Source organism: Perca flavescens, chromosome 6, assembly GCF_004354835.1.
Source record: "Perca flavescens isolate YP-PL-M2 chromosome 6, PFLA_1.0, whole genome shotgun sequence".
NCBI lineage: Eukaryota > Metazoa > Chordata > Actinopteri > Perciformes > Percidae > Perca > Perca flavescens.
This window is the reverse complement of record NC_041336.1, coordinates 8603175-8850674: the sequence shown is the minus strand read 5'-3', so window position 1 is coordinate 8850674 and position 247500 is coordinate 8603175. Positions and strand designations below refer to the sequence as shown.

General features: G+C 41.6%; 1 protein-coding gene across 5 annotated transcripts; it reads right to left on the bottom strand.

Moving 5' to 3' along the window:
- Positions 1 to 15936: 15936 nt before the first annotated feature.
- Positions 15937 to 183660, bottom strand: sema6cb (semaphorin 6Cb). Of its 5 annotated transcripts, none has more exons than XM_028579971.1 (21): positions 183641 to 183660; positions 161141 to 161223; positions 113952 to 114140; positions 87889 to 88089; positions 82114 to 82228; positions 80927 to 80984; positions 77495 to 77551; positions 76943 to 77044; positions 69139 to 69229; positions 67301 to 67423; positions 65220 to 65308; positions 64806 to 65023; positions 63214 to 63345; positions 62793 to 62948; positions 59922 to 60098; positions 59329 to 59466; positions 51145 to 51222; positions 35616 to 35674; positions 35076 to 35126; positions 32089 to 32244; positions 15937 to 18688 (listed from the first exon to the last, which is right to left on the bottom strand). In XM_028579971.1, the coding sequence occupies exons 4-21, from the start codon at positions 88028 to 88030 to the stop codon at positions 17367 to 17369; spliced, it is 3264 nt and encodes a 1087-aa protein (XP_028435772.1). In that variant the 5' UTR covers positions 88031 to 88089; positions 113952 to 114140; positions 161141 to 161223; positions 183641 to 183660; the 3' UTR covers positions 15937 to 17366. The 5 variants fall into 5 exon arrangements, with proteins under 5 accessions (XP_028435772.1, XP_028435771.1, XP_028435774.1 ...); XM_028579970.1 differs by lacking the exon at positions 183641 to 183660 and adding an exon at positions 182010 to 182211; XM_028579973.1 differs by lacking the exon at positions 183641 to 183660 and adding an exon at positions 182010 to 182211 and having other exon boundaries at positions 32167 to 32244.
- Positions 183661 to 247500: the final 63840 nt, after the last annotated feature.

The window sequence follows — 247500 nt, the reverse complement described above, 5'->3', positions numbered from 1 at the left end:
GGCATAAACATAAATGTGTCCTATCAAATGTAATTTGGGATGACAAGCTAACCCCGCCTATCATATAAAATCTCTTTTGACAGCTTATGGGTCATAGTAGCTCGCAGAGAGATTGGGGTTGTGCGTTTGTGTAAATTTCCAAATGATGTAGCTGGGTTGTAATTTATCAATTTCTTCCTCATCCTACGCATCCTGATGTAACAAATCAGGTGAGGGAGGTGTGGGTGGAGGCCAACAGTCCTCTGAAGCTCCATATTCACCAATCAACGCCCACGATTCAGGGATCAAATCTAAAGGATTTGATTTGAATCCCTCGCATAACTTTGCCCTTTCATTTGGTAAAAGGGTAACGTATTTCGAGCTTCCCTCAGCGATGCATCACATCCCGATAAAGAGGCTTTAACTGCTATTTCTCTGTGACTTTATAAGTGAGACCTGGCTTACAAAGAAGCATCGACAATACACACAAAAGATACAGACAAAGAACACACAAAAAAACTTAATCATGGTGGGAAAAAAGGCTGATAAAAATCACACAAAAAAGGTGAACTTAAATGTTGTTCTATCACAAGATTTCAATTGTAATGCAGACAAAGAGGATCGGGGTCCAGACAGAGCAAACACGGCTTATCCGAAACTGAAAACGAGGCGGCAAACCAAATGTTTGTGAAATGACCGCCACTGACTGCCGGACGGAGGTAAGACAGAGGGCAGAATCTGCCAGACTTATGTAGGTCAGCTGAGAATCAATGCTCCAGTATGACTCCATAAAACTGACTAAACTAACCAGAGAGGTTAGTCAGCTACTTCGGACTCTCCAGTAGCGTTAACGTTTATCGGCTCTAGCTCGGTCTGCTCCATTCAATCAGTTCGGAAGGATTTCATAAGAAGGACAGAGCTCTGTGATGTTCCTGGCAGCCCAGACATCGTATAACAACGGTAATTTCTCCTCTCATTTGCTTCGGCATAAAGGGCTCTTTCATGGAAATGCTTATGAAAAGGCAGCAGAGGCATATCAGATTGAGAAATGTAATAGTTTTCACTGAAGCCATTTTCGGGAAAAAGGAGTCTGTATATTGCTCAGTGGGGGGTGTGTGTGTGTGTGTGTGTGTGTGTGTGGGGGGGGGTTGTGTTTCTCCACCAGTGTTTATGGAGCATTTAAAAGCCTCCAAATGTGCTGCAGTTTGTGGCCGACAAGTCCTCCCCAAACCCTCCGGGCGAGCTGCCAACGCGGGCTTACAGTTAAAATAAACAGCACAGGCACAGTGGAGTGAGAGTTATAGGCTTTTTGCAGGAGAGAGTGAGTTGCTGACTCTTTTCTTGGCTTGTAAAATAACCCTCCTTCTTCCACTATTTTATTTTTTATCCGACTGATAAAGAGTATGTGGGCAATCTAACCAGCTTTCTTTGGTTGTATTTCCATGTGAATATTAGGACCACCTCCTGAATGTGTTGCTGAGAATCCTTATTTAGCCTCCACTTACTGAGCTGAATGAGCAAAATTAAAAGGGATCAAACTGTGGTCCTTTAATTTACTGTCTGTGTATTTGTACTAGCTTTAATGAGCCCTTTTAAATTGGCAGATCGCGAGTAGCAATTTGTGTTGTCCACATCTTGTTGCTGTCCTAATGGTTCATATTCCACTCTGTAATTATATCATTACTCTGTACATTTTGTACACAATCATTTTATATTTGTCAGAATAATGTTGGGATCAGATTTCAGCCTATAAAGGGCAGATCTGAAAGACATTCCTGTGTAGTGCGGCATAGTGGAAGACGACCAATACCCTCCCCTCCCTTTTTTTCTTGATTTGACAACATTTACAACAGTCAACCTTTGCACATCATGTAGGTCGTGAAAGACTGCATGCTATAATTGGCCTGGGTTCAACATGTAGTCTGACATAAATCAATCATTGAGTCATACATTCTAGCCGTTGCTTTGCCGAGAGACGTGGTGGACTTCATGTGGGACCTGACCGATGTCTGGAGGTGAACGGTAAGGTGCTACAGCCTTTACCGTTCCACCTAAAGCGTGATTTAGGGTTCTGCGGAGGCTCTATGCAGAGCTTTCGTAGCCTATGTTAAGTGGCCTGAAGTTTACACTTGTGTGTTGGCATGTGCGTCGATCTCTAACATCTACGTTACGTAACTTACGTGAGGTGACGTGTTACACGAATAAGCATTTAAACACAGAAGTTCAAAACTTTTGTCAATATGGACATGCTGTACATTGTTTGTTTGGTAAAATTCTCTGCAATTCGATCATTCAGTTTATTTTACTAAAATCATAAGCACCAAAACATTCTTCATTATCTTAGTGCTCATGCTATTGAAAAGAAAAAGAAAAAAGGACAAAATTATGTCGCTTCCCTACCTGTAGGCTATCCTGGTCCATTCCTGGTTTACTTATATTCCTCTAGTCTGGAAGTGTTAACAGATCAAAAGGATAACAAGGGTTTTTCAAAAAAAAATTAATCCAGGTTATGAAGATTGTCCTGTAGAGTCCATGCTAATGGTCTGCTAACAGTCTGCTAACTTCGTTTTTCACGATCTCGTTCCGTCTGAAATAATACATTTCTCCTTGCTGGGTATGTTTGTTTTCTTCAGGTTGCTGCCTACACAATGAAACTATCCCCACCTTCTTCTGTTCAGTTTTCACCCCAGGACAGCCCCCGATATCCAGCAAGTGCTCCCACTATGGAGCATCAAAGAACATGTCATATTATTTGTGAATTCAATATCTTATTCACGAATAGCGCGTCATCACAGCTCATCTATATATACATAAGTCTGTTCAGACATGAGGATGACATCTGTGAGATATTTGTGCAAACCTGGGAATCTTAAAAGGTCCCATGACATGGTGCTCATTGGATGCTTTTATATAGGCCTTAGTGGTCCCCTAATACTGTATCTGAAGTCTCTTTTATATAGACCTTAGTGGTCCCTTAATACTGTATCTGAAGTCTCTTTTATATAGACCTTAGTGGTGCCTTAATACTGTATCTGAAGTCTCTTTTATATAGACCTTAGTGGTCCCCTAATACTGTATCTGAAGTCTCTTTTATACAGACCTTAGTGGTCCCCTAATACTGTATCTGAAGTCTCTTTTATATAGACCTTAGTGGTCCCCTAATACTGTATCTGAAGTCTCTTTCCCGAAATTCAGCCTTGGTTCAGAATTACAGTCACTAGAGCCAGTCCCACAATGAGCTTTCCTTAGGATGTGCCATTTCTGTGTCTGTAGCTATTGAGGAGGAGAGAGGGGGGGGGGCAAGGTGGAGGGTGGGGGTGTGGTCTTGACCAACTGCCACTTTGCTCGTTTGCAAACCATGATGTCTCTCTCTCTCTCTCTCTCATGGGTGGGCCAAATTCTCTGGGTGGACAAAGCAGAGAAAGGGGAGGTAACCTTGCTCCTTATGACATCATAAGGAGAAGATTCCAGATCGGCCCATCTGAGCTTTCATTTTCTCAAAGGCAGAGCAGGATACCCAGGGCTCGGTTTACATCTATCACCATTTCTAGCCACTGGGGGACCATAGGCAGGCTGGGGGAACTCATATTAATGTTAAAAAAACCCTCATAAAGTGAATTTCATGCCATGGGACCTTTAACCTGAAGCTCTGTGACCAGTATTAGTCCGTGGACCCTTAAAATGGTCTCTGTTAAAGTAATTAAAAAGAGTGGTTAAAAAGACTCTTCATAATGTTTGCAAGAAAGTTTCATTTTAATTAAAAGTGTATTTATTGGATGAATATTAAAGCAAAGCCCTCACAATGCTCGACCCTGACTTTTATGGCAGCCGCCGCTTCTTTAATTAAAAGAAGTAAACCTGCTGAATGAACACTTTTCAGTTCAAACACTGGAAACTGGCCTGATTGGACAGATTTCAGTAACATGACAGCACCAAGTTATGATGCAAATACTGGACAGCATGCAGTAAGAGAGTTTAGTTTAGGACAGGGACAGAATTTTAAAGTTGAACTGTTTGATGTTCTATATATTTGGTGTGTTGAGCAGCTGTTTCAAAGCTATTGATAAATAAATCAGAGCTTACTAGGCAGGATTTAGAATAGGGATATCATCTTCCTACTGTATAGCTAGGTACCTATAGCCTTATTCATATGTATGTCTTTTACATTATTTTCTATGGTGACTATATACATATGTAAATATGTGTGTTTTCTTTTTGTGTGGGGTGTAAATATACATATGTAGGAAATTGTGGGGTTAGGGTTAAAATATATGAAGCCATTCATTATAATTATTATAGAGTAGTGAAAAAGGGGGAGGATTAAAATGGGCTTCTGCTTCTTTCTATTCCTTTTCGGACATGTTATATATTTTTTTGTTCTTTTAGTTTTAATTGTATTATTTTTTACATACGTTCAAAATAAAGCATTCATCCATGAAACGCAGAGACAGAAAAATGGCAACAAGGGTGGATGAGAACTCTTCAAAAGACATTTCTTTAATCAATGTAAAAAAAAAATGAACCGCTCATCACCAGTGCTAGTTTAGTATTTATTTAGTCTGATCATCAGGCTACTTATAATCGTGGACAAAATCTCGACTCCAAATAAAAAACTGTTGCTCTGTGTCTGCTCCAGTTGTAAATAAGCCACTGTTAGTTCTGCCATACACATCTGCCATATCAACTTTGTAAGGTGATAATGTGTTTACGGAGTGTTGCGCTGCCTCAAAGTCAATTCGTGCAGGGATCAGAAATAAAGTATTCAATGAAGAAAAATAGTCCCAGTTTGTGCCTATTATGTATTATGTGTAACATTTAACTGTTGTATCTGTTCAAGAGGAGCTCATTTTCACTATTTATATACTTTAGTTTAAGTTATAACAATGCATCACATTTTTAAGCTCATCATATGTGGGGTAGTGTATGTAAAATCTTGATTTGTAAATATTTCCCTTTGAAATAGAGGACTAGAAGAACAGAGAACAGTACTGAAGTACAGTAGGCTACTTGTGTAAATGTACATTGGTGCATTAGACCACTGATACGGACCACAATGACCCCAGGAAAAAAGACACCATGAGGAGCCATCTTAAAGTAGAACTGTAAGCATCTTCATACCCCTCCTCTCAGACGTGGACACACACTTCACAGGCGGAGCTTCAAAGCCTTTGGAGTTAATTAGAAAAAGGACTTTTGAAAAGTTCTGCACCGGCTCCTTCACCCTGCCTTCACAATCCATCCTGATGGGGAGAGATCCAGCTGCTGACTTTTAACTGAAAACTTCCTTTACTGTCAACTTCAGCAAAGATGTTTCCATCACAAAAAGAGATGAAAGTGGTGCCGGGTTGTTTAACAAGCTCAAATTAATGCCAGCTTTAATGAGGCACTTTCTCAGATCCTTTCAATGGAGTCTTGGGGGCGAGCAGATATGCAGCCTTAGCATATGATCCTGAGAAGGCTGAGGTAGCCCACCAAAGACTTCAGTCCCTCAGTTAAAAGATCAAATTAAACTCACAGAAACCGTCCTCCGATCCAAGGTGACATGTTGGATGATAATGACAAAGCTGACAGTCACACACACACACACACACACTTCTTAACAACTATGGGATGGTTTTCCAAAAAAAACTGTTCAGATATTCATGATCTCCAGGGGAAAAATTCTTTATAGGTGATTCCTGACTTTTTGTGTTTAACGGGTCAAATTTCCTAATTCCCACACCCAATAAAAGTGTTCGAATTCCCATTAACTTCAGGTGTACTTTCAGATTATTGATAATATAACATGCTAACATAGAGTCTTACCATGGGTAACATATACTTTAAGATGGAATATGTTAGCGTGTTCCTTCATTAATTATGTGCGTTAACATGGCAAACGTTACATGTAAAAACATTAGGTTTACAAGCTAACTGCATGTTTTAAAATACTACAGCTAGCATGTTAGTACGTTATGAAGCTTATATACCTGTAATAAACTGTCATAATTCCTGATGGCAGGCCTGCATACATTACACAATATGCTAAATATTACATGCTAAAATACAGCATGTTAACATTCTGTAGCAAACGTAGCTATTTGTAGGCATGTTAAACGCTATGTAGCAATCTCATTTAGCATGTTTTTTTTTTTAACCCTCACATGAATTCTATAATCTCAGTTGTCACTTCATTCATTGTTCATCATATTATACTTATTAGGAGCAATTATACTTTTTAAAATTATTTTTTGGGTCATTTTAGGCTTTTATTTATATAGGACAGCTGAATACAGGGCGGAGTCGAACCTGCGGCCGCTGCATCGAGGAGTACACCTCCATATATGGGCGCCTGCTCCACCAGGTGAGCTTACCAGGCGCCCAGGAGCCATTATACATTTAGCAAATAATTTGTTAGCTCGGTTGTATAACCTTTGATAAGCTTTTAGGAATATTGTAAAATTGTTTGCCAGCATCGTGAGTTAAAACTGTAAACATGCATCCCTATCTTCCATTCCACATGAACACATGCTATAAACCCTTTTGATTAGTAATGACACAGTTGTTCATAGCTGTCAATTCTTTACCCGTTAATTTTTTTCTCTCAAGTCTAATGAGCTTTAAAGGGGACCTATTATATAGCATTTTCAGGTTCATACTTGTATTTTGTGTTTCTACTAAAACATGTTTACATTTTTTTTTACATTTTAATGTTCAAGAAAGTAGAAAGGGGAGGGGGGACAGAGTGTGGGGGCCGGTGTAGGTACAAGAGACAGCGGGACACAACGGGAGAAAGACTCCGCTGAGCTGGCCTGGCCCTGGGCAAACCAGCCTTCTTTGAGAATTCTTTATTGATCTTTTTCCCTCCCTTTGTAGAATTTATTTTTTTACTTCAAAGATAGGCTACCTAAGTAATTAATTATAAGGTAAAATAAATTCCTGTATTGGATTTGGGATTATTTGGCTAAAGATTTCTGTTTCTTTCTATCTACCTTGCTGACACAACCACTAAGCTTTATGCAAATGATTTCGTAATGATGTCACAAATATGCAAATGAGCGTATGACATCATCTAGCTACTTTTAGCGACTATTTGAGCTGGTGCTAGCTACGTTCATTGGAAAAGAGTTGGCAACACTGCTCCGTACAGTCGGTGGGTCAACAGAGTGTACAGCAGGACCTTTTACCGTGAAAAACACCAATAAAGGCTTATAAACTAAATGCTACCCAGCCGGACATGTGCCAGCAGTAATGTGATTCGCAGATAAAGGCTTTTAAACCAAATACTACCAAATAATATAGTAATTTGACCCGAAATTGGGGACAAATTAACAACATTGATTTCTCTGAAATACGTTTACCTCATTATTTGAAGCTTTGGCCAAGTTTAATATAGAGATGTTCCGATACCGATACCAGTATCGGCTCCGATACTGCCTAAAACGCTGGTATCGGTATCGGGAAGTACTGGAGTTTATGCTCCGATCCGATACCACGTAATAAAGCCCTAAAGAAAATCTACATTAAAGTAGTTTATTTATGTTCTTTTTCCGTTATAACTGACTGTCAAACTGGAGAATAAAAGAAAGTTCTGGGGCATTCATTGTTTGTGTTTGTTCATGTTTCACAAAGAGTTTAACCTGAGCCAGACAGACAACAAAGATAGAAATAATATCACATCCATACAGGGATAGTAGTATACAGCTGTTAAAACATAATAAAATATATGACACACTGGTATCCGATCGGTACTCGTTATCGGCAGATACGCAAGTTCAGGTATCGGAATCGTTATCGGGAAGCAAAAAAGTGGTATCGGGCCATCTCTAGTTTAATATGAAAATCCGACATTGTAACATTATAGATATGACAGAAAATACGGAAAAGCATACACAGCAACCGACTGTCCCACTCAGAGCAATGGTGAAATAAAAACTAAACTAAATACATAGTACATTAGGTAATGCGAGCATGCTTTGTTCTGGCTTCAGCACAGCTTCTATGTTTTGCCGGATGGAGAAAGGGACTGTAAGATTTCTTACTTTGAAACTGGTGACAGTGATGAATGAGAGAATATGAAGAGGAGCCTCGGAAAACCCCACGAAACGCCGACGGAAGGCAGAAGTGTGACTTCAAGTTAATGACAAGGAACGCGTGCCCTGAAACCAGGATCAGTGTTTTCCAAACATATGCCTGTTTTATAGAAGAGAGTAAAATAAAAAATAAATGTAAAAACTCCCTGGCATCTTGTCAGTGCCGGGGATTATTTCACTGACAGGTCTCGATAGTGAAATATGGTGCAAGCTTCTCCCTAGCCCTTTGCAGCCTTTTTTTTTTCCAGCGGACACATAATGAATTGTGATGCCAGCTGTCAGCCTGCTGCTGCCAGGGTGCAGACGTTGGGAATAGAAAGTCATTTGGAGGTGCATACCATGATTCCACTGTAGGTGGATATTTTTTTGGAAGGCCGAAGGGGTTGAGGAGGAAGGTGCAGGAGGTCATGCCGGAATGGCTGACAACACAAAAACCCATTTAAAGGGGAAACAAATCTATGGAGTCACCATTCAGACAGATTAAGGGAGGTAGGGGACCGTGTACTGTAATTGGAAAATGTTATTTCTCTGTCACTCACACCATGATGCTTTTTTCTGTTTAGTTTTTTTTTGTTTTTTCCCTCCCTGGACATCCAAAGTGCAGACGAGGTCAAAGCCAATAACTGGATTAGAGATCAAAATATTTTGTAGAAAAACATATCGGGGGAGGAGGGGGTTGACCACATGAATTTTCCCAAACACCAACCACAGAAACAAAAGGAGGTAAAAATGTCAGCCTTACTTGCAAGTTGTGAAATCTGGAACCAGGGATGTGAACATAGCTCCAGGCTAGACTGAGAACATTTCTAGGCTTTAGTTGCCGATGTAGGAAGCTCCTGGGAAAAGAAAAAAAAAATTGTTTCATTTCACAACCTTTGCCTCCTGTATAGAAAAACAAATGCCAAATACATAACAGACCTATCCCTACAGTGCTGCGTCAGCATTGGAGTATGGTCTGGCTACAAGGCCCATCTATTCTATGATAGGCGCTTTATCCCAACAATGTACATCCGTTGATCCAGAAGACCAGCAGCTGTCAAGAATCAGTCCACAGTAAGGAAGTGGATACACTGAATATGTTGAACAATGCATGTAGCTGTAATTACTTGGAAATGGATTCTACTTCTTCTAAAAAAACACCAGTGACTGTGCATCAGGCTTATTGACAAGAGTTAACCCCTTGTGTTGTCTTCCCGTCAACGATGCAACTTTTTGTTTTTCTGGGTCAAAATTTTAAATGAAATTTATTTATTTTTTTCACAATGTTTTGGTTGTTATTTTCCTACGCTTTTCACAAAGTTTTTGTCACTTTTGTCATCATTTTGTCACTTGTTTCGACATCTGTGCCTTTTCCCAGATGTTTTTTTTTGCTCTTTTTTCTTATGTTTTTGTCAATTCCTTTCTGTGCTTTTTTTTAATTTTTTTTAAACGTTTTTGTCCCACTCCCCCATTTGAAGCTTTCGCCGACATTTTTTTCAACTTTTTTTTTTTTTTTTGGTTGAAAGTAAGCCATATTTTTGATACTTTTTAAAATTGGGTAAAATTTGCCCCGAGGACAACAGGAGGGTTAAATCATGATTTCAGTGGAGGTTTATTTCCATCATCAGCAGACACACTGAATGGAAACGTGCAGACCTCTCTGAGACGGTGGGCCATCGGCTGCCGTTTTGTTGGAATCCGATAATTATGCTGAGGCTAATCGCTGTCCATTTTCCAGCCTGGCTTCAATCTCAAACTGCAACAAACACCTCCATATCTCCGTCACCTCTCCTCCTCGTGGTACACAGCCAGGGCACGCACACACACACAGGTTTATGGCACTATCTTTGTGGTGACCGGTCATTGACATAATGCATCCCCTATCCCCTTACCCTAACCTTAACCATCACAACTAAATGCATAACCTTAACCTGTACCCTTACCCTAACCTAATTCTAACACTAATCATACAACCAGGTCTTAACCCTCAAACAGCCCTTTAAAGTTGTGGGGTCCAGCATTTTGGCCCCACAAAGCTGCCCGGACCCCAGAAGTATACTGGACTCCTGGTTTTTGGACCCCACAAATATAGTTAAACAAACACAAGCACAAGCACAAGCACACACACACAAGCACACACACACACGATTATCTAATAGACTGCGGGGCGGATAATTGCATAAACTAATCAATACCACCTCATTAGGAGAACTGTTTCGGCTAAAAGGTCAATCTCAACACCCATCAGAGTCCTTTCACTGTATTCAGAGGAAAACATAATTTCTCCTAAATGCCAAAACAGGTTTGTACAAAAACACCTCAGCAATAATGCATTTACTGGAGGACAATCACACTGAGGGACATTACAGTGAAGTCTGGCTCACTAACTTCCTTGAAATGGCAGTAAAGCTGATGTGGTGGCCCTGCTTGGTTGCTGCTGGCCCTTTACATTTATAATCAGCCTGCTCAAACTCTGCATTCAGACCGGAGGGACCTGTGGAGACTTCAGCTGCAAACACAATACGAGGATGATTGAGAATTTCTGCTCTTCCATTAGTGTTTCAACGCACATTTCAGCTGGTTTATCTCCCTGAAATGAGTTTCTTACAGTTAAGGGTCGTTTCACCCAGAAATAACAGATACACATTTTTTTTTCTCATTTACCTTTGGGCATGCTTTTTGTTATATCTGCACATCTTTTAAAACATCCGTATCTGAGATTTCTGCCTCCGCTGTAATAAAACGGTTGTTCGTGATGCTCCCAGTATTGTAAGATGACTTTTAAAAAAAAAAAAATAATAATTAAAAAGGTCCCATGACATGGTGCTCTTTGGATGCTTTTATATAGACCTTAGTGGTCCCCTAATACTGTATCTGAAGTCTCTTTTATATAGACCTTAGTGGTCCCCTAATACTGTATCTGAAGTCTCTTTTTTATAGACCTTAGTGGTCCCCTAATACTGTATCTGAAGTCTCTTTTATATAGACCTTAGTGGTCCCCTAATACTGTATCTGAAGTCTCTTTTATATAGACCTTAGTGGTCCCCTAATACTGTATCTGAAGTTTCTTTTATATAGACCTTAGTGGTCCCCTAATACTGTATCTGAAGTCTCTTTTATATAGACCTTAGTGGTCCCCTAATACTGTATCTGAAGTCTCTTTTATATAGACCTTAGTGGTCCCCTAATACTGTATCTGAAGTCTCTTTTATATAGACCTTAGTGGTCCCCTAATACTGTATCTGAAGTCTCTTTTATATAGACCTTAGTGGTCCCCTAATACTGTATCTGAAGTCTCTTTTATATAGACCTTAGTGGTCCCCTAATACTGTATCTGAAGTCTTTTATATAGACCTTAGTGGTCCCCTAATACTGTATCTGAAGTCTCTTTTATATAGACCTTAGTGGTCCCCTAATACTGTATCTGAAGTCTCTTTTTTATAGACCTTAGTGGTCCCCTAATACTGTATCTGAAGTCTCTTTCGCGATATTCAGCCTTGGTGCAGAATTACAGCCACTAGAGCCAGTCCCACAATGAGCTTTCCTTAGGATGTGCCATTTCTGTGTCTGTAGCCTTAAATGCTAATGAGGAGGAGAGGGGGGGGGAGGTGGAGGGTGGGGGTCTGGCCTTGACCAACTGCCACTTTGCTCGTTTGAAAGCCATGATGTCTCTCTCTCTCATGGGTGGGCCAAATTCTCTGGGCGGGCAAAGCAGAGAAAGGGGAGGTAACCTTGCTCCTTATGACCTCATAAGGAGAAGATTCCAGATCGGCCAATCTGAGCTTTCATTTTCTCAAAGGCAGAGCAGGATACCCAGGGCTCGGTTTACACCTATCACCATTTCTAGCCACTGGGGGACCATAGGCAGGCTGGGGGAACTCATATTAATGTTAAAAAACCTCATAAAGTGAAATTTTCATGCCATGGGACCTTTAACAACTTTTTAATAAATAAATAAATAAATAAATAAATACTCAAAGATTCTCAAAACCTGGGCAAATAAAACTAAATCTACCCGATATGAAGTGGGACAATGCAATTTTTGTAATTCTGATTCAGAAATGATCTCCGTGCACGCAAGAGTTTTAGCTCCAGTAGCAGAACTAATCTCCGTCCATGTTAACACGTCTGGCGACGCATATCACACAACCAGTCTCATACGCTGGGTGTGCTCGTCGCGGTGTTAAGAAGAAGCAGATTGTCTGACGTTACTCTGCGGAAATTCCTGGATGTATAAGTTGAAAATACTTTGGAGAAAGAACAACAATGGCGAAAAGTAAGACCAGGGATTGCTTTGCTTAGACCGGCGACGATATGGAGCGGTTACCGAAAGGTATGTAAGCCTACCTAACCGATAAGACCGACTGATGTGCATCATCGTTTCCAAAGGTTTACGTTTCTGGCCGTCCAGACTACAAAGCAAACCCCCGGAGTTTTCAGACCAAAACGGGGACGGCAGTGTTTCCAAATGTCTGTTTTTGGGGCTCAGAACCGCCGGAGTAGTGCGGACGAGAGTAAACGTAGGAAAAGATATTGGTTTTTAAACCATTAGTGTAGACGCAGCCTATACCTGCACAGATGTCTCTCAACATGACCCTGAACCTCCCGTTTACTCACTGTAGGGGTGCGTTCACAACATGATTGTTTTTATTATCTTTTATGTAATAGGCCGCGGGGAGGCTATTAGTAAATGTGACTCAGCAGTTAAATTCAGATTTATTTATTTAACGCCGCAATTTGCTCTGTGGTGGAATATTGATAAAATATGGATCTTACCGAAACTCTGTCCAACAGACAGTGGGTTGCAGGTTGCTGTTATAGTAAACAGATATTAACTATTTATGCAGTTTGGTGCTCAAATATAGAGGGAACATGTGAAGGGAACAAGGAGGCTTCCATGAGTTAGGATATGGCAAAACGTTCACTGGTATTATTATATTCAAAGTGCTGTGCTGGAGGAACATTATGTGCGAGGTAATTACGTGTCTCTCCTTGACAACTAGCAGGGCTTATATTGGGTGAACAAAATAAAAGAAACACCTGTTCTACAGTGGAAAGCACTCAGACAGCAAGCGCCTCCACCAAGGCTGCTCAATCCTTTAAATATTTCTGGTAATTATTTATTATACAGGCCCTCTCATAACGCTTATTTATACGTTTCCTGGAAATAACTGTCATTTGATACAACAGAGACAAAAAGAACTGCTCTATTTAAAGCCAATATTTATTAATCATGTATTCCGCACTCAAAATGTTTTTCTTCTATGTTGAATTGCCAAATTTGGATGTTGGGCTGATCTGCTGTGCAGCGACTAAAAGACTCTGCATTACAGCTTAGCAATTAATTGTAATGATTCCGTTTGAAGTGCACCAATTGAACACTTTCTATATTTGAAGCATAATTCAAGCCAAATTATATGGTTCTCTCCAGGAAATTGTGATAAGTGTAGTCCTGTGAAATAAAGCGTTACCAACATTTAAATAGAAAATGTTTGTAAATGACACAAAGACAGTAGAAGAAGCAGGTACTGTGAAGTAAAATCAGCCTTTATAGCATTTTGTTTTGGAAATGCCAACTTTTGTCCGTTTTCTCCCTCCCATTTAACTCAAATGCACTTTGAAAACATGCATACAAACAGGAGGGGACAAATGTACCCAGTCTTAAAGGAAAAGTTCCAACATTTTGGGAAATGCGCTGTTTTTCTCGCTTATCAATGGTTCAGTGAGAACAGGATTGGCTTATCCCCTGCATGGGAAGCTAGTCCTGGAAGCTCACTATGTCAAAGTGAATGCTACTGTAGTGGCCTTGTGCTGCTCCCTTGAACTTTGCCAAACTCTTTTAAAGCCACAACAGAAACAATTTGTTTGAATATAATACATGTAATAAAGCATCAAACTCACCTCTTTGTGGCTTGTCCAAGTGTGTTTGGAGTGTGCCGTCTTCTTCCCCTCATGCTGCTGTTAACGGTACATTGCTTTCTCAGTGAAGACTACAGTAGTAATGTGTGCTTATTGCCCCCACTGTACAAGCTAAACTGAACACTTCTTGGACCTCTCTGTACTAAACACACAGATTTAATTAATACAACCCCCCCACACCGTGAGACAGCCAAGTGGTGTAGTTCCCAAAATGGTGGAGGATCCTTTAAGATATTCTTTTAAAAGAATTCTCTGCATCAAGAAATAAATCACTTGTTCTGAACTTTCCACCGATCTGTTTCTTTTGGGACTGTCCTGACAGACAAGAGGGTCCGAAGACATGATGACACAAAAACTACCTACACTGTCAAAAACAACAACAACAAACTATACACAACACCCTTCAGAAGGTTTGCATGAGGAGATTGTGTTGCACTGCAGTTCATTACACAGCTGACTTGGATTATTTTTAAACACATTCACCAGTGAGACACTTTCTTCATATGTTTGTTTTATTCCTAGTATAAGAGACATACAATGGTATTCTGTGAGACCAAATTCAGAGTAATTCAAGAGGCGTAGCCTGGCAATCAAACAGGAAAAAAAAACAAAAAAAACAAACATAATACTGAATCAATGAGACCCCGACCAGATAGAATGTATTTACATCAAATCAAATACTGATGGAGCGAGACCGCTCCCTCTCCCTTACAATCTGTCACTGGCAGAAAAAAATAAAAAACCCTTCCACTCAAAAACTGTAGCTGCCACAATTCCTCTTATGAAACATTACGGTCACGACCTTAAATCAAGTCGGACGTTTTGTATTTGTTGTTCGAAAGCTATTTAATGCTCTGCTGCCCGTTAATATCCAAATAAACTTCTTTCTCCCCCCCCTTTCAACTAACATTGTGGTCGTATTTTCCTTCATTTACTGGAGTTGTAGTACGAGTAGTAAACTTTATATTGGGTCAAATGAGCTCGGGGAAATTTCAATCAATAGAACACCACTTTCAGATACACTAAGTAGCGTGGTGCTGTTTTTTTTTTTACAGAATTGATCACGGTTCCAGTCAACCGTGGCCAAAGTGACTCTGCTGAAAAGTACAAGAGCGGAGATGTACGAGAGTCGTGATGATTCCGAGGCAGAGCCGACTAGCATCACCTTCCCTGAGGAAAACCCTCAGCAGATGTTTGGCGGCGTGGCCACCTGGGAACCGGCTCCCCCATTGTTATCGATCCAAGAAAACAATCTCAGCTTGTCGGATCAGAGTTCATTGCACTTCTCCATGTTCCCACATATTTCCTAAATCTCCACTCCCATTTATTTGCTTCCTGCATTGTTGAGGTTGACACCGGTCATGTCTAAATCTAAATCTACAGAGGTAACCATTGTAGAAGTCCAGTTTCATAACTACACCATTCATTTATTTTCCCAGATTAGTTTTTTTTTTTTTTTTTTTGCAATTTAAGTGTAACATGTTTTATCTCTCTCAGAATAAAAAAAAAAGAAAATTCTAAACATTAAGCTTTGGACCACATGCCACATATTTTCTCCATCCATCAGCCTTCTCCGATAGACTTCTACAACGGCTACAGGTCTGTAGGAGATAACTTAAGAGGAACTGTGAGCTGCTCCTTTAGAAACCCAAAGTGATGCAAATGCTACTGCTAAAATAAACAAAAAACAAAAAGTGAACAATGGAACCTATAGGGAAAGTGACACCCAGTGGAAAGTGACAGAATACGGAGGCAGTCGAACCCGAACGTCTGCAGTCTCAGGCTGTGTACTTGCTTTCCCAAGCTCTTCCAAAATACAATCCGCAGGCTCACACTTCTGGGATAAAAAAACTGAAAAAAAAAACAAAGAAATGAAGGGTTTCATTCCAAAACACTGTATCCATCCAAACAATCTGTGTGTGTGTGTGTGTGTATATATATATATATATATATATATATATATATATATATATATATATATGTGTTTAATCATTTTCAAAATAACAGATGACAATTTGTAAAATATTACTCTTTGTGAAAGAAAAAGGGGCTCAATATACTCAAGATATAACATATGATTCATTAGTGAGTGTTACAATCATACTTGCAGTAATCCAAACAGGTGACAAATATCTCATTCTGGAATGAAACTCTTCAAATATACAATAGATACTGTATGACACATACTGACGACCATAGAAAATTAAACACCTACAATATACTGTAGCATAGTAGCCATCTGAGTCCCTTGCATTAACCCCTACCCCCATGTCACACACTATTATTAAATAAGGCACACATTTACACATACAGTTAAATTTTGGCTAGTAAGTATTCCTTTATTTACAACCAATAGCCACAAAGTTAATAATTATTATCACTGCAGTCCGTTCTATGTTTTATGTTCATTCTCATATTGCCAGATGGCATGGCATTTTTGACTTGTCCTCTTTGGGTCCAAGAGTATTCAGTTTAGTTTGTTTCCATTTCAGAGGATGTTAGACACACTAGACGTGTGGAGCACCAATCTTACAGAAACATTCTCGACGGACTTAAATGGACCCGGTTACGTCACTTCTGACCCGACATCTGCTGGGACGGGAAAAGAAAAGAGAATAGACGAGTTTAGCTGCTTTGTCGAAGTATTTACTTTCTCTTATCAACACGAACAAATTTGGTTCAGTGTTTTAGCCAACTGACAATGTATCAATGAAGTGCATGATTTGGTGTCCCCAAGATCTTTCTTAGGGGGTGGGGGGTTAGGGGGGATCGTTTGATATGCCCAAAGATGAAAGAGTATAGTAAGGCAAAGACATAACTACTTTCAGGGGAGTTTGCTGACTTTTCACCACAGGTTACATATACTGCATATGTATATGTATACATATACGGTGTGGATATAAACACACATATATATACACACACATGCATAATATAAACACATTCGAGGGTGGGGCGGGTGGGGACTGGTTACCAACACTACATCAGAAAAGGTTAAGCAAAAGCATGAATTTTAAGCATCGCAGGGGCCTCCAGCTTTTAAAGTCTTCAAGATGACTGATGTGCAAAGTTCTTCCAACATCAACACGTCCAAAAACTAAGCTGCATTGTAAATCCACACTGAGGACATTGGCAGCTTAATACAAGGAGGTGGCGTCACGTCACCCGAGTCAGCGGTTCTATAATAAGCAAGTAGCTGAGCAATACCAATATGGTACAAAGATATTCGTTGGACAAAAAGAAGAGGGGAAAAAACAAGTTTGGTTGAGGCTTTCATCAACAGTGACACTGGCTGCCACACGATGGTTTTTCGTGCAAAGGTCTGCAACCTCGAACCCACTGCGTTTCTTCAAAGGGAAGTTCCTTTAAGAAGACACGAGAAGGGAGACTCCCTCTCTAGTTCAGGAGTGTATCTCCTCAATAGTTGAACTTTCCCTGTTGGTTGACGGGGGACGTGGCAGGTATGAACAGGGGCTTGGGAGGGACGTCGGGTTTGAGAGAGGAGGCCCGGCGGACGATAGCGGCCCTGTGTTGGACCTCCTGCTGCTCTCCGTTGTAGCTGTGCTGGCGTGTCAGGTACCCGTTGGGGATGAGGGGGTAGTGAACCTCGCAGGCGCTGCCTGTCGAGTTCATCCGTGCCAGGAGGGGAGGCGGCTGGTGGGGCCCACCATTCCGTTGGCTGAAGCTGTGCTGGCGAGGTATCATTCCTCCTCCTCCTCCTCCTCCTCCACCGTTGGGCAATTTGGTGGCTGCAGCAATCAGCGAGTGCCTCTGGGAGGAGTGCCTCCTCTCCAGGGTGGACTGGTGGTGTGGGGGAATTTCCGGAGGAACGTCCATGCGTCGGGTGAGGCTGTCTCGTGGTAACGTGGACGAGCTGTAGTAGGGGGCTGATTCGGTCTCAGGAATCTGCGGTTGGATGCGGTTGGCGAATGCTAGCTGACCTCCACCAGCGCAGGCCATCAGACCCGATGGGCTCATTAACTGGGAGTTCTTGCTGCAGCTTGCCTCGTGGATGTGCTTCAGGAGCTCATCCAGCGAGGTAACCTCCATCACCTTCTGGGAGTAACCCGGGTAAGGCTGCTGAGATAGCACACGTTCAACATTGTGGATTTTGCGTTCTTCTGGATGGAGGTGACCGACTAATGGCTGCCCGTTGGACAGGCCATGGGAGTATGGGAAGACCTGCTGGTGAAGCAGGGCTGAGCTGGGCCTGGAGCCGGTGTTGTGGGACTTTGCTTCCTTGGCATTGTTGCAATTCTGGTTCTTCTCCCACTGGTTCTTGAACGCTTTCATGCTCTTGATGGGCAGTTCTGGGGTTGAGTCTGGTGTTGGCAGACCAGATAGCTCTGAGGAATGGTGGAGGTGGTGTTGGTGGTGGACCAGGTCCCCCATTGTCACTGCATGATGGCCGTTTCTCCTTGGTGGGTGATGCTCCTTGCTGTTGGCAAAGAAAGAGTTGTAGATCTTTGGAGAGGACACCTCCATCTTGTCATCTTTGCTCTGGCTGTCCAGGAGGCCATTGAGCTTGGCCAGGCTGCGGAGGGACAGGGCGTGCGGGATGGGGGCCTCGGGATCTTTCGACAACTTCTTAGTCTTGTGGCCGGTGTGGTTACAGTAGCAGGAGACAAGGAAGCCAGAGAGGAAGGCGCCGAGGACGAAGGCCACCAAAACACAAGCAATCAGTAAAGTATAATGGACACTGTGATTGGTCTTCTCCAGCTCTGGCGGCCGCCTCACACCTTCAAAACAGAAAAAGATAGAGAAAAGGGTACTTGAGTTAGAGCTTTTCTGACTGAGCCGGAAGAAGAAAAAAAGACACACATTTTCAAGAGCTAATATATGTGAAGTAGCAGCTGGGACAGACAGGTTGTGTTTACAGGGGCTTCACTATGTGGTAAACAGCATGGGAGGTGTTTGAACTACGCTCTTGGCTTCCTTTCCTTCCACTGTTAATAGATCAATAGAGCCTTTCTTTCTAGGACCTGTGCTTTCCCCTCAGACTGACAGAGGCCAAGAGCTGCCCAGTCAGGGAGAAATCAACTCTGAAATGAGTTAGTGCTTTAAATATTGATGGGAGCACAGCAGCAGGAACCTGATGTCATTTTCACAGACTCTGCTTTCCAATGCGAGGGATCAGGGGCGAGAGCACCTGGTATGATGAACAAGCCAAAAATAACAGATCTATCCAATAGCTCACCGGGTGTGGCGCCTTTGCCAACACAGACTCAAATGAGGCTGTCAAATTCTTTTAAAATAAAGCCGAAGGGACAGTCTGTGCACCAAAAACACAAGGTTACTTTGCCGAGGTAAATCTACCGTGTAAATGTCCTTGGGTGATGTGACCCTAGCACCGTGTATGCCTAATGGCGTGAAAGGCGCCGGCGATAAGAGGAGTGAAACCTGCCAACTCTCGTAATCAGAGCTCATTTGCAAAAGGCTGCTGCCATCTGTGGTGTCAGGCCCTTCTCGCCACTCTTAATGACAGTTTCTGTGAAACTGATTAGTGTGAGGAGGGGGACGGCTGAGCTGCACTGGGGGGGAAATGCAGGTGTTCCAAACAAGCTTAACCCAACAGCTAATGAAAGCTTCGTTCAGGAAAAAATATGAAAAAACAGGCTTGAAAGTTTTTGAGATGTTCAGAATGATGATGAGGAGTAGGATGATTGGTGGATGACTATAAGGGAGATCAGTGCAATAATGAGATCTGCATTATAATTTTAATCCTTTTCTCTGAATTAAGTGACCCACACTTGACAGAATGAAGGCTCTTTGCACCACATAACTCTGATGAAGTAATTCACTGAAATCCATCCCTGAATAAGTTGTGACGTAGGCGACTGGGTATAGTGTACAATCTTATACTGCAGTAGTGATATGTAAATTAAGATACTGATTATAGTTAAAATAACCAAATGGGAATGTCAGTTTGAGCTAGGCCAGTTAACTGGAAAAATTAGGATACTTAACCACACTGACGCAAAAAATATTCCATGAGTTGCAATATTGTCCGCAAAAGGCCTCAGATTTCAGGACATGTACAGTATCATCATATCGGCCAATCCAGCCAGACAGGTTATGATTTTTCAGTTCGTGGAGGTGTAATGTGATAAAGCCGTGAACCCGACCCAAATCCTCAAACTGATAACATGCTCCAGTCCTTTTGAGACCAACATCTCTGAAGGATTTAATCTAGGTGGACCGGAGGATGTGAATAAAGCCGGTAAATTAACTCCTGAGACAGTGAGGCCTGGGTGAACATTATTAAAAAGGTAATGAGTTTGTGTTAAAAGGGCCAAAAAAGGTCTTCCTCACTGTGTGTATGTGATTAGGGGATACTACAGAGGTGGGAAATCTAATCAGAGACTTGAAAGATTTCAGTCAAATCACACACACACACTTATTTTCTAGAGCCTTGAAAGGCACCTGACACTATGGTAACTACACGATGCATGATGTAGACAGACGAGTCATTTGTGTCCTGTCATTACAGCTTTACGTTGGCAGAATATTATTATGAGGTAGGATGCTGTAAAATGAAGAGACAGACTTTTATCTCTTGTCATGATGGATCCGTACATACACAGTTTCTGTCCAACAGTTTTAAAAGGAGTTGATAATTTAGGTCATGGAGTTACTGTGAAACTTCTTTATGATCTTCATTATCTAGATATAGACTTTTGAGCAGGTGTGCTTATTATTTCATTGTCATGTATCAGTACACCCTTTTTAGAGGGATGCTTTGCTACTATTTTCCCTACAGAGACTGAGAGAGAGAGAGAGAGAGAGAGAGAGAGAGAAACTGTGGTGCAGTATAATCTTTCAGAAAATAATGCTTTGACTAGAGCTTCCAATTAAAAACACCCAATTTTTTGCCATTTATTCCTATGATTGCCTCGACTTATGACCACATTAAAAAGTCATAAATCATAATTGCAATCCCAGTGGGAGAGGCAATCAAAGTGATGCTGCAGTGAGCCTGTTAATACTTATTCTTTTAATCTTGGACACATTTATTTTTTTTGGGACTCATTACCCAGACAGCCAATCAGCTTGTCGTGGGTCTAAGTTTGTGGTTCTAACCGATCAGTATCCCGGCGTGCAGCTCTTGTTATGAGCAGTAAAAGGCTGCTCTCATCTCAGTGTGCTTTCTGCCTCCTGTTACCCCTGTGGCTCCCTGGTACCTGTGAGTCATCCGCTCCCTCTGGTCTCCCCCCTCCCTCCCTGGTTGGCTGTGGCTACAGGCCTATTCAGGGGTTCCTCTTGGTTGAGCGGTATGAGTCAAGTGCCGCGACAGGGGGGTAAAATGCGCAGCTGAGGTAAACAAATCCAAAGCCTACGAATGACCTGTCACAACATGTTTCGTGAACAGCCTGGATGACTCAATCACTGGGTATGTGGGACATATGGTACCACCGGTCACAGTGAAATTAATACCCTGTGAATCATACCGACAGCCTGGCAAGCAGCTAGGTGGCGCAAAGGAGGTGCCGGCCAACTGTACACACCGACTACGGCTTTCTTTGCACTGCTTTACAAGCATCTGGACATTAAAAACGGGTTTGAAATTTTTGTTTTCAAATTTTAAACAAGTGTGTTCGTGGGGGGAAATCATCACCTCAAATAAACGTGATAATTAATGCCACTTTACACTCTGTCCACAACTTCCCTTCAATGTTTACATAGCTTGAGAGTCGGTGTTCCTCTCGAACACTGTCGCATTATATTTCTGTGTCAACTCAACATGGTCTCGGCTCCGCGGAGGCTTAATATAGAGATACCCAAGTCTGCCAAAAGGTAAAAAGACAGATGGGCTGCAAGAATGGACGCAATGGAGGGGGATGGGAAAGAGGGATGTTTACAGCCAGGGGAAAAGGAAAAGAGGAAGATGAAGGGATGAAATTCCACCCTGATGACAAATTGGAGTTAAAGATGGGAGTGAATGTGAGAGAACTCAAAGATCCAAAAGATAGGTGAGCAAGAGCAAAGAAAGAGAGTGGAGATGAGAGCCAGAGAGTTAAAATTAAAAAAAAGAAAAGATGGATAGAACGAGTGATGGTATGTGCGAGGAGCAGATTTGAAGGAGGAGGAGGATGGGGAGAGAGGCAAAGTGAGAGACAGACAGACGTAATGTGCTGAGTGACAGACCGTCACTCTGCTGAGTTTTGAAGTCTGGTGCTCTGCGGCAGCTGTGATATGGTTGGAGAACAACCCTGGTGCTCCTCCACAGCGCCGTAGGAAGAGAAGCACTCTGTGATTGCATCCATACTGTTAAAAATAGACTGTGAGGTAGGTTATATAAACAGGCAGGTTTTACTCTGTTTTGCCGGTGCTGCGTCTTACTAACTGGTGGTGGTTTTTGCACAAGGGAAATAAAGTAAGGAGGTCTGGCAATTGTTATGTGTGAATTATTTTTTTCCTGCAGGTGATGAACAAATTACAATGAAAATAACAACAGGACATTCAAACATCAGAACTCAAAACTACAAAACTTTCTTTTAAAAATATTGCCAGGAAGGAACAGCTAGCTACCTTTATTTCAGACAACACTCTCAAGTTCAGATACAAAATAATTTAAACAGAGGAACAACTTTTTCTTTTGCACCCACATTTTCTATTGTATCAGGCCTTTCTCAAGGGTGCGATTAAATACTTTGCAACCTGGAGAACATTTTGTGTTCTATTTTTGCGCATCAAGTGAAGACGTTCCAAATTAGCCCTAATTAGTTTCTGCTTCTGCAAGCTTACAAGTGCATGTAATTGTTCCCTTAATGGCTACTCCATCCCAAAGAGAAGCCGACGAGACAAAATGGCCACAGGCTTCATAGACAAGGATTACCCCCCCCACACACACTCCCACTAACGCTGGAGATTTGTTTCCTCCATACTAAAAATAACAATTTAGCTCCCGAAAGACACCCTGAGGTTGAAGATTGGAACAAATGAATTATTTTCCTTTTTCAAATCCAAGTGAAAAGCAGAGCAGCTCTGACCCGTTGCTGTAAGCTTTAGTAATTTGACAGTTTCAATACCTGATGTCTGTGCACTGACAGACATGGTTAGCAAAGAGAGCATGTGTGTGTGTGTTTGCGTGCGTGCGTGCGTCGCGCGCGCGCGCGCGCACGCACACACGCACACACACACACACACACACACTATGTGCAGGGTTTTGGCTGTTGACTGAGTGAATTCAATCATGTACACTTGTTATTAGGAATTTGCATAATATTCCACCTCAGTGCTCAGCCAATTGGATGCAGTCTAATATATGCACACAAGCTAAGGTGATATGGTGTAATGTAACAGATCCATTCCAATTGAAAGCAGTGGTAATGAGCACTGCATTTCATTCCAGGTGTGCTGATGCATAGAGAGCATAGATTTCATTCCAGGTTTGATTGAATACTGGTAAATTAAGTGTGCTGTGGCATCTGGCAATCAGAACCATACGGTCTTTATAAAGTCCCGCAATATTTACACCTGTACTTTGTACTTTGAAGGGAAAGTCAAGTTTTTAAGTAGCAGGATACATTTTGTTTCTCAAACAACAGATAGTGGTTGGATAAAGGGGTGGTTCATTCAAATTACAAAAAAACACACTCTGTTGCCACACTAGTACATATGGAGGTGAATGAAGACTTGCTTGTACTGATTAAAGCATTAACAAATTACATTTGAAAAACTCCAAAGCAGTGTCTATCTAAAAACCACCCACCTCAACATGAATAGTTTTCATTGGAACTACTTTCGACTGAACAAATAGTCCCAAACAAAACTTTGCAGTTGAATTTTTCAAATGTAATTTATCACTACTTTGACCAGCACAAAGTCCAAATCACCTTAATTGTATTGGGGTAGAGACAACATTTAATCTCTAAGTATAATAAACATCTAAACTATCTGCATGGCTATACCACTAGGGTTAAATAAGGAAAGTGTATTTTGTGTAAACCGACCCAGTGTGTCGGCATGCAGACCGTGCCTAAGGAGGTGATTGAGACAAGAAAGTCTCCTATATGGTTCCAGGGCTTTGATTGTGTTGCTGCCTTGATCAGTTACCCACAGGTAAAAGGAATTGTAGTTGAGAACGTCAGTTGCCCACATATTCAAAAATTGTAGGGTTTATATCGGGCTCATAATTACGGTTAATGTGTCTGGCCGGGCCAGGCCAGGCTCGGACACAACGTGCACGAGCTCGGGTAGAGCTTAATTTTTTTGGCCCAATCTAAGCTTTACTTTGCAGTGGCATTCAAATAACTTATAAGTCATTAAACCAGGCAGAGCACATGCATTGAGTTATGTCCTTTTGTTTTTTTACATGCAGCTGCATCAGAAGCTTAAAAAAAGAGGATCTGTTTATTTGCCATCCAGTGGCTGGTAAAGCAAAATGGTTCCAATGCAAACCTCCAAATCTTGCTGTGGTGATTCACATGGCAGAGGAAAAGGCACTGGAAGAATCTTGGCTCCACCAGCAAACTTAAAGAGACAGTCCACACCAAAGTCAGTTTTTGCAGATATGGTGAATAATCAAAACTTATCTTGGTGCTCTTCAAGCTTAACAACTGGCAATATATGACGAAACGTGCACCAAACAAAAAGGTAAGGGCGCTCTTAATAGTAAAGGCTATTTAGTGGACACCTATCTGAAGAAGTACCTCACTGCTCACAAGTGTAACATTTGTTTTCCACATAACCTTCGTCTTTCTGCTAAAAACCACATCTACCATTGTGTTAGTATCACTGTCTTTGGAGTGAACTGCTGCTTTAAGAGATGGCAAAACTGCTCGCAGGTCCACTCAACCACCTGCGCACAGTTCCAGCCGTCGGCTGGAAAACTAGAAAAGGGTCAGTGAGAGAGAATTCAACAAAGGAGGCAGGTACAGCTTAAAGGGTTAGTCCAACTGAAGAAAGAAAGAAACAAAGAGAAACAGGCAGGTAAAATGGGAGAAATACTCCCCAGAGGTCAATGGGACAAAAGGGTAAGGGGTTAGGGTTAGGAGCCGGGGCTACTGCGTGGGTGGATTTGATCACTGCGGGCCCCGTGGATCGCTGTGACGCTGAGAGCTGACGGCCCTCCATCCTGACACTGAGCTAAGCTTTAATAGCTGACACGGAATAAAGAGTCATCAAAATTCCCGGTTATGGAAAGTGAAGTATTTGGTGTGTGTAATGCCTTTAAGGTTAGTTTTTACAGCACGGTGCAGTGTGTGTTTTTATAGTAAAACATGATGTCATTTATAATCGCCATAAAGTGCTGGTGTGCTGAGCAGAGGGAAAAATTGCCTAGTTCTGCGTGACCTTTAATGAGTGCCATTACACTATGACATTACTCAGGGAACCCAAATTGGCAGTAACGTTTCAAAAAGAGAAGTAAATGTGTGTCTGTGTGCGCACATCATAGTTATGATTCATGTAAGAGTAGCCAGAAGGGTCAACTTAGATGAACGGGCTGAATGACATTCGACAGCCGGCAGTTCTATTTAACCATGGTAATGAACGTGTTGTGGATACGCAGCCTCAATCTGAACCTAAAGATCAAAAAAACGCATTTCATTTTTGAATGTCCAACTTCACACAGTGTCCACCGTTTGAGGAAAAAAAAAAAAAAAACCGCTGCCTTCAAAATGATTGTTGAAATGAAAAGGTAAATGTGCTGCGTTGTGGTAGATGGCGTTTATTTTTTAACCAGTGACTAATAAAACTACTAAGAATTAAATGCAGACACTTTATCATTATGTGTTATCACTTTTCTTGATTTTTGCTTGGTTCTTTGCAAAGGCTAAGGTTGTTTTATATTAAACTAGACATATTTGCTTTTATTTTAAAAACCTAAAATACATTAAAATATTAACCATATGAAATACTGATTGTGATTTGGAGGAGCAGATATTGTGATGGCGGTTAGACACAGTCAGAGCCTTATCAGTGACTGGATGATACAGGCGGTGTGTCTGTTTCCATGGTCTCTGCATGTATAAATAACTCTAAAAACTAACTGGCATCAGGTTTAGCCAGGGTTCACTCTCTGCTGTCCTCCTGTATTGTTTTAATGAGTTTGAAAACGCCTGCTTCACTTGATTCTATTATCGAGCCGTCTCCCTGTGCTTGTCAGCTAAATTAGCTGCTAGCCTGGCTTTTTAGTCCAACCCACGCTAGTTCATCTAAATGTGCAGAAGAGTCACGGAAAAGGTCAAATAACAATAGAGGGAGAGAAAACAAACCAGAGAGGTCTAAACCCAGTAGTCTTGTGTGCCACAGTTTTGCTAACACACAGTTTTCGGTGTTCACACACAATGAAGAGGTAGGTGTTCCCTGGCCAGAAACAGCTCTAGTGCAATCTGGCGTTTTTCTAAATAGCAGCAGGGCAACAGGTTCCTGCCCCTGCCTTTTAGTCTTCCCTGGTGTTTACATAATGTAGTGCAGCTACCCACATCTGAGCCAACATTTCAGCTCGTGCTTTTCATCTGTCCATAACAGAGCTACATAAAACAAAAACGCACAGGTTAGGATTAACAGGGCTGCAAGTGTTAAGTGAGCGACTGCTTTTGTACTTTTTTCTTCTAGCTTATAGAGTTTATATCGCACTGCCATTTATGGATAAAGTGGATTGACAGATGGTTTACTCTTACTCATATGTTCTATGAGAGGCCATTGCTGAAAGGGGAACTTTTGGAACTTGGGTAACTTTCCTGAGCAGTTATATCTGTCTCAACTGTCACACATAATAAACCGCTTTTCCACAGCCTCGGAATACAAAACAGTCACTGGCTTACAGACTATCCTTGTTTTAAAAAGATAAGTATGGTGTGGTGACACATTTTCACTCCGAAAAAGGAAAGTGAAATTGTGAGCCAAGCAGGTATTTGTAGGAAGGTTGGGGGTTCAGATTCCTGATCAAGGGTCCAGCAGTTGGGCTAATGTTAGGATCAAACCTGTGTGTTATCACTGAAATGATGACCCTCTGTGCTACTGTGCATTTTGTATGCACGTGTGTAGTCTCATGGAGAGCTTTGAGATGTTCCATAACACGCCTAGGGCCATAATGAGCTTTTTTAAATTTCTGAACATTACACCAGGCAGTCATGTGTGCGATAGATAACGCTTGCTGGTTTGGTAACTTAGCCTGATGACTCGTTGTCGTAGTGGCAGCAAATTTATTTTGCAGCCAGGGGGGTCTAGGCACTCTCCGATGGCTTGCGAGCTGGAAAAACCAAACTCTGGTCAGGCCAATCACATTGTGTCGGTGGGCGGGCTAAAAGGAAGATGTGTTCGGAGTTTTGCCGACCGCATACGGCAAAAGTTTAATCTATCAACTAGCTCCACTACCTTCTTTGTTGCTCTGCCTGGTTGTAGTGCTATCCTATTACGTGCAGAGGGAATTTGAAAGGTTTATCCCGGCCCTCGGATTGAGCCCTGTCAATGGTGAGTTCCCAGACCCAACATCTTGATGTGGGTCTGGCTTGTCAGGCTATAGTTGTCGAGCTAAAACTGTTTTGGAGTAAAGACATGACAATGTTCTTCCCTTTGGTTACACGTGCATCTATTCAACTTTAGTGTTTTGTAACTTGTCTTCAGGTATCTTTGTCTCTCCTGACTAGCCGTTTCTATATTGGGCCACTATCTGTGTACGGTTGTCCACTAGCCCACCTCGTGGCTGCTGGAAGATTTGTGACACAGCTGCAGAGCCTCTACAGAAGGTACAGATAGAGAAGCAGAGACAGAGAAATTGACAGGGAGGGAGAGAGATTGCAGGCACTCTCGGAACTGTGATGCTGTTACTTCCACACCGGCTCCTTTCCTTATCAACCCGCCCGCCCCTCTGATTGAACCGACAGCGTCACAGTCTCTGGCTGAAATAGATTGCGCTGCTGTTTCTATTACATCCTGCACCCCCTCCCCTCCCCACTGTTGTCCGACTCCCCGGCTCAGGCCCCTGCTGGTTATTTATTTGTTATGGGCTTTTTTCATTTGAGCCTGAGTAGCTCATCATTGCAGCCAGCGAGTCTGTTTGCGTGAATGGAAGCTCCGTTCCCTCGCTGAGGATTTATGGACTTGTGACATGGTGCTTGTGCTAGCAAGCAGCAAGGAGAGGACAAAACCCTGCTTAATGCCGCCTTGTCCTCCCTCAATCACATCCCAATGAACTGTATCTTCTTCCTAAACTTTCAGGGATATTCTCTAGTCCTCAGAAGGGGATAAAGCCCCAAACTGTCTCTCTTCTGCTCTGCAGCTCGTTACGTGATCACTTGAGGGTCACAGAGAAGTTTTGTTGCACTTCCTGCCATGGTTATGTTAATCACTATGAGTGCGAGCCAACTGTCAAATTAAACATTTAAGAAATAAGACTCGGGCCTATAAAGATCAAGATGTAATTAAATATTCAAGAACTGGTTGGAGTTTTATAGGTCATGTCATTTATCGGGGTAGCTGGATGGTGTAATTGTTGAAGAGTTTATAACTTCAGGATTACAGGTCTGATGCCTTTAATAATGCGGGAATAGGAAGCTACAGTGAAAACAGAACTTTAAATTCCAGAAAGAACCTTCAATCACTGCTTGTAGACCTCTAGTTATGTTATTTGACCTTTTCTGTGACTATTCTGCAAATGTAGATGAACAAGTTTGAGTTAAATTTAAAGCCAGGTTAGCAGCTAATTTGGCTGACATTTGTATATACACAAATCACCAACATTCAGCCCAACCATATAACCTTCAGAGCTGAAATTATTTGTTAATTAAATGTTGAAGTCTTTTTTTCCCCCAAGCCAAAATACCAAAAAAGTTGATGATTCCGTGTGAAATATGAACATTTGCTGCTTTTCTTAGAAAATGTCAGCAACAGATATGTGCAATGTAAATACGTCACCTCCAACTCTGGATATTTTTCACTGTTCTCGGATGTCTAACTGATCAAACAATTTATTGACAAAGTAATTGGCAATATGTGGTGCAGGTCACTCCATACGTATACAGTGGTGCTCATAATTTTACAAACCCATGCTAAAAAAAAAAAATCATCTTTTGGAAATTGATTTTAATGCCCTAATTAAAAAAATAGGAGAAATCCAACCTTTAAGGACACCAATTTTCTTTGTGAATGAATAATTTATTGTAAATAAATAAATATTCTTCCTTAAAATACAAGCCCCTATGTTAAATTTCCATAGAGGAAGGCAGATTTTTATTTTTAAAGGCCAGTTATTTTATGGATCCAGGATACTATGCATCCTGATAAAGTTCCCTTGGCCTTTGGAATTAAAATAGCCCCACATCATCACATATCCTTCACCATACCTAGAGATTGGCATGGGGTACTTTCCATAAAATCATCTCTCAATGCAAATCAAACCAGCTATTAGGCTAACTGAAATAAAACCATGCCATTTTTAGTCAACTTTAGCATGGGTTCATCAAGTTATGAGCACCACTGTAGATGGTAAATCCTTCAAAAACAATACCTAACATCCAATAGTGTTGCTTCTTTGATACATGTGTTTTTACTGGCCTCGACTGAACATTGGGTCAGCCTTTAGACTGTTTTGAGTTAAACGTCATCAGCCCGACAGACTGAGGGCAGCTAAATGGCTGGACAGCAAACGGGAAACGTTTCTTTAAGATGGCACAGATTACTGCTTAAAGGTGGTAAAGGTGTCACTAAGAGTGAAGGGAGCGTGGCTGGGTGTCATGGATACGGTCAAAACCACACTGATGTGTGACGCGCGCCGCAATAACAATAGCTTGTGCATTTCTAATTTATGTGGTTACAGGGATTACATCTTGTGCATATAGTATTCATTGTGTGTGTGTGTGTGAGTGATTGACCCTGAGGACAACCACTGTGCAGTCGATAGTGTAGATCGTTTTCCCGTCATGTAGTCATTAATTTAATTAAATGCTTTTACACTTTTCTTGTACTTTAATGAAGCAGAATGCCTTGATTTCTATGATTAGAGTCCATTCCTTTTTGTAGATAACCCTTGTTTAACTTTGTAAAATCAAGAATGGTACTTATTTATTTTAGAATGTAGACAGCAAGCCCAGGGAACACGTCTCTCTTTCTTTTCTTTTTTTTTTTAAGGAGCGAGAGATCAAAGAAAGAGAGATTTGGTTGAGTTAAAAAAGCTGAAAAGTTAACATCAGGACTTTGGCTCTCTGTACTTTCAAAGTCTGTGTTAGCTGCACAGGGGAATGACTTTTGCTACCTGGCTTGTGTTTTTTTTCCATGTGTAAGAAAACATTGAGGGAATATTTGTGCGTGCCGACGACCTAAATAAAAGATGAGGAAAAGCCATGAGGGAGCAGTGTTGTGTTAGACTCAGGTTCTCTACTTGATTTGAGGAGTTAATTAGAGCCAGTGCTGTATTTATAAAGAGTCATTCAATCTTTCCCATTCATGGCTGCTGCGTTGAGCACATCAAGATATTTGGCTGAAAATAACGGGACAAGAAGGTCCTCCTCTAATATTTGGGCCCATACAGAACCATGTTTATCTCTGTTTAGTGAATATGTATGCTGGTATTCACTGATATTGAACACTTAACATTTCCATCCAACCAACACAGGGCTTTAAAAAGGTGCACTATGACTTCCTGCATGGTTTCAGCGTGATTTCATTTTTGTCTCAAATCGTAGGCATCTCTCCTTGATCTGCTAGCTGCCTGCTCCCTGAATCCACTGTGAAAAAGCCTGGTCTCGGGAGACAACACAGGGGTCGTAAACGTCAAATAAACACTAGGGGCACAGGATGTGCACCAAAATACAACAAACCACCTTCCAGTCAATTACCGACAAGATGGTTGGGGGAGGAGGTTAGTGCTTACTGTCCCCCCATTATGTGCATGCGCAATGTGTGGTTTGCGTTCAGTGAGCGGCTGATCAGCTCTCCGTCTCACATCTGGGATAGTCTCACATTGCCAGACGTGTGTACGTTCAAACGTTGTTTTAGTCGTGTGACAGAAAACTCAGATTGGGCAGATAGTCTAGCTAGCTGTCTGGACTTACCCTGCAGAGATCTGAGGAGCAGTTAACCATAGTCCTCAGAAATCCTCCGGAGTTTAGAATTACAACACAAAGAAAGCGGAAGGTAACGGACATCCGAAAACGGACATCCAAAAAGTGTCATCCGGCAGAATTTTCGGAAGAACAAGAGCAATCCCAGGAGTGGAACATCGTGGATATAGACTACATCTGGGATGACAACAGAAACAGGCTGAGTTGCAACAAGGCAGAGAGGCTTATCTTTGTAAAGAAAAACATCTTCCTAAGAAGTAGGCTTTGAGGTACCGGTGATATTTTCTTTCTTTTTAACCATACATATTTGGTAGAGGCCCACTGTATGGCAAGGCTTTCCTAAAAGGCCATTTCTTTGTTTTGTAAAGAAGTCCCATGTTCCAGGCTACTGTTAGTTTTGCCAAATGGAAACATAAGTGAAAGATATTTATGTTGGTATTCATTATTTATATTTGATTTTATATTTGCTTGTCTAATCATTTTATGGGCTATGTAAGTTGTATAACAGCTAAAAAGGCTTTTGAAGTAGTTTCATGAATTTGTATAATTTAACTTGTCCTCAGTGTAATTAATGGCTGAACGACTTTAAAACGACAAACAAACCTCGGAATCGACTGACTGCCAAATAGTAAAATTGCAAAACATCGGTAACGGCCCAGAATTTTACGATGGGTAGAGCCATGGTTATTAAGAAAATCATTTAGCAATGCCTTTCACTAAGAGGTTGGTTTAGGAAACTAGTGAGTTAAGTGTTAGTGAGCTAATGAAAGTGATATTTCACCCCGGGAGAACGTTTACACATATTGAATGGTGAGGTGCTTTCTGCTTTTACTGGTCAGGACTCATTTTCTCATTGACTATTAAACAGCATGCAGAATTTATTCATCCTTCAACCATGGATGGAGGACATACAGTCATTTTGGATTTGTCTCCACTGTCAATTTTACATGAGCTGTTTGAAATGAGTGCCATTGCTATGGAAACAGTGCAGCCATGTGTGCTGTTCTCCCAGAGTGAAACACAATTTTTTTTTGTTAGTGGTCGGTCTGGTTAGAAGCGTACGATGAGGCATTCGGGGCCCAGCAATGCAATCCCCTGCAGGTTCACTGAGGACAGACATCCCTCCCCCTTACCCTCCATCTCCACACTGATTGGCTCCGAGTCAGGTGACCCATGTTCCCCTACAGGGGGAGGGCCATCAGGACCTGTACCTCTTTCAGGGTCACCTGCCTCCTTTGGGAATGCCGCCCCATGATAGGTTGTGCTGGCGCTTGTGGGTGTGGTCTTCCCTGTGGTTGTAACGAAGGGGGTTGGGGAGGGGGGGAAGGATGGGGGGGAGGAGGAAGGGTGGGGGGGCGACAGAGTGAGTGATTAGTGAAACGTGAATCAGCCTGGGGAATTAAGTTCAGAGAAATGAGGGTGAGTCCAGAGTGGAAAGACAACCCGTTAACATAAAGACCCAGTGATGACAGGATCAACAGGATGAGCACACAGAGCAGAAGTTCACCTCCCCACAGATACACAATGAGTGCTGCAGTGGACTTTACCAGCTGCTTAATGCCCACGTGCATTCTCTCCAGGAAACTGTGATTTTGGCATTCCAACATTTGCAGGGACATATCCACCATTCTCCAGAATATTTTCTTGCTATAGTCACACTCCAAAACAGCTCATATCCTGTAAAGAAATACATCACTAGCACATTTTGTGACTGCTTAATCGTCATAACACAGCTATCTGGCAGTTTGTCAGAAGAGACTCAGTTTAGCAGAAGCTGACAGTAAATTAATAAAGTATATTCATTCTTGAATGGCTCTCATATTTTTACAAACTGCAGCCAAGGTTTTGGGCACTTTTATAATATTTAAAAGTCATGATTTGACAGAAACATTTGTCAAACTTCAGTCTTGTGTTAATAAACCACCCAGTAATCATTTCATCCTGGTTCTTCAGCTTATTTTACAGAATATTTTTTTTTTTAAACCGGTCTTGATCTCCGACCACCGTTAAAACGTCCGCTCTGTTAAGTGTTTTCACAGATAAGTTGAAATAGATACTGGTGGCTGGCTTTTCCACTACCTCACACGAGCTGAGCGGTTTCACAGAAAACTCCCGTCACCTTGAGGCAGAGCAGCAAACATTATGACGGCCACATTTGGAATCCTTTCAAACATATGCCAAGATACACGCTGGGCATTGACTGCCACAGGCCTTGTACTATCAAACATATTTATCTTGATGACACACTCCACATCTTGATTGCATTATTAGCTCTCTGTTGTCCTTGAGGTCCGGTGAGCAGCATGCTGCTATTGGCTTGGGCTCCTGCACTAATAAGCCAGCCATAATGTTAGCATTCTGCAGAGCTCACACCCAGACTGGAGGAAAAAGGCTTGTTCTCTCTTTCTCACTGTGAGCCAGTTGACAGCGTTCACTCTGAATGAGGTGCCCCGTCAGTTCGCCATCTGCGCCGGGCAAATTAAAACTGTACACCAGGGGGTGTTTGGCCCTGGCACATCGGACAATAGCTCCAGGACTTCATTACTTCAATTTATAACAATTGTGTGTACGTAGGATACATTTTGTCCATTTTTACTAATGATAAAGTATAAGAAAAAAACACATTATACAACAGAGGAACATTTGATTACCTACACAGGCATGTGTTTGTCTCACGCTCTTCCCTATGCTGGTTGTGATTGTTTGGGTGACAGGAAAGTGGAAGAAGAAAAAAAAACATCCTTTGGTGTGCTTTCGACAGGGAACTGAGCCCCTGTGTGACAACGGCTTTTTGTGGCATATGGGGTGTTTTATTGCCTAGGAAAGCTGATAATTGCTCTTCAGTGCGGAGACTTAAAAGGCTTTTTGTGTGAATCAGCTAGAAAAAAAAAAAAAGGACAGCAAAAACAAAAAAACACAAACAGAGACAGAATCTGAATGCGTGTTGAGAACTTCAAACAAGCAGTGAAGCATCAGGGCGATGAGAGCCCCGCAGGATTAAGCAGGAGGGTTGCTCATCAAGTCTTGCTACCGACTGAGTGGTAATTCCTCCAGCAGGCTTTACAGACTACCGAGGCACTATGGGACTGTGGAGGTCTGGGCCCGAGACCTCTGGCAGACAAAGTGGCCTCTGTTCTGAGAAAGACGCAGGATGGATGGTTCTGCTGAGCTGTAATGGCCGACATCTCCCAGCATGATGGGCTGCTCATTGCGGATACTAATCACAGAGTTGGATTAACCGCCGCCATTAGCTCCCCTGTGCCCCAATTTGTCCAGTGACAAAGGAATCTGACTTTGAGCAAGTCTTAAAAAACTCCTCATAAAGTTGAGACTGGTGCTTTAGCTGTGTAGATAAAAATGAAGGAGGCAGGCGAACAGCATCCGATTGAAAATGACTGGTTTTGAACGTCAGAGTGTTAGAACACCACCTCCTAAATCTTTTCCGAAAGCTGGCCAGCTTGTCGGCATTTCTATTTCTATTACGGCCATGCCAGGGGATGCGCTGTGCGGCCAGCGGAGGAGTAATGGGACGTGACAGGGATGATGATCCTTCTTGATGCAGGGCATTAGGCAGCCTAGCCAGCAAAGCTCCCGGTCCATCAATGGACTGATGCTTCAGACAATGGCTTCAATGTTAAAGCTGTCAGACTGGCTGAGGAGGAGAGGTGGCACCGGCCATTCAGCTGCCTCAATAACATATTCTGTGACTTCCCAAGTTGTAAAGTGTAGAAACATTTACTTTGTAGGCATATAGCTGAATATATCTGACTCTCCTCTCCAGTTAACAGTGAGTGAATAGGTCAAGGTTCAATGTGCTGTTAAAGGATATGTAAAAAAACAATTCAATTTTTTTTTTTTTTTTTAACATGGGTCTTTTTTTTTTTTTTATCATCATTTTGGCCATCACTTTTATTGTGATGTTTTACTCACCAACTTCGCCAGCAAAAGTATCACGCCAGGCAAGAATACATGCAATTAGACAGGTTGTAAACAAACTTCCAATTTTACCAAATGTGTTTGGGAATGAAACAACTGAACTGAGCTCAGTTTGCTAGCATTTTGTCTGTTAGCGCTCAGTGGTGACCAACTAAATGAAAAATTAAAGACATGATCCACTGACCATACGCTGAATCCAGAGCCGGGTTTTGCTTGCGAGTGGTCGCCAGGACATCTGGAGAAAGACAAAAAGAAATTCAAAAGGACATCAGTGTGTGCGGTGTGATTGGTTGAGATTCTTGGCTTCTGGGCTCCAATTCATTTACTTCAAATGGGAAACATGTATTGTTGAATCAGTCCCGTTTGTGCTTCTGATCACATCTCAGACACACACAAAAGAGCCATAACAACCCACTTTGTCTTATATAAAAACACTTCTATGAGCAAATGCTTAATTAACACAGAAAGATTGAGAACAGTATTCCAGCAGGGATTGCAAACGGGGGCGAACAAACTACTCTTCAATCTCCTTCAACATGAACTGAATTGCTGCCCTCGTTGAAATAAATACTTCATAATGCTCCATTATAATTTGTTGATTCCGCAGTCACTTGTGCCTGCTGTCGCTCTGCCATCAAGATCTAATACCGGTCAATAGTTGCTGTTTTTTCCTCTGTGTCTTCATTGCTTTTGTAAATCACTGAGAATAAATACATGTTCCTACCGTGGCAAGTATCAGCATGCTGACGGTAACCGCTCTCCACATCCTGTTCAAAGCCACCTCTGAAGACAAAGAAACAAACACAGACACACACACAGACACACACACACAGACACACACCAAAACAAGGAGACACATCAGTGAATTTGCATCAATCCATTTTTACCATCCATTTTCCTAACTGTCCATTTCAAACAAAGCACCTCTTGGGTCTTGCCTAAATTGGTTTTGTTGATGAGGTGCTAGGAGACAGGGAGGTACAGTGGGGGAAATAAGTATTTGACCCCTTGCTGATTTTGCAGGTTTGCCCACTTACAAAGAATGCAAAAATCTACAATTTTAATCATATGTACATTCTAACAGTGAAAGACAGAATCCCAAAGAAAATTCCAGAAAATCACATCATATGAATTTATTAAAATTGATAACCATCTGATGAGGAAAAACAAGTATTTGACCCCCTGGACAAACAGCAAGTATTCTGGCTCCTACAAGCCAGTTAGTCTTTCTTTAAGACACAGCCCCAATCCAAACCAATTGTCTACATCAAATACACCTGCCTCACCTCGTTACCTGTATAAAAGACACTTGTCAACACCCAAACAACCAGCATCCAAGATCACCACCATGGGCAAGACCAAAGAGCTTTCTCACGGACATCAGGGACAAGATTGTTGATCTGCACAAGGCTGGGATGGGCTACAAGAGAATCGGAAAGCAACTTGGAGAGAAAAGATCAACTGTCGGTGCAGTTATCAGGAAATGGAAGAAGCACCACACCACCGCCAACCTCCCTCGGTCTGGGCCTCCACACAAGATCTTGCCTCGTGAGGTGTCCCTGATCATGCGAACGGTGAGGAATCATCCCAAAACCACAAGGGGGGAACTGATGAATCAACTGAAGGCAGCTGGGACCACAGTTACAAAAAGAAACGGTTGGTAACACACTACGCCGTCATGGATTGAAATCCTGCAGCGCACGCAAGGTCCCCCTGCTCAAGAAGAAACATGTACAGGCCCGCATGAAGTTCGCCATTCACCACCTGGACGACTCAGAAGAGGCCTGGAAGAAGGTGATGTGGTCAGATGAGACCAAAATAGAACTTTTTGGCCTCAACTCAACTCGTCGTGTTTGGAGGGCAAAGAACACCGAGTACAACCCAAAGAACACCATCCCCACCGTCAAGCATGGTGGTGGCAACATCATGCTTTGGGGGTGCTTTTCAGCCAAGGGACGGGACAACTCCATCGTATTGAGGGGAGGATGGGCGGGGCCATGTATTGTGGAATTCTGGGCCGACATCTCCTTCCCTCAGTGAGAGAGCTGAAGATGGGTCGAGGATGGGTGTTTCAGTACGACAACGACCCTAAGCACACCGCCAAAGCAACAAAAGAGTGGCTGAAGAAGAAGCACATCAAGGTTCTGGAGTGGCCTAGCCAGTCTCCAGACCTGAATCCGATTGAAAATCTTTAGAGGGAGCTTAAAATTCGAGTTGCCAGGCGACAACCTCGGAACCTGAATGATTTGGAGGCTGTCTGCAGGGAGGAGTGGGCCAACATCCCTGCCAAAATGTGCACAAACCTTGTCACCAACTATAAAAACCGTTTGACATCTGTGCTGGCCAATAATGGCTTTTCTACAAAATATTAACATGCCGTTTGTCCAGGGGGTCAAATACTTGTTTTTCCTCATCAGATGGTTATCAATTTTAATAAATTCATATGATGTGATTTTCTGGAATTTTCTTTGGGATTCTGTCTTTCACTGTTAGAATGTACATATGATTAAAATTGTAGATTTTTGCATTCTTTGTAAGTGGGCAAACCTGCAAAATCAGCAAGGGGTCAAATACTTATTTCCCCCACTGTAAGTGCACCGTAAAAAAATGTAATTTGTTTTGTGTCTGGCTGAGGTCAGAGTGTCTGTGCCTCGTATTTTGTTGTTGGGACACAGTAGTGGCCGGACTTGAAGGGAAAATCCACCCTTGGATCTTTAACAAGGTTGTGTATTATCAATTTTGCGGCGTTCAGCAGATTCCAGGAGTTAGTTTGTGATGAAAAGTTGTAATTTACTTTTGTGTGCCCTCACTTTCCCTCAAACTGCCTCCTCTGCCGGACTTCAGTTAGTCATTTCCTACCTTCTCTAGGTCTGTGCCCCTCTCTTCATACATAACACGTTCTGTAGCTGCACTGTGTTTTAGTCAACTGAAGCTACTGCTGGTGAAATTGGTGCCTCGAGTTTGCCTGCTCTGCAATAAATGTCTCACTGTATTATTGTTGAATGTCAGTGAAAAACAGGCTGGAGGGAAGTGTGTTGATTTAGAGCAACTGATACCAAAACCTGTCATTTACCACTGATGTTTTTGTGGGAACACTTTCTGCTGTTGAACCTCCCACATTGCTAATGGCATGGCAATATATATTTTGACTATAATTTGACCAGCTTTCTGCAGGAACAAGAAAAATACACACAAAAAAAGTAACCTAGAGATGGAAGTGTTTATGAAAGCTGTGTGTTTGTGCGGATTTCTGTGGGGAAAAGAAAAAGGTGTGTAGATTTGCCTTGTTGAAAACATTTTCACTACCTGTTACCATCTATGCAAAAACATAGTGACAAAATAATGAATGAATTTAGATTGGTAGATTAATTGGTGTTTGTTGTCCCCTACGTGTTATGCGTTGATTGATGAGTTGCCCTTTTTAACCACATCTGTGTAAATTCGCTGTACTTGAAAACAGAGCCACATTTGAGCAAAAATGGACAAAAAAAAGCTCAATCCTGTCAAATGAATCCTTCAAAAAAAAAATGATTGTGCAATTTCTGCTATTCTGAACTTGCTGCTGTACAATCCAAATCCTCTGAGTTCAGCTTTTGAACCAATTCTCCAAACTGACAAGAAACCCAATCTGACAATTATTGATTTTCTGCTGCTCTGGTGAAAATGTGCTTACGATTGATACGCTCCTCTGCCTCCAATAGACGCAACATCTTTCACCCTCGAGTCGATCAGAAATCAAAGGCTCATCCAGACGCATCCATTCGACGGTTGAGTAACGGGATTGAGCCGATGCGTGGTGGAGCGGAAGCTCCTCCAGCCGAGCGGCGCTCCTCATGGACGCCAACAATCTTCCCACACGTTGTAATGAACCAAATAAAACCGACACGGGCTCATATACTGCACTAGCACAAGTGTAATGATCCAGTATTCACACCAAAACACTTTGTACAAGCATGCATGCACGCCTACTCTATAACAAACCAATTAGTTCCTTATATAACCTAAACACAAACCTTCATCTCACAGATTACATGCAAACAGTCTTCCAGCATCCACCTATAATTAGCAAGCACACTTCTCTCACACACACACACATCCTACACGGACACAACACATGATCGTGTACATACATTTTTAGATTGCTTTCGAGAGACTCACAATCCTCAAGACAAACATACTTCTCAGTCAGCTCCTGAGAGAAACAACAGATGTCTAAATTGGAGGCAGTGAACAGCCAGAAAGTGAGAACACTAACCTGTGCTAGAGGGAGAAAAATCAGCTCAAAGAATTAATCACCTCAATTTCTTCAGTGTGTGTGTTAAAGCAGCTACTCGGCTGTCAACTGTCAGGTTTAGAGATGTGCGTTTGCAAAACCTGCTGTGAGGAGGCCCCTTAAAGCACGCATACACACCTGGTGCACTAAAATACACCCTCTCTTACTCACTAAAAACCCTGGCTCTCTTATAGTATCTTCCTTTACGTTTCCCAAGGAGGGAGTTATACGACCTAAGACAGCAGGTGATGATCAAACCAAAGAATGCCAGGCTTCTGCTTAGTTTTCGTGTGAAGAATGAAGAAGTCTGGGAGAGAAAAAAATAAAATAAATAAATAAATGAAAAAGCTTAAGAGCAGTTGGTGTTTGACGTCATACCATAAATGGTGCGATCATATCGTTTTCTTTGGTATGATTCATAGTGAAAAGTTTTGAGTTTATATTTGAGTTGTTTAAAGCAGTAGCAACCTTTTTTGGCTTGGGACCCCTTAAAATAAAGCGTTTGTCTACTCTACAGTTGCAAGTGTAAAGGTTGTGACCACTTCACCAAAGAGTGATTATTTCCTCTCATTTTGTTTGATCGAATACTTTTTAGAGGCAACATTGCGCACACACACACACACACGATGGGAACCACTGGTTTAAAGTATATGGCTGGCGTTATTTTATCTTTTTACTATCGACAATTGCCATGAAGAAGATAAAACCAACAATAAATTCAACCTAACAACTATCTGTGTAGCCAAAGCCTGGTATAGACTGATGATTTCATGTCATTCAATTTCTCTTGTGTAGAAACTATTCAACACACATGAGAAAGTCACTCACTACCTGTATACATCACCCCGCTCCCCATCACTATGACGACTGATAGAAATGTCCACATGAATCAGAGGACACAACTTTAAAAGAAAACACAAAAGCCATCCGAGTTGGAAAGCAGCAATAAAATGCCATGACCCAACCAGAGTTACTGGTGCTGGATATAAGTATGTGACTGTAGCATTTCCTTTTGAATATATTCACAAAAAGGTAGTTGATCCAAACAAGCAGAAATTCACATTTGATTTCTCCAAATTCTCAGAATTTGACTTAAACAACATCCACATCATCTTCATGTAAACAACGCGTTTTGCACTGGCTGACATAGTCCTTCACTGGGATCGACACAGAGATCAAAGTTCATTCCTCTCAGCTCGTCAAACTGCCAAAGGGCTGTGAACATTGAAGCATGTGCTCCAGCATGCCAACGTGGACCTGCTCCCAGATCAACAATGCTTCGAACAATAACCTTCAAAGTCACTGTGACTTCTAATGTGACTATTATCACCACTGTTCATCACGCCCCCAACCGGCCCGTCAGACACCGCCTACCAAGAGTCTGGGTCTGCCGAGGTTTCTTCCTAAAAGGGAGTTTTTTCTTGCCACTGTCGCAATAGCCACTGCTAATGCTTGCTCTTGAGGGAATTACTGTAATTGTTGGGGTTTTGGAATTTACAGAGTGTGGTCTAGACCTACTCTATCTGTAAAGTGTCTCGAGATAACTTTTGCTATGATTTGATACTATAAATAAAATTGAATTGAACAATGCTCAACACATTTCTGCGCGGTGGTGGGCTTTACACTGTGGATAAGAGCGGACCGAAGCTTGTATACAGAGTTTTGTTAACTAGTAGGCTGACCGGTCACCTTTACGTTTGAAAGAATATGCCAGACTTGTCGGCTTTCTTCACCATAATTGACCTTCTCTGGTGTTTATGCACATGAATAAACAGATGAACGCGACCATCGGCCTAAAATTCATTTGGTTCTGCTCGGCTTTCCGCACATAAGGAACTGCTGGCTGTCAGATACCAACATCTGTCTGCTTATTCCCCATAAACCCTTTCTGTCTGGGTCCATGCCCTGTGGCTGGCTCTGTTACACTATGTACAAACAGTAATGCTACTATCTGAGTATTAAAGGCCTTGTTCTCATTGGCCAAACAAAAACTGGATGTCTTTCCACCTGGTTTGGTAGTTTTAGTGTGTGATTATATTTGTATGGTAATGTATATAATATCCGGGCATTGATAATGAAATGCACTCAATGGCTCAATGTTGATTTCATTTAGCAAAGAATTTTTTTTTGCCGGTAGGCCTTTGACTGTAATGAATGCAGCGTTGACTCAACCTTTGACAACAAGCCGAATAGATGCATTCACTTAAGGTGAGTATCTGCAGAACAAATTAACACCTGCAGATGAGAGTCCATAAAAAAGATAAAATGCAGGCACAAAATAATGACTTCACATGTAGCCTCCCCAACTACACGAAGAATTACATGAATACAGATTTGTTTCTCAATCTAAAAACATGAAAGTGGCTCGAAATGATTTGTCGCTGATCTGCAGAATGAAATCAATGAATGACCCTCATGAACAAAACATGATGATGATTTCATTTATCTAGCACTTTTCAAAGACAAGATACAAAGTGCTTTTCAAAAGATGTAAAATAGGGGAGATAAATCCCACATGTCACACACAGCTGTTTATTTCCTACAGGCGAGGACACTCAAGGCACAGGCCCATAATTAGGATTTGGCATCATGACGGATTGGACCAAGTTGGGAGACAAAATCATACATTTGTGATGGATAATGCCTTTGGAACAAGTCTGTCCGACTGTCCGCCGTTCTCATTAAGATTATGTGAAACATGTTTGATATTTGCAAATGGAATCCGTACAGCTGGCATTATGCAGCTAGAGAAACTTGCTTAAGAAAAACAACCAAAAACGACAACAAAAGGGTAAAATACTCTGTGCTGTGAGTGAGTGCTATTTTATAATCTTATTGAGTAGGTGTCAGTTCAGAGCCACAAATCAGCTGAAGTTCACGTGCGTCAACTTGGCAGGAAACGTCCTGTCCAGTTTCCCTGTGCTGACACGCATTAACTCTCCTGAAAGGATGCAAGTTGATCACATTTGTTCATCAGTCGGTGGATTTGAACCAATCGATCGACACATTTCGGCATTTTGTATGTATGATTTGTAGGATATATTCAATATTGTTCTTATTCAACAAATCCCATGAAAAGACCAAAACCAGCAATGACCCGATACTACTAATAAGTGCTGTCTTTTAAAAGCCTGATATGTCTTATGAAGTTTATTTTTGATCGTCGTGATGCTATCACATCTAATGCATGGCTGATAATGTTCTCCATCAAATGCACTATACCTGCTGTTTGAGCAACAGACAGGAGAGAAAAGACACTGCTGGTTTTGGTCTTTTCAAGGGATTTTCTTTTGGCATATCCTTAAAGGGGTTTCATCTGCACTACGCAGCTGATCCAGTTCCAGGATCCTTAGCCATCCTCTGTCCTTGGCTGTCTTTTGTTTTGGCATTGTGCTTCGGCAAGAGTGATTATGTCAAATGCATTATGGATGACACGCAAACTGAAACACCCTGAAACAGTAGGACGTTGAGCCGTCTGGCCACACAATCTTTCAAATGTGCGCGGCAAAGAGACTGAAAGAGAAAGAGGGGCGGAATCCTCTGTCTTCTCCCTCTCCTATCCCCTGGATCAGCCACAAATCAGTCATTAAAATGTATGCCACCTCTGGATGAGAAAGGACTGGAGGAGGAAAAGAGACTGATCGCCCATGAAAGAGTGATGTGAGAGAGGAGACTGTGAGAAAGACACGGGGAGAGGAGGAGGTCCCGGGAGGAGGATGACTTTTGAGCCACTTCATCATAAACTCTGGTCAGGTTTCTTTCTGCTGCCTGATTCACATCAGTTCATCCTTCTCTCGTCCCATCACCATCCCTTTATCATCTTCATTGCATTTCTCCTCTTTCACTATCCACTCTTCACCCTTTTCAAGGATATACACGCATGCATATATATAAACGTTTATAAAGATATCACATTAAAATCTGATGTTACTTTAGAGCCTCAAAGACACCCTAAGCAGAAGCTTTCTTTTCTTGAATCGAAAGACCTAAATGAAAAACAGATGTTGTGCACTTTGGAATCAGACTTATAAAACTCACTCTCACTTCCCTCCCACTTTTTCTCCTTTGTTCATTCCTTGTCCCTTTTGTCTTTCCTTCATTTTTCCCTACTTTAAATCAGTCTCTTTTTACATTGATTTCTTGCTCCTTAGTTTCCTCTTCTCTACCAGTTTCCCTTGTTTTCTCTTCCATTCCTTCTTCTTGGTTCCTTAGTTCTTTTCTCTGTCCATACTTCTCTCTCTCTTACTCTCTGGCAATGGGGTTGATAGTTGAGTCTGGACTCAAGGATGTTTTGGCCGATCTCTCTCACGTTCTGGTCCATTGCAGCTCCGTCCTGCACGCTAAACACGACTCATAAATCAAAACCACAGCGAGCAGCTTGGAGCACCTCGCCAGCGTGAAGCCACATCGGCACTTCCTCCCTCTCCGTCGCAAGCACATCTCACTGTACTTGCGAGGACTTTCCAGTACTAACCTCAAACCACAGACCTAACCCTAATCTTAATTACAACCTAACTTGGCTTAATGCAAATCGTAAACTCACTCCTGAAAATTACAACAAATAAAAACTACTTTTTCATCTTGCTTGCCAACTATTCATGCTTACATGAATGATACATACATTTTTAATAATAATTCAATAAAAATATATATTTTTTTCATTCAAAATCTCATTACTTTTACCTCCTCAAAAGCAGTGAATCTTAAATTATTATCTCAGTGCGTACCAGGAGGCATAAACAAAAGTTCAAACGCACTTTTTTCACACAAACTTTTACAGATTTCTCACAAATTAAAAAGGGTTTTACTACTGGATATCCTGCTTGTTTTGAACTAATTAAATGCTCTCTGTCTTCACATTATTTCATCTCAACAGGAAGTAGATCATCCAATTAACCACTTCCCCCCCTCTGGAAGCAAAAACCCTTTTTGAAAATTAAAACAGAGAAAGGTTTGAGGTCACTGTGCCTGGCCAAGAAATAATCACGCACAAACCCCCCCTGCAAAACCGCAACTGCACACTTCAGGTTTTGTACAAATTAAAGAAACAAGATATACATTGTTAATAAGTAAGCTTGGCGCTGGTAGGTGAACTGTGTTGCCATTGGACAGATCTAGTAGTATCAAAACTACTTCTAATATCCACAAGAAAGAAAATAAGCATATTTCCCAAAATATGGACCTATTGCTTTAAAGGAGTAAAGGAAGCATCAGGATCAAGAGGTTAAAAGTACCAAAAATTGTCTCTGAAAGGTTTGTTAACTGCTTAATCGTAGAAACCCAGCTTCACCGCAAAGAAAATGTGTCAAAATAAATCAAAATGTCCATAGAAACTTTTCAAACCACTCCTGTAGCACAATCCATTTCTCTGCTGTTAATCCATATGTCCAGTTTGTTCCAAACACTCAGTTTCTCCATTACTACATACCTCCTTATAGGCCTGAAGGCCCACCAGGAAAGCTGTTTTTGAGGACATACTGAACGTTTGAATGAACAGAGAAATGGTACACGGACATATTCAGAGAAATGGTACACGGACATATGAACAAACAGAGAAATGGTACACGGACATATGAATGAACAGAGAAATGGTACACGGACATATTCAGAGAAATGGTACACGGACATATTCAGAGAAATGGTACACGGACATGGTACACGGACATATTCAGAGAAATGGTACACGGACATATGAACAAACAGAGAAATGGTACACTGACATATGAATGAACAGAGAAATGGTACACAGACATATTCAGAGAAATGATACACTGACATATTCAGAGAAATGATACACTGACATATTCAGAGAAATGGTACACGGACATATGAACGAACAGAGAAATGGTACACTGACATATGAATGAACAGAGAAATGGTACACGGACATATTCAGAGAAATGATACACGGACATATTCAGAGAAATGGTACACGGACATATGAACGAACAGAGAAATGGTACACGGACATATGAATGAACAGAAATGGTACACCAGTGGTTTGAGGAGTTTCAATGGATGCTTTTCTTTGCCGTGCCTCTGGGTCACACTGCAGAACGCTCTATCATCTGTGAATGCAAGCTGACTACACCTGCTGTCCTTCACCACATTACAGAGCCACCTTTTACATTTACAGGAGTGTTTGACACTCAAAACAGAGTATCAGTGGTGCCTTGAAAACAGTTTCTTTGTCTTAGTTAAAGATGCATTTTTTTTTTTTATTGATAATACAGCCGGGGTTGAACCCGGACCGCTGCGGTCAGGACATTGGCCATTGTATTTTGGTTGTGCACTCTTGTTGCTCATAGTTCGATGAGAAGATACATACCACTCTTATGTGTGTACGCTTAATATTAACCTGAAATCAGGCTAGCTTAACACAAAAGGCTGGAAGCAGCTAGCCCAGCTCTGTATGAAGATTACACAATCTGCCTACCAGCACCTCTAAAGCTCACTGATTAACACGTTATATCTTGATTATTTAATACAATTATTATTTTTGCATGTGATAATTTCATTAAGTCTTGTTTTCACTGTGAGACTGCTCCCAGTCTTTATACTAAGGTAAGCTAACCATCTGCTGGAAACAGCTGGTTAGACAAGGCTTCAGGAAGTCACTGTGGAGTAGGAATCCAGCAGCTTTGAAATACACAAACAAAAGTCTATGATGGTCGATATATGTACAAGAAACCAAATATTATACTGTCAAATACACAAATATAAGAGGGCACACAGAAACATGCATCTAAAAGAAGGGGAAGAAATCTCATTAGCCTCTGTCTGTGTGAGGGCAGGGAAAGTAATGTGTCTGGGTGGCCAAGCAGACTATATGCAATAATTCCAGGTCTGCACATTTTCAGCCATCAAAATAATCTATTGGAAGCCAGTCAACAGTGGAAGTGACGCTCTCTGTGTGTGTGTGTGTGTGTGTGTGTGTGTGTGTGTGTGTGTGTGTGTGTGTGTGTTACAGAGGGGGGAGGTGAGTGTAGTGGGACATCAGTCTAGAGAAAACTCCATACACAGTTTATAACCAATGTACGTACTGCAGAGGTAAGAGAGACAACAACCAGTGTGGTGATTTAAGAACAGGTTGGCCATCAACCACACAGGGATGCACAAAGTCCTTGACTGTCAGGAGGCACCCAGGAGGAGAAAATAGTACCTTTAACTGCCTCTACTGCCTCTACTGCTTCTTCTCCTCCTCCTCCTCCTCCTCTTCCCTTTACTGCATCTGTCTGTCTACCTATTCATCCATCCATCTGTCCATCCAACAACCCATTCATCTTTCCTCCCCATTTTGCCAGACGGTGAGGTAGACCGCTGCATGATTGAAACGCATGCAGCCAAACATCGCTTTTTATGACACAGGCTTTGAAACAGGGAGGAAGAGAGAGCTCTGCTCCGTAAATTGTGCTAAAAATACAAGAAATTGCTGGATGAATTTAAAACAAACGAAAGGAAATCATTTCCAACATTCTTTTGTAGAACAAATTGAACAGCAGCGATCTGCTCTGTGAATTGTGCTCTCTTAATGATTAAAATTTTGGCTGCATGACGCCACCCTTTTCCTGTGCATTAATCAGAATGCAGTTTCTGTCTACGCAGACATTGTTTGCAAATAGCCAATGAAATCATTCTATTCTAAACTGTACAACTGTCCCTGCCTTTTTGATCCGTTTCCCTTATTTTTAATTAAAAATTGTTTCGCAATATACAGCAGGGAAAATAAGTATTGAACGCGCCAACATTTTTCTCAGTAGAGATACTTCTGATGGGGCTATCTGCATGACATTTTCACCAGATGTCCGTAACAACCCACGTAATCCACACATACAAAGATATCAAAACAAATAAGTCCATCAATTAAGTTGTGTGTAATAAAGTGAAATGACACAGGGAAAAAGTATTGAACACACTTGCTGAAATTTATTTAATACTTAGTAGAAAAGCCTTTGACAGCTTCAAGACTCCTCCTGTATGAAGAAACTAGTCGCACACATCGCTCAGCTGTGATTTTTGCCCATTCTTCCACACAAACTATCTTCAAATCTTGAAGGTTCCGGGGGCATCTTCTATGAACCGCTTCTTTACAGAGGTTTTCAATTGGATTCCAAAAAAGGGAAACCAATTGAGAGTTTCCTTGGCTGTGTGTTTGGGATCATTGTCTTGCTGAAATGTCCACCCTCGTTTCATCTTCAGCATCCTGGTGGATGGCAGCAGATTCTTATCAAGAATGTCACGGTACATTTCTCCATTCAGCCTTCCTTCAATTATATAAAGTCTGCCAGTGCCAGATGCTGAAAAACAGCCCCACACCATGATGCTCCCACCTCCAAACTTTACTGTTGGCAGGGTGTTTTTAGGGTGATGTGCTGTGCCATTTCTCCTCCAAACATGGTGTATGCTGTGACAGCCAAAGAGTTTGATTTTGGTCTCATCTGAGCAGATTATATTCTCCCAGTATGTCATTGGCTTGTCCAGATGTTGTGCAGCAAACTTTAAAGGTTCCATGACATGGTGCTCTTTGGATGCTTTTATATAGACCTTAGTGGTCCCCTAATACTGTATCTGAAGTCTCTTTCCCGAAATTCAGCTTTGGTGCAGAACTAATAGCCACTCGAGACAGTCCCACAATGATCTTTCCTTAGGATGTGCCATTTCTGTGTCTGTAGCTATTGAGGAGGAGAGTGGGAGGGGCAAGATGGAGGGTGGGGGTGTGGCCTTGACCAACTGCTACTTTTTTCGTTTGAAAGCCATGATGTCTCTCTCTCATGGGTTGGCCAAATTCTCTGGGCGGGCAAAGCAGAGAAAGGGGAGGTAACCTTGCTTGTTATGACCTCATAACAAGCAGATTCCAAAACAGCTCATCTGAGCTTTCATTTTTCTCAAAGGCAGAGCAGGATACCCAGGGCTCGGTTTACACCTATCGCCATTTCTAGCCACTGGGGGACCATAGACAGGCTGGGGGAACTCATATTAATGTTAAAAAAACCTCATGAAGTGAAATTTTCATGCCATGGGACCTTTAAGCAAGCTTCCACATGCCTTTTCTTGAGCAGTGGTATCTTGTGTGGTGTGTGTGCATAGAGGCCATGGCGGTTGAGTGCATTACTAATTGTTGTCTTTGAAACAACTGTACCTGCTTCTTCCAGGTCATTCTGAAGATCTCCATGAGTGGTCCTTGGTTCTTCGACAACTCTAAGTATTCTATGGATTCCTCTGTCAGAAATCTTGCGAGGAGCACCTGGTCGTGGCCGGTTAATGGTGAAATAATATTCTTTTCACTTCCGGATAATGGCCCCAACAGCACTCACTGGAACTTTCAGAAGTTTAGCTATTCATCTGTAACCAATGCCATCCGTATGTTTTTCTACAATAAGCTTGCGAAGGTCTTGGAACAGCCCTTTGCTTTTACCCATCATGAAATGCTTCTTGAGTGACACCTTGGTAATGTGAAACCTTTTTATAGGCCATCAATTAGGACTAATCCAGCTGATATTAATTTGCACTAATAGGGGGCAGGATTGCAGTGCCTTTTTACACCCATTTTTCTTCATGTATTCAATTTCTCTTTCCATTATCATTCCACTTTATTACACATAACTTTTGTCATGGCCATACATGTTTTGTATGTGTGGATTACTTGGGTTGTTACGGACATGTGGTGAAAATTTCACACCAATAGCCCCATCGGAAATATATTTACTGAGAAAAATGTTGACGCGTTCAATACTTATTCTCCCTGCTGTATACGGTCTTGATTTTTGAATCTGAACATTCTTTCCTTATGATATTACTTATTTCAATTCTCTCTCTCTTTCTCTCTCTCTCAATAAATAAATGGGAAAAAAACATTCACTGTTCCATTATTAGCTAATAACAGTTGAGATGTTGAACAAAAAAAGCCTCAGAGTTTGAACTGCAACCCAAATTAGCTTCTTTTTTTTAACGTCTCATTCTTATCTACACCCAACGACAGGTCTTGCTCTGCACCATAGCTTGCTGAGCGAGCACTCAAACAAAAATAGCACAGATAGCGTCAGTATACAGGCTGGATACAGTAGCTAATTAGCTGCTCGACTGCAGCACTTCAAACATCATAAAAACCTATACCTGCAAATGTTAAAACGGGTTAGTTTAAATGCTGAACTTTTGTGATATGTATTCTTCAACAACACTGACCCTCTATGTCCTTGTAAGCTACAGTTTCCAGCAGAAGTGGGATTACATTGGGTCTCTGTGCTTCCTCAGCTGTCAAACACATTTATTTCCCTTTTTTCAATAAAAAAAAAAAAAAATATTGACATCACTTTTAACAGCAAAAATGAAGACTTGTGATTTCAGTCTCCTCCAGGTTCTCATGCCCTCACTGTGACATCCCATGCTGTGTCCACAGTCACAGAAACAAGAACATCGAAGGCTATTATTGTCAAATGGTAAATACATGGCAGCCACTCGTGAATAAACAAAATTGGCCTTCTGTGGCCGCTAGGCAACGCATGATTGACTATGTTACAAAACTGTCCGCGGTGACTGTGAGTTAGAAGCCTAATAATGTCTTTGTATAGCTGCGTCCACCCATGTGCTTTCAGACTGGCCAAACACCACGGTGGCTGAACTCACTAATTAGTACAACTTCATCCAGAGAAGGATTAACAGCCAAAACCTCCTGCCGGAGTGTTTGATTAGAATGCAAATCTGCACACTTTTGTCCCTCTTTGGTTCACGATTGGAGACCTCTGTGTTGAAAGTGGGGAGTCAACAATAAAATCACATCAGGCAGAACATTGCTGCTGCACAGTTGCTGAAAACTTGAAGCATTCTGCCCTTCTGGCCACACCCCAACCAGTGACGTTAAAACAAGTGTTCTTCAATAAAACTGGGACCAGGAGAGCAACATCGACAACCATTTTAAAAACAGGGATCGGTGCACCAACAGCTTTGAGGCCTCTGCAGTTAATTGCTGATTTACAGTTTGGGATTGGAGACCGGACCAGATGATAAAGCCCCTAACATCCAGTTTGCCTGAGTTTATTTCTCATGAAGTTAATGTAAGTTTTATTCCATCCTGTCTGAGAGTATCAAATGTATATATTCCTTCAGTATCTTCTTGCTCCAACTCTGTAGTTGAAACTACAAAAGATTAAAAAAAAAAAAAAGATGAAAAGATGTTTAATTTCTGCTCCATTCCATCAATGGAAATATTCTAGATGTCTTGTGCATTATTATATACATATTTCCCAAAATGTAGGACATACCTGTTGTCTTTGGACACTTAAGCATTTACACAAGAATTTAAAATAAAGTTTTGTGGGATTGAAATACATTAGAATTTGTGATGCCACCAGCAGTTCAGTTGACTTTAAGTGTTTGACCTACATCTTGTCCATATTAGACACTTTCACATAAAAATCAGTTCATCCAAAATTCCCTTACAACAATTACCTTGTACAATGCAAACAGCTTTTGGCAGCGGTGACTCTGTAAAGTGGGTGTGTAGCTGTCAGCTGTCAGATACCATTTCTGTCTTTATTTGGGCTTTACTACCTTTCCTGGAGCCTTAAAACCCACCAAACGTATTGTGCTGTCAGTGTGTTGTTTTAGCTGCTCCACTGAGCACTTTATTTCTAAACAAGTCTAAACAATAACTGTGCTGAAGCAAACAACTGTACAGTCACGAGCTACAGACACTACTGTAGCCAAGTTCTTTGGATTATGTATGACAACTTTTAAATTTAAAGAAATGTTTGTAATTGAAATCAATTGCCATTCATTTTAAGAACATTAAATTACATTAAAAACAGACAGACCATCTCTTACACAATAATAATATAAGTTATTATAATATAAATACTTTCGTGCACCACAATAACATGAATGAATGTAACAGCATTGACAGCTGTAATGGTGTGTGTGTGTGTGTGTGTGTGTGTGTGTGTGTGTGTGTGTGTGTGTGTGTGTGTGTGTGTGTGTGCCTTACTTGAAGCCAGGTGAGATTGTGGCACAGCTTCCAGACTTGAGCCAAATGCAGTAAGGGTCCCGTGAAGACAGACAGCTTCTGCACCAGAGACAGACAGATGGTCAGTGATGAAGTATTTGTGGAGCGCAGCGTGTGTGAGGAACACCGAGCCCAGCAGCCGTTTGCTGAGAGATGAGGCACTACACTGCCACCAGCCTAACACCACCCATCACTTTCCTCAACTTTGCCTTAACACAGGGTAGAGAAATGAGCTTCATGTGTAGCTTGAAACATGAAACACGTGACTGAAAAAATTTAATGGAGGAAAAGACAGAAGTCAAAGAAACAACCAAGAAAAACAAAAACTCATAAATTGAAGATGAAATTGCTGCAGTTTCATTTTCATTAAGCGAGGTGAAAAATGCACAGTTATCATTTACTGTAGCATCGCTAGTAAGTGACACAGCAAAAGTGCCATTATTGCTGCATAAATCATTACATATATTAGGATATAAGATGAATTTATGACGATGCACATTAATCAACATTTCTGCAAATGCGCCAGTTTCAACTGTAGTCTTTATTTACCTACAATGCATGTCTTTATGGTGGGAGGAAACGCTCGCAAACACGCAGAGAACATGCAAACTCAACACAGAACCAGGAATCAAACTCTGCAGTGCCAACTTGCTGTGAGGCAAATACAGTATACATAGATAATTGCACAACAATTATCCAACGCAATGTCTCACAGCATTTATAGCTCCTGCCCGTCCCTAGCTGTGACTATTCATGCAACTCCCATCATCTTGTTCTTATGCAAATTAACCAATTTGTTTACAAAGTCTGCCTACACACAAAGATGTGCAGTGTCTAAATACAGCATCGCTAAATCTGAATGCTAACACATGGTTGGAATTGTACATATGCACAACACAGTATCTGCAGCGCGTTCATGTATGGATGAAAATGAGCAGCTATTAGCCGCTTGCTAACATTCCGTTTCAAACATTGACTAACAAATGTCCCAACGCTACCGTCTTCTCCGTAACAGAGACCAATGCAAACGATCCCACAGAAAGAAGGGAGGGGAGATCGCAATCAGATTCGTTTGGGATTAGAATTAGGACTGTGGACTTTTGTTTTCTTACTGAATTGAAGGAAAAACAGAGCTTGTTTTGTACATAATTGTTTTGATCATATAAATTACAAGTATTCACCCCTACATAATTGAAGAGTTTAACTTGTAGATGATAATTCTGCACTTGTAAACAAACCAACTGCATCAGAAAAAAATAAATAATAATTTAAAACTGAATCCACTTTTTTCAGTTAGTAAATTAAATGTCAAATAATTAATACATAATACGATTCTGTTCCCAATCCATAGCGTTCATTGCAACAGGAGGTCTTTTCCACAGAATTGATTGCTTCTGCAGGGGATCTGAGTTTGAAAAACATGATTTAAATATGTGAAATGGGTTCAAGCTACAGAGTAGCTTATGTTGCTTTTTTAATAACTTTGATTATTTTTTCATTGTAGTAAATGTGACTTATATGTTGAGTGGTGTTAATCTAGGTTTTAAAAGACTGGACAGTTTCCAATCTTGTGTTTTGACTTTTGGTGGTGCATAAACTTTTGCTTACTTAAGCCAAGATCACTGCAGGTCACTACAGTTCATGCAGTGCCGCCATACTAACTAGCCATGAATGAGCTCATTCTGAATGACCAGCCAGCGTTGTTCCAGTCTCATGTTAGCAGTCAGCAGACAAGTCAATCACCTGCTCCTACTTACAGTACCGTCTGTTTTGCGATTTAGTGAGTAACATGCTGTCTGGAACTGTTTACTTCCTCCATTTAAGGCAGTCCGCATTATCCACCATCAGTAGCTGTTAGTCACATTTCCTTCAGTATAAAATCCCCGCAGAATCACAACATTCAGTCCTTTTACTGCACTCTGCGATCCTCACACGCCACTTCTGTAGATTCAACTCTTCCACTGATCGGCTGTCAGTCGCTCGGCCTCATGTTTGGTTTAACTGTGCGGTTTTAAATCCTGCACTCTGGAATGAGTTCCATGATCCTTTTGGCCTTTATCCTGCCACTGCATAATTACAAAACTATGCCGGGTGTCAGTGACAGAAATTAATTCTGTTTTCTTTCACAGTTGCAGAACTTACTCTTTGCAGGTCTGTGGTTTTCATCCAGTAGCAACGACATTGTAATAATGTTGCTGCCAATCTACAGTCACTTTAGAGATAATATTTCGCTGAATAATGCCACCAGAGGTAAAAGTAAACAAACCGGAAACATCTGCAGATTGCTAGTGCAGCGTCATGTCAAACCAAAGCCTTTACGGCAGTCATGGAACAAGTTTTAATGAGGACTCCTGTGGCCTCTTTTAAATATCCACAGTCAAATTATTTACAACTATCTTAACGGAGAGTGCAGGAGTCACACCACCTTCACCCTCAAGTCTGTAAACATTATAGAGAAATCCCACTGAGAGCACATTAGTGTGTCACTCTTACAGAACAGAGGGAAAGCAACATAGAGACTATTCCCCGTCCTATGCCTTCAGCTGGGAACACAGCGTGAACACATGCATTTGTCTGCGTCCTTCGCACACATATGTACTATATGTATGGATGAATAGTTTTCATGGAAAGGACAAGAAAAACAATAACAGGAACACCCAACAACACAATTCACACGCCGTCAAAAAGACAAGTGCGTAAACATACGCAAGTCCCTTTAGACCTTTCCACAAACAATTGATGCTGTTGTTTTTTAGGAGGACCGTCTCTATAATTACGCAAACAATGCTGCAGTTTATTCAGATTTAGTGAAGCTCATAACCTTTGTGTTGTTGTTACTGACACTGTCAAGGGCTGTTTGTTCAACTCAACAGCAGCTTTGTGATTCGTAAAATATCGGGTGAGGTGTCTGTAGGACTGTGTTGGTGAGGATTTTGTGATGATGAGCATCTTGGTGAAGAAACATTTTTTTCCATAATTGTCAACAGACTGATTGATTGGATGGCTTCATTGTTCCAAAGTAACTGATTTGCTGCAAAGGCACAGGAAACTATATACACTAAAAACTAATTTAAAAATGCAAGTCACAAGTGCATCAGACACAGCAGGGACAGCAGTGCTCACAAGTTCTGGTACAAGATAGTTAATGGGGTATTTACCAAACAACAATAATGACAAAGGCTTTTAAAATGACCACCGAGTTGACTCGATACTTCCGTGAGTAAGCTGAAAACTAGTCTGACTCCCAGGGCCTTACAAGGCTGCCTATTTCAGATGGAATTCTCCTTAGTGCTGCCCAAGACAATTGCGATTGGTTTAAAGCAATACACAAACTTTATTTTCCTTAGTGCAGAATTATGATGGGTTCAGCCAGACCTATCTCCAGCGCTGGCACAGTGCTAAAAAAAGGTGTGGACATGGGTCTGGCTATGCAAGACTGACTGAAAACTAAACATTGTGAGCTTCACATAACTGTCTTTTACTCCTGAAGTACTGTAGTGACTGGTGTTCCTGTTCGGTTTCACCCCCTGTATTTTGCCCGTATTTGTTCAATCTAAATCCCAGTATTGATGCCTCAACATGCACAAAAAAACCCAGAAAATATGAACTTCAGAGCAACCTACAACCTTTCTTCGCATCAGAAAAAACAACAAAACTTTCTGTCTCTCACAGCGTCAGAAGACCGACAGAGGACCTCTGGGTATCGGGGTCTTAAAATGACTCTTGCCAATGTGTGTGGCTGCCAATGTGCGACACTGCATAGTGCAGCTTTTATAAATTATTCATGCGCTAGCCATAAGGTATATATGCATCCCTCTCCCCATATTGCCTCTCTTCTCCTCTCAATCACCACATTCCTCAACAGTTATGACAGGAAAGAGCCTCCACACTGAAGCACTATGGGAAAAGAGGCCAGTCGTGTCCAGCTGTGGTTTCAGGGAGAGACAAAGTCATTTGTTCTTGGTCTGACGCGGTTCTCATATTTGCAGTTTATATACGACATGTGTTCGTGTGTGTCCCTCATCCCTCTTTAAAACTTCAGACTTCTCTTCTGCCTTCTTGCTCATATTCTGTCATGCTATGATGACCAGATAGGTGTGTATATTCGCCCACAGCCACAGTGTGTAAGGAACATCCATTAGCTGCTGAGGGGAGAAGGGATTTTATCCAGCTTCTGAGACTGAGGGTCATAACTTCCAGCTGTCATTTAGCCAACCCCCTGGGAATAACACAGTCCTGACTTAGTGGGGAGGGTTTCAGCTAACATGATGCTGCTGGTGAACAACTAAAGGCTAAGCTAAAATAAAGGTCTTTAATTGAAGTAGATAGGTGGTTAAATGCTGTGGTTGTGCTGCATTTGTTATTGAGGTTTTATAAATAATGTTTTTCCAGGAAATAAAAAGGCCTTTTTTTGTCTTTCACAAATGATACAATAAGTTTCTTAGTAAAAAGAATATTCCATTTTCTTACAACTTCTTATCTTTTATAGTTTTGTCCGTCTTTCGTATCACTACTTATGTCATTGTCTTCACCAAGTTAATTGCTGAGCTCTATGAATGTGGCTACATTGCAACAAAGAACAGTCACTATGTGGAAACTGTTCATATAAAAAAAAGGGAATATCCACTGGAGTTGAAAATCCCTGGATCTGTAGACTGTAAGGGTTTGGAGCCTCTTTTGCCCTTTTATTGTATTTCTTTATTAAAACTCCCATTTCCTACAGTTCCTAGCCGCTTCTGAAAACAGAGCATTTTCTGAAACCTAATATTGGCAACAGGGCCTTGAGTGAAAAAAAGAAACCTGACGATGCAGGCTACAGGGAGAGAGAGAGAGAGAGAGAGAGAGAGAGAGAGAGAGAGAGAGAGAGAGAGAGAGAGAGAGAGAGAGAGAGAGAGAGAGAGAGAGAGAGAAGCAAGCCAAGAGTGAGAGAAATGCAGAGACAGAGAGAGAAAATGGAGGCAGAAAACAGAGAGATGGGGTAAATCTCATCTGGATGGGAGACAGATTCATTGGTGTGGTAAAGTAGGATATGGTGGCTGAAACCTGACCTCCTGGCCAATGCTGATGAGGCTTATGGGGCCCCTAATCCCAGGATGAGGTGTGCTGTAGCTCTAGTCTCTAGAAAGGATTTGGGGATGTAGCCGATCCGTAAGCTTAAGTAAGACTGGCCCTATCCGTTTTCTCCCCATTCCTACTTTTCCTCTTCTCCATCGTTCACAAAAAACAAAACAAGGCGGCCACTAGCGCTGGCTTACGGCCAATCAGCTGGATCCAATTTATGACTAAACGATGTTGAGAGCTTCTCCAGGCCTTTGCAGTGAGGGGTTAGCATGCTATGGGGGTATATGTATTCCCTGGTGGAGCTGAGGAGAAATCCTTCCTCTGGGTTGACTGGGTTGAGGGGCGGGGGGGGGGGGGGGAAAGAGTACAGTACATGGGGCCCACATTCCTCACAGCCCCAAAAATAGATCCCAAAGCTGGGGAGTAAGTACATTAACTGGGGCTAAAACAGCTCCTGACAAAACAAAAGGCTGTAGACAAAGAGGGACGCTTGAAGCCTCCGTTTGTAAACTTGTGCTAAAAGCAATGTCAGCCTCTTTGTACTTTGTACCATTTACAGAATCTACAACAGACAGCGACCTGTGGCAACGGTGTTTATGGGGCGATACGTTGATGATGAAATGAGAAACCCGGTTAACAAGATCAGGGTAGGGGAGTAGAAGTCTAATAATAATAATAATAATAATAAGTCCCTTTCCACCATTGGACATTTGACTATTTGTAAAATTCTGACACATTTGTGCTGTAAGGAAAAGTTCAGGCTCAAGTCAGGAAAAGGTAAACCATGGTTTCAAAATAACGTCAGGCTTAGGGAAGAACTTTGATTACTGACATGCTGCATGTGTAAGTTAATTTATAGTAACCGGGTTACGCAGTGCATGTAAATGTGTGCACTAATTTCCTATTTAACCTGATTTGGAGTTTCTTGTGTGCATGTAAAAATACTGAATAATAAGAAACTACCAAAAAAAAAAACAGCAATGTTTTACATTTGTGAAGAAGGCACCAGCTAATTTGGGGTATTGTTTGCCATTTTAATGTTTATAAGACTACACCACTCTTATACCAACTTAATTCCAGAGTCCAAACATGCTAGCTGTAAATTTCGAGGATATGAAACTATTATTATAACTGTATAGAACTATATTCTCAAAGATCAGAATCTGCTTATAAAAATGTTCAACCCTGCCACCACTAACCACAGCGTCTCTTACGTGGCAGCCGCACCGTCTTTCCCTGCTGCTCGGTTTAATCTTACTCTCACTTACCTGCCAACACCACTAATAACCTCTGAGTGCTTTTTGGGGAAAGTGGGCCCAACCAACTCCATGAGCCAGGCAGATAATAGAATAACATCTGCTATTTGGTACAGGCTTTTGTCCACAAGCCTGTAAGAGCACCGGGAGTGGACACATTTCTTAAATTGGTAGCTGCAGAGGAAATTGATCCTCCTTTACTTGAGTTACCCGGCAGTGTTAGTGCTCTTTTCTTCCAGGTACACAGCGAGGAAACCCTACATGTGTGCAGTACTTCTGGGCTGCAGCAGTGTGGTCTCCGTCTTCAGGCTGGAAATCTTTGACTTTTTGTTTTGTTTCGGTGACTGCCTACATAAACATTTCCCACAGATCAATTTTTTTTCTATTTGTTCTCAGATCCCCTGAAAGTCAATTTACATGAACATAAATGTTACGTGTTATAAGACACGTGCAGTATTTAGTGCCAATTGTGGGTCTGAATAGGACTAAGTCCATCTGACATATTTTTCCAGCTATTGATGGAGTTTTGTCCCACTTTCAATCTCTTCTTGAAATAAAAGATAGACTTGTTTGGCTCAGGATAGTAACTTAGATTATCTTAATTATTGATAGATTTTTCCTATTCATGATTCCATTGTTTAGTCTATGTCAGAAAATATAATATAGATATAAATATAGAAAATCTCCCAACTTAAATACTAAAAACCTTGGAACTGACGCTTATCTGGGTCCACGTAAGGTAACCGAAACGTCCTCCAGCTCCTCCTGGGGGATCCCAAGACATTCCCAGGCCAGATGGTGTGTATAATACCTCCAGTGTGTTATGGTTCTGCCCCGGGGTCCCCAGCATCCTGGAGGCATCCTGTTCACGAGCCACCACAAGTGACTGCTTTCAACTAGAATAAGCAGCGGTTCTACTTCGAACTTGTTCACGAGTTCCTCACGCTATCTCCGAAGCTGAGCCCATCCGCCCATCCATCCATCCATCCGCTCATCCGCCCATCCATCCATCAATCCGCTCATCCGCCCATCCATTCATCCATCCATCCGCTCATCCGCCCATCCATTCATCCATCCGCCCATCCATCCCTCAGTCACGAGCCAAACATCATGGTTGGTAAATTGAGCTTCACCTACAGGCGCAGCTACTCTTTTCACAACAGTCTGGTACAATGCGCAGCATCACTGTAGAAACTGCACTAGTCTGTCAGTTGATCATTAGACTCGCAATGCCAGACCTTCCTCCACAGTGCTGCGGAGGAGGGTCTGGCTAGTCCAAACGGCATTCCGGGATGGAAGAAAAACGTGCTCTGGTTTATTGGCATTTCTTTAAACCAATCACAATCGTCATAGGCGGCGCTAAGCGCCGGAGAGAGCCACGGTGGCGCTGCAAAATAGCCTCGGGAAGGAACTTGTTTTGGTGGAACATGTGTACGTTCAGAGATTGTTTTAGTCGTGCAACAGAAAACTCAGATTGGACAGATAGTCTAGCTAGCTGTCTGGATTTACCCTGCAGAGATCTGAGAGCAGTTAACGATATACACCAGAGTTTAAAATTACACCACAAAGAAAGTGGAAGGTACGGTCATCCGGCCGACAAGGAAATCCGGCTGCACCGGAGCAATCCCGGAAGTGGAACGTCATAGATATAGACTAGTTGATCATGAACCCAAAGACACTTCAACTCTTCCCCCTGAGGCGCTGACTCACACCTTAAGGGGGCAATCCGATGTTTCCTGGCAGACTCAGGGGTGTTCAACTAACTGATTAATCAACTAATGGTTTCAGCACAAGGGTATGCAACCCTTTACTGTGGCAGAGGTAAAGCTGTGCTCGACAGGTGACTCACTTCTTGCAGGTGCTGTAGTCAGAGCAGCGGCTCAGCGGCACTCTGATCACACAGCCGGAGAATGCCACAAACAACGCATGATGATCCCGATCCAGCTCCAGACCCAGCACCCTCCGGTCCTCTCCCCGCACGTTACATCTGGGAACACAGAAAAACACCAACTGTCTCGATCAGACATTTTAGATTTTTTTCTTCATTTTTTAAATCAGCGCTGCAAACGACTGGCACAGTCTGAAAATTATACAGAAAGCAAACTGTGAATCGAGCTTAAAAAAAAAACGGAAGACAGGAAAAAAAGCATCCCCTCTAGCTGTAAAGGGTGATGCAAAGTGTTACAAGAGACCAAAGAGTGGGTGGGCAGGACAGATCAAGGCAGAACACAGAGAGGAGGAGAAAGAACAAGAGAGAAGAGAGAAAAGAACAGAGAAAAAGTGAAAAAGTGAAAAAGAAAGATACTAAGTAAAGGACAAAGACAAACAAAAGAGAATAGAAAGGAAAAATAATTAAGGAAAAACATGGAGGGCTTAAAACAGAATCAACACACAACAACAACAACATCATCAACATGTAGATAAGTAGACAGGTCGTCTGACTTGTTAGGGTTGTAGACGTCGATGTCCTCCAGGAGTTGGGTGCTGAAGGATGCGTTGGCTCCCTCGGTGCTGGCCAGGATCTTCAGCACATGGCCGTTGTCTGAGCCCAGAAAAACCACGGTGTAGTTCTTATACGGCCCAGCAGACGTGTCCACTGCTATCTGGGTCAACTTGAATCTGTATAAAAAAAAGAATACAAGAAAAGAAGACTTTAAACTATGTTTAAAGTATTAATATATTGGTGGAGAAGATGCACTATAAACACACACCGACTAGTAAGCCATCTACAGGGCAGATCTATTGAAATTGAAGCTGTCACTTCCTTCAAGCGGAAGAAAGTTGGAGCGGGCCGACAGTGCCAAATGTGCCGGTTAGCATCTTTGATGTTTTGTTTTGTCAAAGTCGATTTCCCATGGTAAACAAAACAAACGGTGGGCGAATACTGAGCTCATTGTATAAAGCATCAGCGTGCAATCAATCACTTCATCTACCAACCCACCATTCCCTTCCTTCGTCGCCTACATCCTTTAATCCCATCATCCTATTAATTCATCTACCCATCTATCCATCCACCCACCCAGCCGTTCAATTGATTCGTCCTCCCTGTCGTTTAGACACTTTTCCCTCAACACGCTGCAGTCTCTTTTCAAGTCCCAGTTTTCTGTCTTTTGTTCATATTTATGAGGAAGTCCAGCAAACGGCTGCTTTGTTTGGAGCCCCCACCCTGCTTCATATTGATCCAGCTCCACACAGTCACACCTGGGAGCTTCCCAGTATCGGCACATTCGTGGCGTGGAGCAGTTGAGGATTAAGAGCCGTGCTGAAGGGCATCTGAGTCCAGTGGTTGTTGACAGAGGGATGAACTTTACGCATTCATTTCCTCTGCTCGCGCTTTCCCAAACAACAAACTTCCTCTAATAACCCCAGTATTTTTCTTGGCATCTCATCCCTTCTAGATGCTTCTGTAAAGGACACCCTCACCCTCCCAGATGGACCCACGGAGGCTGGTGTGTTTACCCCCATGGACTCGACTGGCACGTCCCCGCAATGACTGCATGATGTACTTCTGGTTAGATTTCATTTATCCAGCTCCTCTCTGGGGAGAGGCGAGGCAGATGTGATGTTTTTGGCGCCAGATGTGAAGCGGCGCATGTTTCCCACGTGTGGAGCCGTTGCAGTGTCTGGCTGGCTGTCAGCCTGGCTCAGCTTCAGGAGGCATGGAGGAGGCTCCTGTATGCTGTGTGTGTGTGTGTGTGTCTGAATCTGTGATATGCATCAGCTGTGTGTACAGCCATGTCCTCCATGAAGTTTATGTGGTACGGTCTGAAAGATTTGTGACAACATTCACCCCATCATCGTCTGATATCGGTGGATTCTCAAATGTCAACACATCACACAGACGTTACCACACACACACACACACACACACACACACACACACACACACACACAGACACCTTCCTCGGTCTGCAGGTTGGTCAGTGCCCAAGGAAGACCCCTCTCCGTGCGGCTCGTCTTTGATGTGGGCTGAGATCGAGCGTTGAATAAATCCGATGGGTTTTAATGAGGAAAAAGGTTGTGTGTTCCACCTGAGCTCACTCATCGATACCAATCACTGCCGGTAAATGATGTTGCTATAGAAAATAATACCCACACACTAACCATTAAAGAAGAGATCCTGGTATTTTCTCTCAGAGGCCCGTTTTACATCAATAACATTTGGAAGAACAGATGTCGGATTGTGAATATGATAACGTGAGGAATTAAAGCTGCAAAATGTTGCAGTTTTCAAACTCAGAAATGGATGCGAGTATACTTTTGCTTCTGAAACAATTTGTTCAGATGATCAGCAGAAATTAATCTTTAAATGACATCATCTGGCAAAAACAAGCCATTTGAAACAACACCTCGGGCTTTGGAAACTGACAGCCATTTCTAAAATACATTCTCAAGTTTAATAGACAAAATAATCTATTAAAACAGAAAATAATTGTTAGCTAATTGATGATTAAAACAATTGTTAGTTGTAAGCCCTATATATTTAAAAAATACGGAACTTTTAATTAACTTCATTATGTGCGTGTCTGATTAAGCCACTCATCAAAATTTCCACGGATTAATTTTCTGTTAAATGTTTCAAAACCACATGCGAGTCATTTTTAATTAGGAATAAACACAGAACTAGATTTGTGTGGATGTGGGGGGAAGTGTTGGCGTCCTCTTGGTGGGCTCTTCCCGTGCTGTTTGTATATAAATGCTACCCATCGAAGGTCTGGTGATAAAATGAGTGCAGGTGACCTACAATTAGCCTGGCTCCGCCCTCCTACGTACTTCCGATCAATTCTTTTTTTCTTTGGCGGTCCAATCAGCGAACAGACGGAGTGGCTGAGAACGATGACGTTGAGGTTGTGTACTAGTTTGAGTTGTTGTTCTGTAATGGCGGCGGAGAAAGATGCGAGTGAAGCCATTCGGTCCGTTGTGGCAACGCTGCCGAATATCCAGAAGTTAAAGCCCGAGCAAGAACAATCTTTGCCGAGTTGTGTTGGTGGCCATGATGTCGTGGCCCTCCTCCCCACGGGGTTCGGGAAAAGTTAGATTTTCCAGCTCGCTCCGTTAGTGGTGAAGGAGTTGGCTAAGGCTAACGCTAGCAATGCTAAGCCGACGTCACGACCAAACGTTAGCGATTGGTTATGGCAGATCCAGATTGGCTCTGGGCAGATCCAATAGTTTCAAACTTCAACAGAGTACCCGCCTTCAAGGAAGTTAACACTTGTCAATGGAGAGCGGCCAGACTCTCTGTACATATGAAATGGACCAGAGTCTGGTAGGACCAGGCTAACCTACAGTGTGCCTTTTAAACAAATCCCATACCTGCTGGTGGTCCGGGTGAAGTAGGGCCTGTCGTTGACTGAGGGGACTGACTCGTCCATGAGCGGGTAAGACTTGATAAAAGTCAGGGTGTCGTCGGGGAAGTTGGTGGACGACTTGTAGGCAGCTGCTGAGCCCTCCCCGGCGCAGCATCCCGGCCTGTACAACAGCAGAAAAGACAAAAAACAAACCCCATCAGGAGTGAATTCAGTTCCATGAGTACAGATGTAAAACACGCTGGCAGCTGTTTGGTTTTGGGGACGAGCAGGGGGGGAAACCAGGTGTCTTGTGTGACTGCTTCTTCTTTTGTTTGGAGGTCTCTGCAGAACAATAACAGCAGCAGCTGCAAAAACCTCCATTGTGAAATGCAGAAAAACATGTTCTTGGAAAGTGACAGTTTGTTATTTAAAGATATGTTTCTTACCTTGGTTTGGGAACTTGTTCCTCCAGAACAGGTGTCCACGCTGTCTCACTGTTCCTCTGCTCTTTGAATTTGCCACTGAAGGCCTTCTCTATGTCGTCCATGTAGAACGCACAGACAGCTGAGCCGGTGATGCTGTTGAAGGGACCACAAGGGAAGACGAGATTAGACAGAGCGAGACAAAGGGCTGGAATTCAGCACCTCGTCCAAGTCTGGCACAACCTTTGTCTTTAATAAGGAGAGCTCAGCTTATACTGACGGTTAGACACATGTACATGAAAATACTAATTTATTTATCCTGTGATTTTTTGTCATGCCTTCTCTTCTACAGTTTGCCTTAAATGGTTTCATTGTTTGTAAAACCTTGTTAAGGGAAGTAAGTAAGTAGTGGGGGTGGCAGTAGCTCAGTCAGTAGGGAGTTGGTTGAGAACTGGAGGGTCGCTGGTTCAAGTCCCCATACGGATCAAAGTATGGTGGTGGACACCAAGGTCTTGAGCAAGCTCTTGAGCAAGGCACCGAACCCCCAACTGCTTGGTGTGCCTTTCCATGGGCAGCCCCCTCAAATGTATGGTATACTAGCCGCATCCAAGGTGGTGCGCGCCATTGTGATGTCAAAATGACGCAATATCCTGCTGCCGCGCCCGGATTTATGGCGCACGAGCAGAGGTCGTGCACGGCTCTTTTTTTTTCCTGTGGCGCGCGACAAAGAGGAAACAGGAAGCCTGAACGAGTTCGCCGAAAACCGGATGCCAAGACTCTCTTGTAAACTTACTGGGTTAAGAGGAGTTCTTTTATGGTGAATGACAGGCTTGATCCGACCAAGTAGGTCATCAAATCAAATCGAAGCATTCACGGCAATGCTGCTGCCAGTTCTGCCGTTGTTTACCTTTTTCTTCTTCTTCTAGTCCGTAGAAAGAGCAACGTCGGTAGCCTTTGCTCATGAGCGCCACCGCTGTTCAGGAGAAGACTGCAACTAGTGTCGCGACCACCAGCGCGGGTATAAATAGTCATGGCGATTTCATGATGTCACATATGCACGCGCCAGCTTGGCTGCGGATACTGTAAAACACGCTTCACTCTGACATCTCTCCATTAGTGCATGTATAGGTACTGAGCATGTGTGTGTAATGTGTGTAATAACAACATTGTAATTTCCCCTTGTGGGATTAATAAAGTATAAATTATTAAGTTCTTCTTCTTCTTATTAAATTAACCACATTCCAGGTGGGCTAACCTTGACTTTAGCTTAGAACTTGCTGGCCCTGCTCTGGAGCATGGTTAGGAGAATGGAGTAAAACTACTAAACTTGGGGCTTAACGGTTACAGTTGAAAGGGGGCTAATGGAAATTACTGTACGTAACATCATTCTAAAATGGTATTAGTTACATGTTCAAACTGACACTTAACCCAGGGCTAGAAGAAGCGCAGACTCAATTGTACATTATAGCCCTGAGGTAAAGAATGCAGTGTAAAAAGCAGTTTTAAAAAAGTTTTTTCCTTTCTTAAAGAACAGAACTTGTTTTAGTTTGAACACACTCCCCTGCACATTTTTTGTTTTACATAAACCCAGACACACACCACAGCTTGATCCCAACCTGTTTGCCTGTGTGGTGAAGACGCCGAGCACGGCCGGCCGGTGGTTGATCTGCAACACGTTTGTCAGCGACTGCAGGACATCAAAGTAGAAAAAGGAGTCGCCTGGGACGGAGCAGTTCAGCCGTGCTTTGAGGAACGAAGTCCAGTAACGTTCCAGCACCCTCGGCGAACCGCCGTTGTCATTCTTACAGACACGTGCGACTCTGGAGAAAACCACCTGAGGGGAGACAGCAGGAAGGGAGGATCCCTTACAGGTGACGACTCTCATTCATAAATCATGTTTGCCAACATGGAATATTGAGCAGACGTTAAAAACTATTGTGCATGGAAAGTGATGTTGTTTGACTTCATTCCACTCGAGACAAAAGTACAGACACCACAAACCACAAGTCTGGCTGAAATGAGTCCCTCACCTTGCCAAGAGTGGTGTACTCCACTGCGATCTCGCTGAAGAAGAAGTACACGTAGTTCCCGTACTCAATAGCGTGGAGGAAATGGGGCTCTTTGGGAGACAAAAAAAAGAGAAGTGTGTGTCAAACACGGTGGCTGTGAAGTCTTATTTTCCAGCATGACATTTGCATAGTGAGCAAGCTGGGAGGGGAGCTGGTAAACACAAATGCTCAATTTGGAAAATGGCAAATATGAATGTAAGGACCGAAAGATACGGAGAAACAAACTCACAATCACAGAGATCACATTCATTGTATTGAAATAGCAGAGCTGGTCCTGGATCAGTGCTGATAAAAAAAAAAAAAACTAAGCTCAAGTCAGAAATGCAGTTATTTATAAGGATGAAGTTCAACAGCATTTATAGAATCTGAATATAGTATTGAATCTGAATCCGTGCAAATCGTTAAATTAAATTTATTTTGGTTCAGATTCTAACATTTCTAAGTAACTAAGGACTTAAATGCTTATTTTAGGTCTGCTGGAAGCAATAATCTCCCGTGGCTTCACATAACGGATAAAAGACATTATTAGTGCCTTAAAATTAGGGGGAATTAAATACATACTGAAAGAGACAACACAACAATTCTTCAGGATCTGGACGGCCGTTAAACAACACTACATGCTCCTTTTAATGAGGACGACCAGGAAGGTATCTCTCCTGTGGTGACAATCGATTAATCAAGAAAATAATTGGCCAATTACTAGATAATGAAAGTAATCCTTAGTTACAGCCGCACATAATACTTTCACTGGGAGATTCTGACGACTTAAAGTCATCAGATTGTTTGACAGGGGTGTTAGAGAGCGATGCATCGTTGGCCGAGCACAGACACCAGCTTGCAGAAAACAAACTAGACACGAGCCAAGTTACTTGTGGAATTAATGTTAATCATTTACAGCTGGCATAATCCGTAACAGTGAGCGGCGGCTAGAAATGAGAAGCCTACTACCTGGATGTTTACTACAGAAAGGGCACAGAGGGATTAAATAGAGATTTGTTATCCTCTGAGCCCAGGCATTTTGCAGACTTGGAATATCTGATTCAAAAAAGGAACCAACTTTAGGCTACATTTACATCGCTACGTTTTGGGTTTTTAAGCAGAGTTTTGAGCCAAAAGGGATCTCCGTGCACACAAATGTTTTTAGCTCCAGTAGAAGAACTAATCTCCGTATAAACTAACACGCCCAAACTACATATCTCATCAACATTCTCGTATATTGGGCATGCACGTGCCGGGGTAAACCGGAGGATGTATACTCCGCCTGTTGCTGGTAGTTGCCATGGTAACGTTAGTAGCTTATACTGTGTTCCAGACAATTTTTAGCCCGCAAGTTACAACTTCAAGTCACAACTCACGATTTGGTAGCGTTCCAGGCAAAGTCACAACAAACCCTCCTAGCTAGCGTTAGCTAGCGGCTACCTAACGTAACATATTTTGGGCTTCATTTACTTTAAGTTGCCTATTTCTGTCTATTTAATTCTATTTCCACCGCTAATCACCGGCGTCTGTACAGCATCAACAGGGGTCGCCATTGTTGCTTGTGTGTGGGACGTCAAAAACTGGAACTGGGAGTACAACGATCTGGTGGAAGTTCACGGGTAGTAAGTTACGGGTTTGACCGCCGTTCCAGGGCACTTTCACGGTAAGAAGGTTGTGAAAACACGAGTTACGGGTTGCCTGGAACGCAGCATTAGTCTCAGAGACGAGACGCCATGACCCAATCAGTGGTGAAACAATAGCGCCAGTGTTGCCAAAGGTCTCCATTTGCGGCCGTTGAGACGGCAACAAAACTGCAGATTCCAAACCAAAATGGAGTCAGAGGTGTTTTCAGATTTCTGCAGGTTAGGGGCTCTGAAACTCCAGAGAAGTGTGAATGCAAGGTTTAAACGGAGCAAAAGATATTTGTTTTTTTAACCAAAACGTAGCAATGTAAATGTAGCCATAGTTGTTGACATGTCTTCCATTTCCACAACTCAACACCAATAACATACAGCTGTACGTTAATGTGCTAAATATTACACTTTAAGGTGCTGGGTGCTCACCTCGCAGCCATTTGGAGTCATACTTGACTGTACGCAGAACAGGGCTACTTTCTCCCAGGCTTCTGTAAATCACGGCATCGCTCGCCAGGAAGTCTGTCATGGTGGCCGAGTAGAAATCACCACCTGAGAAAAAGAGGAAATAAAAGCAATTGAGATACGTTGTCAGGGACGACAATTCTTAATAATAACCTGCGCTCTTTCAAGTTGTCTTATTGGTCACAGGGGACTTGTATTGCCCTTTAAGGAGAGGCAGAGGATAATAGACGCAGGAGAATGTGCCACTTTTAAGAACACCCTGTGTGAACTTTGCATAAATGTCAGTGGAAACCTGGCAAGATGAAGTGCAGGTCTGGCTCCCTTTTCACTGTCCAATGAACTTGACCCCTACATGTTCACAAAGTATCAGCTTCTCTCTGCTATGATTAGTACAGAGAATCTGACCACAAATCAGAATCCATCAAGGGGCAAATTCCCATTACACCCTGTGATGAGTTGTGCACTTCTATTGAATTACACTCATTCAGACAGACTTGGAATGATGTAGTAGTTAACGTGTAGTTTAGCCTATCATTATATTTTCATTTCTATATTCTCGGATACAATTTTCCACACGTCTGAGATGGGGGCAAACTCAACTACATGTACATGTTTAAGCCATCTATTTTTGCGAACCATGCTGATGTGCTTTAGAAAGACCCAGGCAACCATTGGTTTCTGTGTAATATGAAAATCAATAGTCTTGAAACTTGCTTCAGTAATGCTGTGACAGTGAACATCAAGTCTGCATTAACCCTAGTCAAAGTTACATTATGAGGAAATGTCGGACTTTACCACATAATGTTAAACTGACAAAAATTGATGCAGACTTGATGTTCACTGAAGTTTTGCAAATCTGCTGATTGATTTTCATCCCATGCAAAAATAAATGGAAGCAAAAAGTTAGAAAATCTTTGTGTTACATATTTAGGTGTACATTTGTATTTAATGAGCAAAACTTTGCAAAACTTGGTAAGGTCTTTAAAAACATAACACTTTTAAGCATGAAAGTTTGCAGCATTGATTGCCTGAAGAGCCTCTCTCAATGAGCAAATGTATTCACAGTCAGGTACATTGATTATTTTACCAGTGACAACTTGATATTACCTCCGCTAATGGCCGTTTAATAAAAAAACAAAAATCACAATATGAAGCACGTTACTCCCAGCCTCACTATTACTGGAACTTTCAGGACACTTTGAAAAGAATAATGGCACAGATCAGCAGCTATGGGAGTTGAACCTGTGACATTTCAATGACAGGACAGTCTTTACAGCAGGGCTGTCAAACTCTATTTCACTAAGGGCCACACTGGAAAATTACAATCATATCAAGGCCCAGACATGTAGAGTTTATTAACATGCTTTTATTTATTCGAAAAAGTAAAATATCTTCGACTGTATCATATAACTTCCTCACTTAAACTTTGGTTGACATAAAGCCCTACAAAAAGTCAGGAACAAAGTTCCTCAGCCATCACAGAATTCAGCAAATCAAGCAAAACAATCGTTCCGATTCCATTTCAAAAACTTCACCACAGGCTTGAATATGTAAACTCTCTGGATCTGTTGGAATTTCTGAGTTTCAAAGTCGGCAAATCAACTAAATTCGGTTTTGAGTGTCGCGTGATTGCAGTTTGAAAACAGCTTTCCCGTCTTTATGATTTGGCACACAACTAGGACGGCTAAAATTGATTGTGAACCTAAGTTGATATTCGGGCCAGATCAAAATATGCGAGGGGCCGCATTTGACCCGTGGGCCTTGAGTTTGACACGTGCTCTACAGCCACTGGCCTTACTCACCTGCAAAAAGGCCGACGTTGGACTGGCGGGACTCAAAGGGGCATCGAGCCTGTCCCACCACCTCCTCCCCTTCCTGCTCCAGCGTGGACATCTAGGTCAGAGAGGACACAGCGACAAAGGAATACTTTATAAGGCCATCTACTGAACTGTAAAGCTGACCCAATAGAAGAATCGGCTATAAAAGACAGAGTGACAACATGAAAACAGCATTACGGTTTAAACTCGTAAAACCCACGAGGCTGCCCGGGATGCAAAATTGATCAACAAACAAAAGTCTCTAATGCAGTGGGAATTGTGGCTGAATGCAACAATTCAATCTGTGATTATGAAAGGCAACACATGCACCATAAAGATTAGTTTTATTTGATGTATTGTATGTGGGCCAGGACCATAAAAGATGTGTGTGAAGTTGGAGGTCCTGCTGTCACGAGCTGAGAGGACAGTTTATCACTCAGCCGCAGATATTTAGCTGCTATTTTCTGCCACGCTGTTAACAAGGTTGTAAACCTCAGGTACAGCAATAAGCAAAACCCAGCGGTGTGTATGTGCGCAGCGGATTCAACACCCTCTGTAGCAACAAGACTGACACACACACACACACACACACACACACACACACACACACACACACACACACACACACACACACACACACACACACACACACACACACACACACACACCTTTAACAGTACATTAACACATGGCCTGGTTTACGTGATGCTGTGTCACCTCCTTAGGAACAAGCATTGGTGCTCTATTGTTATTCTGTTTCAGACCTCATAGTGTACCTTTGCTGCAAACCCTGAATACAAAGATCAAACGGAGTGGACATCTTAATGGGAACACTTACACAACCTAATCAGAGCGATAAAAAAAAAAAAAAAATCAATTTAATGGAACTTTTATACAGTTGATTATATCAAAAAGAGATGATCAACATTGTTATTCTTGGTTCGGTTTGTTGGTCTGTCAGCACGATTGTGGAAACACTACTGGCCCGATTTTCAGTAAACTTGTTGAAAGGGCCAAGAATCCAGAGGAGCGAATCCAAATCACGGGGCAGACACAAATTATGTTTTCACCTTCGTAACACTGTGAGATAGGGCATGGTATGGCGGAGTTCTGCACTCTGTGAGTGCCGTTCTAGTTTTTATTGTGTACGAAATGTACTGCTGCACATCATTTTTTCATGTGTCTTGTCCTGTTTGTTTAGTATTAAGTTAGCTTAAAGCTAATTCTGGCACAACCGAGCTAGAGCTTGACTTTTTGAGAGTTCATAAACACCCCTTTTCGGTGTAAAAACTGTGATTTTGGGTTTGTAATTTGTCTCAGAGGATTTTACAATTTGCACAACAAAAACTAGCTAAGCCTCTTACCAGCTGTTTTAACTGTTCTTGATTTAATACTTGTTACGTTATCTACATATATGGGCCTATAGCTTGATTATTAAATAATGCATTATGTCTTAAATAGTGATTCCAGTTTTTTCTAACCATCTCAGTCTGCCATAAGAGCCACTGTCTATTTCTGAAAATGTCAGCGTAGACATGGATTAATTGGATTTTTATTTCCAAGTAGGACAAGAGGGTTAATGGCTGCTCTGTGTACACGTGACAATACAATTATCCAGTGGAGGAGACAATGAGCAATCCAGAACCTTACAGCACTTTGCCACGTGAACTCTGCATAAATGCCCCAAGACAACCTTACAAAAAACTTCAGATGCAATCCAATGCAACAGCTCTGCCCTACTTATCACGTCTGTGAAGGCATTTTATTGTTCTGACTGAGTCACTGGTTTGTGTTGTTGGTGGGATGCATTGTATTCTTTGCTGCTTTTTACTTGATCCTCCTGTAGGGCATCAAAGTTGAGCTTTTGGTTTGTTAGATTTGGTGACAAGTGATTTTCACAGAAATATGATTATAATCACAAGTGGCAAAAGACTTTATTTGTGTTCCAGTTTGGCTTTTACAAGTAAACGTTCTGATCAATAAACATCTATTATGGTTTTTTATGTTGGCTGTTTTCTTTGACAAATGCCAATACGGACAAGGTTCATGGAGGCTAATTGCAGACAGACAGACAGAGAGACAGACAGACAGATATCTATAATAGAAATAATATCAGCAGGACTGTGACCATAGAAATAGAAGTAAACAAGAGTATCATTCAGTCTCTAATCAGTAATCACAAGATTTGTTCTTTCAAATAAATTAAATTTGGTTTTAATGTGATTAGAAATCCACAGCAGTGACCAAACGTCCCGCCTGCAGAGTGACATGATTTTAAGTGAAACGGCAGTTTATTAATCACAGAAAAACACAGACCTTAGAAGTCAGAGAGAACTGAGGATTCAACAATGGATGGTTACCCCAACGAGCAGATGAAGACAGATGGATCTGACGCATCAAGGTTTTGTTGTATTGCAAACGCATGTTGAAGACAGCCTCTCCGTTGTCTACGGACCAGCTGTCTCAGCAGTCTGGTCAGTGAAGCGGACATGGCTGGGCTTCCATTCATGTATTTGACCAACACACACACAAAAACAGACACAGACAGACAGACAGACAGACCGCTCACTCAATCCCCTTGTCCTCCACAGTTTTTCCGTGGAGTCCCAGAGACAGATTCCCTGATATGATTTACACTTCCTCCCTCTCTCCCCAGCTGTCTGGATAGTCATCTCTTGCACTCTTATTTTCCAGGCTAGGGAAAAAGCCGAGTGGAGGGGGAGGGTCACAGAGACGGTGAGAGAAAGAATTTGTGGAGGTGTTTAGTGTAAATCAGCCACTCTGTGGCAGGGAGAGGATGATGATTAGATGTAGGTCGGTATGCAGTTCTTTTAAACATGTAACCCCTGAGTACTAACCTTTGTTTGGACATACTCTGTAGCTGAGCAATGAGACAGGGCAGGTTCTTTATGATACCCGAGACATTATTTGATCCTGGAAAAATACTTTCCAGGTACTATCAGTCTATGGAGATGCTGTATTTTGTTCATAAGCCCCCCAGACCATTCAGGGTAATAATTCAATATGATGATCAAACATTCACTTTTGGTTAATTTGACCAATCCACTAAACCCCTCCCCCAAACAATGGTTGTCCAATCACAGCTTAGCAGCCATAACTAGGCGGCATAACTGCTACGAGTTGTCAGAGCTTATTTAATGTTATTATTGTTGTTTAATTTGCTTTTAAATGCCATTTCCTTTCATTAGCTTTGTTCCTAAATTAGTTTTTTTTTTCCTGTATTGATGTTTTATCTTGTGAACATTTAATTGCTTCCATTTCAATTTAGTAATAAATGGGCTTTATGCATAACTGTTTAATTGTTGGTGGTGGAATTTAATGAAAAACTTTGCATTAGTTACAGCGATGGTTACGACAAGTTTATTCATGTCACAGACAAAACTTACTTTACATAATAGATTCAGAGGTTATCGAGGTATTGAGTGCCAACAATACAAACTTACATAACATCTATACGGTCGCATTTTTATTTTGCTATTTTTTTGTATTTTGCTCTGTTAATCCCCTTTCACTTTGTAAAGCTTAAAAATTATTTTGTAAGTTTACTGGACACCTAATATGAAGTTACAGGAAGACCCTGGGACCCCCCTGACTCCTTGATGTAGACCACTCTGTTAGTTCACAGGTCAGTGCACTGAGAAAAAACCCAGTAAAATGTAAAGACTGAGTTATTCAGCGCCCCTTTGGATTTCAGTCTCCCCCACACGGTTAGATTTACAGCCTGTGCTGTACGACTTGTACTTCCTCCTCCTCCTCTAATGGCCTGCTGTGAATCACTGTCCAAACCCGTGATGTCACCTCTGAGGCTCCGCCGCAATGTCATGCTGGGCTTTATTCGACTTTTGCTTTTTGCAAAAAAACATATCCGTGCCTAGGGGTGGGAGATATTGACAAAAATTAATATCTCGATATTTTTTTTCAATATCTCGATATCAATATTCAGACGATATTTTGAAATCCTTCTAGAAGTTAAAAGAAGCCCTGTTCGGAGGCTATTTTGGTGGTTCTCTTGGGAAAATGTACAAGCAAGATGAAATCATAACAATAAACAAAGGGCTCGGTTCTGTAACATATTGCACACAACCATGTCCTTATTGGAAGCAGTCCTGGAGCTGGGACAGGGCCGGGTCAGACTAGGTTCTGATAGTCCTTCTACTTGGCAGTATAGTCCTTCTGACCGGGACTTATGCCGGGATCAGGAGTTGGATGTGATCTGACTGGCCTTGGTGAGGGAGAGGTGCAGTTCTGTGTGCTTTTTTGATGTTAGAGTATACATGGTCTAGTGTGTTCTTCCCTCTAGTAACACAATCTACATGCTGGGAGAAAGCTGGAGGGAAACAGACTTTAAGGACACCTTGTTAAAGTCCCCTGTATCCAGGTGATCGTGCTGTAGTTTATTCACTATGGTTAGCAGTGAACCAAACTTTTGCGAACGTTAGCATCGGGGGCTATGTAGACGGCAGTGTGCTGTTTTCGTAGTAAATAAAATGGTCAGTATATTACCGACAGGGCTCCAGGTCAGGTGAGCCGTACTGGGCAACGATCCTGCAGTTGGTACTCCATTCATTGTGCACAAAAATGCAGTCCTCCGCCTCTGGTCGTGCCGGAGTTATTTTCTCATTCTGCCGGTAGATAGCTAGCTCGGCGTGCTAGCGCCGACAACAACCTGGAGGGCTCGGTCAGGCTATGTCCTCCGGGATGCTATGAGCCGCCTGGAAGGCTCTCGTAATGGCTGTGTTGTATCGTGTTCCTGTATTGATTAGTTCAGTGTGTTGTATCGTGGTCCTGTATTGATTAGTTCAGTGTGTTGTATCGTGGTCCTGTATTGATTAGTTCAGTGTGGCTGTACGTACTTGTATAAATATACACCGAGAGGAAAGCCGCTGCACAATCGCGCGCCGCCATCTTTGTTGACATGAGTGAACGTCATAACGCACAGGAAAGAACTAGTAGCAGCTTACGATCTTGATTTTGTACAAAAAAATACAGTCAAACAAACCCCTACTCTGTATTAAAATCGCTACATATAATTGTTTAGAAGGTTATAGTGTGCGTTATTTGTTGTCTCTTTAACTTCCTTCAGCTCTTTTCATGTTTGGGGGGTCGGATTGTACAAATTATGAAATATTCGATATCCCAATTTTGCATATCGTCCAGACAAAAATTTGGATATTCTCGTCTAAACGATATCTCGCCCACCTCTATCCGCGCCTTTACTAAAGTATGTCTTCACATCGCCGCCGGCTCTCAGCGCTGGTGTTTATCACTGGAACAACGGAATTACCACGGAGACGAGGTGCTGCCCAGAGACTCGTCTACTGGCTCAGATTTGTCTCTTGACCCGGCTCTCTTTTCCCCCTCGTCTTGTTGCTTCTTACTTTCTTCCCCTCATTTCATCTCCTCCCTCTGCATCCTTGTTTCAGGGGATTGAAAGAAGCGGTTGTATTGTTGCTTTCATCAGCAAATCTTGTGTTCTGTCAACAGATTTCCTCTCCGCCTTGTTGAGCCAACATATTATTCCACCAACATGAGGCGTTTGAAGTCACCTGGCCACGTGAAAGACGTATGTGCTCGGATTGTTTGGAGGGCTGCTTTGTGTCTAGTCCATGTCTGACTTGATTGTTCACACCGTCCCTTTTTATACATTTAATTATTTTCCAGTCAATTTCACTTGTGCAGCTACAGTTTGAACTCACAGCTGTTTGTTGTATCATCATTGAAAACACATATTGAAGCGCTGGCTGCCAGACTTCTTTTACAGCTGACAAATGCTGCATTCAACCTGGTATGACCAGTCCTTGTAGCAGTGTTTGTCTAGGTGTTTTTTCATAGCAGATGTCTTTTTCCAACTGGTGTTAACAGTATTTTATCTATTGTTCGGGCTCTAATAGCCCATCACAGATGGACCGTATCGGTTTCAGTGTATCCGTACATGTGCAACACAAAATTGCACTGCAGTCAGAGTCTTTTAAATCATTCGTTTATGTGACCTTACTTTTTCTTTTAAATCATTCATTTATGTGACCTTACTTTTTCTTAGCTCAAGTAGCATTTTATCCATTTTACTAGTGTTTTTATTCATGGTTCTCTTTAATGATGAATACTACCTAAAGTAAAATTTACTGTTCAAATGTCCTACTGTATAGGCTTTAAAGCTATAGTGTGTGGTTTCTGTCGACCCCTTGAAGTATTCTAAGTAATGACAACGACACTGTCCACATGACACAAGCCTTTGAGCACAGCCATACTGAGAACTACAGAGAGAGTTGTGTGGAGCAGATAGGCTTAATTAGCTTTGTAGCAACTCATTTGGCAATGGCTTGAATGCAACGGACGTTCATTAATATAAAATAGTTGCTCACTTTAGGTTTAAATGTTATTTTTTGTAAATTTTATTGCACAACTGTAAACTATCCATCCTCGCAAAAATGTATGGATGGCTATATATATTAGGGCTGTCAAAATTAACGCGTTAATTTTTGGGTTAATTTTTTAATATTTAACTCGTTAAAAAAAAAAAAATTAACAAAATTAACGCAGCTGTGTTTGTTTACTTCATGTGGCGGCTGAGAAATGTAATACGTCTACATAACAGCAGGTGGCGCTTCTCTGTATTGTTGCCCAAGTAATGAAAACCGGCAGCTGATTGGACGAACGCGTCACATGGGTTTGTTTTCTCCGGATATTGAGAGCCAGACTGTCATGGCGGCCGTTCAGAATACGATCTCATATTGTACTAAAATAGTTCACTGAAATGTGTTTCTGAAAACATTTTAAGAGAGAAATAGGCCGTGCAGTTGCTGAATCTGTCTTCATTTCAGCTCAACAAAGGTCAGTTTAGAAGATTTTTGTCAGATTTTGAGAGACTCTAGTCACACTCATTCCACTCGCCATTTCCGGGTGAGTCCTGACTGCCTTGCCGCCGACTAAACTCTCGGCTCGTTGGAGATGAACTGCGCCTCGCCTGTAAAGTAGACGAGAGCAGGCGACAGCAGCCGGGGACGGTGACAAAAATCTGCTCTCAAGTCAGACAGTTTCTAGCTGTTTCCAGCAGCCTTCAGCAGGACTAAATAAGCCAAATTGTTGCTGCTGTTGTTCTGAAAGATATTAAACATTCTGAATTTAGCAGAACCTTTCCTTGTTTGATTTTTCTTCATATTTGCAAAGACAAGTGATTTAGCATTTAAATATCCATTATTACAAGCTTCAGTCTCAATTTAAAAACGCGATTAATCGCGATTAATTACAGCAAATTGTGCAATTAATTAGTAAATTTTTTTTATGATTGACAGCCCTAATATATATATATATATATATATATATATATATATATATATATATATATATATATATATATATATATATAAATAAATAAATAAAACAAATATTAGTAATTATATCAGATTTTACCCCCCCCTGAGGGTTGCATGTCTTGTGATGCATGTGCCCCAGTCTGAGTGTGTAACACTGACTTTATGCAGCATTTTGCGGTTTTCACAGATGTGTCAAACATCTGCTCTGTGTGAGCCTCTGTGACCTGTGTTTAAGTGCGTTTATGACATAATATCCCTGATAATGACCCTTTCACAAAAAGCCAGCGAGGCGCTAACGTCTTACGAGCTTAGATTGCAGTTTGTTGTTTCCATTAGCAACTCAAATAATGGGGGTACAACTGCAACAGCATACACCCACACACATCTCATATCAGCAGTGATGTAACATGACCTCTTATCTGTAATTGAGGCCAGGAAGGGAGCACGCAGCTTACCTTATAGTTACGGCAGGTGGGGTTGAAGGCGTTGGTGCCGCAGGCGAAAAGCGTCTCGTCATTACGTGGCACCAGCACTTTGATATAGTTGTAACATTCGTCCTGTAAGGTGGAAAACAGCTTGATGTTATTGTGCAATAGGAACCAGATCCATGTTGGCTACTGGCACACCAACGACAGAATCAAAGCAGGACTCGCAGCTGATAGAGAGTGCATTTCTCACACACACACACACACACACACACACACACACACACACACACACACACACACACACACACACACACACACACACACACACACACACACACACACACACGGTTTCACTGTAGCTCTGGGGAGGAAAATGCTTTACCAAAAACCCCCAGTCTGTTCTCCACTGATGGTTGTGCCACTGATTCTGATAAGCTACCTGCACGCCGTTGCTCGTTACAAATCTTCACCGTGCAGAAAATGATGGCAGATGCAAAGAAAGAGAGCGAAAGGAGGGAGAAATGAAAAGGCAAAAACAGAGAGAGAGAGGGAAAGATGTGTCTGGAAGATAATACTCACGCTGTTTTTGCCTCTCACAGTGCACTTCTCCACATCCTTCGTCTTCCAAGTCAGTTTCTGAAAAATGAACAGACAGCCAACTGTCAGCTCAAAGACAAGCTGTTTCTCACCACCCCAGCTTTTGTTGCTCCCAATCGTTCAAGTGCTATTACGAGACAGCTGTGATGAAAATCTCATTAACTTCAATAAACCGTCGTGGAATAAAAACAAACAAATATTAGTAATGTCTGCGCAGCTCGTCAGCGGGCAGCTAAACATTGTGGTTCCTCAGTGATAAAAATCACTCTGCAAAATAAGTCTGGATCTGTGAGAACAAACACACTGGAATCAAAAGACTGCAAAGGATGTTTGCATTGCTTCACTGTCCACATGAGGAGCAGTCAATTAGCTCCAATTAATCTACTGGCCAAAAGCTCCGCCCCCTTATAGTCCCCACACACACACACACAGGTTTGTGGCACACCAACACCCACCCCCCCCACACCCACACCTAGTCACCCAGTGGGCTGTAATGGAAAAAAGATCCATCAACTTGTTAACAAGCTCTGCCTAGTTGAACGTTTAATGTGATCCTTTCAATTGTCCGATAATTTACTGACCAGAATTTTCTCAGAGCTCATAAATACCACACAGACGGTTGTGTACACTTCTGTTTTAGTTCCACGTCATTCTTTTGTCAATTACTGTACAGTATGCATCCTTGTATCCAACCAAATTAAAAGAAAAAAAAATGGAACTAGACAACACAAAAGAAATTCAAGACCTATGCCTTAGATGCACAACTTGAGAGACTTATACATTTCTTTCTCTCTCTCTCTTTTTGGCTGTTAGGGTCTTAAATTTGTCTCAAGGTGTTCTCAACTACAACCTGGCAATAAGCCACCCTGTGGTATATTACATTTTGAGGCCTTACTAGAGCCGAGGGGTCACTCATCTTGGACCATAAGTGCCTGAAAAACAATTTGTCCTTACAGGCCCCTTGTTCTCGGAGCTGCTATTCCATTTTTATCGAATAGCTTTCAGTCCAGCAGTCAAACCAGAAATGCAATCTAACTGCTGGGGACACAGGGAAACTAGCACCTGATGAAGAAGAGACACACATCTTAATTGTGAAATGCTTCCTGCTTTACACCTTCGAGCCAACATTGTTTATTTCCACGACGTGGAAAATAATCAACAAATCCCTAAAAATGGCCAAAACCACCAATGACTCATTCTCTCTGACTTCCCTATCCTTTCTGTGGCACTTGGCCCAAAGCCTATTGGCTCTTCCTGCAGATATACTTGTACGTGAAATAGGTCTTAAATATATAGTTTCATTTCGTACAAAAACATAACAGCTGTAGTTTTTAGTAAAGCTTATTCAAACAGGAGTAAATAGTGCATTTATTAGGGACTTTTTTTCAGCGGACAGCGTATGTGGGATCGACTCAAACTAAACTACAGTGGCTGTGATCGTGGTAATGAAAGGAGCGTGTCAACCATTACCAACGGTGGCTACACTCGTTGGTAGGTTGGTTATGGTAAGAGATTTATCAACAATAAGAAAAATATAGAATATTGCCAGCCTTACTGATGTTATAGGATATATGATGATGCACATCTTTTGACTGTTTGATTCATTTTTGGTAAAAAAACAATACAATCCATCTACAAAATATTACAATCAATAATGAGGACTAACATATCAATCATTTTCTGAGCAATACACAACTTGTTGCTGTCTCTGGCTTTAAAGCCAGCACTCTGTCCTCCAGGTCCATGCATGGAACGTCTTCGGCGTGACTTTGTGAAGATCAGATACGATTCAGTAGGGGTCAGCATTATGGTAATAAACCCGGCCTTGTCCACGCTCCATTTGGTTTACTAATAATTACTTATGGCCACCCAAGCCCGGGGAGATCAGTGAAGGGGAGAATAAGAATGAGTGCCCAGTGTGAAAAATGAAGAGCTGGTTAAAAATGAGCCCGAGCAAAGGGATGGATCTGTGATGAAGAAGACACACCTAGTTTTTATGTTGATTAGTCAGTCAGAGAAATATGAGGCGGTAAGAAGCAGAATCTGGGTAAAGTCATCAATAATTTCCCACTCAGTTCGTGCTGTCACACTGGAGGCAGCAGAGGTTTGGGTAAATGGCTAAACAAAAATGCATTATAAACAAACATTCAATATCTAAGTTCTCATATAACATACCTAAAAAAAGATGGACTGAAATTGTGCTGCTCAAAAGTTCGCATTTCTTTGTGCCACAGTTGATACCCAAATCAATACTTTAGATCTCCCTGACAGATAGAGTAGTAGCCTTAGCGGAATGAATATCCACGTTTAGTGCTAATCTAATATACAAGCAAACAAAAGTCCAGGCCTCGGAGGGCTTTTATTTAAGTGCAATCATGTTTGACAAATGAGATTCAGATAGGAAGGAGCACGGCACTTCAAAAGCCACAAGAGCCCGGCTCCACTTGTATTGGATATATGTCTGAAGAAAGATTGCTTGATATTTGGATGAAAAGTCAGGCAAGGGTAGAAAGGAAAATAATGAGATACAAACATACACACGAGAGATTGTCACGTTAAAGTGAAGTAGTGCAGAAAAACAAGAACTAGTCTTATGATATATCATGCAAAATATCACAATTGACTATCAAAACCCCAGCTTCAGTTAGGGCTGGGCGATATGGAGAAAATCAGGTATCCCCATATTCTTGACCAAATACATCGATATTGCGACGATATTGTAGGGTTGACAGTTGGTACTTTCACAAAATATTTTTTACAATGAGATTTTAGATAAATAATGTGGTCAACCGTTTCAAGTGAAATTATAGAGATTTTTTTCCAACTATATACGGACTGTGTTTACATGCATGCACGAAAATACTGTGATGTTAAAACAAATCTGCAATTGTTCAAATTATATTCACTCAAAAACAGATTTTCTAAGAACATTGAGTTAGTATGTGCTTGGTATTATCAACTCAGACAACGTTATTGTAAATAACGATGTCTTGATAGAGGATTTCATCACGATATGTTTCCATTGAATCACGATAAATTGTCATATTGAATTATGACCCAGCCCTAGCTTCAGTTATGGGAAAGATTTTACTTTTTTTCTCATATTGTATATTAAATGGCCACAAAATCCTAAAACCTATTTTAACAGTAATTGCAGGAAAGTGTAAAGGGTGTAACATCCTTCACTTTAACGGCAGTATTGACATCACATGAAGCCTGTTATGGTTGCGGTTAACTGCTAATTTGCGGTGATACGTTGCTTTTTTACTGCAGTAAGAAAAAAAATGCAACGCATCAAATATTGTTCGGTAAATACACGAATAATCGACCCACACACACATTTTAAGAGAATGTTGGACCCAATTATTAAACAATGAAACAGAGGTGACTTTGAATGTGGACAGACTTTCCTACCTGCTGTGGGATTATCTGATCAGATGAAGTGGCGAGATTGATGGCAAACACATGGTCCCTGCAAGAGATAGAGAGTCAAGACGCCGTTATTGGGGCCATCTCCACATGCGGTTTTTGTCAGCCCTGACACTTCTTGAATGCAAAGCTCCATAAGCCTCTGATCCAACCACTTCACCAAAACCTGCTTTCCAAAGAAAATGCTTCAATAGCACTGATTGAAGGTGAACTGAGGGAGGAAGGTGGATTAACAGGCAAAGTTTATTGGCTTTTCAACTTCAGAAAAAGTTTTCCAACACCAAAGGTTTCCCCACTAGCGACACAACCCATATGAATCACTTGTGAAGCGAGGCACGCACTTTGTGTTATGCAGCTGTGGAAAATATTAAGTCCATTTAGGTACATTAGTAATCTTCTTGGCAGTGAGAGCACTGCAGTTTGAGACCGAGCCAAAGACTGTGGCAGAATTTAGTTTGCACAATGGAAAATAGGTAGAGGAGCGGCAACCTCGTACTTTTTATATAATTAACCTACGGCATCTTGATCGAGATGGGAGCAACATGCAGTTAGGCTGAGAAATGCTCTAGAAAAACTGCTGGAGCATTTGTGCCACCATGCATATGTATTCACATGATTCGATTTGCAGATAGTGTACAGTGTAATGTATTTGTGTATGAGGGTGAGAAACAAAGAAATCTTTTGTACTGAAAGCTAAAACTATGCTCCATTTTAACATCCCAGTCCGATTTCCACCCTTCGTAAAGAATGTAAACAAAGCCACATCAGAGTATTTGTAATTGGGATGTCCCAATTGGATTGGAGCAGATATGGGCATTTTTCAAATGATCGGGAATCGGCAGTCACCCCAATCACCTTACTCCGATCCTTTAATTAATTAGTTACTTCTACACCATTCTAAATAGCAGTTGATTTTATATGCGAGTTTTACAAAAACGCTAACTGCACTGTCAGTGGGAATTTCCCTGTTGTGGGATTAATCTTGAATCTTAAGCTGAAGACCTCTTTCAGATACTTTGTTAACTTAGTTATTTTTGTAAAATAAAAAACGGTGTGCAGCTCTATTATCTAGGCAAAAACACGTATGGTATCGGGATTCAGTATCGGCAGATATTCAATATTTTTTTAAAAATCCCTAATTTGTAATGTTAAACTAGCAGGTGATGACTGACCGGGCAGCGATGTAGAGCATGCGGTTGATCCTCAGCATCCTCTGGAAGTCCAGGCCCAGGCGGACGGTGTCATTGTCCGACATGAGTCCCTGGAAGCTGGGATAGAGGTAGGAGGCTGCGTGGGTAAAGAGATGGAGAGAAAAAGAAAATGTTCAAGAACTCATAACAGCAAACACCGGCCAAGCTTCTCAGCAAAGGTTCCAAAACACGACACAGACATATTTCGTTTTTTTAAAAACATCGTTTTCAGAACTGGGAATGAAAGACAGGGGTCAAACCTGACTTCAGTTCAGTGAGAACTGTTCACCAACGCAAGGCTGGCTTTTAAAAACATGAAATTCATTCTTAGCCGTCATATGTCAGTGCTTTTAAAAGTAGCTAGGTTTGTTAGTTTCAGATTTGTAAAGAGACAGGACAACAATGGCTTAACATTTATCCAAAACAAATCAGCAGCTTGGAAAAAATATCACACTTATAAAGTTTAAGAAACACTAAACCAAGAGTACAATTTGGTGTATTGTGCCAAAGATCCCGAGCATAGGCTGTATGCTAATGTGCACTTGTGTAGGTGGATGAGCACGGGAGAAAATAGCATACAAAGTTGCAAATTAGCTTTTCGTGTCAAAGAAGTCAGTCTGATTTAAATAAACGGCTCCTGGTAAGCATTTATTAACTGACATGCTTGGGGACTGTGCCAAGTGAGGACAAGGAAACCAAAAAACTAAGAACCATCTCAATGGAAACATCGGTCTGTCTGGTCGAACCACAGTTAAATAGCACTCAACTGTCTCGGAGGTCACTCATGAGTGCAATGTAACCGCCCTGAAAAACCTTTTATGACAAGTAACACCACATGGTGAAAAAAAGTCAAAAATATAAAATATCCATTACTGCAGGCAGGATACATTAAATATACCATTCAATGGAAATCAGGTGTATTCACACATAACAAAGAGGTATGTGTGTGCAGCAGCATAACAACTGTGAGATAAGATGATCTGGGGGAAGTGTTGCAAAGAGAAAGAGAAGGATATACAGTAATGCCAACTCTATGTTGCACTACGGCTGATTTTCATTTTTCCTTCTTCCTCTTCTGTATTGTAATTATTTCTTGCCCTTTTCTACTCCGGCAGGCTAAGTCACTGGAGGGAAATATTAATTTCAACAATGGGAGACAGTGTCCAGTACTTAAATAACAGAATGACAGCCAGTCAGTAGCTGGACATGCTTTGCAAACGTTCGATTAGGAAAAGAAGGATGCCCCAGGGAGAAATAAAATTACCCTGTTCAATACTGTCTTTCACATCACAGAAACCTCCCCTGCTGTCTCCTCTTTATTTTATTTATTTTTTTACAACCAAGCAAAGATTCTCAAGCTCAAGGCCACGGTGCTCTGGATCTGTAAAGTACTGTATTAAGTGCCCTCCAGCCTCCCATCTGACCTGGGCTGCTGCTGAATTAGCAATCCCCACTAGAAATACACCACAAATCGGAAATTAGTCTCTCTACAGGGAGCCGTATGCCCCCCTAACCGCTGGTCTCGAATCGACTGTTTAAAGATTGAAATGCCTAATGTCTGGCTGGGCGCTGGACCTTGCTGTGCTGTCTGGTGAAGAGACTCCCAGCGGCCCGCCCCGCTATCCTCCCCCTGGTAAATGAGGATTTTCTAATTACTCTTCAGCACTTTCACATCCTCTAAAGCTTGGGGGGCAGCTGGGGCACCGCAAACTCCAGGAGCAGGTGATGGCGCCTAGAGTTGTGTAGGATCACTCCATCTGAAAAATCATGTGCGATGCTGGCCACAGGCTAAGTCAAACCAATGGCCTCATTACAGAAAAACATCCCAACTACTTAACCTATCTTAAAGTGATGTTTCGGAGTAATTTAACCCTAGGGTCCTTTGCACCATGACCTCGAGCCAAACACCCCCCCAGAAGCTTTTTTCACCTGGGTCTAACATTGGGAGAGTTAGCGTAGAGCAGCGTTATCAGCTGAATAGCTTATTAGTGCAGTGGCTAATGGACCCACGTTTGTATCTCGTGAATGACCCCACTAATAATGCCCGAAATGATACCAAACGTCTACTGTAGTACATATAGGTTATGTACTCATAAAACGATGGATTGGAAAGTTTCTAAGTACAGCCTGCTGGCTTCTGCTCTCTGTTGTTGTTGTTGCTGCTGTAAGACGAGTGCTTAGGGAGGTCTACAAATTACAACACCAAAAAGAGATGCAACAAAAATATTTTTTTATTTTACTTTTTTTTTTAACTAAGTGCTGTAGTATAACTAGCAGGAGACAAGTAATAACTGAGGTAAGTTTGGAGACATTACCTTATTTAATCATTAATTAATAAATATTTTTGTTGTATCTCTTTTCGGTGTAGTAATTTGTAGACAGCCCTTAGCACTCGTCTAACTGCAGGTAGCAGCAGCAACAGAGAGCAGAAGAGAGCAGGCAAGTGTTTATAAACTTCTGGTGTACTTACAAACTTTCCAATCCGTCGTTTTATGAATGCATAACCTATTTGTACTAGTGTAGACCTTTGGTATCATTTCGGGCATTATTAGTGGAGTCATTTACGAGATACAAACGTGAGTCCATTAGCCCCTGCGCTAATAAGCTATTCAGCTGATAAAGCTACTCTACGCTAACTCTCCCAATGTTCGACCAGGTAAAAAAAGCTTCTGGGGGGGGTGTTTGGCTCAAGGTCATGGTGCAAAGGACCCTAGGGTGAAATTACTCCGAAACATCACTTTAACTTCAAAAACAGGTAATAACCTATCTTCCTAGTACAGAAGCAATTCCTAAACTCAAGGCTCAGAACTCATAAGAAGTCCAAAAAAATACCTGTACTTTTTGTTTTTATTAAATTGGCATTCTTGTCATGCCTGTATCTATGTTTTGAATGCACACAAGACTGCCTGTATCTTTGATTAGAATGTACTGGTAGACTACTTGAGATGGACAAGCCATATTATTAACGGTTATCAATTGTCACTGGCTGGCTGGCTAGCATCGACAAAAAAAAAAAGATAGGCGTTCAATTTTAGCTACAGGGAGTCGGAAGCACTATGGTGGAGGAGAGAAACTTTTTTTTATTTTTTTAGGGAAGTTCTCTTCTCAATTGTCGACTCAGGACAAATTCTTGCCCCTATTTTCCACCGGCCGCGTCTGCGCTGCGTTCCAGAAGCGCCGCGGACTGCGCGAGCAATCGCCACAGCCCTTAATACAAGGTCATCGAGCACCTTAGCCAAATTATACTGTTTATCTTGAAATTAATTACTTAGACACCACTTATGCCATATTACGACATCCAAAATCTAAGTTGATATCTTCATGCTATCAATATAATATCGATATATTGACCAGCTCTACTGGTCTATAGACTATATGTCATCTTATCCCTTTTACTAGTAGCACAAAACCTAAAACAATGCAGCCCCTATGTGCATATGTGTTAGGGTTACAGCGACATACTAATTAACATAAGAAGCTACATAATAAATCGTCTGTAAAGGGAACAGTCAAACTGTATACCCTTTTCATGTATTTATTATGACATGGTTCTAAAGTGATTCTAAGTAGAATCAATTCACCATTCAAAACCAATTACTTTCAATTACCACAGTGTAGATGAGATGGACCTCCCAAAATAGTGTTGTAGAGTTTTGGCATCAGCAGAGTTTTAGTGTCCTATTATGGTCTAAATCAAAAGTTCATGCAAGTGAAATTGTCTAATACAGTCCTAAGTTGCAACCAAAACGTATGATATACTTTATAACTTTGCCCTCCATGATACACTGTTTGACATCAATCATCAGAATGTGGTTTATGAAGCATATGCATCCAGCTGAGAATCAAATTCTGGGGAAAAGAGTGAATGCTTGTAAGATAAAACTATGGCAGTGGCTTTTTCTAGAAGCAGCTCCTGTATAATAATATCTTTTCTTGCCTTAAACATACTCCGCACTCAGTTCATCACAAAAAAGACAAGATGCTGAGGAGAGTCACCTGTCCACTTTGCGAAAGAAGTAGTGACTCAGGTATGATTTCATAGACTTCGGCCTCGTGAAGTACTACAATTCATAACGGACGTCTCACATAGTTTTGCGGGACCTTGTGCCACGCTGTCACCTGCTGGAACCAGAGGTGATAAATTGCTCTCATTACACCTGGGATGGAGCTCCACATATAGCACTATTAGGGCAGCTATTTCTGCTAATGGTTGCGTTACTCTCTTCCAGATAGATCAATTACAGTGTGTGGGCCATAGTTTCAGCCACCTCTTAAATCAATTATGGGCCATTACATTTAGCAGCCAGGACCTCTTCTGTGGACCTCCCCAGTGATTGGGTGCCATTGATGAGTCCCCAGGCTGGTCCGATGAAGCAGTGTCTTGAGAGCGTCACACACGTCCAAGATCCTCCTCAGTCAAAGTCTTATCTTAACGGCTGGTGCTGAAAGCTGCAGTCACATAATGGACTGGGCAATAATTCAACATTAGCCTTTATGGACTGTCACTGTAATTGTATTGTGATTGTTTTACTAAATTCCTGTTTGTCCAAATTAACAACAACATTTGTTATTGACGTTTTGGTTTCACATGAGTGAAAATGTTAAGTAATATTTACCTTAATGTGGTACATGTCAATATTGGAGGTGTTTTTCACAGAAAGTTTGTGATTGAGTCAAAACCAAGCAAATCCTACCGGTCGGAGCAAACTCTCATTTTACAGCTGAACAGAACACTAAAATATGTTTCTGAAAAACTTTTAGGCGAAAAATACGCAATAAAATAATTTTTAATTTTTTTTTTTTTTTTTTTATTATCAGCGCTGCCTAGTTTTACAGTTTGATCGGAGCAGTCACTGACACTGTAAGACACTTCTCGGCTCTGATTGGTCGTTTTCCTTCCGCCATTAGGGGCACCAGGAGGAAGCAGGGGAACGTGAATTTTTTTTTTTTTTTTTTTTTACAGATAATCTGATTCATGTAGTACGGGTCAGGATATAGTGACAGTTTCAGCAAATATGACAAAGTATTTTTTCATAAAAGTTACCAACTGTAGCTTAAAATGCTCACATTATGCTTTTTGGCTTTTTCCCCTTTCCTTTATTGTGTTATGTATCTTTCTTGTGCACGTTATAGGTTTACAAAGTGAAAAAGCCCAAAGTTCACCCTAAAGGGACTTACCATCTCTGACAGAAAACACTGTTCATAAACTGCTCCAAACAGCTCTATTGTAGTCCAGCCTTTACTTCAGAGACAAACGTGCGTCACTTTGTAACACACGTTATAATGCTCGCCTAGCTGCTAGCGTGGCACGCCCTCATACTCTGCTTCTGACTGGTTAGTAGTCCTTACCTAGCTACTGTGCATGTGCGACTTCCAACAAAGATAGAACAGAAGTGAGATGCCTCACTTTAAAGGCTAAAACAGAGAGCTCAACACACAGGGTGAAAAGAGGAGCTGCAGCAATGTGCAGTAACAACAAAAATATGGTATTTTTGAAAAATTAAAATTATGTTTCTTGTACTGAGTTAAAATGGCCATATTCACACAAAGACGACATAACAAACGGAATAAATATTCCAGCAGCGTAAACCTCTGCAAATTTCCTTGCTGCGAACATGGCCTAAAAAAAAAAAAACATCCACTGCTCTAAGCCGTGTTCCCAAGTGATGATATGATGTCTCAGGGACCCTTGCTTTACTTTTACATCTACTCCTGCAACTGGGATCACCATGGCAACACAACCGATTTTGAACTTACATTCTCTCCCCACGATGCTGATTGGTTCCAGGTCTTGGGGGAACGGCGTGGCTCCTGAGGACAGCTGAGTTAAGAAGGCGGCTAAGGTGAGAGCCAGGATGGCCGGCAGGACGGGTCGAGGCGAGCCAGGCGTCAGCCTCATTTTGGCAGAAGATGAGACCTCAGCAGAAACACATGGCCCACAGCAGATTCACCTCCCACCTACAACGAGACCCAAGGTTATCAGGGTTAGGACAGTTAGCATATGCACCTCAGTGATTCAACCATGGCTGCTAGAGCTTGGAGTACATTACAGTACTCCTAACGCTGAAATTGCATTGGTAGATCAAGTAAAAAAAAATAAAAAAAATAAAACTGTGATTAAACAATGTTAGCAGCAATGTTTAAACGTGGCAGCTAAGTTCATATTAGCATGCAATGCCTTATGTCAATGCGGCGATGTGATTGAGTGTCCACTGAAGCGCAGAGATTGTGAGAGTGCAGACACACACAAAAAACGTGGATGGAGTCAGAGAGAGAAACAGCCACAGGGAGGGACGCTACCAGGAGAGGAGGCGGGCTGCCGGGGCCCTGACCACCGGGACAACTGCCTCATTTACTGCCAACCAAAGTCTTTCACAGGTGACTTGGCACAATTACACCGAGGAGAACACCACGCTCCACACTCTCACCCCGCCCCACCCCCAGGCCCTGACGGCAGCATTAATTACTCCCGTTAAGGGTCTGTATGTGATATAATGGAGACCTGTCCAAGATGTTCACTACCTACAGTAGCCACGCTGGGATCGGTTACAGCTCTCCATGATCCTTAAGATAATAAGCAGTTTAGACATTCAAGGATGAAATAATAAAATAACATATGTATATGGGACATATCAAGACATGGATTGACACATTAAGCTGCAACTCTAAAATACATTTGTTATACAAAGTATAAGAAGAAATGTATAATAGAAAAAAAGTGCAAAAAAATGGAAAAAGGTAAAAATGAAAAAAGCTAGAAGGAATTCAAACATCACATAGTCCACCAATCAAAATGTGCTATTTAAAAACTATTGAATAATGTTATAATATTCCATATTTAATATATTACACATTTTATCTGCATCAAAATACACAGCATGCAGACAAGGGATAAATATTGCTGGTTCTTTTCATTCAAGGAAGTGCAGAAATCCATGGGTTAAGAATGCACACAAATGTTGCAACCTCATCCACCTGCGTTGATGTAAAGTCACAAATTACTATTTTAAACTAATGGTTTGACAAAAGAGTCCTGAAAACGGCTCTCCAAAAATAAAGTTAAGGCGAAAGTTGGCGTTGAGTGTCTACGTGGGAATAATTAGCATCTCTAGTTGTTGTGCACAAGGCTGCGATTGTGCACAAATGCTAATTTCCACATCTGTTTGATATCTGAGGGAAGAGACAGTGACAGATGGGTGGCAGAGGGATTTGTCGAAACAAACTTCGAACTGCGATGACCTGTGCTTACTGCCCACTTATTTAGGGCAATGTGTCCTACAAGTCCTCCCAGATTTATGCACGGTGTCGCTTGGCAATGAGACGTGGGCCACATGGCTTTAAGTGGGAGCAGAAAATTAAGTCAACAGAGACATGAACTGTCATCAATATTGATAATAGTCTGCTTCATTTAAATGCAGGGCAGAAAGCTGCATTTAGCAATGAGGTCAAGCGATTATCACAACGCAATAAATCGAGGCGAGTGGGCGGGTGTCTGCTTGTGTTTACTTTATTTATTACAACGGCTTGTGTGGCCTGCCTTAGGCGATATATGAGGACAATATACCTGATGGATTAGCATCATATGCCATGATTTGGATGGGTTTTTTTCCTGCCGGGGAGGACAGCCGTTTGAAAGAGAAAAAGATTATGTTTTAGTGATATCGCTGCAAGAGACAAATCCATGAGAAATAAGCCATTAAAATGTCAAAAACATTCAGGGTAGACCAAAAGGGCTGTAAGAACTTTGGTCAAAAACAACAATGCAAAAACAAAACCACTGTTAAACGGCATACAACGGGTCCCAAACACAGCCATCTAAAAAACATAAGCAGCACACCGAGGGAGCATTAAATCCTTGTGAGGAAGGAAGGCAGAGATCATTTAATGACAACCTGGGTGCTTAGCTAAAGGAAGGCAGCCAGCAGAGTGTGATGATGATGCATGCAAAACAACCACAGTGAATACAAGAGATTATGCAAGACCAATCATATACACTGAAACTCAAGCTGACTTCTACTACAAGCAAAACACACCATGAAGACACTTTACTGCTTTAAAGGTCCCATATTATGCTAATTTTCAGGTTCATACTTGTATGCTTTAATGTAAAAAAATATATATTTTTATTAAACTGTCTGTCTGAATATACCTGTATTCACCCTCTGTCTGAAAGGCTCCGTTTTAGCGCCTGTCTCTTTAAGCCCCCCTCCCGAAAAAGCACAGTCTGTGCGTTTCTGGGCCTACAGCATCTGCACTCTTGGAGTCTCTGCATCGCCACTGCAGCCAGAGAATGACTGACAGCACTTTAGCGGCACTTTTTACTGTACCTATATAGAGCGTAGTTGTGACATCACAACCGTACAGAAATCCTGACGACTTGTTTAAAAGGCAGTTTCTGAATACAGGCTGTGTGCATTTCTCTGTGGATTGAGCATTTTGATACTGTCACAGCATTTATAAAGCACCTCAACCTGCTTTATAATTTAAAAAATAAAAACATGGAAATCTTACTTTTTACAATGTGGGCACTTAAAAAGAAGAGAGTTCAATTACACTGTGATGAACTGCAGGCTATATTACATTTAGGATTAAAGAATTGATTGCCCTTTCATTGCAACATCAGTAAGCAGCACATTGAACAGACACACGTCGTCACTGACACAACATAATACACAAAAACAACCTGCGCTGGCTGCCAGGGGCTGTCGAACTGGTTAGTCTGAACGGTCATGGCCCTCCATTTTCCAAAGGGGAACCAGTCTAAAAGGGAGTTGGCTCAGCAAGAGGTCTGTGATCATGTATAAACAAACTGATGAGCCCTCAGTCAACAAGTCCAACAAAGGAGAGAAATGCTGTGTCAGGATATAATTCTTCAGAGCAAGACTGGAATTACTTCCAAAATATTGACATGCTCAAGCCACAGATTTATAAATTCATAGTCTATGTTTGAGGATTATATGGCAGTAAATAAGTAATACAAAAAAATCCACATCAATGAATCCTGTTGCAAAAATGGTTCAGTCTTGCACCTGAAATACAAGGCATACAGTACATTTCTGTTCCATATGTACTGTAGTTTGTTAATCACACTACATGAGACATCAGACTTGCTTACAAGTTGGTGTGTAGTGATTAATGTACTAACAAGGGACATGAAATCACCCTCCAAAAGGCAATTTAGAGTCCCTCCATTTAAACGGAGTGTAGTAGTGTGCTGCTATCGGAGATCTGAATCCAGAGGATATAATGTGATAGGTTTATTTGTCATGACTGAATAGGTTTTGTACGTATGTTCAACGTGTGAACATTTCTTGAGCGTCAACTCCTTAAGGACGCAAAATTAATTTTAGTGTAAACTGACTATAGAAGTTGTTCTAGTATTGTATGGAGTATTGAAAGGTGGCACTGAATGCTCCTTCAGATTCTTTGTTTTCTTTATTTGCTCATACAATTCAGCCTACCTTAAATCATAATATTATTATAAGTTAATTAGTTGTGTAAAGATGGCATTCAAAATATATGCAAAAAGTTTGGCTTATTTTATCAGATGAAATGCCACACTAGTTTGCTATATTTTAGAGACCTGCTGGACATAAATGACTATATTCAGCAAAAACTTGACGTTTAATATTAGGCTAAAATATGCAACAAACAGCTGAGTGATTTGACAAAAATGTAACGATGCCCATATTAAAAGGTTAGGGCTCTGATCCGGTTTGTTCCAGCTCTGACACTGTCCTGAGAAAACAACTGGAGTAAAAGGGCTGCATATCCCCATTTGACCTTTTCAACACAAAGTAGACACACACCTGCCGTCCTCAAGCTCCCATGTTTACCTCCCATGCAAATGTGTCAACAAAGCATCTCCCCTCTGGAATTCTGAACCTTCTTAATTTAACCTAACACAAAGTCTAATCAGTTAATGACTTTCTGTGCAATCTGAGGGGGGAGTGGACGGCTGATGAGCTGACAGCTGTTGAAGGGAAATAAGCCACCGATTATCTGATCTCGTGTTTGCTCTCTGTGTTCTAGGGTTTGGACGGGGGTGCCCGGATCATTTTGTTTTTAATGAACTGGACTTGTTAAGCCATCTGGGAGACATTGGCAGTTGGGTCTCTTTGGGGGAAAAGGGGTTTCCGGGACGCTGGGATTCCATTGATTATCTGTTTGGAGTCTCAAGGCCTTCAATTGCATTAATGTAAAAATGAGACTTTAATAAAAAGAGAATCTTGGTCTTTATTGGGTGGCATGGGGGCCAGGGAGTCATTTGAATTCAAACATTAACTCTTGCAAGTTAATATGTTCTACGGTCCCCGCATGGCCAGGAAAAACGGCCCCACAAATATCCTAAACTCAGTTTTTTTCCTCAATCAACTGCATTGCACAGTATGCACCTGTCGATTGTCAGGACGTTTTTTTTTCTGCCAACACCTGATGCACACAACTAAACAGCGGAGCATAATCCTAATACAGAATCACCCTCTAATATTCCCTGACCTCCCCAGAGCTTCAGTGGCGGTGAGGCTAATCCACTCGCTTTGATAGCCACAGAATAGAGTACCTCTCACCTCACACCTCTGTGCACTTGGATCTCTCTCAGCCCCTTGGCTGTGAAAATGTTTAAGCCCCACGGTCCTCCACTGACATATTTGTGGTACACGGTGGCCAGAATAATGAGCGAGCGCATCCCTTGACTCCTGGATAACTTCAGTAACAATTAGCCACGTTAGCCTCTGCTCTAAGCAGGCGGTTAAAAAAAAAAAACAGCTTCCTAAGCTAGGCAATATAAGTACGGTAGTAATTATATACAAGATATAAGCAATTATAGAAAAAGCAACAGAGACAGCATTCACTATGAAAGAAAATGGGACAAAAGAATACAGACCCTGGTTGTATAATATGCCGGAAGGGTGTGATGTATATAATTCACGCAAATCAACAAATAAGTACTGCGGTGGTGCTTATAGAAACATCAGGTTACATCAGTGTCTCCATGACACCCTTCATACCTCCTATGACCTGCTCCAACAACAAATAGTATTTCTTGCTGGGTGGTAAAGCTATTGTTACAGAAACCTTTAAAAAGGTCCAACATCATGCTCATTTTCAGGTTAATACTTGTATTTTGGGTTTCTACAAGAACATGTTAACATGCTTTAATGTTCAAGAAACACTGTATATTTCTCATACTATGTCTGAATATACCTGTATTCACCTTCTGTGTAAAACCCTCTGTTTTAACGCCCGTCTCTTCAAGCCACCTCCTGGAAAAGCCCAGCCTGCTCTGATGGGTCAGCGTTTCCGAGTCTTCCGCATCTGTGCTCTGAGTCTCGGCGCCATCATTGCAGTCAGGGAATGACAGTAACGGCAATGTAGTGGCACTTTCTACCTATTTATAGTATAGTTCTGACATCACAACCGTGCAGACAAAGGCATGGATACCTGACCCGAGGCAGACGGGTCCCGACGGTACCCGACGGGCCGGGCCGGGTTTGGACAGATATTTAGAAATGATGGTCGGGTCGGGCTCTGTCACATCCGCGCAATAAGGCAACAGCTTATTAACGTGCGCTTGTTGCCCCGTGTGATCTGTTGACATTTCCGAATGCCTACCTACAGTTGCTTAACAAAAGCGGGCTTTCCACACAAACAAACGTAGCCTACATGTGTCATTATTATGAGGAAGAAGATTTTAACTGTGTCGGGCTCGGACACAAATTTCTTAATACCTGTCGGGCTCGGGCCGGGTTCGGTCACGGCTCTGTCGGACGCTGGCCGGCCTCGGACAGAAAAATTCGGCCCGATCCGGACTCTAGTGCAGACGTCCTGACCGCTCGTTTAAAAAGGCACAGATTCTGACTACGGGCTGTGTTCATTTCTCTGTGGATTGATTGTTTTAATACTTTCACAGTATTTATACATCACCTCAACCTTTACAATATGGGACCTTTAAAGCAGCTGCACATATTATAATAGCATAAAAATCTGATGACTAAAAATGTAATTTCCATTAGCATGAGGAAGTAATGACAGGGTGTCAAGTTGTCTGGCTTTCATTGGTTTGTCAGACCAGTAAATAAGAACTTGCCTGATGATTTTGGTTGTTGTCAAAACAACCACATGGGAATTTTAATGGGACAGGAAGAACAACAACACATGATATGAACGGGGCATGGTGAGACAAACACTTCATTGTTGAGGCCTGAGCCATATTGTTCCTCTCTAAACTTCTTTTGGAAGGTTCATCAGACCACCAAACTCACTGCAGTCCCATGACACGAATCACACAGCACATCCTCATGCGCATAGAGCTGTTTTTCTTTCAGCGCTCACATCCTTCCTGGAGTTGACTCTGCACAAACAATCGTAGCTGACATTCAAACAATATTTCCTGAGGGATGCACCTCAGTAGTGAGTGACTATTGACCATCAATAGTCTTTCCTAAAGAAATATCAGCGGAATACACTTTTGTCTTTTTTTTTTAGCAATTCTTTTCTTTACCCAGCAGTCATTTCAACTCTGCACTCAACCCTCTCAGACAGGAAAAACTTTGCTAATTAGATTTCCAAAGGCTAACCACGTAGACGCCGTCGCGGCAAATTGGTATTGGGATCAAGGAGCATTGGGCAGTAATTGAGAGACCAAGCCCCACAGGACACAAAGGTGAATTGTGGGGGCTAGTTTTCAGATGAGTGTTACATCTGGCACAAAGGAGTACATTCTAGTGTAGTTACAAGCTAGCACTGATTAAGAATGCCCTTACAGTAAAAGCTTTTTTTTTTTTAAAGATTACTACAGTTTATCAAGACATGCAGCCTAGTTGATAGTACACTGAAATGATACAGGTTCAACATTTAAGAAAATAACTTTTTACCTTGCTACCTTAGGGAGCATAATTTGAAATTGGGAAAAATTTGAAGTTGGAAAAAGGTAATAAATTGCAATATAACTCGAGGAATATTGCAATATGTTTAAAATCGCAATAATATCGTATTGTGACACAAGTATTGTGATGATATCGTATCATGAGGCCTCTGGTGATTCCCACCCCTAATAAATGGTAACTGTTACACCCAAAATGGAAGACTAAAACTTCTAAATCCACAGGTACAAACAGTGTGGGTAGCTTTATACCATTATTTGTCACTCTACTTTCATTCTTTAAAACCAAAGTCAGAGTGTAGATTTCCAGTGTTGCCAGTCACTGACCAGACCGATGCTGTGTATAAACACTTGACACAGGAGAGACATCTAAGCTGGGCTGTTGAATAAAAACATGTCAGATAAAGGAGCTGGGGATTTCGGTATATTTCAAAGGCCTTGCAATGGCAAAAACAGAATGGCTCCAGGGGATCACCGTGGCAACATTTTAAAAAGTCCATTAGCATCCCTGGTCGAAGTGGAGTGATGGCTGGCTTCTTGCCTTTTACCAAGAATAGAAAATCAATGGTCCCTGTAGTCCTTTAAGTTCTTGGATTAGTATGTCAACTGCCTGGTGTCAGTATAATGTAGTCTCATTCTCATAGTGTCTGCATTGTGCCATGGCAGGGAGAGGGCAAGATGGCATCCACGATGAGATGTGTCTGTCAGGGGAGGTTGGGACCCTCCTTGCCATCAATGCCACTCAGTCTGTTCCAAGGGGAATGCTGCTTTAACCTCAGTGCCCACAGAGTTCAGACAAGTGACGGGTTGTCCTGTTGCAGAGGCCATCGATTGTCACCCCATGTCAGACTACTCTATTCTATACTCTTCTATCCTCATTGAAAAATCCCCACAGACCAAGTTGACAGCAAGAGCCCACAAAAGTTCTGAAAACTGTTTCATCACTGCACTGATACGACGTGGACTATCAGTTGTATGGTTGGATATTGTCTGATACTGGTGCTAAAACGATACTTTTAAAATAGTGCCTGAACCTTTAAAAAACAAGATAACAATACGGCAGTTTGTGACATTAAAGAACAGCTTGTTTATTGCTAAGGCCATATGGTCAAATTTAAATAATTTATTTGAAATGTAATAACTAACTCATTTCACTAGTCAATTGCAGGTTAACAACAAAAATAAAACACTAGATGGCAGAAGAGTACTCACAACAAGCTTACGTTACTCAAGGTGCACTTGAATGCACCATACGTTTACGATGTGCACTTGAATGCAATGAAACGTCCCGGTGTTGGAATCCTAGGCCGTTTAGCTTTTAGCAAACTGTGTTTACGCCAGGTACTAGCTGAAGGTAAGCTAATGTTACCTGGTGCCAAGTGTCATGTTAAGTAGTGTCATGTTAAGTAGCGTCATGTTAAGTAGCGTCACAAGCAGTGATTCTTCTGTTGCCTGTAACGTCCGTTTCAGAGCACCAGAGGGCAGCGCAGGCATTTAAGTGGCACCGACATCTGTGCCATCGTTTGGTCTGGTAGATACTGGTGGTATAGGAAACCCTACTCAGTTGTAAGCGCACTCCAGTCTCCAGTCAGGCCTTTTCTCGGGACTTCTTTCTACAGACCGCGAGTTGGCCAGACTTCACACAGAGGGATCTATGCAGGACTCAGACAGTGAGACGGTTCTCTAATCGATCTGCAAAACCGCAGCAGGCATCATCCATCGTCTTCATGTCTATTTGCAATGGCCGGAAAAAAAAGCCCAGAGGGCCATCAGTGAAAGAAGGATCAAGCATGCACCAGAGGAATCCTCTCTGTCTGCCTCCTGTTAATTATTCAGATTCATCTTCAGAGAGGCCTATAATTTCCTGACCAGTCTGTGCTCTCTGTCACTCAGGATGCACCTTCAATCTTCTGCAGTCCTTATGGCATTTAAAATGAGTATTACCCTGGGGTCCCCCAATCAAACAGATCATTTTAAAATATGCTGGGCAGCAATTGTGCTAGCCCCTCTCCCTCATCTCTCGGTCTTCTCTTCATACATAAAAGTGAATGTTAACTACCCCCTTCTCCTCTCAATCTTTCTGTCATCAATAATTCAGAATGTTATTGAGAAACACTACCTGAACCCTGTATTGACAGAAATCCAAGCACTGTCATTCCCTCAAGGGCGTCATAATTGGATACCTCCCGAGGATACTGCTGCGAAATGCAGAGCAAGAGTGGAAAGCAGGCTGTTTGTTGTATTTTGTGTGTTTTCATTTTACCTTTCTATTTCAGGGACTCTAACCTGACCCAAGAGCCGAAGTTAGCCAATTTATCGACTGGAGAACAACCTCTTGGGAACATTTAGAGGTGGGTAAGAAAGTGTTTGAGTGAAGTTTCTAGAGTGAAATTGCAAAAGGAATCAATGAACCAAGGGCAGCTGTGTTATTTCATTCATTGGCAAAGACATTTACTTAATACAACTGTGTATGGAAATTAAAATCAACATCACATAATCTCATGTCATGCAGCACTAAGCCCCATGAAAAATCGGGCTCGACGGCAGCCGAAATTTCTGTGAAATTAAAAACATCAGTGAGGATGATATGCAATAAATATACAGTACCATGAACAGGTATTTTGAAAGTTAAATCAGTGTTCTACCCTGTAAACTGATTGATCGGTTTGTACATCATGGAAATACAACACCCCTGTTTTAATGCAGTACATTGCTGTCTGCTCTGCTAAAACAATGGGAAAAAAGAGCTGGTATAAAAAGGCGAAAAGAGATGATATAATCTCCTGTCCCAAAACACTTTACACACTATTGTGCTGCCTGAGCCTGTCATAATTCACACAGAACTGCTGACCCCATACAGAGCATGAAGAGAGGCACAAGCTACCTGGATGTAGCAGATATTCAAAAGACCAGGCAGGGTGATATTTTCAGCGTAAAATGCTTTAATATATCAAGGGGCGTAGATGGGAGAGAGAAACGGTGAATCTTTCTTCTTGCCAGGAGATGGGCTTTCAGACTAAACCAAAGATAAGATACCACTGTCATCAAAGCAAAAAACTGGCCAATCACATTTACATGCCATATAAGTGTTCGAGCCTCTAACAACAAATGTAAAAATACTGAAAGGACCTGGGCAAGCAACTCTTCATAGGTTTCCTTTGAGTTCACCTGGTTTGGAAAGACCAATGAATGCCGGTGATAAACTACGTGGAAAATGATGTAACTTTTTCGTTGCGATTGCTAGGGATGCTCCAGCTGAGGACCGCCACTTTGAGGACTTTACGGTGGCTTTGGGTCCGTTCACGGCAGTGTACAAAAAGAGAGCGAGACTTCTCCATTAACAGAGGCTCTTTGATCTCTATCTCCCCTGTGGTACCAATTAGCTTGCTGCACTGTTTGCATTTCAAACTCTTTGCAAATTCCTATTTTGAAAGACATCCTGAATGAATTATCAATCTGCCGGCACTTCTATACCCTCTCCACGAAATGTGAATTATGAGTGGCATATCTCCAAAGTTTGGCTCATTTAAATGAGGTATCTCTACAAGCGCTGAAGGGATAAGATATCACATACCTAGTTTCACCTCACCAATCGCGTGTTTTATTTCACTATGATGCAAATCAGTAGGCCTCTTGCTTAGTTCCGTTCGTCCTGACAAAAGAATAAGTCGCACTGTGCCAAACAGAGATTACTACTAAAACTAGAAAATGCATTTCCTGCAGAAATGCGTGGGAATGCTGAATAGCTGAATTTCTAAAGCTAAACTGGTTGAATAGCTTAAATCTGTAAGAAGAAGTTGAAAAAGTGAGAATAGTTGAAAAAGCGGAAATCGTTTTAATAAGTATGAATTTCATTAAAAAGTTTAAAGCTGACGCTAAACTGAACTGTTGGCTTTAAAAGATGTAGAACATTGTGAGGTCTGAGTATATGTTCTAACTGATAATGACTCACAAATGCAGAAATATGAAACAAATTGTATGAAACATCTTAAAGCTCAAACGCATTGCACTGAACTGCTGATACATCTGGAAAATGTTCAGTTGGAAGCTAAACTGCATTACCTAAAGGAAGAGCTAAAATACTTTATTAGAAAAGCTATAACCTGAACTGTAATACTGTCAAAGATAAATTTGAAATGAATTGCTTGAAAAGGCTGAAAGAAGACATACTTTGTATTATTAGACATATGGCGCTTTTCCATTACATTGTACCAAATCTACTCGCCTTTTTTGGTTTTCCATTACGAAAAAAAGTCCCTGGTACCTGCTAACAGGTAAATTTTTTAGTACCACTCAGTCAAGGTTCCAAGTGAGCTGATGCGATACTAAAAGGTGATGTAAAAACATGCAGACTACAGATTGGTCGGAAAGAATCATCACTGATCACTGCGTCAACGTTGCTGGTGACAGACGGGGGTGTCCTGAACCAACCCAGCATGTTTAAATAGTTTAGCCAGCGGTGGTTGTTTGCTGCCTCCTGCTTCTTTAGAAACTAAGTTGTTCTTGGTCCTGCGGAGGCTCCACGCAGAGCTTTCTCCGGAGCATAAGTGGCTGATGGTTCTCCGCTGGTGTGTTCGACGAGCCGGCGCGTGTGTGTGTGTGTGTGTGTGTGTGTTTGAGTAGTGTGTGTGTGTGTGTGTTTGTATGTTTGCATGTGTGTCTGTGTGTGTCTTTGTGTGTGTGTGTTTATGTGTCTGCTTGTGTGTCTGTGTCTGTGTGTATATGTGTGTGTGTGTGTTTGCGTGTGTGCATGTGTGTGAGTTTGCAAAATAAAACATGAATAGCTGAATTGCTAAAGCTAAACTGGATGAATAGCTTAAAACCGTAAAAATAAGTTGAAGTAGTGAGAGTAGTTGAAAAAGTCAAATAACACCTTGGCCAGGGACATGCTGATTGATGTGCTACAGTGGGATTTAAACCCGGGCCCCCCACACCCTAGCCATGTGCCATAACCACTGCCCTATCTTCAGAACAGACAAACAATGTTCCTTCAGTACTTATAAAGCTTTTCTTTGATCATTACTCCCCACACCTGATTAGTGAGAGACAGTGTGGGAGAACCCTTCAAACAAGCCTTAATAAATCCACAACAGTACATGCTATCAATATAAGATAAGGAGACAGACAGACAGACAGACAGACAGACAGACAGACAGAAGTGGAATGCAAATGATATAGCCTGATGATCATAGTTAGTCTAGTTAGTTGACTCCTACAGCAAGCCTGGAGTAATCAGTAGACTGTCTGTGAAAGGGTTGTCATGGTTACTAAGGGCCTGGGCCATGTTTATAAACATCTCTTTGATCTGATAACGATTGCACCTGCTCTTAATATGTCTCCTTTAGTACACCAGGCACTTCAGACACTGGGAGCAAGCTCTCAAACAAAGCCTCACAATGCGAAAACGATAACTACTATCAGTCAAATGACGTGATCCTGAGCACCACAAGGACTTGGTGAACGTATCGGTGTAAAATTTATATGGATAAACATAAAACTGTGGGCATATCGGCGATTTAAAAAAGTGGTTCGTTCTGCTCTTCGCTGTGAAATGCCAAGCAAGTTATACAGGAGAGTGAATGAAGGGAGTTGTGTTACTCTTGTCGTTTGGAAGCTCAACCAGCCAAAAGTAAAAGGCATCACAAAACAGAGCAGATTTTCTGAAACTAGACAAAAATACCTACGTTTTGATGTATGAATTGTGTATGACAAGTAGATATTGTGGGCGTGAGAGCAGTTTTTAGAGAAGAGACAAAGATTATTTTTTTGAAGCTTCACCCTCTGAGCGATGACATCACTCTAAGCAGCCACACACACTGTTTAATCCATAAAAAATCCTGAAAAGATCACTAAACTTAAAACAGCTTTTTCTCAAAAACTGTAAAAGATATCAAAACACTGAGCCCACCCCGAATACCTGAATATTTTGTGAACAGTTTAAAGTTTGAATCACGTCTGTAGGTGGAAGAATGTAGGACGAGATACATTTTGAAGCAGAAGAGGATTTGAAGGCTTTGAAGCCCGCTCTCATTCACTTCAATGTTAAAAAAAAGTGTTAAAAAGCTGAATATTTTAAAAAGTAGAAATAGTAGAAATTAGCTGAAAGAGCTGAACATTTCAAAAGTTGAATGGTTTAAATAGGTGAAAGTATGCAGAAGTTACAGAGAGCCAAAAAACGTACGGAATAATAATAAAAATAAAGAACAGGATAACAATAGTTGGAATGCTGTTGAACAGCATTCCCACTAAATATAAAACACATGAAGGCAGAGTAGTTGAGAATTGATCAAAGGAGGATAAATAGCTGTGAAGATTCTTCCACTGCCTTTATCCCTTGTTAGCAGAGGCAATCACACAGCCGTCACCCAGAAGATCCATCCCTGTCACATTACCCCAACAAGATTATAAGGAGGAGCAGGGGGGAGAGGAGCTACCACAGGAATGTGTGACAAGAGTACATTTGGTGAATTTCAGTTGAACAAGAACAAAAGCAGCAAGCCCTGCTTTTATAAATGAATGATTTTTGCAATCTGAGTGGTCGATGCTGATGAAGGGAAATATAAATCAAGGGTAAGAGTGAGGCTTCTCGGCGAGAGTGCCTCACAGAGATAATGGCATCATCATGCCTGTGTGCTTCGCTGTTCCTGGGAAGATTAAACACTTTATCATTGTCTTTGGGACAAACTCCGTACGTGGATGCATGCATCCAATTATTATAGCCTTTTTATGCTCAAACCCGACATTCACGCGTCAGCTTCGTCCCACACCAGAAGCCTTAAGAGGTGAGATGAAAAGAGACAGCAGTCTTATCAGGCCAGTGCTACCTTTCAGGGCAGTAGCCCACGGTGGCAGCTGACCTCACTTTTATTACCGCTGTCTCACACTGATGATATCATCTAAACACATAGTGAAAGACCCAGAAGCTTTCAAGCTCGGTTTATCTCATTTTATAGCTCTAACAACTCCGTCTCTGCCAAGAAAAGTCAATGGCCATAGGCAATCATGCACCAAGCAAGAGCGTGGCTCCTCTCACCTCATCAAAGGCTACACTGTGCCATGGAACATGGAAGGAAGATAGTAGGAGCTGGGGCATGAAACGGAGAAATGGGACATGAACAGTGACAGTTGGAAAGACAGTAAAAATCTAAATGAGGAAAAGGAAGGGGGGGTGGGGGAAGGGAATGACAGCGTCTCACAGCTCACTGGTCTGGAATCAGCCAGACAATCAATTCCACCACTCAGATTCAGGCTGGCAGGTCCTGTTTCATCGGCACTGAGCATCACAGGGCGGCACCCAATTATCAACGGTGCTAAATTACTTGAATGATCAGTCAAAGTAGTCAAATGAGACAAAACCTATCACGTATAAAACTGTCTGGCTGTTCCTGGGCTTCACCCTCTGGATTGCCTGTACTTTTCCATTGGGATTAATTAAGTACTTAATCCATTTTAGATTCTGTTGCCATGGACAACTCTACCGACAACAACAGTGCGGCACCCATTCGGTTAATCCATCTTGTGGAGTGTACATTTGATTTTTTTTCTTAAAAAAAAAAAAAAAAAAAAAAAAAAAAAAAAAAAATGATTCAGCACATTCTCTGCTAAGAGAAATTATTGGAATTTTTTGAGACTTTAGAATCAAAAGCAATTGCAAATATTGAACTCTCTTAGTATACAGAGGATTATGAAATGTTCTGAGAGCCAAGTCTATCAAAGCTACAAATCCTATAGTATTTGTCCCAAAATGAAACTTTTTAAAGCTTTAACACTTATTAAGATAACCATCTAATCTAGTCCCTTTGTAGCAGTCTCAGATGGGTAAAAATATAAAAAAGTAGCATTCGCATGCTGGTTGTAAAAACAGATTTTTCTTGTTATGCTTGTACCAGTTGCCTATGGCTGTCAGGGTCGAGTTGGAGAAAGCACACCGTGTCCCGAATTGACAAATAAAATGACTAATCATAAGACCCAGTTGGCAATCTGACAGATCTGATCGGATTCCGAGGCGGCATCTGAGGCATCAATCACCGTTGTCCATCGTTCTTCTGACATCGTCGGGGCCTTTACCGGCTCAGCAGTAGGGCTGCTCCATTATGGGAAAAAAAAAAAACCATCATAATCAAGATTATTTTTGGTCAATCATGAAATCAAAATTATTTAAACACAATAACTCATTCACTTTTGGAAAGATGTTGCATTTATTGAACTTAAAAAACAGTTAAATCAACAGGGAAAACACCTTGAACTGTGGAATTTCCCTTAATACTTTTCCGGTTTGACATTCTTTTTCTCTCATTCATAACACAAGACAAAATAAGAGTTTACTTGCCAAATGTAATGTGGAAAATAATCGTTTTTCTCCATTACTCCGTTTTTGTGAATCATAATCGTGATTAAACTTTTAATTGCACAGCCCTACTCAGCAGCATTAAAGTGTTGCTAAGACTGCTGGCTGCTTGTGTTCCTGCATGTGTCTAATGGGTTGTGTGTGAAAGCACGGCCTGGATCTCAGTTTAGCTAATGTAGCCTATCCAGCACTTAAGAAGGATAAGCCCTTATCGCTGTCTAAATCCCCAACAGTCATTAGAGGCGGCAGGGCTTGCTTAGGAGTCTGTCTAATTAGAGCCTAAACCATACAGCATAACATAAAGATCCCTGCAATGGACACTGAGGATTATACAGGCATTGTAGTTAGGCTGTCATTACGTCTACATTGACAATAGTACCTACTCAATTACTACATCTTGAGTTTGTGATTCAAGATAAAGAGGTATGATAATATAAGAATCGTGCCTGAAATGGTCACCAATTTACTCTGAATCACTGAATATAGTTTAATATCTCCTGCCAGATGTCTAATCATTTCAAAGTCCATGTTTCCTTAACAGACGCGTCTTTAAAGTTTCTCGAGTCAGGAGTCCTTGTGAAAAGCTTTGTGTCACCCCACAAATAAAAAACACTTCGTAGTGCTAGATCAAAGCAGCGCATGTAGGATTCATCTGTCGGCTGCCTCACCATTCCTGAGCACGAGTCATCTGCATTTTATGTTCTTAGAGACATGAGTGAAGCTGACACAAAGAGAATAACAGAAGTTGAGAATAGACCAATTCACACTGGGAGGGCTGGGGGGTAGGGGGGGGAAGATCGACAGGAAGAAGTAAGACAGGAGAAAAAAAAAAAAAAAAAGCTCTCTTTTGCAAGAATATGTACCACTGCCTCAGATTCTATTCTTCTCCACCCTCTCCTCCTCTCTCTTCATCCTTCCACTGGGTTTGACCACGCAGCTATGATAATAATAAGAGAGCGATGAGACAAACGGGGCCATCTATAATGGGGCTAGATACTGGCGTGAGCGTGCTGATGAGCCTGGGTGGTGGCGTCATGGTGCGTACGTGATAAATGCACTCCGCTTGTCGGATTTGAGATTCTCATTAGTCCGTGTACAGGAGGAGACCTGGGGCCATTACTCTCGCGGCTGCCTTGACAAGAGGCTGAATGTGTCTGTGTATAAGAGCGAGAGAGAGAGTGTGTGCTTCTGTTGGGATGCTTGTATACATAGGGCATTTCAGATGATGCATCGTGCCCTCTGGCAGACATGGTCAAAGGTCTTCAGTTCTCATGCAACAGCTGCATCGATCACACGTTTTGGTAGTCTCAATACCATTTAACAGGCATGATTTAGGGTTTCCGACTGGGAAATGTTGACGTCACGATTGACACGTCTGAATTTTGAGTTTACGTAATGCAAGCTTGTTGGTAGCCATTGCTGTCTTCGCGTATATAAAGCTATCCGGTAAGTATGCCAACTGTATAAGGGTTGAATCATTTAGAATTGATGGATCCAGATTTTGCATATCTACACCAGTTGTTATTTATTCCAGGTTTAAATTGTTGTCATATTATTGAAGTAAAAGCAGAGGAGGGATTCCCATCAAAATTCCACATACTTCCAAGGTGCATGAAGAAAGGAAAACATCGGAAAAGGTCAAAACTCCAGCAACACGTGACTAGTATTTAAGTAAGAAAAAGTAAAATTAAAGGAAGTAAGAAAAGAAAAAGATGATGACTGCAAAAACAACTTTCAACAAATGTAGGCAACCAGCTAATTATGCGTTTTTGGTGCAATATGATGCAAAAGTGAAAATCAAAAACTCCATCTTCTTATATACTACAGTAAATGCTCCGTCACGCTAGTTGCTGCTTTGACAAACATTGTGCTGCATCACTGCTGCCTTTTGCAAAATTCAGCACCTGCTGGTTTGCCATATTGTAAGTATTACACATGCTATACATGTATGATTTATACATGCTGATGTAGACAAAAGTGTAAACCGCACTTTCATGGGGCGATAAGTAGGGCACAATGTTTCTGAAAGTCCAACAGAAATTGATTTAGTCATAGCTTTTTGTAGTCAAAAATGTCAACATGCTTTTTTAAATGAATTATTGAGTAGTTACCTGCATGTTAAATGAGTTACTTTATTAAATGCCCGATTCATCAAGCTGTGTGTTTTGAGACAATGACCAACAACAGACCACTATCTATCTCGCAGTAATGATAAATCTTAACCTTAAACTGGATTGACACCCACACCACATCAACAATCCTTTTAGCCTCTCTGCCAAGTGCTTATGTAGCCAGACATTTTTTTGTACAGTTCTCCACTGAGCTGCGGCTGTGGCAGCCAGGAGGTTAGTGTGACACAAAGCCTCCACAGGAGAAACACAAGGACACATGCTGTGCGACATGAGCACTGTGTGAAAACACATTTTTAAGCTGCACGTGTCTCTGACAGACACAATGGAGGCATGGTATGTTTACATGTGTGCAAAGGGACATACGTACAGAGGAAACCTATTCCTTTATCCGCTGGCGCTACGTGACAGTATGTCATGTCACATTTTTCAAAAAGGTCCTTTTCTTTTGCAGAGAGGATGGAGGAGGAGGTAGCCGTCAGGCCTGCCTCAGTGGCTCTAACAGTCGTCTGGACGTCTGGCCCAATCAATACTCCGAGACGAGCATCTGCCTGGGTCTCCAGTTACTGTACCTCTGTCCTCATAGCCTTCTCAGACTGTTCTGCAGACAGCCATGTGCTGCTGGATCACATCGGCGGCGGGGCTTATCACGGAACAACACAGGAAATGTGATGCCGTGTAGGGCGGGCGCTGACACTTTAATTTGTCAATGGTGATAGGGTTTTTGTCAAACTATTCCTGGAGTTCATCAGCCACCTGGCCTTATTTGCTCACTCCGCAGATGACTTTTCAGCCCTCTTGAGAAACGCACCGCCACAGTGACCTTGATGCTAAATCGCTGCATATTTTTCATCATGTGCGAGCAGCTGCGGAGCGGGCACCACGTTGCCCTTTGGTTCAAGACTGCAGAATGCGCTGGGTACTGATGAACCTCTATAAGAGGTATAACAAATTATTCTCTTTCAATAATTGACACCATCACTTGGCTCAAAAAGAACAGCAATGAGGTTATTCAGAGAGCTGTAAAATCTAGCAAGAAAAAAAACTAAAAACAAACACACAAACTTAAAAGCCAAGCTGAGATACAAGCTTTCGGGGCAAGTCTACAAAGATTGGAGAGGCAGAATAATAAATAGAAAGGTAAACAGAGAGACCGGTAGTCAGAAAGATTGGAGTTCTAGGGAAGGTCTCTGGTGTATTTAACGGACTGCTAGAACTGTAAAGTTTGTGAGAAATCTGTACATGCCAATTAAAGCAAAAGCTAAAAACAAAATCAGTACTTTATCCAGAGGGACAATGATAGGGTTTGCAGGTTACACCAAAGGAATACATTTGCATAATTTGTGAAGCTTTAATGCTTAGAAATACATATTTAAACTGTATTTTTCTATAGTACCTCGGTTTGTTAAGTTTATTAGTTTTTGACATGAAGACATATTTATCAGCAGCAGAGTTTTAAATGCTGGTCAATATGACTTTTAAGGTAACACTTGTATCTGGAGAAAAATCGTTGTATATGTGGAGCTGCAATCTGATCTTAAAAATGCCTCAATGCTAAACCGCTCGTGACGACAACTTATCGTTTTGATGTTTGCTTATGTAAAGTGTTTGACAAAGCATCATAGCACACACCCAAGACCCAGAAACACTTACTCTCTTCCAATGTACACTGTGAACGTTTTTGGTGCCTTGAATTTATTTTTCCTTAGTGGCCTGGCTGCCATTCAAAATCCAAACAAATGTGTTATTTTTTTTTTTATTTTTTTTTTTAAAAAGGACATGCAAAAAAGACCCAGATTCCCTTTTAGCAGAATAAAGGAAACGGAAAGACTTTTAAAAAAACAACACTGTAAACATATGTAAACCATCTACAGCCCCACGGGGGCACACTAAAAGACTGGTATCTTGAAGCAGGTGCTGACATATTTAACACTAAAATAATACAACAGTGTCACCGCCTTGCTGATGTGTTACCTTGTAGGGTGTATATAGGTTTATTCTTGCTCTTAAGAAATTCAGAGGCTACTATGAGGCTCCAGCAGTCTGAGTTAGACGAATAAAGTGTATATTTTGTTGTAGGATTTTTTGAAAAATTGTAAACCTATTCTTTAACAAATGCATTTAACTGTATAACAACTCACTGGTGGCATTCACAAATGAGGTTTTTCTCTGGAAGAGATTCACTTTAATCTCTACGATTTAATTTCCTTGCTTCTGTCTCCGTGATTTGGTATTGCAGATGTCTTCTCTCTGTGCTTAAGCCCTTTGGCCATATGCTCTTGCCGCCCGGACCATGACACAAAGGGCTTTTAATCAGTCTTCTCAATGACGGAGCACATTCTGTCATTAAAAACACTGGAGGCTTGCTTGAGCCTCTCCCTTCCAAGTCTTTTGACTCTAGCTTGGCTTCAGATTGCTACATCTACTGCTGCCTTGCAAAATGCATTCTGATACTGTCCACAGCACAATTCTTCTCTCTCTGGGTAAAGAGTGCATTTCTGTGTAAATGTAAATGGACTGTATTTATATGGCGCTTTTCTAGTTGACTACTCAAAGCGCTTTAACCATAACCATAAACCATTCACACACATTCATACACTGTGGCCGAAGCAGCTGTACAAGGTGCCACCTGCTCATCAGATAAAAACTCATACATTTACACTCCGATGCACAGCATCGGGGGCAAATCGGGGTTCAGTGTCTTTCCCTGGGACACTTCAAAGTGTCCCAACCTTCCGATTGGCAGGCGACCGCTCTACCACTGAGCCACAGCCACCCCGAGTTCTGTGTAAGACTGTCCCCTTCTGTTGCGCTCAAATTGTTTCTGGATAAATCCTATCGGAGAAAAACCAAACACACTGGAAAACAAGTAAATAGTAACTGAATCTGTAGCCTGTAACTATGTTCAGGCATATGGTTTATACTACAGTAGAAAAAGGGCTAATGTGATGTTACAAATAACCTATAGCAACTGCTTTTATAATCTCATCCAGAGCTAATTTGTGGCAGACATAATATCCGTGTCCACCTCCGTTTTGGCCTCACCATTTCAGTTTGGCAAGCACGTGCAGCGAGCTGTGCAAACAGCCAAAAGCTAAAAAACAAAGATCCTGTTCCATCTCAAGTAGACATTTTGGATCCCAGCCAAGTGTCCAAACAGATCAATTTTAATGTGCACAGGAGTTATGTGAAGGGTAAAACTGACACAACTTTAATGGGCAAATATATGAGGTTTATTATAATTGAATTAATTTGGGTTTTGGCCCTCAAAGTAAACATTATTCAATAGCATAGAACATTACCATAAATTAAGCCTAATTTGAGACCCACTCTAAAATAAGATTCACCATTTTGTGACCTTTACGTGTTGTTTAAGACAAAAATTGACCCTTTGCTCATTTAAATTGTAATTATAAACAGCCTGGAGTCGGCTTTGGAGGGCTTCCTGACTTTCACCTCAACTTGAAGCGATTCCACCCTCATTATCCACATTTACTAAATGTTTCAAACCTGAGCACGGGGATGCCACTGTTTAGGGACGGGAGGATTGAGGTTAAAGTAAAGCACCCATCGACAGCACCTGAATCCTATTCCTGACACAGATGTTTAGGCTGAGTGCTGTGCTGTAGGGCTGCAGCCGTGTTTGCTGACATTGTAGAAGCAGTTATCCTCTTTTGGAGGGATTTCTTACCCATTACAGGGAGATGATTTATTTAAACTCAGCTGCAGATTTGTTTTTGCACTCCATGTTCTGGGAGCTTTTCTGTTTCCCTGTGAATGTGGCAAATGTAAACACTAGTCCTGGTTATGGGGAGCGAGGCCTGCAGATTGTTTGTGCTGACAGTGAAAGAGCTGTTATCACCAAGCGAGGGCCGTTTTTCTCCTCGCAGCTTGCTGTCTGTGTTCGAGCGTGGACACGCAATCACATTTGTGTGTTCTTGTAACAAACTGGCTCCTTTCCAGCGGCTCCGATGTCTAATAGCGTGTGGACAACTCATAAAACATTGCATGCTGTGGGAGTTTTTTCTTTTGCTACGCTGGCATGTTTAACTAGCCCCGAGAAGTTGCATCACTTCAGCTTTCCCATGTTAGGATAATTAGCCGCTGATGAACACGAAAGTCAGCACAAAGTTTCTTTGAAATCCAAAGAGAAGCCTGAAAGGCATGTTTCAGAGGAAAAGTCGATATGGTTCTTTCTGTAATTATAAAGCTCATCAGATCACTGTTAAATACCAGCAAAATGTGGATCAATATAAAAAATTGTTCTTTTCACGGCTTGAGAGGAAAAATGCTGAAAAGGGTTCATACCATTTGAGAATTTTGATTATGTGTTTTCTCAGGTTTTCTTCATGTATCTTGTAGGATTTCTCTGAGGTGCTGAGGGAGCATCGCAACTCCCACACAGATGACTCTGCATATCCCCATCAGGAAGGCAGGAAATACATCACATCTGCTGATCGATATCCCCTGCTTAGTCCTCGCAGGTTCACTGAATATTAAGCAACCGTGGGAAAGTTATCCTGTCACGTTCCAGGTGAGGAGAGCTAAATCCAGCAATTATCCCATCGTCCCGCCCACAGAACAAACGCAGGTTTTTAATGAAAACAGAATAGGATCCATTAATAAACCCCTTTCATTTAACAACCTGCATTTTTATGATTAACCCCGACTAGGCGGATTGGTGCTCTCTGTTCTTACTCTATATAAAAAAAGAAAAGAAAAAAAAGAGTTGGTGATGTTCACTTACGAGTGTTATTCGTTAAGCTACAAACAGAAGCTATCATGGCTCAGTATTCACAAACAAAGCAATTACATTAAAGGGATTCTTCACCGATTAACATTAAGCTTTGTATCAGTAGAAACCAGGTAGTATTTTTGAATGAAAAAAGCCTCTGATGACGCAAAATGACGATTTTTGCATCAGACACACAATACAGCTATCTCTTGCATCAGGGGGACATGAGGGAGGGAAGCACGATCGTTCAAAAATACTACCTGGTTTCTACTGGCACAAAGCTTAATGCTAATCGGTGAAGTATCCCTTTAAGACCGATGTGGTAACTTGAAACCCGTTGGTTGCATTTTTAATCCACAAACGTCAAACGCCAGCAGACATTAAGACATGCTACCAAATGGCTTGGCCAAACCGTGCAAGCTTGGCTTTGACCACTTTGTATGTCAGATATTCTTCCACTTTGGAAAACAACAGGAGGGTTTTTAGACTAGTTCTACGAGCCAGATAGACTCAAATATGAGACTCTTAAGTTTAAACGGTATTACTGTTAGCACAATGAAGCACAGTGTCTTCACTGGACTGCAGTCGGACCAGATTTAACTGGGAGACGGTGAAGGGGGCAGGAGGGGGTTTCCAATTTCCAGATCCATAAATCTTTATATCGATCTCGACAATTTCCATTTATCTAGATTTGATTGTATTCATTCAAATTAGATCTTATCTACAGATTTAAAATCCAGGTCTTGAGGGGATGACTTGCTCATTTGCCAGGTCAACAATTCAATGTAACGCAGTTCAGTGTAGTTTTTCCACTTAATCATACAATTCCACACACTTTATTAAATGTGAGAAAACTGAAAATTATTACCATGACATCCGTTGAGGTCCAATTATCGCCGTATCGTTGAGCTGGTGTTGCTGTTGAGCTAAGCTTGTAAACTGTTTTGTGTTCCCGCATTAGGACAAACCTCAGCAAGCTCACATTTATCAACCTGCCCGGTAAATCTTTCTGGCAAAGGCTCAAGAGATCCAACATTAGCGAGTAGAGCACTTTCTGTTTGTTGCCCTTTTAGAAAGTTTGTCAACTCCTGTGAGCTAAGATACTGTTTCCTGTTACAGCCCCACATGATTTAAGCCTTTTTTTTTTTTAAATCCCTGCTCAACCCAGCTGTAAAGAAAACCCAATTGGGGAACATTTTCCCCTCCCTGGGAAACTGTCTAATGAGCGATGCCAGTCCTGTCAGACAAACTACGATCTTACCAGAAGTCATGAAAAACACCCATGGGGATTTTAGTCAAGCTGTAGCAAAGTCTCATGGGTAAACCTTGGTAAGACAACAGCTCTGTGAATTGAACAGCCTGCTTACAGCACATGCACAGCCTGCTGACATGTATGGTGCGTCAGTAATGGTATGCGTCTCTATAGTAGGCTGTGTGTCGCGGCTCCCAGGGTCCCACCAGCCTACCATTAGTCTGAGCTCTGTCTCTCTGTCAAAATCCCTCAGCATCCCTCGGCCCCTCCAAGCAGAGAGCCTCTGACAGTTAGCAAGCGCCTCCGCTGCACACATCATTGATACTAATGGGGACGGAAGGCTGGCGCAGGGTGGCATGTGTGTCAGAGTTTGCTGCGGTGTGTGTATATCTGTGTGTGCGTTTGTGCATATGGGGGTAACCAAAGTCAAGATTACACAAGTGGAGCATGTGTGGTTGCTCCGCGGCACGGAGATCAATTCCTGTCGCTGCAGCAAATGGCATGACAACCAGTCTCCTCCCCATCACCATCTGCCTCCTCTGTGCCAATTTGTAACAGCACATCCAAGTGTGGCCTTGCCCTCATTTAACATTGAGCGGGAGCACAACTCCGGGAGGACCAGGAGGAAGAAAAGGAAAGAATGAGAGAATCAGGGTACTGACAAAGACCGCAGCCCTCGGGGCCAACAGTGAGAGAGGTCAACTGGAGTTTATCGGAGGGCAAAGACAAGAAGTATACACGGGGGCGTCCTGGTGACCCAGCTGGCTCAGATACCTGCAACACCCTGGATTTAAATCTAGACCGGGACCTTTGCCACATGCCTCCTCTCTCTTCCGAAGCTTTGTCTGAGCTTTATATGCAAAAGTATTAATAAAAAATAAATAAATAATAATAATAAAACAAACCGACAGCTGCATTCTCAGTGTGGCCCTGACTTGGAGAAAGGTTTCTTTAATTTGGTAGCTGAAAACACCGGTGCCAACACTAGGTCCGTGCCAACAGGTGGTGGGGTGTAGAACAGGGTTAATGTGTTATAAAAAAAAAAAACATGAAAAATTCTTCATAAAACTTACAAAAAAAAATTCCTAAAGTAGTAAGTTAGTGGCTTTCAATCACATCATGCAGTTATGAGTTTCATTCAGTACATTTGCTTGTAAACGTGTGCAAATTAAGACAGAGGGCAGGGTTTACCAAGAGCTTCCTGATGTTTTTGTTTGGTATGCAAAGATCTTTTTTTTTCCCCCCCATGTTAAGAATTTGGGCCATGAACAAATGTTCATACATCCAAAACATGCAGCAAACTTATGGTTGAAAAGTCAATACAATTCACTTATGGTGGGAAGAACACAGTGCCAGTATTGTCAAGTGAGTGGGTGACAAGATATGAAAGCAATGCCACTCAGTCTCTGTCTGCCTCCATCTCTCCCTCTCTCACATTTTTGGCACGATAATACCTCTATTCAACTCGGCGGTCTGATCATGTTTCACGCTTGTGCACCCGCATTGACTGCTGTTCGGTCCCATTTTACCCCCTTTGATACGTCTTTGTGTCATCAGTAATGACAGGCAGAAAATGGCCGTCCACAACGGGGCCCTCGTGCCACCGCGATGCCAGCGATTCAGTTCAACACCTCGTTCTTATATCCTCAACCTTCTAACCAAATCGGCATGTATTGTTTCCCCGCTGTCAGCAGAGAGCGATGCAAAAGTGGTGGGATTCCATTCACTTTGACTGACGCACAATACCCTACAATGGCCTTGTGTCGCACATACGCACGGCCAGCCAAAAAAAGGGATCATAGTACAATAGTGCCGCTTTGAAAGAGATAGCCCCGACGTGAACATTCGCACAGTCAAATCGCTGCAAATAAGAGCTCATGGGTACAATGCTCGCCCCAGAAAAACAATGCGTTTGTGTTGCAGAGAGCACGTCTACGTGTCTATTTGTCTACCTGGGTGTGTGAGGCAGAGCTGTGACCGAAAGCTCATGAGAGTCTTTGTGCCGCTTCGGAAAAACACTAGAAAATTATGACCTGCACTGGCTTATACAATCAGGTATGGGTGTAATAACAGAGGGCCATTACCAGACAGTGGCAGACCATTCTCTCTCCGTTATTGTGGGCCAAACTGAGCCTCACAGGATGTGAACTTGGTTTTACAGCACATAAATATGTCATTATTTCCTGCATTCATCTTAACGACCAACAGTATTTTGCGTTTTATTATTTATTTTTTCATTGGGAAATATATACAGTTTGGGATATTGCTGGAGTTGTATTGATTGTCTCTGTCAGACAATAACTGATAGTATTTTGAGATACTGTATTGATCCTTGATTGAGAAGGCTGGTGTTTTTGCTTTCCCCAAAACCACAATAAGGTCAAAGCGCCAAATAGCTAAAACTGGTGATATGTGTGTACAATGCAAAAAAAAAAAAAAAAAAAAAAAAAAACAGGAAGCATAATTGAACTCACAGAGAGGTTTTGTCACATCCAACGATCCACTAGTCTTTAGCCCCTCGCACTTCTCTCAGGAAGTGACCTCAGCAGGGCGGGGGTCTTGGAGGCGGGGTTTTGAAGATGGGGCAGTTAGTGGGGCGTCAGGGGTTGAAACCCCTTTTGAGGTTCTACCTCTAGGAAAGTCTTCAGTCTTCAACAAACTTCCTGTGAGAGCAAACACACACAAAAAAAGAAAAAACACATGAGAATGGACAACACCACAAGAGAAACAGTGGTTTGTCTCTTTTTGCTTAAAAACAGGGCCGCTGACCCTCAGAGCCCCCATGGAGAGGGGCTCCATCTCCTCTTAGTGTAATCTTCTCAGTAACTCTGCTGTCAGAACATCACAGCTAACACAAGCAGAGAGGCCATAAATGGAGCCAGATGTTACAGGCCCAAATATGGCAACGATAGGAAAAGGGCCAAGGCGTTTTGTGGTTCTGGAAGACTACAAGATTTGCGTAAATGAGTTTTTCCTTGGCGAATACAGGTATATTCAGAGAGACCGCATGAGAAAAATTTGTTTTTTTGAACATCATGGCATCTAGGCTAAACACCAAAACCCCAAGTATGAACCTGAAAAGGAGTCTCCTTTAAGTGAACCTATGCTAAAACATATACAAATATTATATAAAAGTTTGCGTCCAGTCTGTATACTTGAAGCACATACAGTAATGAGTTGATTATTCAGTTCTGTCCAAACCGCCGCCCACACTCTGTTTGAGACCAAATGCAAAATCTGTTTTAATAATTGACAATATGGAGGTAATATTGTGTGAGTACCAGGACTCATGTACCTTAGGATGTCTGCTGCAAAGAACAGCAATGCTCAGAAAGACTATGAAAGCTTCATAGCCAGGTATCAGTGTAAACTTAATTTACAGTTATCTTGTTTGACGCCAGCATCATCCATGTTTTGTTTTTTCCAGGTGACTTCTCATCATTCATCATGTTTGCTGGTAACCTTTTTCCCCACCAAAAAATATTTCTATTCCAAACTTTCATTAGCCTGAAGCTCATCTATGCTCTCAGGAGACTCATTCATGCAGCACAGCTGGGGTTTACACTCGTTAGTTCATCTCACCAACTGTATGCTGTCATCATTTACCCAGCCTCCCCACGGGAAAAAAAAACAAAACACAATCAACACTGAAGACAATTCATGAATGATGAACTTCCTGCAAATCGATTCTTGCAAGTTCTGCAACCCCCAAACACACAAAAAAGGTGTCTCTGATGACCAGTGGTGACTAATGGCCAGTGGCTCATGGATTTTCTGTAACTAAGCTTACCTCCTACACAGATTTCATCACCCACACACGCATATATTGGGGGAATGGAGGTTGGGACCGCAGAGCGATTCCTTACATCCTCAGCCATGGATGAAGCATACCCAGCTCCCTGACTCACAGCGCGCAGCAGATGAGCTGCATTGCTTTCCCAATCCCTCCTGAATGAGGCAGCTGACTGCAGCTGCCGTGAGCTCAACACCGCCGCTGACTCCCATCGCAGCTTCATAAAGCCACTGAAGGCCTGTAAATACTTAACAACCCCAGCCTTCAGCAAATTAAGCTGAGCGGTGTGACAGCCCTGGCATGCTTGCTGATGGTGACTTAACCTGTGTGGTGTAAAGACGGCAGCGCTGCAGTCAGAATGCGTGGCTGGTTGGTGGGAAGGTTATGGCCGCCGTACCAAATGACACCAGGTCTTAGTCACGGGGAGTGGCCTGGTGTAGTGGTGAGTGATTTCACCTCTGAAATTGTATTTAAAAAGATGACTAAACCCCATTACACGCAACTTCTGACCACTTACTTCCACCTTCCCACACATCAGTCACATTGTGGACAGGCCGCAGCTGCTTCTCTTGTCAAAAATCATCACCATCAATAGGGCTGGGCGATAAGGTCAAAATCAGTATCACACTCTTAATAGGAATGTTTTTTTCAAAGCAGAGCTACAGATGGGTGAAAAATGTAAGCAAAAACCAAGAGTGTCTTAGGCCACGTCCACACGTACCCAAACAACCTTTCCCCCCAGTCTTCCCTGGCATCGTTTCAAGAAGGTTTGCATCCAAACGGCTCCATTTGTAAATGACTCAACACGCTACTTCATATTCCAGGCCTATAAGGTGGCGTTGTTTCTGCTACAGAAATTCACCAAAAACGGAGAAGAAGAGGCAGAGCTTGGACATAAATCTTGCGCGCTGTTTACAAACAGTAGAAGAAGAAACCAAACACAAGAAGACGACGACGAAAATGGCTAGTGCAAGGAAACCAGAATTGTTTGTGGGGAAACATCTGTTGTCTGGTAAAACTCGTGGTGCATTCGTAGTTATTGTAAAATGTCCTTTTCTCGTTTAACAGCAATTTACTGGTGAAAGAAGTTATTGGTAAAAGTTATTGCCATTACATTTTTAATAAATCATTTTAATTCCCCCTCTTTTTTTGTGCTGATCCAAAAATCGATCTGATCCGTGACTCAAAACCGTGATCCGATCCAACCGTGAGTTTTGTCCATTTGTCATCCAAATAATCAAAGTGATGTAAGGCAAAACAGGTTATAAGGACAAAATTCTTCACAACACTTCAGTAACACCTTTTTAATAAAAATTGGCTTGAAATCATCAATCACAATGTGATCATATCACAGTTAGATTCCACAGAAAGTTGACTGGTTGAATTATTGCCCAGGCCCTGTGAGCACCAAAGTCATAACAGCATGTCCTCAAAAACAACACGTAGACTGGATAACCCACACGATTAACAGCCGCTGGCACAAAGGTTATATAAATTAGAGTTACCACATTCAGTTAAAGAGGACACAGGATGGCCCTGTGTGTGTTTGGAAGGTAACAGTTAACCATGAGGCAGAAGAGGTTTTGTTGTTTTGTTCAGCTGTTCCTCCCCCCCCCGCTGGTAACTTCAGCTGCTGGGGCTATTATATTGGGTGCTCATATAACGCATGGGAGATGAAGGATAATGTTGCCGTGATTGTTTCATTGCCACGCTGCCATTATTGTGCCCCAGCGTTAGTGGCGTCCCATAATTTCTAATCTCATTTTCTAGAAATAGTCCCCCAGAGAGGCCCCCTTACCCCACCATAATAGTTTTGAGGTGAGCCCCATTAACCAAATGAGCTTTTCGGAGCACATTCCTATTAATTCCACTCGTACAATCCCTCATCTCCTTCAAACATGAGCAGCACACTTTTAGGATATTCAACTTCCCCCAAGCAAATTTGGCAAAATCCTTCCCTTACCAAAATAACCCTAAAGCACCCTAAACAGATTCATCCCACACAGACTGACACACCACATTTCCTATCTCCACTCCCACTACTCTGGATATTTCCCTGTAGGCCTTGCAGTGCTCACTGGGTTGTGGTAGTGATCAATGGCCCCTGGCCACGGGCGTCAGGGGGGCCCTGGGCTCCAGGAATGGAGGTATTAATAATGCAAGTTCCAGGCCTGTCATATCCCCCATTAGCACAGAGGAGGCGGGAGGCCTAACGGATGATTGATTACTAATTAGATTAATTGCAGCCTTTTAGAAAAGGAGGAGAATGTAATAGACTGGGGGGGCCTGACAAGTGCAAGGGGAGAGGAGCCTGGCCGGCTGAGAAATATCCACCAAAAAAAGGACTTTTCAGATTAGGAATCACTCATCTCCTCTCCTCTGAGATGTACAACTCAGGAAAGAATAGCCAGAGTCCGTGTGATAAACAAGAATTCAATCAAAGTGCAACCCACTATTACTATTGCTTTAAAAATGTCTAGTAAATGCTCAATTCTCTGCAGGCCTCTCGCTACAATGCACCTGCGTACTAAAGAAAACTACTCCGCTGCACTGACCACACTGCTAACTGAAGAAGACACTGCTGTTATTTGCCGTTTTCATTTGAGACAATTTCCCCCTCCCATTCGCACATTTGTGTCTTGTTAGCTATCACTATCTGGAAAACATGACATGACAAGGCCCACTACTCTCCAGTTTTCATGTAATGTGTGTAATGATAGGGTTGCTGAACACAGCCATTTGCTAAAGGGTGCAGAGGTGTGGGGAGATTGAGTTCCACTTAATCTCCCGGTTGTCCTTTGGAGATATAACTAATAAAAACACACATCAAAGCTGTGGCGTACATATTTGAGTCTGAGGGGCAAACTAAATGTGAAGCTGCTGAAAGAATCTGCAAATATCAACAAGATTTTTTTTCCAATCTCAAATGTCTAAGACACTAATTATTGTTGTAACTCAGTTTGGACTAAAAATGAGTGTGTCAGGATTCCAGACTGATACTTGCATGTAATTAAAAATCAATTACTGGCCACTTAGTGTCATTGTATAACCTCCAACATGATAAATGTGATGCAGTTTTATTTGAGGACATTTATTGCAGAATTGATCAGGACCTTAACTGGCAGTCTGTGGGAAGTTGTTCTACTTAATTCCAATTTCCCTTGGTTTGAATAACAGTAAACAGCAAAAGTGTCTCTTGGTCAAAACGTTCTTTTGGAACATTTCCATCCTCGTATCAAAATGAAACACTGGATACTTTATTAACTCCGGCATTAGGCTTAGACATCACATTCGTTCAAGCCCTGTATCAACATCACCACTGCAATTATTTTTTCAAAATCATGTCTTCATTCCCAACAAGTGGAGAGGCAGGCACGCGTGTATTAGTTTCTGAGTACCAAACTAATTGTCACATTGGTATGGCCACACTCATTACATACACCCACACTCAACATAAATAGCCTCACACTTCTGGGGGGGATAATGTCATCCAAATATGGAGCTGCATTGCATTATTGGTCTCAGCCTGCCTCTACACCGTCAGACCATTGCGAGTCGTATCCTGCTCTGCTGACTCTGGACAACCTCGGGGACCAGTCTCAGCGTGCATTGGTATGTTTAGCACAATAACGGCGCCGTTTTCCACTTCTGGAAACAAATGATTTTCTGAGAAGCCTGTCAGAGACACAAAATTGGCCCAAATGCAAAAAAAAAAAAACAAGGAAACACGTCCACATCCATCTCACAGCTCTTACTCAATGTCGTCATCAGAAATGGGAGGTGGAGCGCAAATTAGGATTGGGCTCTAATACGGTGTACCGCGTACCAAGTCTTAAAAATAACAATGGTATCAGTTTCAATACAGTCATAAAAAATTATGCAATGCACTTATATAGGAGACAACGATTAAATATGAAATACAATTTATGTAATTATCTGTGGCTGTCATCACGTGACGGTGTGGAGGAGAAAGTAGATTTTTTTAAGTTGTTATGTTATTATTGTTTCAGTATTAGTGTTTGGTATTCAGTTTCTGAGTTTTCTTCAACAGTTTGGTGACGCCGTCTGAGCCTTACGTCATACTTTTTAATTAGTCACGGTAATACCGTATAGCGCGGTAAAATAGGGAGGTTTAATGGTATCAAAATTTGGATACCGCCCAACCCTGACGCCAATGATGGACTTCGCCAACATACAGTAGCGCCTGCTTTTTGAACCACTCATCTAGTGTCATGAGTCGTAAGGAGACCGGTCCTTCTCAGTATCTTTGACAGTGAGATGAGTCTTTATGCTTTTTCTTTGTCACAAATGAGTTCTTGAGGGCCTGTCAGGGTGAAGTGCCAACTCCCCCGTTGGGAGGCAGTTCTGAGTCAGTCCCTCATATCTGATAAAGCTGCTCTCTGCTTCACTCTACCGCTTTAGCAGCAAATGTCTAAAGATGGACCTTGGTTGGACTGCCAACACTGGACTCTGTTGGCACATCATCCCAAAAGGGCAATAAAGCCAACACATCCTGCAGTCAGAAACTGCCAAGAGTTGCCGTTGGCCTTCAGATGGCTCAAGGACTGCGTGAAATCATGAAAATCCCAAGACAAACAATCAAAACCCAATCCTTGATACTTTTGAAAGAAAGCAGGTTTGATGAACTAAATATATCATCCACCTCAGCTTTCAGTGGGTTAATACTTTGGTTTTGGCGACCGGTTCCCAATTCTGACATCATTGATTTAAAGTAAAGACCTGTACCCAATTGAAGGTAATGCCAGATAATCCCAATCAGACTCACACATGCACCCTGTGACCCAGCACTTGCTGGAAGTCGTTTGTGGTCGATACTGTAAGGTTTGACTTGCTGTAATAATGTCTCACTGAGAGACATGTAACAACCACAAATAAAGATGACAATGTATGGACCATAATCAGTTTATGCTGAATTTACAATAAAGACTAAATTTAAGTAGGGCTGAAAAAAAAAAAACAAATATTCGTATGTCAAATTTTCAAATCGAATACCAACACACCGAACGAATATTTATTTATCTCTCGTTCACACTCCAGTCCAGTTGGTGGCGGTAATGCACATTTAAGTTGGTTAACTGCCAATAGAAGAAGAAGAAGAAGAAGAAGAAGCAGCAGCAGCAGCTGCTGTCGGTACACGATGACGCCCACTTCGAGCATTGACTTGGCAGAGAAGCTAGCTGCGTTAACAAGTGCGGAAATGGAAAACTGTTTCGCGTTTTTCCGTTGTGATTCGGCCAGAATCTTCATAAAACTGAATTGTTTTATTTTCTGTTACTTTGTAACAGTTGTGTACATGGCTGTATATTTTAAAGATTTAATGCTTTAAAGTTATAAAAACGCTCATGAGTGGAAGTTGTATCGAGGTTACAGAGACGCCCCAGTCACAAAGTGTCCCGTTGACGGGACGGTGATCCTTGAAAGGTTAAAATTTTATTAATTCTGAACGCGTCTGGCCTGTCTGTCTATATTGCACCAAATACAACACGGCACTCCCTTGTGAAGTCGTTGGGATGAAAGGTTCTCAAAATAATCAAAATGCAAACAGACAGACGCATACAGATTCCTGCCTTTAGAGATAATATTTTCAGCCCCCTCTCGCCGAAGCTTCGAATATTCGATGCTCATTACTACCGAAGCTTCGAAGCTCAAAAAATGGTATTCGGACCAGCCCTAAATGCAAGATCCCATTATACTTAGGACTGTGCGGTGACTGAGATCGCCGCTCTGCCTTTAGTTCTGTCCGTCTTGGTCTGTACCTGCTTTCTTTCCTTTCTCCTTCGCTAAGCCCAAGGCTGCCTCCTCCTCCTCCTCCTCCTCCTCCTCCCCCTCTCAGCCCCTGTGGCTCACTGCAGTGACGAGATGCTGTGCTAATTGAAAGCGACCCTGACTCGTCCTTTTTGCAAACTGCTGTGGCTGACGCCCCATTGTTTTTCCCTCCGCCGGCGGTTGACAACTGGCCTTTCGGCTGCGGCGCTCTGCGGCGTGAACTCTGGCCTCGCTGTGTTGGCCTCTCGCCTCTCTGCCAACACGAGGCCAGGTCCAAAGCCACACAGAGTGGGAGGAAATTGCAATGCACCTTTTCTTCAAGCGTTATGGTTTTGAATTGAAGGAGAAATTGTTCTGCTGAGATTTGTCCTAGAATAAATGGAGGCTGTCCTGAAGAGGTTAAAAAAAAAAAAAAAAAAAAATACTTGTGGTTTTGTTGCTTCATGCAAGTCTGATGCATAATATTGTTTACACAATAAAGAGAGATCCAAAATTTGAAATTCAATGAAGGAGCAAACAATTCCAAGCCATCTCCCCTTGAACATGCTCTTCAAACTCTGAAGGACAAAAGCTAACCTCATAGATGAGCTACAGCTGCAGAGCAGACAACATGATTAGATTCTCCCCATACTTAATTCCTTTATCAAAAAGCAGCGATATTCCACTAAAACAAAACGCTTGTACCTGCAGTGATTCAATAGAGGTGGGCTGCTCTTATCACCCTCACTGAATAGGACTGGGGCCCATAATGCAATAGCCTAGCAGCGCGCTCATAAATCACCTGAAGAGGCTGCGTGCCACAAGCATTGACACTCCCAATCTGCCAACCTGTGTCTTTATTAAAGAGCACATTATTCTGAAAGGCGCCTTTTTTCCCCCAAGCTCACTCTGCTAAAAAACACCCTAACTCATATTTATGCAAACATAAGGATACAAATACTTTCCTCTGCAGGCACACATACATTTCTCTGGGCTTTTATATACAGAGTATTTATGTGTGTGAGAGTAAGACATAGACTGCCATTCGTTTTACATCTTGTCACCCACCCTCTTTCGCAGTTACAGCAATTGTCTCCCTCCCACTGTGACGCATCAATTTGGATGTATGAATGTCTTTTAATATTTGATTTGCCTTAGTGAATCTCTCGGATGTTATTGGCCAAATAGAATACTCAACAGATTGTGTTGTATCTGTGTGTGTGTGTTTTGTTGGTATGTTGTTTTTCTTCTCTCTGTCCTTCCAGTAAATTTGACAGATATATTGGAAAATGTCAAGTGAACTTCATGTGAGCTGACAAAGAAATGGCAATGAAGCGAAATGTGGCATCAGTACAGGCCCTATATATGTTGACAGAGAGGAAACATTTAGCCCTTCAATTTGTTGACATCAAGACTTCTTTGTATGCTCAACACAGAAGCAGAGCGCTCAATCAGTTTCACACGTGGTACTTGAAGTGGCCATATTATGCTCATTTTCAGGTTCATAATTGTAATTTGAGATTGTATCAGAATATGTTAACATGGTTTGATTTAAAAAAATAAAAACCACCATATTTTTGTTGTACTGCACATTGCTGCAGCTCCTCTTTTCACCCTGTGTCAGGTCTCGGTTTTATCTACAGAGTGAGACCTCTCAACTTCTGTAACATCTTTGTTGGCAGTCGCACATGTGCAGTAGCTAGGTAAAGATCACAAAGGGCTAGCTAGCTGTTTCTCTAACTTCAGTCAGTACAAGGCAGGATTAGCCGGGAGACTTCTTCTAAATGGGGGCGCACTTCCAACTTTGCGTGGAATACCTGCAGAACAGGGACATGCAAGTAGTTCTATACGATTTATTTTGTAGATTAGGGTGAATTTGTGTGTGTTGTAGTTTTGTCATTGAGAACGAGCTAGAATGCTAGCGCTAGCTTACTAACGGTTAGCCCCCAAGCCCCACGTTTCGGCTAGTGACGTAGAAAGCCGTGCAGATTTTGAGCAGCTCACCCGGAGACTGAAGGTAGGACACATTCAGAAACCCGTATCTCACTCAAAACAGCATGGATGGGTTTTTCTCCACTGTCCAACAATAACCGTGTACAGCCCTTTGAGCAAGGCACTGAAAGAGCAAATGGTGCTGGAGAAGCTGTCCTGCCCCTAGTAAAAGACTAGTCTTGTGTGTGTTTGCACACTCAGCAAACCTTACATAGAGCATTAAAGTTAACTCAAAAGTCTGCATTTTTCAGACAATACTTGGAAAGGCGCCATAAATAAAAACAGTTGTGCCTTGTGTGTGCTTTTGTCCCTGCCTTTGCAACCTACATACTTTACACTGCAACTGAATTCTTTGCTTGGCTGCAGTGCTGTCTGGGATGTTGTTACTGTTCCATGAATGGTCATTTGTTAAAATGCTTTATGCTATGTGTATGAAAAAGAAATGGAGATAGAAAAGAAAATATGGTGCCTGTGCTGTATAGGACCATTCACAAAAACTTTCAACAAATGGCAGCAACATGTCATGTTATACTTTCTCTGTGGGTCTTAAAGTTACAAGATCAACCTTTACACATTTTGCTTTGATTAGATTTAACTAAGGGTTTATGTAATCACAGTGTTATTGTATTGTTCAACTCAGCATGAACGTCAACTTCTGCAAGACTTCATGTGCCCTTGGAGAAAATATTTGGACATTCGCAAATGATGCACACAAGTGAGGAACGAGCCTTCGTTAAAAAGGAATCCAACATGTCCAATCTGTGCCTGCTCTCTAAACTGTAGGACTATTTGTGCCAACTAAAAATTCTGCAGGCTGCCACAGTGCTCCCAACCAAAATCATGAACACCACCAAATCCCTTTCTCCCACTCAGTTCCCTCGGTAAACACCAGCAGCAGAAAACACCGTGCAATTCGCTGCAGAGAGACGGAAATGTAAACAGCTCGCAAACTCTCAGGAAATTAGTCGTCGTACTCTAGAATAAAAATGTTGCGATGGCGCGAGTCTGGGCTGTTTCGTTGGAGGTTTTTCTTCTCCAGACTCCTGTGGCTGTAATCTGACTAGTGGCTGCAGTCCAAGGCAATCTCTGAGGACCGTCCTCATCCACAGAGCTGCTGATGTAGATCTCCTTGGCTCGCTCCCTCGCTGAGGCTGAAAAGTGTCCAATTCTGAAGTTTTGCCTCCACATCCTGCTTGTTTTCTAATCAGTGTGAACCGCAAAAAAAACTACATGGCATTACATTTTTATATAGGATCATGTGGGAAAAAAAAAAAAAAAAAAAAAGTACCAAATTGGATCTTGAGGGATGAAACTTGCGCATGACAAACATTTTACTACTCAAGTTTGAATACAACAAAGTGGACTACAACATACACCAATTAGCAGAGACAGCTGCCATGGCACAACCAGTGTTCAATGGAAAACAACGAGTTGCAACAACAAAAAGAAAGCAACCTAGTCAGCTTGGTTGTTATCTGGGGCAGATGCCTAAATTCAGTCAAAACTAAAAAAGGAAATCCAGCAATACTAAAAAAAAAAACCTAACAAAAAGACTACAACCTTTTATTGTATTGGAGCAAACAGTTTACATTCATAACTTTGTTAAACTGTAGTCATTATTTCTTGTAAAATGGATGCGTGGTTTTATGATGCTCACTTTAAAAATGTTTCTCTTAGTTTTCATTTCTCTCTGAAAAAAAAAAAAAAAAAAAAGAGAACTCTGTATGACTGCCTTATCAAATACAGCTATTTGAAAGTTTAACTCTTCCCATTCAGAAGGTCTTAGATTGGATGGCTGGCGCATTAACGGTGTCTCTGTAATAAAATGTAGTGTGCTTTAGGCTACTAGGACCTTCTCTTATACTTTGCTTTCAGAGGTGTTTAGGGATGCACATGTTCCTCAAAACTTGAGCAACTGTTGATACATGCTGTAACATTAAAATGCGCTTTATACAAAACAGAGGTGGCATTTGTTATCGTGGCTCTGCCCGCCTTCTTTACGTCAATGAGAAATGATACCTGCAGCAGATTTGGTTTGCATTCTTTAGTACAGTTGCCGGGATCACTGTCCCAGACCAAATCTGCTACGAGCAGTAAACGGTATGTTGACCGCACAACATACAGCAACACATCCTTCCCCTCTAGCTGAACTGCCTCGGTCTCACCTGTCCCCATGTCACGCATCCCGTCAAAAACCGGTCAGCAGAGGATGAGCGGACGGAGGGTGAGAAAGACAGGCGCCCGCTGCACACATTTTGTATCTTGACAATACAGATCAAACACAGTCCCGCAGCGGTTGAGGCTGAGCCACCGTTTGTTATCTCGTCTGATACGGAACATGCAGACGCACTGCGAAGGAGAGCAAGGCAGACAGGTAATCCTGGATTACAGCGCCGACATGTCATTTCCATGGACGTGTTATTCCTGCTCAATCGCCTTGTGTGTGAAACGTAGGGTGCGACCCCATCTGTCTGCTCCAAACTCTCCTCTGGCACCCATCAATGGCGCGCCGTGGACCAGCATAGACGACGAGATAATGAGCTCCCGTTGCCTTGTCAACGCTATCTCCCCCTCCTCCCCCAACGTTTGCCCGTTTCCCCGATGTGCAGAGCTCTTCAGTAAACAAGGCATCAAGGTGGTAGATGGGATTTCATATTGTCTTAAAATCCTTCCAACAGGCAGCCACAGATAGACAATCCTGCCACAGGTAGACTGCTGACTGCTGGTGGGTGGGGCGCTTTAAATGCTTATGTGAAACACTAATTATTTCAAAGTTAACGAAGGTAGTCAGAGGTCACATCCGATCTAAATGCAAGAGGCTGGTAATAAGTGCAGTGACAGATAATGTCCTTTATGTCTGAAGCACCAGACGGATGCACTTGTCCTGCACTTGGTCTAAGTGACTGACTGACGCCATTAAATGCCAGAAATGCTTCAAACTAAGTGGGGTTTCACTCTTATGGGAGGTTTTCGATTTTGAGTGCATATTCTCAAAAATTGCCACAAAATAAGCCTTTAGGTGGGCCGCTTCATCTTTTTGGAAATTACAAACACTCATGTTAACAGTCATGTGAAAAGGCTTTAAAAACAGAGTCCTGGACATTGTTAAAGATGGAAATGGCCAAATGGAAGAATTGTGTTTTAATACATTGGTTTTATTTTGTCCTACTTTTCTGTTAAAAAAAATGGTTTAAAAAATTTTTTTTTAACCTCGTTCTTTTTTTTCCCCCCTCTCTCCTTTCCTCAAACCTCTTCCTTTAGAGCCTGAATGTGCTGCACTCTTGGCCAGGACTCACAAAAAAGGAGCTTTACATCTCAAAAGACCATCCTGGTTGAATAAAGGTCAAATCAAATACATAAAAGTAAAAACATCTACTCTTTGTTTACTTTAATTCAGTTTCTTTTGTTTCCATTTACCTTCTTGAGGGTCACAGTGGAAAGAAGAAACGTCTGGCTCTATAAGTCAGAGGTGGTAGTTTGAGATCATTTAAAAAAAAAAAAAAAACATTACCTAGAGAAATCTCACAATTACATGTTACTCTGCGTTTATGGTAGTTTTCATATAGTAATAGAGGGTGTTTTACAATCATCTATAATGAGAGCTAGGAAATGCCAAAAGTTCAAACCGCTTATAAGCTTCTAAGTGTTCTACAACAGAGAAGACCATAATGAGAAATAATTACTCACTCAATGCCCCATTTTCACAGGTTTTATTCCAAATGTTTATCTGCGTGATGCAGTTTTCTCTCTGGTTTTAGGTTAAAGAGACTCGTCAACAAAAGTGGCTGGTAGAGTGGGGCCACATTCCACATGCTATATCTCTGAGCGCATCAGGACATCCTGTAGGGTGACATTCTCTCCCCTAACCTGCTGGTCCCTGTGGTGGTGTGTAACACAAGAGTGACACGCACGCACAAACGTTTTGTTTACCAGCTCGCTATAATAACGCTCTGAAATGACGCCAATTTCATCTTCGTCTATAGCAGACAATTTCTAGCCCGGTCCTACCAGACTCTCGTACACTTCATTTGTAGTACTGAAGGGAAATAAAAGCATGAGCGTAAGTCAGTCCTTCCATAAAAATGGCAAAAATCCTTGATTATGCGGCACGTTTACTTAAATAATGCGATGGAATATGTGGGATATTTATGCAATTTTATGCGATGAAATTGCGGGAACTTGCAAAAACTGTGGTTTGATGAAAAAGAGAAAAAAAAAGTGATTCCCCCAACACCCTGCTTTTCGATGATGTTCACGTCGCGTAATTACGTCACTTCATAACGTTCCCATGGCAACAGGGGAAAATGGCTGCTCTTCTGTGAAGTAAACACAACATTTTTCAACTTTCTGCTAAGATATATGGGACTTTTTTGCAACGAAAATGCGGGGATTATGAAATCATGCAAGCCCCGCATATTTTGCGCGTAAATCTGCAATTTTTATGCGGCGAAAGTGCGGTGTATTTGAAAAAATGCGGTCCCCGCATAAATATGCGGACTTTGGCTGATTATGTATTGAATTATGCGATCGCATAATCGCGATTTTCTGGGAGGGACTGGTAAGTACGCAGGAGGGCGGAGCCAGGCTAGACATTTCACCACAACAGTCTATTCTGCATCCAGACTCCCATCTCTTTTGCAAGGATTTAAGAGCAGCGTTGTCTGAACTTAATCTTCAACCAATCATCGCCTATGTATTTCTAACTGACTACTTTTTTTTTTTTTTTTTTTTTTTAAAAGAGTAAATTTAACAGTCAGGTTTCTTCCTCAATATTTACTTTGCATCAACCCAGATTCATTTTTCCGCCTTTTTGTTTTCTGAAGACAAGTTTCAAAACCTGACAGGATTTCATAGACATCCCTGTACACATCCCTTAGAGTATTCAGTGTTATTTTACAGTAACCGTAGAAGAAGAGTTGTGGCACAGCGTTTAGACAAGCTAATGTTTCTCTCCCCCTCTGCCCTCCCTTCCTACTGACTCTCTATTTCTGTTTCAACAAAAAGAAACAAGATTTCCTTTACAAAAGCAGCTGCTAAAACAAAAAGACGCAAATAGGAAAAACAAAGCGGTTGCTGAACACATGTTCTTTTCTGTGAAGATCAGTCAAAAAGCAGAACAAGCTCACTTGGTTTTGTAAGAGAAGCTCAAAAAAAAAAAAAAAAAAAAAAAAAAAAAACACTTTGCATAGTCCGTGTAGTGAAAATCAGATAAAATAAAATTCCAAATTGGCACGTGTCCAGCAAGAGAAGGCGAGCTGTTCAAAAGGAGAGCAATCAAGATATAAAAACGGAGAAAATGTTCAATATCAGACTGCAACAACGTTGGCTTCACAGTCGCTTCAATTCAGCGCATGAGCCGTAATCCAAAAACCGCTTTACTTTGTCCAGATTCCACTCTGAATCATGACATCAGTGTTGACAAACTGTATACACTGGCCAGTAAATACATAATGCCAGTCAGAGCACTTATGTTCAACTCCCACAGAGTCCTTTGCCAATTGTATGAGTCATAACAGTAAAAAAATAAAATAAAAGCCGACCCCTTCATGTTTCTTTGGAGGGTCTGTTCAATAATGACTGGGGCTCGGCCCTATGTCAACATACTGGCTGCGAAGGCCAGAAGGGACAGAGAGGTGGTGCCAACACCCACCGCCATGTCGTGGCAAAGGCCTGCGCTTTGGAAGGGGGACTCATGGAAATCAGCGGGGCTTGGCCCGGCTTCACTGCAGCCTCGGCCTGCTAATGGCTTTCCAAGTTTGGGGCTGCCATTTGTCGGCTTGACTGATGTCTGTGCCATGGAGGATCATTCTCTTTCCATCATCCATCTCTCCACCATCAGAGGAAAAGTACAGGCGTGTTGGCCAGTGCAGCAGGCGAGGATGTGCTCCCGGAGTCAAATGAAGAAAGAAAAAAAAAAAAAAAAAACACCTAAGCTTTAAACTTGCAGGTAGGGCAGGAAGTGTACAGAGTACGGTGAGGGTGAGGGAATACATTTACTGCAGGATTTAAGTGGAAAAATAAAAAAGGAAAAACTCATTTTGTACATAATGGAAGAGCATGAGACACGGCCAAAAAAAAAATAAAAAAACACACCACCGAAAAGTAAGACAGGCTGTTGAGATAGGCAGTTCCTATTTCCTGGAACGTTTTCAATGGTCTATGAAAAACCCGGACTCTCCTCTCTCACTACATTAAGTGATTCTTATTGAAGCCTTGCAAACATGATCCAAACAGGAAACATTTAGTCTCCGGAGAAAAGAAAGAAAGTAAGCGATTCTGCCTACGTGAGAGAGAAAACACAGTAGGTGAATGAGGTGTGGGGAGTGAATATAAAGCAGGTTATAAAAATAATAAAAAAAATATATATTTAAAAAAAGGTGGAGATGGAAAAAAGAAAAAAAACAGTGTGAAGGGAACAGCTGAAAGAGGTTGCAGTGCCCCAGGTTGAGTCCCGTGGTGGGTCATTTCACAGCCCTGTAGGCTGACTAACACTGACAGGTCAGCTGGAAGACTCGCTGCCAAGAGAAACCCTCAACGGACAGAACAGGGCAAGGGGTTGCACCTCTACACACACACACACACACACACACACACACACACACACACACACACACACACACACACACACACACACACACACACACACACACACACACACACACACACACACACACACACACACACACACACACACACACACACACACACACACACACACACACACACACACACACACACACAGCCTCCACCACAAAATAATTTCCTTTTCAATCTGCCACACAATAACCGAGCCGCTGTTTATTGACCTTTACCGTGATGCTTTTCGCCAGGCAATCGCTTCTTTGGCTCAAGGCACAGAAATCTAACACGGGCTGCTCGACTCAGTGCTGTAGATCCACCAGCGTACAGCTGGCTTTCATACATTCACATCAGGATGTGCTGCGAGTGCCTGGGGACGGGAGCGCCTCCATGACAGCCACGATGATTGGATCATCAGAGAAGACAACTTGATGTTATAACCGTCATTAGCGCAGTAACAACTCAATTAAAAAGGGAATCACAACGCCAAAGTCCTGTGTACACACGGGTGCCTGAGAGTCGGATGCCTACACAGTCTGTATTCACGACATGATATTTGGTAACACTTTACTTGAAGGGATCTACATAAGAGTGACAGGACACGGTCATGACACATGAACCCTAAACGCCGTTTTACAGTTGTGCGGAGGCTCCCCGCAGAGCTCTCGCCGTAGCCTACGTAAGCGGCCTGATGTTTATACTTGTGCGCTGGTGTGTGCTTCGAGCCGGCGTGTGTGTGTTTGTGGGGAGTGGGTGATAGAGCGAGGGAGAAGTGAGAGCGATGGCGAGCGAGTAGTGACTCTAGAGTCATAGGAGAGAAACAAAGTGTCTCCACTGTGCTTTCTGACCATGGTGGGAAATCTTTAGCAGGAAAAGTTAACCCTCTCCTTGATTTCATGTTGTTTATGTTCATGGAGAAGGAGAACCAGGAAATGAGCTGGGGGGGAAATGCAACGCTACCAAGCCACGGCCAAGCGACACGCGTCGCTGCGTTGTGTAGTTATGATTTTTGAGAGGTGCTTGTCAGGCTACGGCGTAGACGCAGCGAGGTCTGCAGTGCTACGCCGTCGAGTTTACGCACGACTATAACATGGCCTCGACTCTAACCCTAACCACAACTTGTCATGACAAAATCTGAATGACACTTACTAAAAGAGGCGTTATGTAAAACGTTTATGACTTGTTTAGGACACGTTCATGACAGCGTCATGTCACTCTTATGTAGATACCTTCAAGTAAAGTGTAACCTACTATTTGATGGTCACAGTCCGGTTTAGACTGAAACTGACAGCTACCGTCTGAATTTAGAGCTGTGAATTCCCTGAAGTAGAGTTAATGCCCATAAGCAAAAAAAGTATTCCAAACAAGCAAAGTGGCCCTTCTTGACGTAGCGTAGGCTGCTTCACTGATACACTTTTATTCATAAGGGTATTACTGCTTTGTTGCCCCATTATTTCCATCAAACTGAACAAGCTTTGTTCCCAGGATATGTAGCTGCAGCCATTCCCAGAACCCCTGCAGAATTAGAAGGAAAAGCTTTTACTGTAGGTTTGCTGCCCCTTTAGACTGGAATTAGATTAATCTGATCATTTTAAATTCCAGATCACAAAACACCACCATTATGCTGCCATTGTATTTCATCCTCGGTTCCCTCTTTTTGGTCAACGATACTTTTGTTCAAACCAACAGTCCCAAATCCAAAAATATTGAAATTTACAATTATTTTAAAAAGATGAACAGCAAATCCTCAAATTTGAGAAGCTGGAGTCAGCAAGTGTTTGGCAATTTTGCTTGAAGAATGACTTGACAGATTGATTAATCAACATTCAAAGTCAATTTATTTTTTCTGTCAATCACCTCATCCACTAGTCTGCTTGTCTTTTGCAAACTGTGCTGCCATTTTGACCAGGTCTGTTGAAAAAGAGATATCCTGATATCAAGAGACAAAATAAAAGTGAAAATAAATTGAAAATCCAGCATCGGAACATAGGGAGCAATGTCCCCATTCAATAGTTCAATTCTTTGAAGACTTTTACATTTGCGGTTTGTTTCAAGGAGATGTGGATGCTCTCCGTCCTTCCCAGGGATGAGAATGGGAAGCGGTGAGGCGACTGCGGCGGATCCGTCGAGGTGGCAACCTTCTGCCGCCGAGCGAGTGCCTGTCACAGTGCTAGTCCTATTTGGCTGACGAGCAGCGGGGGAAGCAGGTGGGCAGGCTGAGGCTTATCTGCCAAAACAGACAGGGTTACACCACACCTCCCACCGCAAGAACTGCCACGACTCGACGACCTCACGCAGAGAGAATGAGAGGGTAGCAACGGGAAGGGAGGGACGAGAGAACAGAGAGCTAGAGCTATGGTAGGTTCTGGGAGGAGATCAGCGACAGGAAAACAGGAACACCTTTAGATCCTGTGAGCTATAAGAAGGAGCTGTTTTTAGAGAGAGCAAGAAAATACAGGTAGAGGACGGATACAAAAGGGTTTGTAGCGGTGGGTAGGGAACGGCTACATGAATAAAACGCAGACATCACAGTATACATTTCATTTCATGTACCTATAACCATATTAATCAAGGCTGGGGTTGGGTATAATTTTCGACATCGGTTCCACTAGGATACCTACTGAGACAATACCTTAGAGGAATTTTTCATTGTTTTATTTAACAAATGCATCTCACTTTTTTAGGTTTTGAAATGGGTTTGATGTCTCAACGCACGCAGCCATGCAAAAACTTTAGCTGCACAGAACACTCAAATTGGAAAACGTTCTTGATTTCCTGATTTCGGTCACGAAATGTCTGGTCAAACAATAAGCCTGGAGACTGAAGAAGTATCAGGACTAGAATTTCAATACTTTGCAGCCTGACACTCAAATTGTCTAAACACATTTCCTTCGGCATTCAAACAGACACCTAGCCAGGATATTTTAAATTCAAATGAGAAACCTCTCGAAATACAGATGGGGGTTACCACTGGGCTGTTTCGAAAAAAAAAAGTCAAATACTGGGAGTATTTAACAAAAACTGTATAAGTATCAATTTATGATGTATTGTGGGGGCTGCTATTGGTGATATTAATATAAAATAAAATCTGTATCTCATTGTGCTAAAACAATCAAATAAGCACAGAAAATGCTGTCACTTAACTGTAACACCGCCTTAAAGACCTGGACTAGACAACATTAATTATATTTCCATATTCCCATAAACAAATCCCAGATTAAATTGGTTCTTAGTGGTATTGATTTATTGCCCAGCTCTAGTTTGGAGGAGGCAAGAACCAAACCGAAGGAAAGCATAAAAGGAAAAGAACACAAGCAAAGAAGCAAACTGGAAAATCCTCTCTCTTTCTCCACCTGTCACCTAGGAATGACATCAGCCTTGTTCACCTGTTTTTGCCCCACGAACCGCTGTGCTCACTGGAGCAGACCAACTCCGCTGCAACACAGCGCCATTCCACCGGGGGCATTGCACCGTGCCCAAAAATCATCTCCAGGGCTTCTGTAGTGGTGACTAAGCAGAGTTAGTTCTCACTGTCAGGGAGCTCTGATGGGCTTTAGTGAGGGAGTGTGAATGTGAGATCCCAGGTGGCACTTTAATTGAGACCTTGATATTGCCGTCTGAGCGAAACAAGGACATATGGCGCCGTTGTACCTGTGTGGGAACAGGGGCCCGTTTCAGAAAGCAGGTTTAGTGAAAACTCTGAGTTTGTTAACCCTGAGATGAGGGTAACTGGGTTTTCCGTTTCAGAAAGGGAGGTTAATCAAACCCGAGAGAGAGGAGTTACTCCACCCGTTGGTCGGGAGCAGGATTTCTTCAAGAAACCTCAAGTTTGTCTCCGTCTCCTCCCTCTGACACAGCGCTCTCTCATTTCCTCATTGATTCATTAAGTCTGTATTGGGCGCATTTTAGCGCAATTTGTTATCTGCATCAATAAAAAATAAATAGCGCTGTCAGTTAAACGCGTTATTAACGGCGTAAATGCAAACCCATTTTAACAGCATCAACTTTTTGGCCTAGCAAACTTTGTAGTTTTTTTTTCACATGCTGTTGCAACAACTAGTAACGTTAGAAAAACTACAACACCACACCGGATCTAGCTAGACCGGAAACAACTGATGTGAATTCTCCAACACTGGACATTTTTTCTCAAACATTGCATGTCCTTTTGTCGACGATCCCGTTGATGAAAAAGCTGTCACAGAGAGTTTACGTCGGGAGATGATATTGAGTCCCGACTAGATGTATTTTCATTTCCACATAACCGATTTGAGAGGTATTTCTTCACAGTCGATCATGTACCTTATCCGTCCTCATATCACTAACAGCCGCCATCGTGGACACGCTTTTACCAGCAGATTCTTTGTGTCGCATCACGTTTTTTGCAAATGGTAGTTTTCTTCGCAACATTGGTGATGCGGATCATATTAGTAAAGCCACTGTATGCAGAGCCGTCAGAAGAGAGCGACTGATCGCTCTGAAACGGTTTTTAAATGTTTTTGTAATGTTCCCTGGACACAAACCAGTGAGAGCCATCAAAAAGAATTACATTATTATAAATTATATTTCTGTTATGATCATGGTGCTGCAGGCTCAGAATGGGATTGATTAGCTTACTTTTTCACCCACAGGATTGCACCTAAATGAAATTTTAGGTGTAATACCATTCCAGTTTTCACCAGTAATATTATAAGTTACCTGTGATTAAATATGAAATTGATACACTTTCAATGCTTACACACTGACTCAAGCAGCAATTTTCTCCCACACCAATTCTCTCTCTTTTGCAGCAGCAACAAAATACACGTTCAAACTCACTGTTTGTGCGCATGAGTATTTCCGCCGAGCAGTTTGTTTGTGGTTGCTACTAGAGCTGGGCAATATATCGATATTATATCGATATCGTGATGAGACTAGATAGTCTTCAATTTTGGATATCGTAATATGGCATAAGTGGTGTTTTTTGCTGGTTTTAAAGGCAGCATTACAGTAAAGTGATGTCATTTTCTGAACTTACCAGACTGTTTTAATTGTTCTATTATTTGCCTTTACCCACTTAGTCATTATATCCACATTACTGGTGATTATTAATCAAAAATCTCATTGTGTAAATATTTTGTGAAAGCGCCAATAGTCAACACTACAATATCGTTGCGGTATTGATAGAGGTATTTGGTCAAAAATATTGTGATATTTGATTTTCTCCATGTCGCCCAGCCCTAGCTGTTACCATGGTGAATCTTAGTATCATGGCTCTATTCATGCTGCCTTTTTATTGTGGTGGTGCACGCGCTTAGCTCTGAGTCAACCTACTCAGAGAGTTGATTGAACCAACTCAAATCAGCTGTTCTGGAACCGAAAACTCAGTTTTCCCATCTCATGGTAAATCAACTCAGAGATCAGGGTTAGACTCCGAGTTTGTTAAACCTCCTTCCTGAAACGGACCCCAGCTGATTACACAGCAGGATAACTCTGAGTGAATCCCAAAACAATGACTTTAGCCACCTAAATGTGTCAGTAATTCACTCCCCAATCAGGTTTCTTGTACCACAGAGGGGCCAAAGCATTATCCAAACAAAGAGAATATGCATATAAACAAAGGCTCTTCTTTCTGCAGTGTAACAACATTACAGTGGCCTCCCCTTCTGATTGATGAAAGTGCCATGTACTGCAAGCGCCTCTTTTACATAGCAGAGAGCCTCCCCTGGAGCCCCCAATTCATCATCTGACAGTGAGACGGCTGCATTCATCTTAACGCACTACAGATCCAAACCGGTCCGAGGTCACACCCTGCTGCCATGAATCCCTCCGTCTGTTAGGGGGAGGAGAGATGAGATCGCCGGGGGATTTTATGGGGGGGCTCAGAAAGATATTACCACGACAATATTGTCAGTTTAATGTTTGCATCAGCTTACTAACAGTACCTGCATCTGGGCAGGCCATCAATACAGCATGTCCTAGGAGACGGGAATGTTTTTACCAATGTTAAAGAATAAATCCACCCTAAAGCCACTTTAACACTGTGACAAACAGCAACTGACTGCACTCCTGAGCCAAAATGGTGTTTAAGCATTAAAAAAAAACTAAATTTAAATTAGCATCCCTCCTTTGAAGATCTCTGTCTGGACTTAGACTAAAAACTTATACCAGAAAGCCTGTGCTAAAAACCTGGGGGCGTGGCATTGGACAGGCATATAACAATGAACTAATGAGAAAAAAAAACAGCTTTGTTTGCATGATGGGAAATGTACATTACATTAGATGTCATTTGGCTGACGCTTTTACCCAAAGCGACTTACAATTTCTATATATGTCAGAGGCCGCACGCCTCTGGATCCACTATGGATTAAGTGTCTAGTTCAGGGACACATTGGTTGATGTATCGCAGTGGGAATTGAACCCAGATCTCCCACACCAAAGCCAACTGTCCTATCCACTGCGCCATCACCAGTGTATATGAGCTTAACCAATAATAAAAGTCAGGATATCTTTTGGTCTCTAGGGCTTTGATTTCAACACGTCGTGTTTTAAACCGGTCTCTCGAAGAGCGATACTAAATCACCGGAGTAACCCTTTAACGTTCCGGTAGATGAATGAGTCGCATGGCATCACACTGCGGTTTGTCAGATTGAGTCAGGTGCACAACCATGATAATATATATAGCTCATAAGCTTATCATGACCGAAAGCACCTAGATTTAAATTAAATGTATGCTCACTCTCTGCAGTTGTTGCACAAAACAAGTCATTTACTACCACATATAACGTACTAAGGCACTGAACATCAAGTACATTTAACAATGTAAAAGGATTACATTTTTCCTTTGATCCATACTGTATGCATGCCATTGGTGAATCTAGATGCAGCTTATAATCCTTTCTCGGTTTTAACTTCTATATCATTAAAAGGTCACACTATCATGCCCTCAAAGACAAACCATGAGAGTTGGCTGCAATGTATACTTTCAATTCACGACATTTCCCTGATGCCAAACTTCAGTCACAACTCCATACCTGTACAAAGTGCAACAGTCCATGAAAAATTTTAAATGAAAGCGTAATGAAAAAATGTCTTGATTGAAATTAATTCTTCTCCTCAAAACTACTTTTCGACATTCCTTCAGTTTCGCTTGTCCATCACTCTGCAAAGCATGTGGAAGGTAAGCTGTACAATGAGCTCAATAGTCTGAAGACCGATCTGAAGCCTTCACACTAAGGAAACACAAGACAATGTCAAGATGTGGTAAATCAAGCAGAAATTGCCGCTATAACAAGTACACGTATGCTAACAATCTGTACAGGGAACGAAAATGACGAGTATAATCAAATTAAGTGAGGGATCGTCTGTAGGACATTACACAGCACTACTGTCCCTGCTACCTATGGCACGGAAAAACAAGGACACTAAAGCCAAGTGTTTGCCTCAGCAAGTGAGCAATACTTCTTTATTTTCTTGCTTTCCCTGCTCTTCTTGGCAGGTTGGTGGGGGTAATTGGCATGCAAGCTTCGGCAGGGCGGTAAGACGAGCCAGGCCCCGAGCTCGGGGACAAAGCACAACGGCTCCGCTGTGCCCACGAAATTAGTTTAAAGATGTGATTCAGCAACAGGCTGAGACCTGTACAGTGCCCCTGATGCCATCCATCACTGCAAATCAATTTCTCAACTGACACCACACACACACACCCCACACACACACACACACACACACACACACACACACACACACACACACACACACACACACACACACACACACACACACACACACACACACACACACACACACACACACACACACACACACACACACACACACACACACACACACAGCTGCAGGTAGAGAGATATTCAAAAGAGAGGGGTTGCAAAGATTAATTGATGAATAAAAAAAAAAAAAAAATAGTAGTAGTAGTAATAATAGTTAATAAATTAATGACTAGCTATTTTGATAATCAAAATGAAAAAGTAAATGATTCCAGCTTCTTAAAAAGGGGAACTATGCAGTTTTTTAGCTTAATTTACCTTAACTGAACAGCTTCGGAGTCATTGGAATGGTTATATGACTTTTTTCGAGTTGAATGGTGGTCATATAGCTCCCCCCTCAGCGTCCGGAAGTATCGCGTGATATCAGGTCTCGTGATGTAACGAATTGCTTCACAGCACTGCACATATACGCCCATTCAGGAACCCGGCTAACAATGTAGCAATGGAGTTTTTCACACTATCGTCATGGCCGAGCCGGCAAAAAAGAAGAAAGCTAGGAAAGCATTGTCGGAGGAACAGAGAAAGAGATTATAGACCAAATAACTAATTGATTACTCAAGAAAAAAGAATTGCTAATTAAATGAATCGTTTGTTGCAGCCCTAGTTCTACCCATACACATTTTTTAATACTGATGAAAATTTTTCGAGCTTAAGTTGCCCATATATTCGGGATCTTTCATTTTTAAATGATCTTCGTGCCAAAAAATTGTTTTATTATTCAAAATTTGCTCCCAATGTGTATCCGAGAAACCTTCAGCATAACCATTTATATTTGAACAGATTGGAATGCACCATTTCTACATTTTATCTTCTTATAATGGTTCTGACAATCTTGGGTAATTGCCAACACCAAATATAAATGTAATACCAGTGTTTGGGATTATTTGTGTAGGTGTTAAGTAACATGAGGCTGTATAGTAGCTCCAGATCAAGGTTTACCACAGTGTCTAAGAGTGGAACACTTGATAACACTTGTAAATTAACTGCATTTATATAGTGCCTTTCTAGTCTTAACGACCACTCAAAGCATTTTTACATAGTACAGGCATCATTCACACACACATTTAATACACTGATGGCCATACAAGGTACCACTTGCTCATCAGATACACATTCACACACGCAGAATCAAGCCGCTCTACCACCTGAGCCCCAGCCGCCATAAGGACACCATTTCACACGGAAAAATGACATATATATCCAATAGGTGTGGCTATTAAGAGACAACGGTTTGGAGTGGAGGTCAGGACTGAGTAGCCACTGTTAACTATGTGAATGAGTTGAAGCTGACGTGGGAGGATGGGTTAGGGGGATGGAGTTGAAGTTGGGGGTGCCAGCTGATCGAATCTTCTCATTAACTTCGCCCAGGCCTGGAGAGAGCTAGAGGAGGAGGAGGAGGAGGAGGAGGAGGGAGGAGGGAGGATTGGTTTAATGAAGACTCCTGCCGCGAGGGTTCGTCTCGCCTACTGTGCGGCCCTGTGAATAAGCCTGGCAGACAGATGGGCTGAGGAATTGATCAGTGGAGACGGTCCACAGAGACCTGCACAGACTCAGAGGCTGCGTTTTAGTTGAGGTGGAGTACACAATCAAGGATATCAAAGACAATGAAATGTCAGTGGAATTTACTACCAGCGGGAGAGAACTCCACCTACAGTTAGAGGCGCCAATGCACAGAGGCACACAATCTAAATTAGAGTTTCATTTGTACTGACAGCAGAGGAGGGGCACCAAACATCAAAACCAATTCATACCATTCATGCGTATTATTTATAAGACCGCCATGTCTTAAAGACTGAGACAGACTGCGGAATCAGTCCTCGAAACATCTGTCCAGACCGCTGATGTTGAAGCTGCAGACATCCAGAAATAGAGGCTATTTGGTATCTTGGCCTCTTGTCGCTCTTTTGTCCTTCTGAGAGTTGTCCCACTTTCAGCCTGGGCTCTGTGTGGCATCTATCTTTCACACGAGCGACAACGCCCCCCCAACCCCGCGCTGCCACTCTCATTTTCACCGTCTATTGTTCCAGGCTCAGAGATTCAGCCCAACACAGCAAGCCCTGCAATTCTGTCATCTCCACAAGCTCTATACTTGCCTGCACTGCTGATAAGCAGCCAAACACTGAGGTGATGAATACATCACAATACAGCTCATATACACCCATACTGACACCAGGAGGAGGCTTATTTATGTAATGTTTGGCTATTTTGGAGAATTCTGAATCAAATCTGGTGTACAGCTTCACACTGTAATTTGGTTGAGTTTCAAATATCACTGCTGGCACTAACAATGTGTGTATCACTCTTCTCTTAAGTGCTCTCTGTCGAGAAAGGCACTGAACAAAGCAACCTATCCAACAGTCTTATGTAATCAAATCTATTTGTATCGTCGTTTTTTTCGTCAATAAAAGATTAACAGCGGGAAAAAGCAAACCCTTCTACCTGTTTCCAGCCTTCTCTTTTATTTCTTGCTGCCTGCCCACTTTTTCTAGCAAATATTTCATTTTTTTCCACGCATCAAGAAGGGTTCTCTGAATACATTTAACCTTTCCTACTAAAAAAAGGTTGAGACGACATTTTAGACTTACTCAAGAGAGCAGCACATGTGCCAGCAGAAAAGAATAATGTTCTCTACCAAACCCACCATCCACGTTCCCTTTGTTGTCTGTCATTTCCTGCCATGTATTTGCTGTCAGCTGTACCCGCTGTCGTGGCTTGTCATAGCACTCCTTCTGCTCAGACAATAGATGTATCAGCTGCTTGCGGACAGCAGTGATGAGCAGTGAGTGAAAACAGATTTTTTGTTTTATTGGTTACTCAGAATTTTAATACAACAATGCAGAAATTAAAAAAGCCCCATATAAAAACACGAGGCACCCATTAAAGATCTTGTCTGTATGGTAATTCAGAAAATGAACATGCATTTTGTGGAGTACGGTAATAAAGTAGTTAAATGCCAGATTCCATTCGACTGTATTTCCATACATGACAATATTGAGACAACAGCCAACTGATCAAAGGTTTTGCATTCACTGTTCTAAACATCATGTGGTATGGCTTGGTATTGTTTAAATTAAAAGATTAGAATACCGGTACCCTTAAAAGGGATACGGATACCAATAGAGTACTTCATTTAAAATAATCCTTCTGCATTTCATGCATTTATTTTTATCAGGTGCCAAATGCGTGTAGTATAGCCATATTTCCCAACGTTTTGGTGGCATCTTGGCCAGCTAAAGTGCCAACTCCGTCACATAAAACACGCTCAACTTCACCACAGCACAGAGCGTATGGGTTGTATCTGCTGCGGCAGTGGGCACTCACTCGCCTCCTATAAAGACTTTTCTAAATCTAGGTATAAAAAAAAAAAAAAAAAAAAAGATCAAACGCAGGTATCGTTTGACTGGAGAGGTTCCGATACTACTTGGTACTGGGGTATCTAAGTATCAAGTACCGATACACAGCTCTAGCAGAGGAATCCTTTGGTACAAAATTGAGAAGTTAGCACGAGCAGCACTGATGGCAGAAGAAAAATAGAAATAAAAGAGAACCACCCACACAGTTTGACTACCGGTCAACCTTCAGTCAAGTAAGATGTCACACACTCTGGGAGGAGCAGTGCAAAAACACCATAATAATCTCCATTTAGGGAAAGATGTCACCCAAATTATGAAAGGAAAGGTTTTAATTGTGTACAGTATAAACTGAAATGATATTCCAGCATGCATTGCTGTACAGAGATAAGGTTGTGGGCTTGTGACACATTTCTTTGACATTTGTCAAAAAGGACTGTAACCGACCTGGCAAAGACAGCGCATCGAACAGATTCTTGTAGTTAGATCCGTGGTTCCCTGGGGGGCTCCGACACCTGCAACAATTCAGGCCCAACATCGTCACTATGGAAACCATGCACTGCCTGACACCTCTGGCAATGGCAAATAGACTGACCACAGCGGAACATTTGAATCGACACTGGCAGAGCCGGTGTGCGTCGTCGCACAATAAAGACCTCGGGGCACGAGGGAACGGTCGCTGAGGCCCAGTTACATTTACAGGAAGTAAAGAACTTCATGGAGAAACACGACTGAGGGTGAAAAGGGGAACAGCACTGCCAGGGTGTCCGTCTCCAGCTGGCATATTGTGAAATGTTAATTAGGCCTGCAAAGACAAGACACCTCCCTCATAAATGTCACATCCTCATGAGGAGAGCGGGGTAGCAGCGACGGGTTTCGTTGACGTCTGCCAGGCTTCGCGTCTGTTTGCCTTTCCACCGGCAATTTGTTTCGGTTCTCTTTACCCAGAGCATTTTCTCTTAACATTCTACTGCTCCTTCTCTCGGCCCTTCGGTTATGCCGTTTACTCTGTGATGAATGGCTCTATTTCAAGTTGAGCTTTTCTTTTTTTAAGGTGGAATAGATTACAATCGGTGCAATTGTGCGGAAACAAGATTGATTTCACTAAAAAACATTGTGGAGGGGGCAGCGGAGGAAGGAAAATATAGACTGCACCAGCACTTCACTTTAATGTAGAAATTTTCAGAGCCACTTCTTTGATGAAGGCTTTTTAGACTGTGATGGCTCTTGCAGAAACAGGTCTTGATAGAGGGCTGGGAGGCCAGGAGAGGGGTGTAAACAAATTTCGCAGTGGTTTGTAATAAGACATGACACAGTGAGAAGACTGTGGCCTTTTAAATGGCAGTACTCGTTATCAGCCTGGTTTCATAGCCTTGCAGGGGCAGAGCCTCGCATAATGGGGCATCAGTAATGAAGCGTTGGACAGGAGACCGGCTGAAGCTCAACCCCCGAGTTAATGCAACAGTGAAATTGCACACAGCGTGTGTGGTTTTACCACCGACATCAATCACGAGAAGTTCCATTGTGAGCAATACTTTTCTTAATCAGGTTTCTGGCTGTGCTTGTTACAGCCGTGCTATTTCATGATGTATAGTTAATTTAGAGTCTAAAGAAGGGCCTTGGGTTTCCATTGAATATTAAGCAATAGCTAAAATTACTTGAAAAAATAATTGCCTCGATCACAATTCAACCAAAATTAATCACATGGGGCAAGTGGATTGGAAAATGAATCTCTCCTGCTAAGGTGAGAAGAGCACTATGATTTTCAGAAGGGATTCAGGGCCGCTTTGGTCATTACGGTTAATATTGAAACAATGTGGGGGGCACGTTCATTGCAGGAGTGAAGAAATGAGTGTATGTGCAAGTCTTTATTTAAATGGCTTTGTTAAAAGAAGGAAAGGCATTGGAGGACGGTGGCAGGGTAGTAGCAGGCGATGTCTGTGCAATAACTCACAAGCCTTCAGGTTGCCTCTCCTCCCTCGTCCAGGAGTGAAAAAGAAATGCTTTTACAATCTCCGGCTGGATGACAGGGGAGAGTGAAAGGAGAGGGGAATGAGTCTTGCGGAGCACTGAAGAAAAAAAAAAAAAAAAAAACATGTCCAAGGTCTAGGGAGCTGAATGGTTTACACGCTGGCTGGCAGCTTACGTTTCGTCTTAGTGTCACAATTTGTTGGGGAGCATCTTGGACGCTCTAAAAAGAGCGGGCTCTCTCCCAAAGCCTCCCCGGCAGCGGAAGAGTTGCTAAACGTCACTCACGATCATTCGGCCACCAGGGAGAGGAGAGGGAGTAAACAGAAGAGAGAAAGGAGTAAAAAAAGACAAAATGAAAAAAAATAAAGATATAGAGAGACAGTGACAGACTGTGAAAAAGAGGGGGAGGGAGGGAAAACAAAAAAGTTAAAAAGTAGGAAAAAAATATGCATTCATGCTAATACTCGTCTCCTTTATCGTTATCTCCATTTTGTTTGACAGGGACAGTGCATATTAATAAAAATGTGTGTAAATATGCAAGATTTGGCCAAAAGGCTAGTTTTCATCGGCAGTCCCTGGCCAGATGTCACAATAGGCTCCCTAAAAAGCAAATAAACAAAACAAGAGGGGTTGAGATAAACGCTAAGACATAACTAAGACAAAAGCAATACTTTGTGATAAAACCTTGTCCTGTGGTACTCCGTCTAATGTGTGAAAAGGCTGCAGAGCTGCAGCGAATGGAACCGTCAAGGGATTGGACAGGTTTGCTATCCGAGCAAAGCACAAACACAGGTCATCCTGAAGTCTACGCGTTTAAGGATATCTTAAAGCAGTGGCCAGGTTTTGCTGCCATTTTTAGAGTTGGAACAAAGAAAGAATGTTTTTTTTGTTGTTTCGGTCAAAATGATGCCGTCTACAGGATCCATGTCTACTCATATTTCCTCCACACGTAGCAAAGAGCGTGGGAACTGCTTTCAGAGCCTTGAGCGGAGGCGGAAGACTGACCCTGACTTATCGACCAGCGCTCCCAACAAAACATCTTCATGCCTTATGTGGCCACCTGCCAAACACAGTTTGTTTATAGGTGCAAACTATTGAATGTAATAAACCTATATACATATTTCTGCCCACCACTACAGAAAAAAAAGGAATTAAAAAGCAATGTTTACATAACATGATGCATTCCTAAATTAGAATTAATCTTGATCCTTTGGACCAGATGCTGTTTGTACTCCGTTATCACTTTTTATTTAAAGACTTATGGCATAGTCAATACACGCATTTGCTAGGCATGTAATACATGGTGATTTAGGCTGTCCAACATTTAGCTTATCAGTGGTACAATTCATGTTGTATGCACTTTTCATGGATTCCTGCGTTTTTCCTTCTTCTAATTTCTATTTCAAATTATTGCGTCAAGAATTCTGGCAGTCCCATCATGCCTTTGGTGATCCAAAGAGGAAAAGGCAATGTTGCCATAGAGTCAGTGAGAGAACACCAGAGCCGGTTGTTTTTGCCTGTATTGGTTATTTTCTACTGTAGCCATGGATACAGACAGCAATCAACTGGATGACTTTTGATCCAGAAGAGAACGATGGACCTGATGAAGGTCTGAGGACCGAAACATCTTATAGAAAGTGAGTATTGAACATAAAACTCACGTGATTGGAATGAATAGGTTTCATTGATTGCGGCAGAATGCTTTCCAATGTGACTCGTTAATGACAGAATTACGTGTGATTTCCTAGGTGGCTGCAATTTGGCTTAATTCACCTTCAGCAAAAAGGTGTAAACATCTCATCCCGACAACCCAAATGTTCCTCTGTGAGTGTGAGTCTTTAGGTTTGGACCTCCAAAGGTGGCTTGGTGCATCAACACAGCTTGTTTGGGAGTTTCCCCTCCAGCCACAGTAAATGACAGCGAGCCACTGGAGAGGCCCCTTTCTCCGAGCTGACACCGCTGATTTGAATATCAATACATGATGTAAAACGGTGATTAAAAGCCAATTACAGGTCGCGTCAATAAAAAGTCAATTAAGTGTTTCAGGCGCTGCAAGCGGGGTTTTGCCATGATGATGACAGAGGGAGCAGAGAACAAAAGGTCAGCAGAGGGATTGAAGGGACACAAGTGAAGAGAAAAATGAAAGAACGTAGCTGAAAACAAAGAGCCTGGTTGGGCCGGGTGCAGAAGACAACATTTGGATGAATATAGCTTTGGACAGTCAGAAGTGCGAACATCATCTGCTGTAGATACAGGATTCCTTCCACCACGCAGTTATGGATTATGAACAATTTTGCTTAAAGGCCACATTCAATTAAGAGCCAAATCCAGTGGGTGTGTGAGTGGAAATGTTTTTGGAAAAATCCTTATACACAAAGCCAACCGCCCTTTTATTTAAAAGACTCAAGTCCTAGAGCCTCCCTTCTGGCCACGTTTCAGCTGATTGATTATGCATTACTTATTTATACACCAGTAATAAAAACGGTGAATATGAAAAAGCAGGGATAAAAAAAGCGAATGGTATAGCTGCCAGGTTTTTGATCACCCGCCTGGAGCCTGCAGGAGCAGCCGTGTTTGCCATGTTGAAATGCAGCGGCGGTGACACGCAGCAGCCTTGATGCCCCGGGAGACAAGGGCTGAGGCTGAACACGCTGCTGCTGTACCTTCACACGGTGAACCAATCTTTGGTCCCAACGGGCTCCCCCAACACAAAAGGATAAATAGCCAAGAGGCAAGCTAGTGCTGCTTAACCCTGTGCTTTAATTATTGAGAAATGCCTGGAATTGCCAGAACGCACAACACTCTCAACTCGAGAGGCTTGTTAGCAAGTAATGAAGAGGTTTGGAGCGAGAGGGGATCATTTTAGAGAGGTGCCCGACTGGGGTACATCTGTGTTGAGAGGATCTGTGTCGGTGCTCGTCTGCCTCTTCCTGTTTTTGTGTGGCGAAGGGCCCCAAAGAAAAGAGGAGTAAGCTAAAGAGAAAGCTTCAGTCCAGTCTTTAAATACAGTGTCACTCTACAACTTGGCAGTCAACGATTCCAATCTCTACCCTTAATTTGCTGTGTCGCTCTATCCCTCCCTCACTAATTCACCACCAATCAACTTGTTCACAAAATCAACAGAGACCCATTCCACTCACGCACACACTGACAAGTATCCAACTGTAATCAAGCATACAACTCGGTGTTTAAAACGCAGTATTTTTCTTCCAAGAGCTGAGGCTCTGAAAAAAAAAAAAAAAAAGTCTGGCCATAAAGACTGGAGATATTTAAAGGAAAAATTCTACAGCGTATCAGTTCGGGTCACTGGCCCCGCGAAGGCCAGATGGTCATCTGGTCCGACTTGTCGTCTCTCAAACAGCCTCTGTACCCAATTTGTTCAGCATTATTTCCAGGAATAAACGCTGGATTGTTGTACTTTGCATTTCCTCTACATGAACTCTTAGCGGTCTTGGCCTCTCTCACAACCCGAGTACAAGTAAACAAAGCAGCTGTGTTAGAAAATGCTAGGAGAAACCTTGAAACTGATGTTTTTATCAATTTATATGATTTTGCTCAGCAATGATTTGAGAAGGGACTAACCGATGAATGGACAGTTGTTCATAATCAGGTACTGGATGTTAAGTGTAGGTTTGGTAATCGTCCAAGAACTGCCTTATCTGCTGGCTCGCAGCACAAGCCTAAACTTGTTATTTATGCTGGACAACAACTGAATAGAAGTTTTTGATTTTAATGTTTATTGGAGGGGGTCCACACCTTCATTAACTGGTCTGGCGGTTTTCAAAAATCAATAAGCCAAGAGTATGCCAACAGAGAGAGAGACATCACTTTGTTTTGCTGACTAGTGCAGTTTGAAAGTGTTTTATTATTGTAATTCTTTGCCATTTAAACCTTTGATCAAATCTGGCAGCTAACATTCAGTAAATGCATCTCAGACAGTGTCCTATAAATTAGTTTACTGTATGGCATATGTTTAATGCAACAGAGAGAAGTCAAAGATTTTGCTGCCTCATTGAAAATTGTCAAGCACCTGGAAGTGATTACGACCTCAATATACATTAAAAGCTATAGTTTAAGAAGAAAAAAAATATTGCTATAGTAAGAGCTTAGACTTGATTTGCACTTTTAACATGTGATTTTTAGCTCAGTTAAAATGCTTCCTTTCTTCAATTAGTGTTACATTCAATAGAATTTGCACCAATAAAGTCATACCTATGCATCCTTACAACTCCTGTGCTGTCTCTAAAAAAGATTTGAAGGTTTTGTTTTTTAAACACGTTATTCGATTTCCCAGTGGACCAACAGCCTGGGATGCATTCCACGTACCCTTAATGTCCCATGTTCAAAGCAGCCAATGACATTTGTCACACGTCATCTCCCACTCGGTTTAGGTGAGGAATAAATCTTTTTATTGAACTATGAAAAGGAAAAATGCCGCAGTATCTATGTTCACGTTTTTCTTGCATTTAGGATAGCAGATCACTGCCAATTAGAAACTAGTGCAGTGTCTGTTAGAACTCCTGTGTCTGGAAGTAATATTACCTGTTTATTATCTGGCAACTGCACTGACAGCCGATGGCTGTGGGATAACTGGGGGAGGAACTATGAAAGAATCGAACGGTTGAATGCAAATGTGTGACTCTTCTACCCATTTATGTGTGATCATGTGCACGCTTCCCACAAACCCAAACGGCAGACTTGCTGGAGCTCAGCTTTTGATCGTCACTGTCTGCTCGTTTGTTAAACTCGCTTTGATGAGACGGGTGGTGGGAACAACTGAGCATGGGAGTTGTTTATGTTGCTCAAGAGGCACATTTCATCCGCTCACTTAGTAACCATTTAGACAGTCATCTGTACGCTAGCACGCAAAAGGCAGGCAACAACCCCCATATGTCAATGTTTTTGTGGAGCAAAAAAGTGGGGAGTGGGTGTACGAAGAAGAGGGCACTGAAACTTGAAAATGATTCGGCCACAAGGAAAAATTCTCAGAGCCTGCTGGGCCAAACCTTAAAAACTCTGCATGACCATCCATAAATTCTCTTCCACCGAAGAGCTCCAGCATGGTTCAGTGCCATTACCATTTGAAAAGAGAGAAGATGAGTGCAGTAGCAGGGGGGAAGATAGACCAGCCAGCAGAAAGAAAGAAAGAAAGGCTGAAGGGGAGTGTGGCAAGGGAAGAGCGGCTGACTTGTTGAACTTGGTGCATGGATGAGCTTCATTCGTCAACAGAGCACTAGAGCTACTCCCTATTCAGGTTTTGCCCTTGAGACGTCGCCGTGGTCTGAGTCGGCATTATGCAGTTCGAGAGCATATTTGAGCTTGAGCAGGGAACAGGAGAGAGAGTAACAAATTTGTAAAAAAAAATAAAAATAGTCCTTCCACTGTAAACTCAACAAAAAAACTCTCTTGCTGCACTCCAACAGAATTATTTGACAAAACACAAATAAAGTTTGGGATTCAGAAACATTCCTTTATAGCTGATGTGTCCATTTTCTGAGTTATGCATATGGCCTTTGGGTAGGAATAAAGTGATGACTAATTTATGAGATTATGGGGTAGTAAAGTGCCAGGGATTTTTGAATCCGTAAACCAGAAAATTGGATTTAAAATGGCTATGAGGTTCAAATCATGATTTTCAGCTTTAAATTTGAGGGCGTTTACATCCACAATGGGTATAATGTGTAGGACTTTAAGCCCTTTTTGGAACATTGTCCCGAATTCTAGGAAAACACGGCACAATGATCCTAAACTTGCAACATGGCAACCAAAGAGTTTTTATGGCCAAACAATTCAACTAACTTGTTCATTAACTGTATTGCCAATACAATTGGGGTACTACTTGCAGATGCAAGTTCTCAAATTAAAGCTGGGAGTGAATCAATATATAAATTCCAACACAATAAAATAAGACTCACTATTAACAATTTCTGACTGCACTGTATGTCCATAACCTGCATGAAATAAACTACACTTTATAAATTAAGCAGAATTGCATGTTTTGACAATGTTGCATGGGCTAAACAAATAATATACCCACATATACACATCGTGAGAGTTTTCCAAAAATCTGCAATGTACGCATTTACATAAAAAAAAAAAACAATAAACACTATTCAATGAAAGAGACCATTTAATGCCTACCCACCACTGAATATTCCTTCATACAAACTTTTAGGTATACCTGCAGTCCAGGTACTAGGAACTATAACGAAAAACCATTTCCAAACCACCATCTGTGACAATTGTGCCAAAATTCTGCCTGACAGTAAGGTTCTGCAGCTTTAAATATATTTTTGCACTTTCATGAAGGCAAAAATTGATTACAAATATGAACTTTTGTAAAGCAAAGAACCCTACCAAACCTGGGGGAATGGAAAACACACCATTGTTTTTGCTTTCTCCAGAACCGGTTGGTTTCCACCTTGGGCCAGGTGCTTGCAGCCAGGCAGGTAGGTTAAGACACATGACACCACCTGCAGGGTCGAAGTTGCTCACTGGCAGCAATTTCCTCCCCTCTTTGCACAGTTCCACACCCATTTTGGAACTGTATGGAGCTACGCAGACACACACCCAAAAAAAAAAAAAAAAAAAAAAAAAAAAAATCACACACCCACAAGCCTGTAAATGTAGCCAAGCTATTTCATGGAACACTGAAGCACAAACACTGGGCACAGAAGGTAGAGTATGTGCTGCAGAATGGCAAGTGATAACAGTTGGTTGGTCTACAGCAGAGAACATTTCCGGAGCCTGTGGGTTACTACAACGGATTGATAACCACTATGCTGCCATTTAGTGACTCATTTAAATGCCAGAAATAAATTTGTTTCCTCAGATTAGGCTTTTTGAAACAGCAGTTTGACCAGATTTATGCTATCAGACTTGTCGGATTTTTAAAGCAATATGAGTCACTACATTTTCCAACTGTAAAGAAAGAGGTACAGGAATATGAAAAGACGTTTAAAACCCCCTCCAGATAGATTTTAAGACATAATAATTTATGTAAGACAGCTTTTTTAGTTTAAAAGCACACCTTCTCCTACTCCCTCCAATCCAGAATCTATTATGTATTTTTTTAATTTTAAAAAGTTTAAAAGAGGTCTCCTGCTGAACAACTGAAATATTCATTTTCAGAGTACGTGCACTTAAGTTTCCACATTATTATACAAGTTATATCGGACCACAATTGGCGTCCAAACTAGTTGTAATATAAAATCCTGCTTGTTCATAAACGGCTTAGACTCAGATTTAAGGTGGGCACAGATGTCAAACTATGCACACACATTATTCTGCACAGTGAAGCTTAAACATCCACAGTGACCACGCAAACAAATTACTGTCAGTCTCAGTTCTACACGCACACACAAAAAGGTGCTACTTCTAACTACTGGTTTGTTAATGCCATCCCATGGGGCGGCACAAAATGCACATTTTTGCTGGAGAAAGTTGCTGCAGATGCAAACACTGAGCAAAGTAGATGGCTTGGGACAGCTCCTGAGCAGAAAATTCCCGAGTGTTGACGACTTGATCTGAAAGGTATGAAGAATCCGTTGTTCTTCAGCCCTCCGTGTGTTGACAGGAGACCAGGAGCCAAGCACCGGACACCACCTCATCAAAAGCCTGCTTGAGAGGGCAGTGTGAGTGTAATAGATTTGAAGTTCTGCACTTTAGGGTTGGAGAGTGTAGAATCACCATGGAAACCGAGATGGCAGGTTTGAGTGGCTTTTGGTTTAAACACTTTTTCAGTTCAGGGACTTCAGCTACTTCTCTCACGCTTATGAAAAACCTCTAACTGCACGCCGCTCCCTTTCTCTGATCATCCTCTTTTTTTTTTTTTCTTCTCCTTTCTTCTTCCTCCCCCAGCTCAGTAAGGCAATCATAACCGCCCCGCGGTGCGAGAGCATCTTAGCTGTGGCAGATAAAGGCTGGGAGATTGTCAGTAATGACGGGTCCACCAGCGCTGAAACTTCCCAGAGGTGCTTGTTTCAGCAGTAATTACGATGGGGGAATGGTGCACCGTGACGGTCTCTAAAAAGCTTACCAAGCCTTTTGCTTGTGATGCCATGTCAATTTTTTTTTTTTTTTTTATAAACCGTAGGAAAGTCAGTCAGATAAGTAAAAAGGGGACTTAAAAGCTAAACAAAATGTGTGAAACAAAGAGGTAAAAAGCAGAGGCAGCAGGCTCGGTGTCAAGTGATGTGGAAGGTGGGAAAAGAGGGAAAGTGCTCTGAAGTCTATGAATAGGGAGGAGATTGGATCATTGGTGCTCAGTGTTCTCCAATCACAGCTCTGTCGAAGAAGGTGGAGATTGAAGAGATAAGACAGGTGAAAAGGAATACGATAGAGAACAAAACAAATAATGGGGGAGAGAAGTAGTGATTGAAAATAACTGCAAAGGAAGAAAGGACTGATAAGTGTGTGTGTGTATGTCTGAAAATGCTCTGCTGTACCACAAAGAAAAAAAAAAAAGAAAAAAAAATCTATCATCTTGCTTGTCTGTGCCACTTCCTCTGAAGCTGGCCATCAGTTATCACCTTCTTTACCCTCTCAACAGCTTCATCCTCGCCTCCCGTTCTCGTCCCATCCGCCCACTCTCGTGGCCCTGATCTCTGAGACGCGCATGTGCTTATGAGGAGAGCGTTTAACCCTCCTCTCCATGGATCAGCCCCGCCGAAGGTGTGTGCTGATGTGGAGAGAAACTCAACAGTGTTCCGCTTCTTCATCCCACAGTTGGGCAGAAATTGGATATTGAGTGCAGGGGCGAAGCCCGCTGAGAAGGCATGAATGAAGATGAACAAATTTCCAACACCCACACACACGTAGAGGTATGAGACGGTCGATTTTATTGAAAATGGTGGGAGTTAAGTGGGTTTTTGGGATGGATGGAGATTTAGTGAACGTGTCCACCTGTGTCGGCTACAAGTCATCCATCATGGGCCAGTCGCATAGTGCAGAGTTATGGGCTGAAGGTGGTCATGATGGAGGGCTTAATTTAAGTCAGATTGCTCTGGAGAAAAAAAGGCTTTAAGATAATTAAATTCATTGCAAAAGCAGAACTGAAAAGATAGGTGGTTATTTATAGGTTCATATGTATGTAAATATGCACTTTAACTGGGGAAAAGCCCCACAAGAAGCCCCTCAGAATCTATTTCCACATATTAAAATCCTATAAATGCCAGTTGATGGCATGTTTTACTGTCGCACTGCTGAACTCTACCTATGGGTAAAAGAATGACATGCCGTGGCCGGGTTAGCTCAGTTGGTAGAGCAGGTGCACGCAGCGGTTGCGGGTTCGACACCGTCTTGCGGCCCTTTGCTGCATGTCATTCCCTCTCTCTCTCTCCCCTTTCATGTCTTCATCTGTCCTTTAAAAATAAAGGACTAAAAATGCCCCAAAACATGATCTAAAAAAATAAATAAATAAATGAATGACATGCCAGGCTGCACGCATGCCTGTAGGGACTAAATTAGTGATGAAACAATGAGTTGTTAAATAGAAAAATGAATAGGTAAGTTAACATTTGGATTCACTTCTTTTTTTTCCCTGTTTAAAATAGGCCTAACCCTAACCGAATATCTTGGGGTTCCACCCTAACAATCCACTGGAGTACGTCACCTTGGTACTTTTTTTCAGTACCTTCTAAACAATTTATCTAAAATCGTGCACAGATTAATCAGTTATTAAAGTAATCATTATTGTAGCACACAGAATTTGATTGCAAAAAAGAAAATCCTCTGTAACTCAATGTGAGATGTCACCTGTGTGCGGTTTGTCACTGTAGTTGTAGTGTCGATAGGTCTTTGAAAAAGTGATGACCAGATAAATCCCTGTAACTAATACCTGCAACAATCAGAAAAAGGACACACTGATTCCTTAAAGAAGTATTTTACTGCTGGAAAGAAGGTTTGTTTCATAAAACTAGGCTGTCTATGCAGTAGAATGGTGCACACATTTTTTAATTGGTGCTACATGGCCAGAGAAAACTGAGAAAATGGGCTGTGGTATACCCTTTCGTTCGATAGGTCGAAAACCTACAACAACCAGAATGCACTGCGCAAACCAATAACACTCCCACTGGTGGTTTGACATAATGAGAGCCTATCACAGAATCAATATGATGGCCGGCTGGTAACTAACAATCTTGTCTTACAGTTAAACAGAGCAAAAAATAAGTTCCTGAAAACATCTGAGGGGAGAAACAGGCAATACAGTAACAGCAGTGATCAGCGCTGCCTAGTTTTACAGTACCATCTACCAAACTATCTTTGCAATAAAATACGCACTGCTCTTTCTACCGGGTATGAGGGGGAAAAGCTCTGCTGTCAATACAACTAATCACACTGGTTTGTCCATTACGCAAACAGCTTCTGATCAATTTCCACATACTGCACCAACTGCACTCATAAAGCACAAGCGTTTATGGTCAATGAGCCATTCTTCTTGTTCGTATTCACTGCCGTGTGGGGGATGAGAAAGGTTGACTGAAAGCCTGGACAGAAAATGCTCAATAATCTGTTGTAAGGTATTGTCATTATTGATGAACCTGACTATTGCTTTCTCCATTAATCATTTTATCCACAAAATGGTCAGAAAATAGTGAAGAATACCCAGGACCCCAATGTGGAGTATTTAAATTGTTTTATCAACAATCTAAAAACACAAATTTAAAATCAGTTTAATATAATACAGGGCTCGACATTAAGGCTTGTCCGCTTGTCCGGGACAAGTGGAGTTTTTGTAGGACAAGTGGAAGAGAAATTTACTTGCCCCACTGGACAAGTTAAAACTCAAACAAATCAAAATGCCACTCATTTCGTCAATGTTACAGAATTGAAACAAATACATATTTTACCCCACAATCCCGGGCAGTGGGTCGGCGGGCCGCTAACGTTAGACCCAGCCCGCTGTTCAGCGCATTCTCCGAAAGCGAAGCAGCATGAAAGCACGGCGAGCTAGCCGGTGTTAGCTTGCTAACTCCACCTTAACGTTACCTCCTCGCCACATCGTTCACAGAAAACAAGCTGAAAACAGAAGTCACTCGTGGCGATAGCAATGTGCTTTGTGTGCCACTCATTCCGTTTATGTTACAGATTTTACTTTACCGATTTTAAACAAATACATTAACTAACGTTAGACCCAGCAGCAGCGGGAGAGCGGACCGCTGACGTTAGACCCAGCCCACTGTTCAGCTCCTTCTCTGTAAGCGATACAGCATGAAAGCACCGCGGAACCAGCAAGCCAGGCAGCCGGTGTTAGTTAGCTAACGTTAGCAAGCTAACTACGCTTTAACGTTACCCCGTCCCCACATCGTTCACAGAAAACGAGCCGAATAAAGCTGTCACTCGTGGCGATAGAAGTGTGCTTTGTGCGGATGAAGCATGAAGTTAATTTGACTCTTGACGGCTGGCTCTCTGCCTCGTAACGTTACTAGCTGCTCCGCTACTCGTTTGTAAAGGATTAAATATCAGGTAATAATCAACTGTAAAAGTAGCTACACCTTTTTAAAGGATCCCTTGGTAAGTGAAATTGTAGAAGAAAAAAAAAAAAAAAAAAAAAAAAAAAAAAAAGATATAGTATAAGTTCAAGTCACCACTACCTCTGGTCAAAATATTGAATTAGTATCTCAATATATTGACTCAGTATCTCAGAATATAAACAAAGAATATCAAAGTAATGAGAAACTATAAAATATTGACTTAATCTCAATATATTGGCTTAGTATCGAAATATATTGACTTAGTAACTCAACATATTGGTTCAGTATCTCAATATATTGACTTAGTAACTCAGAATATTGACTAAGAATCTCAAAGCAATGAGAACATTCAAAATATTGACTTACAATCTCAATATATTGACTCAATATCTCAAAATATCTCAATTGACATAGTAACTTAGAATATTGACTAGGAATCTGAAAGTAATGAGAAACTTTAAAATATTCACTTAGAATCTCAATATATTAACTTCTGCACACCTGCGTGCAAAGTATAACTTTGTATTACGAGTCTGGAGATCCTTTTTTCTTGTTGAAGGGGAAATCTATTCTTGGGACACATTTGTTTCTACTGTTTAAACTGAATTGTATTAATTTTGATAGTGTTTGGATGCTTTAAATGGTTTCTTAAAATTCTGCATTAGCAAAACATAAAAAAAAATTATAAAATGATTAATCTTTACCCGGACAAGTGACTTTTGTTCATGGACAAGTGAAACGTAAATGTACTTGTCCGAAGGACAAGTGCCTCAAAAAGTTAATGTCAAGCCCTGTAATATGACAAAAAAAAAAAGCATAAAATCCTCACATTTGAGAAGCTGGAATTACTGAATGTTTACCGTTTTTGCTCACAAAGTGACTTACACGATTAATCAATTATCAAAATAACTAAAAAGGATTTATTTTGTTAATGAACTTATCGATTCATTGACTCCTCGTTTCAGCTCTAGTCTGCTGCAACAACATGGATTTATGGGGGAAACAGTTCCGACTGGTGCTAATTAGTCAGCGGGTCAGAGTCAGAGTCAGAGTGAGGGTTTGCTGCTTTTCTCCATGTTCTGTTAAGGCAAAGAGCTGCACTGCGTTCTGGCTCCGAGGCGACCGCCGGACTGTTTCCAGGTTGCTTCATTGATGTTTTTTGTTTGACATTTTTCTATACTAAACAATCAATCAATTAATTGAAAAACCAAACAAGAGATTAATGAAAATCATCAGTAGTTGTAGTCCTAAATCCAATTGAAAAAAAAAAAAAAAAAAAAAAAAAGGAGAAAGCACATCAAAGCCGTTTCTAAGATTGCGCTAACAGGCAGGTTTGCAACTTTTGTTAAGCCGTTGGTCAGCGGTTCCAACAAAGTAAACTTTTCTGCTACGGTTCAGAACAGAGTCAACAAACTGTAGGTCTGATAGCACCCCGAGCATACCGATATCATCTATAATCCATTTTAAGTAAGCGGAACTAATGACATAAATTGAATGGAATATGATAAAACTCAATCACAGCTGCTACTAAGAACGCCATAGTTAATGACATAATCCTCCTTGTTGAGCTAAAACTCACTAACCTTTACGAAGGGTTACCCCAGGGTGAAGCTTTAAACTGCTTATTGACATAGTCATCAGCATCACAAATATGCCAAATTAGCAAGAAAGAAACCTTCAAAAAACATGATTCTGGAGTTAAAAGGATAATTTTTTTCTATGATTTTGAAGCAGATTTATAGACAGTTAATCAAAACTGACAGTTTGACTTAAAGGGATACTTTGCCGATTTCAATCCAACTCTGTGTCCCGTTTGTGTGGGCAGTGTGTGTAGATAAACAGTGTGTGGCTTTCCTCCGTGGTGCCAGTGCACAGAGTTCGAAACAAAGGAGTTCTGCTTAAATCGGCTGGATGACGCGACCCTCGTCATCCAGCAGATTCAGCCAACCTCGGCTGCTGTAAATCAGCAAAATCTCTTTTAAAAAAAGTGCATCATGTCCGTGTGTTCAGATTTGACTGAGTTATGACTCAGTAGATGCAAATTAATGCAAAGGGGTACTAAGGGTTTTAAAGTACCTTACCCATTGCCTCCATGAGCTGTGTCACAGCCAGTGCGGCAGCATTTTAGTACATTCAAAACAAGAATCATAAAATTCACAACAGAATGTCTGTGTCTTTAAAAATAAAAAATTGTAATAAATGAACCCTTGTATTTCACTTTCAAGAGTCAGAACATGATTAGTGCTTGTAAACACGACACAAAGCAAACTGCCAGCACAGCCAACTACACAACATCGTGTACACAACATTTTAATATCAGAGATTTTAGGTTTTTATCTGGCATGAACTCACTCTAATCTTACTCAGTGTTATCTGAGAATATATCAGTGCTGAATCTCTTACAAAGACAGAGTCCAAATCTTCGGCATCCAGACATCCTGTGAATCCAGCTGAATAATATTCAATTGATGAGACCTCGATAAGATTAGTCCCAGACAAAAATGAGGTAGAAAGGAGGGTTCAGAAACAGATCTCTTTTTCTCTCAGTGAATGAACTTTCCCAAAAGTGGAGGAATTTGTCAGACTAATTTTGGGTAATCGACCTCTCCTTGCACTGTGGATTTTGGCAGCAGTTTGTAAAACAAATTGTAAAAAACCCTCCACGGTTGCAGATATGTTAGAGTTTAAACATTGTAAACAGGAAGAAAAACTATTCAGCTTTAAGTGTCACATCTTGTTTGAGTTTAATGCCATTTATCGCATGCATATTGTCTTGTGTATATTTTTATGAAACAATAAAACAAGGCAAATTCAAAGCTAGACCCAAAAGCCCTGCACACATCACCCCCAACTTCACGGCCCTGTCTTTTCAATCAATAAATGAGACCACAACTTTCTTGAAATTGCCTCCTGAATGACCCCTCACAGTCTTTGCTTGCGGTGGACCTCATTTTCTCCCACCTCCCCAAGTCTCTGCATCGCTGAAACTTTGAAGTCCAGCCAGCAAAGGGCTTTGAAAAAGCCCACAATCTCCCCACCATGACAAGGCAGAGGATTAGCCAAGCCCTGCAGGACAGAGTGGAAAGAGGACGGAAGAGGGCTGGAGGAGGAGTAGCACCATTTCCACAAGGGCCGTGTATGTGCAAGCAGCTCTCCCTTCGGCCAGAGCTGCCGGGGATTAACAAGCTACTAAAAAGCAGAGAACAGACCTCCAGCCCCTTTTTCATGAGTTCCACATAAACCAATTTACAGCAGAGAACTGGGGGGACGACAACGACACTAATTTGGTCCAAAACCGCCTCCTGCTTCAACTCATAATCTTTGTTATGTCACTTACAAAATCTGCTTTTGTGGGATGGCAGACAATTTCATGATGTCCAAGTCAAGAAAGCATGCATCTACAAAAGCTTTCAATTATTGAGTCAACTTCATTGATCAAAAGTGACATTTCAATGGTCTCGGTGGGGAAAATAAGCAGTTAATCTCACCATCAGACGTGATACAATCGGTCACGGGGGAAATCACCCTGGAAAGATCGTTTTCCCTTGCGAGGCAAAACAAGAGATTATTCTGCTTTTATCCATTCTGAGCTCAAATATTTGCCTACACTTTGGGGTGTATGTAAGTATTTCATAAATGTTCTGCTCTCAATACATTTTCAAGCCATGTATTTGCTGGCTCTCAACCAAAACATAATACAAGCAGAATATAATGTGCTTGTCATGTGTACACTGTCTAAATGTGTCACTGAATGGCTAATGCATAAAACTATTTTAAGCAAACGTGCAAGAAAAGAAGCTTTTTCTACAAAGAGTAAGTGAATCCAGGGGAGGTTATGCCGTTAAGCAGTCACCGGTTAATGGTAGACTGCAGAAAGAATGGCTGGCATTTCACTGAAGTGCAACTGAGACAATCTACAGCATCTCAGGATACAACAGTGCTATTATAGGTAATAACAACGTATCTCAACAGTAAGGAAGCAGAAACAATAGGCCTTGATTTAAAAAAAAAAAAAAAAAAAAAAAAAAGGCATATCCATACACTGCTGCCTCCCCATCAGTGCATTTCAAGTAATGGGGTCTTTTGTCTTATCTTTAACTGAAAGGAGCTCGAAGACTGTGCCCTTCATCCCTTTGTTGTTACAGAGTCTCTTGTGGAAATGGAAGATTGGCCCATGGACATGGGTGTGCGAGGAAGAGCTAGGCGGCCGTGCGAGCACATCAGACTTGAGCGGTCTTAATAAAGCTTCCCTCTATCCACCCCCGAGATCTCCTCACCCCAATTATACGCCTGACACCTCCACCCTCCTCCGTCTCGTCTTATTTCTCACAGACCCCCACCTCACCATCCAGTTCCAGCTCTGATCATGGCACTCTTTGCTGGGCTCAAAGCCCCAGGGGCCTGTCCAATATCAGGCTGCTGGTGGCGTTCGCTTCACAGTCGGCTGCCTGACTTGTATGAGGAATGGATCTCTTCTGGTATTGACAAATGATCACTACTGTTCAGCCAGTGACGGTGTTAACTTCCCTTTAACTAAAACAATCCACTAGAGAACCTAGTGTGGCCAAGTGTTTTCACTACCAATTCCTTTTGTAACATTTAAATCAGGATATTTTGCAGGAATTGGACATCTGTGCATCAAACGTGTGACTTGTCAATGGCATCACACCCAATGCAACACACACAGTGAGGTGCAAACCTGTAGAGACATGCCTAAAAGGTTCTCTGAAACCCTTTCAAAGGATCAGAAGATCAGGTCTGACAACATTGAAACAACACCTGAGACTGAATGCCTGTTCAAGTCATTAATGTCAATCAAACGTGAGAAATAAAACTGAAAAGATTCGTTGATTAATCAATAAGTCGGTTGACCGAAAAATAATCCCTGACAATTTTGGTAATTGAGTATCGTTTAACTGCAAGAAATGCAAGAAAGCCAGTAGTTGCAGCTATTTGCAGGTTTACTTCATCTTCTGTGATAGTAAGTTGAGTTACGGCTTTGGACTGTTGGTTGGGCAAATCATTTAGCAAAAGCCAGTTTGGGCTTTTGTAAATGCCTATGGCCATTTTTCACTATTTACTGACATTTTATAGACCTCCCATCTAATTGATAATCCTAGTAAATTATCATCCATGAATCTGATGATCAAGATAAACTACGGAAAAAGAGCTTAGATAAGTCCACCATGCTAAGGTAAAGTTGCAGAGACTGGAACCTGAATAATGTGACCTCTCTGCAACAACAACCGGAACTTTTTCCATTAAAAAAAATAAATAAAAAAAAGCTTTGTGTCCATGAAACCTGGACTGTATGCGTGATCGCACAAACTAATGCACCACAGTAACATCTAAACCACAGCACACCAACAAGTATAACCACAGAACTGCCACTCCTGCGGTATTGTAAATCGTCACTTGTTTTTCAGACATTTGTTGCGGTTTTTACCTTCTGATGCTTTCAAGGTCACACGCGGCCTGCATCTGGCCAGCCATCTGTTTGCAGCCATCCCATGAGGCGTCCTGTCATCCGCGCTCCTTGGCCTTGTCCTCTACTGTCCACATTCAAGCTCACTGGGGAAATGCCCGGCCAGACACCGTAGCTTCTCGGCGATTCTACAGGTTTCTGACGCATTTCTTTTTTTATATTATTTTTTGGGGCTTTTCCCCCATTTATTATAGTGACAGTGGATAGACATGAAAGTTTGTCCTGCACTTTACAATCTGTGCAGAATATGGCACCCTATATCCTCAGACCATTGATTTTGATTTATTAAAAAAAAAAAAAAAACTCTGGGACAGGACAGATGGACATGCAACTGATAGCATGTTTAGAGTAGATATATGTGGTAGTGGACTTACCAGTAGAGAAACAGACAGACAACTATGAACTACAACAATGCAACGCTACAAGGGCCTCAGAGATACTAAATAAACTGAAGAGCCAAGTAATCCTAGACCAGTCTCTCCCGATACTTGTTCATCAGAAAATGTGATTAATGGTTTAGTTACACTTAAAGCCCATAAAAACATGGTCTCAAATCTCAAGTATTCTCTATAACTGTATAATAAAGAGTTCTGACTTAATGAGCAACAATTAAAAAGATCAGAAAACACATCTTTAGGTAAATCAGTCACTCGCGATTGTAACAATTCACGCAAATTCAACCAATCACGTGAATTCGGTGCGACACGCAAATTTGACCAATAACCGGTGTTTCCCGCGACTTCAACCAATACCAGCAGTCCCACGTGCCAGACTTTGCGTCAGTATGTGACTCTGAGAGCTACTGACCAAGCGGGAGTGGGAACGGGTTGACATGAGACACATACGTCGCCAAATTAATTTCCTTGTTTCTGATATGAAGACGAGACGTGTGTGACTCGAACATCTCACATTTACCAACAAAATCTCCCGCTCCTGCAAAATCAGGCAAGCTCAGACCGAAACAAAAACACAGAAATCTTTCATGTGAAAATAACCACAACCCATCCAATTGGCTGAAAAAATTGCATTCACGTAGGACCCATGCTACTCAACAATACAACAATGCATAATAGACAGTGAGCACAATGCTTCAGTGGCTCTAACTTAGCCAATTTATTGCAATGCATATGTAATGCATTAGCTGATTTTGAACTAAGTTTGTCCTTGGTGGGGAAAAACTCTTCATTAAAGTGTGAAATATTGAAAAGCTCATTCCTTGACATTTGATTAAAATGAGAAGATAATTGAGTAGACGATATCCAATTCAAAAAGCTGATTTAGTTGCAGTATTTTCACAAGGCATCCATTAATTAAGTGGTCTCTGTGGACGTCTCCTGAAAGTAGACCTTAGTCTGTCACATTACATCCAATTCAAATCTAAATACTGCATTTGAAAGATCATTGAACAGAGAGTCCAAGTCTCCCTGAAACAAGTCCTCAACTCTTAATTACACAGGATCCACTTCAAAAACAAAACAGCATTTGTACTGTACCTTATCTTTCAAACAGCGATCCACCAAGCAGGTAAGTATAGCAGGTTGGTGAAGGCTGGTTAAGACAGCAGCTGTCAGTGTGTCTGTGAAGAAGAAATAAATCATGATTACATCTGTCTGTGTGCGACATAATGCAGGACAGCTGAACAGTGATGCAAACAAAGCCTCTATGAGCAGTCAGAGCAATCATGCATCTTTCTTCAAAGAACTCCAAATGTCCAAACTAGGAATAATAACTGCAGACTTGACACTGGAGATACCGTTCACTTTCATCAGGAAAACCAAAATGTGACATAAAAGTGTTGCTTTGAACTCTGGTGAAGAGACATGGTTGATACAACAGGTTGCTTGTGCCGTAAGTGAACTAAATCTTTTGACAAATCTAAGAGCTCAAACTAATACAAATCAGATGATGGCATCTCAGCTCACAATCTGCTCCAGCAATATGCTCCCAGAAAAATGGCTTCACCTTAGCAGTGCACAAACCTAAACTTAGGGGCCGTCCACACGGAAACGTTTTTTTGTGCAAACGCACGTTTTGCATTGTTTGGGCCGACCGTCCAGACGAATCCTGCAAACGCACTGCCTGAAAACGCACTTTTTTGAAACCAGGTCTCAGTGTGAAAAAATCCGAAAACGGCTCTCGTTTGGCTTCATATGGATGGTGAATACGGATCCGTATCGATGATGTCATCGCCACACCCCTCTTTTACACCCTCTCCCACGGCCGCTGACGCACACAACTGCGGTGAAGCTAAGCGAGCATGTCCCATCTCCGTGGTCAAACCAGCTCACTTCATTTAAATACTTTGTCTCTGCTCCCTGACCCTTCCCTCTGGATTCTACACAAGATATATTGCTAACGTTAAGTAGCCAACGTTAAACATCGCTAAAGTAGCTGACTGCTCCAGCAGCGAAGTAACCATTGACGTAACCTTAACGTTAGCTGCTATGGCTATCTGTTTATAAAGTGGAAGTAGATAACTTATCAACTAGCTAGCTAATCTGTCTGCTTATCAACTCCTTGAACGGATTATAGTAACTTTTACCACGGCTTATTGTAGAAAGGCTACTGCAAGAGAAACGTATAGATTATTAAAAAGACATCATTCATGGATCATTGATGTTTGTTTGACTCTGCTGATGTTAGAGCTAGCGAACGTTAGCGCGCTAACGTTAGCTCGCTGCTAGCGCGCTGCAATCATGCAAAATAAAAAAGCAATCCAACAGCACATTATACAACGTAAACAAAGACATTTTCTTGCGGCGGCCTTTATAAAATGAGCAGTGGTGAAAGTTATTATAGTCCACGGACGTATTAAGAGTAAATTATAATCTAGCTAGTCATGTTATGATGGGAAGTGGAAGTGACCATGCTCTTCTTCTCCGTTTTTTGGCGAATTTCTGTAGCAGAAACAGCGCCACCTATAGGCCTGGCATATGAAGTAGCGTATTGAGTCATTTACAAGTGGATTCGTTTGGACGCAACTATTCTTGAAACGAATCCAGGGAAGACGGGTAAAAAAAAAAAGATAGTTTTGGTACGTGTGGACGGGGCCTAAGCTTCATCAGATATTACACAAAAAAAAACATTTAATCTGCAAGCTGATATGTAAAAAATTACAAAAAATTAAATAAAATAAGCAACAACCTCACTGGGCTTGATAAGCAATTTTCTTTGCCTTTGAAGAAGCTGTCTCCCGGACATATAGCAAATGTATTTTCCTGCTCCAGGAATTGGACATTAAGCATAAAAAAAAAAAACAATCAGAGGTCCAATCTTGTGCATAATCTCAGAGGGGTTTATGTGCCAAATTCAAATTGAAAAAAAGACATCACAATAAGCAATTGTACTGTAATTTTAGAGATTCATTAACCTGACAATTTTCTGGAAAGCAACGTTCTGTGCAGCTTATCCATACCTCAACCTGACGATAATTGGCTATAATCTTTTATTAAGCCTTGTTGGGATGCTATGAAATGAATGAGATAGTTGGATCCTAAACTGCACAAAAGACTAATTCTGACAAATAATGACAGTTTTGACCTCAAGCCCAGCACGTTTCAAGTAGCAGAGCCCAGGAAGACTTGCAGAGGCAGCACCCTCCGGATTAGCAAACACACCAGCTTGCAGCCACATGCTGATGATGGTTCAGTTAAGGTTAGGGCAAAGCCAGCTCGCCATCTTATTTTTTTCTCCTCCGTGCTCACTTCTCTTTGGTTTGACAAACGGACAGCAAGCCCTGGATGAAGAGTGTGGCTGTCGTGTTGTGTATCAATATCCTATCCTGGGTCTAGCATGATACCATTGGATAGCCCATATGGTCATTATTTTTGTGTTTCAGTGGAGTGAAATGCTGATCGACAAAAGGTTTGTGCTCACCATTTGTAGAAACTAACAAATCAGCTCCGAACTTACAGTACTGCCTGTGAAAAAAGCGGGCAGATAAGGCCTTGGGAGGAAAACAAATTCCAGCGCAGGCTCAACAAAAGGTTCCAGACTACCTCTGAGGCACTTAAAGTTCCCAGACTACAAATTGCCCCTAAATGCATTGTGATTAATTTAGCAGAATGGGTTTGTGCTTTATAGCAAAACCAAGAAGGGTTTCAGGGATGTGGATCAGCTGGCCATCTGCTAGAATTGTGTCTTCCATCATCATCATCCACTTGCAATTTAGCAGGTAGAGCTTGCAGATTTTGCAAGCCTCACAATTCAATACCACTGTAAGCACCATTCCTCACACAAAGAACATTTTAAACTCCAAAAAACCTAAGTTACATTTTGAATTATGGGAAGAAATGAGAGAGAAATTTGTGTTGGCTTAATTTGTTCTGAACAAGCAAAGAGAATGAAAAGTAAGAAACGATTCCCTGGCTTAAATACTCTGGTCCAGCCTGGGCTCGGACTCAACTCCTGACGAAATATGACGAAAAAACACAACTTGGAACCAAAACAGAGCGTAATTAATAAATCAATGCTTTGGCCTCTGAACCGTTGGAGCGAATGTTTCACTTGTTTTGATTTCTTAGGCTACCTCGAGCTCTTAGTTCTTAATCTGCAGAATTGTTTATGGATGTATCAACTCTTCAAACCGCACACTTGCGGAATCAATTTTATTGATTTGGTAAATGGATACAAGACGGTGGGATAGGAGATGTTAACGCAACCTATCCGGTTATGTCAGTTCCCATTAACAATGCAAGAATACACAACATGTGTTCAGAGGAATGCAGGGAAGGAACGATTAGCCCTGTGTCGGCCTGTCGGGCAGCACTTGTTATTGTCTATCTGAATACATTAAGAGTACGAGCTGGGTGGGGTTTGCATGGCAAAGAGAAGGCTAGAGGGAAAAATATATTCAAAACATCGCACCCTGTACTGTCACGCACAGTTCCTCGCCAGTTTGATTAATCAACTAAAGCCCACAGTAGGGAGATTAAGTCGCTCATTATCCCAGATTAAAACTCCAGGGTGCCCCATCTGGTCTGAGGATCAACCTTAGAAGAAGCTTCTTGAGATCATCCAAAACCCAAGACCATTACATCATACTGGTCAGCCACTTTACAAAAGCTCTCTTCTCCAGTTCTTATTTCTTCTTTTTCTCTTTCTTAGCAAGCCTTAAATAAAAAGAATGTATTCTGTGGCCACAGGCATAGTGCTGCTACGGTTCTAGTCTTTAACCACAACGTTCCACTTCCGGGATTGCTCCGGTGCCGCAGGATATTCCGCCGGATGCATGTCTTTTCGCCGATGTCCGTTTCCTTCCGCTTTCTTTGTGTTGGAATTTTAAACTCTGGGCAATTTATGAGGACTATGGTTAACTGCTCCTCCGATCTCTGCAGGGTAAAAAAAATTTGAGTTTTCTGTTGCACAACTAAAGCAACTTTTGAACGTACACGTTCCACCAAATCAAGTTCCTTCCCGAGGCGATTTCGCAGCGGCTCTGTGGGGAGCTTAGTAACGCCCATGAGGATTGTGATTGGTTTAAAGAAATGCCAATAAACTAGAGCACGTTTTTCTCCCATCCCGGAATGCTGTGTGGACTCGCCAGACCCTCTACCGCAGCGCTGTGGAGGAAGGTCTGGCAACGAGAGACCACTATGGGTCTCTTCTCTATTTGTTGGATTTAAAACTATGATTTCTCGAGTTTTCTTATTTTGTTCAAATCACATCTATGAATTCTATCAAAATGTAATCAAAATATTTTTTTTGCTTGAGACGGAGATATATTGCAATGCTGCAAGGGGCACAGTCCAATATAGAGTATGTGCTGGAAAGTAAGCTTTAAAAGCTTGAAGGCTGAGATCAACAACTGCAACCAAACACATACAATTTTGGCTATTTTATGGATCCAGTCAAGTCGGTCTGGATTAGAGCTTGATTTAATATCGGACTTGTAAATGTCTTTATTCAGCAGTTCAGCAAAAGGACACGATGACGCCTCTGAAGTTTAGTGCTTCTTCAAGCAGATAAAAAAAAAATAATCAGCTTCAAATATCACCGCCACACTGATATGGATAATTCAGGTTTGAGGGTGATGATGAGCTCTCCATTTCAGTCTTATTTGTGACCTTTCCATTTTACTTGAGGAGATGTGAGACATGTAAATGGCATCCTGCCATTGCAGATACATGATACGGACAAACTTTTTATTCATAATTACAGTTGTCCTTTGGAAACTCATCAAAATTAAACCTGTGTGAGCCCAAGATTGCTGCTCAAATATCATGATATGGCAGTAATTCTGAAAAAGCACTATTGAGAAAACACCATCTTTTAGGAAATTATAGTGGCTTACTGGCTGGAAGTGAAAAAAAAAAAAAGTTACCCTGAAAGAAAACAATTAAGCTTTGGTTCAATGCTCCATACAGTTTCATGGGGAGAAATAAATAGCAATACATATAACTGTCGAGGCATAAAAAACAGTGACTTACTGCATATTGTCTTTTTAATTGTTTTTACTCATTTTATTTCAACTTTAGCATTTTTAATCGAATCGTAACCTTGTATTTCTATATTTTTTGCTTTTTGTGTACATTAGTATATTTCTACTATTCTACTGTAGGTAAATCACACTACTTGGAGTTTCATACCTTTCGGATGTGATCACATTGTATTTACCAAAATAATTGCTGAGATCTAGGAACATTGCAACGTTGTTAAAATAAAGGCAGATGGGCCAACAAACACGAGCAGTCCGACGATCAAAAAGATTGTAAACAAACAGGTTAGTGGGACCATCTAAACCACTTTATTTGGAGGTAACGGCGAGTGAGTGCACCCAAAAGGTTTGCCATAATCCCTCATTGTACACAGAAACGTACTACAGTATGTATTTTAGGTCAAAGCTGAACCACAAAGTCAGTCTGTAAACTATGATTGATATTGAAATTGTCAGTTGGGGTGATACATGTACTGCCACTTGCCTTTGTTTTCTCATGCAAATACAGGTGTTGCTTAAAACCTGTCCTGACCTGTATGGTGACTGACTGCTCGAGTTTCTGCCCTTTCAAAGTGCTTTTATAGCATTCTCGCTGTGCTCCCAAATCTTACCAGTTGACTTGGTTAGTGCAACGTAGTTATTACAGCTGGAAACAATGGCCAAAACTACAAAAATAAAACCCAGCTTCTATGAAAATGGAATTTCCCTTTAGCTTGTAAGTCACCTGTAAAATGTTTTGAACTGCACTAACTGGACTATTGATATTGAAGAGTCAATGGCCACAATGGTTGTGCTAATAGGCTTGTGGTCTCTTCCGTCTTTTCACCAAATGCCAACCACCCAGTGATCATCTGGCAAACAGACCACACTCCTGCCCTTTCTCCACTCTGCCTATTAAAAAAGGAACACATGTGGTAGAGGGTCTTGTTTCAGGGAAAGTGAAAACACACACCCGCTGAGGTACACAGTCGAGCGGAGGAGTCAGGCATGTTGGGACTCTGAGCGTATTTCCCCTTTCCTTTGTATCACATTCCCTTACTCCAAATCGCCACATGGGGTAGGGGTAAGTGACTTAACCCCTCCCTACGGTCACCAGGCAGGGCCCCCTTCCCTTGACACCCACTCAAGAAAATCAATCAGTATTCAGGTCACGCCACAGAGACGCCCCCCTAACACATGACCTCCGACCCCAGCAGGGTCCTTCTCAGGGAGCGTGACAGGGATTTGTCTGTGCTGCTGCCAGTGTCTGCTCCATGTCCGACACTAACAAAGTCCTCGTGTTGCAGAGGAGGGGAGGGCGCGACCCGACCCTGTCCACCTTCACCACAATAAATCCAGCTGAGGAGTTCAAGGTGGCCTGACCTGCATCCGACCCCATCTCTGGAAACACAGCTACAAGCGCCAGCTGAGCCTTTTCCCTCCCTCAATGCCCCAGAGCGGAGGGGAGAAAACAGACTATGCACTCAGATTTCGAAGGTGGACAGTATGCAAACACATTTATTCACCCATATTTCACTTCACCCAACTCTCTGACATCCGAACAGTTGGGAAGCCTTGTTTCTGTCATGGGAAGTGCATAAGGGGGCAGAATTAGCATAGCGTAATTACTCAGGGGAAAGATCCAGACTCCAAGGAGCAAGACATAACTCATAATTTGCCATTGTGCTCCCTATGCAATTGACAGTCGGTCTATGATATTGGAGATAAAAGTCGGAATTCAGGCTGTTAGTTTAACTGATGGTGCATTCAGTATGATAATAACCACGGCCTTGCACACAGTGAATCTGATGAGCAGTCTCGCAATAGCTCTTCGCCACTTTCCCTCCCCTCCATGGGGCATTATCATGCTAATCTAAAAAGGGGAGAAGAAAAAAATACATTTCGGTGAATAAGGAAACATAATAGGAAGCCGGGACCTCTGGAACCGCGAGGAGACAAAAGAGGGTATATTCACCGAGCTCTGCCTGAGCAAAGCCGGGGTGACAAATGGACACAGACATTATGCTGGCTGGTTAATTAAAAGAACATAGCCTAATTAAAAATATCTTCCTGGTGAATGGACCGCCTCGTCGCAGTATCTGACCTGTGCCTCCCGCACATGTTGGACACAGAGCAGTTAGTCTCTCTCGTTCTTACGCATTTAATTTTCACATTAGAGAGGCTTTGACTGACGAGTGGCAAAGAGCGGAGTGGAGAAAGCTGCAGGAAGTGTGCCAGATCATGGTGGGGGGGCTGGTGCTTGTTAAATGACTGATGATTTCCATTAGACAGTCAATAAGACTTGCACAAGAGATATGATTTCATGGAATTCCTCATCCCTTGCACAAAACAGGGTGTTTGGCTCGAGGTCATGGTGCAAAGGACCCTAGGCTTACTCCGAACCATCATTTTAACAATACATAGACTTTATGGTGATGGCTGCCAGAGTGAAAGTCTAGTCTACTTATATAGGGTACTATCAACTAATAACAGGAAATCTAGTTTGTTAGTGACCATAACTTTGTATGTTGCCCTATGTTGGGGGGGGGGTGACAGTGCAGTGGATATGACACATGTATGCCTTTGGTGTGGGAGACCTGGGTTCGATTCCCACTGTGATACATCAACCAATGCGTCCCTGAGCAAGACACTTAACCCCTAGTTGCTCCAGAGGCGTGCAACCTCTTACATATAATGTAATTGTAAGTTGCTTAAAATAAAAGCGTCAGCTAAATGACATGTGATGTAATGATGTAATATTTTACCGCTTTCTGACATGCCAGTAATGCAGATATTTGAATTTAATGAGTAACAGTGACTTTTTTTTAGACAAGTGAAAGCTTGACTTGGAACCATATGACTGTTTGCGTGTGTGGTGGGTAAAGACTTTTCAACGACTTTTTAGAACACAAAGCGTGATGTGTTCTAAGGCTTTTTATGTTTTACATGCATATGTACATTGACAACTTGTAGTTACAGTAAGCCATGATCTGTAAATTTGCAAAAATAGTTATTTTTGGTGATATCACCCTGCAATGAAGTCACAATATGAATATACACTGCCTCAAACCTTAAAAAGGAGTATAAACAGCTGTCAAGTGCCTTGGTGTATGATAGCCTGCCAACTGGACCTCCTGACATTTCATCCTCTTGGTACCTGTAGCAATAGGCCCACTCCAATGCAGACTGTGTTTTGCTGGTGGGCTACCGTCAGCTTCAGGCGTGGCCTAAGAGTGAAAATGTGAGTGTGTTGCCCCCTCATTCTTTCACCTAGCTACCTGTCAATGAGAGTTGTGGCATTAAAGTAATAGCGTGGTTTGGCGGTGGGCGCTTTGTTTACCCCGAGTTGGTTTTCATGCCGGCAGTCATCAGAAACTGCCCCTCAGGGAGAGATAGTGGAGGCAGGGAGGAAAGCAAAGAAGAGAGATCAAACAGTTGCTGAGGATTCATTCGCTGGACCGGGGAAGTGGCTCGTGTGACTGCGTGGGAGGTGTTTTGTTGTGTTTGTGTCTTTCTTGGTGGAAATAAAGTAACAGCCTCGGAGTAAATTAATGAACATGTTTTCCAGCCGTGAGCAGTCACACACACACACACAAAATTATCATCAGCGATTACTTCTGAGATTGTGCTCATGTTCGGAGGATCACAGTTTGACTCTGATCTTCAGACAAATGGCTTGAAACCCTTTCATCTGCAATAGCCTAGATGTTTGAATTAGGAGAACATGCTTCAACACTGTCCAAAATTGATGATCAAATACGGAAACTTACTATATACGACAACATAATGTGCATTTTGGCTCAGAATCTCCAAGTAACTCACACTTTGACTTACAGGGTGCTAGAGGTGTTTCATGTCCATCTTTTTTTTGGTGACATAACCTCTTTAAATGTGTACATGTCACCTATTCACGTCCATGATACATTCATTCATTTAATTGAAATTATTATTGCTCAGCTGATATGGTAGTATCCTACGTACGTATCTATCGTATATAAATAAATCGCAAATCACAATATTGGTGAAAAAAAAAAAAATAAAATCACAGTTAGATTTTCCAAAATCGTTTAGCCCTAGAATTCGGTGCGACTCTCAATTTTGACCAACCACCCCAAATTTGACCAATAACCAGAGTTCCCCGCGATTTCAACCAATCCCAGCAGTCCCACATGCCAGACTTTGCGTCAGTATGGGACTCTGAGAGCCACTAACCAAACGAAGAGTGAGAACGGGTTGACGTACGTCGCCAAATTCATTTCCTCGTTTCTGATATGAAGACGAGACGTGTGTGACTTTAACGTCTCACATTCACCACATGTCCCAGCCCAGGCCAGGATAGGAAATTAACTAAACCCACTAGCCATTTTCATATTATACCAACATTTGCAGCATCCTGAGACTTTTTGGTAAGGTTACTAGGAAAACTCAGCAAAGAGTAGTTTTATTCTCCCCGTAACAAGTTTCCTTTTATTTTTAAATAAGTATACCAAAACAAATCAAAACTTTTTTTTGCAAATTTCACTGTCTCTCGCAACTTCATTGCAACAAAAATACAAGAGACATTGCAACTTTTATCGCAACTTTTTACAAAAGCTCCTGCAAAATCAGGCATTTTGGGCCGCAACAATCTCAAAAAAGGCAGCGAAATCCTGGAGGAATCTCAAAAAAGGCAGCGAAATCCTGGAGGAATCTCAAAAAAGGCAGCGAAATCCTGGAGGGACTGTCACTGGCGAGAGGGGAGTTGACTTCTTGAAATCAAAAGACGTTTTGACGCTGGTGATTTTCCTTTGGCACTGGCTAAAACCTCTTTGGGGGGGCCCATAAATTCCTCTATGCAGGAAAGATCCTGATAAGCTTTAGTGCTGGAACAATAAGTTGATTAAAAGATTAGTCAATGGACGTAGGATCATTCATAAGGCTTTAATTATTGCGGTTATAGTTATTCAGGTTTTAGCTTCTTAAATGTGAGGATTTTCAGCTTCTCTCAGCTGTTTATTATTTTGAATTAAATATCTTTTTGGAAATTTGAAGATGTGACCTTGGCCTCTTGGATATTGGGATTAACATTCACAATTTTGTGACACTGTTTAATCAAAAATATAAATCGTTTAACAAAGTTTTTTTTAATTATTATTTATGGAAAAAATATTCTTTGCATCAATTTTGAACCGTTCAAGAGAGACTCATGATGCACCTATAAAGAATCAATGTTTTCCTGACCACAAGCATGCACCCTCTCTCCCACTCACTCACTCACACAGACAGACACAGCTGCAGGGCTGAGTCAACACATGGTTAATAAACTGACACACACTCTCTCTCTCTAGTTCAGGGCACTGTAGGGGAGGTGTGTTTTACTCACCCTGGAACGCTGCCCAGTTTGGATTCATATGACACTAACTGAAACCCCCCGATAAACCCCTGCACTCTCCCCCCAAAGAGAGGTTTAAAAATAGCCTTGATTCGATGGAAACGAGCCCGGAGTTCTGAGAAATGGAGGAAAATGACCAAGCCAAGTGTAGGCGAGCATACTTACCTTACACCGTGTCCAAGCCAAATATTCACTGCACATATGGTGACCACTAAAATATATACAAATAATAGCATGAGAGTTAAAGTATAGATTATAAACAGCCAAAATCCACTCCCGAACGCTTGCAAATAGGTACAACACGTCATACAAGCACAGGGATTCAGAGTTAAACCTTAAAAAGAAAAAGCACTGCATATTCTAGGCTAAATTTAACACATTCCAGATTTGAGCACGGGGGTATGCAGTGTTTTTTTCCGGAAAATCAGCCACAATTCCTATCTGCAGAGCACAGGGTGCATGCATAAGAAATCGGATGAAGAGCCTGAGGGAGAAGGAGAGTTGGGAATCCAATCGGAGTTTTATAAACCATCAATGAACCCTTCACCTAAAACGAGAGCTTGCTGGGTTCAACTTCATGCGGTCCATTCAAAAGGGCGTGCAATGCAGAAGTTGCGACGGGACTTGGTCAACATTTCAAAACAAGGTCAAACGGCTCTGCTATTTTTGGAAAGTTTGGAAATTAGACGCAGTTAGGTCCCTCGCTAAAAGGGACACATTACGATGCTCAGAGGAGAGCCCATTTCGTTTTTCAAAAGACGTGTGATAACTCTCTGGGAAATAAAATAGCATATTTTCTCTGAACACTTAAATAAATTAAATATGTGAATACCTGTCACCTTGAGAGCGTGTGCGGAGCAGGAATGGGATGTGATGGGGCATTACTGTGTGAAGACAGCAGCTTTGGATGAAGAGGACAGGGAAAAAAAATGACTTATCTTAGGTTTTTAATTTCCTGCTTCATTTCACATTTCAGGACCATAAAAATTCTCATTTTGAAAAACTCCAATAAGCAACAATGAGACATGATCATAACTCCGAATTACTTATATTTTAGGCTAACTAAGCAGCAGCCGCGCCCCCCCCAACACCCCCTCTCCCTCATGCAGTCAGCCTAATTGCTTTAGGCAAGATGTGACAAGACAGACAATTGCTTGTGCAACCGATTACCAAAAGAGAAACCTAAAAAAGAAAAAAATCTGATATTCCATCAGTCTCACTATGCCAAAATCTCTTAACTCACATTGCTTTGCATTACCGTCTGTTCTGTAGATCTGATCTGCAGCCTCAGGAATGGGGACTACTTTTCTAACACCACCTTGCACACTTCTTTAAAAAGGACTTACAGTATGTGTGTGCAGTGCAGTGCATTTCTGCTGGATTTCACTTTAAGACACACAACACAATCAGAAACATCTAATCAAATATCATTGCCCAACCTTACTTTTATATTTTACTGTAATCTGTGTACAGTACAGGTAGTGCTGCAACCAATGATTAAAAGGGATACTTCACCGATTAGCATTAAACTTTGTATCAGTAGAAACACTGTAGTATTTTCGAATGACCGTGCTTCCTTCCCTCATGTCCCCCGAGACTAGATTTCTCTGTATTGTGGGTCTGGAAAAAAGCCTCAGATGACACAGAAATCGTCATTTGGTGCCATCGGAGTCTGTGGCCTAAAGCCAGCAAGTTCCGCATGTTTTCAACCCGCCCATAGGAGAAGGGGGGAGGAAGGTCGGACTGTCGTCTTTACCCAAAGCTTGCCGAAGTGAGTCGAGTGTAAGCCATCTTGGAGCTAAGCTACACCTCTCTCTTTTCAGCAGAAAACTTTTACAACAACTATGTGCATTCAAACTACCGCACATGTGTACCACCGGAATACATTGGTACAGATCGAAGAATATGCAGGAAACTATATTACAGACGGAATACTCGACCCACTACGCGGGTTACGCCTGTTACGGAGACCAGCACCTCAGCCTACGGTCTCGCTCTACGCCGCTAGCCGGGTAAGGGGACATCCAAAGCGGTGAAACGCTGAACGAGTGAGTATGAGCTAGGTAGAAAGCTAACGCTAGCCGGCCACCTGTCTCATCCATCCTGCTTGCGTGTGTCCGCTCATTAGACAAACTGGACTACATCCAACTTCAACGAAACTCCCAACGCGGGTTCAGAGAACGCTGCGTTTTTGTGGAAACATGGCTGAACAACAGTGTACCGGAATATCTAGCTACCAGGCCTGCTAGCCCTCCGAGTCGGGTAAGACTCGTGTAGGTGGGCTGTGTTATCACGGACAGGTGCAGAAATGGGGTGCTTTTATCCAATTCGTGTAAATGGTTGAAATGACAATACAACACATTTGAGTTGACTTGACTGCCTCACTGTCTATTATGTCTGTTTTCGGTAGGCGTGGCTTGGGAGTGGACTCGTAGCAAAGTGAAGCAAGTGCAGTTGTTGTCTTTCATCCACATGAGCCAAAAATACATTTTCTGGTTTTTCTCAGTCTAGAAGGCACCAACTTCTAAAAAAAAAAAAATTTAAAAAAAAGAAGAAAATTCACATTTCTACTACATAAATGACCCAATTTAAATCATACTCATCTTTCCAGCGGTGAAATATCACACGTAAAATGCCAATGACAATTTCCTGAAGCCCAAGACTAGGTACTTTTTTGCACCAGTGTATAGGCCTAAAAAAAAAATTTTAAAAGATTGATTGACAATAAAATAGTTTCAGATTAATTATCTGTCGACCGCTTGGCTAATCAATGAAATCCATTCATTGTTTCAGCATCAGGTCAATCAAAAGCAGAAATATTAGACAGCGCTTTAGGCTGTAGAAACTTGTGATAGACATTTGTCATCATTTTTGACATTTCATGAACAATGAATCAAAAAAGTAATAATAAAATAATCATTATTTGCAGCTCTAATTCTGGTCTAAACTTCAGCAGATCGTTTAGCGTCGCAACTCAAACTGCTGTTGATTCACGCTCAACTCGCAGGCTTTCTACAGGCAGCCTTCACAAGATTACCTGTATTAAAACTACATAAAAGAAAGTTTTCTTATCTTAAAATTGCACAAAGCGGGGGCTTAGGCGTGCAGCTGACTCCTTAATCAACCCTGAATTAAAAAAGTCTGGCAGAGAAGTTTGTCCAACTCGCTTGTGTTTAAACAACTAAAAACAGAATGGTGCCAAAATAGACGTGGCTGACGGCAGATTCTCAGGCACCATCCGCCAACATAAATGGAGCCAACCTGTTTTTCTATCATGTCTGGATCAACCTCGTTTTCTCTCAATTTCATCATTCCATCAGTTGTGAGATTTCAATCTCACAACTGTCACCAAAGGCAGGATGTGTTGTTTTACTCATGGTATGCAGCCAATTAAAAAACAAAAAAACGAACATGACATTTTCAACAGACCTGTGTTTCTTTCGGGACGACATATGCTCCGATTTGAGGCGACTCACGTCAGTTATAACATCTTGTGCTGAAAACAAGACAAATGTCAGCTGTGCCAAATGTTCTTTTCTCAGAGTGTACACCAAATCAGAGAGCGGCAGTGAGAGGGCCTGGGTGCCTGGTAGGTCTTTCCAGGGAAATAACCTCTGGCACAAAGATGGATGGTTACATTTCTCGCAGCAACAACAGCCGTTTCTTTGGAGGAAATGGGAGTGTAACTGGGCTGTTAGTACAAGCTGTGATAGCCCCTGTGGCTGGGCAGGCAAAGAAAATCACTCCACTAACCGAAACCAAAACTTCACAAATTGAAAAACCAAGGAAAGGGACATTATGGTGCCACCCACACAGCTTGATTGAGAGCCAATCTCTGAGAAACGAAGCGCAGAAACCTCACAGCAACAACTCCGCAATGAAGATGAGGAGAGAGAAAAAAAAGGTGATGCTGCAGTGGAGTCGTAGCCTAGAGAGCTAGACGCACCCTAGTGGCAGCAAATGGCAGCCAGGGGGATCTAGCAACTATCCGTTGGCTTGTGAGCTGGAAAAACCAAACACTGGTCGGGCCAATCACATTGTGTATAGAGTCGGTGGGCGGGCTTATGGCTGCTGGGAACAGCAGTCTTTGGAATCAGCTGTGGCCGTGACTCTGGAAGACTCGGAGTTAAGCTTTTCTTTGAGAAAAGAACAAAAAACGGCACTGAAGTCATTCTTAAAAAAGGAACATGTGTTCAGAGTTTTGCCGACCTGATACGGCAAAAGTTTAATCTATCAACTAGCTCCGCTACCTTCTTCGTTGCTCTGCCTGGTTGTAGCGCTATCCAGGGCTGAGCGATGTGGAGAAAATCAAATAGCACAATATTTTTGACGAAATACCTCAATATCGATACCGCAACGATATTGTAGTGTTGACTATTGGTGCTTTCACAAAATATTTACACAATGAGATTTTTGATAATCACCAGTAATGTGGATATTATGACTAAGTGGGTAAAGGGAAATAATAGAACAGCTACAACAGTCTGGTAAGTTCAGAAAAGGACATCACTTCACTGTAATGCAGCCTTTAAAACCAGGAAAAGACACCACTTATGTCATATTACGATATCTAAATTCTAAGACGATATCTAGTCTCACATCACGATATTGATATAATATGGATATATTGCCCAGCTCTAGCTCTATCCTATTGCGTGCAGTGGGAATTTGAAAGAACCTTTTATCCCGCCTTTATATCCTATCTTGATGTGGGTCTGGCTTGTCAGGCTAGTGGAGTCAGGCAATATGGAGAAAAGTTACCAACATTACCAATATATTGAGATATAGTACTTGCGTATATTCATGATAATGCAATTAACAAAATGTATATTAAAAAGAGCCAGAGATGGATATAAAATGCTAACAAAAAAAGCCAAGGCACGTAAACATACGCATGCCAAAGTCCTGTAAACATGAGTCATAATTTCCAAATTATGACTCCGCACGTATCGATTAAGTAGAATTGAAATTGATTTAGTGGACATAAATGACTTAAATTAGGTTGGTGACAAGATTTATACGGTCAGTGTCAGTACATTTTACTTTCATTGCCGTTTAAGGCATAAGCAATATGGCAAAATCTATTCCAATTCACAAATTTATTGTGGCGTACATACTGTAGGAATCCGCTTAAATAAATGTTTCCTTTTAAAAAAAAAAAAAAAAAAAACTTTCACAGTAGCATGTAATTCTCCTCTACCAGCAAGAAAGAAGGAGAGATTGGGAAGTCAAGGGGGTGATTTGCATCCACTTCCAGCCTGGTTGGCTAATCAATGATGCGGGAGGTCTGCACTCATTATGAAGTGATTAAGACATCATTTGGAGCAACAAACCAATGCACTTTTGCCACACCCCAGCCCCCCAACTTAGAGTTCAACAATCAATAACTGGTATGGCCAGAGGCTATTTACAGAGACACTTGTTTCCTTATTTCAGTCACTTCCTCCTATTAAAACACGAGAGCGAGGAGAATCGAAGTGGATTTAGAGGGGAAGTGATGTTCCAGTACTCTCCATGGTGGCGACAGGGAGTGTGTCGTGATGTCTGTTTTATCTTAATCTTTTGGGAGTTAATATTATCCTACTCAACGTTAAGGTTTTTAAAATAAACAGGATTCTGGGGGATTCTGGGTGACGCGGCTGAATGGGAGTTTTGGAAGAACGTTGCGCTTAGTCATCAGCAAATAATCCTTTAAAACGATGAAAATCCATGCACATATGAAGCCGCATTAGCTACTTCTTCACATAAAATATGCATGAAAAATGACAAGGATTCCTTTTTGGATGAGTCACTCTCTTTTCCTTTCAAGAGAGATTCTTTTTGTTGTGCATGCTCCTTCCAAGCTGCCCTGTGGGCAGCACACACAGCCCCCTTGCTACATAAATCAAAGAGTATGTGTGTGTGTGTCTATGATACTATATTGTGAATACTCTCCGTTTCATCTAAAAAAGGGCAACTGATGCAGGAGGGAGGGAGACAAAAAGCAAGAATCTACAAGTATTATGACTGACTGCAGAATTATTTTTTTTTTTAAACTAAACACAGAAACCTAAATGAATGACTTTACAAAGAAATAAAATGTCTTGAAAACATGTAGTAACTGAGGTTTTAATTCTTAAAAATTATTTCATGAGACAAAAGAACCTCTCTGGCCTAAAAAGTATAGCCTACATCTGGGGTAATTTGCTGACAATGCTAGTTACAAAGTAGAGCCCGACCGATGTATCGGTGGGGCTGATATTATCGGCCGATATTAGACACTTTCCAAACTATCGGTATAGGCATTTATAATGGCCAATAAATTAATATTTAAAAAATAAATAAAAACGGATGAAAACACCCTTCAACCATGTTCTGAGTGTTGGCGTTGCATAGTTTGTCCACCAGAGGGCGCTCTGCAACGTCCCTGTTGGCAACACTCATTTCTAACCCTTTAAGTTTCATATCTTTAGACATTTTATTTATCAGAACTTTAATATATTTGGATGTTCCTCTGTTCTGTCGTGACAATAAAACAAGTTTATTATTAAACTGCATTATCATATTATTTTAGAGATAGATAGATAGATCAATCGATCTTAAGAATCCTTTATCGGTCGGGCTCTAGTTACAGGTTATATTTCCCTCTCTAATTGCTGGACTCCATCCACTGTGCTTCATGAAGCATAACCAGACACTCATCCACTTTTCCTGCTGTGCTGCTTGTGGCCGTGGCGGGTTGGCAAGTGGAGCCCAAGTCCATGTTCGACAAGGGGTTAACGTTTTTGAAAAACAGCTTCGACAAAACCGCAGGAAGACAGCCAGTCTGGATGGACGGACCGAAGCCCGTCGCTCGGCCAGTTTGTGGTCCACCGCCTCCCGCCGTCCTTTTCTTCTACTCCCTCTCCTTCCCTCTAGCCTTTTACTGAACTCAAAGCTTTTCCTCCCAAAATTTACACACTCATCAGCTTGGCTATAATTTCCAGTCCTGCACTAACCACACAAGGACCACAGGAGGTAAGCCACTGCACGCCTGTTTTTGGAATCAAAAATAATTACAAGCCTGCCAAGGACTCAAATCCAATAGCTAATGCTTGGACTAGTGGGAGAAAAGGTTGTCAGTGCTGAAAACATCCACTGTATTCACCTTTACTTCCAGAACGGTGCCACAATAATACAGAAACAGATGTAACTAAAGTGCCAGTATAAATTATGTATGTGCCACAGGCAATCTCTAAATGAACTATAAAAATCATGCTGGCCAATGTATATGAGAGAAACACTGCATTGTATCAACAAAAGTATGAGGGAAAACTTTTCCTCAAAGCGCAGCAAAGAATTTTTTTCTACCCGGTTGGAAGAGTGGCTCAAAATTAGCGTGAAAAAAGCCACATCTAGTCGGGACAGTGATGGAGGACCTACTTCAGCCCCGCTGCAGAAGGCACGAGGCAGGTCTGCCTGCTATCCTTAACCTGTGCATTTGTAACGCTCGATGCAACATGTTAATGTGATTTCTTACCAGCTGTGGCCAAACGGGGCCAGACCTGAAGGCCAAGGCCCGATGGTCTCAGCAGATAGCCTGGACCAGCCTGTGCTGTGTCAGCCCTGGATTATGGATGATGGTAGCCTGCGGGGCTGACAGGTAATAATTCACTCCCCAGGGGTCCCACACCCTTCACTGGACACAAGCAGCCGGAAAAGGTTTGGGGGTGGGGGACATAACCTGGGTGCGCACAGCCTCATAATCCACCCTCTTCTCCTGTACTTCAAGAAACTGGCTTCTCATTGGCTTCCCAGTTGCCACGGGTAACCAGCCATTATCAAAATGAAATATGAGGTGCCACAGACCGGTGCCGCTATCAGGTGCAGGGCCAAACAAAGTCCCATATGTTGCGGATGAGGAGCTGAGATTAACTGTTGCTTCCTGAAGCACGGCACGGCACCGGCCCATTCCTCAGACATCGCCAGTTGCACAATGCCGCCATGTGTTGAGTTCGGAGACACATCAGACAAATCACTATTGTCGAGGTGCAACAACAATGGCACACAAAAAAAAATATCATCCAATGCTCTCAAGTTCCACTGAGCTTGAAATGAGGAGGGGGAATGAGTCATTCAGCGACTTCAAGTTCGCCGGGGGATTTAATGTAACGTGTCTTTGTGTATCCCACTGAAATTCAGTTGTTTTACTCTGACCAATCCAAACTGCAGACTAACTGTGTGTGTATGACTGTTATATGTGGCTATGTTCAGATATTGAGCACATTACCTTGATGATGAAAATGGACATAGGCCTGCTGAACGTTCCCCAAGGGCCACAGTCGCTGGTTAGGAGCCTATTTCAACCACCATTACCCTGAGGACCATTAGGACGATGCCATCTGCACACGCAGGGCCCCTCCACCGGGGCCTCTTGTCATTTCAAACTAAAAGCAAGTGCCGAAATGGAAATCGGAAATAAAATTACACACTGGGCTAAATGCACCATTAACCATGCTAACTGAGCGACGGACCTATCAAGGCCTGGAAATGAGAGCTGGACGAAGAGCAAGCAATTTTCAGGAGGTGACGAGGAAATAAATGCACGCTGGTACTTTGTTCTCTCTCTCACATATTTAGGACTAAATCACCCATCAGCAGAATGTGACTTTCCTAATGGTGTTGAGTTAATACAAAATAAAAAAGAGGAGGAGAAAAAGAGGATTTGATCATTTGTGAGCGTGGGAGACCGCAACAAAAGGAGGGTTGAATATAGATTTGTATGCAATATATATATATAGTATAAGTAGGAGTGCAGACAGACATGCTGGTAGGAATCGAGCCAATCTCACGCTACACAGGAGCATCTCACTTCTCCTGCAGGGAAGCAGCACCTCTCCTTGTCAGCAGACCAGTAACATGTCAAATAAAATAACCTGAAAACCACATTGCAATGTCCTCCGAGCAGCACAGAGTGCTAAGTCACAGTACCACTGTACAACTGCGGTAGGAAACCGCAAGCCCTCAGGCCTCCCTGTCCTATGATGTCACTGCAGCAGCTGAGATGAGCAGGGGGACGAGGCAAAAACCAAAGAAAAATCACAAGATCCAACCAGACGGTTACCACTTAAGACATCTGACTGGGTTGGAACAGGAAGTGCACGATGTTTTCCCTCCCAACAGCCACAACAAGAGGCACATTCTGAACGAGCAAAAAGTTGTCTTTACTGTTCAAATCAAGGCAACGTACCCCTTAAGCTGAACATACATTTTTAAAAACGCCTGCAAAACTTTTGCAAGGCTAGGGATAGATCAGAGAGGAAGAACAGGACCATGCAGGCTGCCTCTGAGTCAGGCAAGAAAGCACAGATTGCCTTGCAACAGACCAAGATCGACAAAGGTAGGACAACTGTGTAGTCCGTCTCGGTTTGTGCATAGGATAGTATTTATTGTTGAAATGTACTTAGCCTCAAGTGAAACTGAACACCCACTGAGGGGGCAATGGGAGGGCTAATGCACAACAGGCTGAGACAAAAACCATAGTCCTCTTCTTCTGCAGGATGGCTCAAGAGCAGCTCCGAGCATCTATTTCAACATAAATAAACCGCCAGCGGCTGGCTGGTGAGAGGAATCTCATGAGAGAAAAGAAGAAGAAAAAACCCGCAGGTTTCTAATCTCTTTAGTGCATCGTAGGCAATACAGAAATCCAATACAGACTGCTGCTAAAAAACTCTGCGTGCAAAAGCACAAACCTGTTAGAATAATGAGCTCATCGTTTTCCCTCGGAGTTTGGCTTTAAGACAAAACTGCAGATGAAGCGAGCATGATTAGTAAGAAAGACATATGCAATGTGTCTTGTGGGCCGCTTCAATGTAATCCAACAGTGCCCTAGTTTCTGGACCCTCCCAATCTCAAATTGATTTGTTAACGTTATCAGTTAGTAAAAATAATACAATAAAATGGGGCACATTTAATTTTATGTTTTTCTTTGTTTTGCACAAACAAGTCTGAGTAAACAAATTTGGCCTGCTTCCGTTGGTGTCCAAATTAAATTATTGTGCTCCGAAAGTACGCCACTCAGACAGACACGTTGTCAGTTTGCTAATTCGTGATAAATTACTGAAGACTCAGTCAAAAGAGAAGCAGAAACATGATTTTTTTAGCGTTGCAGGTTTGGTACATTGAGGCAAATTTGCACGAAGCATGTGTGTCAAAGCCCGATAACAGTGCGGAGGACAATAAACTGTCAAATAGCTTGCAAAAATCAGTGTAACGTCAGCTCGTAATTTCCTGCTGTCACCCTCAGTGTAGAAATGTTTGGGACACCAAACTGCACGTAGACCGTAGAAATGACCAAAACACAGGCGAGGAAAAAGAGAAAACAAGCGGTTTCTCTGGACCCCAAATTCAACTTGGGGAAGAGTTTAGGCTCATAAAACGTGTCTGAAATGTTGTGTTTACGTGATTAAAAAAATTAATGTAGGAGGGTTGTAACATTATGAAATAATATCTCTGCTGTGGCAAACTTGGGAGCATCAGACTCCTAATGAGCAAAGTAAACGCAGCTGCTGCCGCAGCAACGCTAAAGTCCTCCACTAGCAAGCGAGCCACTTCTTACCTTTGTTTCCTTCGTACGTCCAGCGTGGAAAAAAAAATAACCGTCGTCGTCTCTGAGAGAAGATACTGAAGCGGTGAAGAAGGCAGAGTTGTTAGTTTCAGCTTGCGCTGGTTTCTTCGGTAAACAGTTAGTAATCCCAGAGCGCCAGAGCAAAGCGAAAAGGCGCCCCTCACTGCTGTGACAAGACTGGAGCCAGACTGAAATCACAACACTTCACAAGCCGCTCAGGCCCCGCCCCCCTGCGCTGTAGTTTGACAAGCGTTCCACCCAATCACAAAGCGACATTAGTATCGTGTCGTCTCCGATTAGTTAATCGTTCGAGCTTTTGTGTTGCGCCCCGCCCAGCTCGGCTCAATTTTCTCCCAGATGTTAAATGCCTGAACATCAGGGCCCCTGTAAACCCAGCCAGCCAATCAGAGTGCAGGACAGGGGATTTAAACACACACACAAAGTTTGGGAGGAGCTATTTAAAAGTATGTGAAGTTACATTAGCCACATTCTTCTCTTTTAACATTAATCATATTTGTAAATGTGTGGTATTTATTTATTTTTAAACTAATACATGTTATGTTATCTTCTTTTGGCACTTTTCAGAATCAAAAATAGCAACAAAAAAAAAAAAAAATATATATATATATATATATATATATATATATACATACATACACACACATATATATATATAGACACATATATATATACACACACACATATATATATATATATATATATATACATACACATATACACACACACATATATATATATATATATAGTACAACTAGCAGGAGACAAGTTATAATTTACGGTAGGGTTCCACACAGCGAAACACCTCGCGAATTTCGGCCAGCGAAAGTTTGCTTCAGGGGTGCGGTCGCGAAAACAACACGCAAGACCGCAACATGTCCCGGGCTGTCGGAAGACAGGGCGGTAAAAATACACAGCAGCAAACCATTGGTAAAATGTTAGCTCATAAATGCTCTGGTAACCTGGCTATGCAGCCTAGCTGCCTTGCTATGTTTACAATGAAATGCATTGTCCGAACATGCTAGCGGGTGACCTGTCGGCTAGCTGAATCATTTTGAGTGTTTAAACTATCTACAGTGGTCTATTTGGTGGTGTGTTTGCCCTGTTTAAGTTCATCTGACATATAAACAACAGTGTTCGCCAACAAAACGTAATCAAACAAATGCACAAGTAGCCTGGCTAGCTAGCTACCTGGCTAGGCTACAATGAAATCCAATGTCCGAACATGCTAGCGATTAGCCTGTCGGCTAGCTGAAAAGTTCGAGTGTTTAAAGTGCCCATATTATGAAAAAAATCACTTTTTCTGGGATTTGGGGTGTTCTTTTGTGTCTCTGGTGCTTCCACACACATACAAACTTTGAAAAAAATCCATCCATGCTGTTTTGAGTGAGATACGGTTTCTAAATGTGTCCTGCCTTCAGTCTCCTAGTGAGCTGTTCAAAATCGGCTCGGACTGTGACGTCACAGTCCGAAATGAGCTGGCTAACCGCAACCGTTAGCTCGTAGCGTTAGCATGCTAACGCTAGCATGCTACGTTGTTCTCAATGGCAAAGCACTGCTACAACACACACAAGTTCACCATAATCTACAAAAGAACTACTTACATGTGAACCCTCATTTAGAAGTCTCCCAGCTAATCCTGCCTTGTAACTGACCAAAGTTGGAGAAACGGGCTTTCTTTTACTGTCTCTAGAGTTAGCTAGCTGACATAATCTACATCTCAGCTACTGAGCATGTGCGAGTGCAATCAAAGATAGTACAGAAGAAGAAGATAAAAAGAGGTCTCACTCTGTAGCTAAAACAGAAACCAGGTGAAAAGAGTATCTACAGCAGTGAGAGAGAGCTGTGCAGTACAACAAAAATATGAGCTGTGTCTCAAACCGCACATTTCTATCAGTATACTGCTAATGTGCACTGACTACTTACTGCCGTAGTGCCCACTTTCGATGGTTAGTGGTGTCCCAAACGGAACACTTACGTTAAAACACTTACCGGAAATGACGAGCGGTCGGCTCGCCCCGCCGCCTCTGAAAATCTGACGAAAATCTCTTAAACTGACCTTTGTTGATCTGAAATGACAGATTCAGCAACTGCATGGCCTATTTCTCGCTTAAAATGTTTTCAGAAACACGTTTCAGTGAACTATTTTCGTAAAAAACGAGATTGTATTCTGAACGAGCCGCCATTATGCTCTGTTGTAAAATCCAGGAGCAGCCAGAACCACGTGACGCATTGGTCCAATCAGCTGCCGGTCGACGTCCCTGGCCCCTCCCCTTTCTGCTGCATAGTCAAGATGGCGCCCGTTTGGTGCGCGTAGTGTCCATCGTTCCACACTTAACTTTTTGACCGTTTTCAGGGGTTCATCCGGGTACTTTCAGTGCACTGACTTTTTTGTTATCTCCACTATATACTTAAAACTAAGTGTTTGAAGTGTGCAAGTAGGCGGTTTGAGACACAGCCATGGTGTTTTTTGAAAATTTAACCATGTAAACCTATTCAGGTACAACCTTAAAATACAGGTATGAACCTGAAAATGAGCATAATATGGGCGCTTTAAAATAACATATTCAGTGATCTATTTAGTAGTGTATGTGCCCTAACTAAGTTTGTGTGTCATATACAACACATTTCGTGTTGATAGAAGTACCGATGTTCATGTAGAAATATTTTAATCACATCAAAATTTTCATGATACGGCGCTGATAACCTCCACCATCTTGGTCAGACTTTTTTGTAACTCCCGCCTCCAAACACAAACACGCGGACCTGATTGGTTCTCGAGTGGTCCTCATTTGAATAAAGTTAAACTTTCGTCAACTTTATTTCGCTCCCCTCGGCGATTCGCTCTCATCTCGCTCAATCAGGGCGAATTTCGTCTCCATTCAACCTCAATGAGAGCAAAGCGAAATTTCGCTGTGTGGAAACCTACCGTTAGGTAGTAGTTTGGAGACACTACCTTATTTAATCATTAAATTAATAAATATTGTTGTTGTATCTCTTTTCGGCGTTATAATTTGTAGACGTCCCTAAGCACTCGTCTTACTGCCGGTAGCAGTAGCAGCAGAGAGCAGAAGCCAGCAGGCAAGTGTTATTTAAATAAATTCCTGGTGTACAAACTTTCCAATCCATCGTTTTATGAGTACATAACCTATTTGTTCTAGTGTAGAAGTTTGGTATCATTTCGGGCATTATTAGTGGGGTAATGTACAAGATATACTCTTGGATCCATTAGCCCCTGCCCTAAGCTATTCAGCTGATAACGCTAACTCGCCCAATATTTGACCCAGGTGAAAAAAGCTTCTGGGGGGTTGTTTGGCTCGAGGTCGTGGTGCAAAGGACCCTAGGGTGAAATTATTCCGAACCATCACTTTAATGGTTTATTTCACTTAAAGCTATAGTGCCTAGTTTTCTGTCGCCCCTATGAGGAATTCTAAGTAATGACAACAACACTGTTGGCGCGTCCACATGACACAAGCCTTCTGTGATCACGCACCGCCCCCACCCCTCCTCCACGAAGTTGCTAGTAGCCAAGGAGGACACGGAGGATTAAAAAAAACATGACGGACTCTTCAGAAGAGGTCATTATCTTCACTTGAGTTTCTATCAAATTAATATCAAAAAGTTACACACTAAAGCTTTAAATCACTTTTCTATAAGAAGTTACTATATACTGTATTAGAGGCACTGAAAATGCAAACTGCGTGTACTCTGAATGGCCTACGAAGAATAACATACAATTTGAAAAATGTAGCAACAACAGTTAATCAGCTGGCAAGGATGATGTTTAGTTCCCAGAAACACTAATAAGACACCTGTGCAGAAATAGCAGTGCTCAGGCATTTGGTCTGACTCTGCATCAGTGTTTGATGATAATCTGATAGATAGCCATGGACTCACTGACTCACTTATCCCTAGCCTTCATCTACTGCATTTCTCTTTCAGTCATTCTTTCTTGTCAAAATGCTCCTGTGCTATATATATAAAAAAAAAAAAAAGAGTTCAAAACAGTTCAAGTGGCTCCTGCAGCAATTGTCATCACTGGTTATGATACATATACTGTTATGCGCTTTGGTAGTCAGATAAATAAGATGGCCTCCCTTCAAGTCATGCTTGTTCATTGCATTCCTCTTTGGCCTCAAGCCGCAAAAACATAGTTGTAAGTTTTTGGTTGGCTCCGTCTCAACGCTAGTAGATTTACTCCACTCGTTTCTTTTGGCAGTGCGACGGTGCCTGTTGTGGTGAGGCTCCTTCAAGGGAAGGGAAAGGACACAACTGGACTCCCTAAAATCGTTGGCTAGCCTCAGTTCACCACAATGCTCTGCCAGTAAGAGTTTTGGCAGTAAAGAGGCTTGATATATTGACTGGCTGTTCTCCTATTGAATTTTCATAATTCTCTTCAGAGTAACAGAGAGGTGAAGTGGTTGCATCCTGAAAGCAAACACCTTTAGAACCTGGAGGTCCGATGCCGATTGTAGGCAGGGCGTAATTTCCACTGGGGACCCACTTTTAAAAAGCCAGTTGTGTCACCACCCCACTTTCAAATTCATTTGATATTATTTGGTTTATAAGTGTATATCAGCCCCTATTTTAAACAATAAAGATAGTAAGACATCTTTTTCTTATACGTAGTTTAGTAAAATTTTTTTCTGGAAGAGTTTATCATTATGATCAACTTAATTATTTCCTGGATTTTGTATCACTACAGTCCCTAAACTTATGTAGAAATGCAGGAAATGGGATTCAAATTGAAAACATTTTGGCGGAGGACCCCCAGACACCCTGTTTGGTGTGTGTGTCCCCCCACAAAACACACTTCTCAAACCACAGTTACACCCTTGCATTGTAGACCTCTACATGTGCAGAGTACACACAAAGCTATTCTGATAATGTGATTCCTGGGTTGGCAGTGATTTGTATTATTAAAGGAATAGGTCAACATTTTGAGAAATACTTTTATTCTCTTTCTTGCAGAGTTAGATGAGAAGATTTATACTACTCTCATGTCTGTACGTTAGCTTAGCTTACCTTAGCTTACAATAATGATTGGAAATAGGGGGGAAACAGGTAGCCTGGCTCTGTCCAAAGGTGCCCTCCAAAAAAAGTCATTTAAAAATGTAATCGCAAACAGCGGTGAATCGAGATCGCGGTTTTATAACGATTAATTGTGCATGCCTACTTGTTATATCTTGTTAGTTTATTTTGTAGACAACAAAAGTAAAATAACGACAAGTTGTGGTTTTTGTGTCTATTTCCAGACTTTATACTGCCGTTACGATAGCTGTCTGCTGTAGCTTCATACTGTTTACCACACAGATGAGAGTGGCATCAATCTTCTCATCTAACTTGGCAAGTTAGAATAGACATATTTCACAAAATGAATGAATGAATCGAACACATTTTTAGAGTATAGCCTATTCAATATTTATTAATTTATTATAACACTTTCTCACTTTCTCTTTCATTCTGTGAAACCAGGAGTTATTGTGTGATAGTTTGTAATTTACTCTCTCAACCTGACAGGTCAAAGGGCAGTGAACTGAACTCCTTTCCTCTTGCCGTCTTATCTCACAAAGACAAGACGGAAAAGATATCTCGTCTCTTATCTCATTTCCAGCTAAAACAACAGCAGTGTTGTACAATTTATCATTGATTAGTCATGGGGCTTCGATGCCATGGGCTGTCATCATCATTCAAACTGCTGCTCACATGTTTGCATATGGAACAAGGAAGATGCAACAGTAAGCCTGCCCAACGTTTTCCAAGGCACAAGCAACACTGAGGGATGTTCTCTTCTGGCAAAGCAGATCTACATGTGGATTTAATGTTTTCTCTTTAATCTTAATTTACCCCAACACTTCTGAAGTGTATTTTCAAGTTTATATTACACAGGTGCAAATACATAAACAAACACAGCTAGCTACCACGGCAATATTCCTAACACTGGTAATGTTGGGTTATTTTCCTGCCACTATATTTTGATATTGATATTACAAGTTTATAACCCTTGTGTTGACTTAGGGTCAAATTTACCCGTTTTCAATTTTAGTTTTATATCAGAAAATATGGGATGTAGAAATAAGCGCTGAAAATGTAAAGAAGAAAAATTTTACAATTTAAAACGTTGGAAATAGGAAAAATAAACTGTGAAAAAAAGGCGTAAAAAACATTGAAAAAAAACGGTTAAAGTATTGGGGGGTGATGATTTCAGAGCGACAAAGTCAAAGTCACAGTTTCATGCCTTTTCATGAGTTGCTCAAATGTTACTGAAAATTAGGTACACATTTAGTTTAGAATATAGAAATACCCCTGTATGATGTTTCAGCTTTTCAGGAAAACCAAAGAAAGAAACCCTTTTAGCAGGATGCTCTGTGTTGTTTCAGAATGAACTGCACTGGCTGTGTTTATTATTATGAATGAATATGTAACCCTACGGCTGATTTATGGATTTTTAAATATATTTTGGATGACAATGGAGCTCTATGGAACAGAGGCATAAGCTATCCGGCTCTGACTACAGACAATACTTTTTATTCTGTGTAATCTATTGTTGGTTTTAGTGTCTTCAAGGAAATAGTTTACGATAATAGAACACATTGAAATGGTTTCCCTTAAAAGGCAGAATGAGTAGGATCCTCCTAAAAATCAAAGTATAGACTCAAATAATCACTCCGAATCATCACTTATGATCTAAAAGTGTAGCAGTTCTGTATCTGCACACACCATGCCCTCTTCCCTTTTCTTTTCATTTAGCTGTGTCTGGGATGTTTCTGGGCGTAAGGCTTTGGGCTTCTGGGTGTATAGCCCCCAAGCCACAGAGTGCAGGGTCTGAGGGCTGGACTCGAAAAAGGTGGCGATCAGGTGCCAGATCATAAGCACGCATCCAAGAGGAAGCTAAGAAATTGGTGGACACAGTGCAGAAATAATGCAGATATAGCGAGGCAAAACACCAAGCGGACAAAGCTGGTCCCAAAATGGTGCCAAATGTGATGCTGCCGGTGGTACACTGGGATGTGTTCTGGTGTTGTTGAGCCGGGAAGGAGGGGCCAACTTTGAATGCTGTTGTACAAACCGCAACGGAAAACTCCTACTCATTGCCTTTGAATATGAAGGCGATCTTTTGTTAACCATTCCCATGTAGTTTTAGTTGAGTAAGAAAAAATCTTGTATAGGTCATTTTGCAATGCGCTGACAATTACCTATTTTTATGTTTTTTATGTCTTTTTTTTATAAGTATCGTCATCGTGTACAGGAATAGGAAAAACACATATGTGCAGAGATCTCAATAGAGGGGATGTCTTCCTTTAAATACAGAATGAGTTAGAGAAATGGCACAAACATATTTTATGTGCTCTTGTGAGTATTTATTTTATTCATTGACTTTAACTGTTCAAAAATGATCATTGCACTTTATACATTCTTTCATAAATAAAAGGTTAAAATGATTAACCTGCCACTCAGACAAACCACTACTTCAGTACATGTTATGGAATGCTTGCATCAAGTCTGCTGCAATAACCTTAATGCACAAGGACTTCCAAATACCAAACATGTTACAAGATGTTCTTGTGACCGTGAGAGGAGTCTTATAAGCTGATCCTGCAGCCTATAGGTTGAGTCAGGACTGACAACTATGCTGCAGTACATCAACACATGCCTGTGTTGAGGGGAGGAGCATGCGAGCACAATGGCTGAATTCAAACAGCCTGTTTTAGAGTCTGCAGGAACGACTCGGAGCCTTGCGTCACCTTAGAGCCAATTATTAGAAACACACACAAGCTATATATTTTGTGTTTGGTCCCGTGGGTCTCTTTGAGGAAGCAAAAGCACTGAACAGAAAGGGAGAAGTGTGGGCTATGAATCCAGCATAATGATGACAATGTTCCTCAAGGCTTTAGTGTCTCGTCCTCTTACAGGACTGCAAAGACAGTCTTTAAACCAGTCTACCAACCTGTATTTACCAGGAAGCTGCAAATTCCCATCTGTCAATAATCATTAATATATCTAAATTAAATATTGCTATTCCATTGGGAGTATACAATATGAGGTAGTTTGGATTGATCATGTGCGCAAATGGACTGAAATAATGTGCTGTTAATGTGTCTTTCCACTATTGATATTTTTCAAATACGTGACTGGGTGGACACACATTGCATGGTAATGCCAAAGGTTTGTGTCTTCGTAGTCTATATACACAACGTTCCACATCCAGGTGTCACTCATTTAGGCCGGATATTTGTTGCCTTGGGCTTTCTTTGTGATGGCATTTTAAATACCTGTCGATTTATGAGGACTATGGTTAACATTTCTCAGATCTCTGCAAGTTAAATCGAGACAGCTAGCTAGACTATCTGTCCAATCTGAGTTTTCTGTTGCACGATTAAAATAACCTTTGAACGTACACGTTCCACCAAAACAAGTTCCTTCTCGAGGCTATTTTGCAGAGACACTGTTTGTCTGACTTAGCACCGCCCAAGAGGATTGTGATTGGTTTAAAGAAATGCCAATAAACCAGAACACGTTTTTCTCCCATCCTGGAATGCTGTGTGGACTAGCCAGACCCTCCTTCTCCGCGCTGTGAAGGAAGGTCTGGCAATGCGAGACTAGTGTCTTCGTGAGTGTCTTTAACGTGAGCTGAATAGAGTGACACTGTTATTGTGTTACATTGCCATATGGTGAATCTTATCACGTAAGGAGTTTTAGGATTATTATTTAAGCAATTGTAAAATATACATGAAATAAACTTGTGATATTATGCTGTCTGTAAACAACAGGACATCAATGCATTTTTTGCTTTGAATTAAAAATGACTGTGAAAGCACTAAGTTTGAGCTTTAATTTGAGGGTGTTTACATCCACACTAAAAGCGTCTATAATCCCTACATTTTTGGGGGACAAACTTCTTAAGAACAATTTTAAATCATTTATAATGTCATATTTAACATTTGGGCGTAAATCCTTTGCAGTCAATGACAGTCTGAAATCTATGACCCATTAGTGTTGCTTTGCCAGACCTTCCTCAACAGCGCTGCGGAGGAGGGTCTGGCTAGTCCACACAGCATCCCGGGATGGGGAGAAAAACGTGTTCTGGTTTATTGGCATTTCTTTGAACCAATCACAATAGTTGGCGCTAAGCACGGACAGAGCCACAGCGCCTCTGCAAAATAGTCTCGGGAAGGAACTTGTTTTGGTGGAACGTGTACATTCAAAAGTTGTTTTAGTCGTGCAACAGAAAACTCAGATTGGACAGATAGTCTAGCTCGCTGTCTGGATTTACCCTGCAGAGATCTGAGGAGCAGTTAACCATAGTCCTCACAAATCCACCGGAGTTTAAAATTCCAATACAAATAAAACAAAAGGTAACGGGCATCCGGCCAAGAAGAGTGATATCCGGCAGAATTTCCGACGGCACTCTAGCAATCCTGGAAGTGGAACATCGTGGATATAGACCAGTGATCCATAGACATCAGCAGACAGTTGGTACAGGATGTTCCCTGGTGATGCTTGCCTTTAGTCTGGTCTCCACCCTATTGACAGCGAGAATGTTGATTTTGGACAACTCTGCAATATTATGCATTAAGTTCAATGACAACCTTTTAGAAAATGAGGTGCTAAGGTTTTTTTTAAAGAAAATAACTTCTACAACAACTATGCATGGCAAGTACACCATGGATAAGGTATTGTAAAGGTTAGGCGACTAAAACACTTGTTAAGGTTTGAGAAAGAGTGTTTATTTTGTTCAAACCCACAGAACATTATTTTCAATTCTAGTGAAGAGCCCGAAGTTTCCAAAGATACCAAACATGTCAGAATAAATTTTGGGGAAATGTGTATAAAATGATGCACAAGACATCTATTACAGTATTACCATTTGGTGGAATAGTGCTGCTTCAAATTGGTTTTGAAGATTTAACTCAGTGTAAACATCATTAAGCCTCAACAAAGAGTTGAAACACATTATGTATTATACTGTCAAATAGAGCGGAATAAAAGGTTATTTTTTTCAACCTTAAAACCCTTAGATGGCTTGGGGGGGAAAGATAAGGGGTTGTCATGTCATGACTGTCATGGGATGCAAACTCCTGTCTCGAGCATGAAAGTCAGACTGGCTCGACTCCTCTCCACCAGGCTGAAATCTGTATCCTTATTTTCCCCCTCGCTACAGTGAGAACACACTGCATCCTGCATTGGTGCTGAATGTTGCTGTTGGACGCAAGTGGTGCTCTGCAGAATCATCCAATAGAAATCTACTGTAAATCTTTTTGGGCTGTCTGTTCTTTGGCAAGTGAAACAGATGATCATTTGGAGTAAACCAGCTGATTGACAGCTAAGAACATTCAAATACGTGGCCACTAATAAAACTCCCAGGCTGCCTTGTCTGTACATGTCTGATCCTTCCCTTGTTGCCTTGTCCTACAATTGGGGGGGATACGTATAACAAGAGCTACGAGTCCAGTTCCATTGAGGTAAATCTAAACACTCTGAACTTTCAATTTTGATTTTAAATCAAATGTGCTACCAAAACAACTGAAACCTGCCATTACAGACTGCAGTGTAAACATCACATCATGTAGAGATTAGGCAGCCCTAATCAAGGCTACATTACCACATAGAGTGAAAGAAAAACATAGTTAAGACCTGAGAGGATTTAGAACCAAGACGTACGAACTCAAGAGTAGTTTCCTGTATGTGTGTCACATGGGTGCCGCCACTGCCACGCCTCTTTAGGAACCTAGCATCAGTTCTGGAGTGTATTGCTTCCAATGGGCGAACTGAACGTAAACACAGATTATGAGGGAAGAATCACTCAAATATTGGACCCATCTTTCACAAGCCACTTATTTCCAGAACATTCTGTCACTAAAATGGCAAAAGGACAAATCAGTAGAACGTTGACTTTGTTCGAGACCTATTTCGAGATCTGGCAACACGGATGGACTAACGTCAACTAACGTCCTGACAAAACTAATTTTCCTAATGCTAAATATGGCTTTCAGCTGTGTAAATATCTAATGTCAGCAATAGAAAATATCCATTTAGGAGACAGGAGACGTTTCATACCATTGGGGCAGTGTGAAATGAGCTATCCATATCTCACAGAGAATCTTTGCAAAGGCTCCTGATCCAAACATCTGTTTTAATGTATTCATGACTCGCAGCTGAGTATGAATACGTGGTGACTTCATCACACGAGCAGCCATATGGAGAGAATGGAAAGCCATTTGGCTGTTTCAGTGAAACGCTGTGTGTACAGTATCTGGTGTCTGTGTGATCGTAATCCAATGCTGGGATTCATAATCCCCAGCAGGTTTTTTTTTTTTTTTAACTAAACAAAGATTAGGAGAGATTTGGTTGTTTGTTTATCATCTGAATGAATGTCATCAGGTCAGCTTCAAGACAAATGGAAGCAGAACAAATGAATTCTCTCTCTCGCTCTCTGTCTCTCTCTCTCTATGTCTCTCTCTCTCTCTCAATTTCACCCCTTCCATCACTGCCAAAACACTGAGCCTCAGACAGAAATCTACTGCTGTCACAAAACATCCACTTGATGCACTTCACCAGCTCACACAGACGCACATGATACCCTTCCGGTGTATGTATCCACTGTTGCATACCAATGATTTTTTGTTAAGCCATCAAACAGCAGCATATGGTCGGAAGAGATGGCTGTTAAGCTCCTTCTGTTCCAACAAGACTACCACTGCTCCTACTAGTGATAATATGATAATCTTTGTAATAGTCTGAAAGCATATTTATCTCTGGAGCACCTGTGGTTGGTATTGCTAATAATGTTTTATGTCCATTATCTGGAGGTTATGACTCAGTTATGTCGTCATCTCGAGACATCAAGCTGCTACCTCCTCATCATCATCATCATTACTTCACTATCTCCAGATAACAAATGGTGCTCGTGTTTATTTCCCAAAGCCCAGTCTCTCAAAATAGCAATTTAACAATTTAATTATGATGGTATTTCGAGGTATCAAGTATCGTTATCTTGTGTTCATAACCTGAAATGTCTCATTATTGCAGGATAACGGGCTTGTCTTCTTCATTCGTGGAGTCATTGTGGAGTGATTCGTTCTCAGCCCTGAGAGGAAAACAGCTCAGAAATGACAGATGAGAAGCCTACACATAATATTAAGACCACCTCTGGTTGTCTCTTTAGGTAATGAGATCATTAAGTCTTGGTCATGACATGATGGTTTAATGTCTTGCGATAACAAGGTAATGAAATGTGTTTTTAACCCTGTATCTGGATAATGGGGTTAAAAAAATGAATATAAACACCCCGACATTTTCAAAGCTGCACTAATACTTTTATAAAAAGGGCTAAAGAGCCAGATATTGGTCTCAAGGGCTGGTGAAAACGCGGAGATAATTGTAGAATGAAAATAAGATTTAAGTTTCGTCAGGTGGACAAAAGCACAACTCCAAATGAATGCTAATGTTGTTCCACATCTGCTGGATTTATAAGTATAGGCAACTGTTTGCCAACAGGTTCACCATAACAACTGTAGAAGGCTATGTTCACACTTGGCGTCTTTTTTTAAGCTGCCTGCGTCTGTTTTTAATTATAATCCTATGGATTCGCCCAGTTCTTTTTTTTTTCTCCAACTTTTTCAACTTTTCGGATAAAAACGCCCTACATCAAGCACTTGACCAATGACAAGTGGAGTAGCCAGACCTGTCGTTTCCATAACAACAAGAAAAAATGGAGTCGGAGCACACTAAGTTATACGGTATGACCGGGTGCTCCATGTACAGGGACTCGCTTTGTTTTATGTAACGTTAGCAGCACCACTCCTTCTCTCTCTCTTTCTGTTCTTTCTTTAGCCCACTCCACCGCTTAGTTTTAGCTAACGTTAGCACCGCTTAACATAGCGCTCAAGCTAGGATACTGTAGCAGTAGCTACGCCCTCGGCTGCTTTTTGGAATAAAAACGCTGCCACTACAGAAGCTCCCTAGTCAACTTTTTCTTGTCCAAAAAGACGCCACGTGTGAACATAGCCTAAGGTGATAATATGTCAGTGTTGTGTTATCTAAAGAAAATTAGAAGTTGTGATCACAAGACAACAAATGAAATAAAAATAAGATAATTAAATGTTTAATTAATGGAAGAAGAGTAAGAAGAAGAAGAAGAAGAAGAAGAAGACATGCCTTTATTTATCCCGCGAGGGGGAATTCACAATTTTCACTCTTTTAGTGCGGTTGCACACACATTAAACACAGGCCTGAATTACACACATGCTCAGGACTTACACATGCTGTACACACTAATAGGGAGATATCAGAGTGAGGGGGCTGCTCCTTGGAGGAGCGCCCTGAGCAGTTAGGGGTCTGGTGCCTTGCTAAAGGGCACCTTGGTAGTGCCCAGGAGGTGAACTGTCTCTGTCACTGATGCAAGACCGGAAGCAAGATGGCACCAGTGTGCATGGCAAGTCGTCTGTCTCCGTCTCATCTGCTTAGTTTGCTATCGCTCTATCTGTACATAATGTCAAGATGTCTCCGCTTTGCTTGTTTATGATCGCCAGACACTTCTCAACATTCAAATCTCTGCTGATATATTGTCTGAAAGACATGATTTGGGAGACCGCCGGTCCCTCGAGCCTTCCTCCTTTCCTGTCAGATATACCTGCGTACCTGCGCCGTTCACCTGTTGTTCTTCCCCGTAAGAAACGCTTCAGGCGACGGGGAAAACGCGGAGGTGTGCTGGTCAAATTCAAGGCTTACCTGGCATCTACCTGTGTGATGTGACCTGATGGACGCCACGTTCCTGCTGCCGGGCGATCGCTGGGGATGAGAGAGTGCTGGCTCCGTCCCGTTGTACCTGGCTCACCGGTTATTTCCGAGGCCCACCTGCTGATGGTACCTTTTTCTCCCTCGGATCCGCCGAGGTGGTGTGGATTTTTCGAACCTGCGCCCGCTGGATCATGTGGCGCCTTCGGCCTGTGAGGATCAGACTCTTCGCTTGGCTCTGAATAATGCTAGATTGCTAGTGTTAAGAAAACTTAAAAGACGTGTTCGTTCGATTTCTGAGGAAGAAGGAGAGGCTTGGGTCCACTTGAAAGATAAGCAAAAGCTTTAATGAACAAGACGATGACAACGACAAGACAAAAACAAAATGATACACTGCAGCTGACAGCGGACTGAATCCATGCTTCCCCTTCAGGAATTACGTCAATCAGTCACGAGACATGACAAAACAATACACTGTAAACAGCGGACTGCAGAACCTTGTTCCCTTGTCGGGTCACAGGTCCGCAGTTCGGAGACATTCTCCGGATCATACATTTATTCCCTAAACCTGTGTGGTTCCTCAAATGAAATCTTCCCCTATTGGTCAGATGTCTCTCAAAAGAAAAGTGTATGGCTCTCAAAGTTGTTTAAACAATAAGTCTTTACAACAAGAACAACAAGAGCTTTTACATTCATGCTAAATAACAGCCATGACCTAATCAATTCTTTAGAAACTTGAGTAGGTGTGAGCCAGACCAATGCAACACTAGCCAACAAGACTTTTCTCCTAAATGACTTCTTCACTTCACCTGAGTTGGATTTTATGTTCTTGACAGAAACCTGGCTTCATGAGGACGAGTTCACACCTTTCTCCGAACTTCTTCCTCCCCGATGTGGCTTCCTCAGCTCCCCTCGGACCACCGGTAGAGGTGGATGGCTAGCTGCTGTGCTTAAGTGTGCCTTTCAGTGTCGGGAGATTCCGTTTGACAGCTGCTCCAGCTTTGAGCTGCAGCTGTTTGAGACTAATTTTCCAATGACTGTGTTATGTGCGGTGGTGTATCGACCTCCAAAGTTTAATAAGGATTTTATCCAGGACTTTGCAGACTTTGTGGCTAGGATTGCATTAAAATATGATCGCTTTTTAATCATTGGTGATTTTAATATACATGTGTGCTGCGAATCCAGACCTATGTCTAAGGATTTTCTTAATCTTATTGACTCTTTTAATCTCACACAGTCTGTCACTGGCCCGACACATGAAAAAGGACATACTTTGGACCTTGTGCTGTCACATGTATTTCTGATCATCTGCCCGTCTTATTTACTGAGAATGTCCCCTGCACGGACGTTTCTACTGCTGCTCCCTCACGCTGTGTGCGTGCAATTAACCCTCTAACTGCCTCACAGTTTTCTGCTGCTTTTAAAGACTCAGTGTTGTACAATGTCGTAGATTGTAATGTTAATGTTGAGGAAATCATCAACCTCTTTGATTGTACTTGTACTGAGATATTGGACTCTGTTGCTCCACTGAGGGAGAAACACACTAAAGCATTTTCGGAACCATGGCTAAATGACACTACCCGCTCTCTCAGATGTGCCTGCAGAAAAGCTGAGAGAAAGTGGAAAAAGGACAAACTCCAAGTGTCATTTCAAATTGTACAGGACACATTACAGAAATACCAAGGAGCAGTTAAATCTGCCAAAACTCATTTTTTTATCTCACCTGGTTGCTAATAACACCCAGAGGCCTCAGGTTCTTTTTAAAGGCAAGGCAAGGCAAGGCAGCTTTATTTATATAGCACATTTTAGCAACAGGGCAATTCAAAGTGCTTTACATAAAACATTAAAGAGCAGTTAGAAAACAATTAAAAAAACAATAATAAACAAATTAAAAGACAAGAATAAAATTGATAGTGCAGTATAAGAATAAAAGTTACAGTGCAGTATAAGAAATTAAAGTTAATAAAATAGATTATTTAAAGAAAAGCAACATCAAAAAGATAGGTCTTTAGCTTAGATTTAAAAGAACTGAGAGTTGCAGCGGACCTACAGGTTTCTGGGAGTTTGTTCCAGATATGTGGAGCATAAAAACTGAACTCTGCTTCCCCCTGTTTAGTTCTGACTCTGGGGACAACAAGTAGACCTGTCCCAGACCACCTGAGAGGTCTGGGTGGGTCATAATGTAGTAGCAGATCAGAAATGTATTTTGGCCCTAAACCGTTAAGTGATTTATAAACCAGTAAAAGTATTTTGAAATCAATTCTTTGAGGCACTGGAAGCCAGTGTAGAGACTTCAGTACTGGAGTGATGTGATCCACTTTCTTGGTTTTAGTGAGGACTCGAGCAGCAGCGTTCTGAATCAGCTGCAGCTGTCTGATTGATTTTTTAGGGAGACCTGTAAAGACACCGTTACAGTAGTCAAGTCTACTGAAGATAAAAGCATGGACAAGTTTTTCCAGATCCTGCTGAGACATAAGCCCTTTAACCCTTGATATATTTTTAAGGTGATAATAGGCTGATTTTTTAATTATGTTAATGTGGCTTTTAAAATTCAGGTCTGAGTCCATGACTACACCAAGATTTCTTGCTTTGTCTGTTGTTTTTAACATTGTCGTTTGAAGCTGAGCGCTGACTTTCAATCGTTCCTCTTTTGCTCCAAAAACAACCACCTCCGTTTTTTCTTCATTTAATTTAAGAAAGTTCTGGCACATCCAATCATTAATCTGTTCAATGCATGAACAATGCATACATAAAGTGTTTAACCCTCTTATTAACCCTTGTGAAACTGCTGTGCCATCCACATTGTTGTGTGAAAACGTGTAATAAAATTGCTGGTCTGAGCTTTCCATCCACTGTTTTTACCAGTGACCCCTCTGTTCCCCCTTTATGCCCAGCTGTCTTCCAGCAGTTTGAGCCAGTTTCACTCCACCTTCTCCCTGCAAACTGCCTGCTGGACAGTATTCCTGCACGCTTACTCAAAGATGTTTTTAACACTGTTGGGTGCAGTATTTTATCCCTGGTTAATACATCTCTCAGCTCAGGGTGTGTTCCATGCTGTTGTGCAACCACTTTTAAAAAAGAAGAATCTGGATCCTTCAGTTTTTTTCAAATTTTAGACCTATTTCTGAGCTTCCCTTTCTTTCAAAAGTCCTGGAGAGGGTTGTTTTTAATCAACTTCCATCATTTTTAGATGACTTTAGTATTTATGAAAAGTTCCAGTCTGGTTTTAAGCCTCGCACAGTACTGAAACTGCCCTACTAATCTGTTGCTTTAGTGCTTTTAGATTTGACTGCTGCCTTTGACACTGTCAACCACTCTATCCTTTTATCCTGACTCAAACAAAGTGTTGACATTATGGGCATAGCCCTCAAATTGTTTGAATCTTACTTGACAGATAGGAGTTTTGCTGTCCACCTTGGTAATTGCTCTTCATCTGCTGCCCCCCCTTTGCTTAACTACCTGAGAGATCTCAAAATATGGTTGGATCAGAATTTTCTCTGTTGTTTAAATGTTTAAAACTGTTGTATTTGGTCATGCTGAACATTTTAGTGCCTGTGTTGATGCTCTAGGTACTTTAGGTTCCCATATTCGTCCTTTTACTAAGAATCTGGGTGTGATTTTTGACAGTGCTTTTAAATTTGACGATTAGTTCTGTTGTTAAAACCAGTTTCTTCCAGCTGAGACTTTTGGCTAAGGTTAAGCCCTACCCGCTGCGCAATGACTTCGAAAGAGTCAAACATGCATTTATTACGTCTCGATTAGACTACTGTAACTCTTTATATGTTTGCTGTCAATTCAAGTTGAGCTTTAACACCTTGACCATTTTCAACTGTTGATTATTTTGTATTGTGTATTGTTTGTGTATACTATCTATTTTCTTTTTTTTTTTGCACTTGTTAAGCACGTTGGTCAACTATGGTTTTTAAATGTGCTATATAAATAAAACTGAACTGAACTGAACTCTCCAGCTACTCAATTCACGCTCTGTATGTTGGTCCGTACTCAAACCAGCAACCCCTCCGGTTCCCAACCCAGCTCCCTACGGACTGAGCTACTACCACCCCAAAAATGAGGTAAAGGAGTCTAAAGCCGCATAGCAACGAGGTCAAAGTTTAAATAATTTGAACTTCAAGCGCCTCAGAGTTTGCATCCACCGCTCTTCCCATAGGAAAACTATATAACAGCCAGCGCATAGCGGTTTTTATCGCTGATCATGATTAGGCGGCTTAAAAGTTGTTAGCCGCCACAGCAGCCCCCACTTTGGAGTGAATTGTATTACACTATTAGGAAATGTATCATAAGATATGTACAAATAACAGTTAATGCAACGAAATATTGCTGTTTGTTGTTGAGTCAGAAAGTGAACAGTTTCAGAGGAATTGTGTCTTCTCGGATTAGTTAGCCTTTATCCTCCAACGACAGGTAACAGGCCACATGCTAACATGAGTTTTGGACATCTTCAAATTTGGCTCAAATTATAAATGCGATAGTATGCAACAGGCATTCAGCACAACTCTAATGTAATTCGCAAATATGGAACCACCAATTAAATCTTTTTTTTTATTCTTTAAAAGGAAATAATCTTTTTAATCTGGCTTTTATTTTTAAATGATGTTATATCCTTAGTTTTTAAGTTTATTCACTGTTTTTTCAATAACAAAAATGTTTACCCCCAGTGTTTATTTTATCATCTATATATATATATATATATATATATATATATATATATATATATATACACCTTTCATATGAACATGCAGCCCTAAGTGCTTCATACTGTATAGCAAATTGAAACGCAGACAAAATATTATTATTATTACTGCTTTAATGCTGTTCAGTTGTTTTGTTGCTGCCTGTTACAGTATTTCTGTGTTCTTTTAACTGTAAAGTGCACTGAGACCATGCTTAATGGTGAGTTTACACTTCAAATAATATTTGATTGATTGATTGATTCATCCCATGTTATATATATTTATTTTTTTCTAAGCAGTGAATCAGTGCCTTCACACTGCCAGAGCTCCACAGTCTGACACAAGGACACTCCAGCAGAGTGGACACTTGCTGACACTGCAGTTTGAATTCTGGTCTTCTGGCTGAAGGACACACTCTCTTAGCACGAGGCCATTGAGCTGCACTGGTCTACTCTGTGGCTAAAACACCAGCATGTGGTTAACATCCATGTGAGAGAACACATCTTGAGGAACCTCATGACATCCAGCCAGGAGCTAGTGTGATGCACATGCTCAATATTTTGTTTATTTGTCTTTTTGGCACTTAAAACAACACGTGAAAGGATTGTTTTTTTCTGTATTTCTATAGAGCTCAACAGTGACCGATAGGTAATCGCGATCATGATTTCGCCTCCAAACGAAACAGAATAATCGAGAAAAATGATTATTTTGCACATAACGTTTTGCAAGTAAACTCATACTTTGTCTGAATGGGGGGAAAAAAAGGGAAATTAAGTGGAATTTCACAGTTCTAGGTGTTTTCACTGTTTCACAGTTCAATAATTGCAACATCTTTCCAAAAGACAATAAGTAATTGTGTTAAATAATTGTGATTTCAATATTGACCAAAAATAATCGTGATTATGATATTTTTCCATAATCGAGCAGCCCTAGTGACCGCTCACTTTTTTAATGGTCCCAAAAGTGAATTTCCCCGTTCAATATTCCCACTGAAGTTTCATAAAATGCTTATCTAAAGCGTTTTAAGCCTGGAACCAAGCCAACCAGCTATGAGATAAACCATGAAACATTAGATTTGGTGCAAAAGAACATTTTGAAAACGGCAAAAAAAAGACAAAGGTACAAGACCATGTACATCAACAGTCATAGACTTCAGAGGCAAACGCTTCCATGTTAACAGTGAGCTCCACCAATCAGAGACTGTTGCTGTTACGCTTAGGACTGTGGGTAGAGTAGTACTTGTCCATGATATCACAAACAAAACATATTTTTCTTATTACAAGGTTAATATCATAAAGACTTGTGGCTTCTACAGGAGCATTAACCACCGTTTCAAAATCTCGTAGCTTGTGGTAAGTCTACCCTGAATGGTTTAGACATTATCCCTAATACCGTATTGACCTGATGTGTTTTTTTTTTTCCGTATTAAGATATTTGAAAAATCAAGTTTGTACTATATTCAGGGTCTAAACTTTTAAACACCAATATACATCAACAACAACAGGTGGTGCAAATAGCAATAAACTAGTCTATATCCTTGACATTCCACTTCCGGGATTGCTCCCAGTAGTGATGCGCGGATCGTCTCATAACCCGCGGACCCCGCGGGTTACCCGCAGGTCGGGTTGGGGCAGGTAAATAAATTGTCACTTTATTTGCTGGGCGGGTTGGGGCGGGTCATTGCGTGCCCAGGCGTCACGTGAGACGTCACGAAAGTGGCGCGCCAAGCAGCTCCCAACGTAAAAAGAAGATGGAAGATGAGGTGAGGGAGAAATTAAGGTCGGGAATTTACATCATTAAAAGAAAAGAAGGTCAGGCTGCTAAATCTAATGTTTGGGACCGGTTCTCAGAAATAGTTGCAGCAGGAGACAACAGCAGTATCGGCTACGTGAAGTGCAATTCGTGTGAAAAAATATACAAACACGATAGCCACAAAACGGGCACTTCCAGCCTGTCAAGACATGTCTGTGGGGGGTCTAAGAAAAAGGATGACAGTGGCACGTCTCAAAATATTACTGCTTTCCTCAAAAGTAAAGTAGTACCAGCACATGTCAAGTCCGAGGTCACAGACGCTTGTGTTGAATTCTGCTGTCGAGATCTGCGGCCCTTCGACATAGTATCTGGAGATGGATTTCATACCGTAGCCCAGTGTCTAATTAACATTGGTTCACGTTACGGACGTGTGGATGCCAGCAGTGTACTCCCTCACAGGCAAACTGTTTGCGACAGAGCGAAGAAAACGAAATCCTCTCAAAGAAGATAAATAAAGCTCTGGATTGTGGCATATCTATTACCACTGACATGTGGACCGATGAGTTCAACAAACGATCATACACGGCGTTTACTGGTCACTTCATTAATGACGACTGGAAATTGGAGAGCTGTGTCATAAGCACAGCCGAATTTGACTCTACTCTCAAAAAGACAGCGCACAACATCCACAAGCAAATTATTAAGGAGCTGCATGACTTTGGTATTGAACCTGCCGGCATATCAAAAGTAATGTTTGTAAGTGGCCGGGGAGCAAACATAAAAGCTGCCCTTCGCAGCTACAAGTGGGTGCCTTGCACAGCCCATGTCATTAACATCGTTCTCAAACACACATTTGATGTAAAAGAAAACACGCAAACACATATTTGGACGTGAATGATGTCATTGCAAAGTGCAAAAGCCTTGTGACATACCTGAAAAAATCCGGGATTGTAGTACAACTCCCACACACCGTGATACAAGAATGTGAAACCCGTTGGAACAGTAAAGTTGCAATGATGCAGTCAGTCAGTAAACAGTATCGTGCAATCCAACAGGCCTTGCAGGAGAAAGATCAGCTCCACAGAATGGATGGCATTCAGCTGGATGTGTTGAACACAGTTACTGAGTTTTTGCTGCCTTTTAAATCTGCGAGTGAAGAGTTGGAGGGTGATACGTATCCAACTATTCAGCTGGTCGTGCTTTGGTTTTTTAAACTGAAGAAACACTGCGAGCCCCAATACGGTGATCCGGAGTACATGGTTTATATTCGGGCACAGGCAACGCAGCTGCTAAACGAAAAAATGTCCAGCAGCGTCACCCACAAGCTTGGAACGTTTCTTTGTCCCCGTTTTAAGTCCCTGAAGATGTTTCAAGCGGAGGAGAGAAACGCTGTGTACGACCAGGCCAGAAGCCGCTTACACCTCCAGCAAGTCGGGAGCCAGAGCCGAATCAGCCGATGCCTCGAGGTGAGTATTGTAACAACAGCAAATAGATAGGCGTTTTAGCTATAGTGGTTTAATGTACGTTTTAAATGTTAAATATTGTTATATTTTATTTTTTAGTTGACGACGAACCCGAGCGAGTCAAAAGAAAAAGAGATGATTTTAGTGAGTGGGAGGATGAAAGTGAAGTTGCCGCCGAGAAAGACGAGGTTCAGCGCTACATTGAGGGACAGTTCTTTTGGGACGGAGAGGACATTCTAAAATTCTGGCAGTCCAAGTCAATCTCCTTTCCTGTGCTTTCCAAGCTGTCAAAAATGATACTCTGTATCCCGGCCACAAGCGCATTAAGCGAGCGCACATTCAGCTCTGCTGGCCGGGTGCTAGAGTCTAGGAGAAACAGATTAAATCCCGGTACAGTGGATGCCATTCTTTTTTTGCACAGCGAACGCAAAAACGCCAAATGAACATTCCTGTGTGTTAAAAAAAACAAAAACAAAGTTCATTGTTTATATGTATATGTAGGCCTACTAGGTTGTAAACTGTTGGCCTATACAAATCGGATAGATTTTTTTTTTTTTTAGCCTATTAGCCTATTATAAACGCTGCTTTAAATGTTTAAATTGTTTATCACATAACCTGATGGTCTATTTAATTTATATTCATAATCGTCTGTTGTTGTCAGTTAAAAGGACGATGATCTGCACAATGATTCTGCACTTTCAGGCTGTAATAAAGGATGTTTTCATTTCCATTACAGTGCATGTCTATTTAATGGTCGCAGGTGCGGGGCGGGGCGGGTTGTAAAAATAGATAGTGGTGCGGGGCGGGCTGGGGCGGGCCAAATAATTTCATAAATGCGGGACCCGCAGGTTGGAAAAAAAGCCGACCCGCGGATCACTTGCTCCCAGTCAATCAATACTAATACAACAAGATAGGCACCGCTGACCAAACAACAAACAGGATTTGGTCTTTAAAAGTATTTTTCCAAAAATGAGTTTTGAAAAAGAAGGGGTCGTCCCATCATCAGGGTCGTCTTATATTATGGTCAATACGGTAATCCACATCCTTCATTATCCTTAACAAAATTATTGGGATTTTCACTTCCGGAAGCACACTGTGAGCTCTATTAGTGTGTTATAGTGTGACAACCGGCTGAAAGAGAGATAAACAAACTGTATGTAATAAAGGGTAATGTATGTTTAAAACTGCCCACAATAAGGCTGTTTGTGGGCAGAATCTGTGTATAAATGAATGAAATCAGGACAGAAGTAGTCCTGGTTATTTATGTGGCGTTTCCAGCACATGGATTTAGTGTAGTGATCTGCCCACACTCATCCAATAAAAAAAAACAGATAATATGAGTGTTAAATGGGGTGAGGGTGTGACTCTGCCCCGAGGGACCTCTGGTGCTGTTGGCCTACTGACCATCATGTTACAGGCACCAACATTACCCGGTTGAATGGGTTTCAACGCCACTGAGCTACACACATCTTCAAATAATAAATACCAGCTAGAGACTGGAAACGTGTTATCCTGCTCTGTTTCTTCTCAGTTGGATATGTTCCTGACTGCCTGGATATGTAGGTCATCAGAATCAATACATTTAACCACGCAAAGCAGAAGGTGAGGACAAATTATACAAAATGTAATGTAGTGTACTCTGTATACTGAAGCCTTAAAGCCTAAATATGCTTCAAAAGAAGTGCTTGGCGGAGTACGTCTGAATTGCTGTATGATCTGAAGGTGTCTGTTATTTCTCCCCAAAAGGCAATCCAATAATAACGGTCACTTTAGAAACTGGATCAAGTGTGTAAAGGGGTTAAAAAAACAAGGAATTTTCTCTCTCAAGCTGTGATTTTTCTTCATGCAACCAAGTTCAATGCCATGAATGCCTTGGAGGAGACACTGCCGAAGGTATGCACCATTATCACCATTTGTATAGTTCTTTATGTCAAGATTATAAAGACATGCAGAAGATGCAGAATTCTTGGAGAGAGATCCAGAGAGGCAATTTTTTTGTCTTTATTAAAGACTGCTTGTTCTTTTATCCTACAGTAGACCTATGTTAAGCACTTTTGAGGACTTTGAAAAGCGCTATATAAATTCAGAAAGTTATTATTATTGTTACGATGCAGCCAGGAACAAGTGTGATCAAAGGGGACAAGCCCAATCTCTAGATAAGCCGCAGCTCAAGTCACACATCCAGGTAGTGATGTGGCCAAGGGTCAGCCTGCTGGAAAAGCCCCTACAGTGCATAGTGATGTGGCCCAGCTCTGGACAAGGGAAGAAGGGAGCCAGGCTCAGAAATATACGCAATCGCCGGCAACAAAACAACTTGCTGGATAGCCCAAGAGTGGGTTACTTTCGTTAACCTTGTGAGATAGGGCGTTTGTGCTGCATTTATGTCAGAATAATCACAAAAATGAGTTCCTGAAAAAACATTTACACTGCATTGACATTGTGGAATAGGGGCAACCTGATCTCACAGAATTCCGTGAAATGAACACAGCCCCTTAACTCAAAATCTGTGGCAGTTTCACGGAATTGCCGAAAATTCCGTGATAGGCCCGCGGAAGAATTACGTGAAATGAACACAACGGGACGGTTGGGTTTAGGAAAAGAAGAACGGGACGGTTGGGTTTAGGAAAAGAAGAACGGGACGGTTGGGTTTAGGAAAAGAAGAACGGGACGGTTGGGTTTAGGAAAAGAAGAACGGGACGGTTGGGTTTAGGAAAAGAAGAACAGGACGGTTGGGTTTAGGAAAAGAAGAACAGGACGGTTGGGTTTAGGAAAAGAAGAACAGGGCGGTTGGGTTTAGGAAAAGAATAACAGGACGGTTGGGTTTAGGAAAAGAAGAACAGGGCGGTTGGGTTTAGGAAAAGAAGAACAGGACGGTTGGGTTTAGGAAAAGAAGAACGGGACGGTTACGGTTGGGTTTGGGAAACGTGACACGCGGAACACAATCCACGGTCTCATGGGTGAAAGTCCTGTGTTTGACCCAGCCAACCAGATTTGGAGATATATTGTTTTCACTGGGTAGTGACAAAGCATTATAACGATTATTATCGATGTTAAAAGCAGGAGCACATTAGAATGACAGATATAGCTTGTATACCTAATTCACTTAGTATTTCTTGATTCCATTAAAAGGAACAAAGTCAACACTGCACATCCCTCATTCCTAAGTGCTCCCGCTTTATACATCAGTTACTGTGCTGCAAGATCTCACCTAATAAAATACTATATGGTGTACTACCCTCTGAGGATTGTTTTTTTAAATCATCCATTTTCCTTTACAGTGCATGCCTATAGCTGACGAATTCCAGCGAGCCAATAGAATGAGCTTCACTTCCTATAGTAGATCATCGTCAATACAAAAGCTGATACTGCGAACGACATACATGGTGCATTCAGGACACAGCGGTGACAAAGGGCATAACTTTGGGTTCAACATTGGGGGGATTGAGATCTTCACTTTTGAGCAAAATAAACATTTTCAACGTCAAATACTTCAATTTCTGCATTCTGTTGAATTTTTCTTGCAAAAATTAGTGCCTTTACCACTTTTCGTCATGTGAGGAAGAGAGATGCGTTTTCAGTCCACAACAGAGTGCCCGAGATTGAATCCTCCATTATGACTAGAAAAGGAAGGTCATTCCACCATTAGGGAGTCCACCCTGCGTGGATCGATGCAGGCAGGTGAAGGAAAGATGAGCTAAGTGAGAGGTAGAATACAGAACAAAAGATCTGCGTTGTACCATAAACTGAAAGAGTAGGGTACATGGGCCGGTGTTAGTGTTGAGCCTAAAGAGGTTTGTGCACACAATTTGGTGACTCAAACCCTTGAAAAAATACTTTGTGTGCAGAAATGGACCATTGGGCTGTGGGAACATAGGGCTGACCCCAAAACATGTACATATCCCCTATAGTGGACCATAGCATCTTAACCTTGCAACCTAGCTGCTGGTAGGCTATGCAGTTGAACAAAGCAGAATAAAAAAACTATTTTCTCACAGTGGGGAGTTTTTGGCAGCTATCATTATGAGCAATGTAACACATTAATAATTAAAATATAAATGTATAAGTAGAAATTATCCAGTACAACTAATATATAAATATATCGGAATGTCAATAAAATAAATTGGCTAATTGGGGAACTCAGTGGTAATTATAAGGAAGGGGGATTTGATATAGTGTCCCAATCCTTGTGAAATTCATAGATTGCCTTAAACACTCCTACAGGCCCTCATTTCCTTGTCTTAATGAGGTCTACGATGCAGTGTCTTTTTGGAGACTTGCTAAAGTACACACTGAATATCTTCTGTGATTATCAATTTTTCCTTGTTGAATACAATTAAAGTTACATTTACCACTAACATTACTGCAACAAGGCTCGGTTGAATACTTGATTGGTCAATCACTTCATTCTGCGATCTGCTATTTCTATGTAACAGACCATTATCATGTGTAACAGATCGTTGCCATGGAGTTCTGATTAAGGGCTGACAACAAATACAATTGTTTTTTAAAATCAATATTTGTGCTCAAAGGCAAAGAGCTAATAGAGCATTAGTTAGCTCCACTATTAGCTCATCAGTGTGCCCTGACTTCCTCCAGAGAGTCGTGCTCATCAGTGGTAAACTTAACCATTCCGACTCTATGAGTAGCCCTATTATAAGCTGTGGAATAAGCGGGATAATGTAGAGCGAGCCTGTTATTATCTCATTACCTGTTTTTCTAACCAAACTCCTAATTTTTTTTGTCTCCACCTATAGAGTCGTGATGAGAGCGAGGTGTATGCCCAGCAGTTGATCAAAGAAAGTGTGCCATCAGCCCAATGCCATTTGCATCATCATCGTCATCCAGTGGTCAGAGGTCTTTACATCTTGTCACAAGCATGCTGCCTACTGTTTGGACGTACTGATTTCCTGGATATGAAATATCCACCACAACTGCAGCACACATTTGAGATGTACCAAAGGCTCTTTGTTGCAATAGACCCCAACAATCATCTAAATACCCAAATCTCCTCAACAAGTTGTCATAGATCTCACCTTGGTAGGTGAGACTACACATACTGTTGCATTATAACATAATGTGAAATATTCAGGGTGATATATTGTCTGAAGTTAACATAATCATGCTTAGTTCAACTTGTTCTATTTCATACTACTTAGTTTATACTATTTACGAGTAACTGTTCAGTTTGTCGCGCTACAAGATGAACACAAAGTCTTTTGTCAAGTTACTAATCTATTAGTTAGTAATAGAATTTCAGTTGGCATTTGTGTTCATTCTAATATGCCTTGAAGGGGCGCTATGCAATTTAGCCCATTTATTCGCTGTTTTCTGGCTTTTTGCTCGCAGGTTTCTCTATAGAGCGCCCCCTACAGCTTCGGAATAGATATTTGGCAGCTCCTATGTTTACTCTTGTCTGACTCCTCACTCGGTCAGTCTGCCGTTTCATCTTTCTCTGTTCCTCCGACAATGCTTTCCTAGCTTTCTGCTTCTTCTTTCTGCTTGCCGGCCCAAAGTTGCAAGGGTGGTTTTCCCGCTCACAGGCGCTAGGGGGGAGCCAGACGACCACCATTCAACCTGAAAAAAGTCATATAACCATTCCAATGACTCCAAAGATGTTCAGTTAAAGTAAATTAAGCAAAAAAAACAACAACAATTGCATAGTTCCCCTTTAAATGAAAACTGACTTAACTGTTTACCAGTCCATACCTCATGAAGTAGAAGCATGTACTGTGTGTAAGTTCTTAAAAATGTTTTAAAAATTGTTATGTCAATTTTAATGTGATGTTATGTCTCACAATTACCTTTCATTGCAGGTAATGTTTACATGTATGGCCTGTTTTGTAATAGTACTAGTAGTAAATAGTACTGTTAGAATTAAAACCTTTGAAACAATGTTTTTTTTTTTTACAGGTAAATACAATTTATAATCTTAAATCTGTCTTTCCATGTTGTTCTTCTTAATATGAAATTCTTATTGATGAGAGAGGATCTAACAATCAAAACGTAGTGCTTGGGATATAGATACACATTTTTATAGCTGTTAATGCAGCATTGATTTACCAGGATGTAGCCTGGACTCAATATAATAGAGTTCATTCACACGTGTGATTAGGTTCATTTTACTTATAAAATTGACTTAATGCAACTTAAATTATAGGTTGCTACAAGTAATCCATACTCATTTTAATTGTGTTTAATATCATGTACAAAAGAGTTACGTTTAACTAAGAAAAGGAAGTTTAACTAACTAATTAATATCAGTAATATTAATTAACTTAACTTGATTTTGCTGGGTTCACGTTAAGTATTGTTACAGTGTTCATGCTACTTATAAAAAGCCTTTAAGTAAACGAAACACAAAATGCCCAATGAAAACTCTTACCTCACTTTTTATAAGTAAAACAAATGTATTTCCTTTTTAGGGTGTGGGGGAGGACCGCCAAAATACAGTTTCAATATTACAAAAAAGAGAATCTATTATAATCTGACACAACCACAGAAAAGGAATATGAAAAGTAACAGAAACAGAACAACAAACAAGCTACCTGACACAAACTAAACTGAGCCATCTCGTAAGATGGTATCACATTTATTTTTAAAACAATAATTGTGTTTTTCCCAGATTTTTCTCAAAATGATATTGGAGAAAGCAGGGGGAAAAGCTGCACACTCAAAACTCGGATGAAGTCTTCTTATTTTAGAAACTAGAGAGAGATGTGTTTCAGTACATCCTCCCGTCTTCAGGATGAAGAAACATTGCTTGATAAAATACAAGTTACGACTGTGTAGCTTTCCCGACCTTTCTTTGATATTTACCTCCAAATGAGCACCTCACAAAAAGATGTGTGCGCTTTTCTTCAGTGCTTTAAGATATGGCACAAGAACCCATGGTAATTCAATATGTATGCTGGGGCTGTAGCCTCTTATAGCTCCCACCCACAAAGCATATTTAGTAAACATTCTATGATCATCATCTGAATATATACAGCTTTCTCCAAAGCTCTTCCTCACCTTTCTGTCCCCTATGAAGCATCAAAAGACAGTCTCGCCGGAAGGCAAGCTGATTATTATGAGCAATCATAATTTCCCGAACAGCCACCTCATGCGGTGTCCCTAACTTTGTTGACACTACATTCCATTTCATGAGACGGCAGAGGAGCAAACACTCAAAATGGATTTACGAGGAAAAAGCTGTTGTGCTTTAAAAAGATCACAATCTTCTCTGTAAAAAAACAAACAAAAAAAATGGAAAAATGACAACATGGAAGTGGCTGAAATGGGGGATGAGATGGGAAACAAGTGGGGTAATCTGTGAGAGAGTGTTTCTCAAAAGCACTTCAGGGGACCGTCGCCTTGCAATCAAAGGGCCCAATTTACAGAAGAGAGGACTACAACGCCAGATTATCTCAGCGGCATTATCAGCCTTGATAACGGCATTACCCATCTGAGAGAAAACGAGCGTGCAAGGGGAAGATAGAAGAAGAAGAGCAGCTATATTCATATGTGTTTTTATGCCATCTGCTCAATGGTTCTCAGGACTTCAGGCATTATCAATAAAGAGATTTGTCCGGGGGTTCACAATGTCTTAAAGCTGATTTGGTGCACAAACACATCACCTACACACAGCGCACACATTGCCTTTTTCAATCAATCAGTAGAAAAGGTCTGAGGAATAGTTTGTTCAATGTGTTTCGAAGATCGCAATGTTAAGATTCCAGGAGGTAAAATATCCAGCAGTCGGACATTTCTTGAATCTTGTGGATGGTTTGAAGGAGGTCTTTGAGAATAATAATCTAATCTAATTTATACTTTATTAATTCCGCAAGGGAAATTACAATATTTTGATTCTGTTGTTAGAATACACAGTACACACAGGCCTGAAATACACACACATGTTCAGTACCTCCACATGCACTAATGGAGAGATGTCAGAGTGGGGGGGCTGCAGCTGTCGATGGACAGTTGGGGGTTCGGTGCCTTGCTCAAGAGCACCTTGGCAGTCCCCAGGAGGTGAATGTTTATAGAGGACAGCTGAAGACGTGAAAAGGGAGAGAGAGGGAGAAGGGCGGCAGGTCGGAGTCAAACCTGCGGCCGCTGCGTCGAGGGGTAAACCTCTAGGCCTGTACTACGAAGCAAGGTTTGGCGTTAGCGAGGTAACTTCAGGTTCAACCCAGGGTTTTCTGTACCACGACGGTGGATCACTTGTTACGGGGTTAAATCGCCGTGGTAACTTATACTCAACACCTAACCTGGTCGGGAACATGTTAAGTTGGAGATTAGAGATCAACCGGTGTAAAAGCCTCGCCAACCGACCAATCAATACTTGATTGATAACGGCGTCACCATTCTTAGAAGATCAGGTGGAGCTCGGTGTGCAGAGAGAGAGGGAGGGAGAGAGAGAGAGAGAGAGAGAGAGAGAGAGAGAGAGAGAGAGAGAGAGAGAGAGAGAGAGAGAGAGAGAGAGAGAGAGAGAGAGAGAGAGAGAGAGAGAGAGAGAGAGGTGCACTGGTAAAAGTTAAAATATTTAGAGACCGACAACCCCGTTAACATTCCCTGATGGGTATTTTTATTAAGATATAGATTTTCAGCAGAGGGAATTACATATCGGCTATTTGTCGGCTTCTTGAGCCGTGTGTTGCCAATGTGACACATCGGTTTGAATTATGTTTTTATATTTTTTATTTGCTCTCATGATCGCTTCCCACTGCCAGGGCTGAAACTGAAATAATAGACTAAAGCAAAGACAGTTTATGGTCAGATATGGTCCCCGACTGATGGGGAAGTGATATTGATAAGAGTTGTGATTTTCGCATTTACAGCGTCGGCTATTATTTTGCCAGCTTTCCTTCCTGTTTTAGGAAGCAGCGACTGTATAGCGTTTTGCCTGCAATAACGTGTCTGTGTTCTTCATATTTATGTAGAATTATAATATGCTCTTCTTATATAAAATATGCGGCTCTGGTAGATGTTTGCGATTGGTCGTGCTGTGCAAACACCGCCTCTTTTACGTGAACGCGCGCGCCGCTGGATTGGGAAACCCTGGGTTAACTGAACTAGTTGATAACCAGCGTCGTGACACAAGTTATGCGGGACCGCGGTTGTTAAGGTTAGTGAAGCCGGGTAACTGAAAGAAATCCAGGTCATGTTGATCTGGATTTGTAGTACAGGCCTCAGGTGAGCTACCCAGGTGCCCGAAAAACAGGCAGAAACCTCGGACAGAACCTGACTCATGGTGGGGGCGGCCATCTGATGCGACCCGAAACATCTCGGATTACATACAATGCCATTGTTTTTTTTGACGTTCAATTTGTTTTGAAAGAAATGTGAGTCTGGATTTATATTGCACTGCATTATATTCATTGATAATGTATTTGACTTGTTTTGCATACAGGTACTAATGCATTCTGGTTGAATTGCCCAAGTCGAAACATTTTGTTAAATAAGCTAATTTCATTTAGTCAAATAATTGTTGTTTAAATGTATTCATATCATATATTATATGACTTGAACTGCAACTGGTAACGGAGTCTGCTCCATCAAGTACTTGAGACTTGACTAAGACAAGCCATTTGGGGACTCGAGCAGCCCTGGAACTTTTGTTTTTAGCTCAGCTGTTTTATTCCACTCCGATGATCAAAAGGATTTTTTTTTTTTTTCTGCTTCAAGAGAAAGCAGACCTTTAGGCAAAGGGGCTTTCTCTCATATAACGAAACAAAGATTCTTATTCATGTTGCCTGTCAGTTGTGCGTCTCGATGTTGTTTTTCCAGGGACATCGTCATGTGTTCGTCATCGGGGCTTTGTCTTAACCGCTTACATCAGTCGCCCCGTGCAAACGAACAAGGCTGCACGAGGAGTGGCCCCCGGGCTAGCTGCAGCAGTCTGCTTGTCACAAGGATTGCAGCGTCATATCCATCAAACCCGAGTAAACAATCGCAGAAACGGCACGCGGTGAGGCAGCTGCGGACCTCTCGGTGGATTCATCGCAGCGACACACGACGCGTCAAAGGTAACGCAGAAAAAAAAAAAAAAAAAGATCTGTTTGACACGGAAGCACTTTTATTTCTGCGTGTGAAAAGTTCGGAAATCTGTGATCAAAAAGGTGAAGCGAGGTCTCAGAAAGAGAAGCATTAAGTCATGCTCATCCACCCACCAGCTCCACAGCTAGTTTTACAGACACAGAGGTTGACGTGGAAGTCGATCGGCAGGCTTCGGGCCCTTGAGGTCATGCAAATAACAAACGTGAATGATTTATTTATTTTTTTATTTTTTAGTGGGAGTGATTAGGCTGGTGGGTGATTCAGCTGCTTCACTCCGCAGCCCCGGCCTCGTCTGCCGAGCTGCGCCCCCCAAGTGAGCTTGGGGGGGGCGAGGCTGGGTAAGCGCCCTCGCACACCTCTCCCACGGGGGGATGTTTACCAGCCAAGCTCGGCAGCTCACATTGGGCTGACCTTCCACTGCCTACTGGCTCCCTATGCCCCTCTCTCTCTTCATCACTGGTGGGCAGTTAAACAGCGAGACGCGTTACAAAAAAAAAAAAAAAAAAACGGGCCTGAAAAGCCCTCTTGCCCTGGGCGGATCAAGGGCGGTATTTTAAACAGATCAGATCGCACCATTTGCAGCCTTCTACAGTGTGGGGTGAATAAATCTCCGAGCTTTTTAAAGAGCGGTGATTAAATGTTTTATTGCGTCCGTCTGCCATGCCTCTGGAGTGGGAACTAGTCCGAGAGCAATTTTTTTTTCTGTTCGCCATTTGTTTAATGACTAGCATTATTGATGGGTATTTTTTTTTTTTTTGCACTGCAGCGAATGTCCAGAATCAAATATTGGCCTTGTTATTAAAAAGCCTAATCTTCCCAGCCTTCAAAATCACTTTTCCCACAGAAAAGGTTAGCCAGAAGCCCCCGTTTGTCGAGGGGGAGCGGTGCAGATGAGCAGAACACAGCAGTTGTAGTTTTTTCGAGAAGATGTCAAGATAATAATGTCAAGAAAATGTCAAGATAATATCAGAGCCAATAAAACTATGAATTAGTTGGCTTTTTGAATTATTATCTCTGAATGAGTGGGTTTTGTTTAGACACTTTATTAACCTTGAGGGGGAAAGCGGGGTAATTGATTTATTGATTCAGATTCAGGTGAAACCTGAATAAATCCTGTGGGGAGATTAGATGTTTCCAGAAGCAGAGACGCATTTGGAGAAAACAATAAAAACCAATTACAAGCATTACACCACAAACATACCGAACACGGCGCAACTGATGAATCCGCACAGTCTCCGACCTGGATAACCGTCAATCTGTGAGTCATGAGCTTCTGAATTGGGGGAGATCTGCTTGTATCTGGATCTGTGCACTGAGGTTGATCCAATTGTATGTGCTGGGAATTAATACGCTGAAAAGCTCCTTTTCATGACTTGATGTCGAGGCATTGTTGTCATTTCTCGTCTTTTCATCCAACAGCAGAAAAAAAAGCAGACTGCACTTTGCAAAAGATATGAATGTTTCCTACTGTTTGCTTATAACATATTCAAGATTCATTTCCATTAAAAACGAATGGCAGTGACTTTCGCACAGGAAAGTGCAAACATCTGTATGACATAAAAACATACTTTTTAGCTGTGTGTACAGACCGCCAGGAACAAGTTTGACAACATTTAATGAAAAAATTGCAGATTTGCTTAATAATATGACCACTGATTGACAAATTGTGTGTGGAGACTTCAACATCGATTTACTTAATCAACGAGTTTTCAAAGGTACTTCTTTTATAAATATAATGTACAGAAATCATTTATGTCCACTTATTGATAAGCCTAGCAGAATCACAACCGAAACAGCAATAGACCATATTTTTACCAATAGATTTGATGAAAAGGTTGTTGGGGGTCTATTTACAAGGGAGGTTAGTGATCATCTGCCAGTGTTTGCAATATTTCCAAATTTTTTTACACGAAAAAATAAATCCCATAGCATTAATAAATTTAAAAGAAAAATATTGAAGAATTGAAAAAGGATCTTAGTAACCAAAACTGGTGTGATCTTTACGCCGAAAGTGATGCAAATGTGGCATATGATACTTTTTTGTATAGATTTATTGAGCTGTTTAACATTAACTGCCCCATTAAGATGACTCAAAACCAAGAAACTAAATTAGGAAAAAAGCCGTGGATAACAAAAGGCATTGAAAAAGCATGCAAAAAGAAGAATACATTATGCGAAATTTGTTAAAAAAAGAACTGAGTCGGAAGAAAAATATATAAAATATAAAAATAAATTGGTAAGCATTATCTGAAATAGCAAAAAGCAATATTTGTACACCCTTTTGGAACAACAAAAGCAAAACATGCAAGGAACTTGGAAAGTACTAAATAAAATTATTAAAAAAACAAACAACAAACGAGAGTTATTTTACAAATGACACTGAAGACATTATTAGAAACCCAAAGGAGATAGCAAACGAATTTAATGACTATTTTGTTAATAGTGGGTTTCAATCTGGCAAAAGGCATTACCAATTCAAAAAGTAAAAACACAGATAGTTGCGAATATATCAGTAGGAACTCTTCTTCCATGTTTGTGTCTGACATTACTAAAAATGAAATATTAGAGATTGTGAATGGTTTTAAAAATAAAAGGTCAACAGATTGGATTGACATAGATATGAAACTAGTTAAAAATATAATCCATTCAATAGTAGAACCTCTGACTTACATTTTTAATTTGTCTTTTAAATCTGGCGTTGTTCCAGATCAGATGAAAATTGCAAAAATTATTCCAATTTATAAGAGTGGTGACAGTCATTTATATTCAAATTATAGACCAATTTCATTATTATCCCAATTTTCAAAAATACTGGAAAAACGTTTTCTGAAGAGGCTTGACAGCTTCATAGATATACAAATTCACGATATTAAGTGATGATCAATATGGATTTAGGAGCGGCCAATCGACTTCGATGGCAGTTATTAAATTAGTGGATTATATAGCATCCGAATTAGATAAAAAGTATTTTTCTTTGGGTGTTTTTGTTGATCTAAAAAAAGCCTTTTATACCATAGATCATAAATTGTTAATGAACAAACTAGAGTAGTATGGTTTTAGAGGCCGTGCTTACTCATGGTTTGAAGTTATCTTGACAATAGATACCAGTATGTACATTTTAATGATCAACATTCAGAAATGTTACTTGTGGGGTGCCCCAGGGATCTTTGATTGGTCCTAAGTTGTTTATTTTATATATTAATGACATCTGTAAGGTATCCGATTTGTTAAAATGTGTTTTATTCGCAGATGACACAACATTGTATGTATCCGGGGATAATCTTCACCAATTAATTGCTGATGTGACCAGAGAACTATCCAGAATCAAGCGATGGTTTGACCAAAATAAACTATCTTTTAATCTAAGTAAAACTAAATATATTATGTTTAGTAATCGACAAATGAAAACCAGCATGAGCTTAAAGATTGATGATGTGGTATTAGAAAGGGTGAATGAAAATAAATTTCTTGGAATAATATTAGACCATAAATTATCCTGGAAACCACACATCGCTCATGTTCAATCAAAAATGTCTAAATCAATAGCTATATTACATAAAACCAAGTACTTTCTAAATAAGCCATCTCTGTATACTCTGTATTGTTCTCTTATTGTTCCATACTTTTTTTATTGTGTTGAAATATGGGGGCATGGTTACACCACATACACAACACCTATTTTTCTTTTACAAAAAAGCCATAAGGATAGTCAATCATTCACTGTACAATGAACCGACAAACTCAATATTCTGCAAATTTAAAGCAATAAAATTCTCCAATCTTGTCAGTCTCAATACAGCTGTCTTTATGTTCAAAGTCTATAGGAAAATATTGCCTGAAAATATATTATGTTTGTTTGAAAAAAGGGAACAGAAATATAACCTAAGAGGAGAGAACATGTTTAAAAAACAAATGGTCCGAACAAACTTTAAAATGAACACCATTTCGGTAAAAGGGGTTGACTTGTGGAATGGTCTCACCGATGATCTTAAGAGGAATAATTCCATTCATTAATTCAAAAAACAGTTTAAAACTTTCATTTTTTTCAAATATAAGGTTGCCTTATATTAAGTTAAATCGATAGGTATGTTGTATGTACAGTATATGTGCATGCATATGTATGTGTATGTATGTATATGCGTATGCATATGAGATATGTTTATGCATGTATATTGTTTATGTTTAACTTCTGATGGGTAGATGTTGTTTTGTAAATAGGGTAGGCGTAATAAGCTATGGCTTCAGCCTACACCTTTTCGGTTACCACCCTTGTTTGTAATGAACTTGCTGTACTTATGTTTTATGTTTAGTAACCGAATAAACCTTCATTCATTCATAAACATACAAACTGATGGCACCTGGACGTTTGTCTCTTTCTGTTGAATTCTAACTCGTTCACAGGAATATATGCTTCCTGTCTATCTGAGAAAGATTAAAACAGTATACAAATGCATCTTTGCTAAGGTGGTTATATTTTAAAGTAGAAAAATAAGCACAAACAAAATTCCTAATACTCCAGCGACAGGTGTTTTATCACCCACACAGTTATATTTCACAAGCTGTTATCCATCTATTCAGTCTAATCTTCACAGGTCTTCAGATTTGGTGGAAACAAACACAGATGGGCAAAAGGGACCTTTTAGAACTCCTTTTTATCACAGGAACGTTGACAGGAACCCAGAAAGCTTTTAGGGAGCATTTGGACTGCGTTTCAAAAAAAGGAGCCATTAATCTATTTCCTAGACCATATATTCTCCCCCCCAAAGGTTCCTGCTCTAGCTACTTTCTGGTGGCCCTTGAACAACCCGTTCTCAATCCCAACTCGTAAAATACTGACGCTTGGTCAGTGGCTCTCAGCGTCAGATACTGACGCAAATATCACCCTCTAGCGTTTGTACGGGACGCACCGGGCAGAGCAGCAGCCTGACCGCGACCCTGTAAGATACTGTCGTATTAAGAGTGATAACGGTAGCGAATAGTATGAAAGACCTAAAAACCCTGCGTAAGGAGGTTTGTTGGGGGGGTGGATGAGTCAAACAACATGGGACTTTCACCCAAGAAAACCGCAGTTCGTGTCCCGTTCTTGTCCGGCGTGTCACTAAAACGTACATTTTGTAACCCCACCCACGATCTTTTCCTAACTGTCCTGTTCTTGTGCCGCATGTCAGTTAAACGTATGTCCCGACCAAGAGCGTCAAAAAGTGACGCCAAGAGTCCCGAACAAGCGCGTCTGAATATGACGCCAAAGGGCAAGACACGAGTCCCGAGAGCGTCAAATTGTGACGCCAATAGTCCCGACCCAGAGCTTCAAATAGTGACGACAGGGGTCCTGACCAAGCACATCTTTTTGCATCAATAACGAACGCTAAAGGCACTTGACCATGCGTCACTTTTTGATGCAATGGGACCTAGAATGTGTTGCCTTGAACCACTGCCGAGTCTGTCGCTGAGTGGTCGAACAACATTTATACGGTGACCTCAAATTCAAACTCTGCCTTCATTTCAATGTCAAACAGACACCTGTTGAGTTTCCTGGCTGTATCTTGCACGGTAATTGGGCCAAGGGTGTAAAGCGGGAGAGCCAAGGCCCCTTCCCTACGCTAAACCCCCTGTGACTGTATCTTGCACGGCTGTGACACTATCACAGTGACCAAATCTCTTCGCAGACAGGCAGATAGAAATTCTGTATAAACACCTAGCAAAGTACTCAAAACCTCTTTCTGTGGTTGTTCCCGCAACTGTAGGCATCTCAAGCAAACACACGCACGCACGCACGCATGCACGCACACACACACACACACACACACACGGGGGACCCGTCATTGACATAATGCATTCCTGCATTCCCTAGCCCCTTACCCTAACCTTAACCATCACAACTAAATGCCTAACCTTAACCCTTACCCTAACCTTAACCATCACAACTAAATGCCTAACCTGTACCCTTACCCTAACCTAATTCTATCCCTGATCCTAAAACCAAGTCTTAACCCTCAAACAGCCCTTTAAAGTTGTGGGGTTCCAGCATTTTGGCCCCACAAAGCTGCCTGGACCCCATAAGTATACTGTATTCTAAGTTTTTGGACCCCGCGAATATAGTTAAACAAGAACACACACACACACACACACACACACACACACACACACACACACACACACACAAAACAATGTGAAAACAATAACAGCGTTGCGGTCGCGGCAGTGTTCATCAAGAAAAGAGCTGTGGAGTCGCAGCGGTATTTGTGTGTGTGTGTGTGTGTGTGTGTGTGTGGTGGTGGTGGTGGTGGTGGTGACCCATAAGTCATCAGGGCATTTTTTCCTGCGTCCCTGTCCCCCACCTACTTGCAAAGCCCTCCGTCCTTCATGTTTACTACCCTACCCAAGACACACACACACACACACACACACACAGGCCTATTTGCAGCTCAGAAATACTCATTAGACTGTCAGGGAGGAAGATGGGGGGCAATATGTAACACTCCCCCCCCCGGTGAAGTGACACCAATTAATGCAGTATTGCATGTGACTGTTGCTGCACCCCTCCACCCCTCCCACCCTGAGGTGACAGGCCCACTGACACATCAGCAGCCAGACTCATTCTTCAGGCTGTTACGGTGGGGGACAAACAGCTAACAAACAAGCAGGAAAAAAAAAAAGTCACCACAGGAAGAGAAGTGTCAGCAGTATGATGATGAGCGGTATGATGATGTGGGGGGGTGAAATGTATTGCGTGTCTTTATTTGGGCGGGCAGGCTCTGGCACACTGGGATCAGCACAGCGCTCACACTGATGAGAATGGATGGATTGGAAATAAGAATCCTTCATGAAGAGGTAATCCGTGACATCCTGTTTCATTTCTTTTTTTCTTCCTTTTTCATTTTGTCCCCATCTTTGTTGCTAAGCGCTCTCTGCTGTGGTGTTTCTCCACGGTGTTTTTTTTTCCCCAAGAGATCACCTGTCAGTCAAACAGTCTGAGCAGCATTTCTTTTTCTTTTCTGCCGATGAGGTTTGTGAATCTGCAGGTGGTGCTTCCCTTTGTCTGTATCAGACACTGTGTCTACCACTGCTCGTGACCACACACTTCTTTCTCATATTTATTTCAAACATATAATATTAAAGCTTCACTTTTTGTGCAGATATATTTCCCCCCTGGAAACAAGATTTTCATGAACTGGATGCAGTTTGCACGACATGAGCTGGCAATAAATTGGGCAAATTGTACACTGTTTTACATGAAACTGTCGCAAACGATTTTTTTTAAAGCAATGCTTCATCAAAAATCCATATTTTTAGTCATACGCGCTAATTACATGGCTGCTTGGGTGCGCGGGCACCCACAAGGAAACCATATCGGAGGCACAAAGAATAGGAACTGAAGATGAATAGATGATTGGACATAATTTCAAAGCAGAGATTTAACTGTTAGCTAAACCTGCTTCGGTCCACCTTTAGATCGTCTCTATTTATGCATATGTTTCGGGCACCATGAGAAAAACACTCGACTATTTGTCTACTGTAGGCCTGAAAGGCTTTGAAATGTTAGTATCTTGCTTGTTTGCGAAGGATATTGTAGTCAGCTTGAATTGACAACAGTTAGAATCAGTGTTGTAGTGATCGAGATCGGTCTTGGTCCTGAGACCTGTCTCAAGACCACTTTTTGAAGGTCTCGTCTCGGAATCGACTGCATTTTTACTTGGTCTCGTATCGGCCTCAGATAAAGAGGACTCTGGATTTTATTTCAAGACCGGTCACTACCACAACTGCAGAGATATCACTAAATTGCCTCTGCATTGTCTAATTGTATGTGTTTTCATACATGTCATTACTGTGATTGGATGTAAAACTCCCTGCTTCAAATGCAATGCTCATTTCTAAGTTGAAATGTGTTACATTTAACGCCCTCTACCTGCCCCCTTTAACACGCACGCCCAAGAAAGTATATGCGGGAGACAGGAGAAGTTCTGGCACTGGTCTGGTCTGGTCTGGTCTGGTCTCGATACCCCTCAAAGTCTTGGTCTTGTCTCGGTCTCGATACAATCTCAGGGCTCGACATTAAGGCGGATTAAGTGGATTTTTTTAATGTAAAAAATATTGTATATATTTTAAATATTGCTCGTGTAGTATTCAATTATTATTTCATGTATATTGTTTCCTATTATTAATGTATACTCTGCATGTGTGCTGTGTGTCTGATATTTTGCTGCTGCAACACCGTTATTTCCCATTTTTTGAGATCAATAAAAATCTATCTATCTATCTATCTATCTATCTATCTATTTATCTATCTATCTATCTATCTATCTTAATTGCCCCACTGGACAAGTTAAAACTTATACAAAATAAAATGCCATGTTACTTCACGTTATGTGCCACTCATTACATCTATGTTACCGATTTGAAACAAAAAAATTCTTTCCCCACAATCCGGGGCAGTGGATGGCTAAGACCCAGCGGCAGTGGGTCAGCGGACCGCTAACGTTAGACCCAGCCCGCTGTTCATTCTCGGTAAGCGATGCAGCATAAAAACATGGCGGGACCAGCAAGCCAGCCAGCTGGTGTTAGTTGGCTAACGTTAGCTTGCTAACTCCGCCTTAACGTTACCCCGTCGCCACATCGTTCACAGAAAACGAGCCGAATACAGAGGTTACTGGTGGTGATAGCAATATGCTTTGTGTGGATGAAGCATGAAATTAATTTGACTCATTTAGTGACTGGCTCTCTGCCTTGTAGCGTTACTACTCCACTGCTTGTTTTTCCGTCAGTTATTGTAAAACCTCAGCTCCGCCACTCGCCAGATTAAATATCAGCTAATAATCAACCGTAAAGCAGCTACACCTTTTAAAGGATCCCTTGGTAAATCAGCCTCTGCCGGGTAGAAAGTGAAATTGTAGAAAGAAAAAACACCAACATTTAGTGGCAAAATCCATTGTTATGTCTACAAAATCATTTTAGATATAGTATTTAGTTCAAATCACTAATACTTCTGGTGATAGGCCTACACTACAAACCGGCGTGCAAAGTACTATTTTTTATTATGGAGTCTGGAGATCCTTTTTTTCTTGTTGATGGGGACACGTTTGTTTCTACTGTTTCAAGTATTTGGATGCTTTCAACAGTTTGTTCGAATTCTGCATTAGCTAAACACAATTAGTTTTTTAGAAAATGATAAATCTTTACCGGAAAAGTGACTTTTGTGCATGGACAAGTGAAACGTAAATTTACTTGTCCAAAGGACAAGTGCCTCAAAAAGTTAATGTCAAGCCCTGCACTCTGGTCTTGGTGATGACTTGGTCTCGGTTTAGGTGGTCTTGACTACACCACTGAATAGATTCCACTCAGAGTCATGGCAAAAAAACGATATCAAGGCCTGTTAAAACACCCATAGAAACTTGTTAAACCACACCAGCATTATCTTCTCTCTGCTGTCGATCCATCTTTTCAGTGTGTTTCAAGATTCTTCGCAACAGAGACAGCAATATACAACTTCTGTTGTTGTTCTGTCTTTTTAAGCTTACAGGGAGTATTCCTTTGAATTCAAATGTATATAAATCACAGCTGCTGCACAGTCCACAGCTACAGAACAGAAAATTATGAACATTTTATGGAGCTGTTGTACTTAACTTTTGAAAGTTTATTAAACCTTTGACACCAGCAGAGACGAGAGTGATGAAGCTTTTTAGCATCCCATTTTATCAGCGGCTACCTTTTTGCTGGTGAAACAGATATTTTATTTGACCAATAACTCTTTCTTCACTCGAGCCCTGTCAAAGCGAAATCGAATTCACACCCACAAAAACAAAGTGTTTTGACATAAGCACACTGATCTAAAAAGAAGAAGAAGCCCACATCACATATAAAACCACCACATAACCTCTGGAAAGTAGTGGTGAGTCAGAAGCCTAAATTATGTCCAAAGAAAATCATAGATCAACAAAGCATAGGCAGCTTTATGTTAAGTCTACACTCAGTGTGATACCACCCAGTAGGAAGTGATTTTGTGCGTCTAACAGAACAGTGTTTCCCCGCAGAAACAGTTCTTGGCTGGTGGAAAGACCATAAAACAGCATAGACCACGAGTCACTATAAATTTCACTGAACCCAACACTAATGGCATTCTTTTAGGAAAAGTGCCAGATCCTCTGAAAAAGGGGTCATTTTCAGTACATCTGTGAATTTGCTTTGGAACCATGCATATTTATTTGACGTATTAACCGTATGAAGTGTTTAATTTTCAAAGTTCCACATATTAAGAAAACACTAAAGCCGCAGACGAGCCTTTTCTCATAATCAGCTGTTTTTGAGACCAAAGATTGAACTACCGACTTGGCTGCAGTCTGTGATGCTTTAAACCAAACATGACTGAGTCCATCATTCTCTGGACAGAGCACCTATTCACTGCTCTAAGGAATCGTTTGACAATTTTGGGAAATATGCTTATTAGCTTTTCTTGCCGAGAGTTAGATGTCTGTTGAATGTGAAGCATGGGGTAGAAGGTGTTCCTCTGTTTTTGGGATCCTACAAGTCCGAAATCTAAGACACTATAGTGCATAGTTTCTGTTGCCCCAACGAGGAATTCTAAGTAATGAACAGTGATTGCGCATGTGCCCCCACCCCTCCTCCACGCAGTTGCTAGTAGCCAAGGAGGAGAAGGAGGAATAAAAAAACCATGGACTCTTCAAAAGAGGTAATTATCATCACTCGAGTTTCTGCTCTTGAAAGTCGCCAGACGACACCAATTTCTAAACACAGCCATACAGAGAGTTGTGCTGATAGTCTGATAGTTTTGTAGCAACTCATTTGGCAATGGCTTGAATGTAACGGACATTCATTCAATATAAAAAAAGTTACGGACTAAAGCTTTAATATCACATTGCTATTTAGTCATAAAAAACATGCTTGTTCGTTCACTTTTATTCTGTATTTGACGTTTAAAGATCGCCTCAAACAAAAAGACTACTTGGGAATACACTTGCAGTGTGATTTCTGAGTGGGACTATGAAGGTGCTGTTTGGATGTTAAGACGTTTTAATGATATCTAAATAATAAAGAAGATCAGAGCACTCTTCATGTTGCGGTTCTGCCACAGACACATTCGACATGAATGTGATCATTCATGCTGGCGCGGAGTTTTGAGACATGTGGGATTAAAATCAGAATGGCAGCAGTGACAGCAGCTCCCTCTCAGCTGCTGATGTTGGAGGACGACACTCCGGATGCCTTTAGATGTGTGTTTATTAGGCCAGACAGCAGATATCTGGGCTCACACACTGCACATAAATGGTCAGCAGAGAGGAAATGCCTTTGGCATCAACTCTTTACTACGGTGTCTTGACTGTTGCACTCTGCGGTGACTCCGGTACTCAGAGCTCATTTCAAAGCAGGTCACGTAGCCTAAGACCCTGTTGAACCTACCCCCTCATATAATACGTCATACAGCCATTATGCAGTCCTCACCCTGTGTACCATATAAATATATATATATATATATATATATATATATATATGCATAGAAATACGGTGACTGTTTTATTGCAGTGTAATTTTACGCAAATCCCAGGCCTTAGCTGCAGAGCGGGCCCCAATGTACCTTTTATAATTGCTGTCCTTGTACGTTACCTTGCTCAAATGAGGGTCAGCCACGCGAGTTAAGTTGCTGAGATGGAGAAGATAGCAGAAGCGTGAAATAGAAGAAAAAAGGACTGGAAGGATGATGAAAATGTAAAGTGAAAAGGAAAAAGAAAAAGTTGGAAAGGAAAGAAAAAAGTTCCAACACCAATTTCCGAGCAAATACACAAATAACAACTACAATATGTAACTGTAGCTTAAGAAAGACGGAAAATAGAGAGAAAATGCAAAAATGGCTGAAACAAAGACTAGTACAGAATTAAGGGCAGTAGGCCACCTCGGAATAACAGGCACCGCCCACCTGGTTACGTTGTTTTTCCGACTGGCAGCGTTCACATGGTCGGGATGCGTGTTCTTCTTCTTGTTATATTGCCGTTTGGCATAACAACTTTTTGCATGACTGCCACCAACGGTTGGCCGTAGCCGAGAGCATCAGCTGTGTGAAAACATGGAGACAGAAGATTTTCTGCTGTTTTCTTATACAAGCATCCAAACAGCACATCGCCAGGTGTTTGTTTGTGTTATCTGCAGGACAACCAACGGGAAAAGACACGGACAATTTGTTTGTTTTTTATACATAGGCCTATTTATGAATCATTTTAAACATATGTCGGTGTATGTTTATTGGCAGAGGAATTTGTCCACAATAAACAGTTTATTATGATTGAAATATGTTCAGTGAACCAAAGTTGCCTCCATCAAACGTCAGTTGTCAACAACGCGTCACCAACTGGGGAACTCGGGTATCAAAATCCAGCCCGAGTTTCCCACCTCTGATTCCCACAGGACGTTACGTGAATGGTGACGTTTTCACTCGGAAAAAAGTTTTTCCGATGTCCATGAATGCGCGGAAAGTCTATGGCAACCCCTTTTGCTTTAGCCATCAGACCAGAGCTTATATTTTCATCAAGTTACATATTTGGAATCGGATTTAAATCACAAAAAATGTATTGTGTTGAATTTAATTAAATGATTGTTACTTTGGAGCAGTGGAACACGCTGTAGTCAAGTCAAGTCAACTTTATTGTTAATTCTGCAACATGTGCCAGACATACAGAGCAATTGAAAATACGTTTCTCTCCGACCCACGGTGCAATAAGGACACGTACAAGGACACGTACTACCTTCAGCTATCAGGCTCCTCTGCTGTGGAACCAGCTCCCAATCTGGGTTCGTGGGGGGCAGACACCGTCACCACATTTAAGACTAAACTGAAAACTCTCCTCTTTGATAAAGCTTATAGTTAAGGAGTGAGGAGTTGCAGTGTACGCCTAGACCGGCGGGGCAGGGTGTATAGCTACAGACACAGCACCCCCTGCTCCTCTTTATAGTCATCAGATTTACCTATCATATAATCAATAATATAGTGAGATTAGAGGGAGGCAGGCCAGTACAGCCCGTTCCGGTTGGGGAGAGTTCTATCTCGACCAGGCACCTCTCTTTAACCTGGCTCTCTTAGTCATGCTATTATAATTCTAGGCTGCTGAGGAAGTTCCTTCCTTCTTAAGACACAATGAGCTGTTTTCTCCTCTCTCTCTTCTTTTGTATCCTTTTATGTGCATCCTGTCCCAGAAATGCTTGTTACTAACCTAGCTCTGGGGAGTTTACTCCCCGGAGTCCTTATGTTTCTTCTTCGCCCAGAACATCGCCTCGGATTAGGGTGACACCAAGATCTTGGTCTTGGGTGCAGCTGTCGCTGTGGACCGGCTACACCCTGCTACGCTCTGCGATTCCCTGCAATGTCCGGCTACGTCCTGCCGCGTCCACTGCGTCCACCCATGCTCTGCTGTGCCACGCTACATCCCGTAACACCCTGGTGTGCCCGGCTATGACATGAACTACTACGACTACCATTGTAGTCACTGTTCCATTATCTTTATTGTGACTATTACGCCACTGTTCATCATAACCCCAACCGGCACCGTCAGACACCGCCTACCAAGAGTCTGGGTGTGCCGAGGTTTCTTCCTAAAAGGGAGTTTCTCCTCGCCACTGTCGCAATAGCCACTGCTAATGCTTGCTCTTGGGGGAATTATTGGAATTGTTGGGGCTTTGTAAATTATAGAGTGTGGTCTAGACCTACTGTATCTGTAAAGTGTCTTGAGATAACTGTTGTTATGATTTGATACTATAAATAAAATTGAATTGAAAAGTATAATATAAAAGATAAGAAATATATAAAAATAAAGATACAAAATACAAGTAATATGTTCAAATATAATAAAGAAAGCAAATGAGTAATATATACAATACAGTAATACATTCTAAATAGTGCAAATGTACGGCAAAATTAAACAGTACAGAAAACGAAAGATATTTGAAATGTGCGATATAAAGGAAGAGTTCCTGACTGTGTAAACACTGATCTCACCTTGTAAAGGTATCACTTTTGATAATATTGAAAACATTTGTCTATTTATACTCCCAGCAGACACAGTGCAACATTAACATTCATTTGAATTTGTGACTCTGGCTACCTGACCCCTTTATCTCTGTTTAGTTCTCCACTAACTCCTGGGGGGGAATAGCTGTCTCTTTAGCTGCTAAATGCTTCACTGGTTCTTGCATCTTGACCTGCAATTTGGTTAGAAAGACCTGAGACTTTACATGGACACAGTTTTGGTGTTTTTGTTTGTTTTTTGGTGTCTGTTGACACCGCTACACTTCTTCTCACCCAGTGGCAGATATTGCAGCCATTGGAAATCTCCCATATCTCTGACCCGTAACTAAAACTAGGAGGTAGACATGGACAGTTTTTTTCTCCCAGCTGCTCATCTTTAAACTCTTTGAAGAATATGGTTGAGTCTCAATGCTCTCACCATCCTTGGATATACTGTATGGAGCCATTTTGAGGGAACGAGGTCAGACAGTGTTTGTTATTGGTTAGCCTCACATTGTCAGACCTATCTCCACAGTGCTGTACCAGTGATGCAGTATAATCTGGAGACACCACCCTATCTATTCTAGGCTAGGGGAAAAAAACACTCTGGGCCCTATTTTAACGATCTAAGCAGACGACGTGAAGCGCCTTTGACAGAAAGGCCAAAACCAAAATTAATTAAAATGAAATAATCCAAAACATACATCAGTAGGCAGTTTCACAGAATACAGACTCTGAAAAACGGGCTTCACCTTTTGCATGTTTGTGTGCTGCTGTGCGTCTTTGTGTGTGTGTAACAAGCATAGTGTGCGCGCACTGTGCACGAGCCTAGGCACATTTTACTAATGCGCTGTTAAAATAGCAATGAAATGCTGCGTTATTGACTTTAGACCAGGTTTTTGTTGGTAAATGGTGCGATCAGTTTCCGCTGCCTCAAGATAGCAATACGCCAAGATGCACCTGAACACACTTCCCTGTAAGACCAGCACGCCCATGGGTGCAAAGATGGGCGCAGGTGCATTTGCTTTTTAAACAATGTGAGTGCTGGACGGAAAACTGTCATGCAGCAGTGGAGAAAAGTATGTAAAGTAAACGCAACAGATGTCAAACATTCAACCGATTCTTTGACATTTTTGACTGTGAGAGCAGCCGTCGATTAAAAGCTGCCAGCCTTCGCAGGGAGTTAAACTTTCGACCCCCCCCCCAGTTACAGAGAAATGAGGTCAGGGTCAGTCTCAGCATCCCATCCCACACACTGACAATACCTCGAGCCTTTACCTTGTTTAACCTTTGCTCCTCAGGGACACACAGCAAGGCAGGAGCCAAGCTCTGGGTCCTCTAATGAGCCGGTGTGTTGTGTGTTTGTGTGTGCACAGCTGGGATTTTGTGGATGTGGTAAACAGGTACAGGAGGGGGTTATGTGGGAGTTATGAGTTGCGTGTGTTTGTCTACGTGTTCTTGTTCTTTTGCTTCCCCATTTGTGAGGACCAGTTCAAGTGTTAGACTTGTTACTTCGGCAGAGGGTTGTTGTACGATTAAAGCATAATTATGTTTGATCACAGATTGGATGTCGTTTTCATAGTTTTGCCATCATTCCTATTAGTAACACTAGTATTTTACTCACCAAGTAAATTATGGAGTTCTGGAAACACAGCAGCATTTTCAAAAAAGGAAGTGAAATGGGGCAAGAAACCAAAGCAGTCAGAAGATCAGACAGGTTTTACACAAACCAGCAGTTTAGCCGGATGTATCTGAACCACTTTCTCTGGAGTTAAACTGAAACCATCAGTAGTAATCCCTCGTTGGCACACAGAGTGGGTGCACGGCTACGGCAAGTACAGAAGGTGAAAGTTGAACCAGGAAGTTGCTCTGTAAACTGTGGTGGATGTTGTGCAACAGCAGAAGTGAGTAAGATATTCCAGTGTCGGCCAGGGATAATTTGGCTCTGACCTGCTTTCTAGTGGATATGCTTTTGAATCCTCCAGATACACAAGTAGGCAGGTAAGTATGTGAGAGCTGTCTGTGCACCTGTGCTGCACCTGCTTGTCTACACATATATGTTGGTAAAAAGCAAGTGCAGTATGTAAGAGCCATGTTGTATTCTTTATAGTTTTTAGTATTTTAGAGCTGTCCACTTACGATCCAATCACTCAGATCGGATTCTAATACCAGGGTGAAACGGGTATTTGTGTTTATGATTAGCAGATACAGAGAGCATGGTGGACAGAGGACATTAAAGGTCCCATGGCATGAAAATTTCACTTTATGAGGTTTTTTAACATTAATATGCGTTCCCCCAGCCTGCCTATGGTCCCCCAGTGGCTAGAAATGGCGACAGGTGTAAACCGAGCCCTGGGTATCCTGCTCTGCCTTTGAGAAAATGAAAGCTCAGATGGGCCGATCTGGAATCTTCTCCTTATGATGTCATAAGGGGAAAGGTTACCTCCCCTTTCTCTGCTTTGCCCTCCCAGAGAATTTGGCCCACCCATGAGAAAGAGAGAGACATCATGGCTTTGAAACGAGCAAAGTGGCAGTCGGTCAAGGCCACACCCCCACCCTCCACCTTGCCCCCCCCTCTCTCCTCCTCAATAGCTACAGACACAGAAATGGCACATACTAAGGAAAGCTCATTGTGGGACTGGCTCTAGTAGCTGTAATTCTGCACCAAGGCTGAATTTCGGGAAAGAGACTTCAGATACAGTATTAGGGGACCACTAAGGCCTATATAAAAGAGACTTCAGATACAGTATTAGGGGATCACTAAGGTCTATATAAAAGAGACTTCAGATACAGTATTAGGGGACCACTAAGGTCTATATAAAAGAGACTTCAGATACAGTATTAGGGGACCACTAAGGCCTATATAAAAGAGACTTCAGATACAGTATTAGGGGACCACTAAGGTCTATATAAAAGAGACTTCAGATACAGTATTAGGGGACCACTAAGGTCTATATAAAAGAGACTTCAGATACAGTATTAGGGGACCACTAAGGTCTATATAAAAGCATCCAAAGAGCACCATGTCATGGGACCTTTAACTAAATCTCTCATAGCATGATGCCGGATGCAGGACAGGCCAGTTACTATGGTGTGTGTGTGTGTGTGTGGTATGTGAAAATGTGCTCTGTATGTGTGTGTGTGTGGACTGAGAGGACACATCACTGCTGCCCTGACATTCGCCAGAGACAACCTGAGAACAAGATAACGACCTGCTGGCCTTGGCTGAAATATTAGCCCTGCCTGTCTCACACTGTGGGGTTATTTCTTGGCAGCTGAGGAAAATCAAACCTCTCTCTCAACAGATACCGGCACACTCTACCTGGTGAGGGACCACGATGGCATTTCTGTGTAATTCAAAGATAGAGTAACATGTCATCCAGAGGGACTGAAATCTCAAAAGGCCTCATTTAATGGTAAAATGTTGAAAAAGATTTCCCCACATGGCCACATAACGGGGCTTATCTTCAAACAAAACAGACGTTATGATGACCGGCTTAATGCTGTCAACCACAGAACTCAGATCAGCTTTCCAGTCACGTAGAATGTGTGAAACAAGGACATGGCACATGGCACATTCGATCATGAGCTTCTGACTGACCTTTACCGCTTCTGTGTGGAGAAATGAGAATCTGTCTCCCGCTGTCTGTCTTTCCAACTCTGGTGCTCTATTTTTTTTTAATCTTCTCCTTCTATGCAGCGTACAACCGTAGCCAGACCGCCAATGTTCAACACATTACTAATATCCATATTCATAAAGTCGGGCACGCCAGCCACCTGTTCTCCATTGATCGGCACTTATTGTTGCGAGACTCACAGATGTACCGAGATTTGTTCGAGCTGCTCTGTGGCGCCCAAGAGAGGAAGAAGTCTCACCTCAAAGGTTACATTCCAGGAGTTAAAATAGCTTGTCATTGAGTGTTTGTTCCTACTTTCCTCCAGCTCAGGATTTCTCTGCAAAATAGCCACGGCAAGGAACTTGGTTTTAACGAAGTTGTGCACGTAGGGAGGCGAGCTCTGGAATTAAAAAAATGAAAAAGAAATGAAAAAAGGTCAATATAATTTGATTGTCGATTCTAGCTTGGAGGATCTTTCCCGAATCGACCGAAATTTAGAAGGCCCACACAAAGAAAGTGGAAGGTGAGGGTCATCCGGCGGAACCTCCGGCGGCACCGAAACTATCGCGTAAATGAAATTCTTTTCTGATATAGACTACCTAAATACCAACATCCAGCCTCATCCATTCAGATAGAAAGGGACGCAGCTGACAAACATCAGTCATGAAAGCCACCGTCTTAACACACCGTCCATTTTCCGTAAACTAATAACACCGCCAACTCGGAGTAAGTGAAACTCCTTTGTGATAAGATTCTAATAAGTAATCACAATAATGAAGAGACTGCTGAGAGAGACAAAGTGAAATTAACCGCAAGAGGGGAAAACAGCCCTCGGTGCAACAGATTCTTCCTTATGACTCCGCTTATTTAATTGAATTTCCGACACTAACTGCTGAAAACTGTAAATCACTATTGCTGAACAGTCGCTGGTAGGTTACATAACGGTTACTCAACATTAGCTGACTTCCGCCTGCAAAATAAATTTGTTCTGGCCTTCAGCGAAATCTCACCGAGGAGAGAGTTTAACCCTCCTGTCAGAAAGTGACAACTCTTAGCTCCCAGATGTGGAAGTGATCAGAGAGAGTCTTACACAAATTCTTGCACCGCAACATGCCCTCCTCAAACATTACTGGCTTCAAAGAGGATGTGAGCGGAAGAGAAGAGACCCGGCCTCGTCGAGGAGAGAAAAGGGACTCATATTTAATTCAGCAGTGCAGAAACCCACCCAGGGGTGCATGCTTAACAAGAGTTTCATCTTTGTTTTTGTGTTAAACAAGAGGATTTCATGGATCCATATCATCTCGAACTAAGTCTGAGGTACAGAGATACCACAGAATAACGCATAATAACTCATAACCTACTTTTTTGAAAGGGTAAGTCATGTAAAGTTCAAACAGGAGGGAAAACTGCCTAATTCTAAAAGATGGGTCAGCAGTTTTTTTTTTTTTTTTTTTTACTTTTTCAAAAATCAAAAAGCCAAGAACAACATATTATATCACAATGATGCTGTACCCAAGTCAAGTTTGAGTTTTTGCATTACTTTCTTTTTCATCGTTTTGAAGAGGACAGTCTGTTCCTCTGTTGACTGCAACACTGTGAGCAACTATTTCCATTGTGATCGACAGTTCACTCAGATTGTAATGATCGTGTGCTGTTTTGACAAAAACTGTTGAATCATTTGCTATTGTCTAACATATTGAAAGCCTGAGTGGCACAGTGACTGAATGTTAAGCGCTGTTTCCTCACAGCAAGAAAGCTCTGGGTTGATAACCCTGCTAACACTGGAGCTTCTTTCCCCAGTCTAATTACGGGCTCAAGTAAACTGAAGGCAGCAAACTACCCACAGAAAGGTGTGCGATGATGTGATAGTAAATGTAAGGGATAATCACCAAGAGTTGTCTGGTGAATGCACACTGAGACTAGTTGCTGGAAGATGATTTGATTGTGTAACTGACAAGTGTTGTAGTAAGTGGTCTTGGTAAGTGGTCTTGGTCTCTTGATTATTTTATCAAGTAATTTCCTATGATACACTCAAGGCAATAAAAGAGGTGAATGAAGAAGAACCTTAATTTGTTTTCTGTGGGTGTTTTTTTTTAAGGGAATGTGGATCTTTCAGATCAATTTCAGGAGTGCCTATGGTTAGCATTTTCCACATTTTATCGTGGGCATGCAGTGTGGGACTCACACTGGTCTTGGTCTTGGTCTTGACTCGTTCTCGCCCTGCCTTGGTCTTTGTCTTGACTCAGTCTCAACCCCTCAAAGTCTTGGTCTTGTCTCGGTCTCGATACACTCTAGTCTTATGGCGCTTACCTACTGCTAGTACAAGCTCTACTCGGCTCGTCACCTTTTGGTATCACCTCAGCTTGCTTGGAACCTCGACAGAGGTGAAACTAAAAAAAGTACCTGTTAGCTAGTACCAGGGACTTTTTTTCATAATGGAAAACCAAAAAAGGCGAGTGCAGTTGAGGCCAGTCGAGCAGGTACCATGTCATGGAAAAACGCCATCAGTGATGACTTGGTCTTGGTTTAGTTGGTCTTGACTACAACACTAACTGACATTTCAACCATGCTTGGTCTCTCTCAAGGCAAGTTTAATACAAGAGGCAAGTGTTACAAATGCCATGTAAACTGAATGTTGGCCATATCTTAATATCTATCTTGACGCCATGCTACGCCCTGCTAAGTCCTGCACTGCTACTGCTATCATTTCTAGTCATAGTTTTATTATCTTTATTTCTCTATATCTATATATCTGTATCAGTCTCTGTGTCCCAAACTGGTTGCGTCAGATGGCCGCCCACCAGAGCCTGGTTCTGTATGAGGTTTCTGCATGCTGAAAGAAAGCTTTTCCTGGGGGCTGTCGCGCCAAATGCTTGATCTTGGGGGGAATTGTTGGGTGTTTGTAAATTATATATATAATTATATATCTGTAAAGTGTCCTATAAATAAAATTCAATTGAAATTGAATGAATCTTTGTCAACCTTGGCATAAATGTTGCAAAGAGCTTTAACCAAGAGAATGTTGCAACCAGAAGATGTAATTTCAGCCTTCTTGACGGACAAGATTGCCAATATTGGATGATTCTGCAAAATCCTAGATTCTCACTCTCTATAATATCTCCACATGAGAACAATGGTATGGTTAAGGTTGGGAAAGGGTTAGGGTTATGACAAATTATGGTGAACGTTAAATACAGGTTCATGACGTGCAGTGAACTCCAGGGCACATTACTTCCTGCACTGGCACTGAACGTTGGCATTGGATATAAATCCAGAGGTGCACAATTGTCCAGTATAGACATTGTCTTTGTTACTACTGAAAGTATTCTGCATGGGGTGGGAATCACCAGAGGCCCCACAATACGATATTATCACGATGCTTATGTCACAATACGATATTATTGCGATTTTAAACATATTGCAATATTTTGCAATATATTGCAATATATTGCAATTTATTACCTTTATTTCCAAGTTCAAATTATGTCCCCAAAGGAACACTTTGTCAACATCTGTTTTATCTAAAAAGATACATTTCTCTGTTTGTTAATCTCACAATTTTCTTGCTGCAAAATGGGATTGGCCAGCAGACAAACTGACCAAAACTGTCATGAAAACCTATCATAAATGTTGTATGCACCTCACAAACTGAACGGTTTGTATTACAGTCTAGTCCATTTTAATTAAATGCAAATTCAATTTTTTCCCTACCCCTAATGGCTATAATATAGGATTTAGTACAGTATATGGCATGTATCCAAATACAGTATTGTGGAATACAGTAATTTAATAAAGCACTAAGGCCTCCGGTATAAATGTGATTAGAGGCTACAGTACAAAAAAAGTAATTCTAATCAACAATCATATGTGGCTGTTGACGCATAGCTATCAAACACTCATTGTTTTTTTAGGGTTGGAGTAGTCTATATCTATGACGTTCCAATTCTGGTGCCACCAGAAATTCCGCCAGATATCACTCTTTTCAGCTAGATGTCACTCTTTTCAGCCAGATGTCCATTTTTTTTGTGTTGGATTTTTAAACTCCGGTCAATTTATGAGGACTATGGTTAACTGTTAACTGTTAAATTTGAAAAGGCTTATTAGAACAAAAACACCCAGCTGTGTGTATTTTCTTAGCCTCCCCTTTCAAATGCAACATTCAAATTATTAGACAAAAAATTATATCCTGAGAAAAGTGGATTTTGAGGGTTATAGCTCCATAGAGTCCCATTCATTCTGCACTGGCCTGTGAGCACCCCCTATATGGAACTCTGGTGGAACTGCAACCAGTTCAGAAGCCGGAAGTAACGAGAGAGTGGAACTTCTTCCCTTGTCCGAAATTCTTTGGCGGCACCGTGGCTCCGTCCGGCGCTTAGCACCATCCAAGAGAATTGTGATTGGTTTAAATAAATGCCAATAAACCAGAGCACGTTTTTCTCCCATCCCGGAATGCTATGTGGACTAGCCAGACCCTCCTCCCCAGCGATGTGGAGGAAGGTCTGGTAAAGCGAGACTAGGGTTCAGAGAGACTCTGGATAGCCTGGATAACCCTAACCCACAACTTGAGACATCTATTCCTGGATCCTGTAATGTTAAAGAGAAGTGGGAAACTTTGAACACCTGTAATCATCTTGTCAACCATTTTATACCTGCAGCAGGCAACTGTTCCTTATTTAAAGCACAATCTATAAAAAAGGTGTACTGTGAATTATGTAAATGCACAACTTGGTTGGTTACTTGCAAAATATTTGAATAATAGCATTTAGAAGGCAAGGTTATGAAGCAAAAGTTGGTATTTAAGAGGTTGTTTAGCAATTTGTGTCCTATATTTAACATATTCTCCGGCCAATTACAGATAAATATGAACTCAGTTCATAGTGAACTGAAATATTTGTACAGTATGATGGAGCTGCAGAATCCTGTTGCTCCCTTTTAAAAAACAGAGACCTGGAATCTGAAATGTGCCATACTATTGAAATATGATGTTTTTGGAATAAGTGGTTGCCTTTGGTATCAAGACGCATTAACCGCTACAACTCAAGGTCCTATTTAGACCATTTGCGTGATGAATACTTTGTTGATTTGACATTATTATATAAATTTCACTGTCTCTTTCCTAGAAAAACATCCCTTTGGCAACAACCGTCACTGATCTACTGGAGCACTGAAACACTGAAATACATTAAAGACCTTGTGTATTCATGCTATATGGATGTGGTGACCTTTCCCACCCACACAAAGGCTGCAATCGCACAAATAATGTCCTCACTCTGCAACACTGTGAATGCTGCTAACCAGCAGCTTCTGCCAGACTAAAGGGTCTCTGTTTATGGGAGGAAAACAAAGTGTGGCCTGTGCTTTTTTAAAAGCATCAAGGCTTTTATGTTTATATGACAGTGGATGTGATGATTCAGTTGATATCATGAGCACATTGGGCTGCAACAACTCCGAACGGAAAGAGGGAAAGAATAACACACCAATACATATGGAGGTGAGTGTATTGGGGGAATGGGGGAGGGGAAGGGGAAGGGAAGGGGGAGAGGGGGGGGAGAGGGGGAGAGAGAATAAATTGAGCGTGAAAGCAGGGAAGAGATGTACTGAGATGATGTCAGAGATCTGAGAGAACAGAGGGAGAACTAAAGAGAAGAATCACACAGCAGAGGAGACGCCAATAACTTATTTTTTTCTCTCCCCGAAGCTTGAATTCGATAGCAAAAAAACTACTGTTTGCTTATCAAAAAAAATATGGACTGCTATGTTACGTGATTTGAGACCATTTCTCATTTATTTTTGTGGTCAGGAGTTATTTTGAGAACAGTTGGTATTACTTTACTTGTAAAGTAATACCAACTGTATTAGAGTCTGTCCAGATATATGATCTTTCCATGTTAAAGTAAATACTTTTAATGCAGTCTTGTTTTGTAAAACAAGACTGCATTAAAAGTATTTACTTTAGTGTCTCAAATGACTATGATAGCTCAGACTATTTGGTAATCAATGATATGTCTCCAAAATGGAAAGCAAATGGGCTGTAACATGTCCTGCGAGGACTCTCCCTCACTGTGTCTGAGTGCTTAAGATTTAAGCTTCTGAGCTCAATATCATCATTTTAATTTCGAAATGGCTCTAGAGGTTTTTACCTTCCAGTGGATAGATGTTTTACAAAAGCCATTTAGATCAATAGTTAACAGCCCAAGGCAGCCTGTTCTCATGAACCATTCGTTCAAAAAGCTACAAAAAGCATTCCACCTTTTTTCTTCTGTATTCACTACATTGACGGCCGCTGTATAAGAACGCGGCTGGCCGCGTAGGGAGGAGGTCAGGGTGGATGTGTGGGCGTTAACATACAGGACATTCAAGCCAGAGAGCGGAGTTCGCGTTCCGGGGAAAACTTAAGTCTTTCACCCCAGAAATGTGTGTTCCTAAGGAGTGTTTAAATCCAAACCCCGATCTTTTTCCTAAACAACGTCGTTTTGTTGCCTAATCATAACTTCCTTCGCGGAAAAAAACGTTCTTATTGGTTGACTAAATTTAACCGTAATGTCCGCCGAAATGACAGGCAGCTCGCGGTGCTTAGTACCCGCCTCAAAGTCACCTATTTTCGGGTAACTAAACCAACAACTACCGCGAATACAACGGAGGTCTGTAGCCAGCGTCACCAAGCTCTGTAGCGACTTAAACAACTAACAACTGCGGTCACTGTGTCACATGACCAGCTGGCGGTCTCCCAATTTCGTAGGATGTCATACAAATAAACATTAAACTTGTTAAACAAGAGAATATGTCTTGGGCCAGGTTATAGCAACAATTGCTAATTTCCACCTGTAGTTCCTGGGCAGGTATAACAAATAAAAAAAAAAAAAGGAAATATCACAAAACTATATATAAATGACATGATGTGCATAGTAATTAAGAACAAACAGTTTAGTAAAAACAGGGGCGCCATCAGCCCACTCACTCTCTCTTTCTCCCCCCTCCCAGCACACACACTGTAAGAGTTCAGCAGCAGCTTAGGCACATTAGAGTACATGCAACTCCAATTCAAATATGAATGTGGATAACCTTAGTGATATTGAGATGCTTGCTACAGTTACATTTCTAGTGATGAATTGGCAAAAACACGTTTTATTTCTCTGATTTACTGCTTTGTTTTAATGCCGGTGGGTGCTCCATCTCTTCAGTCACTCTCTATCTTTCTTGACCATATAATGTTACCGTGTTTTCGGGCGGGCGTTGAGCCTCCGTCTAAAACTGCCATTTCGACCAGCTGTTTGTAACATCAAAATAAAATGGATTATAGATCATTTTATAGCTGACTTTACCAGCTGACTTCTCTATTGGCGGTTGAAACAGGTGACGTCCCTTACGTTCTAAAAACCAGCTTCTGCGACTTGACCAGCTAAGTCGCAGCGAAACCATCAGCTGGTTTGAGTCGAGCAGAGACGGGCCGGTTCAGAGCGCTGCAACTTTTCTCTGTGAAGTTCTAAAACGGTTTCTTCTCGTCGTAAATCTTTGGTCTGGACTGGGCTTTACTGTATATGTTTACTATACACTTTTGTTGCAATGTCCTAGTTGGAAAAACACATAGACCCACATATAAAATCTTTTTATCTGCTGCAACTGATTTTTTTGGCCAGTTAAGGCCAGAAATCTCAGCAGCTGGGCCCAGTGATCGTCAAGTCACTAGAGTTAATAAATAACCCAACAAGTCTGTCCAGATATATGATCTTTCCATGTTATAAGGGGGAAGTAGCCTGGGTAAACCGTGACGGACTTCCGGCAAATTTGAGATTTGCTCTGCAAGTCAGTCTGGCAAAGAGCCCATTCAAACCCATTTCCAATGTTCCCAAAATCGAGGCACCAATCTCAACTGCTGAGGCGGGCTTTACACCAATCACAACCGTTGAGGCGGGCTTTACGCGACGACGATAGCGCAGCGACGGCGAGCAGCTTTTTGTTTACATTCAACATGATGGCTACCGAAGCGTAGCGTCACCCGGATCGTTGGTCTGATTGGTTGAAGGACTATCCAATGCGCCCAGAGACATTTGAGCGGCGTCTGTTGGTGACGCCCCTTTGGAAATGAGCTGTCAATGAACCTTTCCCAGACCCTTCTCAGTTACAATTGAGAAGGGTCTGGTGTCAACCAGGCTAAGGGGGAAGTGAAATTCATAATAATTGCTCATTTAAATAAATAAGAGCAAAGACACAAACAATTAAAGCTGCGAACAGCGATGGACGGGCCCTCGCGCATCTGCGCGCGTCGGGGTTACCGGCGGACGCCGCACCTTGCGACCGTGCATTCGCGCGGCACTAAGACGCCGCAAATCGTCAACAATGGAAAGGGAACTCCCTGCCGAGTTCAACAATAGCTCACACAAGACTCTACGTCATATGGTTCATTAGCTGTGAAAAGGGGCGTGGGAAAAGCGTAGGGAGCGGGTCAACCCATCACCAAAAAAAAGGAAGTCTGTGCTGAGTTCAATGATACCTCACATAAGACTCTACCTTAAAGGGGTCAAAAGTTATGAAAGGGGGCGTGGCTTAACCATAGGGGGCGGGCCAAACCATGACCAATGAAAAAATAAGTCTCTGCTGAGTTTGTTGATACCTCACATAAGACTCTACCTTAAAAAGGTCACCAGTTATTAAAGGGGGCGTGGCTTAGGTATAAGGGGGCGGGCCAAACCATCACCAATGAAGAAGGAAGTCGCTGAGTTCAATGATACCTTACACAAGGGTCTACATCAAATGGGTCATTAGTTATAAAAGGGGGCGTGGCATAAACATAGGGGGCGGGCCAAACCATCACCAATGAAGAAGGAAGTCTCTGCTGAGTTCAATGATACCTCACACAAGGGTATACCTTAAACGGTTCAAATGTTGATGAAAACAAATGTATGAAAGGGGGCGTGGCTTATGCATAGGGGGCGTGGTCATATTATAGGGGGCGGCTCAGTATCACACGTAGACCACACATTCTGAGTTTCATGCAAATCGGATGATGTTTGTCATATAAGGCAGATTTCCTGTTGCCAGCGGGGGGCGCTATGACCAAAAGTCAATTTTGGCCTGTAGGTGTCCTCAGGCCTGGACCCTTGTCAATCGTGAGAAATTTTGGGCAGATACGACAACGTACACTCAAGTTACAACATTTTCTTTGTTCATCGCTAAACACTCAAAATGGCTGCCACGCCACGCCCACACCGTCTGACGAAAAGTTTTTCTCTTAATAACTTTTCATCGTTAAGGTGTTGGGATGGTAGAGACCAAGTTTGAGGTCCATCGGATGAAATCTCTAGGAGGAGTTCGTTAAAGTATAGCACCTTGACTTTTAGGCCTACTTCCTGTTGCCACTAGGGGGCGCTATGACTTTAAGTAAATATTGGCCTTTATTTGTCCTCAGGGTTGGACTCTTATGAATCCTGAAAAGTTTCGAGGTAATCGGACAACGTACACTCGAGTTACACCCACTTCCTGTTTCGGCGCCGAAACGCACAAAATGGCCGCCCTGCCACGGCCACCATAGACGGCCACGCCCTATGACAAAAAGTTTTTCTTTTAACAACTTTTCATCTTTAACGTCTTAAGATGGCACAGAGCGTGTTTGAAGTTGATTGGATGAAATCTCTAGGAGGAGTTCGTTAAAGTACAACATGTGGAAATGGCCAAAATCGCACTAATTTCAAACATTTAATTCAAAATGGCGGACTTCCTGTTGGGTTTAGGGTATGGCTCTAATGACGTTTTTTGTACATCTTGACATGTTACATATGTGTACCAAGTTTTGTGAGTCTACGTTAAACGCACTGCAGGGGCTCAATTTTCTTAACTTTCTAGGGGGTGCTAATGAGCCATTTTTGTGCGCCTATTCCCGAAACCCTTAAAATACGTAAATTTTCACCAGACTTGATGCGACCGCCAAATTTGGTGAGTTTTTGAATATGTTAAGCCCCTCAAAAAGCCAATTCATTTGACGGGAAAATAATAGAAAGAAACAAACAAACAATAATTCCTTCAGTTTCAATAGGGCCTTCGCCGCTGTCGGCGCTCAAGCCCTAATTAGATGGCAAATAAGCAGGAAAACAACCAGTACTGCCATAACACTACAAAAGTAAACGCCAGAAATAAGTTATGTAGGAGGGAAAATGCAAAGCAACATGTGGGTCCAAGGCCGGTGTGCAGAGGGAGCCTCAGGTTTTTGCAATGATTTAAACAAACTGAGAGACTCAGGGTAAAGAATGAAGCCAAAGGCCTATAATAGAATACTTTGACATTTCCACACATATCGCCAGCTTGAATGCAAAGTGGTTATATTCACTGGAAAATTTAAATATATCTTGTGGGCTTAAAGCTAGAGATTACTGCAGTAGCGGTGTAATGCCAAAGCACGACCCTGAACTAAGCCAGTCTGATCCGGTGTCAGAGACATGAGGACAATTAACACACAGCAGCACACAGAGAAAAGATGGCCTTTACTCTATGTATAGTTCATTAAACAACACTTAAGATGGGCTTATTAGTGGTTTGCAGTTTGCACACATGAGAGGAGCACAGTAATTGAGCTATAGCCCAAACCTTAAAATTAAAACAGAAGGGGAATGCAAATGAACCTACAGCTGTTCCTCGCATGCACAAAACCCCTGTATATTGGGGTTCATTGAATACAACGGTTAAATGAAGTTAAAGCAAAGTCACAAGGACTAGAGCCTACAGTGTTACAGTGCATATGGCCATGAACAAGTCCCTCTACATGTATTGTAAACTTTAGCTTTGTATTTTAAAGCACTGATTCCCAACCTAGGGGTCAGGACCCCTTCAGATGGGAGCACAATGATTAATGGGATTGGACAGAAGGAAAAACATTGAGCTGCTACACAAATTTATCTTCATTCCTCCTGACTTTTCTTCATTCTTTGCCATTTTCTCGTAAATTACTAGGTAGTTTGGCCTCTTGAGGCCTCTAGCAATTACTTTAAGGCAACAATCTGAGAAGTTTGCAAGTGAAAATCACTCGATAGTAATTTATGCAACCTGTGATGAGCATTTGCAAGTACACACTGCTTCATTTTAAGGCTTATGATGTACCTTTTGACAATGTGTGGATGTAGACAAGCGGCTGCGATGCAAGCAGCATTGTACACATACTTTGGTTAAAAATGATATCCATGCCCCTTCACAGACATTCTGCCTTCTCTGGACTTGGCTGACCACGCTAGTATGAGCCCTCCTGGACCGCCTTAGAAATTAGCCCTCTGCATGTTTATCTGGTATGACTTCCTCATCGATGCATTTGTTGTAAGTAGTGTGTAGACTTATATACAATAGATATGTATATACACAGATGGGTGTAGGTACTTAAACTGTACATAGACTGTTTAGATATATAAATGAAAGGAAATTGAGAACCATACAAGGGAAGGGGGTGGGAAGGGGAAAGTTTGTGTAATATTTGTGTTTTTGTTTTGTATTGATTTTATTTACTTAGTCTTTTTCCTTTCTCTTGTTTTCTTTTCTGATGTTCAAAAATTGAAAATCATTATCATTGTACGATGTATCTGTAAGGTTACACATTTGTGTGTATTTCCTTTTGTGAAATACAACCTTCAATGTATCAAATTGCAGATCCTTACTACACACCTTTAATATCTTGTAAGAACTTCTGTTAATAAAAACAAATCTTAATAAAAAGAAAATGATATCCATGACAATGAGGAGGAAGATCAGGGCCCTTATTATCAGAAATTCCTTAAGAGTTGCACAACACAAACACAATGACCCCAGAGGGCAACAAGGTCTGTTTCTCTTCAAAACTGTCAACTTTGTATGCTGCTGATCTTATTCACATACTGCTGACTGCCCACACAGTTAATGTGCTTAATTGCATCTTGTTGAATTTCTGATGCCGAAGCATAGCCATCACGCCCACGCCAATGTCTAGTTTAAATTAAAAATATAGCAGTACTTTAAGGAGTCACAAGGCCAAAAAGTTGGCAACCACTGTTTAAACTGTCAGGTTAACATAACTGACTGAACAAGACAATCAGTGTATTGCAGCATCCCATAGCCATTCTCACACTAACGGTGGCTCAGTGGTTAGCACTTCTGCCTCACAGCAAGTTGATACTGCAGAGTTCGATTGCTGGTCTGGGCAGAGTTCAATCCCCGGTTTACAGTAATGTTGATTAATGTGCATTGTAAATAAATAAATCTTAAACCTTCCAGACCAGGTACAGTAATTACATTTTACCCTACTCATTCATACACCATTAGACGTACAGGATAGGGGTGAGTGATATGGATAATTATTATTATCAATTATCACAGTTTTACTTGAAACCGTCAAGTGAGGTTATCAAGGTATTCAAAATGTTCATCAGTAAAATGGCTTACTAAAACTAAATCCTATAAAGTTCAAATTTCATTTCATTTCTTTCTTTATTCACAATACCACTTGAAACATTACAATAATACAGCTGGAGGGGTACAAGAATAATTGGGTAGAGTGAATGGGTCCCCCAGAGAAGCTAGAAAAGCTTATAGGTGGGCGCCCATGATTCAATAAAAAGTAGTGGTACAGACTATAGAATACACAATTACCACAAATAATGACTAGTTGCACGCGAGAGGCGCACCAGTACATACATAACATTACACATACAATCATACACATACATCCCAGTAGTCCATGAAAAAAACAGTTTTATATTAGATGTAGGTTAATAAGAAATATTTTTTTAGTTGTCTTTTAAAGTTGGAGATAAATATATAAATATAGACCCAATCACAATAACTTCCAGGTAGAAAACCCCTGCGTTCTGCACATACAATTTAACGCAGCTGAGGACCAGCTGGATATACTCTCATCTCATTCATCTAAAATGCGTGTTTGAAAAACTGACACCCAATCGGCGGAGACGCCAGCAACTTAAGACAGTACAGAAAATAAGCACAGCAGAAACCTTAGGTAGGTATACAGTACATACTGTAGGTATATGTCTTTAAACATTACAGCTACGGCTGTAAATCACATCAGCAATAAACAAATTTGCCGATTTCATTGTCTACACGGAAGTGATTTTTGTGTTAGCGTGAAATCACGGCCATTTGGCCTATATGTTTTTTTTTTATTTTAGGGCATCATGCTATGAGAGATGGTGGAGAGCTTTCATTTTCTCAAAGGCAGAGTAGGATACCCAGGGCTCAGTTTACACCTATCACCATTTCTAACCACTGGGGGACCATAGGCAGGCTGGGGAAACGCATATTAATGTTAAAAAACCTCATAAAGTGACATTTTCATGCCATGGGACCTTTAAAAGTTAACCTGTTTTGATGATGAACCCTAATCTGTTGAGTTAGTCATGCAGGCACATAATGGGCAAAGAAGCATATTTGAATCCACTTTAAGAAGGTAGAAAGTAGAATGTATATCCATGGGATTTATGAGAAAATCTGGAGGCCATTTGACCGGTTTGTAAAAGAAGAAGACATAGTGGAGCTGCTAATGGGATAGTAGTCTCGCATTGCCAGACCTTCCTACACAGCGCCGCAGTGGAGGGTCTGGTTAGTCCACACAGCATTCCAGGATGGGAGAGAAACGTGCTCTGGTTTATTGGCATTTCTGTAAACCAATCACAGTCGTCATGGGCGGTGCTAAGGGCCGGACAGAGCCACCGTGCCGCTGCAATATAGTCTCAGGAAGGAACTTGTTTTGGTGGAACGTGTAAGTTCAAAAGTTGTTTTAGTCGTGCCACAGAAAACTCAGATTGGACAGATAGTCTAGCTAGCTGTCTGGATTTACCCTACAGAGATCTGAGGAGCAGTTAACCATAGTCCTCAGAAATCCACCGGAGTTTAAAATTCAAACACAAAGAAAGCGGAAGGTAACAAACATCCGGCCAAAAAGAAGGACATACTGTGGGAATTGCCAGCGGAAACGGTGCAATCCCGGAAATGTGGATATAGACTCCTGTGATACTGTCATGTAATTAGCTTTTTGTCTTTTGATTGTTGTAATACGGCAGAGAAATTTTGTTGTGGTTGGGACGGGGGTTGGGACGGCGGGGGTGGGTTGTTTTAAACTGTAACTGCAATGAAAAATGTACAAAAACATTGTTAAAAAAAAATTATAGTTTATAAAGTACAAACCGTTATTGAACTACTTAAACCAGGGGTCTTCAATGTTTTTTAAGCCAAGGACCCCTCAACTAAAAGAGCAGGGACCCCCTACTACATATATTGTATAAAATGAAGTTGCATATTAAACTGGGCCTTCAATAACATGTAGAGCGGCCTAAAGCCTTTATACATACCTTTTCTTGCACAGAATACTAAACTATTAAAATAGCCTAACAATTGTTTTATTATACAACGATTTTATAAATCATGTTTTAATGTTAAACATACATGTGGCACAGTGAATCCTTAGGATGAACTGTGAATGGCCTTAGTGACTACCTTACCTATAGGCCAGTAAGCAGTGGGGATTTATATTTGCTAATAATATGTTGGATTCATGTTAAGACTTTTGAATTTCTTTCTTAAATAATTAACAATAATTTGGAGGCCCTCCTGCAGTGACTCTGAAACCATATGGGTCCCGCACCTCCTGTTGATGATCCCTGAATTAAAAGTAGCACGTGCACTGCACAGGTTCAGTTCAGGGTGGTGGTGCTTCTGCATTTTCCTCTACTATACTTTTGTCTGACAGTGTACGGCTGCACAGAGCAAGTCTAAAAAAATACTAAGTCAGTCAGTCAATATGAACACTTCTTTATAAGACGCTGCAGTGGAGTGGACATTCTGGTAAGACGTTCCCATAACTAGTTAAAAGTCTTTCCCCACACCGCACTAAAGCAATGACTGAAACCTCGGAGCAGTTCGGTGCCGTGTGCACCACAGACAGGAATTTTAAAGAGGTGCTTCATGATTGAAGCAGTTTTTTCATCACATACATCAGGTTGTACTTCAAGGATTTTTTTCTCTCCAGATAATTTTTTTTTAATCGGCCGACTTACATGCAGCTGTTATATTTAAATGTGGGTGCAAGTATGTATCGAGAATGTGTCAGTGCTCTGACACTGTCCGTCCCCGAAGGCTGCGTAGAGGGAGATTGGGGAATGACGATAGCAAATATCTCTCCACTAAAAGGAAAGCAGATTTAAAAGGTCCCATCGCATGAAAATGTCACTTTATGAGGTTTTTTAACATTAATATGAGTTCCCCCAGCCTGCCTATGGTCCCCCAGTGGCTAGAAATGGGTGATAGGTATAAACCGAGACCTGGGTATCCTGCTCTGCCTTTGAGAAAATGAAAGCTCAGATGGGCCAATCTGGAATCTTCCCTTTATGATGTCATAAGGGGAAAGGTTACCTCCCCTTTCTCTATTCTCTTTCTCTCTTTTCTATTAGGGGACCACTAAGGCCTATATAAAAGAGACTTCAGATACAGTATTAGGGGACCACTAAGGTCTATATAAAAGAGACTTCAGATACAGTATTAGGGGACCACTAAGGTCTATATAAAAGAGACTTCAGATACAGTATTAGGGGACCACTAAGGTCTATATAAAAGAAACTTCAGATACAGTAGTAGGGGACCACTAAGGCCTATATAAAAGAGACTTCAGATACAGTATTAGGGGACCACTAAGGTCTATATAAAAGAAACTTCAGATACAGTATTAGGGGACCACTAAGGCCTATATAAAAGAGACTTCAGATACAGTATTAGGGGACCACTAAGGGTATATAAAAGAGACTTCAGATACAGTAGTAGGGGACCACTAAGGCCTATATAAAAGAGACTTCAGATACAGTATTAGGGGACCACTAAGGTCTATATAAAAGAGACTTCAGATACAGTAGTAGGGGACCACTAAGGTCTATATAAAAGAGACTTCAGATACAGTAGTAGGGGACCACTAAGGCCTATATAAAAGCATCCAAAAAGCAGCATGTCATAGGACCTTTAAAGCCTGCAGGTGGATGATGGGTAGAGTTTGGGCAGCAACAGTGATGATACAGTGATACATGCAAAGGGTGTGTTAAATATATATCAGGCCCATTAGATGTTTGCCGAAGATTTTCACTCATATTTTATGTCCCCATGCATTCTAAAGTTCTTCCTGCTTCTGCTTCTGGTAATACAAAGTAATAA

Bases quoted from the DNA above. Each gene is read 5' to 3' on its own strand.
- sema6cb (XM_028579971.1), bottom strand. From the start codon at position 88,030: ATGAGGCTGACGCCTGGCTCGCCTCGACCCGTCCTGCCGGCCATCCTG. The intron at 62,949-63,213 runs GTAAGAAACATA...GCTGTTGTACAG, and splicing joins GAACAAGTTCCCAAACCAAG to GCCGGGATGCTGCGCCGGGG. The intron at 18,689-32,088 runs GTAAGGGGGAGG...TCTGTTTTGAAG, and splicing joins AATCAGTGTGGAGATGGAGG to GTGTGAGGCGGCCGCCAGAG.